Source organism: Monodelphis domestica, chromosome 3 (genome assembly GCF_027887165.1).
Source record: "Monodelphis domestica isolate mMonDom1 chromosome 3, mMonDom1.pri, whole genome shotgun sequence".
NCBI classification, from domain to species: domain Eukaryota; kingdom Metazoa; phylum Chordata; class Mammalia; order Didelphimorphia; family Didelphidae; genus Monodelphis; species Monodelphis domestica.
This window is the reverse complement of record NC_077229.1, coordinates 96,919,433-97,194,860: the sequence shown is the minus strand read 5'-3', so window position 1 is coordinate 97,194,860 and position 275,428 is coordinate 96,919,433. Positions and strand designations below refer to the sequence as shown.

Sequence of the window (275,428 nt, the reverse complement as noted above, 5' to 3'; positions counted from 1 at the left end):
AAAGGAAAACCTCACTTCTACTATCCACGGAATAGATTTAGAGTAAAAAGTCAAAGGGGCAGCTGGGTGGCTCAGTGCATTGAGAGCCAGACCTAGAGATGAAGTCCTGGGTTCAGATGTGATCTAAGGCACTTCTTGGCTGTGTGACTCCGAGCAAATCACTCAACCCCCATTGCCTAGCCCTGACTGCTCTTCTGCATTGGAACTAATACTTAGTATTGATTCTAAGACAGAAGGTAAGGGTTAAAAAAATAAAAGGCAGTGCCTGAGTTGGGGATAGAGCCCCAGCCATTTCCACCAAAGCAGGTTGTTGTTTTCATCCTCTTTCTCTCTGAAAGATACCACCATCTGCTCTTTGCCGTGACTAACACCTGCCCAGGGCTCTGTAAACACCCAGAGACAGCTTTGGACACATTCGGTGGCAGGCCAGGAAGTACACAAGCATAAGTCCAGCTGTCTAGGCAAAGCAGATGCTTTAGAGGGTTCCCTTTCAGGGACTTGCAAGCCTTGTTACTGTAGAAACAGCTTCAGGTGTCATGGCTTAGGAACAAGCAGCCATGTGGACCAGTGTGTTGGTTTTATTTACTTAACTCTTGTTTCTTATTACAAGAGAAGCCTGGGGTGAGGAGGAATGTATGGAAAGTCATACAGATCTTACGATCCTCATTTTACAGATGAGAAAACTGAGGCCTTTGCTCAGGCCACCAGCCTGCTAAACATCTGAGGCAGGACCTGGGACATGGATTTTCCTGATTCAGCTAAGCCCAGCACTTTCCAGGCTCCCCACCTTTCCAGAGTTGTGGGAAACTGAAATGAGGCAATGGCTAGGAAAGCCTTTTGTAAGGTTCTCCTCCCTAGAGGAGCTCATGGTCAGTGGGTAGGCAGGTAAAGTCCATGAAAGCACAATAGACTCTGTGTGTATGTGTGTGTGTGTACAGCGATCCCTCACCTATCACGGGAGTTATGTTCCAGAGACTCCCGTGATAGGTGAAAATTCCCGAAGTGGCAGCATTATATTTATTTTATTATTTATATCTATTTTAAAGCTTTATAAATCATTCCCACTCTCCTATAAACCTTTTCCACATTCTTATTAACCTTTCCCACACTCTTATAAACACCAAGCCAATCAGGACTCAGGATATAGAACACAGCACTGTGGTTGGTCACCTTAATTCCATCAGCCAATAGTGTGCTGTGTACAATCTCAAGTTGGCAAACTTGAGCAAGTGGTAGTGGCGTACTGCATTTCCATTGTGTACAGTATGGTATTCATCCACAAAATCCCGCAATATAGCAGAAACTGTGATATAGAATTGGATTTTTTTTTAAACCCATCAATACAGTGTGTGTAAAGCCATGATAAGTGAACTGCAATATAGTGAGGGATGACTGTATGTGTATGTGTGTGTGTGTGTATATATATACATATATGTGTATATATATGGTATGCTGATGGTACCCATGAGTATCAGCATGAATTACCACAAGCAGAGTGGGAACTGTCTACACCATTTATCAAATCAAGCACAGTTTGCTTGGCAGAACTGCTAGAGGGCTTGCCCTTAAGCTTTCCCAAAGAGCTTGGTTCAAATCTTGCCACTGAAGTTATGGAACATTGGACTGCTCATGTAGCGGCTCCATACTCCAAGGTGGATCTTCCAGACTCCTCTACTTATGTGATAGACTGATGACAAAGAGCATTTATTAAACATTTGGGTGCCTGGTTTTGTATTGAGAGCTGGGGACACAAAGGTCCCTGCCTTTAAGAAGCTCACATTTTACATGGTGATTCAACATATATATCAGGAGGCACAGACAAGGGGCATTCAGGATACAAAGAAGGTAAGCTTAGAGGGGAAGGCTAGGTGGTAGCAGCTGTGGGGAAGGAGGCAGGTGGAGGACTAGGGAAGAGAGAGTGCAAGTATGAGAAGTATATTTTTATCCATGTTTAAAGACTCTATGGGGGACAGCTAGGTAGCTCAGTGGATAGAAATTCAGATCTAGAGATGGGAGGTGGGTTCAAATCTGACCTCAGACACTTCCTAGCTAGGTGACTCTGGGCAAGTCACTTAACCCCAATTGCCTAGTCCTTATTCTTCTGCCTTGGAACCAAAATTTAGTTTCTATTCTAAAGCAGAAGGTAAGGGTTTTAAGAATTTTTTTTTAATGAGGTGATGGCTGAAGCTATGTGAATTAATAGATTCCCAAGGAAGAGAACACAGATGAAGAAGAAAACCCTAGGCAATGGTCTGCTTAAAGGAATGGGGGAAAGTATGAGAAAGAGCCAAGGAAACAGAGAATGAGGCTAGAGGAACAAGAGAACCAAGAGAGGGAGTTGTCTTAAACCAGGGAAGAAAAGAGAATTCAGAAGCAATCTGAAAAAGAATCTGGAGTAGTCAAGGCACAAGATCAAGGATGATAAGGTTTCAAAAAAGAATTTAAAGCCATTGATACTAAAAATTGTAAAAATGAAGAATGTGAACAAGGGAAATAATATAGGGGAAGAGGGGAAAGGGCATTTGCCCCTAAAAATAGGGAAAGATTAGTGTACAGAGAAATGCCATGTGAGATCACTGGGACTAGAAGAAACATCAGCCAACATGAACAGTTCCATATATAATGAAGATCAGAAAAAGAGACTTGTATATGAAACTGTGTGGTATCTCTGTGATATCCATTTTAAAAATATATATACATTAAATTTAGCATAGTATTATCAATATTGCCCTAACTTGTCTGACTCCTAAATTTCTTACTCCTCTCTTTTGTGTATTTTTTTAAAACCCTTACCTTCCATCTTAGAATCAATGCTGCATACTGGTTCCAAGGCAGAAGAGTGGTAGGCAATGGGGCTTAAGTGACTTGCCCAGGGTCACACAGCTAGGAAGTGTCTGAGGCCATCTTTTGTGTATTTTTAAACATTTCATTGACTCCCTTTTTTATCTCTATTACTCTTCATCCCCTAATTATCGTCCACAAAAATAAGCCTTCTCTTGTACAAATAAATAGATATAATCAAATAAAACACATTCACATTGGCCATGTCTAAAAATGTGAACTTCTAGTTCATCTCTTCTCCTCTTGCCAAGTGATGGGAAATGGCAGCCACCATCTATCCCCTGGAGTCACATTTGGTCACTTCATTGATCAAAGATTTCATCTTTCAAAGCTGTTTTCCTTTATTATATTGCAGTGATTGTATAAGTTGTTCTGTTTTAATACACTTTAAAAGTAAAACCAGTCATTTAGTTTTCATGAAGACTAACTGCTCCCTCCTCTTCCAACCAGAACATTGTCTCCTGGTATTTGATTCTCTTTGGCACATTGTGACTCATTCCTCAGCTGCTGGTTTCCTCAGCCTGTCACACCAAACGGGAGCTGGCATTTAGCCCAGACTGGCAGAATATGAGGAAACACAGGCATGGACTTCCCCATTTACCATAATTCTGAAATGTCTCTGTAAATACAGCTGTCTTAACCAGATGAAAACAGTTGTCAGGCTTTAGCTTAATAACTGATTGGGTTAATCCTCAGTTTTCCAGGGTAGATTTTCCTGTTTAAAAATTATTCAGGTCCATTACTTTCCCTGGGGAGATCAGCTTGGACAAGTCACTTTACTCCAAGCCTTGGTTTTCTCCTCTGTAAACTGAAAGAGTTAGATGAGATCAATTTAGACTAATAACTTTTTGTGTTATGGATCCCTTTGGGAAAGCCAATGGAGTCCTTTTCAGGATTAAGTTTTTAAATGTCTAAATAAAATACAAAGGATTTCAAAGTAGACCAATTATATAAAAATACAGTTGTCAAAATATGTGTGAACATATATAGACACACATGCACAAACACATATACATGCATGTACATGTAAAATGATATATAAATATATTCTAAACTTGAAGGTCTATGAAATTGTATACACATATAATTATACTTGTATATTAATATATTACATATACATATACATATATATGTGTATATACATGTTGCTATTCAATCATTTAATCATGTCCAGTTCTTCTTTAAAAAACAAAACAAAACAAAACCATCCTTACCTTCTGTTGTTGACAAAAGACAGTCAACATTAAGTATCAGTTCCAAAGTAGAAGAGCAATAAGGGCTAGGCAATGGGGGTTAAGTGACTTGCCCAGGATCACACAGCTGGTATCATGTCTGGTGTCAGTTTTGAACCCAGGACCTCCTGTCTCTAGGCCTGGCTCTCTATCCACTGAGCCTTTTAGCTCTCCTGTGTCTAATTATTCTTGACCCCTTGGACCGTAGCTCACCAGTACTATTCATGAGATTTTCTTGGCAAAGATTCTGGAGTGGTTTTCCATTTTCTTCTCAAGTGGACTAAGGCAAAGAGAGGTTAAGTGACTTATCCAGGGTCATATAGCTAGTAAGTGTCTGAGGTCACATTTGAACTCAGATCTTCTTGGGTATCCTCTGTACCATCTAGCATGTATGTATGTTTACTTTTGTGTTTTAAAAAAAATATATATATATATTTCACTTTCTGTGATTTCCAGTTACCTTTGGTTAACAGCAAAAGCACTGGAGGTCTGCCCTGGGGTAGTCTTTTCTGCTTTCACTTAAGGTTTTTTTTTTAAAAATATGTATGTGTGTGTGTGTGTGTGTGTGTGTGAGAGAGAGAGAGAGAGAGAGAGAGAGAGAGAGAGAGAGAGAGAGAGAGGGAGAGAGAGAGAGAGAGATGAGGAGTGAGGAGAGAGAACACATATATATGGGGTTAACCTGCATGTTTATTTCTACTTTTCAACCATCCATAGCAGGTCTTGGAATATAAGCTTCTTGCAGTAACCATTTATAATACGGTGTCAAAACTACACAAAAACCTTAGTGAAGTTTTAAGCTATTAGAGCTTTAAACTGTACCCAGACTTTTGGGACACCCCACCTAAGGAGGAAGAGCATACAAAATGAAGTGTGGGTGAATCCAACATTTTCAGACTAAGTCTATGATTTTAGCAGCCCCCGGGAGTGGGAAAGCAGACTGACATTTCAACTCTAATACCTAGTCCTGGAGAGCTGGATGAGTTACCTGGGCACTAAGAGGTAAGTGAGTTGCTCACTCTTCTGGAGAATAATTTGGAACTATGCCCAGAGGGCCATAAAACTGCATATCCTTTGACCCAGCAATACCACTACTAGATCTGTATCCCAGAGGGATCAAAGGCAGGGAAAAGGACTGACTCGGACAAAAATATTTATAGCATCTCTTTTTGGAGTGGCAAAGAACTGGAAACTGAAGAGGCATGTCCATAAATTGGGGAATGGCTGAAGAAGTTGTATTTGATTGCAATGGAATATTATTGTGCCATAAAAAATGGCAAACAAGAGGATCACAAAACAACATGGAAAGACTTATGTGAAGCGAGCAGAACCAGGAGAGTTTTGTACACAATAACAGTGTGATGATCAACTGTGAATGACTTAACTTTTATCAGCAATGCAAGAATCCAGGACAACTCTAAGAAACTCATGACAAAAAAGACTACCCACCACCATAGAAGGAACTGACTAGAGTCTGAATGCAGATTGAAACATGCCATTCTTCACTTTATTTCCACCACGAATTTTTCTCTATCGTAAGTGATATGTGTCTTTTTTCATAACATGATGAACATGGAAATATGTATTATATGATAATGCACATACAACCTACATGTGTGACCCTGGGCAAGTCACTAACTCCCATTGTCCAGCCCTTACTACTCTTCTACCTTGGAACCAATACCAGTATTGATTCTATATATAATATAATGTAGGAATATAGTTAGGGATGGTCTGGTTTTCTAGGGTTAGTTGAAAAAAGGGAATTTTGAGATAAACCCTGGGAGAGGATTCTGGGTAGGAAAAGGAATTGTGGGAGTCTAAAACTGAAAATAACTGAACTTCACTTCCTTCTTGGATTTCATCTGAGCTGGAAGTGGGTTTTGTCTCTCTGCCTACATTTCCATCAAGCTGAAGGAGGGGTTTTGCTCTAAAAGATTCTCCCTGGGTAGCCAGGATTTTGTGGAGAAATCTTTGACATCGAGGTATAGGATTTATTTGGAGAAAATCAATTTTCCCTGAGTCCAAAGATCATCTGCCAGTGGTCCAGCTGCCAGAATTCCTCTTGGCTAAGGTAATCCAAAGCTTTCCATCTATAACTTTGGTTACTTAATATAGCATCCAAACCCAGGGGTTTCCCCTTTCTTTATTAATTACTGGTGGGAAGATTAGGTTAAGTCAGATAGCTTTAGGAGAGGGTTTTAGGCAGGGCAGGGAGCTGCAGGCAGGGCCCAGAGAAGAAACCAAAGGCTCCCCTTGGGCAGGGGACTTAGGAGTTGGCTGGAGGTAGTTTGAAGAGTGTTAGGGTCATACCTACCAGTTTCCCTTATTCCTTTTATTAAAATAAACTTTGTTTCCATAAGCCAAGGGTTCGGTGCTTAATTGGCCCTGAGGAGTTCCTAGGTGGGTTGTAACATCTAACATCCCTCTAGGACAGTTCCTCATTAAAATATAATATTACCTGCCATTTGGGGACAGGGGAGGTGTATGAGGAAGGGAGAGAACAGGATCATAAAATGTTAAAAAATGATTACTGAAAATTGTACCAACATGTAATCTAGAAAAAAAGTTAACAACTTAAGAAAAAGTGCTTGCCCATAGTCCCACAGCTGGCATTTCTTCATCAGAAGTCTGCTTGATTCCAAGACCAGACCTCTAAGCTCCATTGTGCTGTCTTCCTATTTTCAGAAAAGGTTAATGGAGTGCATGGACTGTCCATTAGATAGATATCTCTTTTTTTTAATTTAATGATCTGAAATAAAATGATATTTATCTACCCTTTAAAATTTTCCAATAACTTTTTGCTCATTATCACATTTAAGCTACAATTACTGCTCTTCTATAAATGAAGAAATTGAGCCTCAGGGATGTTAAATGATTTGCCCTGCTAGAACGCTATTCTGTCTCCTTACAATCAATCAACAGCCATTTAGTAAGTGCCTACTGTGTACCAGGCATTATATTAAACCCTGGAGATTCAGAGAAAGGCAAAAGCAGTCCCTGCCCTCTAGGAACTCACATTCCAATGGAGGAAACAACGTGGACATAAATCAGCACACACAAAATAAATATGGACTACATAAGAAGGCAGCCTTAGAGGGGAAAACACAAGTATCTAGAAGTGGGAGGTTAAGGCCTGGGATGGGAGCTAAGAAGCCAAAATATAAAATGGTTATGTTAAACTTATTTTAAAAAGAAAGAAGAAATTAATAGACTAGGTGAAATTGGGTGGGGGGGGGGTATCTTTGAACTCCATTTTGGTATTTAAGTGATTGCTCATAATGCACTAGGAATTACCAGAATTGTTGGGAAGCACTTCATAGTGATTTTTAGATATGACAATTACAAGATAACCATTGAGAGGCAGCTAGATGACTCAGTGGATAGAGCCTGGAGTTGGGAGGACCTGGGTTCAAATCTAGCTTCAGATACTTCCTAGCGATGTGATCTTGGGACAAGTCACTGAACCCCAATTGCCTAGTCCGTGTCACTCTTCTGCCTTAGAAGTGATACTAAGACAGAAGGTAAGAGTATAAAAAAACAAAAGAGATGACCCTTGATCATGGGGTGCCATACACATTGAACATCTATGTTTCCTTGGCTTCCATTTGTCAAACAATCTGTGCCTTCAACTCCCTGATATTTCTTCAACTAACACAGATCACAGCTGCCCCACAGCTTTGTGGACAGTTAGATGAGCTATTGTGGCTCTCAGAATTTACCACTTCGTGGCTGATTTAGGAGTGAGAAAAAAATCTGCGTTTACCCAGAACTATCTTTAGATAAACTTCCATTCCCAAGCCTCTACTAAAAATCTTACCATTTTGATAGAATTAGCTGTGGTCCCTAAAGGAGATTCATCTTTTTAACAGCAGCATTTTTCCAGGGAGGCTATATGATTGTGAATCATAAAGTTGAGAAATATCTAAATGGCAATGGATAGGGACATGGTGGGTGGGAGATGGCTACCACATACCTCAGACCAAAAACTGCACAACTTATAAGTGGTATAAAGCACTGGTATTAAACTCAAATACAAAGGGATCTTCGACACTGGTATTTTAATGTAGAAAGCCACAAATTAAATTTATCTATAGTTTTTTTATTTTTTTTTTTGTTAAACATTTCCCAATTACATTTTAATCTGGTTCAGGCCCTACTGGGAAGTTTTGCGCTTGTGGCAGCAAGTTTGATACCTCTGGGCAATAAAGGATGTCACAGAGAAGTCAAAGAAGGTAAGCAGGTCATGTGGTGAAAGCAAGAGGTAATTAAAGAATGGTCTGTGGACTTCATTTGTTGTTGTTCAGTTGTATCTGACTCTTTGTGACCCCATTCAGGTTTTTTTGGCAGAGATACTGGATTGATTTGTCATTGCTTTCTCCAGCTCATTTTACAGATGAGGAAACCGAGATAAATTGGGTAAAGTGCTTTGCTCAGGGTCACACAGCGAGTATAGGTCTGACTAGATTTGAACTCAGGAAGATGACTCTTCCAGACTCCAGGCCTGGTACTCTATCCACTGTACTACTTTAGCTGCCCTGTGTCCTCCATTAGTATCTACTCAGTGTTAAGAGAATTAATGAAAAACCCTTGGTACACTGGATAGACCTGCTATAGACAACATGGCAGGCATGAAGCCGAATAACACAAGATCAAGAAGGCATGGATGGAATGTGATATGCTTCATTGGAGCAAGTGTCTACATTAACCAGGTCACACATCATTGCAGGAAAGAGACAATCCCTGAAATTGGACAAGCCCATTGACCTCTCTCCATAGGATATGTACTCTGACCTGCCCTTCTTTGCTAGAAGGACAAAGGAGAGACTGAAAAGATTCCAAAGCAACATATTTAAAAGAGCACATGGCAGAGCTTTTCTTTTCTTTTTTTTTTAATTAAACCCTTACCTTCCGCCTTTGAGTCAATACTGTGTATTGGCTCCAAGGCAGAAGAGTGGGAAGGGCTAGGCAATGGGGGTCAAGGACTTGCCCAGGGTCACACAACTGGGAAGTGTCTGAGGCCAGATTTGAACCTAGGACCTCCCGTCTCTAGGGCTAGCTCTTCTTTAGCTTTTATAACCTCCTGAGAAATGAAGTTCTTTCTATCAAGTCATCTTCAACCCAATCCCTCACTCCTAGGTGCCAAGGGACCAGTCAGTAATTGGTGTGTTGGCCATGGCCTTTATTGGATAGAAGGAAGACACAACATGTATGCAGAGAAATAAAATGCAAGACAGAGTTTGGTAGAAACAAAGAAGAGATGCAAGGAGCTCTAGAAAAATTTGGAGGAGAGAATACTTTCAACCAAAAGAACAGAGAAGATCTCATGCAAAAAAAACTTCATCTGCATGGCAGGGAACTTAGCTCTAAAGGAAAAGCAGGATTTCAAAAACAGGTAGATATAAAGAGGGCATATAGATGAGGTATTAAGGAATAGGTGGCTTATATAAATGCTCCAAAGCAGGAGGCATCAAGATATGTATGTTAGAAATCCAATCTAGTTGGAACATGGAGAATATGAATAAGGATTATATAAAGTAAGGCCAGAAAAGTAGGCTGGAGCCAGACTGTGGAAGACTTTTAAAAATAGATTTTTATTGAACTAATTTCTTTTGACAGCCACCCCCCCTTCCTCTTACTCCTCCCCAAAAGTCATCACTTATAAAGAATTTTTCTCTTTTTTAAAAATATTTTTCAGCATCCTTGCAGGATCCAAACTGGCACCCACCACCACAGTTCCCTCTCTTGGGCACACCCAACTGCAGCCACAGGAAGACACTTCGGGGAGAGCAATCCCCTCTCAACATGCTCACCATAGTCTTCACCTTCTTGAATAGTAGTGCCTCCCAGACAACATCTGAATGTTGGCTCTGTTTGAACCCCCAGCCCTTTATTATATTGGCATTGGGCCATTGGGACTGTGATTTCCTCTCCCTCCCAACCTTCTGTGTGTCACCTCAATCTCAGACCATGAGGCCAAAACCCAGTATAACTGGGGACAAGAGTCAATTCACAATCTGGGGAATCTACAGGGCAATGGCACTTATTTTCTGGACCTGGAGTCAGACTTTAGCCACTCATTCCTGGTACCTTCTTGTTCAGTGCTTCCTACTCTGATCCCTCAGGTATTTGGTATAGAAGGTACCCCCTGTTTCACCTGCACTACTGGTATTGCCCCTGTTTGTCCCCCAAAACCTTGAAATCATGGGATGTTGTGGGAATCCCAGTGGTTTGCATCCTGGTCCATATTATTTCCTAGGTTTACTATTATTTTGGGGGAGGGAACATTTTGAATGGATGCAGACTGGGGGACCCCTCTCTAGCTTTGCCAAGTTTCTTAGGGTGCCCATTCTCATTCCTATTCCAGTGGGCTGCTGTGAGGTGGGTCAGCCTCCCACAGGGGATGGGGTCTTGGAGGTGGGACAGTGTTGGGGAAATGATGGATGGGACACAGCTTTTGCATTTAATCCTCAGCACAGGTTTCACAGGATAAACTGCTCCACCTTGGGTGAGGCCTGGCTTTATTTTATACCCTCATGATCATACATCTACTTGGCACACAGCTTTATTCTCAACATACATGTTTCTATAGAACCTAACAACAGACAGGAAGCCTAGGGAGATAGTCAGTGAAACATTGTTGCTAAGTGCAGGATCAAAGGGTAGAATCAACATGACCCAGATATAGGTTAGGAAATTCAGAGCACAGATTTGCCAGAAGTTTTTATGCCTAGGAAAGAGGGTCCTATCTAAGTAGGTATATAAGGATCCTTAGGTTTAATTTTGTAAGTGGGCTCTCCTAGTAATATCTTAGGGGGACAGAGTAGGACATCTATATTAATTCTGCAAGCATGTTGCTCTCATCTATTTTTTCTGGGGCTAAGTAAGAATAATAATCATAGCAATTCTAATAATAAGGGGATGTTAATAATGAAAGTCACTTAGGAGGGTTTCAGTGGGTATTTCCATCCTTCCTGGGGGCTGCTTTGCAGTCCCCAGTTCCCACATGGACCATGTCAATGTGGTCTTTTATGGCTCCCGGCAGTGCGCCTAGGTATTGGAGGGTCCACTGCCTTGAGTACAGCTGCCCTAGTGCAGGGTAATCAGAATTTCCAGACTCTTAACAGATTGATTTTGATCTTAGTGAATTGGAAAATTCTCCTAGAAAACTCAGTCATCTCTGGCAGAGATGGTTCTTCAAAATAGGTAAGGGCTGGACCTTCTCTTCCTCAAGCAGGGTGGCCTTTGTGTAGCCCTGGGGGAAATCTTGCTGCTTCTATGCTAACCATTCTGGGGTTATACAGGAGTCTCTCACTTCACTCAGAGGCAGGATTCAAGACAGGGAACAGGCAAGTGCTCAATCTACCAACTGGTATTCGATTCTTTTCTCCTTGTCTCCCTGGTTAACTACCCTTCTGACAGCCTTAGCTGGTCCTGTCCTACTGTTACTGGGTTTTCTGATAGTACCCTGTTGATTTACTGCCTGACTTCCTGCATTTGTACGCAACTACAGGCAGTAAAATTGCTTGTTAGAAGAGTCAAGGGTTTGACTCATAAGAGGAGGGATTGAAGTAGACAAAACCTGTATTCCCAGGGAGCCAGTAAGCCTGTGGGATCCCCAGGGAACAGTAAAAGGCCCAGACATACTACAGCCCAATTTAACTCTTTATGACAGGACAAGAGACCTCCACCAAAAACAATGGCATGCATCTTATCCTGCCTAATTGCTAAAAGCATAAACAGTCTGCTTCTGTGAATTATTGCCCACTTGCTTTTGCCAACCCTTATAATGAAGTATACATGTATGATTTTTGTTTAAATCTACCAATCCCCTCCTTTGGCACACCTGTCCCTCTGCACTTCTATAAAATTTGTACCTACCCTTTTTTCAGGGTGACTCCCATTAAGAGGGAGCTCCTTGCAAGCTGGTAATAAACAGGTTACTATAATTTGAACTTCTGAGTGTCTGTTCGTTATTGTATGAAGTGTGTCCCACTTCAAACTCAGGGCCAACTGACAGCTAACTTCAGATATTTAAAGGGCTGTTTGTTAGATGAAAGAGGGATAAACAAAACATTTCTGAGGGACACATGAGGAAGAACACTATCCACATCCAGAGGAAGAACTGTGAGAGTAGAAACACAGAAGAAAAACAACTGCTTGATCACATGGGTCGATGGGGATATGTTTGGGGATGTAGACTCTAAACGATCACCCTGGTGTAAATATCAATAATATGAAAATAGGTCTTGATCAATGACACATGTAAAATCCAGTGGGATTGCGTGTTGGCTATGGGATGGGGGTGGAAGGAGGGGAGGAAAAGAACATGAATCATGTAACCATAGAAAATTTTTCTTAATTAAAAATTAAATTTAAAAAAAAAGAGGGATCAAGCTTGTTTTGCTGGCTTGGCTCTTAGAGAAAACAATGAGGCTCAATGAGTAGAAGTTGCCTAGAGGCAAATTTTTTCCTTTTGTTGTTGTTTTGACCAGTAATTCCATTGCTCTAGGTCATCCATAATAGGAACACACATTCAGTAACTTCTAAAGTTGAAGATGGATATCTACTACCTGAGGTCCCTAAGAAATGAAGTATCTTACTCTGCATCACACAGCCAGCAAGTGTCAGAGTCGGAGCTTTCTGAATTCTTTCAGGTCTTGCTGAGTCTAAGCCAGACTTAACTCTCATGAGAGTTTTCCAAAAGTCAAATCTGGAGATACTGCGTTTCCTGTCATCAAAGTGATTCAATCAGAATCTGTAGGGAATTTGGGAATGATAAAGAGCAATTTCTTTTCTGGTACATTTGACTAGACAATCACTCCATCCAATTCTGAGATTATATTATCCTATAAATCCAGTTGCAGGGGGCAGCTAGGTAGCTCAGTGGATTGAGAGTCAGGCCCAGAGATGGGAGGTCCTGGGCTCAAATCTGCCCTTACACACTTCCTAGCTGTGTGACCCTGGCCCAGTCACTTAATCCCCATTGCCTAGTCCTTACCACTCTTCTGCCTTGGAAACAATACACAGTATTGGTTCCAAGACAAAAGGTAAAGTTTTAGTAATAATAATAATAAATAAATCCAGTTGCAACTCATACCACCATCAAGGACTCTAAAAACCATAATCTGGAATGTGCTAATAGAGGAAGTAGAAATAGTAACGAAGAGAACAAAGTTGGGAAAAGCAGCTGGGCCTGGCCAAAAGGAGGCCCATTCTGGAACTGTAAAGGCATTGAGGAGATAATTCTTTGGATATCCTAAAGAATACATTTGAAAATACAAAAGACAGGGAGCAGCTAGGTGGCTCAGTGAATTGAGAGTCAAAATTTGACCTCAGATACTTTCTAGCAGTGTGATTGTAGGCAAGTCACTTAACCCCCATTGCTATTCTTATTACTTATCTCTCTTTTGCCTTAGAACCAGTAAACAGTACTGATTCTAAGACTGAAGGTAGGGGTTGAAAAAAATACCAAAAGAAAGAAGAAAACTCTGGCCTTATTACTTCATCAATTATTACTTACCTACTTTCCCATCTATATAAAATTTTTATTAGAAAAATCTATGCACAAATCAAGGAAATTTTGATGAAGGATATTGGGAGCTCCCAGCCCCCTGACTAGAGATCAGGACCTATGTTCTTCTCTGGGAAAACCTTGAGAAAGATATTAGGAGGAAACAGTGAAACTATGATAGATCACACTTTAAAAAAAAACATTTTATAATTGATTGAAACATCTACATATTTCAATTTGCCTTTCTCTTCATGTGGAAGAATGAAGGCATTTGGCTGCTGCTATTTGAAGGTGAAGCTTAAGTGTCAGGGAGGCTGACATCTGATTTTGAGAATCAGAGCGTTGGACCATGGCAGCCAAGGCCAGAAAGAAGTTTCTTAGTAGCTATTTAAAAACAGGACAAAGATAGGGGTTGGAACCTGCATTCTTATTTGAGGGCCAAAGCAGCCAATTGGGAGCCAGAATAAAGAGAAACATTTTTGCATCTGACAAAGAGCCAGAGCATCTTCTGAATGTGTCACTGGCTAATGAGAAGACCAAGAGACTCTTTTAACCCCTGTGTAACTAGAATCAGGTCCTGTTTCCCTCCCCACCCCCACCCCCTTGTGAGCCTATGCTGTGTGAATGAATGTGAATGCACAGGGATACATGCTGGGATGGAGAATGACAGAGGTTGGGGGAGACTCATGGCTCTCTCTACTTCCCTGGACTGCAGCACAAGAGGAGGATGGAGAGTAATATGGGAGGATCAACATGTGGTCAGAGTAGAAAAATAGGCTTTAAACCTCTACTTATTTGTTTTCTTTAATTCAAGTGATTATTAATAAACTATGGAAAATAAGAACCTGGAGTTTTTCATTTAACTTTAACACCTCCTAGTATTCCTTCCTGGCACTTCTCATGCCCTGGAGGGCTTAAATGGCACTGACCCAGAGAGCTGTTCTAACATGCAACCAACTCCTCCAACTGGAGGAACAGGTAGTATTTCCTAAACATCTCTAAGAAATGGGAGCATAAGCAAGAAGTGGTTGGGAAATGGTATGGAGCTGTGGTAGTCAGATAAGAATTCCCAGCCCACTGAGTGGGGGAAGTTAGGGTCTGTCTTCTTATTTGAGGAAATGTCAAAAGCCATGAGAGCTGATGGTTTCTTCGCAATTTTACTTCAGTATTGTATAATTGAAAATCAGTTACCCTAAAAAAAGAACTACATTTTCCAGGAGCCCACTGACTTCCTGTCATTCTGTACTTCCTATAGATAGGGGATATTAGGTGGGGACATGGAAGGTCCCACTTTACTTCCGCCAGCACAATGTAGATTTCTTGGTGATGTTCTAGACCTAAATAAGTTTTACTTTGTTTAAAAATATATTTGCCAAGGTTGAAAGATTTGCTATGTCTGTAAAAATTGTGACAAATATTCATCATTCATGGATTTTTTTATGTAATACAGCAACTTATATGAAATATGATAGTGGGTTTATTTGCTATTGTAATTAACTTGGCCATTGTGAATTTGGGAGACTTTGATGCTTTTTGAATGTACATTGCATGCTGTACTACTGTTCTTTATAAAAAACTGTTACTTTGTGAAAATCATTTGCTTGTACTCACAGTGGGTCATGGCCAGGTTTGAAGAGGAAATGGATCTCATGGGGGGGGGGGGGGCCTGAGGAACCTTTGTATTCTACCTTTCCTTAGTTGACACAGAGTGTCAATGATTGTAAGCTATATATTTTTGATTTTTTTATTATGTGTTTTTTTTGCTTCCATGTACAATATACTATTTCAGTTTTTTTCTTTAATTTTTGTATTTGAAGCACATATCACCAATATTGAGATTTTCTTTAACTTTTTTGATTTTGCAGTAATATGTTTAAAATATATTTGCTATAATGTCAATGCATACCCAAAAAGCTTTAGACTATAAAAATGATGCCATTGATTGTTTTAAAAAATTATGGGACTTTGCTTAATGATTCTGTCTGATTTCAGGACAAGAGAATACAAAACGAGCCATTGCACAGTGCCAAAGAAGCATAAAGCTAAACTGCAGAGTGCCAATCTAGCACAAGGTCAAAAAGACTAACCAATCCCAATGGGATTGATGAAAATTTCGAGTCAAGACAAGAGGACTTGAACTTGTTTGGGGTTCGAGATTGTGGCTGTTTTGACATGTCAAAGGCAGGTCTTCCGTCTCCTACATTCTACCAAGTATCTCAAATTTGGCTCCTATAATCTAGTTCCTTTTCTGTCTTTTATGGTGTGCCAAACTTTTTATAGTCCTGGATATTGATTGGGTAAATGCATAATTACTTAAATCACTTTAATTGGGCCCTGATTCAAGGACCTGTTATAGATTTATTTTTCCTTTACTTAGAATTTTTACACATAAGACTTTGATAGCCTATATTTCACCCAGAAATTATCTTTTTTAATTTGGATTTTTAAATGTTTTTGATTTCTCTTGCCAATTCATTCATATACCTCATAACTCAGCCATGCATTCCTAAGTAATTCCTAGGTTTTTCAACACCCTTTTCAAGGGGGGGGATGTATTATTATTATTATTATTATTCTAAATTGCAAAGTTTAAATTCTTTTTGAGAGTAATTTTAGGATAAGAAACATGCTACCTCTTCAAATCCAGCAAGTGAACTGTTTGGAGAAGGCACCATTAAGATGCCTGCACAGACCACATACTGCACCAGAAGGTCCGAGAGAACTTTGGGATGTGGTGATTTGAACTGTGTGGGATTGAATGCATTTGTTTTGTATGTATACTCTTATGCCGACGGGGACTGCCCCCTAACTGGCTTTTTGTCAATGCACCTAGCAATCATTGGTTTTGCTCTCTTTTCCTTGTATCCCCAAATTATTGTAATTTCAAAGTTGGTTATGTTTACAAGATCTTTTGGAGAGACCAGTCTTCCATGGATCTCATGGGGAATTGCATAGTTAAAAACCTGTTACCCTAAAAAAAGAATTACATTTCCCAGGAGCCCACTGGCTTCCTGTCATTACATACTTCCTGTAGATAGGGGATATTAGGCAGGGACGTGGAAGGTCCCACCTCTTTACTTCCTGTCCCGAGCTTGGTGGTGGTAAGGCGGATGTTTGAACTGACTGATCAGCCATGGGCAAGTGGTCTTTATTTTGTATCTTCTTTATTCCTTGATTTCTAGTGGTAGTCTCTTGGTGACCGAGAATGACAATTGTCTTTGTGCATTATCATCTATTGATGTACCCTCATGTGGCTTTGAAGTCCAAAGGCTGAGGCGCAGAGTTTGTGGCACATGGGGCATGGGACGCCCGTTGTTACAAGAGGTGCGGTTGTGGCCTGGTGTCTGCCGTTCACACGCAGCGGCAGGACGTCAATGTCGCTCATCTTCAAAGGTGGTGGCGGCATGGTTAATGTGAGTTCACCAGCTGCTTCTGTCAGAGGCAGCAAGTTCTAGTTGCTTTGGTGTAATGCCATCCCACTTCAAGTTTGACTTTAGCTGATCCTTGAATCTTTTCTTTGGTCGGCCTTGTTTCCTGAGTCCAGCTGACAGTTCACCATAGAATACCTGTCTTGGTATTCACTGTGGGTCCATGCGGATGACATGTCCAGACCATCGTAGCTGGGTCTTGAGGACCAGGACTTCGATGCTGGTGGAGTTGGCTCTGTCGAGGACTTCCTGGTTGGTGATACAGTCCGGCCATCGGATCCTCATGATTGACCAGAGGGAGCATTGGTGGAATTGCTCCAGCTGTTTCATGTGCTTCCGGTACAGTGTCCATGTCTCGCAACCGTACAGAAGCGAGCTGAGGACCACTGCATTATACACTTTGAGCTTCGTCGCAGTGCTTACACCTCTGTGTTGGAGGACTTTGGAGCACAGCCGCCTGAGTGCCTGGCTGGCCTTTTGGATCCTGGCATTAATCTCATGGTCTAGGGACCCGTCATTGGCGATGGTGCTGCCCAGGTACTTGAAAGTGTTGATGTTAGAAAGCTGTGTGCCGTCGATTGTAATGCACGGCTGGTTAGTTGGCCTCCCTAGTGCAGGATGGAACATGAAGCTTCCTCGAACCCGCAAGAAGCCTCAAGATAGGAAGATAGAGGAAGAATAGAAGTTCTGTATGCCTCGAGGGGGGTGGCAGAGTCAAGTTAGAGATATGAGGTGGCAGGAATGAGTCAGAAATCCAGGCCTTATTGATTATCAAGGAGCCACAGCAGAAACTCCAATCAGTGGACTACTCAGAAGGCTTATACCCATCCAGTGATCCAAATTTAATACCACACATGTCAGAGGCATGATAGAGAAAAGAAAATGCCTGGCCAAAGGCCAGGTCCCAGGTGGGAGAGGTAGATCAGGAAAGGAATCAAAGATGGAGCTTGGCCTCTAAGCTCGAGCAAGGACAGGCATCAGTGAGAGCTGAGATCCAAGTGAGGAAGAAAGGGAAAACAGCTGGAGCTTGCTGTGGCTCGGTATTTAATCTCTTTGATATGCAAATATACACAATACATAGGGATGATTGTCATTGGTCAATGACAAGGTATAGGTGTGGTTTCTCTTAGCCAGGTGAGCACAAAGAAACCTGTTTTCCCGCCTAACCTGGGGGAAGCTGGGGTCAAGGGTCAGAGGCTTTCCCAGCCATGCGCAAGACTGAGCATGCTCAAGACTGAGCATGCTCTCTTCTAAGCCATTCTGTACATACTAACTGTTTCCCTTGCCCTTAGCTAGGGGTGGACTGCTACAGAACAGCACCTCTGTTTTTTTTTTTAATAATATTTTATTTGATCATTTCCAAGCATTATTCATTAAAGACAAAGATCATTTTCTTTTCCTCCCCCCCACCCTCCATAGCCGACGCGTGATTCCACTGGGTGTCACATGTGTTCTTGATTCAAACACATTTCTATGTTGTCAATATTTGCATTAGAGTTTCGTTTAGTGTCTCTCCTCTGTCATGTCCCCTCAACCGCTGTAGTCAGGCAGTTGCTTTTCCTTGGTGTTTCCACTCCCATAGTTTATCCTTTGCTTATGAATAGTGTTTTTTCTCCTAGATCCCTGTAGATTGTTCCATGACATTACACCACCACCAATGGAGAAGTCCATTACATTCGATTATACCACAGTGTATTAGTCTCTGTGTACAATGTTCTCCTGGTTCTGCTCCTCTCGCTCTGCATCACTTCCTGGAGGTTGTTCCAGTCTCCATGGAATTCCTCCACTTTATTATTCCTTTTAGCACAATAGTATTTCATCACCAACATATACCACAATTTGCTCAGCCATTCCCCAATTGATGGGCATCCCCTCGTTTTCCAGTTTTTGGCCACCACAAAGAGTGCAGCTATGAATATTTTTGTACAAGTCTTTTTGTCCATTATCTCTTTGGGGTACAGACCCAGCAGTGCTATGGCTGGATCAAAGGGTAGACATTCTTTTGTCGCCCTTTGGGCATAGTTCCAAATTGCCCTCCAGAATGGTTGGATCAGTTCACAACAATGGAGTCCCGGGTTCAAGTCTCCATTTTTACATTTCTCCATGTGATCATTTTTGAAAAAACAAAACAAAACATTTTTTCCCCCAAAGGATCATGAAAACATAATTAACTTAAAGATTACAATAATTTAAGGATAAGAAAAAAAAATAACAAAACCAATAATTGCTGGACGCAATGACAAAAAACCAGTTAGGAGGCAGTCCCCTTTGGCATGAAAGTATACATACAAAATAAATTTTCAATCAACTACACCCAAAGTTCAATTCTTGATCTTGTGCAGCTTGTGGTCTGGAGGCTTCTTCGTGGTGTCTTCTCCAACAGTTCAGTTTCTGTATTCAGAGAGGTAGCATCTTTCTTTACCTAAAATTCTTCTTAAAAGGAATTTAAACTTTGCAATTTAAATAATAATATTTTTTACATTTCCTCGTGCTGTGGGTGATTGAGAGAAAAAAACAACAACACAGGATTACTTAGGGATACATGACTGAGGTATGAGGTATATGAATCAATTGGTAAGAGAAATTAAAAAGACATCAGAAAAATCCAAATAAAAAAGAAAATACTGGATGAAAATATAGACTATCAAAGTCTTATGTGTAAAAATTCCAAGTAAAGGAAAAATAAATCTATAACAGGTCCTTGAATCAGGGCTCAATTAAAATGATCTAAGCAATGATCCATTTACCCAGTTAGTAGCCAGGACTACAGAAAGTTACCACACTATGAAAGACAGAAAAAGGGACCAGATTATAGAAGTCAAGTAGGAGCCAAGGTTTGGGGATATATCACATCAGCTACTAAAATGGACCTTACCCCCTGTTAGAAAAGGCAGGAAAAATGATCAATTGTAAAAAAATTCTAAAAATCATGTCTAAAGACCCCTTAAAATCAATTTGAGATATTTAGCTCATTAAATTTTCCAAAGGTTGTTATACAATTGTAACCAGTTCTGATGAAGTCCATCTATCCTCTAAGTGACAATTTGCAAAGTTAAAAATAGAAAAGCTGTTTTTATATGGGCTTATTCAATAATATTTGTTCAGTATAGTTATATGGGGGAAAGCAACAGAATTTAACAGTAGTTAAAACCCAGTACATTAAAATGATTCAGTATAACAGAATAGTATTGAATACATTAATATATTAACTTAAAACCAACAAAATTAAATCTCAAACAAAAAGCAATCAGTAAAATGCAATAAAATACAGAGATTTTTTTATAAAACATTGGAGTCTGAAATGCCTTAAAAATATAACCTCCAGTCTCTTTAAAGTTCATTGCTTTTTTTTTTAATTATCTATTTAGATGCCTATTGTCAGAAGGCAGAAGATTGGTAAGGGATAGGCAATGGGGGTCAACTGACCCACCCAGTGCCACACAGCTAGGAAGTGTCTGGGGCCAGATTAGAACCCAGGACCTCCCGTCTCTAGGCCTGGCTCTCAATCCACTGAGCCACTGAGCTGCTCCCCCATAGTGAGGGTGAGTTTTTGGAATCTCAAATTGGGCCAAAGAGTTGGAGGGAACTGAATTTCTCCTCTGAATCTCAGGTGAGATAAGTAAAAGAATCAATACACTCAAAAGATACCCTTTTAAATAAGCCATGCTTGTAATTTCCTGTTTGGAAAAGTCTCTTCCTTCTCCTCTTCCCCCCTCCTCCCCCCCCCCCCCCCGCCATGGTCCCCTGCCACTTGGAGGCTAATTGTAGCCTAAGGAAAGAACACCCCCATTTTTACCAGCTGGTTTTTGATCCTGAAGAAATTGGGTCTGCTATCAGCAGCCTGGGGAAATCTTCATTCTGGCTTGGAGGCCAGAGTTGCTGGGGTCGGGTCTGGAGTTGGGTGGGTCGGGACCAGGAGAGCAATCTGGGTCCAGATTGCAGGAGCGCAGAAGCAGGCAGTAGGAGCCGGGGCTGGCAGGGCTGGGACCAGGTGAGCAGCAAGCAGGTAGGAGCAAGCTGAGTCAAGAGGCTTTGCTAAAAAGCCTTGGAGGAACATGGCTTAGAAATCATTATCTAGGCTATCTTTTTTTTTTTTAATTTGAGAAGTTCTCATCCAATCTAGTAGTTGCCATTAACTATAACAGTTAAATCAGTCTTTAGTAAAGAAAGTATTATATTTTCATGAGGTTTGTTAAGATTATTAGAAATCAAGGATACAAAATAATAAAACATGTGCCTAGGGCACATTAGCCCACTCACATCTTACTCACTACATCTTGCCATCTCCGAGTACAGAAAGAGAGCCCTTGGGAGGCAGAGAGCCCTTTAAATACTAAATTGTGATCTCGCCCTAGGTGGAGGCTCAGGTGAGATTATAGGGAATTCTGGGAAATACCAAGGACTTCTGGGGATTGAAGTCTAGGGTTCAAATCTCCATTTTTACAGTATTCTTATCATGTCAAGGGAAAGGAAGGAATGGCCAGAACCCTTTGGGAGTCCTCAGCATTAATTCCTTTAACAAACTTGGAGGCATAGATAAGAGGACACAAAAAGGCCAGTTGGTGAGGAATTCTGATCTGTATCACTGAAGGGAATACTCAGTTTGATAACCGAGTCCATTGGAGTACAATTACAAGCGAAAGTTAGGCTACAAGATCATCCTATTTTCTCATGTTGATGAAATGTACCTTCCTTCTTTTAGAAGAAGATCTATGGGTAGAGAATACTGTATATGGGGTCCGATGGTGTCATTGTGCTGGTTGATTTTGATAATTATTTTTGATTGTTATTACAAGGGAGGGTTCATAAAAATGAAGGCTACTTGGAAATAACTAATGTAAAGACAAAAGGCATCAATAAAATGTATCTTTAAAATCAAGATCAAAAGAATATTAAAACTGTTGATAGGGAACTATATATTTCAAAAAGACTCATAATATGCCTGCTAATCTATCTATAAGTATTCAAATATTTTAAAAGTCATAAGAGAACTTAGGAAAACAAGGTTAAAAAAAAAACACAATTGTAGACATGCTAGAATTCATTTTAGAATCCTGAGCTAACCATTACTTCTCATCAATACTGTCTGGAGTATCTTTCTGTAGTCTCTATATGGCAACCTAAGGATATCAGATGCCGGGGACATCTACCGAGTCGCAATAGGGGACAGTTTAGAACTGTCGGGGGACAGCTTAGAGCTCTCGGAGAAGTCGCAAGAAAGAAAGGCTGGAACATTATCAAAGAGGGATAATGAACGTTTATTGAAAGCAGCTAGACAAGATTTAAAGCTCTTCTCGAGAGACACAACCTATCCTCCCCAATCCTCCCCAGAGTGTGAACAGGGGAGTTAACCCGTTCCCAGGAGATCTTGGAACTGTTCGTGCAGCCTTGAACTGAGATTACTGTACTTTGACTTTGTACTCAGCAGGATTGGTATGTCACAAACATCTGGGAAGAGGAACTCTATTCCATGAGGTCATGAATGGTTCACTGCAATCAGAGATATGTAGTTTCACAATAGGGCAGGAGGTAGCTAGTACTGGGTTCAAATTTGGTCTCTGACAACTTAGTCATCCTTTGTTTCAAGTTTTTCTGTTAAATGAGGATAAGAATAGCATTTATCTTCCAGGGTTGTTATGAGAATCAACTAAGATAACTGTATAAAGCTTCTGGCACATAGTAGGTACTAGAAACTGTTAGGTATCATAATTATCTAATATTTTTGTCATATTTAATCTTATTTTCATATGTTTTCTAACATTTTTGTTCTAGGGTCAGCATTTAAAATCTCAATGTAGGGGGCAGCTGGAGTAGCTCAGTGGATTGAGAACCAGGCCTAGAGATGGGAAGTCCTAGGTTCAAATCTAGCCTCAGATACTTACCAGCTGTGTGACCCTGGGCAAGACACTTAACCCCCATTGCCTAGCCCTTACCACTCTTCTACCTTGGAGCCAATACACAGTATTGACTCCAAGACAGAAGGTAAGGGTTTAAAAAAAAATCTCAGTGTAAGAGAATTCTTTATTTTCATTTCATTTTATTTTTATTATCATGTTAAACACTTTTCCATATTGGTCATTGTTGTAAGAGCAAACTCACACATAACTAAAACCCCCAAATAAAACCAAAACTACACTGATGTGAAAGATGACTCCAACAGTTCTTTTTTTGGAGGTGGGATAGCCTTCCCCACCCTGTCTTTCAGGATTGTCCCAGATCATTACATTGCTGAGAGTAGCCAAGTTGTCACAGATAATCATGGTACAATATTGCTGTTACTGTGTACAGTGTTCTCCCAGTTCTGCTTATTTCGCTCTGCATCAGTTCCTGCAGATCTTTCCAGCTTTTTCTGAAATCATCCTGCTTATCATTTCTTATAGCACAATAGTATTTCATCATCAATATGTACTACAATTTTTTCAGCCAGTCTGCCAACTGATGAACATCCTCTCAAATTCCATTTTTTTTTGACACTACAAAAAGAACTACTATAAATATTTTTGCACAAGTAGGTCCTTTACTCTTTTATTATCTCTTTGAGATGGAAAAAAAACCCTCTTTATGACAGAAGTAGTCAAGCAATCTTATACTGCTGTAAAAATGAAAGGTTAATAATATTCTATTTAGAATATACTATGCTGTAAGGATCAATTGCTTGAACATTCACTTTTTATATAAATTTAATAGGTAAGCCTGTAAGAAAATGGAATGTTTATTTAAAAATACAAATAACAAACTCCAGAGTGTTCACCTATTCTGACTAGAACCAAATTAAACATAATAATTGCTAATAATCCTGAGATGGTACCTTGAAGAGCTTGACATTTATCCTAAAATGTACTGTTTAGAAATAAATATAAAATGTATGTAAAACTGCTTGTATTTATAGTTGCTCATATCATATAGTATAATTGTAAGTGGTTGATCAGTTGTTTCAGTTAAGTAAACTCTGAATCCATTTGGGGTTTTCTTGGCAGAGAGATTGGGGTGGTTTGCCAATTTTTTTCCTTGCTCATTTTATAGATAAGGAAACTGAGGCAAAAAGGGTTAAGTGACTTGCCCAGGGTCACACTGCTAGTAAGTATCTGAAACTTGTCTTCTTGACTCCAAGCCTGGAACTCTAATCACTTTATCACCTAAATGTCAATTTTAAGTTGCCCTCTTGATAATTCAATAATATATATAGAACCATATTCTAATTCCTCTATTGCTCTGGAATCTAGAAACCAGTAAGGGATGCTTTGTTTACAGTTTTACAGGTTTCTTACAATACCCCTTCCCAGCCAACAAGCATTTATTTATCAATCTGTTATGTCCTATGACATGGGAAATGAGCATGGGCCTTTCTAGTTAACTAGAAGCATGAAAATTGAAAACATAATTCAAAAATCTCCCTATGCAAAACATTATAAATTATACAAATGAAGCAATGAGGCTAGGGATGGGGTAGAGCAGCTGAAATGGGATCCCAGGACTTAGTGTTGGTAAGGGCTTAAAGTCACCTACAGGATCTTGTGAAATTGTAATAACTAGCACACTGGGCCCAGTGTTGGGAAAACATATTCAGAACCTGCTTTAGATTCCAGTAGCTATGTGATTATGGACAAATCATGTAGGCCCATGTTGGTGAACCTATGGCATTTGTGCTAGAGCATGCCAGAGTAGGTTGCTCCCTCCCCCCTCTCCTTGTGCTCCTGAAGACATTTCTCTCATCACCTGCTCCTCTGCCCAGCAGCCCAGTGGGAGCATTTCCTTTCTTTTCTGTTGGGGGTAAGGCAGGGGAGGGCTCACATGGGCATGAAGGGTTGCAATTTGGGCACTCAGTTTTTAAGGTCTCTAAAAGATCCACTATCACCAATCTAGGCCATCTGAGCCTCAATTTTCTCATCTTAATTTTTTTCCCATTTAAATTAGTTTATTTAGTCAATTTAGAACATTATTCCTTGGTTACAATTATCACACTATTTCTCTCCCTCCCCTCCACCCACCCTTCCTACAGCCAACGTGCAATTTCATTGGGTATTACTTGTGCCCTTGATCAGAACCTATTTCCATGTTGTTGATGTCTAGTTACCTGATATTCAATTTGGGCCACCTTTCATTGTTTTACCCGCTTCAGCTGGGAAATACCAGAACAATTAATGAGGCCATGAAGGACATCTTTTAGGACTAAATACTTTATGTATGAAAAGCTCTAGATAGAACTGCCAACTCTCCTGAGCACTACTAACTTGCCATGCAGGTGTTTGGGCAACTCCTGAATCTGATTCCATGTATGAGAGACAGAACCTATGCTGAAGTCTGACTTTGCATTCTTTAGGATGCCCTCAACTCAATCCAATACATTTATTAAGCATTTACTAGACAATGCTGAGATGGTCCCTGATCTCAAGGAGCTGGGGATACAAAATGGACCCAAGTAAACACATACAAAGCTACTTCAAAAGGCAGGGAATGCTGAAGGATGGTTGTTTCCCTTTGTGAATCTGATTCTACATCTGTAAAATGAGGGGGTTAGCCTGGATGTTCTCCTAGATCTAATATTCTATGACCTTTTAAAGTACTTTACATTCTCTCATGGAATCCTCCTGGAAACTCTATGAGGTAGATATTATTTCTGTTCCCTTTGAGGGCACCTTTTCTTAAAAATGTTGAGAGGCAAGGTGTAAAGATTAAAAATTAGGGGGGAAACTGAGGCAGGTAGAAATTAGTTTCTCTCTGTAAGGAGTATTATATTTTTAGAGGTTTATTTAAGATAAGGAATTTAAAAATATACAAGTAAGAGAAGCACGTGCTAGGTGGGCCAAGAGGCCCATTCAATTTTCACTCACATCATGATACCTGTCTGCTTGCCAGCAGAAACAGGAAGAGAAGAGACCCAGTAGCCTTTATAGCCAGGTTAAATAGAAATTCTTGCCCTTGCCCAGGTGGAAATCTCAGTGAGATTAGAGGGTATTCTGGGAGCTAGCAAGGACTCTTGGGGATTGGAGTCCAGAGTTCAAATCTCCATTTTTACATTTCACCGTGTGGTCATTTGGGAAGGACTTCCCCAAAGGATCATAAAAACATAATCAATTTAAAGATTACAATAATTTGAGGATTAGAGAAATAAAAGAACAAAACCAATCATTGCTGGACACATTGACAAAAGGCCAGTTAGGGGGCAGTCCCCTTTGGCATGAAAGTATACATACAAATAAATGTTCAATCAACTACACCCAAAGTTCAATTTGGATTTTTTTTTGTGCAGCTTGTGATCTGGAGGCATCTTCATGGTGTCTTCTCCAACAGTTCAGTTTCTGGATTCAGGGAAGTAGCATCTTTTTTTACCTAAAATTCTTCTTAAAAGGAATTTAAACTTTGCAATTTAAATAATGATATTGTTTTTTTACATTTCCCTATGTTGTGGGTGATTGAAAAATACAAGATCACTTAGGGATGCATGGCTGAGGTATGAGGTATATGAATCAATTGGTAAGAGAAGTTAAAAAGATATCAGAAAAATCCAAATAAAAAGGAAAAATTTCTGGATGAAAATGTTGTGGGGTTTTCCTTAATGGACTTCCCTGACCAACAGGGTCCCACAAGGGAAGGGGCTCACCTTTGTGATGGGACCCAAGGAGAGGTAGGAACCGAGAACCAGGGTGGAAAGGAAAGACACCGACAAATCAGTGGTTGGATAGGGCAGGCAACCCCTATGATTTTCCTTAAGGCGGAAAATGAGGATAATGGAATACAAGGTGGTTGAGGAGATTAAGATAGAGAATGCAGGCCGAGATGGTCACAGCCTTGGGGAAGGAAAGGACTTGGAGGAGAAAGAGAGAGAGAAACGGTAATCCTATCTAGGTAAAGAATCTTCCTAAAAGAGAAAATTCCAGGGGTTGCCTTGCTTTTATTGATGAGGAGGCAGAGGGATGCCTCTAATCACGTAACAATTACATCACATATCTTAGACAATCAAGATTGGGTGGTACAGTGGAGGGAACACCTTTTGGGCGTGTAGGACGTAACCGCGCTTTCCCGGGCAAGTCTCCGAACATGTTAATGGACTTGTGTTGGGCAATAGGTCTCGTGATCAGGTCAAGGTTACCTTCACAAACCTTATTGGTAAAGCCTCATGCTTGGAGACACAGTAATAATACAGTCATCTATATTTCATAGATGTGAATATGCTTGGGATGCAACAAATGTAGACTATCAAAGTCTTATGTGTAAAAATTCTAAGTAAAAGAAAAATAAATCTATAACAGGTCCTTGAATCAGGGCCCAATTAAAATGATCTAAGCAATGTTGCATTTACCCAGTCAGTAGCCAGGACTACTGTAAACCTTAAAATTTCTTAGACTTATGAATGTTGGAAATTTCCCCATTTCCAACATTAGGTAGGGAGGGTCCTTCTCCTCCCTACCTAAGACTACTTTAGGACAGAAACCTTTTGCTAAACAATGGAAAGGGCTTTGACCTATGCTTAAGCATAGAACAGGAAGTTCTTTGAGTCATGATTGATTTTAGAATTAATACAATAGAGATACTTGGAATGACAGAACCAGGTCTTGGAAAATACAATCTCCACCCTACTCAGAGTAAAAGGATTTAGGTAGGGCTGCAGCAAAGGATCAAGATTTAATTATTTGAGAATATGACTTTCAACAGACATGTGCAAAGGGGCAGACCTCTGGGCGGTACGGGGTTAAGCTAGAGCCACCATTGGCACAGGGAAGACATGGACAATGATTGGTAGATGTGAGAACTGAGGGGAGGGAACTTAGATGGTTTCCTTAAAGATAGCGGGGTCTGAGGACTAGGAGGTCGAGGAGGTTTTGCTCTGATCTAGGTGGCTCTGAAGGAGGACTGAGGAGGTTGCTCTGTGGGAGGACCAGGAGAGAAGCCTGGCTCTGAAGGAGGAGAATTCTCTGGAACATTTCTTGAAAGGAGGCTCTCTTGAAGGTGGAACCTGAGGTTGGCATGAGAAGCCTTACCTAGAGAGATCTTGGGTGAGTGATAAAACCAACTGACTGATTTATTCATTCTTATTCCTTTCTTCCTTTCTCTCTTTTTCTATTGATCAATCAGTGTATTATAAATTAAATTTCTCTATAAAACCCAGTTGGCTTGGGAATATTCATAAATTGGGAATATATTCCCTGGCGACCATCTTATATTTATATAAAACCAAGACACAGTAGAAAACATATTTCAGCGGTCATAACTGTTATATATTTCCCTTGCTCCCAAAACATTTTAATTATCACATTACAGAAAGTTACCACACTATAAAAGGCAGAAAAAGGGACCAGATTATAGGAGCCAAGGTTTGGGGATACTCGTCTGTAAGTATTTTCAGAATGAGTGTGGACACAAGGAAAGCCTATGTCTAACAATGTTAAACACAGTAATCTCAAGTCTTCACACTAGGTTCAAGTCCTTAGTATTGACTTAGAAGTGCATCAGTCCATCCTGGATTGGCTTTTCTTTGGCCCTGTGCAATGGTTCTTTTGTGTATATCTTGTCCTGGAAGCAGCCAGAATTATTAAGTCCCATAATTTATTTTAAACAATTAGTGGCATCATTTTTATAGTCTCAAGCTTTTGGAGCATGCATTGACATTATAGCAAATGTATCTTAAACTTACAGTACTGAAAAATCAAAAAGTTAAAGAAAATCTTAATGCTGGTGGCATATGCTTCAAATTAAAAAAAAAAAGGAGAGAAAAAATATATTAAAAAACTGAAGTAGTATATTGCACATGCAAGAAATATAAGTTTTAAAAATTCAAAAATGTAGCTTATAATCATTGACACACTGTGTCAGCTAAGAAAATATCGCATACAAGGCTGTCTCACCAAAAATGAGATCCATTTCCTCTTCATATCTGGCCATGATCCACTGTGAGTGCAAGCAAATGATTTGAACAATAGTACAAATATGTGGTATCAATATCCCCAAAATTCTCAATAGCCCAGTTAATTACAATAGCAAACAAACACACTATCATATTTCACATAAGTTGCTGCATGGCATTTTTAAAAAATGGATAGTTGTCACAAGTTTTACAAATGTAGCATTCTTTCAACCTTGGTAATAAACATTTTTAAACAAAGTAAAACTCATCTTGGGTTTAGAACATCATCAAGAATTCTAGATATCAGTCTGGTGGAAGTAAAGTAGTGAGCTGAAGAGTATAAATAAGGGGTGCTCCTTTTTGGAGGCTTTTTAGGGGTACAAATGCCCTGAGATTAACTGCCCAACTTCCATTCACATATTTAGAAATGTGGGAAGGTTGGGGGTTATAATTGTATTTCACTTTAGCTACTAGAATGGCCTTACCTCGTGGTAGGGGCAGGCAAAAATGACCAGAGATTGTCTAAAATCACGTTTTAAAAAAAACCCTTAAAATCAATTGAGATATTTAGCACATTCAATTTTCCAAATGTTGTAATTGTAACCAGTTCTGAAGTCCATCTATCTTCTATGTGACAATTTACAAAGTCAAAAATAGAAAAGCTGTTTTTTAATTTATAGGCTTAATTACAATGATATTTGTTCAGTGTGGGTATAGGGGAAAAGCAACAAAAACTCAGTACATTAAAATGATTCAGTGTAACGGAACCAAAAATTCACAAAGTTAAATCCATAAACAAAGCAAACAGTAAAATGTAATACAGAGATTTTTATAAACCACTGGAGTCTGAAATGCCTTAAAAATATAACCTCCAGTCTCTTTAAAGTTCCTTGGGTTTTTTATCCATTTAGATGTCTATTGTCCGAAGGCTAAGCAATGGGGTCCAAGCGATCTGCTCAGGGCCACACCGCCATGAAGTGTCTCAGGCCAGATTTTAACCCAGGACCTCCTGTCTCAAGGCTTGGCTCTCAGTCCACTGAGACACCCAGCTGCCTCCCCAAAGTTAGCTAAAAGGTTGTACAGAGCTGAATTTTTTCCCTGACATGCAGATGAAATCAATAAAAGGTTCAATGCAATTAAAAGATATCCTTGTAAAATAACCATGCTTTTAAGTTCTTGTTTGGAAAAACCTTTTATTCTTTCCCTTTTTCTCTCTCCCCTCCTACGATCTGCCCACATAGAGGCCAATACCCCCATTTTTTTACCAGCTAGTAGAAATGAGTCCTGAGTGATGAGTGATCTGCTCCAAGGCTAGAGTTTGTTGGACAGGCAGGTCACCAGGTGATCGAGATCTGGGTTAAACAGGGACTGGGTGAGTGAGAGAGAGTACCGGGGTGGGCAGGGCTGGGACAAGAAAGCAGGCAAGCAGGGCCGGGATCCGCAGCCGTGGTGGGCAGGGAGCTGCAATCTGGGTCAAGCAGCAAACAGTTCTGGAGCGGATGGCTGCAGGCAGGGAAGGGCCAGGCCGGGAGCCAGTGAGCTATCTAACGTTTGGAACAAGCAGCAGCTTTGAGAGGGTAAAAAACCTCAGCCAGAGAAACGTGGATCAAAAAAAATTCTAGGCACTAGCTATTAAAAGCTGAACTTAGTAGAGAAAAGAATCAGAAGATTGAGATATTTTGTTTTCCCGAAGTGGTTACGCCAAACTGTAAAGATTAAAATTAGGGGGGAAACTGAGGAAGGTAGAAATTAGTTTCTCTCTGCAAGGAGTATTATATTTTTAGAGGTTTATTTAAGATAAGGAATTTAAGAATATACAAGTAAGAGAAGCACGTGCTAGGTGGGCCAAGAGGCCCATTCAATTTTCACTCACATCATGATACATGTCTGCTTGCCAGCAGAAACAGGAAGAGAAGAGACCCAGTAGCCTTTATAGCCAGGTTAAATAGAAATTCTTGCCCTTGCCCAGGTGGAAATCTCAGTGAGATTAGAGGGTATTCTGGGAGCTAGCAAGGACTCTTGGGGATTGGAGTCCAGAGTTCAAATCTCCATTTTTACAAAGGTCCAAACGTGGCTTCTCAAAAACTGTGGGCTTAGAGAGGTTGCACCAACTGAACACTGAGTGACCCTGCACTCTACCCACAGAAGAGGGCCTGGGGTAGGAGCTCCCTTTGATGCCTGCTCCAACAGGTGCATATGCTAGGGATGCCAAGCTGGTGATTGGTGCTTTAGTTAAATAAGCATCTCTCTCACATGGGAGGAGATAAAAGGTAAATGAAACACAACCTGAAGTACAAGGAGTCAAGCACTATTATTAATTCAGTTCAGAGTGGATTTGTTTGAACTTGTAACAAAACCTGTTACCAAAGTTGCTCCTCTTCTCTCCTAGGCCTCTCCTCAAGAAACCTCACCTGTTCTTTCCTGCTTTGGGGCCCTCTCAAAAGTCTCTTACTAAAATGACTGAAACTTCTCAAACCAAAAGGGGTATCCCTTGATTGACTTTGCCCACTCTCAGTGGGGAGTCCTATAGCTGCTACAGCCATTCTCTCTGCTCTCTTCTCCCTCAGGTTGTTACTCTTGCCACGTACCACTATGAGGAGACCTTTCAACTTCAGAAACTTTCTGGCAAAGCCCTCAGGCCCAGTACATTCCCCCCATTTTCCTGTCTCCCCCCTCCCACTGGTGGACACAACTAAATACCCTCTTCATGGGCTCTGCCCTTTCCTCTCAGCTCCCTATGTACATGTTCTCCAGGAGCCTCCTTTGTTTGCCCTCCTGCTTCTTCCTCAAATTCTATATACCCTATCTTCCCAATTCTATCTCCTCATTCCAGGTATACCTTCAAACCTTTTTGCAGGCCGTGCTCCAACTCCAACTTGTTCTACCCTGATGCCACATACTCCAATAAAACCTCCCAAGTCCTGGTCCCCACTTGACTCCAGTATCTGCTCAGAAACCTCCTTAAATCCACTTCACAAGCCCAGTGCTCCCCTAATTCTCTCTTCTTCCCAGATACATGCCTAAATCTTTTTTCACAGCATTTTTCTAATCCCTTTGTCCCTCCCAAACCTTCTAGGGAGCTTTTTTTTTTCCTAATTCCCAGTTCTATGTAGGTGGGCCCTCTCCATCCCATCCCCAATCTCATCAGTCCTTTCTCCCAACTTCCAGCTGTCCATCCCAGTCCTAGTCCCTTTTTTTCACCCCCCCCCAAATGTCCATTCTCCACATCCTGCTTCTCTCACTACCAAACCCTTCAAAAGTCCTGAAGACCCACAACTTTCCCTAAAAAACAGTCTTAGGGCCCCAATTCCTACTTTTTTTCCCTGATCATATCTCCCTTCTCATGGGCCCTGGCTCCTTCCTACTCACAAACATTTCTCAAGACCCTTGTCTGCCCTCTGCCTCCCCCCCACTTCTCTTCTTCCTCCTCCTTTCCTTCCTTCCTTATCGGGGTCATAGATTTGGAGCTGGGATCTTAGAAAACTAAGAAGAGGAAATTAAGTCTCAAAGAGGTAGTGACTTATACAAGGTCACGCAGGGTGAGGCAGGGTCTTTAAACTCCACAGTGCTACATTGCCCCCTCCTTAAGGTCCTCCCGGCTCTTCCCAGTTCTCCCCCTCCCCCGCCTCTCTCGCCTCCCTCTCCTTTTTCTCCCTCTGGCCTTTCTCCACCCCCCTACCTCTTTTCCATCTCCTCCCCCACCTCCACCCTGCCCTTCTCTTCCTCTCCCCCTTTCTTGCCTCATTGCTCGTTCTCTTCTTTCCTCCCCAGCCGACGGTCCTCTCCCACTAGCCTCTTTTTCTCCCTATCTTTCCCCTTATCCTCTCCTATCTTTTCTTTTCCCTTCCCCCTCCTCCCTAGCCCTTCTCTATCCTTTCCCCCTCCTCTTCCCTTCTTTTCCCTCCCTCTTTCCACCGAGCCACGCCTTTCTTCTCCTTTGATAGTCCCGCCCCACTCCCTTCGCCGCAGTGGCACCCCCAGAGCGCATGCTCCCCGGCGTGGCTCAGGGGGCGGCGTTTGTGCGGGAGGGGCCGAGGCACCTAGTGGAAGGAGGCGAGGTAGGGGGTTATAGGAAGCCAAGCTCCCGGAGCGTGCGCGTGCGTGCCGCTCGAGGGGAGGGGGGAAAAGAGGACAGGAGGTACGAAGAGATGGCGCCCGCGCCCGCGCCCGCGCCCGCGTGTACGGGAGCGCGCCTTCTGCTTTGGACTGTCTTCCTCTGATTCTGGCCCCTTTTCCTCACGATCCGTCGAGGAGGCGGGGCGCGCCTGCGCATCTCACTTCCTTGACACGGAAGGGGCGGGGAACGGGGGACGAAGAGGAAAATCGACAGGGTAGCTGAGGCGCGCACGAGGGGCCTCTGGGCCGAGGGGGGGAAGGGCGGGCAGACAGGCAAACGCGCGCGGCGGATTGAAGGAGGGGTGTGCAGCAGCGGAGGCGCGGCCAGAGGGCGAGCGAGCGCGGGATAGAGGCGGGCACGCGCGCCAGCTTCCCCATACTCGGTGGCGGCGTCTTTGTTCCGTGTGGAGTAGGGAGGACTCGAGAGCCAGCGACGGGCCCCGGCCCCGGCAGAGTAGGGGGGAGCGCTGGGGACGCGGTGCTGCCGGTGGCGGCGGCGGCTCCTCCTCCCAGGTCCAGGTAAGGAACAAGGCCCCGGGGATGGGCGTTGGGGAAGGGAGGGGGCAGTTGGTTTGAATGGAGAAGGGGAGCGGGGGAGGGGGAGGATCACACCGTTCCCTCGGGTCGCGCGGGGGCTACGGCGGCGCGACGGGGTCAAGAAACCTTTGCCGCCAGCTCCCACTCGGTGCTCTGGCTAGGAAGACCGGCCTAGTTAGGCCCGGCCTAGGCAGAGCCTGGGAGGTGGGACGGCGGGTGGAAAGCTGGTCGCGAGAGGGAGAGGGAAAGAAGAGGAGAGGCCGATTCTAATTACGGTTTTAGCGGACATCGCCCCCAACTAGAGTTTCCTCATTATCCCCTGCGGCGTCCCCCCCTTTCACTCCTACCCTTCCCCCTCTGTGTCGCCGCCGGCGTGGGAGTCTCTCTGGGGCTCGGCGGGACCTGGGTGGGGGCGGGTCCTCTGCCCACCCCCATATTCCTACCCCGGATCTCTAAGCGCGGTTAGTCCTGGCTTGTTCAGCTGGTCCCTCTTTCCGACGGGGAGGAGTGAGAGAAGGAGAGTGAGTGTGTGAGAGAGAGAGACGCCGGGTGGGGATCCCCTGGGCCCCGCCGAGGTCCCCGACTCTACGTGCTTGCCTCGGGGCCAGGAGGGGAGTGCGAAGAGGCTTGAGTAGGAAACTGGTGCCACGCGGGAAATTTCTCCGAGTTTTTCCAAACAAACACACTGCTTTCCTTCTTTGGATGCCGCGTGGGGAGGGGGCCCGGCCTGTCCCCCCCCCTTTTGTTTTTTGAGTCCTCCCTCCTTAACAATAGGCTGTTGTTAGAAAACGCGCTGGGAGCTCGCCCTTCTGGTTACGAGAGTGTGCAGCACCTCTATTCCAAGTGCAAAATGGGTTTAAAAAATTAAGTAGGAAATGCAGAACATGTTGGATTATTACAGGAAGGAAGGTTTTTTAAGTTCCTTCATGTTTAGTCAGCCAAGCTGAAAAGATGAACTCGGGTCACTTTTTTTTTTCTTAATGAAAAGAAATTTTGTCTTCAATTTTCTAATGTCCTTAATAACAAGTTATTTCAAAGTCTCAGTTGTGAAATGAGAGTGAGAATGGTTATCGAAAAGGGATTAAAAAAAGAACTTTGGTGTTTTTTAATCTTTGTTCCTCTCTCTTTCCCAAGACTTATGCAGATATTTCATGAGAGTGCTTTACTTTATTTCATGAGAAGTTTTAGTTTTGAGGCATTATTCATCTTCGGTTTCTTTCAGAGAGAGAATTTTAAAAATAAGTTCATTTTTCAAGTGGGATGATCTTTGTAAAAAGTACTTTCGCACAGTGCATAGCATTTAGTAGAGGCTACATAAATTTGTATTCCCTTTTCCAGAAAATATATAGGACTTAGGGAAAAGGCCAAAGAGAACAGATTTTACAGATGAGGAAACTGACATTTTTATTCCTTATACATTTTTATTTTCTTTTGAAGTGATAGATGATCTTAAAGAATTTGAAGATTGGAAGAGGCCTAGGGTGGGGATTCTGAACCCTTTTTGTGTAATGGACTTTTTCTGCTATGGATTTCCTCTTCTCAAAATATTTTTTAAATGCATAAAATAAAATACATAGGACTACGAAGCAAAGCAGTTACAACGAAATACAATTATTTTAAAAATAAGTTACTGAGGTTCTGAGGTTAAGAGCTTTGCCTTAGATGTTCTCTATTCCAACATTTTTGTTAACTGGACAAAGATTTAATGTGCAACAGATAAAATCTAGGTACTTGGGGGATAAAAACAAGTAAACATGATGATCTGTGCTAGGAATTTTATAGTGTTCAGAGAAAGGAAAGTTAGCTTCCACCTGGGAAAGGAAAATGTCATGGGGAGGTGACATTGGAGCTAAACCTTGAAGAATATATAAACTTTTTTCAGAGATTGGAAGGAGGGCATTCAAAGAATAGAGACCTGCTTGTGCAGAGGTTTGGAGGCAGGAAAACTAAGGATTTCTCTGGGAAATGATTACTTGTCCTTTTTTGATGCACTATAAGTTCTGTAAGTATTAATGGGAGTCATAAAGGTATTTTAAAGAGTCCAGTCTTTAGAAAAGTTACAACCTTGAGTAATGTTGACAGTGGATTGATGAAGTTATTATGATAGTCAAGAGCTAATGAGAACCTGAACTAGGCTGGTACCCATGGGAATGGAAAGAGAAAAAAGGCGAAGAGTGACATTAGAGATAGAATCAGCAAAACTTGGTGACGAATTATATAAGGGGAATAAGAAAGCTATCAGAGAAGTCTTGAGGTTTCCATACTGGGTGAGTGGGCCCCACATGCTGGCCTGTCAGTGCTCAAGGTCCCCAAACAGGATGAGACAATGGGTAAGACCAGGAGAGAATCCAGGTCTCCCAGCTCCTTGAGCCAGTGCTCTTTCTGAAACATCAGGGTCTCTTCCGTTTAGTCATGCAGATGAATAATGTTTAGTTCAAAAGGAAATAATGTTTTTCCTTCTCTTGTTTGGCTTTATCAAATTCCCTTGATTTAAGAATTTGTTTTTCTTTCCAAAGTTAAGTTTCTTTTTTTAAAAAATGCCAATTATCATTGCAATTTTATACTACTTGAAATAACATGAAGCAAAATCAACCCAGTCATTGCATAAGTGGTGTTTTAAGTGTCTAAAGAAATTTCAAATTTGTCACCTTAACTACAGCAATCCCTCCATCACCCTATGGAGTATATTGTCTTATATATTTTTTAATTGATCAATAGAGAACAATATCACTATTTTCTTCTCATATTAGACTTTCATTGTTGCATCATAAGATCAAATCACATTTGGATTATTTATATTATGATATATTCTCTTTAAAGTCTCTCAAATAGCAGCTATTAGTTTGTATCATTTGTCATGCTTTCTTCCTGTCTGTGAATGTCTCCATTCTGCAAATGTCACAATAAAAGATGTCATAAACAACATGCATATTTTGCTAACTTTTTTGATGACAAGGAAATAAAAACTCATGGTTTATAGTATCCAAAAGTTAAAACGAATTTGACACCACACAAATAAGTAATATAATAGATTTTAAATTTTACAAGGATGCTAGATAAATTAGGGTCCACAGCTTACCTACTCAGATAACAATCAAATAATGAATCATACTTTCTTCCAAGGCTTGTGAGTATTGGTATATATGTATATGAGAAAGAGTGTTGTCATCATTGAGGGTTATTTCACATCTCTCTGACTCTTTATGGTGACCCCTTTTAGGATTTTCTTGGCAATACTGGAGTAATTTGCCATTCTTTTCTTGAGGCTATTTTACTGATGAGGAAACTGAGGCAGACAGGATTGAGTGACTTGTCCAAAATCACACAACTAGTAAGTGTATCTAGTCAGATTTTGGAAGATGAGTCTTCTTGACTTTATTGCTGGTTCTCCCCACTGTGCCATCTAGTTGCCCTATTATTATTATTTATCTTCATTTTTATAGATAGGGAAGCTAAGATTCTTAGAGGTATTCAGTGATTTGCCTGGTCATAGTGATTGTTCACTAATGAGAGTCTGGATGCCTGCACTTTCTTCCCATTCTCTTACATACATGCCACCATGTTGCTTCTAAATTCTCATCACCCAAGCATGATGTTGAAGTTCCATAAGTCTAATTTATAATTTCTTTCCTGTTAAAATAAGTTGGATTGTAGTATTGGGGTAGACTTTATACCAGAGTAATTTTTACTGAGTGTCATAGCTCGTATTTTATTTGTATAATACTTAGTTCATAAAAGTCTTTGTTATTAGAGTTCATTCCTACTATTCAAGTTATTTTACCTCTCTGGACCCCAGTTTTCTCATCTACATAATAAGGAGGTTGTATGAATTCTAAATCTGTGTTCTTGGATTGAACAATTTATAGCCGGAAATTGAGGCCTGATTTAGGGAGAGTACGTGCCTTGTTGTGCTTCTAGCATAAAGTAGTATTATGTACTAGAAAGCATTTTGTTCAACAAAAATATTCATTTTATAACATTAAGGAAATGGAAAAAGTCTTGAGACTTAGTTGCTTTATGAAAGTAAATAAAATATTTAACATCTACTATTTGCCAGGCATTTTAGAAACTGAAGATATAAATAAATATAAAGTTCTTCCAAAGTGCTTACTTATATTCTATAGGGGTTCATATACAAAATATCTATTTTGAAAATGAAATTGTGGGCATGTTAGCTTGCTATATTTTATTATCTGTTTTAGTGTTGATAATGCTGAAAATTTTTAAGTTCATGTGAGGTTTTGATACAGTTTATATCAGTGGTCTTCAAACTTTTTTGATCACATACCCCCACCAGTTTAAAAAAAAAATTAGTTATCTCCACTAAATGTATATTTTAAACAATTTATATATATATATATATATATATATATATGTATTACTGTTGTAATAATTATGTATATTATAAAGCTTACACAAAAATAGGTATTATAGGGCCCACATCTATATCCCTATTGGATGGCTGAAACTGTGGATATAAGCAAATAAGCAAATACCAGCTGACCCCCATATGTATGTGCTCTTTCTCTGAGTTCCTCAGCCTTCCCTAAACAAAGCTCTAAAAGAAAGTGGAAATAGAAGCAGAAAAGATGCCAGGTTTTGCCTTGGATAACTGAAGTGAAGTGAAGTGAAACCATGTAAAGAGACCCCTACTGTATTTTAAAAGAATGTGATAAAGCCAAAATAATATTTCATCCTAAAATCAATAGGGAGCCATTGAAGTTTGTTAAGTAAGGGAGTGACAGGGGTAGACCTGTACTGAAGAGAAGGTTGTGATACCTACCACATTCCATATATTGTGGTAAGTGCTTCTAACGAATATTTCATTTGATCTTACAATAACACTGAGAAATACTCTCTTATCCTCCCCATCTTACAATTGAACCTGAGGTTGAAGCAAACCGAAGTAAAGTGATTTCCCTAGAGTCATATAGCCAGTGTCTGAGGCTGGATTTAAATTCTAGGCCAAGCCCCTTATTCACTGCATCACTAGCTGCCTCTGCAGGAAAAATGACCAGCATCCATCTGAAAGATAGAGTGAAGAAACTTGAGGCAGGAAGACCAATTAAAAGATAGGGATAGCTCAGGCAAAAGGTGATGAGGGCCTGAGTGAGGATGGTGACTAAGTAGAGAGGTGATAGATTATATCTATTATAGAGATGAAAGCAACAGGACTTTAATGGCTGTTTGGATATGTAGGGAGTAGAGGATGCCTAGGTGATACTTTGGACAGAGATAGGGAAGTGTGGAAAAGAGGTGAGTTTGAGTGAAAGATAAAGGAAAGATTTCATCCTGTGTTATTCATCAGGGAAGCAAGATAATGGATTTGCTGGAGTTTGGATTTTCTCCATGACCTGTTCCTGCTATTTTAAAGGGTGCTTCCTTGGCTGTTAGGTCCTAGCTGCCCTTGTTAGAGCCAGATGCCAGGCTCAAAAGGGGAAACTAAAGCTTGCATAGGGAGAGGTGTAGAATGAGAATGTTGGAGAATCAGAATATACCAGGTTATGTCAGCCAAATTCTGTGATTAGCCTTTGATGGGAAGGTGGAGCTGAACTTCTCACTCTATGGGTGGTGGATCCCAGGCCCTTTGGGGTTAGATCATGGCCTCCAACTTGGACTACTTTACCACTGACTCATGTTGACTTAAATTTTTTAAACTTTGTTCTTTTGGTAATGACATAGAAGTTTTGTTACATGGAATATTCCCTAGTGTTATTAATCTTAATTTGAGGAACATTTTCTATGGATCGAAGTTTTTCTGCCTTATTGCATACTTATCTGAAATCTCTAAGAAGATGATCTCCAGGTTCAAGCCTATTTTCAATTCTTAGGTATTTCTTTTCCCCTCCCCCACAAGATCATTTTCAAATTATGTTCTTATTCTTTAGATGCTATGTCAGTAGTTTATTTCATTAATGTAATTAAAGCAAGGTCAATTTGTATGCCTTCCAGTAGCACACAAGCAGAAAGTCCTAGACAGTGCTAGCTGAGAATCTGTTCAAGTTAAGAGGAGAGGTTCTTCCCTAATAGGTTGGCAGTGACCACCAGACAGTGGATTGTTTGACCACAGCAACTCATTAAGTCCACAAAAATCCAAAATGATTTACTTTCACAAAATATATTCTTTAATGGTAGTATTTTTCAAACCATCTAGAAGCATTTAATTATAAGTATTCTAAATAGGACATCTTGATGTATTGACCACTACATTGATATACCAGTAGAGGATCATGTAAATCCAATGTAATATAATTAAATAATTCCACCTGCAACATTCCACTAAATCGTCTCTCAGTCTCAAAATAGTTATAGTTCCAAAGTTTTTTTTTTTCCTTAAGGTTTACAGAGGTTTACAAAAATTACCTTGGGAGATAAGTTAGTAATCATTAACACTATTTTATGAGCAGCTTGGAACTGAGAGAAGTGAAATTCCAGGGACAGCAGCAAGATTAAAACATCTCCAGTGATTTCCATTAGCTTTTACTGCTTCAGACAAAACATGACACTTAACTTTACCTATAACAGTTGAGATCTCTTGGTAGAGAGGAGAACCCACATTGGGTTTCTGAACTTTCAGATTATGTTCTTGAAATATCTGGTAGAGCTCTCTTCTTCCATGAACTTACATAAAAAGTTAAAAAAAAAAGTAACATAAAATTGTACAGGTGGTTTATTAAACAATGATAAGTATTTTTGTTTTCCAGTTGTTAGCAAGATAATAAATACATTTATTTTAAAATACGTTTAGTAATATCTTTTTCTATTTAAATTTCACAGTGTATCCCTCTCCATTCTACCCAACTCTCAGAAACCAGACCTATAAGTGAATAAAAAAAGATTTTAAAATAGTACATCAAAATTAGCCAGTATATTGAACCAGTCCAACATTTAATGTTCCATACCCATAGACCTGTACTTTTGCAGGGAAGTTGGAGGAAGTGCCTTCTCATATTACTTCTTTGAGACCTCGATTTGTTATTATAATACTATAACAATTTTTATTGTTTTGTTGTACTTCCTATTTATTTGTTTCATGTTTTCTTTGTTCTGTTTATTTCACTTCCTATTAGTTTGTATGATTCTTCTAATGTTTCTCTAAAGTCATATTTCATTACATTCATGTATACTGCACTTCTTTTCATAGTTCTTCAATCCATGACCTTCTTTGTTTCTGGTTCTTTATTTTAAAATAAATCTTCATTATAAAATCTTCATTTAAAAAAGTTGTAATGGTATCTTTTGTTTTTGAATATTCTGCCCCTCCCCCTAATATAGTAGGGCTCCTGTATCTAGGGGAGAAACCAATTGCAAGACCTACCATGAGTGGCTGAAATAAACAAACACCTGCTACTTGCTATTAACTGGGAGTAACTGAATCAGTGGATATAAGGCACAACTACTCCACTACACTTAGGGCCATTATTACAGGAAATATGAGCTTTCTTAAACAGAGGCACTGCTGGGATGCTGCAACAATGTGATCATCAAGAACACTAGAGGCTGACTGGAGGAAAGTTTCTCATGGGAGTGTGGTTATGGGGACAAAAGGATGTGATTCATGTACTGGGCTGCTGGGCTTCACCTTGTTATAGACTGGTAGGCAGTCTGACTTATAAATCAGTTTGTTTTTCTTTTCTGGAATTTTCCAGATTTTATATTTTTCCTCCCATAGTTATTTGAATTAGTGGATGTGGGGCCCCAACTGTATATACTTTCTTTTTTTTTTTTAACTCTTTCCTCTTGTCTTAGAATCAATACTGCATATTGATTCTAAGGCAAAAGAGCAGTAAGGGCTAGACAGTGAGTGTTAAGTGACTTGCCAAGGGTCACACAACTAGGAAGTGTCTGAAGTCACATTTGAACCAGGGATTTCCAGTCTCTAGGCCTGGCTATCAATCCACTGAGTACCTAGCTGCCTCCAACTGTATATACTCTTTATACCCCCCACCCCACCCCAATCCCAATCAATTTTATTCTTGTATCAAAGGATTTTGGGGGTTAGAGGAGGACCATTCATCAAAACTAACCCAAGGCTCTTCTGCCTTAGAATCAATACGTATGGATTCTAAGACAGAAGGTAAGAGTTTTAAAAACAAACAAAAAAAGCTAACCCAAGCTGATACAGTAAATGCAGGGATCCATACTGCTAGTCTTCCACCTTTACAAAGAAAGTAAAGAGATGTATTTTCTCTTTTTTTTTCCCCTCAAGGCTTCAGTAACTTCTCTTGGTCATCATAATTACATGTTGGTCAGTTTCATTTTCTTGTTTTTACCATTTGCACTGTTATAGTCAGTGTCTATATATTGTTTTCCTATTTCTGCTTTGCATCATTTCATATGTTTTCCCATAGCACCTTCATTGTGTTTTAATTTTTAAGTATTTTATTTTCATAATTTTGCCATAAGATGGTAGAAAGAGGTGAGTTAAAGTAGGGTGGTTTAAAAATGTGTGACATTTCAAATTCTAATAAATATCTATTTCCTCATTACTCATTATTTCAGAACATCAAGAGGCACTTTTAGTTGGGGGAAAAAATACTGTACAAATTTATGAGACATGAGAAGCATATCTATAAAAGGAAAGAAAAGGCTACTTAGGAAGACTGGGGAAGCTAGGTGACCCAGTGGGTAGTACACCTGTCCTGAAATCAGGAAGACCTGAGTCTCAGATGTAGTAAGCTATGTGACCCTGAGCAAATCATTTAATTATTTGCCCCAGTTTCCTTATCTGTTAAAATGAGATAGAGAAGAAAATGGCAAAACACTCCAGTATCTTTTGCCAAGAAAACCCCAAATGGGGTCGAGAAAAGTCAGTCACAACTGAACAAAGAAGGAAGATAGAAGAAAAACTATACTGTAGTTAGATATTGAAGAATGAAAAGGTTCAGTTAGTCCTCCCTCATATCTGTAAATATGTATATTTATATGTGTATAAATAAGCATGAACATTTTACTTAGACGGCAAAGATTTGCTTGATTTAAATGTATCCCACTGCTTATTTCTATAGATTTCATTTTCCCCAGTTACACGGATAATTTTTAAAGTTATAGATTTTATTTTTACATGAGCTGCGATGAATTTGAGAGATGCCTGCATAAAGAAGAGAAGCTATTCTCTAGGTCTAGACTGAGACTGAGGGTGAGTTTATTGCTTATATAAGAAAAGTTTAAAGCTTTTCTTCACTGATTCAATGGGAGCTCCCAGGTGTGCACTGGTTTTTCAAGTTGCATGTATAAAAGTGAAAGTATTTTAGAAAACTGGTAGTTGTTGAGAGGAAATTACTTAAATTTGCATTTGTCTTTTTTGAGGACAAAGCAAACATTTAAGGTATAACATTTCTTCACTTTTTAGCATTGTGACAGCACCATTTTTAAAAACCCTTATCTTGTGTCTTAGTATCAACTTTTAGACAGAATAGTGGTAAAGGCTAAACAATGGGGGTTAATGTGGGAATTTGCCCAGGGTCATACAGCTAAGAAGTCTAAGGTCAAATATGAACTCAAATACTCCCAACTACAGGCCTGATAACTCTATCCACTGCAGCACTCTTATTTTAGGAGGAAAATATAAATTTTCATCTCAGTGTTGTTTGTATATATGACCATTTACCATTAAACAGCAATCCTACTTTATTTGCAAGTTCATTTATCAGCTGTGAGTGTGGTAGAGAGTAAAACCTGAACATTTAGATAAGAAAAAGTCATAAAAATGGTTCTTTAGGAAAGGGGATTATATCCAGACACCTTCTTTTATAACTCTGCAGCTTAAAATACAATTAAGTACTTAAATACTTATTGACTGGAAACAAACAGAAGTGACTCCTTGAGGTGTTAAGTTTATATTTTTCTATTCTGTCATGGACCAATGGTCCAAGAAGCAGGTGGTCTTAAGACAATGATATCTCTTTCTTGAAACATTATTTGCCAGAAAAACAGTATCAAATACCTCACCCAACTCAAGTCTTCTATGGGAGTCCTTTTCCAATCTTCTCACTTAGTCTTGTTTGGATAATCTTGATCCTACACCTTCTATTACTTTGTACTTAAACTCTTTCTATATTTTATACATCTATTTCTGTGTGCATGTTTACCTCTCTCCTCAGTAGAATATAAGCTCTTTGAGTATTAAATGCTCTTGTCTATATCTCCAGCAACTAACCATAGTGCCCAGCAAGTAGATGATCCTCAATAGATGACTTCTTGTGGCATTTCAGTGAAATTATAAGATGACAGATATTCACTCTTACTCAGGTTGCCCAAGTTCTCTCCAGGGTTGTGCCACCTTTATAGGACACAACTATTTGCTAAATGTAGTTGAAATAAAGGGATATATATTTGTCAGGGCTAAATACATTAGCATCTTTTGTATCAGTTAATCTGGCATTTCTTCCTTCAAGGATGAGATAAGAAAACATTGTAATTGATAAGTATTCCTAGTTGCTGAAATAGTGTTCCTTTGACATGTAAGTTATAGTCTTTCATCTAGTATGATGAGAAAATCTAGGAAACTACTTATAATGTATAGTTTTACCACCTTTTAAGAAGGAAATAGATTAGCCTACACGTGCTAGGTTTATTCTCCTATTGTAGGATGTCTCTTCTATTATATTCAATATAAATATATATGAAGTGCCCCTTCTTCATGTGCAAGTATCAGATTAAACACTGGGAACATAAAAATAGATGCAGTTCACACCCTGTCATCAAGTCTTCATCATTTACTAGGGTAGAAAGACATACAAATGATAATCAAGGAATGCTGAAAATCAGTTCAGCCATCTTCTGCTACCACAAAACACTGCTGACTTTATTGGGGATACAAAGAAAAAAATTAAACTACTAAGTACTAGGAATACAAATATAGACACATTCTACCTTCAAGCAGCTTACATTCTACTGGGAGAATACAATACTAAACAATTCAAATAGGATATAATGTGAGGAGGGAAAAAGACATTGAGAAAACTTCTTAAAGGAGATAGTCCCTGAATTGAGCCTCAAAGGAAGGGAAAAATAGTACCTGACCCATATTGGATACTTAAATAGTCATGTTCTAATAAAGGCTTGTTGAATTGTAAAAAAGATTCTGAAAAGTCAAATACAAGGAAATGTTTTCCAGACATGGATTGTTGGTCAGTAAACATATATTAAGCACTGTGCCAAGTGCTGAAGATTCAAAAAGGCAAAAGACTGCCTCTGCTCTTAAAAGGCTCGTGTGTCAAGTCTAGTCAAGAAGCATTTAATCTATTTTGTCCTAGGCACTGTGCTAAGGAGCAACAATACAAAAGACAGTACCTGTCTTAATGGACTTGTAGTCTAATGAAGGGAACAGTGAGTAAATAAATATATGCAAACTATATACAGGATAAGTAGGAAGTAATTAAGAGGGATTGGGAAAGGCTTCCTGTAGAAAATGAGATTTTAGCTGAGGCTACAGGGAAGCCAAGAAGCTTGTACATTGTACAACAATAGGATATTGGAGTATTGAGCTCAAGGAAGGCTCAAAGTCCAGTTTGGTCTGACATAGAATGCCTGAAGGAGACTAGTATTAAATAAAACTGGAGGGCAAAGTTAGAGGACATAAAGGAATAGGTCTAGGAGTTAGGGGGGGTATTCTCTCTTTAAATTTCAGGATTAATAGGCTTCCACAAGATCATAATTTGTGATCAAGAAAGTAATAGGGTCAGATCTGGGCTTTAGAAAGATTGTGGCATGCACATGGAAGATAGATTTTTCATTTGTACATACTTTATAATTCCACTTCTTACCTAGTGTGACCTTAGGCAAAGAACTTGACATCTCCACCTCAAGTTTCTTCCAACTATAAAATGAATAGGTTAGACTCATGACCTTTGAAATCTTTTCTATCTCTAAATCTATGAAACTATTTACTTGTGTACTTCAAATCCCTTTAACAAAATGTAAGTAGGAATTCAATAAATGTTTGTTGGCCTCAATTAAGTTTTTAAAAAAACCAAAACTCTCACCTTCTGTCTTAAAATTGATACTAGTATCAGTGCTTGGGCAGAAGAGTCGTAAAGGCTAGGCAGTTGGGGCAAAGTGATTTGAACAGGGTCACATAGCTAATAAGTGTCTTCAGTCAAATTTGAACCCAGGTCCTCCTGACTATCCACTGAGCTAACTAGTTGTCCCTCAAATTAGCTTTTAAAAGATTAATTAGGAAAATCTTTGCTTCTGAGCATATGGGCTATTTGTAAGGCTTACCTTTAATTAGAACTTTTCTTTAAGGAAAAGGGACAGAATAAATAATACCTGGTTAGTCATACTCTTCTGCAACAGGTATAGCAAAATTTTTAGTGTGGAGTACATTGGCAGGGAGAGGGAAGGTCACGGCCACATTTATACTAAAAGGTTTCTATGGGAATGATAAGTTTTATACCTTCCACTTCACTCCCTGTGGGCAGTGGGCTCTAGTTTCTGAAGGAAGGAGATTAGTTAGCTAGAATAAAGTCTTTATTAATTCTGTAGGTTGTTGGACACTGAAACTTATCACTAAAGGAGATTGTGAAATTGTCTTCCCTGTAAGCCCTTATGATTAGGCTAAGCTATCTGTTAAGTGCAGCCCATTATAAAAGCATGGTTTGAGGTAACCTTTGAAGTCCCATCAAGCTCCCAAATTCTAGCTATACCTTCCTCTTGATTGAGAAATGGGAGGCCAGAAAATAGTAAAAAAAAATTAGTATTCCATTTTAAGAGTTGTTCCCTCCCCTTCATCTCCAAGGAAACATGAAACATTTAGGCCTCCCACACATTTCTGTTTTTCTTTTCTGTAAGCCCTATCTACTTTCTAAATGAAATACCTGAGTTCTAAATTTAAAAGCTATATGTGAAACCAAGCCCAATAGTTAAAAGTGTATAAAGGCTTCTAGCTTTGAAGTTTTAAAAGTTTCTTAATTTTTTCCTTTGTAATCTGTGTGTGTCTGTTCAAAAATAGTGTGTCGGAGCATTTTAGCCAGAAAATAATATGCTTCTCATGTGATGAACAGTTATTTCCCTGCTCCATTGTGACCTGACAGTTCAGAAATGGCAGCTTCTTTTGGGAAATGACATTTAAAAAATTTCATGGGAATGAATCTGTGTTCTTTAAATTACCATCACTTTTTATCTTTGAGAAAAGAAATATATATTGCCAGTATCCATTGTGAACTGAGATTAAGTTATGGGAGCCCCTTATTGCCTAGTCAGGAGTTCTGTTGTGTGCCTCTCCAAACTATACATTTTGTCCATATAAAATTTGACCAATATAAAACATTGTTCCCTGGGAAAGGAAAGGAGGAGTGTTGGGGATATGAGACAAGTTGTCTTTTTGAAATTGTTGCCCACTTGAATCCTGAGAATGACAGGGTAGGTACCCCATCTCATTCCACTAGAATATTGACTCTACAAATGCATTTTTTAAAAAAACTCTTACCTTCTGTCTTAGAATCAATACTGCATATTGGTTCTAAGGCAGAAGAGTAGTAATGGCTGGGCAATGGGCGTTAAGTGACTTGCCCAGGATTACAGAGCTAGGAAGTGTTTGAGATCACATTTGAACCCAGCATCTTTGATCTCAAGGCTTGATTCTCAATTCACTGAGCCACCTTATTAAATTCTTATTAAATTGCATCCTTATTAAATGATCTGAGTTTTATTGACTTGCAATGTAGGACTTCTGAGGGTGTAGTATAGCTTAGTACTTACTCATTTCTCAATATTCCCCTTCAAACTTATTTTTTATTTTTATCTTCTCAGTTGCAATTTTCCTTCCACGAGAGAGGGAACATGGTTTTTTTTGGTAATAATTGATAATATTGCCTTTTCAACAAAGTGCTTTTGTATACTATATCTTTGGAGGTAAAAGACTGGGGTATGAGAGAGCTGATCATAGGTAGTTTTTTGTTTGTTTTTTTTTTAATCCTTACCTTCCATCTTGGAGGGTGACACAGCTGGGAAGTGTCTGAGGCCAGATTGGAACCAGGACCTCCCGCCTATAGGCCTGACTCTCAATCCACTGAGCCACCCATTGTTTTTATAGCTCTGTGGTTCAGAACCTTGTGCATTGTTATCCCCATTTAATAGATAAGAATGAAGCTCAAAAAGTGAAGTACCTTGCTCATGATCTTACAGTTTGTGTCAGGGGTAATGCTTGAAATCAGCTTCCCACTCTTTTCCACTAACCCTCACTGCCTCCTGATCTTTCTAATAATTCCATGTGGTCTATCCCAGCTTTGGTGAGTGATTTTCACTTTGATATAATTCCTTGGTTCTTCCATCTGTAAGTGTGAGTAACTGTCCCCCATTAGATCTTTAAGTACCAATGGTGCAGCTCTTTTGCAGTCTACTCTTTTGGCAATGGTTGGTATATTCCACATGGGTCACATGATCTCTATTTCTGATTACTCTCCTGACTTTCAAACTGATACTTAAGAGAATATGCAAATTATTGGTAATACTACTCTCTTTCCTGGACCCTTTGTGCTCTGTTTGACCTCATGACTCAGGCTAGAACAGGGGTTTGAGGATTTACAGAAAATTAGTGCTCAGAAGCTAGTACAAGCATGAGCTTTACTTTGCATCTCATCAGGGAGGCAAACACTAAAGCATTATATACTAGATGGCAACACAGAAATTTATCCACTGAGGGCCAATGGCAAATATTGATGGAATACATGCTCAGTGTGGGATCTGAGCAGGGAAGTTTTATGCTTTAAAGATGGACTTGGTTGAAAAAAGGTAATCATTGTCACCAGATGGGGTGGGGAAATTTTCTGGGTCATTTATCCATACCAGATTTGGGTGGGGTAGATTATCCATTAAGACCAGAATTTTGGTAAGGGTCTATAACCATAATCAGGATTCCAGAAATAGTTTGTTAGTGTGTTTGCAGTGATTTGGAGTTTTCTCCAGTCAGGAGCTATAATCATTTATATATTTGATGCAGGATCAAGATAAATTATTATAGTAGAAAACTTTAAGCCCTCTGTAATTGCTTGTATGTTTGTAACAAGTAGGACTACTTAGCCAAAGTTACTCCATTTTGGAGTCCTGCAACTTACGCTAAAATAGCAAATTATATATTTTAAAAATCACAATGATTACATTATAAAGGACTCTGTTAAAGGGTCACAACTCCAAATTAGATAGTTTGAACTTAAAACTACTTCTCTGTACGTTAAGAGGAGGAAAACATTTTCTCCACTGCTTTTCCCAATAAGAATATATGCTGAGTTTAAATAACTAAAATATTTGAAGAATTGGATATTCTCATGTGTATGAATTTTTAATAATTTTATTTTCTTTGCTTTTGTTTTAAGTAATCTTTCATAAATGTCCTTAAGACTTCAAGTGGCAGGGAAGACATGGTTAGAGTTATGTTCCTTGTACCAGTGAAATTTTAGGCCCAATTCCCATCCCAGCATCAGTAGCACTAAACAAAAGATTTGAAGAAATTCTTACTATAAAGTTTTTTTTATTTTTGAGAAGAAAAAAACCCTAAAACTTTATTGTTGCTTAGGATAAATGAGAAAGAGGATGGTTTGAATTCTGGTGGCTTGAGATAAAATAAAGTGATCTCTCCATTTCCACAGAAAATCTAAACAATTCAAATCCAAGCAGTTACAGAGAAGACTAAGGAGAAAAGGGAATAGAGTCAATGAATGGTCTTTTTTTCTCTTAGGTTAGGCAGATTTTTGACTGTGCCTACTGCCATTGTCACAGGAGTCAGACCCCTGCTGCCTGCTCCTGTGGGATATGCTGTATGAGAGAAGAGACAGCAGCCTCCCCTAGAGCCACAGCTGCAGTATTCTTAAATAAAGATTTTTAAAATTTACTGTCTCTTCCTAAAAGTGGAGTACCCAAAAAACCCCATTCTGGTTAATTGAGGATTCCAATTAATACAAATATTACTGTACATGGTATATTGATATAAAGTACTCATCAAGAAAAGTCATATGTTTGATAGTTCCATTAAGGATTACTAACTTCATATCACTTTTATTTAGTTTTCACTTAAATTTTTCAAAATCACAAGCCCTATTGCAGGGGTCCCCAAACTTTTTACACAGGGGGCTAGTTCACTGTCCCTCAGACTGTTGGAGGGCTGGACTATAAAAAAAACAAAAAACTATGAACAAATCCCTATGCACACTGCACATCTTATTTTAAAGTGGAAAAAAAATGGGAACAAATACAATATTTAAAATAAAGAACAAGTAAATTAAAATCAACAAACTGACCAGTATTTCAATGGGAACTATGGGCCTGCTTTTGGCTAATGAGATGGTCAATGTCTGGTTCCATATTTGTCACTGCTAGCCATAACAAGTAATGCAAGTGTGCATCAGTTAGTCTAGATCTTGTTGGAGATTTCAGATGTTTCATTCTGTAAAAAGTCTGTTCACAGACATAAGTGCTGCCAAAGATGGTTGCCATTTGGAGTACATGGTTCCTGAGATTAGGATATGTCTCAGAGGGGAGAGATGCATAGAAATTAGGCAAGCTGCTTGACTTGAATGTGTCTTTCAGAGTCACAATTCTGCAGTTCAGACAGTTCCATTTGGTAAATTGTATCCACATTTTCAATGTCAATAGAAAATGGGTTACAGAAAAGCTGTATGTCCTGTTCATGGAGATGAAGCTCTTTAAATCTGAATTGGAACTCTTTTTGCAAATTTTCTAGTGAATCCACACATGTTTCTTTTGGGAATGCAATCAAGGATTTTTCCGCTAACAGATTTTGAGTTAAAGGGAGATGGCAGAAATTTTCCTTTTTTACTTGTTTGATAAGGAGGCCTAATTTTACTTCTAATGCTTTCCCATGTGATTGCATATTACAGATGAGTTTCCCTTTTTCTTGAAGTTGTACAATTGAAACTGTTGAGTAGCTCTGTTATATCTGTCAGAAAGGTGCGAGGTTCCATTTCCATTCTGCATCACTGAGCTCTGGTACTTTTTTGTTTTTTGAAAGCAAAAAAGCTGTAATCTGTGGAAGTAAGTCATAGAAATGTCTCAAAACTCTCCCTCGACTTAGCCAATGGACTTCTGTGTGGTACAGAACATCTTCAAAGGCAACATTAGCTCAGACAGAAATTCCTGAAATTGTCTGTGGCTTAGTGCATTAGCTCTAATGAAGTTAGCACAAGTTACCACAATTTTCATAACAGAGTCCCACTTCAGTGATTTACTACATAGCAGTGCTTGTTGGAGGATGAGGCAGGCAGTGTATGGCTATTGGATGAGAATGGTTATGTTTGTCCATCTCGTGGTTAATGCGAGCAATTACTCCTTTCTTAGACACCCCACCCCCCACCCCCACCCCCAATGCTAGGAGCACCATCAGCTGTCACACTGGCTAGTTTAACCCAGTCCAGCTCCAAATCCTTCACAGTTTGGGAAACCTTTTCATAGATATCCTCTCCTGTAGTTGTTCCTTTGATGCTTTGCAGTGCAGCAAGCACTTCTGTGACTTCAAAATTATCATTCGTCCCATGAGTAAAAATTAGAAGTTGTGCAGAATCACTTACATCATTGCTCTCGTCGAGTGCCAAGGAAAAATAGGAAAGTTTTCTTGTGGAGTTTTGCAAAAGCTGATGCAAATTGTCTCCCATTTTTTCAATTCTTGGTGTTATTGTAGATCCTGAAAGACTAACTATACTAAATAAGTCTGCCTTTCTGGACACATCTCTTTGACAACAGAAAGAAGGCAGTCTTTAACAAATTCTCCCTCAAAATGAGGTGATGCCCTTCAATTGGGGAATGGCTGAACACATTGTGGTATATGTTGGTGATGGAATACTATTGTGCTCAAAGGAATAATAAAGTGGAGGAATTCCATGGGGATTGGAACAACCTCCAGTAATTGATGCAGAGTGAGAGGAGCAGAACCAGGAAAACATTGTACACAGAGACTGATACACTGTGGTACAATCGAATGTAATGGACTTCTCCATTAGTGGCAATGCAATGACCCTGAACACCTTGCAGGAATCTACAAGAAAAACCACTATCTGCATTCAGAGGAAATACTGTGGGAGTAGAAACACCGAAGAAAAACAACTGCTTGAATACATGATCGAAGGGATATGGTTGGGGGTGTAGACTCTAAATGATCATCCTAGTGCAAACATCATCACCATGGAAATAGGTTCTGATCAAGGACACAAGTAATACCCAATGAAATTGCGTGTTGGCTGGGGGAAGGGTGGGTAATAATGTGATTATTGTAACCAAGGAATAATGTTCTAAATCGACTAAATAAACTAATTCTAATGGGGGAGGGAGCCACCAAATTCTCCCTCCACGAATGGTCTGCCAGTGCACATGATTAGCTTGGCAACTTGAAAACTTGCTCTCAGTGATGAAATATTTAGCTGCTTCTGCTTCACAAAAGTATTTTGCTGAATTGTCAATGTATTTTTCAGTTTTAATATTTATCTTTTCTCTCATTTCTGACCAAATGATCATATTTATCTTTGAGTTTGATAGTGTTGGCGCAAATTGTATTCTTTGAACACAGACACTATGTTCTGGCATATTAAACGCACAGCTCTTTCCCTGTACTGCATGAAAAAGTAATCATAAGTCCACTGTTCTTTGAATATCCTACACTCCAAGTCAGTTTTTCTCTTTCTTGACGTCATTGTTTCCTAGGGATTCCAAATTGCTATTAGTAAAATATGTGTGTGTGTGTTTGTACAACCCTACAAAAACAATATACCAACAATAATTTTGCCCAAATAGAGGCATACAGACTGACTGCCCATCAATGCAGTCTGATCTGTGTCCATCAATGCAGCCTTTCCAGTTCACATCATTTCAGCTTCACCAGTGGTCATATTGGTGGAACTCCACTTTTACCTCAGGCTCACACTGGTGCGGTGCAGGAACCAGCACAATTACAAAGCCGGTTCCTCTACCACCTTTCCAGTTCACACTACCCTGTGTGAACCGCACTGTGATCTGTGAACTCACACAGGAATCTGATCGCATGGGTAAGACCCCTATTATAGGGGCCATTATGTTTTGTATCTGGGGGAGTATGGGGGCCATTGTACTACCGTGTTTCCCCGAAAATAAGAGAGTCTTATATTGATTTGACCCCCCCCCCAAAAAAAAAAAAAACCAGGGGATAGCTTATAATAAAAAACACCCAGTGGCAGTGGTGGGCTTTTCACAGTAGAGGCCCACCGATGATGTCACAGGCCAGATCACCACTATTCAATGCCTGTATACAGTCCTGGAGGTGGTGTTGGGCCTGTGACACTGTATGCTGCTGTCTAGTATACTGCTTTGTGGCTGCCACATACAGTACTTCAGGATAGGGTATGGATGCATCCTGTGCTCCTCTCACTGACCACCAATGAAAGAGGTGCCCCTTCTGGAAGTGTGGTAGGGGCCAGATAAATGGCCTCAGGGGGCTGTAGTTTAGGGACCCCTACCCTATTGGTTAATACTTAGATGCTTGTACTCATGGGTAAGTCCTGTATTTTTTTTGAATTAAGGTTTAAATGGCTTGTGCTCATCAACTAACTCCAGACTTTTTCCCCAGTAGGCAGTAGGAGACTATTTTGAGCAACTTCTTTGAAGATGTCTACTCCAGATCCACCCCTGGGAGGAACACCTCGGCCAGGACCCTCTCCTGGGCCTGGCCCATCCCCTGGTGCTATGCTGGGCCCTAGTCCTGGACCCTCACCTGGTTCTGCACACAGCATGATGGGCCCCAGCCCTGGGCCACCTTCGGCAGGACATCCCATACCTCCTCAGGGTCCTGGAGGCTATCCTCAAGATAACATGCATCAAATGCATAAGGTAATGTGTAATGGAATTTTTTTTTTAATTCCAAGATTCATTTATATACATTAGATCATATTCTCCTAACACATTATTCTCATCACCTCCCTACCCTGCCCCATATCTAAAGAAAAGATGGGGCCATTTCTTAGTTTTTTTTTTAATTGTTTTTACATCTTTATCAATGGTCTACTAATTTCAGACTGGTAATCCTGACTATTTAAGAACTTAGAAAGATAGACACTTTTTAATTCATTGCTTCCCTTATAAATGCCAATAGCATTATTCAAACTGATTTTGGTAAGATGGAAAATTTATTTTCTTCTCTTTGGAGAAAATATTTTAGATGTAATAGGATTGAATATGGAAAAATAATTTCAGTTTCTAAAGAGGCTTTGAACAGTGGTGGCACTTTGTGATAGAATGAGTCTAAATCTTGGATAATCTGTATGTGGCACACAGTGTCAAGGGGAAAGCCTTGGATGAGAGGCCAGAAACCTTTCCTGCTGCCCTTGTTTTAATTCTTCCATTAACCTGCTCTATAATTTGGTTTTCTTACTTTTGTTCCTCATTTTCTCATCTGTCAAATGGGAAAGATACCATTTGGCTTATCTACTTCCTAGTTGTTGTTAAGATCAAATGAGAGGTGATCAAGCACTTTAACATAAGGCTTTATACATGTGTAAAGTAATATTACTGTTGGTGACAAAATGGGTTAGTACCTATTGAGGCTGCTTTTTCTTGTCTGAAGAAGAAGCTATATATAGGATAAAAGCAGAAAAATCGACAGGGTGAATCTCTGGGGATTAATGGGGTGATCAAAAAAAGTGGGAATTTAGTGGTTTTTGTAGTGAGGCAGTTGGTGCCTTGGGGGGAAAGGTAAAACTTGAGAGATATAGAGGTTTCTTTAAAAACCAGATATGGAAACCATTGCTTTATTTGTTGGTTTTGATTAGTAAATAATTTGCTTCTAGAAATGACATCTGTTCATTTCCAGCATGTTTTCCTTTCTGTGGAACCCACTTCTTGTTATATATACATTTCTCTTTTTTAACTTTTTTTCAAAGTAGGGAAGTCATACTTTTCCTACTTCTACCTAAAAAAAAACCATTCTGAGTTTGTCACTCCCAGCTATGTGGATGAATTATCCAGAAGGGTCCTTTCTGAGTAGCTTTTGGAGACATTAATGTGTTAACTGTAATTCTTTGGAAACTAAAGCAATTCTTAAATTACAGATATTTAGCAGGTGTTCTGTAATTGCAATTGGTTGGTTGCACTCTCCCTTTCTCTTCTTGCTCCCCATTCACCCATTCTTAAGACTATCGAGACAATAGCTAATCTCTCCCGAGTCTCAATGGTTACATGGTAGCAGAGAACCAACTGTCTGACCTGACTTTTCTGTTACTTCCTTTTTGAATATTTCTGAATATTCTCACCTTTTTCTTCTTCCTTTCAGAGATCTGTTAATTATACTACAATCAGTCTTGCAGAAATATCTTTATTTATACTTTCTTCCTTCCCTCTTCCAATTCTTATCCAGTTAGCTTCCTCAAGAAAATGTTATCCTCATTATCCTCATTCTTCTTTTTTTTTTTAACTCTTTTTGTCTTAGTAACAACTCTCAAAGACAGAAGGGCAGAGGCCTAGGCAAATGGGGTTAAGTGATTTGTCGATGGTCATACAGCTAGGAATTATTGACATCTTTTTTTTTTTAACTTAATCTCAGATTCTTCTCTATCAAAGTGAATGGTAGCATCCAGAAATATTGACCTCCATAGCTTGTACTGACACCTGAGTTTTAATTCATAGTAACTTGGCATAGCCTTCATTTTCTTTTCTCCCAGGTTCTAGTCCCACATTCATACTGACTCCTGGACTTGATATCCTATTGTTACTTTAAATTCAGCATATCTAAAATCATGCTTATCATTTTTTCCCCAAATCAATTTCTCCTCCTGAGGAGAAACATCCTTATGTCCTGATGTGTTTTTTTTTTTTGTTTTTTTTTTTTTAACCCTTACTGTGTATTGGCTCCAAGGCAGAAGAATGGTAAGAGCTAGGCAATGGGGGTCAAGTGACTTGCCCAGGGTCACACTGCTGGGAAGTGTCTGAGGCCAGATTTGAACCTATGACCTCCCATCTCTAGGCCTGGCTCTCAATCCACTGAGCTACCCAGCTGCCCCCCTGATGTTTCTTAATCACTAAGGAACAAAACTTCCAGTTTTTTGACTGAGTCCACTTATTTAATCACAAAGTCTTATTCATTCTTTTTCTTCTTGTTTCTTACATCCATTCCATTCCTTTCTTTCCATTCTTACTACTACCCTCCCACTTTGACTACTACAACAGATTTCTAAACAGTATTCCTACTTTCTGCCCTCTTTCCACTACACTCCATCTTACATCCTGCTTTTAGAGTCATTTCCCAAATCCTTTCTTGGAGCAGCACATTATTTCCCAGCTCATACTCCCTAAATAGCTTCCTGCTGCCTCTAGTCTGGTTCAGAGCTTTCAGCTTGTGTGTTCCAGGCCTTCCACAGTCAGCCCCAGCTCCCTTCCTAGGAGCAATTTTCTAGGACCTAAATCCTTTCTATCAGCTAAACTGGCTCACTTTTTTTCCTTTGAGCATTCCTTCCTATGTGTCTTTATTCATACCATTTCCTCTCCCTTTTTCCTTATTCAAATCTCTGTTCCTTGAAGTTTAGTTTGAGTCCTACTTTCATGAGAACTTGCTACTCAAACTGATGCTACTTTCTTCTGAATTTGTAGTTTTACCATGTATATGACAATTAATTTGGCAATTAATCTCCTGGTGCTTTGTGGCATCTTTTGTTTTATCTTTTATTGTATTTAATCATTCTGTCTGTTTGAATTTTCATTTATTTGTCTCTTCACTTAGATTACAAATTCTTTAAGGACAAGGGACTCTGACTTTTGTGATTTGGTATCCTGCAATGTCCCTTATATGTTGCAAATAGTCCATATATGTATATTCAGTGTTAAGGAATATCTCCATGAGCCATCCTCGAGGAGAGGCTACTAAACTGTGGGTGCTCATAAAGATAGGCTTTTCATTGTTGCCAATTCTGCATTCTTAAAAGCTAAGTTTTAGGTTGCTTCTAAAGAAGCACAAAATTCAGGAAATGATTTCCATGCCTTTTTGTAAGAACCAAAGGCAAAATGAGTGCACGTTGTACCAGTAGTCTTTGTACTTAACACTCTAATTTGGGAAGCATTAAAAACTCAAGGATTGACCTAGACATGAAAAGAAGGGAAAAGGCAATTAACCACACTAACAGCTATTTTTATGTAATGCTGTCATTACAAACCCATGTCTCTTTCAGAGACTGCTTATGTAAATAAATGATGCCAGATAGTGTGATTGGTGGCAGAAGAATTCATTCAGTTCGATTTAACAATTAGGTTTTCAGTGCCTGTTCCAAACTCTTTCATTTTGTTTCACTTGGAAACAGGCCCTACCCTCAAAGAGCTTACTTGATATTGGAGAAGGCTGCAATGTGTACAAAAATGACGATAAGATAAATTGAAGAAGGAAAAAGAAAATTTGTTGAGAGTAAGCATGACTTCATTGACAAAGTGGTATCAGAGATTTGTTTTAAAAGAAGATAAGGATTCTAAGAGTTAAGAATGGAGTATTCTCCAAGCCTACATAAATGAATAGAGGTGAACCAGAGAATGGTGAGTTCCAGAAAAGGCTAGATATTTAGTCTTATTAGAAAGCCTTGTAGGTAATGTAGGATTAAATTAGGTAGCAAAGTCTTTAACTGTAAAGAATCTTAAATGCCAGGCAGAGGTGTTTGCATTTGTATTACAGAGGTACTAAGGAGCCACTAAACGCTTTTGGAAAAGAGATCAGATAGGTTTCTTAGGAATATTGCTTTAGAAACTTCTTCAGGATGGATTGGAGAAGAAGAGACTTGAAGCAGAGAAACCAATTAAGAAGGTATTATGGTAGACTGGGGTAAAAATAATGAGGCCTGAACTAGTCAGAAGATTTTGAGTAGAGGGAAGAGGATAGGAAAAAAACAAGTATTGTGAAGGTAGACTCAATAAGACCTGGCAACTAATTGGATATGGGGGTGAGAGGGAAGGAATAATAATTAATGACATTTATATATAACCCTTTATGGTATGCAAAAGATTTTATATATACATTATCATTTGATCCTCACATCAGTTTTGTGAGGTGAGTGCTACAGGTATTATTATCTCCATTTTACAGATGAGGAAACTGAGGCTGAGAGGGGTTAAGTGACTTATCCAGGGTCACACAGCTAGTAAGTGTCTGAGGTGGGATTCGAACCCAGGTCTTCCTGACTCCAAGTCCAGCGCTCTCTCCACTACGTCATGCTGCCTCTCAAGGACGGCTCCAAGGTTACTAACCTGGGTGAATGGTGGTATCCTCAAAAGACATAGGGAAGTTTGGATGAGGGATGAGGTTTCGGGGTGGGATAGGGATGGGGGAAAGATAATTAGTTTTGTTTTGGACGTGTTAAATTAAAATGTTTATGGGATGTCCAGGAAGAAATATCCAGCAGGCAATTAAATTTAAGGATTGAAATTCATTAGAGAGAGTAGGGCTGGAAGTCTTCTGCATAGAAATGATACTTGAATCCCTGGAAGAATATGGGCTCACTGAGAGAATAGGGTTCCAGGACAAAGTCTGAGGACAAGAATGATAATGATTGGGAGATGAGGGGGTGATCTAACAGAATAGATTGATAAGGAAGAGAGTCAGTTGTAGGGGAAGCAGGAAAGAGCAGAGACCTAAAAACTGAGGAAGTGTCCAAGAGGAGGTAGGTAGATGGAGAAAGATAGGTAAAGGATAAGGAAAATCCAGCAGTTAAAAGATCCTTGGTTTCTATGGAGAGAGCATTTTCAGTGGAGGGCTTAGGTTGGAAGATGGATTACAAGGTGATAAGAAAAGAGTAGAAAAGAAAGTGGATGCAGTAAAATAGAGATTTTTCTTTCTAGGACTCGGGCAGTGAAAAGGAGAAGAAAATAGGGAATAGCAGCTTGAAGGGCATAGTAGGGTTAAAATTAAGAGTTTTTCCAGGATGGGATAGATTTAAGTGTATTTGTAGGCACAGAGAAGGAAGCTACAGATATAGGGATGTTCTAAAAATGAGATATAAGAGGGAGTGGGGGTTTCTAGCCTTCTAGGAAGAGTCTGGAGGGTTGGGTTCTAGGAGCCAAGCAGAGAGGTTGACTTTGGCAAGAAGAGTCACCTCTCTCTCAGAAACTTGAATAAAGGAATTTAATCAGTCAATCCTTCAGTTGAGAGTAGAGGAATTGAGGCTGTTTAGCCTGAAAAAGAGCATATAGAAATGGTGGTAGAAAGACAGTAATACTAGGAACAGTGAATAGAAATTGCAGAGGCAAATTTAGATGTGATATTATAAAGGAAAACTTCATAGAAGGACACTTGTCAGTTATTGTCTAGCAGGGGGATCTTTTTTCAGGTTGTCATCTTGACCATATGGCTTCTGAGGGCTCTTCCAAATTTGTAATTCTGGAATTTTGTGACTACTTGCCTAAAGTCTTGGAAAATAAACACAAGGGTTTTTTTTTTTTTTTTAAATTTTAAATAAAGGGAGAAAACCACACACACACATATACACCTTCTTAGATGGTGATAATAATGATGATGATGATATCAACAACAATAATAGCTAACATTTATGGAATGCTTGTAGATTTGCAAGGCATTTTACATATTTTCTCTCATTTGGTCCTCATGACAATCCTGTGAAGATACATGCTATTCTTATCTCCATTTTACAGATAGAGAAATTGGATCTGAAAGCGAGTGAATTTGACATTCTAATGGAAAGAGGCTCTTAGTTGGGTATCTATGGTATCTGTGATCTCTTAATTAGATATTATTGTGACTTGGTAGGATAAAAGGGTATGCCTTATTTGAAGGAAATGGAGTAGATAAAAAGGGAGGTAAAAGTAGTAGTATTAAAATATTTCCATGTGAGAAAAACCAGAAGCCAGAGTGGAAAGACATGCTAGGGAAAGTACCTAGGTGAGGATTAATGAAGACAGAAAAGATCACATAATATGAGTAGTACTAGTTCTACTACTACCACCACGAATTCTATTACCATTATTCTGTGTGTGTATGTGTATGTGACTTTAAGGTGTGCAACACACTTTAAATATGTTATCTAGTGATATTCAACAACTACCTACTTACATGTCTACTTTATCATGAGTACAAAATCTTTGAGACTTATCTCTACATGAATATAAGCCATAGGGTATTAGTAGGGAACAATCAGGTTTTGTTTGTTTTTCTTAACTCCATACCTTTCCAAGTATTGGAATATATATACTAAGTATTGGTTCCAAGGCAGAAGAGTGGTAAGGGCTAGGCAATGATGGTTAAGTGACTTGCCCAGGGTCACACAGCTAGGAAGTGTGTGAGGACAGATTTGAACCTAGGACCTCCCATCTCTAGGCCTGGCTGTCAGTCTTTTGAGCCGCTTAGCTACTCCCACAACCAGTTTTGTGATGGACAACGTCTTTAATTTTGCAGTTTCCTGAAAAGTGGAAAGAATACAAGATATTACTGTGATTAGTGTCTGGATTATGAAAAAAATTTTGATTTCTTAGAATTCCACCTTAAAGGGGTTTCTCCTATCTGTATGTCACAATAATTTGTTGCCTTCAAAAATAAGACAATAGAAAAATAATCCTGTTCAATGATCCTTGTATCATATCATGTGAGCCATAAAATAGAGATGTAGCTGTCCCAAAGTATTCACCACTATGATGAAGGAAATCTGGCACAAGCTGGAGTTTAGTTAAGTATTTCAGATACTCATGTTTGCAGGTAACATGTTAGTTGCTTCAAGCCCCAGAATATTGCAGTCTTCTGGAAAAAATCTGGCCCTATTCGGTCCATACAGGAAAAACCAAATGTAAAAAAAAAAAGTCTTTTGCACAGATTATACTATATAGTTAGATGGATAGTCTATAGAGCGCGTCCATCAAGATATATACCTGGGCCAGAAATTACAAATGTGTGATGAGTTGGACCTAAAATTAAAACAGGAGGAAGAAAGAGTCTGGATTATTTTTATCGAAAGGCTCTTCTAGTGACCCCAGGTTCATCTTTTTAATAGTCTCTAGCAGCCTATTGGTAATGATGTTTGGCGGTGAGACATGGAATGAACATTACAATCCCCAAGGGACTGAAAAAATGAATATTGCATAAAGGGCAGTGAAGAAGGTTATGGTGGGTGCAAGCAGGCTGATATAACCAATGAGGAATTTAAAATAACTAGTTTGGGGAATATTATTAGTGATAAGAAAAAGTGTTGGGGTGGTCATATGGTAAGGGTGAGGGATTTGAGATGAATATCCTGTATGCTCCATTATTGTCCTCACAATATCAGGAGAAATTAAGAAGGGCCTTGGCATATTAGATGGATGCCCTGTGGCAAATTTATGGAAGACATAGGCTAAATTTGAACAGGCTAGACATGCATGGACGGATTCCAGGCTGCATTATTTGAGGAAATATTCAAATAATTCTTTTGAATACAGAGACATGGGCTGGTAATAGGTGGATAGAGATTGAATATAAAAGTATAGCGTGGTCCTGGTCATGTGAAGAATAGTGTTTTGAGTGCTAAAATTCATAATGAATTCATGCTGATGAAGAAGGCTAAGGATGACAAAGTTTTAAAAAATTAAAGTGGGGAAAAGGGGTATTTCAAAGAGAAAATAGGGCCGCTTCCCTGGGTGCTAGATCAATATTGAGAGAAGGTAGAGATGCTCAACTCCTAATTTGCATCTATATTCCCTGTCAGAGAAGAAAGATATTTGGAATGGAAAGGATAGAACAAAATTGATTAATCAAAATTTTCATCTAGGATAAAAAGTAAGAAAGCACCTAACCATCCTTGATGGTTTTAGGTCACTAGGCTTAGATGAATTATATCCCAATGTTCTGAAAGAATTAGTGTATGTGATTTTGATTCACTATAAAAAAAAACAATTCTGAAAGATAATGGAGAACAAGAGAATTATTGTTGGATAAGAGGAAGAGATTTTGCCCCAATTTTTGGAAAAAGAGAGTCGAATTTATAAATTAAGACTAGTGAACTCAATTTTTCTTCCTGTCAAAATTCTAGAGCTTATTTTTTTTCCTTTTTTTTTTTTAAGATTCAGTACTGTGTTGATTCCCAGGCAGAAGAGTGGTAAGGACTAGGCAATGGAGGTTAAGTGATTTGCCCAGGGTCACATAGCTAGGAAGTATCTGAGACCAGATTTGAACTGATCTTCTGTCTCTAGGTCTGATTCTTAATCCACTGAGCCCACTCAACTGCCCCATCTAGAGTTTATTCTTAAAGGAACTGTTAGTGGAAATGTATAAAAGGAGAGAGTGATCCCCAAGAGCCAGGATAGATTTGTGAAGAACAGGTTATCATGCCTCACTTTCTGACAAATTTCCTTCTTTGCTTGGTAATACTACTGGGTAGAAGATTGAGAGAGGCAGATTTAGGCTTAATATGTAAGGGAAAACTTGAGAATTAGTGCTAGTGCAGAGTGGAAAGGGACATGAGGGAGGTGTGTTTCTCTTTACTAGAGATCTACAAACAATCAGGATGTCTGCTTTTCAAGATGTGTATTAAGAGGATAAATTGGACTAGAACTCTGAGCTCATTTCTTTTTTTCCTAATTGAAATTATTTAATTAATTTAGAATATTTTCCCATGGTTGTGTGTAAAGATTAAAATTAATATATAATGAACATTATATTTTATAAAGTTTTATTAATAATAACTAAAGCCCAAGAACTGCCTGAATTCAGCCTGGTCGCAGGTCATAAGGAGAGCATGGGAGGAGCATATATTCACTTAAACACCAATAACGTGATCTTGCCAACGTGGAGATGCAGGAGAGATTATAGGGAATTTGGGAAATACTAAGGACTTAGGGGAATGAAGTCAAAGATTCAAAATCTCCATTTATACACGATTCATGTTCTTCTCTCCTCCCCATCCCCCCAGTTAATGAGCAATTCTGCTGGGTTTTACATGGGTCATTGATCAAGACCTATTTCCATATTGTTAATATTTGCATTAGGGTGATCCCTTAGAGTCTACAGCCCCAACCATATCCCCATTGGCCCATGTGATCAAGCAGTCGTTTTTCTTCTGTGTTTCTGCTCCCACAGTTCTTCCTCTGGATGTGTATAGTGTCCTTTTAGTCCCTCAGAATTGTCCTGGATTATTGCATTGCTGCTAGTAGAGAAGTCCATTACATTTGATTGTGCCACAGTGTATTGGTCTCTGTAAAAATTAAAATTAATCTCAAATAATAAAAATATTTTTTAAGAGATTTATTAATGATAATTAGAAGTAAAGGAATAAACCAATGCAACCAAAATTAGAAGGGAAGCAACAAATTGGGGAAAAATCTTCATAACAGAAACCTGACAAAGGTCTAATTACTCAAATTTATAAAGAGCTAAATCAATTGTACAAAAAAATCAAGCCATTCTCCATTGATAAATTGATAAATGGGCAAGGGACATGAATGGGCAGTTTTCAGATAAGGAAATCAAAACTATTAATAAGCACATGAAAAAGTGTTCTGAATCTCTTATATCAGAGAGATTCAAATCAAAACAACTGAGGTATCACCTCAAAACCTAGCAGATTGGCTAACATGACAGCAAAGAAAAGTAATGAATGCTGGAGGGGATGTGGCAAAGTTGGAACATTAATGCAATGCTGGTGGAGTTGTGAATTGATCCAACCATACTGGAGGGCAATTTGGAACTGTGCCCAAAGGGCGCTAAAAGACTGTCTGCCCTTTGATCCAGCCATAGCACTGCTGGGTTTGTACCCCAAAGAGATAATAAGGAAAAAGACATGAACAAGAATATTCATAGCTGCGCTCTTTGTCGTGGCAAAAATTTGGAAAATGAGGAGATGCCCTCCAATAGGGGAATGCTGAACAAATTGTGGTATATTTGGTGATGGAATACTATTGTGCCCAAAGGAATAATGAACTGTGACTACCTCCAGGAATTGATGCAGGGTGAAAGGAGCAGAACCAGGAGAACATTGCACACAGAGACCGATACACTGGTACAATTGAATGTAATGGATGTCTCCATTAGTGGCAATTCAGTGATCCTGAATAACTCGGAGGAATTTATGAGAAAGAACACTTTTCCACATTCAGAGGAAAAACTGTGGGAGTAGAAACACCAAAGAAAAACAACTGCTTGATTACATGGGTCGATGGGGATATGACTGGGTATGTAGACTCTAAATGGTCATCAACAACATGGAAATGGGTTCTGATCAAGGACACATGTAGAATTGTGTTTCAGCTAAGGGGAGGTCGAGGGGAGGGGGGGTAAAGAATAAGATTCTTGTAACCAAGGAATAATGTTCTAAATTGACTAAATAAAATTTTCTTTAAAAAAAAAATTATACTATCACTGAAAAGGGCCTTTTTCATTGTGTTTGGTACCAAATAAAGAGAAAGGAAAAAGAAAGAGAAGCAGAAATCTCCAGCTGGTTTCAAGTAAATATTTTTTTTTAAAGAAGTAAAGGAATAAAAAGGTAACAAAATAAAAACCATGTGCCCATGGCTAATCTCCCTGTTCAAAAACCCTGCTTATCACCATGGTCACAACCCAGGAAGCAAAGAGACTGAGACCAGCAACCCCACTGAATTTATCCCTCTGTCTATAGGAAGTATGGAACAACAGGAAGTCAGTGGGCTCCTGGGAAATGCAGTTTTTAGGGTAACAGATTTATAATTATACATTTTCTCCTGATTCTGCTCTTTTTACTCTGTATCACTTCCTGGAGGTTGTTCTCGTTCACATGGAATTCCTCCAGTTCATTATTCCTTTCAACACAAAAATATTCCATCACCAACAGATACCACTGTTTGTTCAGCCATTCCCCAATCAATGGGCATCCTCTCATTTTCCAATTTTTTGCCACCACAAAGAGCTCAGCTATGAATATTTTTGTACAAGTCTTTTTCTGAGCTCATTTCTAACTGTGATTATGTAAGTGTTTGTCAGCAGATTTATTGACATTTCCAAGGCAGAATAGAGACTGGGGGAGGAAGACATCTAGGTGTCAAAATGACTGGTAAAGAAAAGAGTGATATTGTGGCAAGAGGGTCACAGCAACAGTGATCTATTAAGTGGGTCATATATTAATGGAGGAGAAGTTGCTGAGCAGTGATCGTAGGAAAGGGTGTGTGGATCTTTGGTCTAAATCATCCTCCAGGTTGTCAAGTTCTTTATAGTGCTAATTAATTAAGGTCAGGCAGCAGAATGCTTTGAATGTTTATGTGAAGTAGGTCTCAGTGATATCTAACTCAAATGGAAACAGGTGTTATTAAACTATGTCTAAGGATCCCTCGGGGCCACACATTGACTTTGAAAACCTTGTTTGTGGGGTTTTTTTTCTTTAATCTATCAACAGAGTAATATTTTGATTTTGTTCATGCCATACCCAAGAATGTTGTGAATTTTATGTTTGATACCTCTGGTTATAGCTATGCTTTGATTGGGAAGAGAGATATTCAGGAGATATCCCACACAGGGGAACATATTCTTGGCTCTTTATTAGACTTGATGTTTGAGGGAGCCTATTGCTGAAGATAACATTAATTAAGCCTTTGCCTGAGGTCCCAGTCTTTGCAGCATCCAGACATGTTGTTTGAAGCTCAGATCTTTGAGGCCTTAGAATTTTTGACCAGGTTTAATAAAAATGACAACTTTTCAGATCTGAAAAGGCCTTTAAAAGGATGCTTAATCTCATTGAATCTTGTACAGTATCCCTGAAATAGTTGACCTGCTTAAAAACCTCAAATTGAGTCTTCAGCCCTACTACCTCCTTGGACAGCTTTTCTGACTTTTCTATAAAGAGGCTTTACAACAAGGCTCAATCTACCTGTCTTTAAGGAATTTATCTATTATTACTCCTAATTTTATCCTCTGGGACCAAACAGAATAAATTCAATCTTCCTTCCACCTGACCATTCTGCTAGTCAAATGATTCTTTCTTCTTCAGGCTAAAACGTTCCCACTTCCTTCCAGATTATTATCTGGGATGGTTTCCAATCCTCTCATAATCAATTCCTTGTAAAGGATATTCTGTATTTTAGCTATGATTTATGTTATTTCCAAAAAAGAATCTCCTCACTATTGATGATGTAGGCACCAATAATTGTACAGTTTAGAGCTATAGGAAATATATCTCCATTCAGATTACTGATAAAAATGTGAAATAGATCTGGCCAAGGATGGAACTCTGACACACATGCTATCATTAAAGTACTAGCATTCTTTTAGACTAAAGCAATCAAACCATTCTTCTCTTACCTAACAAGGAAGTTGTGAGAAACTGTAAAATATTTTTTTCTGACATTCTGGTAACCTTTACTAGTCATAAGTGGTTAAAAAAAAATGAGGTTAGTCTGATAAAACTTAATAACTGTGCTGACTTATAGTCATTACCTCATTCCTTTTAAAATGTTGACAAGTCATTCTTTAATGGTCTGTTTTAGCATTGTATCAGAAATGTAGAATAGTCTTATTAGACTTGTTTAGTCATATAGTCATGTCCAGCTCTTCATAACCCCATTTGGGGTCTTGGCAAAGATAGGAGTAATTGCTACTTCCTTATCTAGGTCATTTTAAAGATATGGAAACTAATGTAAACAGGGTTATAAGTGACTTGCCCAAGTTCACACAGCCAGTAAGCCTCTGACGCTAAATTTGAAATCAGGTCTTCCTGACTCCAGGACTGACACTATCCACTGCACTATCTAGCTGCCCTGCCTAACTGGACTTTCCCAACTTCAATAACATGTCTTCTGTTTCCTTCACTTCCTCAAAAATCACTAGGTTTTACCTTTTTGAAAATCAAGATCATATTTACCCATCTTCAGCACACTTATTTTTCAGTGTTTCTCAAAAGTAACTAGCAGTGGGTTTAGCAGACATGTCTTCTAGTTCTTTTGGTGCTACAGTCTTTCTAAGCCAGCTAAAAGAAACAAGATAAATATTAAGTATTCCTACTTGTCATCTTTCTGTTCTCATCAAGTAGAGATCCTTATCCTTTATTGTTCTCTTAACTCAACATTGCTAAACAAAAGCACAATATGAATTATTATTATTATTATTATTAGCTATAAGAGGCTTCAGTCTGTCTGGAATGTTGTGTTTGGTTAAAAAACAAAACAAAACCAACCCTTACCTTCTGTCTTAGATATTATACTATGCATTGGTTCTAAAACAGAAGAGTAGTAAGGGCTAGGCAATGGGAATTAAGTGACTTTCTCAGGGTCACACAGCTAGGAAGTGTGTGAGGCTAGATTTGAACCCAGGACCTTCTGTCTCTAGGCCTGGCTCTCAATCCACTGAGCTACCCAGTTGCCCCCAAATTGTACTAATATTGATGTTTTTTTATCACATCCATTTCTAAATATATCCTCTCCTCCATTGCCCAGCAAGCCTTCTCTTCTTATAACAAAGGATAAAAAACAATTTTTATAAATATTTCAGCAAAAGCCATCAACCAAGTCTGTTTGTATATGCAGTCTTCCACACTAACTGTTGCTTTCCTTCTAAAGAAAGGAGAGGGGTGAACTTTTAATCTCTTCTTCAAGGTAGTGTAGTCACTATAGTTATACAATATTCTGTTTGTCTTGGGGGTTTTTTGTTTGGGGAGGGGGCTTTTTGCATTTCTTTTGTAGAAATTATTAGTTCTTCCGCTTGTATGTGTTCATAGGTTTTCCTGTACTTTTCAGAATTCCCATTGTCATTGTTATGTACATTTCATTAATTCTGTGTACCACAGTTCAACCATTCTTCATTCTGTGGGTATCAGTATTTTTTTTCAAGTTCTTTGCTAGTACAAAAAAGTGCTGCTACTGATATTTTGGTGTAAATGGGATCTTTCTTTTTATCTTTGACTTCCTTGAGGAGGAAATTTTATGATTCCAAATTGCCTTCCAGAATAACTGGGCTGCATGGAATGCATTTATTTCTAAGTTAGAGATGAGTTATACTTTCCACTGGGATCACAATTCACAACTCAGTCTTGCTGTGTGACCTCTTAAGACAATGTGCCTGTCTTTTCAAGACCCTCCAGCCTTGACTATTCTTATTTTTTGTCAGCTTTGCTAATTTGCTTCATTGTGAGATAAAATCTCAAGATTTTTCATTATTCTTATTGGTGAATTGGAGTTATTTTTCACATTTTCTTAATAAACTTTTTATTAAAACCTTTTTAGAATAAGGAAAGTTCAGCAAAACTAACCAAACTGTCAAAAAAAAGCCTGACGTGTATTCTATCTTCAGGACCATCCATCTCTGCAAAAATACAGAGGATTGGGGTTAGCTATATGGTTCAGTAGATAGAGTTGCCAGGCCTGGAGATGAGAGATCCTGGGTTCAAATAAGGCCTCAGACACTTCCTAGCTGTGTGACCTTGGGCAAACCACTTACCCCCCTCTCCCCCCCCCCCCCAATTGCCCAGCCCTTACTGCTCTTTTGACATGGAACCAATATTTAGTATCAATTGGAAAATAAAGGTTTTCATTTTTTATGGGCCAAACTTGGTCATTATAATTTTGCAACATTAATTTTTGGTTATTTTTCTTCCATTTATGATTATGTTTGTTTTCTTGGTAGTTCTTCATGAGTCTTTCTATGCTTCTCTGTGTCATATCATTTTTTTATACCACAATGATATTCCATTATAGTCATGCCACAGTGTATCTAGTAAATCTGCAGTTGATGGGCATCTTTATTTTTAGTTCTTTGCTACTTCAGTTAGTACAATTTTAAATATTTTGATGTATTAAAGGCCTTTCTTTTTTTACTTCTTTGGGTGGTATATGCTTAACTGTAGTACTTTGGGGATTAAAGAGTATGTATGGAAATTCAAATCACTCTCTTCAGGTAGTTTTAATTTGTTTTCCAGAATGTTTATATCAGTTTACCAACTGATTAATGTTCTATCAACACATTATAGTGGTCTTATCTTTCCCTATTTCCTTCCTCCAGGATCAGCTCTTCTCATCTTTTGACATTTTTGCTCACTTTCTGGGTGCAAGGTGAAATTTTAAGAGTTGTTTTGATTTACATTTCTCTTATTAGTGATTGGGAACATTCTTTCATGTAGTTGTTATTAGTTTGCAATTCCTCTTTATAGATCTATTTTTGTATCTTTTGACCATTTATCAGTTATACATGTGAAAACATTTCCACATTAACCATGTTGCCCCAAAAAAGCAAAAAAAAAAATCATACTTCAAAGTAACTCATTCACAGTTGATCATTGCTGTAGTATTACTGTATCCAAAGCCTTTTCAATTTCATATTATATTACCAGAGTAATTATATCTTTTTGTCATTGCTTCTAACCTTTCTTTGGTTAAGAACTCTTTCCCCATTCCCTGGGTGATAAATGATCAAAAGATATGAATAGGTAGTTTTCAGAAGAAGAAATCAAAACTATCTATTAAAATATCTGTATTTTAAATGCTCCAAATTGCTATTATTTAGAGAAATCCAAATTAAAACAACTCTGAGGTACTACCTCTACCTATCAGATTGGCTAACATAGCAGAAAAAGAAAATGAGAAAAGTTGGAGGGAATGTGGGGAAATTGACCAATAATGCACTGTTAGTTGAGTTGCGAACTGATCCATACATCCTGGAGAGAAATTTGGAAATGTAAGATTAAAAATTAATATTCAATACTCCATGTATTATATTTTTATAAGATTTATTAGTAATCACTTGAAGTAGAGGAAAGTAAATACCGTCAGTAAAGAGACGTCAGTAAAGAGTTTCCCTGACAGGACAGAGTAAGCCAAAGAAGGGGGGGGGAGGGGCGGAGTTAACAACTTATCTTCAAGAAAGGACACAACTTGGGGATGAAAAAGAAATGCTGGGAAATGTAGTTCAAGGGTACAAAATTCTAATTACACAGAGCTATGCCCAAAGGGCACTAAAATTGTACATAGTCTTTGACCCAGCAATACCACTACTAGGTCAACGTATCCCAAAGAGGTCAAAGAAAAATGAAAAGGACCTTTATGTGCAAAAATATTTATAGTAGCTCTTTTTGTGGTGTCAAAGGATTGGAAATTAAGGGCATGCCCATCAGTTAGAGAGTGACTAAACAAGTTGTAGTTTATGATTGTGATGGCATACTATTAGGTTAGTTTCAGAAAAATCTGGGAAGACTTATGAACCAATGCAAAGTTTAATGAGCAAAACAAGAACAATGTCTATAGTAACAGCAATATTGTACGGGTGATTCCCTTTTAAAGACCTAGCTATTCTCAGCAATACAATGATCTAAATGATTTATGAAAAACTAATGGAGTCTGAATGCAGATTAAAGAGTACTTTTTTACTTTATTTTTCTTTGTTGTTGTTTCAGTCTGTTTTGTTTTGCGGTATGGCTAATATATTTTATGTTTTGCATGGCTTTCCATGTATGAGCTTTATCAAATTGCTTGCTTTCTCAAAGGGAGAGGGAGAGAATTTGAAACTCAAGAGTTTAAAAAGTAAATTAAAAAAAATTTACACATAAAATTGAGGAAAATGTAATTACATTTGTTAAAAAAAAACAAACCTACCCTTATCCATACGTGAAATTTACCTGACCTGACTCTTCTAACTCTTAAAATGTATGGTCTTTTACTATTTAGGTTAAGTAACCATTTGGAGCTTATTGTAGTAAGTGGAATTTAATCTGACTGAAACTACTTTTACAAGGGGGCAGCTGGATAGCTCAGTGGATTGAGAGCCAGGCCTAGAGACAGGTCCTAGGTTCAAATCTGAACTCAGACACTTTCCAGCTGTGTGACCCTGGACAAGTCACTTAACCCCCATTGCCTAGCCCTTACCACTCTTCTGCCTTGGAACCAATACACAGTATTGATTCCAAGACAGAAGGTAGGGGTTTTTACAAAAGAAAAAGAAGAAAAATGACTTTTATACCATATTATTCTTTTGTATTCATCCTGTTAATCTGCCTTCCCTTCCATCTCTTATTTCTTTTGTTAAATACAAATTTGTTAGTGAATTTCTTCTTTAGCCACATTTGGTTATTTTGGTAGCTCATCTTGCTCATCAAAATCAGTTGTGTTTTATCACAATTTCCTTATTGAATACCTCCTGTCCCTCTTTCTTTTCTTTTCTTTTTTTTTAAATTAAAACCCTTACCTTCTGTCTTGGAGTCAATTCTGTGTATAGGCTCCAAGGCAGAAGAGTGGTAAGGGCTAGGCAATGGGGGTCTAGTGACTTGCCCAGGGTCGCACAGCTGGGAAGTGTCTGAGGTCAAATTTGAACCCAGGACCTCCTGTCTCTAGGCCTGACTCTCAATCCACTGAGCTACCCAGCTGCCTCTCCTCCTGTCCCTCTTAAGCTTCCCTCAGGCCATGAAATCATCCTTGTCCCTTTTTTGAAGTTTCTAAATATCTCTTCAAGAGTGGGATGTGTATACAGGGTAGGGAGCACATTTTAGACCTTGCTTAGTAATCACCCAGTCACTGCCTCCCAAAAATTGTCATCATTTGACATTTACAGTACATTATCATTGTACTTTCTCAACTCGGTTGTCTTTCTTTTTGGTCAGAAACTGATCTAGAAGAGCAATAATTCTTGTATCTTCTGTTTTCTGGGGAAAAAATGATAAGAAATGTAGTTGAAGAACTTATTCATTACTGTGCTTTTAGTAGAGAGATAGGCCAGCATATATCTGGATAATTGGAGTGTCTCCATCACAGTTAGACAGTACCTCTGTTACTTTTTGATGTGTAAGGAATGCATCATCCAGTTCCTCTAACTCTAGATTGATGAACCTATGGCATGCAGGCTGGAGGGGGCTACTCCTCTTCCCCTCTACACCATACCTTAGGACATTTCTACCATCACTCACTCCTGCTCAGAAGCCCCAATGGGAGCAATTTCTCCTTCCCCTGTCTGGGGTAAGATGGGGTAGGGTAGGGGGTGAGGGTTGAAATTTGGGCCCTCAGACTCTAAAAGGTTCATCATCACTGCTCTTTTTGGTCTAGTGGCCTGTAATATATGCTTCCAGTACAGTACTTTGTTTCTTCTTCCTTTATCTATCATGTGTTCTTTTCCCCAGGCCTCCCCTCAACTTCATTAATATTCCACACAGATGATATCATCTTTTTTAAGCTTTATGTTTTCAGCTAACAAGCACTTATGAATATAATCTTGATATAGGATCACTTCCCTTCCCTTTCTACCTTTTTATCATCATCTTAAACTATATACTGTTCCCATTACTTTAATCTAGTTATGAATGTATTGCAATACCTACAAGTCTCCCCAAATTATGATGTCTAGCTCACTTTTATCATTATCTTTATTCTGTATATTGGTGTGTGTGTGTATATATATATATATATATATATATATATATATATATATATATATATAAGCTGATATAGGTATCACTTCTGCCCCCTTTCTGCATCATTTTCTCCTTAAAACTGGGTACCTCTAATGCTTTTTAAAATAAGTGGTATCTAGTTTAGCAGTCCATGCCTAGACTATTTTCTCTTCTTCCCTTTCAATTCCAATTGTATTCATTCCTCTCTTCTGCTATTGTATCTATTGAAACTATGCTTTCCTTTTTGTCTGAAGTCTACCATCCAAATCAATGGCCTTGCCTTATATAAGTGCTTGTAGAATAGCTAACTACTCTTTCTGCCTCTATTCTTTCCCTCTGTGACAGCCGCCATATTTCACTTCTCAGAATATTATTTTGTTGCTAAATATTGCCATTGTTCATTCCCACTATCCTTTTTCTCTTCTCTAAGAAACCTTCAGTTGTTCCACAATCACAATTTGTACTTTACTTACATAGTAATTTACATTAGAGAGGACTTTAAGGTTTTCACAAAATTTATTCCTCACAATTCTTTAAGGTAAGAGAGTGTGTGTCACTTCCATTTTATATGCAAGAAATATGCAGTTCTAGGAGTTTGACTTGCCTGTGATCACAAAGCAATAATGTCTTATATGGAGTCTTTGTTATTCTCTTATATTCTAATCCCCTTGAATGCTTACTGTTTTCTTCATACCATTTCCCTATTGGGAAGGAATGCCTTTTCTAGTTCCTGCCTTCAAGATCTATATTATATTAACTCCTATTTTTTCTATTAAATTTTCACTGATTCCCTCAGTTCCAAGTAATTCTGTTTTTCTCTTAAGTTATCATTTATTATCTGTGCCACTAATTTTACTTTTAACATATTTTGCTTTGTATTGTTTACCACATTAGATGAATGGTATGCTTTTTTATATAGTTAGGACCCATAGCTTATACCTCTTTGCGTTCACAGTCTCTTACATTATGCCCTTCCAGAAGTGTGGGTTGGTAGTGATGATTTAGTTTTACAGAAAGTGATTTATCTGACATAGATGCTGCTTTGTTGCTTTTTAAAATTATAGCCAATGGAGTCCATGCATGAGAAGGGAATGTCGGATGATCCTCGATATAACCAGATGAAAGGGATGGGAATGAGGTCTGGGGGACATACAGGGATGGGGCCTCCTCCAAGTCCAATGGATCAGCATTCTCAAGGTACTGTTTTTCTCATATGGCCTTTCTCTCAAACTATTTTCCCCCTTAATGTTTATGTACTTACAATAACAAAGCTATATGCCTCATAGGGGGTCTCTGAACATGAGCATACTTTGATCTGGCAGCGGTTTATTGGTTTGTCATTTTCCTTCTGGGTGTGGGTTTTCATAGCCATACCATATCACATAGATACAAGATAAAATTATTTGAGCAACAACAGTTTAGAGTTTTGTGTCTCCTTGTTAACCTAAAACATTACTAATTATAAGTCTACAAAAATGAACTCTTGTGTTATTTAACAAAATCCTCTTCTCTCTAATAACATCCTTATGTATATAGCATTAAAGGTCTTGGAGGAACTGTCAAAAGTTGCTCAGGCCATTCCCCACTTTCAGTATAGGATTCTAAAAAAAGATGATGTTTTTCTTAAAAATCATGAGAAATATGTAAAGTGACCTTGTTGTCATTTCATTTCTCCCTAGGTTATCCCTCTCCTCTGGGTGGCTCTGAACATGCCTCAAGTCCTGTTCCAGCTAATGGCCCATCTTCAGCCCCACAGATGTCATCTGGTCCTGGTGGGGTACCACTAGATGGTAGTGACCCACAAGCATTAGGACAACAGAATCGTGGCCCAACGCCTTTTAATCAAAACCAGCTGCATCAACTCAGAGCTCAAATTATGGCTTATAAAATGCTGGCCAGAGGACAGCCTCTACCAGATCACCTGCAAATGGCAGTGCAGGGGAAAAGACCAATGCCAGGAATGCAGCAGCAAATGCCGACACTACCTCCACCCTCTGTATCTGGGACAGGACCAGGACAAGGACCAGGCCCTGGACCTGGGCCTGGTCCAGGACCCGCACCTCCAAATTATAACAGACCTCATGGTAAGAATTTACTGCTTGTGTTGCTTCTGTTGTTTAGAGTGGCCCACCTGGGTGGGGACTGTGAATGTGAAATCCTCTAGCCCTGCCCCATTATTTCTTTTAATATTAAGGATCAGTATAGATTCAATCATCTCATTTTATTATTGTTCTGTCACATTGCTGTGCTTTGAAATTATTAAATATTCTGTGTACATGTGTTATACTGTATACACTGCTGACTCCTCCATCCTGTATGTAAAACCCTTATTTGCATATCTGCTGACTTTAGGCTTATGGCAAAATGCCTTTATAAGGGTTCTGATCTCAAGGCTTGAGATCTTCAGTTGCCAACCAGAGTCCAGCTGTATTATGTGCCTGGCCTTCTCAATAAAACTATTTCTTTTTGGTTTGGAGACTTGCTTTTATTTTTTGTGTTTTGGCTAATAAATTTTCCCAGCAAGGGAAGGGATAAATAAGCAAAAGGACACGTACGTGTGTGTGTATGTGTGCGTGTGCGTGCGTGCGTGCGTGTGTGCGTGTGTGTGTGTTTCGTGGTATCCTGAAGTAGACTTCATTAAAGGAGACTGATTCACATTTCTCATGTAGCTTTGCCAGTACAAAGTTAAAAGAATTGTGGCTTATTTTATTAATTCCTTTATCGTATCCCAATATAAACATTTGGAAACAAAAGTCCCCTTCCACTTTATCATACACAGATTTAAAAAATAAATTGTATTTGTTTCCCACTACTTGCAGGTATGGGAGGGCCGAATATGCCCCCTCCTGGACCCTCAGGAGTTCCCCCAGGAATGCCTGGACAGCCTCCTGGTGGACCCCCAAAGCCCTGGCCTGAAGGTAACACATTTTCTTCCTTTGACAAAGCTTTTGTATTACTGTTTTTTTACTTCAAGAATAAGTATAATGGAGGTATAAAGACTGAATAGAAGAAAAGTGATGATGAGAGTGAAGCTAAGGCTTAAAAGAAATTTTTTTTATGTTACTCATTTCTCCAGGACTAAGCCGTTATAGTTTCTAGAAGACCTTGAATTTGCTTTCCATGATATTTTTAAAAATCCATTGTAAGTTTCTGGTCTCTTGGATTCTCTAAAAATTATTTCTGCCTTGTGAATTAGTAAGGAGACATCATCCTAGAAAGGAAATTGCAGTTTCCTTCTAGAACAAGGGTTCCTAACCTAGAGTCCATAAAGGTGTTGTTTTTTTTTCAGTGTAATTGATTTCCATTATAATGCTATGTATTTTGTGCATTTAAAAACACTATTCTGAGAAGACTTTATATAGATTTCATCAGATTTTATAAAGGTCACGTGAAACAAAAAAGTTTAATAATCCCTCTTCTAAGGAGCAACTAGGTGGCTCTGTGGATAGAGAGCCAGGCCTTGAAATGGGAGGTCTTGGTTTCAAATGTGACCTCAGACACTTCCTAACTGTGTGACCCTGGACAAGTCACTTAACCCCCATTGCTTGGACCTCACCATTCCTCTGCCTTGAGACTAAAACTTAGTATTGATTCTGAGACAGAAGGTAAGGGTTATTATTTTTTTTATTTTTAAAATTTTTATTGATTAATTTAGAGTATTTTTCTTTGGTTACATGATTCATGTTCTTTCCCTCCCCTTCTCCCTTCCCTCTCCCAGAGCTGACGAACAATTCCATTGGGTTTTACATGTATCATTGTTCAAAACCTATTTCCATATCATTAATATTTACAATGGAGTGATTATTCGAAGTCAACATCCCCAATCATATCCCCATTGAACCACATAATCAATCATGTTTTTCTTCTGCATTTCTACTCCTATAGTTCTTTCTCTAGATGTGGAGAGCTTTTTTCTCATAGATTCCTCTGGATTGTCCTGGATCATTGCATTGCTGCTAGTAGAGAAGTCCATTACATTTGATTGTGCCACAGTGTATCTGTCTCTGTGTACAATGTTCTCCTGGTTCTTCTCCTTTCACTCTGCATCAATTCCTGGAGGTCGTTCCAGGTCACATGGAATTCCTCCAGTTCGTTATTCCTTTCAGAACATTAGTATTCCATCACCATCAGATACCACAATTTGTTCAGCCATTCTCCAATCAATGGACATCCCCTCATTTTCTAATTTTTTGCCACCACAAAGAGCACAGCTATAAATATTTTTGTGCAAGTCTTTTTCCTTACTATTTCTTTGGGGTACAAACCCAGCAATGGGTATGGCTGGATCAAAGGGCAGGCATTCTTTTAACACCCTTTGGGCATAGTTCCAAATTGCCCTCCAGAATACTTGGAAGAGTAAGGGTTATTTTTAAAAAGGAATTCCTCTTTTAGAGTCCCTAAGAACTGTCTTTTAGATAAATAATGACTGAACATAATGGTAAACAGGGTCAGGAAACAACTGAAAGTCCTCAATCTTTCTCATGTGGTTTAATTTCTAAGGCATCTGACAAAATCTGTTTTGCCATCATTATAGTTAAGATAGAAAGCTTTGGAGCTACCTGAAAGTATAGTTAAAATATAAACCTGTGGAGTGACCAGACTTTAAAGTAGTCATTAATGGAGCAGCTAGGTGGTGTAGTAGATAAGAAATCTTGGAGTCAGGAGGACCTGAGTTCAAATTCAGCCTTAGACATGTAAGAGCTCTGTTACTCTGAATGAGTCGCTTAACCCTGTTTGCCTCAGTTTGCTCATCTGTAAAATGACTTGGAAAAGGAAATGGCAAGCAATTCCAATATCTTTTCCAAAAATACCCTTAATGGGGTCACAGACTCAGAAATAACTGAAACAATTAAACAGTAGCAGTAGACCAATGGACTAGTTTCAACCTGGAGGAAGATCTGTCCTTGGCCCTGTGCTAGTTGACATTTTTATCAATAATTTGGGGGGAAAAAAAACATTAAATTTATGTGTTTCAATTTTGTAGACAAAAGAATGCTTGGAGGGAGAACTGTAATGTCAGAATTAAATAATCTCAGCAGGCTAGAACAATGAGAGAAATCTAGGACAATGAAAGCTTATAGGGCCAGATGCAAAAGTTTGCCTTTGGGTTTAGAACAGGTACTTTATAAAATAATTGGTAACCAAAAGAACTCATGCTGTTCTCATCTGCATTAAAGAACTCACAAAGGACAGGAGCCTTCTACTGTCCTTTGCTCTGTGGCTCAACATTTTGGAACCAAAGGAAGTATTTGGACCTCAGTCTCCTTGTATATAAAATGGCAACAGTAATACTGGCATAGCTTTATTATTTAAGATGCTATAAGGAAAGCACCACAAAACCTTAATCCATCCTCCACATGGCTGCCACAGTTTAAACGATTTTTAAAATTATTATAATCTTTTAAAGCTTAAAATCTCTCCATCTCACCTACACTAGAAGTAAAGGAACTCCTCATAAATCCAAACCTTCTCCTGAACTTTGACTCACTCCATTTCTGTCTTGGCTTAGTTTACTATCACCCTCCCTTGCTCTCTGGGGCTTACCACCTTTGTACCAAACTTAGTACAAATAACCTGATTGATATCACCCACTGAGGCTCAGAGCTCCCTCTAGCAACAAGTGATAGTCTTTTTTAAAAAAATTAATTAATTGATTGATTGATTTAGAATATTTTTCCATAGTTACTTGATTCATGTCTTTCCCTTCCCCCTCCCATAGCCAAGGAGCAATTCCACTGGGTTTTACATGTATCAGACAAGTGATATTCTTAATGCACAAGTCTTATTTTCTTGCTTAAGAAGGATCATTGGTTCCATGTGTCCTCTAGCAAGAATACAAACCTTGTGGTTGGCTTTTAAAAGCACTTCAGTCTGGCTCCACCTCATTTCCAATTACACATTTATGCTCCCTCATCTTTTGTGTTTCAGTCAGTAACCTGTTAGAAGTTCCCTACATTTAATATTCTATTTGGATTGTGAGATTTAAAATAGTGAAACCCATAAACTGTAGTGAGTTAAAATGGTGGAAGATATAAATTGTGATAGATATAAGGGAGGGTGAGTAAATTTGACCGCAGAAAATGTTTCACTACAGTGTCTTGGTTTTTAAATCAAATATAAGGTGGTCGCCAGGGAAATATTCCCAATTATTCAAATACCCAAGTCAACTGGGTTTTATAGAGATTTTTAATTAATAATATAATGAGGAATTAGAGAAAGAGTAGGAAAGGAATAATTATGAAGGGCCTCAAGCTAATATGGTCTAGACCTGAGTCTTAAGAGAGAGAATCAGTCAATCAGTCTTTTAACACTCACCACAAGGTCTGCCTAAACAAGGATTCTAGTGACACCAGGCCAGCTCCATCTCAGCTGACTTCACCAGAGAGAGCTCCAGCGAGACCTCCTTAGAGATTGTCCTCTAAGAGCTTCCCTTCTCCAGAGCCTCTCTCAAGAGATTCTTCCCAAGTGATCCTCATCAGAGATCCTCCAAAAGGATTTCTCCAAAAGGATATCTCCTCAAGAGATTCTGCTTTTTCTTATATAGGGGTTTTTCTCCCATGTCACCTCCCCTAAGTCCCTACATCTACCAATTACTGTAGACACTTTCCAAAGGACTGCCCATCTAAATTCCTGCTAAGTCAACCAATCTCCTCAGTAAATCTGAACTAGAGAAAACACAGCTGAGTCAACTAATCTCATCGAGAGACCCTTTTAGGTACCTAGCATCCCATTGTATCAATTCTAAAAACAGGCCTGGCTCAAAGAACTCCTCCACCCCCCCCCCCACCCCCCCACCATAAGCATGGGTCCAAGTACTTTCATTGTTTAGCAAGGTGTTTTCTCTCCTAAAGCAGTCTTAAGTACGGGTGGAGTAGAGGTCCTCCCATTTCTCATCCTGGCGAGTTCTCACATCAAAATGGGGAATGTTTCTCAGTAGGGAATTTGTTCCAATTAAGAATTCCCCGATGGGGAAATTTTTAACATTCACAAGTCTGAGAGATTTCAAGATTTACAGCATTTGATAACTTTTCATAGACTGTGCTGCCCTCTTCCTTCTCCCTATTCCAGGTGTGCAGTCCCCTCCTTGTGCTTTTTTCTTGGAGCTCCAGGCTCTCTTCAAAGCTCAACTCAAGCCATCTTCTTATTGAGGCCCTTCCTGCTTGCCCCAATCATTAGAACCTTCTCTCCTACTTTGGGTTTAGTTTATTATGTATTGTATTACTTTGTCTTGCCATCTTGGGGTCTCTGTCATTTCTCCCTAGTGGAATTTGAGTGAGTTCCTGGATATAATTTAAAAGATTTAAAAAAAATTTTTTTTTTAAGTTGGAACTTAAAGCCAAAGAAACAGGTGGAGCTGAAGAGGAAAAGCACTCTAGGTATAGAAGATAGGCAGACAGAATTTGTGGGACTGTGAGATGACTTATCTTAGTATCACTGGATTAAAGAGTATCTGGTGGGAAATAAGGTATGAGAATGCAGGAAAGGTATGAAGAGGCTAAATTCTGAAGAATTCTAATGTCAAATAGAGCATTTTGTATTTAATCTTGGAGGCAATTGGGAGGGAGCCTGAATTTTGGGAGGAGAGGGACATAATCAGACCTGTGCTTTAGGAAAATTGTTTTGGCTGAAAGGAAACCTTCCAGCAGGCTATTGCAATAATCAAAGTGTGAGGTTATAAGAATCTGCCCTGAAGTGGTAACAGTGTCAGAGGAGAGAAGGGGACAGATTCAAGAGAGGTTACAATATATTAATATTAAATTGTGAGTCTGGCCATAAATATTTTTATTAATCAGAAAGGAGAGGATGAAAGAAAAAGCAAGGACATAGATCATTCCTAAAGAAAGGATTAATATATATTTATTAAAAACATATTTTGCTGACTAAGGCCTAAACCTCCTTACTGCAACAACCACGTAGTGCATCTCATCTATCCCCATCCTAGAAGCCAAAGCAAGGGACCTTGTTTGTGTGTGGAGGGGTATACCCAGGGGGGCATCTGGATTGCCTCATTGTCCCCTACCACTATTGTTGGCTTTTTCTGCTGACTACAGGGAGCACCAGAATTTAGATTCGATCCTTATAATCAAAGTCTCCTCAATAATTTCCTTCACACACAATGGGGAAATTGGCAGACCTTGACAATAGGTCAAATATAGGGGATGAAAGAGAGTGAGGAATCCAGGACAAACACTCTAGGTTGTAAGTTTGAGGGACCTCTACAGGAATAGAGAAGGTAGGAAAGGGAGACATTAGGGGTTAAGATGAGTTCGATTTTGGACATAACCATCCAGTTTGTGCTGTCTAAAAGACAGTTCTGGAAATATGAGATTGGAGGTTCTCACAGAGACTGGAGCAGAATAGGAACATTTTAGAATCATCAGTACAGAGATGGTTATTAAATCCATGGAATTTGATGAAATAACAAAAATAGCTAATATTTATATAGGCACTGTATTACGCACTTCACAATTATCTCATTTGATCCTCAACCACCATGCAAAGTTAGCATAGATGGGGAAGCTGAGTTAGGCATATTTATTTTAATTTACTTTTCATTGCTTTACACAGACTGAGGAAAAGTTAGTGAGCTAGTAATGCTTTGAAAACATTTCCTGGCACCTTTCAAAACTGTACCTTCCCCTCACACCACTTTCCTCTCCAATGCCATTCTCTTCATCTTTTCTTATACCTTGCACTTGTTGCACTATTTTCTGCTATTCCTCCCTTTGACTCCACCTATACCATAATTTGTTCAAGTATTCCTCAATTGATGGATGCCACTTTAGTTTCTATTTAATTGCTAAAATGATAGCAACAAAAGGTTGTGTTATGAAGTTTTGAACATGAGTCCTTTTCTTCCTTAATCCCTTTTTGGTATAGGCCTAATAATGATATCATTAGTTCAAAGAGAATTCATAGTTTAGTGGTTTCTTTTGGACATAGTACCAAATTGCTTTGAATGTCAAACAGAAGGTTTTATATTCGATTCTAGAGATGATAAGTAGCCCCTAGAGTTTGTAAACGGGGGTGGCATGATCATATCTGTTCTTTAGAAAGACTCATTTTCCAGTTTTTTGCTACCACAAAGAGCGCAGCTATGAATATTTTTGTACAATCCTTTTTTTACTGTCTTTTTGGGGTACAAAACTAGTAGTGGTATTGCTGGATTAAAGGTCAGCATTCTTTTAAAGGCCTTTAGGCATAATTCCAAATTGCCTTCCAGAATGGTTGGATCAATTTACAATGCCATCAGCAATGTATTAGTGTTACAATTTTGCCACATCCCAACATTTATCACTTTCCCTTACTGTAATATTGGCTAGGTATGAAGTGGTACCTCAGAGTTGTTTTGATGATAGTCCTACTTTAGCTCACATGCCCCTCTGGAATCTTTACTAGAAAAAGGGAACCAACCCCCCCCCCCCCCCCCCCTTGGTTCATCCTACTATTGCATTGCATGAATGGTAGTAACAACTTCTCCATAAGACTTTCAAAGTCAAGATGTTTCATTTTAAAAAACAGAGAAGTAAAGTTGTCTCATTCTTCACAGAATCTTCATGAAAACTGACAGGGATGCTAGAGAAGGCCCAAGCTGGGTTTATAAAGAACTGCCAGCTTGTGAGGTACAGGTTTCTTCTTTACCATGTCCACACATTGTACTTCAACACTGCTCCTGATAAGCAGTAAATTCCACCACCCTACCATTTTGGAGACTTGGTCTGCTAAGGTGCAGGCATTTGAACATAATAACAAAAAAAAAGCCATACTCTTGTTACTGTTGATCTTTTTGTTTTCATTGATTGGTTTTGTAGTAAATGTATCTGTGGTGTTTTAAACTACTGTCCTCTACATTCCCGTGTAATTGTCATATGACCTTGAGTAAAGTGACCTCTTTCTGAATCTGTTTCCACTTTTATAAAACAGAGATGATAACACCTACCTTTTTTTTTTTAAACTCTTGCTTTCCATCTTAGTATCAATTCTGGGTATTGGCTCCAAGGCAGAAGAGCAGTAAGGGCAAGGCAATGGAAATTAAGTGACTTGCTCAGGGTCACATAACTAGAAAGTGTCTGAAGCAAGATATGAACCCAAGAACTGTCACCAGGACTGGCTCTCCATCCACTAAGTCACCTAGTCTATCAGGTGGCCCATTGCTTATTTTACTGAAAAGATCTGTCCTCTTGTTCCATTTTTATTGGGAGCTTGTGATTCTAGGTGTAACTTCATGAATATTCTATGCACGCCTGGGTAGCCCAACCATATCTGGAACTAGATTGGATCCAAGTGAATGGCTTATCAATTGCTGAAGATGACAATTCTGTTAATAAAGGGGAAGAAAGAGAGAACTAGATAGAACAAAGTCCCAGCATGGTGGATGACACATTGGATCAGGATTCTGTGAAGATATGTGTACGAGTTTCACAAAATGAGAAGCTATGCCATGGGAGGGTTGGAGTCAGGTCATATAGATCTATTGAAGTATCACAGTCAAAATAACAAGATAAAAAAGAGATCAGACATTTATTGAAATAAATTTGTTAATTTTTGTTAAAATTTATTTAGGTTTTAATCATATTTTTTGTTTCAGTTGCATTTAAAGGTTTTAAGGTTATGATATATTTTTTTAAATGGAAATAGTCACAACTTATTTTTTTCTGTTTGATTCTTAAATAGGACCCATGGCAAATGCTGCAGCCCCCACTAGCACACCTCAGAAACTGATTCCTCCCCAGCCAACTGGGCGTCCTTCACCAGCACCCCCTGCAGTACCTCCTGCAGCTTCTCCTGTAATGCCTCCACAAACACAGTCCCCTGGGCAGCCAGCCCAGCCTGCCCCTATGGTTCAGCTCCATCAGAAACAGAATCGAATCACTCCTATCCAGAAGCCAAGAGGACTTGATCCAGTAGAAATTTTGCAGGAGAGAGAGTATAGGTAAACCTTCTTAAGTTTCCATTCTCAAGATTGTATTTACCTTTCTTAAGCTATGAGGATGTTGAATTTTTAAAATGTTTAGTATTATTATATTACACAGTATTCTATTTTGTAGTGGCATTCTCTTAGGAAATCTGTGGTGGGTTTTTTTTGTTTTGTTTTGTTTGTTCATTTGTTGTGTTTTTGTTTTTGTTTTTTTAGTCAGAAAAGTACCAATGTAAGAAACTGAAAACCTCCATTATAAGAGAAGCATATTTATGGGGCATCTGAGTGGCTCAGTGAATTGAGAACTAGGCCCAGAGATGGAAGGTCCCAAGTTCAAATTTGGCCTCAGATGCTTCCTAGCTGTGTGACCCTGGGCAAATCACTTAATCCCCATTGCCTAGCTCTTACCACTCTTCTGCCTTAGAACCAACACACAGCATTGATTCTAAGACATAAAGTAAGGGTTAAAAATAAATAATTAAAATAAATAAGAGAAGCCTATTCAGTAAATTCTCAGATCAGTGAGGGAGCCGTAGTGGATTACCAGGCCTTGAGATGGGAGGTCTGGGTTGATATATGGCCTCTAATTCTTTCCAGCTATATGATAATGTCCAAGTCATTTAAATTGAATTGCCTGGTCCTTAGTCCTCTTCTTTCTGCCTTGGAACCAATACTTAATTTTTATTTTCATAAACTTCCCTTAACTGGTCTTCAACTTTACCTTATGAACTTAGCCACTCATTTTTTGTCCTGGGTAAGGGCAGAATTTAAGCGTCTATAATTTTGGAAAGTTCTTTTTTAAAGTATCTGATCTAGAGTAGACATTGTAAACAAAAATCATTTTTATGTCTTTTATGTCCCTATGTAAATGGGTTGGTTTCTCCTTAATAGGTTACAGGCCCGGATTGCCCACCGAATTCAGGAACTTGAAAACCTTCCTGGGTCCCTGGCTGGAGACTTAAGAACAAAAGCAACCATTGAACTCAAAGCACTCAGACTGCTAAACTTTCAGAGACAGGTAGGGGTAGACCCTGGAACCAGAATGTTCTTATGGCTGAACCACTGTGCCAGTGTTGGGTGAACTTTAATTTAAGGAGGAGAAAGAGAGTGGACAAGAAATTTCATAAAACTTTTTAAATTCTGAATTTAAAAAACTCCCCCCAAAAGAACATTTCCATATATTAAAAAGAGTTATTTATGTAAAATCATGAGTATCTATTACATATAATTTGGGGTTTAAAAAATATTTAATAAATTCATCATCTTACTTTTAAAACTGTCCTGCTTCTCTGTGTTTCCTTGTGAATTTCTTCTTTTCTGTGCATTTTGAAAAAATGAGCTAGCCACCCTCTTCTTTTGGGGGGTGGGGCAGGAGAGGCTCAATTCTATACCTTGTTTCCTTCCCTTTCTTTATCCCCCCTCCAGTTAGGAAAAGAAAATCCCCAATCCATGTTTCAAGTAAATAGTTGTATATAGATAACTGTCAGTAAAGTGAAATAAAGCATAGTTAATTATCCTTTTAACACACAAGAAACTATTAGCTGTATTGACTCTTTCTTTTATTGTTCCTTCTAGATAAAAGCTATATTCATAAAGAACAGTTGCACTATTTCCAATGTAACCAAGTTTAGGACAGAGATGAAGTCCATGAATGACTTTTACATATCACTATTTGGTTTTTTATGGCATTTCAGAAATGTGACATAAGCAATAAAAATTGCATAGTAGTAAAAGGAAACTGCCACCCTTATTGAACAATATTCTTTTCATAATTCAAGTGCACATACTATATCCCCAATTTGTACTTATAATCTTTTAGTTGTTTACCAGGGCTCCTGTTTAAATTATAAAATAATGCTTTATAAAGGCAGTGAAAAATATTTCCAGTCTTTGATGACATTATGATTTAATCATTATATTAATATATAATTAAGGCTGCAGTTATAGTATTATGTAATTACATACTATATCTAATTTTTTTTTAATGGGAACTTATTTAAAAGCTACGTCAGGAAGTTGTGGTATGCATGAGAAGAGACACAGCCCTGGAAACTGCACTGAATGCCAAGGCTTACAAACGTAGTAAGCGACAGTCCCTTCGTGAGGCTAGAATAACAGAGAAACTGGAGAAGCAGCAAAAGATTGAACAAGAGCGGAAACGCAGGCAAAAGCACCAGGTAAATCTTAAAAACAATCCAATATATCTCCCTTGTGTTTGTTTCCCTGGGTTAACTGCTGCTTTATGTGTCTTAGTCAAGCATCTTGGCAGTTATTCAAATTTGTTCAGAGAAATAAAAACTCCTGAGTAAAAGAAACACTGGTTTATGTTTATAGCCATAACTATGGATTACTGGATTCCTTGCGGTGTGTATCCTTAAACCAGTCAGCTTATCCTACTTAGGTATAGTCTTGATGGTGGGTCTTGAGCAAGAGAAGGGTATAAATCCAATGGGACTATTGGAAGATGGTGGCTTGGGGTCAGGCAACAGGATTTGATAAATGCTTCTTCCTCTACTGCTCCTACATATACCTTTTTCCCTACCCACATATCCCCAGTGTCAGTGCCCTGAGAGTAAAAAGTGTACTCCTCAGATATTGGCACCCTATGGTAAATCCCCCATTTACCTTGTATTAGTTGTTATAGCTTCATTCTTTGCCTGACTTAAATAAGTCATAATCTGAGGATTTTTGTAGAATCTTAAATATTGGGGTCTTATATTTCAGGAATACCTCAATAGCATTCTTCAACATGCCAAGGATTTTAAAGAATATCATCGATCTGTCACTGGCAAAATCCAAAAACTTACAAAAGCAGTGGCTACATACCATGCCAATACTGAGCGGGAGCAGAAGAAAGAGAATGAGCGGATTGAGAAGGAGAGGATGAGAAGACTGATGGTAAAAGTCTTAGAGGCACTGGCATGCATGTGTGCGTGCGTGCGTGTGTGCATGTGTGTGTGTTAGAGAGAGATTTATTTTTTGGTTATAGTGGTGTTTCTTTTTGAAAATGATTCCCAGAATAAATAATAACTTAAAATTTTTGTAGGCTGAAGATGAAGAAGGATATAGGAAGCTAATTGACCAGAAGAAAGATAAGCGCCTTGCATACTTACTTCAGCAAACAGATGAATATGTGGCTAACCTGACAGAACTGGTCCGACAACACAAGGCTGCACAGGTTGCTAAGGAAAAAAAGAAGAAAAAGAAAAAGAAGGTAAAACAGACACCAATATTTCTGTTTATTAGTTTGGTTATATTTTATTTTTAGGCATTTCTCTGAATGCTCAGCAGTGCTTTATAATCAATTTTATTCTCTTCATTTCAGAAGGCAGAGAATGCAGAAGGGCAGACACCTGCAATTGGACCAGATGGAGAGGTTAGGAAACAGATTTTTAAAAAATTGAAATGTCATCTAACATTAGAAAGTTGTATATATTTTTATCCTTACCCCCCAAAAAATGACTCTCACTCTAATACTTTAATAAAACTATATATGTTGCTAAACACAAATAATTATGTCAGATTTTACCTTAGGAAGATATTTGTCCACATTTCCCTATAGTTTTAAAAAAAATCCCTCTTTTCTAGTTTTTGGGAAGCTGGGGGGAATTATTATAATGACCAGGGGAAATATAATCAAGGAAAATTCATGTTAAATAGGTGGTTATTTTTTATACTTTAATAGTAGTAATAAATTAAGTGGCTATTATGGACTTTGTTAATCCTAGAGAACATTTAGTATTAGCTCTGAGGGATAGGTTCTTTCAGCTCCTTCCTTTAGAATTATTAACATTATCTAATCTTGTCATGAACTTTGGCTCTGCAGTAAATAATGGGGACATTGAAATTTTATTCTTCTTTTTCAGCCTTTGGATGAAACCAGTCAGATGAGTGATCTCCCTGTGAAAGTGATCCATGTAGAAAGTGGGAAAATCCTCACTGGCACAGATGCCCCCAAAGCAGGACAATTAGAGGCATGGCTTGAAATGAATCCAGGGTATGTAAGCCAGTTGCATCTAGCACTGGCTAATATTTGAGTTGTTTTCTCTTTTACTTATAAATATCAGAAGTGTCAGAAGTAATTTATCCTAGTATTTATAGTGAGATATATTAAAATAAGACCATTTTTCCTTATTTAGGTATGAAGTAGCTCCAAGATCTGACAGTGAAGAGAGTGGCTCAGAAGAGGAGGAGGAGGTGAGAAGTTTCATAAATTAGTTGGCTTTTTAAAAATAATCATTGGAATATAGGACTGAATATTTTCAAAAGTCCTAACTTACTACTTCATTTTGTTTAGTAAGGGGCTTTGAGCTTTCATAGACTTTGCCGGCAGAGAGTAGAAGCTGTGGCAGATCCAGTAGGAAAAAGTGAGCCCTGGCCTGGTGATAAACAGTGGCTATCATTTGAGGACCAGACTCTTTCATTTTATTGTCCACCATTCTTTGCTATATGTAGTCAGTCAACTTAAGAAGGTTAGAACAATTGTGGTCAGCAATAGCAAGAACTGAAGCCAGAATATTTCCTAGAATGCAGCATTCAATTTAAATGTTTTGGGAGGCGAATGTTTAGAAAAATGAGGCCTGCTTTTATTTTATGGAGAGATTAAGTTCAGAGTGGTGAATTTTAGTTTAAGATACATTGAATGAATGATCACAGAGAAACCAAACTGTAAAACATTTGCTATTCACCAAAAACCTAAAAGTATAGTACCAGACTAGATAATGATTAGGAAATCCAAAGAGAAGTTAAATTAGTGTCTTCATCTAGCCTAGAATTGTGCAAAAAGTCAACTACAAGCTGTAAAAAAGGGATCCTACCAGAAAAGCCAATTGTGAGCATAGGCATTCAAGAAGTAAGTCTGTCATTAAAGATCAGAGATATTCCAGGTGTCAGCCCCCATATCTACGGGTGATACCTTCCAAGACATAACACAGATGGTTGAAACTGCAGTTATAAGCCAACAGTAGCTGACTCCATATATAGGTGTACTTTCTCTCTCCTCCTACCCCCACCCCCACCCCTGCCCAGCTCAAGCCCCTGCATCTTCTACCTCATTCCCCCCCACTCCCCAAAAAAAGAAACCTGGAAGAAAGTAGAAACAGAAGAGACTTCTGGGAAGAAAGACCAGAAGGCTTAGACAAGAAACCTCCTATACATTTAGAAACCTACAATGTTCATATTCTGGATGTGAACCTTGAATTGTCAATACCATATTGTGACATTATAGGGGCTTCCGAAGTCTAAAACATCTGGCCTCTGATTCTTCAGTAAAGATCCAGCTATCTCAATTTAACAATTCTAGGATACCTGAAACTTTTCAACAATTAAGAAGCTTTAGTTATATTCAAAGTTAAGGAAACAGGCCTGGGTAATTGAGATCTAGACCCAGTAGAGTCCAACCACCCTGGAGGGGCAGGGGCGTGCTTTGGGAGTGGGAAAATATCTGGCCTGTGTTCAAAACCCCAATTTAGGAGCTAAAGCTAGAGGTATCAGTTGTGAAAGAACTTATATTTAATTTATTAGAAGAAAGAAATGTATTTAATGCATCTCAGGACAACCAAAAGTTCAATTCTGAAGAAAATAACTCCCATCAAATACAAAAAGAGTCTCTAAAGAAAAAAATCGCTTGACCTGTAAGAACTATAAGAATATATAAATGAAATGAAGCAAGATATTTTTAAAATGAATTACATAATCAAGAAAATCTAGAATAAAGTATTATAAGGAGAAATAAGTTGGCTAGAACAAAACAGTAAAAAAAACCTTACTCAAATAATGGAGTCCTTGAGAATTATAAAGGACCAAACAGAAAAAACCAGTGACTCTATGAGACAAAAAATATTAGAACAAAATCAGAAGCTTGAAAAATAGAAGAAATATAAGGTACCTTCAGACCAAGAAAAGATAAATTAAAAATCATTGGGCTCCTTGAAAACCAAGATAAAAAAAATAACATGGTACCATTTTCAAGAAATAAATGAAAAGTGTCCAGACCCCATTATAACATAATGCCTCCTGAAAGAAACTTCTTAAATAAAAACTTCTAGCAATATGGCTAGCCAAAATCCAGAGCTTCTAGGTCAAAGAAAAAATATTTCAAACCTCCAGATTCAAAGAGTTTTAATGTCAAGGAATCACATTCATCTCATATTAGAATTGAAATCTACTACAAAGGAGAGGATATCTTGTGATATTCTAAAAGTAAAAGATAAAGACTAACAGCAAAGAATAACTTAACCTTAGTGTAACCCTAGAGTGTGAAAAAAAAAATGAATCTTCAACAGAGTTGAGGGCATTCAAGCGATCTAGTAAAAAATAGCATAACTGAACCAAAACTGAAATGAGGAGTGAAGAGAAACATGAAGTACTTATATTTTAATAGGGGGAGAAGAAACAAATATCTTCAGAACTTCAGTGTATTCAAAGGTCATAAAAAGAAATGAGAGGATATAAGAGTATCTTTGTACTGTTTGATGACCTTCAGAAGAAAGAAAAGAAAGAATATACTGAGAAAGAAGGAAAAAGAAGCAAAATTTATTGTTTTTTTATGCAAGCATGGAGGAAGTGGTAGGATATGGCACCAACATGAACATTATTTTTCTCTGATGCAAAGAAGGGGGGAAGAAGATAGGGAAAAAATAGTATAGTTTTGTGTAGAAATATACTCAGAAGAGAAATAGAGTTGTGGGGAGGGTGAGTAGGGTTTAAAACAAAGGATAGTATTAGAAAGGAAACAGTCATAAGGAAAGTGAATATTCACTTCAAGTAGATCATGAAAGGGAAAATAAGAAAGTAAAAGTGAGAATGATTGACATTTGAGAGAGGGTAAAAGGAAGAAAAGTAGAATAATCACATTGATTCAATTATAGGTCACTAGTTTTTATGACATTCTCTTTCACTACCTTCTTTTAAAGAGAGGGAAAATTAGAAGTATATTATGGAGTGAGATACATAATGATAACAATAAACAAATGAAATTAATTCGAGTGTCCATAGAATGGAATAGAGCAGCAAAATTGATAAGGAAGTAGAATCCAACAATATGTTTACAAGAAACACATTTGAAACAAAAGATTCTCGTAGTTAAATTAAGAAACTGGAGAACAATTTTATTTTGCTTCATGTGAACTACTAAAACATTACTTCAGAGAAGGCAAAAATAAAAATAGGTGTAAAAGAGACAAACCGTGAAATTATATTGTTTAAAGTACCATAGGCAAAGCAATAGTATCAATACTTAATATTATGTTTCAAATACTATATAGCATCTAATTAAAGAAAATAGTTAACTAAAAGACAAACAGATGGCAAAAATATGATAGTTGGAACTTTTAATGTAATCCTCTATAATGAAAAACAAAAAAGCAGGAATAAATTTTTTAAAAAGTTAAACTTGATGGATTTTTCTACAATACTGAGTAGGAATCAGAAGTATACTTATTTTCGGCCCTGTTTGTGGAACCTTTGTAATACCTGACCATACACCTAGAGCATAAAAACCTCAAACAAAGAGGAAAAGGTATCAAATTTGAACACATCCTTTATGACTAAAATATAATGACAATTTCTGTAGGGCCTTTGAAGAAAGAATTCACTTATATGGAATTTAAATAATTTAATCATAAAGAATTGGTTCACTAAAGAACCCCTAGAAACGAGATAATTTCATTAGAGAATGAGACAGCATACATGCTAAAACTTTTGAGACATAGCCAAACCAGTACTGAGGGAAATTTTATGTGTCTAAATATTTAATCAACAAAAGAGGAAAGAATAAAACAATGAGACCTCTGGGTCACATGAACAACAAGATGGTAGACCAAATATTCTTTGTGATCCCTACAATCTTTCAAACTTTCCACATCAGAAATTATGCACAAAAGATAAAGCAACTTCAGCTGTTTCCAAGATCTAGGGCACTCAAAATTCAGAAGAGGGTTAAAAACAAACAATAAATAGGAATTGACCCTGATCTAACTCAGTACTTTTTCCCACCTCCCCCACTACCAACAACAAAGCTGCCACAGTGGACCAAGGAATACAACCTATCCCTGCACACAGTTCCTCCCTCCCTTTTTTTGCAGGGCTATAGAGACCTTGGCTCCATCCTAAAGAAGTTTGGTTAGGCCTTGACAGCTAATTTGAACGTAGCCTTTTAGGAGCAAAAGTCTACTTGGGCTACATCCTGGAAGCACTAACACTTCAAAGTTCTGAATTGCTGGTGCCTGAGAAAGCAGGTTCTGAATTACCAGTGTTGGCCCAGAAAACTAAGGAATAGAGGGAGTGGAACAACAGGTCACTGAAATAGAATGCCCTATGTATGAGGATCTATGCAGCACTTCACTGAGTCTGAGGCAAAGAGCAAGCATCTAACTAGGCCATCTCTGACTATCCTAAAGTCATTTGGGATAGAGAAGCTGGTGAATTATCCACTATGGGAAGAAGCTAAGAGCTGTGAAGATCCAAATTCATCCCAAGGAAACCACAGAGGAGAGAGAGTCAGGAAGTGAATGATAAGAAAAATAAGTGAAGGAAGTGGGGGAGAAGAGACTGAAAATACAAAAGATTTCAGGAAAAAGAAATCCCAGAGACCTTGAACACAGAAAAATCAGCAGGAAAAATATTAACAGAAGGAAATGTAGTCTCCAGCTATTAGAGTTTAGGTATCTATGAATAAAAGCTATTAAATGAAGAAAGATGATCCAACACTTAAGGAAATACAAGACAGTGTGGAATCTAAGAAAATGGAACCTCAATATGCTGTAATTGAGTGACATAAAAGAGAAATGAGAATTATGAAAATAATTCATGCTCTGCCCAATAAAAATGAAGAGAAGTTAGAACAATTTAAATCTGCAATGGCAAACATCACCAAAGAAACAAAAAAGAGAATAGATTCGAAATACAAATATACAGTAGTGAAGGACAAGCTAGAAAATAGAAATTAAACAGAAGGCAAATACACTAAAAGAAAATATGCTCAGTGTACCAGTAAACCGTATAGATCTTGAAGATAAGATGTATGGAGACAACCTAAGGATCAGAGGTCTCCGAAGAAGAATACAATAGGACCAAAAAACTAACCACTTTAGCACCGTAATGAAGGAAATAATATGAGTACTTCCCAGAACTTCTGAACATAGAAAATGAAACACTAAGACACTTAGCGGTTAAATTTAACTATTTACTTCAGAAAGGAATTTTGCAAGCCATCAGGAGAAAAACCTTTAGATACAAAGGGCATTTAGATAATGCAAGACCATTCTGCATCTACTAGAAAAAGGGAAAAGGCATGATATGATTTGTACCAAAGAGCATTGGAATTCAGAATATAGCTTAGGTGAGCTATCCTCTAAATCTGAGCCTAACCAGAACAAAAGATGAAAGAAATCATGTGATTATAGAAGTCATAAATCAGAATGGAAGTCTAGAGAATATGGATAATGAAGATGGTGAGAAAAATCCTTTTTTGAAAGGGGTGCAAAAATTGAAATTTTAAAAAGTGAATGAACAGTGTGCTTTGTGAAATGGGTTAGGAGAAGAAGAGAGAATCTACTTGACTAATATGAAAGTGAAAAGGAAAAGGAGAAAATATATAACCAGATAAAAGCAAAAGAGGAGAATGAATAAATAAGCCTAAAGGGAAAAGGGTAACAAAAAAGAGAGTGCGAGCAATAGGGATGAGGAGAAAAGATCTAGTAGAAATAGGGCTACCTTAAAAAAAAAAAGATCGAAATAAAGTAACTGAAGGAACATAATATCTGTGTTTATAGCAGAATGGAGGAATGATAACATGGGGAAAGCAATTTTTAGAAACAGATGTAGGAAAACATCAATCCAATTATGAGCATCATAACTTTTTTTTTTTAACCCTTACCTTCCGTCTTGGAGTCAAGCAGAAGAGTGGTAAGGGCTAGGCAATGGGGGTCAAGTGACTTGCCCAGGGTCACACAGCTAGGAAGTGGCTGAGGCCAGATTTGAACCTAGGACCTCCCATCTCTAGGCTTGGTTTTCAATCCACTGAGCTACCCAGCTGCCCCCAGCATCATAACTTTTAAATGTGAATGGATAAAACAAGCCAATAAAATTTAAAAAGTGATAGATTAGATAAGAAAGCAAAAATCCTACAAATCTGTTGCCGATAAACTCATTTTATAAGCAAAGACACAAAATAAATGAGGTGTAGAAAAAAATTTACCATGCATCAAGGAAATCCCCAAAAGCAGTTATTACCATCATGCTCTTATAGAAAGCAAAAACAAATATTCAAAAATTAATATGGGGCAGCTGGGTAGCACAGTGGATAAAGCACCAGGCTTGGAATCCAAAGGACCTGGGTTCAGATATGACCTCAGTCACTTCCTGGCTGTGTGACACTGAGCAAGTTCACAACCCACCCCACCTGCCTAAAAATAATAATAAGGAATAAACAAGGATATATATTAAAAGGAACCAAAGACAACCAACAAATAATTAGTAATAAACTTACTTCAAATATCTTATCGTCCAAATTATTAAAGGAAACTTTCTGACCTTTAAGAAGACATAGTAATGCTGTAGTGACTGGAGACTTCAATATCTTTATCAGTTTTGAATAAGTCTAAAAGGGAAAATATGGAACTGAACAAATTTCTGAGAAAACTGAAGTTAAAAGAATTATGGTTGGGGGCAGCTGGGTAGCTCAGTGAATTGAGAGCCAAGCCCAGAGACAGGAGGTTCTAGGTTCAAATCTGGCCTCAGACACTTCCCAGCTGTGTGACCCTAGGCAAGTCACTTGACCCCCATTGCCTAGCCCTTACCTTCTGCCTTGGAGCCAATACTCAGTATTGACTTCAAGACGGAAGATAAGGATTAAAAAAGAATTATGGTATCTTAAATGGGACAGCAAAGAAATATACCTATTTCTGCGCATCATATGAAATTTACAAAAATTGACTTTGTACTAAGACACAGAAATATTGCAAACTAATATAAAAAGGTAAACATAGTCAATAAATACATCCTTTCCAAACCATTAATGCAAGTGGAATGGAAATTGGTTCAGAAATCACAGACAAAAGATATAGATGTAAATACAATTTAATAATTAAATCTTAATGAGTAGATCGAAGAGCAAGTCATAAAACTAATAACTGCAAAAGGAAAATTATAATGAAACTGCATACTACAATTTCTGAGATGCAGCTAAAGGAGTCCCTTGGGGAAATCATATCTTTACAATTAGGTATCAATAAACTAAAAAGGAAATAAAAGGAAGATTAGTTAATTGAATGTGCATTTTTTAAAATTTAGAAATAATTAAATTAAAACTAAAACAAAAGAGATTAAAAATTAAAAGGTAAATAAAAACAAAAAAAGCTATAGACTATAATGATGAAATAAAATCTGGTTCTTGGAAAAGACTAATGAAATTGATGAAACCTTAGCTATTCTGATTAAAAAGCAAGTAGAAAAACAGGTCAATAAAATAGTGAATGAACAATGAAAAATCAAAACAAAGCCAGAACAAGAATCAGAATATATCACGTAGCTATTTGCTAACAAAACTGAGAACACAAAAGAAAAAGAGGAATTTAGAAATGTACTCAAACTATCAGAAAATCAGATTGAGATCTTAATTTTTCTCTGAAAAGGAAATAGATCTAATTGTAAAAGGAACTACCAAAGAAAAACTTTTGGATCTGTTATTCACAACAGAGTTCTATCAAATTTTTATAAAATAATTAGTATCCATACTTCACAGAGTATTATGAAAAAATTAGAAAAATAAATCAGTGAATTAGACAAGCAACTGAGGCAACTAGAAAAAGAAAGAAACTTTATGAAAACTACAAATATAAGCACCACTGTGGAAATTCTGAAAATCAAGGAAGAGGTTAACAAATGAATGCAGGGAACTGAGCTCCCCCCCACCCCACCCCAATTTAAAAAAATGAACAAAGAAACCTTTAGCCAATTGGTTTTTAAAGAGGAAAACTAATTGCTAGTGTCCGAAGTGAAAAGTGGAAATCTTACCAAATGAAAAAAAATAAATAAAGGAAGTAATTATAAACTATTTTGCCTAGTTATTTGTCAACAACTTTAAATGAAATGATTAAGTATTCATAATAATGTTACATACCAAGGCTAATAAAGTAACTCCAAATTGAATAAGCCACAAATTAACTCGTTTTAAAAAATAGAAACAGATGGATTTAAAAGTGTATTATATCAAATATTTAGAGAAAATTATATAGTCATTTACAAAAAATGAGAAATGAAAGGAAACTTCCAATTTCTTTCTGTAATAAAAATGTAGACCCAATACTTAGAGAAAGAAAAGAAAGAAAACTACGAGACAGTATCCCCAATGAAGATGCAACACACAAAATATTAGATAAAATATTAGCAAAGAGGCCACATCAACATAATAAATATACAATGTAGCCAAGTTGAATTTATACTAGGAATCCAGGCTTGGTTCAATCTCAGAAAAATTTTAAACATAAGGGGACCGTATTAATTACAATAAAAATCACGTTTATATCAGTAAATTTAGAAACAACCTTTGAAAAACTACTGCATCCATTTCTGTTAAAAAACAAACACTAAAAAGCCTACAAATGAATGGACTTTTCCTTAGTATAGTTAGTAATATATATGTAATAGAGAAATACAAGAAACCTTTCCAGTAAGATTATGGATAAATTAAGAATGTCAATTCACTACTATTATTTGGTACAATATTTGAAATACTTGCTGAATATAGCATGACAAAAATAATTTTTATAAGCATAGACAATGACTGCTTCTTATATATGATTATTGTAAATATTGCTTTTTGCAGATGATAGTCTACTTAGATCACTAGAGATTATTTGAAACATTAACTTCATTAATTCACATAAAACTGTGTTTCTGTAAATTACCAACCAAACCCAATGGAAAAATATATAAATTCTATTCAACATACTTGGTAAATATATAAAATATCTGGGACTCTATATACCAAAGAACTATATAAATACAACTATAAGAAACTTATAATAAAATATAATATATGTAAATATATATTTATGTTTGTATACATATAAATATATAATATATAAATATAATAATAAAATATAATAAAAATAAAGACAAAACAAATCATTCAAACCAATAATTGCTTATGATTAATACATTCTAAATTCTATTTAATTCTAAATACATAATAAATTCTAAATCTGCATTCTATGATAAAATGGCAATCCTATCCAAATTAACCTATTTATCCCAAACTATCAAAATATTACCATCTAGAGCTAGGTAGGGTGAAATCATGATTTCTAGAGTAACAAACGATAAAGAATCTCCAGAATGAAGAAAGGGTGAATGAAAGAGGCCAGAGAAGTACTAGTTCTCCAACTTTACTACAAAGCTATAATCGTCAAAGCTACCTGATACTGGTTAAACAGTAGGAAAGGTTATTATTATAACACATTTGGTATATAAGATACAAAAGCAAATGAACACTTCTAAGTGTTAAGTCAATCCCCAAGTCCCCATTTCCCAGACTAAGTAGTCAGTAATTAACAAAAATTATGAGAAAACTGGTAAATGCCAGCAGGTATTTACCACAATAACCTCATGCCTTAGACATAAAACTTCATATCAACAAATTAGAGGAGGAAGGAATGAGATTCCTTTCACCACTAAGGATAAAGAAAGGATCATTGATCAAATAAGGAAGAAGTTCATCAGAAGTTTTTAAAAACAAAATAGAAAATTTAATATACAAACAAAATGAATTAGAATTATTAAATTAGTTAAATTAGAATATTTTTTTAAAAGTCTTGGCAAAAGGGTTTTTCTGATTAAAGCCTGATACCCAAGGTATTTAAAGAACCAGTTCAGATATGAAGGAGCATTTTCCAGTAGGTAAAAATTCAAAGCATAAGAACAAACAGTTCTCAAAACACTCAGCTGCCAGTAGCCACTTGAAAAAAGAAATTTACTCTCCTGACATAGAAGTTGGCCTCAAGATACAGAATGATGAGTATTAAACTCTGAAGACATGGCTACACTAAGAGTTTATTTTATATGACTGCTCACTTATTGCAAGGGTTTTTTGTTTGTTTGCTTGTTTGTTTGACTTTCAAAGTGGGACTGTCTCTGTGCATCGACTTTTCCACTTAAATCTTCATGCACAAGTGTCTTTGTGCACAAAAATGCACAAAAACAATCGTCATCCTCGGTTACCGAGAGACTACAATAATATACAATAATAAGTTTGTTTTAATTTCAAAAGATTAGGATTTGGCAGGGAGAGGGGGATGAGTATAATGGTGACAAATTTTTTTAAAAATGTGGAAGGATCATTGAAACCTTTTTTTTAATGTATAGAAAAGTTCAAAAGAGATGAAAATAGATAGGCAGGATAGCTTTCAAACTTAGATGTTGAATTAATCATATGTAAAAGGAAACCATAGACAATAGATATTTGCAGTTTCATATATCATTGTTTTCTTCGTATATGGGAATTAATGTTTATATTTGTTAGTGTTTGTCAAGTTTTGGAATAATAATAAAAACTATTCAGAAGAGGGAAAAATATAGTTCATTGTTTTGTTCACCCTTCTTGTGCCTAGAACACAGATCTCTTGAGTATTATTTTTTGTAGAACTGCCCGTTATAGAAATAATGGCACTATAGTATATTTCTAATGCACTAATATTACATGTGTACATCTTGTGGATGGATTCCTAGTAATAAGAATTTTTGTTGAATTGATAGGAAGAGGAGGAAGAGCAGCCACAACCAGCGCAGCCCACCCTTCCTGTGGATGAAAAGAAAAAGATCCCAGATCCAGACAGTGATGATGTCTCTGAAGTGGATGCAAGACATATTATTGAGTAAGAGAACCCTCTGAGAAGCATGACATGAGCATGAATAGAAATTTTACCTAATAGATCATCTTATTGGATTCAATAGCTGGCTTGTACCAGACACTAGAAAATAGTCAGGGAAACTCAGCTGTTTCTGACCTTCCATGATATGACATGGGTACAATTTCAGGTAATAGTCCTTGGGAAATTTTTGCATGCAAACCAAGTCAGATCCATTCTTAGTACCAGTCCTAAGATAGAAGAGCCAGCAAGAGCAGGGCAGTTGGGAATTACGTGATTTGCTCAAGATCACACAGCTAGGAAGTGCCTGAGGCCAGATTTGAATCCAGTTTCTCTTGACTCCAGGCCTGATGCTCTGTCAATGTGCTATCTATATGCCTTAGACCCATTCATTTTTAGAGAGATTGTTTTCAGAGACTCTTCACCATAGGATATCCTTTTAAATGAAAGTTCCCATATTCTTTGGCTTCTGCCTATAAGTGAATTTTATTTATTTTTAATTAGAAACATCTTACTATTTTCTAGATATAGTTTGAGGATTTATCCTCAAAACTGGTGATGTCAGTATTTTACAGATGGAGAAACTGAGGGATTATCATATTCCCAAATAAACTAATAGCAATCAGTAGAATTAGATCTCAAGCTTATTTCTGGCTTGTTCTTGGCTTTCTGCATCTTATTTAAAAATTGACAATTTTCAAAACACAGTTAGAGGCTTTAGAACTAGAATGCTTTAGAACTAGAATGCAAGAAATCTTGTCTAAACCTCACTCATGACAGTTGAGCAAACTGGAGATAAAGTGCTTTGCCTCAGGCAGGAGACATAGTAAATAGTAAGGCAGGAACTCTGGTCCTCTGGTTTCTAGCCCATACTTCTGCCACAGTGCTATGTTGTGGCACCTATTTTCCATATTATGAAAGCAATGGAATATTCTGTATTGCCATGGCCAAAGAAATTTGTACCAGTAGAATATTTGTTACAAAGATGGACATATAGCATTTGTTCCCTGACTCTTCTTTTATCAAACCATAGGAACGCCAAGCAAGATGTTGATGATGAGTATGGTGTTTCCCAGGCTCTTGCTCGTGGTCTGCAGTCATATTATGCAGTGGCCCATGCAGTCACTGAAAGGGTGGACAAACAGTCTACACTTATGGTCAATGGGGTACTTAAACAATATCAGGTAAGAGAGAGAAAATTGGAACACATCTTCCAAAACATCAAATCAGGCGGGGCTTTGTTTTTAAACTTCTAAAATCTTGTGATTTAATTAATTAATTTAGAATGTTTTTCCGTGGTTACATGATTCATCTTCTTTCTACCTCCCCTATAGCCAACAAGCAATTCCACTGGGTTTTATATGTGACATTGATCAGGACCTATTTCCATATATTATTTGCATTAGGATGATCGTTTAGAGTCTATATCCCAATCATATCTCCATTGACCTTGTGATCAAGCAGTTGTTTTTCTATGTTTCTGCTCCCACAGTTCTTTCTCTGGATGTGGATAGTGTTCTTTCTCATAAGACCCTCAGAATTATTCTGGATCATTGCATTGCTGCTAGCAGAGAAGTCCATTACATTCAATTGTGCCACAGTATATTTGTCTCTGTGTATAATGTTCTCCTGGTTCTGCTCCTTTCACTTTGCATCATTTCCTGGAGTTCGTTCCAGTTCACATGGAATTCCTCCAGTTCATTATTCCTTTTAGTGCAATAGTATTCTATCACCAACATATACAACAATCTGTTCAGCCATTCCCCAATCGAAAAGCATCCCCTCATTTTCCAATTTTTTGCCACCACAAAGAGTGCAGCTATGAATATTCTTGTACAGGTCTTTTTCTTTATTATCTCTTTGGGGTACAAACCCAGCAGTGGTATGACTAGATCAAGGGCAGACATTCTTTTAAAGCCCTTTGGGTATCATTCCAAACTGCCCTCCAGAATAGTTGGATCAATTCACAATTCCCAGGTGGGACTTTTGCTATACTAAAATATGTCTGTAGAGTGGGTACATTATAGCAGTTGGAAAATGCCTTATTTATCTTCATTTGCCAAGCAGACTTTAGATGCAAATTGTTTTTCTCTATAGCCATGAGTACCACTTATTCTTTTTAAGCTGCTAATATAGAGTAGTTATAGATAAAATGCAAAGACCTGATGGACATATATGATAAAATATTTTTCCTCCCTAGAATCAGAAAACAATGGGCATCTTATACGTGCCTCTTGTTAGGATTAATTGCAAGTTAAGTTTACTTTACACCTTTCAAGGAATGCTTTGCTAAGGGAAAGAAGGAGTCTGTTTTAGATAATCTTTGCACAGGCCTGCCATGTACTTTCCCACTTAGAGCATTATTTCACCTCCTATAGAAAGGTGTTTTTTTTTGGACTGGTTAATTGTTTGTGTTCTCCCTCACCTTAAATTATCTTTCTCCTAAACGTGTAAATGTTGTATTCCTACTCATAGAATATAAGTTCCAGACATTTTTTGTTTTGTCTTTCTATCCCCAATGCCTTGCATATAATAGGTTCTTAATAATACCTATTCGTTGAATGAATGGGCAAAATGACTGGCTTTTTTTATAGCATCAAGAGCAATGGTTTATTAAAAAGAAATAGAGTAATTAATTCAAGTAGTCACTACGTTTCATTGTTTCTCTGTTTGGACATCACTCCTGTTTTTGTTGCTGGCTGCTTGCGGCCTTCTCCACAAAGTCTTGGCTCAGGGCAAAGAGATTTCACATCAGAGAAACCTTTATCCAATGGAAATTTCCAGAAACTTAATGGAATTGAAAAAATTAGAACTTGGCTAGATCAGTGAGCTTTATTGCTTCTCTTCTGAGTCCAAAATTTCCACTTAAAAATAATTATACTTTTTCCTTCCTTTTTTCTAGGATTCCCAGCATCCCTAGAGTCTTGTTAGTCTATATTAATTAAGTTGGAAAGTGATTCCTCCTCATTTTTTTTACCAAATTCATCATTAATTCTTGGGTGTGATCCCCCTTCTCTCCCCCCTCCCCCTCCTCAATACACCTACACCTGTAACTTGCAGTAGAATACATACCAGTTTAGTTTTTAATATGGAGTTGCATATTATTCCTTTATTCAGACTTTGGGGGGAAATTATCTCGTGAGTTCTAAGCACCTCTTAAAGGCAAACTAATTTTTTATATAATAAATTTCAAAACACTAAAGATTCATTCAAATAAATCACTTAAATATCTAAACTGATGTATAATACTTCAAAATTTAGAGATGAATGAATTCCTTGTGGGTAATGTGTAATTGTGAATAGGAAGAGAAAGACAAAGGTCTGCTCTGTTTATCAAAGTAAAGATTTAAGCTTCCAAAGATGTAAGTTGTGCGCCCTCCTGCCTTTGTAACCACATAGTGCTTAGTTACAAATAGCAAATGCTGGAAGAAAAGGTATTGACTGCTTTAAAATTAAGGATGGGACAGCAGTTAGGCAGCTTAGTGGATTGAGAGCCAGGCCTAGAGACCAGAGGTCCTGGGTGTTCAAGCCTAGCTTCAGACACTTCCTAGCTGTGTGATCCTGGTCAAGTCACTTAATCCTCATTGCCTAGCTCTTACTCTTCTTCTGCCTTGGAACCAATACCCAGTATTGATTCTAAGATAGAACATAAGGGTTTTTTTTAATTAAGCATAGATAAAATATGTTGGAAATATAAATCTTGAGTTTTAAGGAACCACAAAAGGTCATTGAGTCTAATACATACATGAACAAAAATCTCTTCTGTGGCATTCCCATCAAGTAATTATCTAGAGCATTTGCTTGGAACCCTCAAGTCTTTGTATCTCCTAAGGTACTCCATTCAACTTCTGTAAACACTCTAATTGTCATTCTGTGAGGCCTAAATTTGCCTCTTTTCAGCTCTCCTCTATCTAACTGGCAGCTTATTGGAGTGAAGAGGAAACTAGATTTGGATATAAGAGTCTTAAATTGAATCCTAGTTCTGTCCCTTATTATTGATGTGACCTTAAACAGATCACTTAGAATCTCTGTGGGCCTCAGTTTCCTCATCTCTAGAACCAGGGGGTTAGATGGTGATTTATTTGGGTTAGAGGAGATGATTTATGCAGTACCTTCAAGCTTCAAACATGATTCTTTGTCCCTTTGGGTCTAAGTGATATCCTTCCACATTGTACCCTTTCAGATTGAACTATAAGCTGCTTCATGTGTGCTTTATACTTCAGAAGGCATTTCAGAAGAATAGTCAAATGATTGCCAATAGAGAATTGTTTTATATGAAATCAAGAGTTGATAATCAAATGATTAATATACTTTTTAAAAAGGGACTGTCATCTGTGATATTTTTCAAAGTAGATTTTTTTTCTCTTTAACAGACACTGTCATTTACCTGTGTTTGCGCATTTTTATCCTTTTTAGATTAAGGGTTTGGAGTGGCTGGTGTCCCTATATAATAATAATCTGAATGGGATCCTGGCAGATGAAATGGGCCTCGGCAAAACTATCCAGACAATTGCTTTAATTACATACCTCATGGAACACAAGCGTATCAACGGACCATTTCTCATCATAGTACCTCTTTCGTAAGTTTGAAAAAGTAAAAAATATCTGGGATTGTACTGACTTGAGTGGTTACCAGTACAGTGATAATATGGCAAGGCCAGATTAGTTTGGGGTGGATATGGGGGGGGGATGGGGAGACCCTATTATGTATGAATTCTTTAACTGTATACTAATCCCCTCAACTTGACGAACATCTTCAGAAATCCATTCCATTGGTTACCAGGTTCCTAGTGAGAAAGTATAGCTGAATTGGTATAAATCCATCAATAATAGGAAAGATAACTCTAGACATATCACTAACACCTTCAAAGAAGAGTAAAGATAGTATGTTATTAATTCATATAAATCTTAGTAACTACCCTACAAAACAGATCTAAGAAGAAATGAGAAGGCTAGTATTTTGCAGCAAAAGAATCTGTGCTGCTTACTTAATTCACAATTCTTCATTCCATAAAACAAAGCCAGTGTGGCCTAGATTACATTTGGGCATTAAGAGGATGCTCCTCCGTAGCAAAGTTTTTTTGTTTATCATCAGAGTTTATTTTGCCTGGCTGTTCTATGTGGCTGAGCTGGGAGGAACCTCAAAAATCTTCTAATCTAATCCCCACCTATATGTGAAGACAACTATTATTTATTGTCTTTACCTCCCATCTCAGTTCCTTTCCTATGGTCACTTCTCCAACCCAGCCATTTCTACTTCCTTCAGCCAACCTGTTGTCAATTAATTACTGTCCTTCCTTAACTATGACATCCCAGACTGAAATAGTGCACCAGATATGGTCTGTTCTAAGTGCTACAGTTAGAAAAGAAAAGAGCATTGACCTTGTCCTCAAGGACCTCCAATTTTAATGTGGTAGACATCATATAAGGAGACACACATCATGTATATACAAAATAATAGAGATGGTAATAGATCAGGAAATTTTTTCTTTTGGACCTATTGAGGTTGACATGCCTATATAGTTCCAGGTGTCCAAAAGGCAATTGGTGATACAGGATTAAATAAATCTTAGGAGAGAGAATAGAGCTGAATATGTAGATTTTGGAAGCATTCCAAGGAGATTCTCTCCTGATTCTTCTACCTATCCCAACTGCTTCTTTCCAGAAAAATGTCCCCCTAGAAACTGGTATTCAAGAAACATGAGACTTGGGGAAAGGCTGTTTGGGAACTGAACAGCTGAAGGCTACAACATGAGAAAAGATTTAACTTTCTCAATAACGCATACAGAGTTCTCTCTCTCTCTCTCTCTCTCTCTCTCTCTCTCTCTCTCTCTCTCTCTCTCTCTCTCTCTCTCTCTCTCTCTCTCTCTCCTCTCCCACACACACCCACACACCCAGAAGAAGAAGAAAAACACCCTCTTTCTGCTCCTTTTGAATAAGATTCATTCTTCCATGTCTATATTCCATTCATTAGTTTTCTCTTCTAAAAGTCTCAGTCATGTCCTTGAGGTCGAATTTATTTCCTCTTATTAAGAACTGTAGTTCACTTTGTAAATTGCCCATACTTCTTGCATTAATGAAAGGACATCTAATGATCTTAATGAGTTCATCTGAGATCACTAGTCCTCTCTACTTGATAACTCTTTCCTGGGCCATGCTCGTTACCATCTGTTGTATCTGTTGGTGTATTTAACAGCTGTTTTGTCCCTCACCATCCACTTTTCAGTTTAAAGGCCTTTTCACCAAAGGTTTCATAATCTCTAGCAATGGTTTTTAGATTCCATTTGGCTGTATGTTTGTCTCAACCCCTAAACTAGAAGTCAGGAGAGTCTGATTTTAAATCCTTACTTGGACACTAGCTATATGAACCTAAGGAAGTCAATCAATCATCAAAAATTTATTAAGCACCTACTAGGTGCCTGGCACTCTATTAACACTAGAGATAAAAAAAGAGAGAAAAGACAGCCTCTGCCCTTAAGAAGTTCACAATCTTTATAGGGAAGACTACAGATAAGCTCTATTTCGGATAAAAAAAGAGGAGAGGCATTACGATTAAGAGAAGTTGGGAAAGGCTGCCTTTAGAAGATGGGATTTTAATTGGAACTTGGAGGATGCTAGAGAGATCATATTGCAAAGATATTGAGGGAGAGCACTCTAGAAATGACAGGCAGACAGAGATGGAGTGTCTTTTTTTTTGGAACAACCAGGAAGCCATTGTCATAAATTTAAATAATATGTGGCAAGGATCAATGTGTAAGAAGTCATGTAACCTCTCAGTATCAATTTCCTCATCTGTAAAATGAGAGAAATAATTATATGTACACAGCTAGGAAGTGTCTGAGCCCAAATTTGGACCTACAATCTCCCCACTCCAGTTCTGGAATGCCTCATTTTTTTAAAACAGCATAATAATCTTGCATTACAGTCATCTACCATAATTTATTTAGCTATTTCTCTGCTGGTGGGTGTCAACTTTTTTGCTATTACAAAAAATGCCATAGTGGATGGGTGTCATTGGGCTTCGAATCAGGAAGACCTGTGATCAAATCCCTTCTCAGATACTTGACAAGTATCTTAACCTCAGTTTCCTCATTGCTAGGGAAGTCAAACAATAGGACAGGATTGATCAGATGAGATAACATGTAAAGTTCTTAATAAATGTTACTATTTTAAAAAGACATAAATGATGAATTTGTTGATGAGTTTGTAAATGCAAAGACCACTGGACATCAGGCCAGGAAACCTGATTTCAAGTTAAGGCTCTGATATTTACTAGCTGTAGGTGGCAAATTGTTTAACTTCCGGTGCCAGTTTTTCTAACTGCAAAATGGAAATGACAATTCTTACTACCACTTACGTCAAAGGATTGTTTTGAGGAAGGTTTTTGGAAACTTTAAATGTACTATTCAGATACAACTTTTATTATAAGAGAATTGAGTACAATAGAAGGTAAACTAAGGATTGAAGGGGAGGAAGGGTTAAGAGTGAATGAATGAAAAGTAAAAGCATTAAGTGTTTACTATGTGCAAAGTATTATGCTAAGTGCTGAAGATACAAAAATAAAGGAGATCATGTATAGGAGTTTTCATATGCAAATCAAATGGAAATGTCCTTGGTCCTTGAGGTGCTGCAGCAAAGTATGTGATAAATACAGTTGCAGGAGGTAGCAGGACAGGGTGTGTTGTGTGTCTAGTTTGCTGTTCTTGGTAGATGAGGTAGAAGGAAAAAACTAGGTAGGTCCAGTAATAAATTTATGTTTTCCAAAACCTGCATGCTCTCCCAACATACTCCCTGTCATCCAGTGTCAAAACTTGTCATCCATGCCTTATCCCTTTCTGTCTTTCTTAGTATTCCATCAGTCACTAAGTCATGTCAGTTCTTTCAAAGCCCATCTGGTCTATGGTTTATTTGCCCTCACCATGGTAGTCCAGGCACAAAGTAAAATAACACTTCACACTTGATCTACTGTACAAACCCTTACCTTAAGCTTTGATCATTCCAATTCATCCTGAGAACTGCTGCCAGGAAGAAGTCAGTTTTAAGTTCTTCTGTCAAGCAAGTCTAGCTTGAATATCTCTCCTGGCAGGAGATTTAGGCCAGTCTACTCACAAACTATAAGTATGCCATATTCATTCAAGACTGTAACTTCATTCTTACTTGTCCCAATGCCCTCTCTTTATTAACACACTGTTCAAGTCCATTTCTTCACTAGTCCCACCTTCATTCTTCTCTGTCTCTCTTGAATTCTTCTGTTATAGTCCAACACTTGACTCTCTCCTGTATTGAATTTTTCTTGCTATTGTTTGGTATCTGTTAACTGTGCCTCTCTAGCTGGACTTCAATCTCCTTGGAAATAGTAATACCTGCCTCTATTATACTTCTTCCCTCATAGCACCTAATACAATTCTGAGCACACTGCTCATGAATACTTCATAGCTTTTGATTATTTATTAGAGAAATGTGATTTGATCATCCTTTCCCCTTTTTTGCTCCTAGAACTCTGTCAAATTGGGCATATGAATTTGATAAGTGGGCTCCTTCTGTGGTGAAGGTCTCCTACAAGGTAAGTTAAAGCTTTTTCCTTCAAAAGTTCTCTTTGCAGTATTATTATGCTGAAAGGAATGATGAACAGGATAATTTCAGAAAGAGCTGGAAAGACCTTTGTGGACTGATGCAGAGTGAAATAAGCAGAACCAAGAAAATGTTACACCCAGTTACAGCAATATTATGGATTGATCAACCGTGATACTTAGCTACTCTCATCAGTACAAAGATCCAGGACAATTCCAAAGGACTTAGAACAAAGAATGCTATCCTTCTCAAGAGAAAGAACTATTAGAGTCAGGTGCAGATCAAAGCATATGATTTTTCAGTTGTTTATTTGAGTTTATGTTTTGAAGTTTTGGTTTTATAAGATTACTCACAAAAATGAACAATATGATAAAAATAAAATTAATTTTTTAAAAAAGTTCTCCTTGCTTACAAAATACTATAAGGCAAAGGAGTAAGAAGTCAGTATTCAATTAGGAGCCTGTCAGCAGGGTCTGGTAGAAGGAACCCTAGGTTTGGCATCAGATGCTCCACAACCTTCATTCTCTGACCTTGAAGAATCTACTTGCCCTCTGTACCAGAGTTTCCTTCTCTTCAGAATGAAGGGATTGAATGATGTGATAGTGAAGGCTTCTTCCTGATGCATCTAAATTTTATGATTCTGAGGAGGAAGCAAAATGGAAATGTTTCTGGAATCATTGCATTCCCTTTAAGGTCTTCCACATTTACAGTTATTTTTCACATACATAAGATCACTGGTCTGGTTTTCACCGACCTTTCAAGCTGTTTTTTCAAATAGCCAAAGTCTTCCTGGAGTAGGGGCATTGACCTCAAGCTCTGGCCCTGAACCAGCTTGCATGGGAGACCTAGACAGGAGGGAAGTTATTCAGTGAATTATAGTAGTTGGTAGAGTTTCTCCTTTCAAAGTCAGGTGCTCCAGCAAGTATATACTTGTATGGAGAGACTGTGCCATGTTCTTTATCAAGACAGTACAGTCGACACCTTATTCCCCTTTTGGTTAGTTACACCCTCACCCCTTTCTGTGCTGTCCCATCCTCCCACCCCATCCCCTGAATAAAGAACTGCTGCTTTCTTTTCCCCAGGGCTCTCCAGCAGCAAGAAGAGCTTTTGTACCTCAGCTTCGGAGTGGAAAATTCAATGTCTTGCTAACTACGTATGAATATATTATAAAAGATAAGCACATTCTTGCCAAGGTAAGATTTTGTCCCTAATCAAATAGGAAAGTGCGAGAAAGCTTTGTCACTGTGTTCCTTCCACAGAAAACCTAGGCTGTCCATGGATAGTAATGAAATAACTGATAAAACTTTCTATGTGCTGAGCATTCTCTCTTACTCCCAAGTACTTCCTGTGCAGTTCTTTTAATGTATGCTTTACTCAGGTCATAAGCATGGAAACTGCTTTGCAAAAAAAGAAATATTAGTGTTGTTAGGGCCACATAAGAAGCAAGCAGTCAAAACTATGATTAGAGTTCAGATTTCAAGACTCTCTCCTAGCTGTTATTCTGTCCTCTTGTATCATGACATGTAAGGTCAAAAACAGAAGCTCAGGGAATTGGACCTACCCAGCCTGAGTATTTTAGTTGAAGAAACTTTCTTTATTCTGATGTTCCCTAATGGGACCATAGAATGATTACTGGCTTGGTAATTCTTTAATTTCCTAGTTTGAAAATAAAGAAGTTTAGACTAGTTGATTTTTTTTTTAACCCTGACCTTCTGTCTTAGAATCAATACTGTGTACTTATTCCAAGGAAGAATAGTGGAAAGGGCTAGGCAGTGGGGGTTAAGTGACTTGACCAGGGTCACACAGCTAGGTGTTGTCTGAAGCCAGATTTGAACCCAGGACCTCCCATCTCTAGACCTGGCTCTCAATCCACTGAGCCACCCAATTGCCCCCAGACTAGATGATTTCTGAGGTCCTTCTAGTTGTAGATCTAACACTGTGATCTTTTAGGCTATATCCTAACCTTCTTCTGGAATCCCAAGCAAATCCTCAGTAAAATTGTGCCCAGAACAAAGGTGGCATTTGGAATGCTCAGATATAAAAGAAGGATATTTGTCCTCTCTAGGATGTTAAGGGAAAAGTACTCTCTAAACCTTAAAACATTCTAGAAATGTAGTCATAATTAGAATTGGTTCTTTTAGTCTTCCTCTCAGCACCTCTCCTTCCTCTCACCAAAGAAAGTAATCTGATTACTGAATACTCTGGGAAATATTTGTGGTTACTCATTTGGGCTACTTAGTGGTGTGGTGAAAGAGGATACCCATCAATCATGTGAGATTGCTTCAACTCTGGGAGCTTGACTCCCATATCTTAAAGTATTAGAATTTATTCTCATAAACCCTGCTATATAGTAAGGGATTAATTAGAATAGATAGTTCCTAAAGTTCCTTCTATCCCTAATTCTAAATCTTAACATCCTGAATCAGAGGAATCAAAATGGACCCATTTCAATGACAGAATCCTGACAGGATGGTTTATATCTGAATTTGAAATCTTTCTCCTCCTCCTCACCAAACTGGCAGATAGTGAACTTTTTGGCCACAAAAATTCTCAAATATCATCTATTAAATTGTCACGAGGTACAGTGTATGTCAGAATATTGAACACCCTTTAGACCATAGAGAAATCACCTGTTTCTTCTGAATGATGATGGCTGTAAATGTTACTCTGGCATCATATTCAAATTTCAGCTGCCTAACCCAAAGGAATAAAATTCTGATGATGAGTTTTACTCCCTGTGGCTTCTGGGCAAGATGACGTATGAGGAAAAATAAAGGATATAGTGGAATTTTGGTGCCCTCAAACCCCTGTGTAGATGATCTCCTACTCAGTGTGCCTAGCCCTGAAACAATATAGCACATACTTATTAAACACCAGCTATGTGTGGTGCACTGTTCTGGAAGAGATACCATATGTAGACAAGCTGTGGCCTCAGTCCACAACAAACAGTAAGGTAGTATTTAAGTTGGTTTTTTGGGAGTGGTTAGGAATTTAGTTGGTCATGAAGGAATTCTGGGTAGGGTATTATTGGCCTATGATAGTACATGCAAAGGCAAAGAAATATGAAGGAATCTCATGTTGGTTCAAGGAATAGAAAGTAACCTGGTCTATAAACAGTGACTTCTGTGTTTGTATCTCCTTTTTTATTGAATTGTAACAAAGTATAGCATATGTGGCAGGGAGTCATACAAGAGAGATGGCTAGAAAAGTGGGGATTGTTAAGACCAAGAAAAAGAGGTACCTGGGTGGGTAGGTAGGTAGGAAGGAAGGAGGAGAGAGAGAAAGCATCTAATAAATGTTTATTACATACCTCTGCTAAATGCTGGATGAATTGGGGAGATTCAAGCAAGAAAGCCCTCAAAGAGCGTTCTTTTTAATGGGAAAGATGACTGGAGTGTGTATTATAAAGGGAGGTTAAGTTGTAACTGAGGGGTTAGTCTTTTAGTATTGAGAGGGGGAAAGAGTGGAGAACCTCCCTTCTCAAAGTGGGGTTTGGGGGAGACAGCTGATGTTTAGGGTTAGCTCAGAGAGAGGAGAAGGGGGTTTGAGGATTTTCCCCCCTCTGCCTTCCCTCCTTAGCTAAAGCTGCTCACCCCAATTCACTCTTGTCCCCTCTTCACTACTTGAGACCAAAGGGTCTCCCCTTGATCTGTTCACTCACACTCAGCTTGGGGAATAGATAACTTTTAATGTCAACTCAATCAGGTAATACAAAAGGAATAACTAGCACAGAAAGAATGGGAAAGGGAAGTGGGGGAAGGGGGGTCTCTGTCTCTATCTAAAAACCTTTTCCTCCCTCCTCGAGTTTGGGGAGAACTCAGGCATTGGCAGCCTGAGCCCCCTGAGAAAAAATCAAGTTGACTCACTCTTGGGCAACAGGAGCTGAGGTAAAGTCTGCTCAGGTTTCTCTTCAGAAAGTCCCTTCAGTTGGGAAGTGTTGGGGGGAAAGATTTCCAGTCACCAGCAGGAAAAGTGGGTAACCCTCAGGAGAAAGTCTTTTTTTCACCCTCTCCCTTCAGCTTCTCAAGACTGAGAGACCAACTCCTCTACCAGCCAGTCTTCTCCTCCTCCAGATTCCAATCCCTTGGGGCCCCTTCCCCATCGGGGTGATCAATTTCACACACTCTTCAACCTGGCACTTTCTCTTTAGTGCCAGCCTCTGTCACAGGTGGGGTGGGGGGTGGTGAGCCAGTTCCAAAGAGTAAGAAGTATACATGACAATGAAGTGAGCTTGACTTGAATCCCTCATGAAGTGTTGTTTCAGGCCAGAGCTTCACCAATACGATGAACAGAAGCGTCTTCAGAGGGAGAAAGCTACTAGTGGGCCATTGGAACTACTTAAGATTTTTGTTCATATATATGACATCAAATCTATACATCAGAAATTGTTGTGGCAGCAATTTGCAGGCGAGTTTGGAGTGCAGGGGAAGAATGGAAATGAGAAGACCCATAAGGCCTGTAACTAGAGATGTAGTGTGATAGTGGGTAAAGGGGAAGGAGGGTTCCAATCCAATATAGCAAATATACATTAAGTGCCTACAATGTTTATAGCCTTGTTCTAGCTGCTGAGAATGCAGACAAGACAGAACCTCTTGGTGACTGTATAAGAGGATGGCACATTGAGGAAAGTATCAAAGATAACTTTAAGACTTTGAAAATGTGAGGCAGGGCAGGGTCAGCAGTAGTACCACAGATAGAAACATCTGTTAAGTCAGTTGGAGACACAGGTTTAGGGAAAGGGAAGAGGGAATGTGTCAAGTTTTACACATGCAGAGTGTGAGGTAAGAGCCAGATGCCCACATCCAGAGCACTTAGCAAAGGGCAAGCCTGGAGAAAGGAGGGTGGGGCTAAGGGCGGGCCTAGGCCAGATGGGTGTGTTTGTCTTGCCACATTAGAAGTGTGGAGAGATGCATTCCTCTCCAGGAATTGGTTACATTTGTAAGAGATTGAGCATTGAAGGAGTTCACTTGCATCTGCAAGATAAAACTCTCCCCGAACTTCCTATCACTCAATTCCCTTTTCCTAAACTGGTGTGCCATATCATCTGCAGATTCGTTGGAAGTACATGATTGTAGATGAAGGTCACAGGATGAAGAATCACCATTGTAAGCTAACACAGGTCCTAAACACACACTATGTAGCTCCCCGCCGCCTGCTGTTGACGGGGACGCCTCTGCAGAACAAGCTGCCCGAGCTGTGGGCACTGCTCAACTTCCTCCTCCCTACCATTTTTAAGAGCTGCAGCACCTTTGAGCAGTGGTTCAATGCTCCCTTTGCCATGACAGGAGAGAAGGTAAGTGTTCCTAAGCTGGAGTCAGGAATTCCTCAGAGATTCCAAGGAAAGAAAATGTAAACTTCAGGTTTATTGAGAGAGCTAACAGAAGCTCTTTCTTCTGAGTTTCTTGTATTAAAGAGAGTTTCTTGTATTAAAAAGTTGATAAAATTCCTGGATATAAAGAGTAGAGCTTGATAGAGTCAGTCAAATATAGGACAATGGTTCTCCCGGTGTGGGCTGGGACAAGACCTGCCAAGGGCTCCACAGGGAGAAATTTGTTTTTCTAATACTATTGAGACTCTTGACTTTCCATTTGGTAAATATCAATTGATATCCCCCACATAAAAAGAAGCTCTTTGAGAGGGAAGGCCTTGGTAACTTCTGCTAAGTAACTTGTCAGTCTTCATACAACCCCAATTTCCTGGCTTAAGGATTCATTCTGAGGAAGTGCATTATTACAAGTGCTCAAAGAGGCGAATTCGCATTCTATAATAACAGTGGCTAACATTTGTACAGTACTTTGTTTTATCAAATGCATCATATACATTATTTCATATTATACTCACAACTCTGAAGTGGGTACTGCCCCCATTTTATAGATAAGAAACATTACACTTAGAAAAGATAAATGATTTGTCCATGATCATATAGTTAATCAGTGATGTAGGCAGAATTTCAGCCCATTCTCCTTACTTGTTCAACACTTCTCTACCTTCAGTGATTGATTATTTTTCTTGTTCAGGCAGTAGGTTTTTGTTGTTTTAATCTTTACCTTCCATCCAAGACAGAAAAGTGGTATGAGCTATGCAATGGGAGTTAAGTGACTTGCCCGGCTAAAATGTGCCTGGGGTCAGATTTTAACCTAGGACCTCCTGTCTCTAGGCCTGGCTCTCAGTCCACTAAGTGACCTAGCTGCCCCCCTATTCAGTCAGTAGTTTTGAAGGATGAGCAGGATGAGTTCCTATATGACCACTGAATAGATAATACCTTTTTTGGGGGCAAGCCAAAGGTTCTGACCTAAATTTTATTTTCTTCCCATCCTACTCTCTTTGGCGACCTTATCAGTTCCTGTGGGTTCTTGTATCATGTAGCTGATTCCCAGGTCTACATATCCTCTTCTTGCCTCTATTCTGATTTCCAGTCCCATAGGCACCTTAAACTCATTGTGTCTAAAGCAGAACTTCTCTTGTCCCCTAAAATCCAACTTTCTTTCAAATTAAACATACTTCAAGTGCATCAACCTTTCAATCACACAGGATCACAACCTTGGACTCAGAAATTCTTCCCTCTCCCTCACCCCACATCTACAATCAATTGTTGAGTCTTGTTGATTCCTTAAATCCATTCCCTTCTCCACTTAGAAAGTCTCTATCCTAATAAAAGCCCTTGGCACTTCTTATCTATAGCTTTGTAATTGGTCTTCCTGTCTCCAGTCTTTTCCTTCTTCCATTCATCTGCACATAGCTGCTAGAGTAATAGACTTAAAGCAGAGGTCTTGGCCACATCACTGCAATGCTCAGGAGATTCCAAGAATCCCTGTTACCTCTTGGCTCAGAAGGAGACCTCCCTCTGTTGGCAGATAAAGTCCCCTCACAGTTTTGTTTCAGCCCTACTCCAAGTAGCCAGACTGGCCTTCCTGCTGTTCCTCCCACACAGCATTCCACTATCCATCTCCATGCTCTTGTTTGGTTTATGTCTGCCTCCTACTTGAGATGTGCTTCCCTGTTCATCTCTAACTCTTAGAACAGTCTCCTTCAGTTAGCTCTCTTTCTACTCATGCCTCTCCTCCTTCCCTAAAAGCTTCTGGTGCCTTCCTACAAAGTTAGATGGGTGTATGTATGTATGTGTGTGTGTGCATGCCCACGTGCTGCCTGCTCCTATACAAAGTAAATTCCATGAAGATAAAATTTTTCCTTTTTATTTTTTTTTATTATCCCCAGCATCTAGTAAAGGGCCTGATGTGTAGAAGATGCTTAAAAATTGCTTATTGACTTCTGTGTTTGGATTTTAATAAATAAGATTTCCTATCTCCTCAAGAGATAATGGTTTTGTTTGTCTTGTGTCATTGGTGAAAAATAGGTAGACCTGAATGAAGAAGAAACTATTCTTATTATCCGGCGTTTACACAAAGTGCTACGTCCTTTCCTGCTCAGACGGTTAAAGAAAGAAGTTGAAGCCCAGTTACCTGAAAAGGTGTGTATAGGTGTCTTTGGATATTTTGAGCCAACAGTGTTCACGTCTGCCTTGAGCCCCTCCCCATCTGCCCCTGCTTACAATCAGCATGTTCTCCTCTTAAGCTTACTTTCCCCAACTTCCAGAATCCTTTTTGACTCTTCCTTTGCCTTAACCAGTCAGTCACCAACTCTAGTCATTACAATCCTTCACATTGGTCTCCCTTTCCATTCATATAGCCTCTTGTTTAGGCCCTCATCACTTCTCTCTAGGACAAATGAAATAATCTCATTGGTCACCCTATTATTAAGCTCTTCCTTTTTAAATTCATCTTACCCACCATTGTCAAAATGCATGAGGTATAAACCTGACCATTGTACTTCCCCATTGCCATATACTGACCCTTGAGCTCTCTCAGTTGATCTCAGACCCACCTTTCCAGCCTTAGTTCACATACTCACCATCTTAACAATGGACTGCTTGCTGTTCTCTAGTGTAACTACAGGCCTCTCCAGCCTCCATTCCTCAATGCATGAAATAGGATCTAGAACATGCTGTTCTCCTTCCTCATCTCTGCTTTTTTAAATCCTTCACTCCATCCTTACCTCTATCTCTTAGAATTCTTAGTCCTCTCCAAAGCTCAGTTCAAGGACTGCCTCTTACACCAACTTTTCCTCATATATCTCTCACCTTCTTGTGTGTGGTTCACTTCTTTTTCCCTACTATAAATACCTAAAAGTAATCACCCCTTCCCATTTTCAAACATATCTAGCCCAGATGTTTCCTTTGCTTCTGTCATATTTCATCTTATGTTTACAGGTGAATATCAGCTCCTTAGGTATCTGGACCCCATCCCAACCCCCACAATCCCATGGAATTATAAATTCCATCAGGGACTATAATTTTTTGACATTATTTCCCAAGTATCTACCATGGTTTTTGCTACATAGTAGGCCCTTAGTAATTAAAATTTTTATTTGTTTTCCCTTAAGAGGACCCTTCTAGAAAACAGGACATAATGATGAAAAGCCAAGGATCTCCTACCCATCAGCTTTTCTCCCCACATAGACCTCTGCTTCATTCTACATTTTTATCCGCCTGCCTTCTTCACCATGTCCTATCACAAAAAGGGGGCTGGTAGGGACCTCCTGCTGAATATTTAGGCCTTGCTGGCTTATCAAAGATCTGCTCTCCATTAGTAGTGTCTCTTTTGGCTTTCCAGGTAGAGTATGTGATCAAGTGTGATATGTCTGCACTGCAGCGAGTCCTCTATCGGCACATGCAAGCCAAGGGTGTGCTCCTGACGGATGGCTCAGAGAAGGACAAGAAGGTCTGGTGCAAATACTCACTCATCTTCCCTTAGTCCCTTCCTCTCTTTCCCAGGACTTTATAAAGCCTCTGGAGCCCAAAAGTTAATATGGATTCATTTTCGTTGCTTGCTTTTGATTTTATTTGGAAGTTAGTGTTATTGACACTTTAGCACAGATTTCCTGGCGTTTAAACTATTGCTTCGTCTGGTTTGGCTTTGCTCGGAGTACATTAAACTAGCTATCCACTAAGCATTTTAAAATGAATCATTGTAATGAATGACTGACATGGCTCAGTCCATAAGAGTTCATGAACTTTGCATTTAATAGTCATCCCCAGCTAGTCCTGTGTTTGAACAATAAACACAGACCTGATCTACTCTCCTCAAGAACATTAGTTTAAGCTTCTTGAATATTTTCTCACTCATTTTTTCCTGCCTTTTGATAAGCTTTATGGGCCTCCCCTATCTTGCCAACCTACCTTTCAGAATTGGGATATAATATCTCTTCACTTGCTCAAATCCTTAAATCCTTATCATGGAGAGTTTGTGGGAGCATTTTTTTTTCTCCATGGGCAAGGGAAAATGACCTTTTGTAATGCTTTGGAATTCAAAGTGAATTGGGTAGCTATCAATGAGGAGAATCTGTGGGTTACTTTCCCAGGATTCTCTTCGAGTAAGTCCTCCTGCTTGGATGGAAGTTCTGACTGGGAAATTTTCTGTTTTCCTAGGGCAAGGGTGGCACCAAGACCCTGATGAACACCATCATGCAGCTAAGAAAGATCTGTAACCATCCTTACATGTTCCAGCACATAGAGGTAAGGCAAGCACCAAGGAGGCCTGGGTACAGGATATCACTCTTCAAACTATGGCAGAACTTGTTTCCAGTTTAGAAAAGCTTTTTCTTGGGATTCAGGATTGATTCAGAGAAGTCAATATCTGGGTCTCCATGATCTTATCATGTCAAACTAATAAACCCCTGGTGTCCTTTGGTGCAAATAAACAAATAGCTATTCCTTTATTGCCCAGAAGTATCTTTTTATCTTTTCACAGAGAAACATGAGTACCATTAAAAATACAAAAGCCACCAAGTCCTGTTCACTTTTATGCTATCTACCATTTAGGGTTGTCAAAGAGATTGTTATTTTCACAATTGGAAAACTTTGATTAAATAACCAATATCTGGACTTTCACATTCCAGGAAAAGTTATGGATTATAAAGTAGAGCATAGATATCAGAATTGGGGCTATATACTCCAGAACTCAAAGTGAAGCCCTATCAGATTGAAACATAATTGGGAAATGTTTAACAACATAAAAATACAATGCAACATAACTTTAATTTATGGTTTTCTAAATAAATTCTGGGCCCAGGAAGATCCATTTCTTATTTAAATTTAACACAACTGGTTTAAAGTATCTTCATCTCTGTTGGACATAAACAGTTGTCCTGTTTTGTTTGCAGGAGTCATTTTCTGAGCACTTGGGATTTACTGGAGGCATTGTCCAAGGGTAAGAGCAGCACTTATTAACATCTTTTTTCCCCACTCAATTTTATTTCTGTATATATCCTTCTGATATATTCGTCCTCTGCCTTGCAAGCCACCTTTTTAACAGAATAAAAAAGAAAAGGGGGGAAAAACAGTTCAATCAAACCAACCACAATGTCTCCCAAGTCTAATAGGATATGCAGTATTCTACACCCATAGTCTCCTACCCTGCAAAGAAGGGATAGAAGTACATTTTCTCATCTCCGGGGCCAAGTTAGGTCCTAATTATAATTACACAAATCATTGTATTTTTGTTATTTTTGTTTTTTGTTTTTCCCCATTTACATTGGTGTCATTGAATGTATTTTTTGCTCTGCTTACTTCATTTTAATTTGTTTGTATATCTTGGAGCTGAGTAATATTCCATTACATTCATGTATCACCACTTAATAACAAACTTTACAATCATCAACAAAGACATTTTATGATTCTAAGAACAACAGAGTATTGTGTAATAAACTTGTTACAGCTTTTTTTATTTGTATGTGTGCATACATTTTTGCATATGTGTATGTTAACAAGATAATAGCAAAATTGCAATGTCCCTCTCTTTCATTTTTCTATTCATTATTTAAAATGTTTATTCATATTATTATTCACATCTACCAGCAGATTCTGAGTAGCTCTGTCCTGTAATAATTATACTCAAGCATGTGACAATTCTGCGTACTTCAGCACTCAATGATATATACTCAAATTAATACATTGGCCATGTCTAAAAAAGTATATCCGATTCTGTATTACTGTTACCTCTGCCAAGAGGAGGGAAGAACATCATCAAGAAGAAAGTATCATCAATTATTTGAAATCAAAATTGTTTCTCCCCTCATTACTATGATCATTATATAAATTTTCTTAATTTTGTTCATTTACTTTGTGTCACTTTGTAAAAGTCTGTATGTACATATATATGATTACATAATAGCCTTTTGTTATAGTGAAAATCACCTTTAAAGATGTTATAATATTAATTTATGGTCGCCAAGGAATTTACCTATGAAATTCCTAAAATGGAAGGCAGAGTGGTAAGGCAATGGGGGTTAAGCGATCTGTCCAAGGCCACACCACTAGGAAGTGTCTCAGGCCAGATTTCAACCCAGGACCTCCCGTCTCTAGGCCTGGCTCTCAGTTCACTGAGCCACAGAGTTTTCTTCCCTTAGTTAGCTGAATGGTTGTAGGGAGCTGAATTTTTTTCCCGACACGCAGGTGAAGTCAGTAAAAGGATCAATGCAATGAAAAGATATCCTTGTAAAATAGCCATGCTTTTAAGTTCCTGTTTTGAAAGTCTTTCTTCCCCTTTTCTCTCTCCCCTCCTATGATTCTCCGACAATACCCCTGGTCCATGTGGAGGCTTAGCCTAAGGGAAATTTACCCCTTTTTTTTTTTTTACCAGCCGGTAGAAATGAGTCTTGGGCCTGGGGCAATGAGCGGTCTGCTCTGACAAGGCTAGAGTTTGCTTGGGCTCAGCTGGGTCAGGTGAGGGAGAGAAAGACCAGGAGCAGCAGCTGGAGCAGGAGCACGCAGCCGGGGTGGGCAGGTGAGCTGCAATCTGGGTCAAACAGCAAACCGGTCTGGAGTGGATGGCTGCAGGCAGGAACACACGCAGGCAGGCAGGGAGAAGTGGCCAAGCTGGGTGGGAGGGAAGGGCTCAAGAAAGTCTGAAGCGGAGTTTTCTAAAAAAGCATCTTGGAGAAATGTGGCTTTAAAAAAAAAACAAACTAGGCATTAGCTATTAAAGACTGATCAGAAGATTGCAGGTTTTGTTTTCCCGAAGTGGCACGCCAAACTGTAATATTAAAATCACTTTTTTTTTTTAACCCTTACCTTCTGTCTTGGAGTTAATACTGTGTATTGGCTCCAAGGCAGAAGAGTAGTAAGGGCTAGGCAATGGGGGTCAAGTGACTTGCCCAGGGTCACACAGCTAGGAAGTGGCTGAGGCCAGATTTGAACCTAGGACCTCCCATCTCTAGGCCTGGCTCTCAATCCACTGAGCTACCCAGCTGCCCCCTATTAAAATCACTTTTAAAGATTGTTATAATATTAATTTATGGTTGCCAAGGAATTTACTTATGAAATTCCTAAAATGAAACACTCAAGTCAGAAATTGGAGTTTTTGGTGGTTTTAATCACAACGGGAGTAAGAAGGAGAGGGAGAGAAGGAAAGAGAGGGAAAAGGAAAAAAGTTAACTCAACCTCTGGCAGAGCCAGAGGGAGTTTAGGCCTGGAAGGCCAAGGTAGAAAGTAGAATCAGTCCCTTGACTCACATGACCGATCTGAAGGAAAGCTGTCTGCGGGCCTCCTCCCTGCTCAAGCTCCTAGCACAAACTCGTGCCTAGCCCTGTCCACAGGAAGTGAGCAAATTCCAGAGGCTGTTCCCTACCTCACTTCCTGTGCCTCACAAGTGCCAATGGTGGCTCAAGCTTGGCTTAGGACAGCCCAGGTAGGCAGTTATTTATTTCTGATTTGTCATTGACTAGCACATAGCCATGTAGTGTGGGTGTGCACAAAATGTGGGTGCTAGACCAAGCAAGATGGAGATTTTAAAATTCACACTTTATTTTTTCTTTTGGCACTGTAAAATTAAATCACATAATCTGTTTAGCCCATTCCCCAGTTGATGGCTACCCACTTTGTTTCCAGTTCTTTGCCACCACATGAAAAGCTCCTTTAAATGTCCTTGTACATATGGGTCTTTTTCCCCCTATCCTTATAAACTACTTGCCACCCCTCCAGCATTAAAATAAATATGAAATCATAAGAATTTCCCTCCTTTTCAGCATATCTCATGTGTTTTTTTATCTTTTGCACACACCAGCCTTGATTTATACCGAGCCTCTGGAAAATTTGAACTCCTAGATCGAATTCTTCCCAAGCTCCGAGCAACCAACCATAAAGTGCTACTCTTTTGCCAAATGACCTCCCTCATGACCATTATGGAAGATTATTTTGCATATCGTGGTTTTAAATACCTCAGACTTGATGGTGAGTTTAACAGAGAATTTATTATGTATTTGAAAACCTTCTTATAATTTAATGATTCTTTTCCCTGAATTCCTGAAAGCATCTTTGCTTCCTTATTAATCCTGAGAAGGAAGCAAAGGCTTCAATGGATGATTTCTCCACTTTACAGATGGTGAAACTGGTTCATAAGAATTTGACTATGGCCTCAGTTAGTCTGTTATTAGAAACATATTTGAGACCTGGAGAGCCAACTCTGGTCCCAGTATTCTGCTCCCTTCCTGTCAGATACTTTAGTCATAGTGGAAATGAAATGCCTACTGGCATACTTTCCTAATAAGATTTGTTCATATTTGCCATGTTTGGTGACTGAGCCCACATTCAGTTGGTAGTTAAGGATCCTGGCTGTTCTGTTATATGCAGATGGTTGACAGAAAGGGTTGAACTTTCATTTGATGACTTGAAATAACCTCAGAATTTTTCCTAAAGCTCCCTTCTATTCTCACAATACAGTCAGTTTACTTCCTCATGAGTATAAGAAATGAAATGTCTGTGGCCATTACTTAGTGAGAGTACCTGCATGACAGCTTGTCCTTTCTGTCCAAGAGGATTACTGGAAAGCAGATAGGTAGGCTGTTCAGTGGAGCTAGAGAAACATGATTTTTGTATTCTTATCCTTAGAAATGTTTCTCTTTGCAAAGCAGGAAGTTGCCTCAGTAATAATATAGGACTCCATAGCCCAGGTTACCTGCCTTTATTTCCCAGGTTACCTGCCTTTATTTCTCAGGTCATTTAACAGTAATTTAATATTCCATTCACACCTGACACTCTGAGGTTACCTGATCACTGATACCTTCTTTAATAGGACCCATATTTGAATCCCTTTTGATTGAGGGGAAGGGTCAGTCTTGCATATCATTAATATGCCTCACATTTTAACATCCCCCACAGTTTCCACTACCACTGAGCATTGGGGGAAGCATTTCCAGTCACCCTCTTGCCCAACCACTTAAAAACATTCATTTTGGACTTTTTTGTTTTTGTGAAAAACATGTTGAAAAATAAAGTGAATTCATGAGTTTAGTCTTTACATATTATGCATACCTCTTTAAGCAAACATTTACTTAGATTAAAAATAACCTCCATACCCATGTTGGGAGAATTGTTTTATGTTTAAAACTACACAATATGTATGAAGCTTGATAATTCCTTTCTGGATTGATCATTTTATTTAGACTTCTAACTTGTGGCTAATATAAAAAATCTAATCTTTCATTCTTTGGTACCCATCAGGAACCACAAAAGCTGAAGATCGTGGTATGTTGTTGAAAACTTTCAATGAACCAGGCTCTGAGTATTTCATTTTTCTCCTGAGCACTCGGGCCGGGGGTCTTGGGCTGAACCTCCAGTCTGCAGATACTGTGATAATTTTTGACAGTGACTGGAATCCTCACCAGGTAAAAGAAAACTGAAGCTAAGTGAAGGAACTCTTGATAGATTCCAAAAGCAAAGAAAAGCTGTCCACCCTTTATGAGAAAGGGGATACAGTCATGCTTTCATCTTAAGTTTTAATAGCAATTTCCTTCCAGCTCACTTATTCTGAGTGGTAAAACCATGAAATAACAGAACCTTTAAAATCTGTTTCTAGAGATGATTAAAAACCCTCCTTCAAGGGTGTAAGTGTGAACTCACTTAAGAAACAAATAGCTGAGTTGCATGGCCTCTTGAGATCCCTTCTTATACTGATTATAAAAAAGCACCAGCATATATTATCAATATTTACATGTAAACCAAAGGATGATTCAAAGGGCATTGAGGGGCAGAGTCTGAAATGGAAGTCATTTTGCTTTCCTCTTTATACCTGAAACAGGTGCCTTTCTCAGGCTCTGGAGCAATAAGAGATTATTAACTCATTTAACAAAAGAGAAAAAGCTATGGACTTGTTCTTCCATATTTCCTACCAAGGACATATAATGCAAAGCTATGTATCCCTTCTTGTAGCAACTTCAGTGCTGCCCCCTCCACCAAACCTAGTCCCTCACTATTACTTGCCTCTGTTCACTTTGTTCATACTTGTAGGTCCAGCTATAACCCAGAGACAGATTAAGCAAGTAACTCTCCTGAGCCATGTGCTGTAATGCTCTCAGTTGTACTAAGAAGTGCCTAGCATTGTGCCATGCACTCAAGAAATGTTTGTTGCTTTTATTGTATTCATGAGGCAGCCATTGAAGAGAGTATATGTGATGAAAAAACATAGCTTCCCAAAGATGAAGTAGTAAAAGCTGAGCTTTCTTCCCATAACCTTGAATCCCAAGGAAGGTGAAAGCTTTTAAAGGAAAACTAAGGTGGTAGGTATGTCCTCCTTCCAGGGCCTCCTCCAGAGTGGTAGTGATGGCCTTGGCCTCAACAGCTTCAATCAGCCATGATTTGTGGAAAGAAGAACTGGTTTTCTCAGTTCTACTTAAAAACATCAGCAAAACTGTCTTTTTAATTGAGCTTTCTTTCTCTCTCAAGGTGTAACCACCTCAACTAATAGAAGCTTTTTAGTCGGCTCCATGTTTAACTTTGGGGGGGATATCAGACAGGGAATGCCAGGCATGTCTTTTCGCAAAGACCCATCCTTCTGACTTCTGAGTGATAACGATAGAACCTATTCTTTTCCCCTAGAGAAATTTTAATTTAAATGACAGGCAAATTATTTCCTCTTCTAGGACCTGCAAGCACAGGACCGTGCCCATCGAATTGGGCAGCAGAATGAAGTTCGAGTCCTCCGTCTTTGCACAGTCAATAGTGTGGAAGAGAAAATCTTGGCTGCAGCCAAATACAAGCTAAATGTTGATCAGAAAGTGATCCAGGCTGGTATGTTTGACCAGAAATCCTCCAGCCATGAGAGAAGAGCTTTCCTCCAGGCAATCCTAGAGCATGAGGAACAGGATGAGGTAAGAGTCCAGGCAGACCCTGCCCTCTCTCTTTCCCAGTGTGAATGGTGAATGCATGGATGCCTTTCCTTTTTTCTTTTTTTCCTTTTTTCCTTTTTTCCTTTTTCCTTTTTTTTCTTTTTTTTATGCTCTCTTATGTTTTTTACATCCCTGGAATAAAGGGAGTGTGGGCTGAAAGGAAAGAGGATGAGTACTTGCTTTTCTTTAAAGTGACTTTTAGTGCTGGTGAAAGATGCCGGATTGACAGCCCTGGAGACTGAAGTCCTCTATTTATCCACAGAGCAGACACAGCACGGGCAGCGGCAGTGCAAGCTTCGCCCACACTGCCCCTCCGCCAATGTGCCTCAACCCTGACTTGGAGGAACCACCTCTAAAGGTGAGAGGGGTAGTTCAGTCTCCATGCCCATTCAATCCTTGGCTTCTGTGCTGAGGTGGCCAGCAAAGGGCCAGATCTGACGATGTATGTGTGTGTGTATGTGTGTGCTTTCTGTTGCCATGTGGATGCTTGTCCACTGGAAACTGGACTGAGACCTCCACCTCATTTCCCATGGACCACCGAATAGCTGTCAGGTGGTAAAGACTGTCGGTGTTGAAATTCCAATCACTTCAGCTCCTTTTAGAATCTCCACAGTGGGATTAAGTATTTAAAATCTTGTAGGAAGAAGATGAAGTTCCAGATGATGAAACCGTTAATCAGATGATTGCCCGACATGAGGAGGAATTTGATCTTTTCATGGTAAGCACCTAAAGCTGGGATTGAAGGTTACAGTGGATGGAGAGGACCACAGGGAATGTGTAGACAAAAACAAATGCTCAGAGACAGAGAGACAGAGACAGAATATGAAATGAAAGGAATGCCTTTAATAGTTCATATGCACATGAGATTATTTTAAAACAAATCATTTATAGTAAAATAATACTATTACTAACCAGACCCCAAAATTTAATTGGAGAGTGAGCCCCATCATTCCTGACAAAAAATATACATCTGAGAGGTGTATTTTTATACACCAGAATTTTTATTCCTGTTGGCATATATGTAATAGAGCAATAACTATGGTCTTCACTGCCATGGAATGACTTGCTGTACTTGAATGGCTTTTGGAGAGTTTGGTCCATTAGAGGCTAATAGATGAGAAGAGATTATAAAATTCCTTTTGTTTACTGCCTCAATAGTTGTGGTTTTCTTCTTTTTATTTTTTTAATTACCAATTACATGTAATAATAAATTTCCATGCAAATTTTTTGAATTTTATGCTCCAAATTGTCCTGACCTTCCCCTTCCCAGAGTTGGGAAGCAATTTGATCTGGATTATACATATTATTTTCATGCAAAATGTTTCCGTATTGTTCATTTTTGCAAGTGACTAATCCTATACAATCAAAAACCCAAATAAACAATTGGAAAAATTGTATGCTTTCATCTGCATTCTGACTCCCAATAGTTCTTTCTTTGAAGGTGGAAGGTTTTCTTTTTCACAAGTCCCTCAGAATGGAAATAGTGACTGCATGACCTTAACTAGAGTTAAATATCACTCCTAAGCACAATTGTGCCACCTTGTTGACCTGGATCATGGAAGAAGAACATGATTTCTTCCTTCAAGGAAATTTTATGCCCTGGCATCCAAGAAATGAGCCAGAATTCCATTCTAGAAAATAGCAATATGATAATGCATTAGAGTAAGGCTGCCCAACAATCGTCTGCACTTGAAAAATCAGAACTATGATTTACTACCAGATCTGACAGTGTTCCATACTGGAATAAGGACAACATTACTTTATGAACTGTAGTTTCTTCTGTAATGCTTATAGAAAGTACCTCCAGCTAAATTCATAATTTGGGTGATGATTATGGTGCATATTGAGACTTTATTTCACTCTCACTCAAGGATTTTCTAGTAGTCAGTGGCCCCCCCCTAACAATGGCTCCTGACTTTTCCCATGGGCCCCTGACTTCCTTTCACTGTTTCTAGCGCATGGATTTGGACCGTAGGCGAGAGGAAGCTCGAAACCCCAAAAGAAAACCACGCCTGATGGAAGAAGATGAGCTTCCATCTTGGATCATTAAAGATGATGCTGAAGTTGAGAGGCTGACCTGTGAGGAGGAGGAAGAAAAGATGTTTGGACGCGGCTCCCGCCACCGGAAAGAAGTCGACTACAGCGACTCACTGACCGAGAAGCAGTGGCTCAAGGTATATACTGTAGGTGATGGCTTCATTCTGCAATGATTTTTTTTCAGACTACCCTTGTTAGTGTCCTGGGGACCTTAGTCTGTGCTAAGAACTAGTCTCTCCTATCCAGTGGGTTACCAGAATTTAGGAATTCAGTGTGAGAATTTTATTTGAAATCTGACTGAGTTGCAGTAAATTCAGATTTATTTTTATTACTATATCAAAGAGGCTTAATAAGCACAGGTTAATACAGGTTAACTCTCTGCTGCAAGTGAATTGGGTTCTCTTGAACTATAATATTCCCCATGAACTACACCTTGATTTGTGTTGACTAACATATCCTCTGAGCATGTAAAAAAAAAAGAATGTGTTTGTGCAAGTATGTTTCTGTCTAGGAAATCAGTCATTAGAATCAAGAGTATCTTCTCAGTTGGACAGTAATAAAAAAACTGACAAATTTGTCTTGCTCTGTCCTTTTTTCTACACATTCATTCAGAATATTACCTTTTTGATGTTACAGTACATCCTATATGACAGTAAACTAGTTTATCCTGCCTTAAAAATAAACCAGTGAGTTAAAAAATGAAAAATCTGTACTTTAAGTAGGGATACCTAGAAGCTGGATTCTAATGCCTATCTCCTCAGTGGGCTTGGAGTCAGAAATATTTGAGGAAAATTATTTTAACTTCTCTGAGCCACAGTTATTATATTATGATGATGATCGTATATTATATCTATTAAAGAGGAGGTTAGATTTGGTGGCCTCTACCATTCCTTCCAGCTCTTAAGTCTTATGATCCAAAGAGAATAGGAAACATTGTTCTTTCCTTTCTTTACAAAATTGGGTTATTCTGGGTGTAGAATTGCCTATGCTCTCAGATTCAGTTACTATGTCAACTAATTATACTGAACTGCTTTTCCTTTTATTCTTTGTTAAAAGGAATGGCTCAATAGGGAGGGGAGAGTATGTGACAACAAAGAGGATATAAAAACCAAAAGATGTCTCTTTTTTTTTTTTTTTTTAAGCCTGGCTTCAGAGCCTGGCCTGTGTGTGGACATTAGATAGAATCTTCCCTGGACATAACATAGCCCTTCTCTCATTTCTTTCGGTTGATAAATTGTATTTAAATGTTAAGATCCAAGAACTAACAGAGTGTGGTTTCACATGTTGATTTCTGACCAAATACTGGTGCCCCCCGCCCCAAACTAGAGGATACCAATATATGTGTTTTGGGTTTTTTGGTTTGTTTGTTTGTTTGTTTCTTAAACCCTTACCTTCCGTCTTGGAGTCAATACTGTGTATTGGTTCCAAGGCAGAAGAGTGGGAAGGGCTAGGCAATGGAGGTTAAGTGACTTGCCCAGGCTCACACAGCTAGGAAGTGTCTGAAGCCAGATTTGAACTCAGGACCTCCCATCTCTAGACCTGGCTCTCAATCCACTGAGCCACCTAGCTGCCCCCAATATATGTTTTTGAAATGGATTCAGTTTGGTTTCCAGGGAGCAGTATGATCATGTAATGAGAGAACTGGCTGCACCTGTCCCACAGGCCACACACCCTTGCTGAGTTTCATTCAATTCTCAGTATTAACTGAGGCTTTCCTCCACCAGCCTGTAAAACAAGTTTGCTTACTTTAGATCTCACAGAGTGCCCAGAAGTGTATGTACTCAGATTTACAGCTTGCAAGAGATTTGAAATGAAGAAAAGGTTTAAATAAGCCTTGTAGGTTAATATGTAAGATAAAGGTGTAAAGCAGCATCGGAGCTTGAGAGGCTTACAGTCCTGGTGAAAGTCATTGCAATGAGAAACCAGTTTCCAGGAGACAGGACTGAAGAATCTTGCTCACACCAGTTTTATAGCTTTATTGGATGGAATAGCAAAGCTCAAAACACAAATTTAGCTCCTAACAAGGAGACTCTCATAACCCTGCCTCAGGGAAAAGCCTCTTCTGGAGAGCTGAGAAGGCCATATCCTCCCAGGCAATTAAATTAATTAATGGAGAGATATTTTAGAGTCTTAGAGCTGGAAGGGGACCTTAGGGTTAACCTAGTCCAACCCTCCTCATTTTGTCAATAGCAATACTCAGACCTAAAGAGCTGGCTGTGAGCTTATTAAGTCAGCTTCCTGACTCTTACTAGTTCAGGGTTCTTTCTCCTTCAAGGGTAAAATTGCCCAAAGGGCAAAGCTGAACCAAACTTGGTGTTTTCACTTGTAGCTCTTATTAAATTAAAAAGAGCAAGTGTAGCAGTGTTTAGATGGCACAGCAAGTGAACTGAGCTAGCTTGATGATAGATTTGGGGTGTATTGCATGGAGCTTGCCCTCCCTTCCCTTAGCTTTGTATATGAATGAATTGCTATTTCTTATTCCTCTCCCTAAATAATCTGGATGGTGGTTGTTCTGTTTTACTACCACTGACCTTGAAGGCCATAGAGGAAGGTACACTGGAGGAAATCGAGGAAGAAGTCCGGCAGAAGAAGTCATCTCGGAAACGCAAACGGGACAGTGATGCTGGCTCTTCAACACCAACAACCAGCACTCGAAGCCGTGACAAGGATGATGATAGCAAAAAGCAAAAGAAACGTGGCAGACCCCCTGCTGAAAAGCTCTCCCCAAACCCACCAAACCTCACCAAGAAAATGAAGAAGATTGTGGATGCTGTGATCAAATACAAAGACAGGTAAGTGAAGGAAGGGACAGAGCAGCCCCTTTACTCTGTGACTGGGCTATGAATACAAGAATGATGTGCAGCTTTGTGGGGTTCACAGACACTCAGGAAAATTTGGTTAACTGACATTTTCTATGTGCCTCCTTGGTATTACAAAAAAAGAAAGAAATAGAAAAGAAAATCTACAGGCTCACAGATTCGAAATGTAGCTTTTGACAGACCTGTTTGCTGGACACCTGCTCATTTACATCTAGTTGCCCGTTGGTGGCAAGCTTTTCCCTTTTGTTTACTACTCTGTACTATTTCCTTAGATTTTCTGGTCAACTTTGTGAGAAGTCCCAGATTAATTTGCTAAATAGCTTCAGCCTTTCAGTTTCATTTTCTCCTAGTTTGAGACTCATTGCATTGAGTTGTCTTCAGGTTGGTTTGGTGTACCTTGGATTTTCAGTTGAAGCATCTTTGCACTGGAGTAGGTATAACTATCTACATTTGGTGGGGTTTAAGATTCTGCACAGACATGGGAGGGGATGATTCTTATTTTACATACATTAGCCTAATTTGGCTGTTTTACCAAGTACAGGGGCTTCCAAAGGGAATGTATTTTTCAGAAGTTTAGAGCCTTGGGAGACCCTAAATACTAGTAAGGGAGCTAGGAAGGTGTCAGCAAAAGAGATGAAGGGAATAGACCTCAAAGAGATGGGGGGGTGGGGGGGGGCATCTGGGTGGCTCAGTGGATTGAGAGTTGAGCCCAGAGATGGGAGGTCCTGGGTTCAAATGACCTCAGAAACTTCCTAGCTGTGTGACCCTGGGCAAGTCACTTGACCCCAATTGCCTAGCCCTTACCACTCTTCTGCCTTAAAACCAATAAACAGTATTGATTCTGAGATGGAAGGTAAGGCTTTAAAAAAGAGAGAAAGTGATTAGCCTCAATAAATTCCAGCTTTGAAATTAAAAAGTAACATAGAGAAAATTTAAATGAGCTCCATTCTTGATCAAAGACAAAGTTCTCCCATTTGATCTTAGCTGATTAGCGTTTTATTTTCTGTCACTTTCCTTTGGCCAGATTTGATGTACAACTATATGATACATACTGTAAACTTAATCTTTGGTTCATGCTCCCCTATTGAGACAAAATATCATTTGATAAATTCTCAAATGGGTTTATCTTTATCTTGTAATTTTTTATAGATTCAATAAAGTCTAGTATGAGAAGAAAGCTTTGCAGAGGTCTAATTTTATTGCACTCCATTTAGCCGGAGGTCCAGGCTGCCATCTCACATATCACTCAATACTTAAACTTGGTAAAACCTAATAATAAAAATGTACATTTCTTCAGGGCTTTAAGTTACAGAGCACTTTCCTCAGTAGCCTTGTCAATCATATAATATAAATCCTTAGCTCCACTTTAAAGAGAAGTAAACTAAAGCTTAAAGAGTTGAAGTGACTTGCTATGGGTCACAGCAGCAGTAAGTGTAACAGGGAATTTTAATTTAGACTTAGATCTCTTCTTGGGAAAGAAACGAAGGAGAAAGATAGAGAACCTTCACCTATTCTTATGCTCCCTTGCCATGCCTATTATCATGGCTCTTTCTAGGAAGGTGCAAAGGCTCAGGCTACAGGCTTCTTTCAAATACCTATGGAACCATATGGAAAAATTGACCTCCTTTATGCCTGTTTTTGTCAAAAAAAAATTTTAATAGCTCAAAGATTAAGGGTAGGAGAATAGTGTTTTGGGGACAGAACCTCAACTTCTTTACCTACAGAACATTCTATAGAAATACAGTAAAGGGCAATGATATTTAAACATGTTTATCATTCAAAGTCAGAACTCAGAGTAAAATACAACTGGTAACCTCAGGTGGGCATCACAGTCCTTCGGAAGAGGCAACCAAAGCAATATTCTTTCTTTAGGACAATGGAGTGAGTGGTTAGAGCAGATAACCTCTAATGTAATTTCCCTGTATTCATAGTAATTATTCCTGACTAGGTTTTTCAGTTTGTTGTCAGAATAAGAATGACAGGATGAACAGAGAACAGAACTAAGAGTAATAGGAAATGTTGCCACGAAGCAAATTTTGGCTCAGATGACCACTTGTAAAGGAGACTCCTGTTCCATTAGCCATCTCTGAGAGTCTGTGATTGTGTAACAGGAACAATCTTCCCTGGGCCAGGGAAGCCCCATGTAACAGCTCTCCTATCCACCTTTGAGGATTCTCACACCCATATCCCCTTTGATGATCAAGCTAATCTATTAAATCCCTATCATTCATGGATTTATTTGGATGTATTGGGTTCTTCTTGTCATTTTCCCCATTATCCACTATTTTAATTGACAGACATTGCTCTGGGGCCCTGAGACACTGACTGGTGTACTGGTGGTCCCTGTTCTGTTGGGATGTGCACTTCAAAATAATAATGACCCCAAAGAATGTGTGTTAATGGAGGCTTCCTGAGGGTGGTAGGAACAGGTGGTGATCTAAGAGCTGTAAGGTATAGATTCAGAGGCCTTCAGAGATTCTCTGAGCCTCAGTTTCTTTGTGAAGGCAGAGCTAGGGTGGACATAAGTAGGATGATGACCAGGGCTTAAGAACTGGCATAAAAGTTATTATTGTAAATTGTGTTTGAAATAGAAATTAATGATTAGGAGAGAAAGAAGGTGAGAGCTCTTTGTATTAAAAGACAGACAGGCTCAGTGCTATGCTGGTGTCCACAGAATACAACATAGTCCAAACCATTATGGAGCTCCTCTGTGGGAAAAGGCACTGTGCCAAGGGAAGGAACACACCCCTCAAATACATAGAAATACATTCGACAACATTGATTAAGTATGTGCTAGTACCTACCCATTGAGTAGGAAAATGTGCATGGGTTTTAAAAAAACTTGTTCATGCACATATACATACATGGTAGGAAAGTAATTTAAAACTGAGGTGATTAGTAAAAGCTTCCTGGGGAAAGTGGCCCTTGAGCAAAGGAGTTTTGTGAGTCAGAGATGAGAGAATGCATGTCAGAAATTTGGCAGGGGTGGGATTGGAATAGCAACCCACCTGAGCTAGCCATAGGCTGCTAGAGTCAGATTGCTATGGGTTTTAAACAGAGGAGTTTATATACTTTGTCCTCAAGGGAAAAAGTCCCTAAAGTTGAGTGAGCCATAGAGTGCCATGGTCAGACCTTACTTTAAGAATATCCGTTTTGTAATAAATTAAGGAGGGGAGAAGCTTGCTGCAGAGAAACCATATTAGAAGGCTATCTGCCATTATCCAGCCAAGAATTTCTAAGTGCTTGAATTCTTGATTGTGATCATGTGAGCACAGAAATAGAAGGAAACACATTAGAGAGCTGAAACATCTTGGGAGAAAGGATAATATGCCCCATTTTGGACATAGATTGAATTCGAGACAGATGCCTTTGGGCCATCCAGTTAGGGTTGCAGGACTGGATCATGGAATAAAGATGAGGGCTGGAATATAGACATCTAGAAATCATCTGCAGAGAGATGGTGATTAAACCCAGGGGCTTAATTTCAAAATGTATAATTGTGAGGCTAAAGCCATTTAGATGGAGGTGATGGTTCTTGCATTCCAAGTGCTATGTAAATGTGACTTCTTTAAATGCTATGGTTAGAGCCCTAGACTGGGAGTCTAGGCTTGGTTCTGGTCCCAGGTCTTCCATTTACTCCCCTTTCTAGGCTCTTTTTCTTCATCTATAGAATGAGGGAGTCGGACTAAATAACGGCCCTCAAGAGCCTTCCAGCTCTAGAACTGTTATCCTAGAAGCCATTCTTTTGACTCATTACTGTTTTTTAAGCCCCCAGGATAAGAGTATATTTAGAACATATTGCTCAATTTCATGAGAAATTTCTGCACAATAAGAGTATTTAGAAATTAGGGGCCAGGGGGCAGCTGGGTAGCTCAGTGGATTGAGAGCTAGCCCTAGAGACGGGAGGTCCTAGGTTCAAATCTGTCCTCAGACACTCCCAGCTGTGTGACCCTGGACAAGTCACTTGACCCCCATTGCCTAGCCCTTACCACTCTTCTGCCTTGGAGCCAATACACAGTATCGACTCCAAGACGGAAGGTAAGGGTTTAAAAAAAAAAATTGGGGGGCCAGCTGGGTGGCTCAGTGGATTGAGAGTCAGACCCAGAGATAGGAGGTCCTAGGTTCAAATCTGACCTTGGACACTTCCTAGCTGTGTTACTTTGGGCAAGTCCTTCACCCCCATTGCCTAGCCCTTACCACTCTTCTGCCTTAGAACCAATACACAGTAGTGATTCTAAGATGGAATGTAAGGGGTCATTTTAAAAAATTTTTAACGAAGGAAATAGTTAACATTGGAGAGGGATTTGGAAGATTTGCAGACCAGTCTCTACCCATCATGGTTTTATTTCTTTGCCTGAGTACTTTTCCTTTGAATTGCTGGTGGGGGAGAGGAGGATATGACAGGGACAGATTCAGAGAGGGAGGTACAAAGGCAGGGGGCACCTGATGCTTGCCCTCAGAGGTTGTAGCATAGTTAAGGAAGCAAAATATCTTTAAGGTTTATAAAAATTTTTCTCATCATCAGGCTGAAAGGTAGACAGTGTTAGCAATATCCTATTTTTCCAGATAAGAAAACTGAGATCAAGGAGGTGTTGGCTCTGTCCATGGTCATGTAGGTATTAAGTATCAGACCAAAATAGAGGAAAATTGAAAATAGTATAAGAGATAAGTAACTGATTCAATTATATTGCTTCGTTACCAGTTAGTGAATGGCAAGAAATGCTGTAGGGTTAAGAAGACTCACAAAGGAGGAATGATTCAAGTTGGATTTTAAAAGATGATTCGGATTTGGTATCAAGAATTAAGTTCATAGGCCTGGAGGAGGTCCTGGGTTCAAATCAGAGACTTCCAAGCTGGGTGACCCTGGGCAATCACTTAACCCCCATTACCTAACCCTTTCCACCAATATCCATTCTAAGACAGAAGGTAAAGACTTAAAAAAGAAGAATTTAGTTCAGCAACCTCCAAGATCCTATTATGTGCTGGGAAGGTATGATCCCTGCAGTGTGATGTGATAAAGCACTGGACTAAGGAGTTAGTGAGACAAGGATCAAGGTCAGCCTCTGTAACCAGAGACCAATCATTTGAACTCTGAACTTCATGTTGGCACTGCATTTTTTAAAGGAAATGAGGCTTAAATGGAATAATTTGTGTAAAGCACAGCACTATAGGAATGTCAGTTATTGTTATTGCCTGTTTTTTTGTTTTTGTTTTTTAACCCTCACCTTCACTTTTAGAATCAATATTGGTTCTAAGGCAGAAGAGTGGTAAGGGCTTGGCAATGGGGATTAAATGACTTGCCCACGGTCACCCAGCTAAGGAAGTATCTGAGGTCAGATTTGAACCCAGGACCTTCTGTCTCTAGGCTTGGATCTCAATCCACTGAGCCACCCAGTTGCCCCCATATCTCCCATTTTTTGATGGGGTTTTTAAGTAAAAATGGTTCTGGGACAAGTTGCTGTTGTCCTATTATCCTTTTGGAATATTTCTCAGATGGAAACAAAAGGCTACTTTTGGTGGCAGTATCCTCAGTATAGCACCAGTAGCATAATTGACTAATGTAGCAGGATTATACAGACCTTGCCCTATTCCATTGTGATTTTTATCTCCCTGTCCATGTTTTGAGGCTTGGAAAGTCTCTTGTTCTGTGGAGCTTAGAAATTGAATATTTAATGTGTTGGTTTCTATCTTAAAAATTGTTTCTTGAAGTGTTTCCAAGTGCTCATGGACAAGAAGTTCAGTCTCTGATAATAATCTACAATATAGTGTCAAGGATGGATTTTCAAGGTTATTTTGAGGTCCACATTGATACTGGGGAGATATGTCATCTGTGACCCCTTGGAAATTGTAAATTTCTGATCTGTAATTCTAGCCATCAAGATTACATTTTGCTAAGTATCCATTAGGTAATTGGTGCAAAATTTTTGCAGCCTGCAGTGATATATTAAATTGTCTCCACCATTTCTTTACATAATCTACATTATTATTGTTACTGCTATTACATAACACACAAGTAATATGTTAGAAGGCCTCCCATGGCATTTTTTGCTAGTTCTCCTTGCTAAGTAGGTCCTTCTTTTGTTAGACTGAAACCTACATCCCTGGTCTTCTACATATTGGCCCCAGTTCTGCCCACTGGTTACTTGAGATCAGATTGTGGAAGTCCTTTATTGCCAGGTTAAGGAATTTGTACTTCATTCTATAGGGACAAGAAATCTATCACAGGTTTTTGAAAGGGGAGTAACCTGGATAGAGGGGCATTTAAGAAAACTAGTAGTGTAAAAGACCTAATACATAATAATCACTGAATTTGGATCTGTGGATTTGTCAGAGTTTACTTATGCTGATGACTCCATGAACCCACCATGGTGGATACTTCATCACCTGACATACTTCTCCACCTTTTCATACATGATTTTCATCCAAATCTTTGCAGAATTATTCCATTGAGGAACTATTTCCTCTGGTTCTTCTGATGTTTCCTGGATACCAGTGTAGCACTTAGGCTGCCCATCTGTTATCCCTCATCCTTACACTAAATGATCATACCACTACCGTTTGTATCTTCTAATTCAACTTAAAAGGAAAATGTTCTTATGGATGTGGTTCAGTTACTCTGTTAGTGTATCAACTATCAGAGAACCCATTTTGAAAATCAAGTTGATTAAACCAGATATCAACAGTCAAATTCAAGTTCATTAGATGATCTACAACCTTTGTGATTCTGACCACTCTACCCCATTTCTGCCCCTGTCATAGTGGAAGCAAAAAAGGACACAGTCCTAGAGAAATATATTTTTGTTGGATGGATTACCGAGCCCAAACTGGTAACAAGCTGCCTTGCATTTAGTGAGTGTAATCCTTGGGTAGCAGTGTCCCTAGGCCTCTCTTTGAAGCCTTTTTCAGCTGGCTGTATTTTTATCCAGATGTCATCACCTTTGAGGAATACAGGAATACAGGCACCACAACTAGCCATATGAGAAAGAGAATTTTTTTCTACTCTACTGCTGATTGGTTTCTGGGTAGGCTTATGGTTTTTGTTCTCCATCCCATCATTTCTCTACATGCATAATGTGAAGTCCAAGGTTTACAGGAAAAGAGACAACTTGAACTCTCCCTTTGGATAATCCTGCTTGTCCTGCATTTGAGGCAGGCCATATCTCCTTCCACACTAGTAAAAGATTTAATGAGTTACCATAGCCAAAAAAGTCCCACCTGCTAGACTGCTTTCTGGTTCCAAGCCTCTCTTCACTTAGCTTGACTGGTTCTCAGATGGCCCATCACCTAGGCCTTACCATTTATGCAGGACCTGCCTGCCTGGCCTTGGAAAATCTAAACTTCTAGCCATTCTTTCATAGTCAAGAGGAAAAAGTTTTAAAAAGTGTAATATTTGTTTCTTCCTACCCTTGAAGAATAAATTAAGCTTTTAAGATGAAATCCTATGGGATATCACTGTGAGTATGAAAGGGCCAGGCTTTTGCAGCAGGTAGGCTTTAATGAAAGATTCTGTTGTCTCAGAGTGTTCTTTTCCTTTCCTTTATCCTGAGAACAAACAGTACAATGTGCTCTCTCATAGACACAGCTGTGCAAGAGCCCCATAACGCTTCTGGGGACATAGCACTGCACAGATGGTGGTTTGCCTTCTTGGGTCATGAACCTTCTGGTCCTGCCCTTGAATTATTAGGGACTGACTGTGAGGTGGATTCCCGTGGTCAGCATCAGCAGCCGCCGCCAATGTCATTGCCTCCATTTTTACAGCAAAACTGAGGCTCAGGAAGAGGAAGTGACTTGCCCTTGTTCCCAAAGCTAGGAAGGGTCGGAGCAGCTCCTTGGAATGGGAGGACACTGTCATCAGCCTCCATTCCTCCATGCACTTCCTATAGTAATTAGGAACCAGGAGCTTGCTGCCCTGCCCTAACGATGCGGGACAGAAGCATCAGAGCAAGTCTTAAGGGGGTAGAATTGAAAAGAAGTTGAAAACAGCTACTTCCTGAGCCTGTGACCTGGAAATCCACCTAGATCCTGAAAGTGCCCTTCGCTCTTGGCAGGTAAGACTTTACATTTATCTGAATTCAGAATCATCCATTCTCTTTTAACCCATTTCCACAACCTGTTCCTACTGATCCAGTGTTTTATAGCAGAACTGCCTCCCTTTGCACCCTGCCTGCCCACCCACCTCCTCTGTGGCTGGGCTGGGACCTGGGGCCTGCGAGTGGTAACTAAACAGTTGTCTCGGAGGTAGCACAATGTAGAGAGCCACTCACTAAACTGCTCTCTGTTTTTGTTTCTTATTTCTCCCTGCAGCAGAGTGACGAGCAGTGTGTAATGTGTAGAAGCTTCTCCACACTAGCCCCAAACAACATGGCTTAGAGCTGTTGGCCTATGGAAGAGCCATTTCCAAATGCAACATGTTGTTCAAATGGCCAGACTTATCCTCATCTATAAGGAATGCTCTACAAACGTTTTTTAAAAAAAGTCTTCTTGGCCGAAAGTGAAATGGACACTAAAGAAGCTCAATCTGGTCTAATTCTCCTTCCATCTCCCGAGACAACAGCATCTTCAGCAAAGCATCCATAATTGGTCATGAGGAATTGTAACAGCTGCCCTCTCTGAAGGCAGGATGCCCCTCCAAGGAGCTGGCAGCCTTTGGTCTGAGCTTTGACAAGACTCATATTGTCTACTAGTGAACCATTATCAGCCACCGGAAATATATCTTACATAGATAGTTTTTAAAGGACTGAGACCAGAAGGTGGCAATCTCTAACCAGATATCTTTCAAACTAGAAGCATGAACATTCTTACAGCAATAGAAAACACCAGCAAATTGCTAATGGACAGATCCTAGGAGAAAGAAGCTGAGTATTTTAGGAACGACCCAACCTTTCTTTTCTCTCCTAGGAGCTTTGATCACTACAAAATATACTATACTCGCTGAAAAACATGATTTCTTCTACTACCAGACTCAAGGTCTAATGTAGCCCTGGCTTTGGTAACTGAAGATATAGGGAACATGAAGCAGGTCAGGGTTGCTGGAGGGAGGGAAGCCACTTTTGTGGCCCCAGCACATGTCCTCATGGCATCTCAGACCAAGGAGCCCGGTGGGAGTTTGGGACCACTACTCTCTCTGTGGCTAATAACTCAGAAGCAGGCAAAAAAGAGAGCAGGCTCACAGCAGCACCAAATCGCAGGACAATCCAGTAGGAGCGAGAGGCACTAGGAAAGTTTACCAGAATCTTTAAAAGAAGTTAATATAGCTGAGACTCTTAAAATATCCTAAAGCATAAGGAGTGCTGCAACTAAGTATATTCAGCCACAGAATGCCCCAAAGTGTTTAAGCAACAAGTGGCTGCCTCTAACTCAGATGGTGCCCTTTAGCCAAAGAGCCTAGACTAAAGCCATTGTATGTTGAGAATTTAAGACAGTTTGTGAGGGGAGTGGAAAAGCAGAGGACTTAGCCCCCAGAAGAGCTGGGTTTGCATTCTGTTCTTGAACTTAGTGGTGGTATGGCTGGGCAAATCACTGAACTTGTCCAGAGTTTATATAGTCATCTGTATAATGGAGAGAAGAGGCTCAGAGACCTTTAGAACTAGATGGGAACATGCAGAGATCATCTTAGATTATACCTTTTAGTTTACAGATGAGGATATTCAGCACCAGGCAGGCCGTGACTTGCTCACATTAACACTTGTCCTCCTTAACTGCCTTGAACTGAAGATCAAATGCAATAGAATGTAGGTATGTGAACCTTAAAACATTATATAAATGTAAGTTATTTCAATTTGTGTACAAAAGACAATCAAATGAAAGAATTTATTACAAAGTGGAAAGGATTTTGTTAACATGCTGCTGTAAATGACATGTGAACTTAATGGACAATATTGTTGCATTGTAAGTAATGAAGAATGTGAGTAATTCAGAGAAACACAAGAATACTTGTATGAACTGATTCCTAGCAAAGAGCGGACCTGCGGGAGAGCAATGTACATAGAGATAAACACCGAAGATGAATCTGGAAGGCATCTGGTGAATCCAAAATCCCTGCACTGATGACCGGACATTGGTTCCCTCTGACTGAAGCTCAAACACATTGCCTTTCTCCCTTCTAAGAAATGGTAAACCACCAGCATGGGATGGACATACTTGGCCACTTGCCATCACTACGTTGGACAGTTTGACTTAACTGGTTTTTTAGTCCCTGTTTTTCAAGAAGTTCTGCTTGGGGAGAGGGTGATTGTTGGGGAATGATTGTTGTATAAAAGCAAACTACATGCCAAAAAGAAAAATCTTTTACAATTTTGTAAAGATTGTTATTGTTGCCGCAAGCTGCAGTAAATCTCATTTCCATCTCATTTGGAAGCAGGAATGCAAAGAAGGGGGCAGCATAGTTGGGCTAAAGCATCACTGGAAAGGGACTATAGAAATCATTTAGTTCAGTGAAGGGAAGTCACTTGGGGAGAGTGTGTCAGTGTCATAATAGTAAATAGTCCCCTCCAAATAGTTCTATGTTCTTTCTGTTCTATTGTGGGAATCACCACTAGGTCATTCAACCTTAGAGAGGAAGCCTTGGGGCAATGACCAAAGAGTTAGACTGAGTCAGGGAAATCTGTGTTCAAGTCTGTGATGCTGAACAAATCACTCGACTGCTTTCAACCCCAGTTTTCCCATCTGTAAAATGAGACAAATAGTATTTGCCCCATATGGTTGTTAAGAAGCTGAAATTAGATAAAGCATATACACCAACTTGCACACTTTTAAAGCATGAGCTGCTGGTATTGTTTGAAAGGACAGTTTTGCAGATGTGGGAAACTGAGAGCTTGAAAAGACTAACATGTTCCATAAAGCCATTCTTCTTCACATAACTGGCCCAGGAATACTGCCCAGAATCCTACTTGGCAAAGCCTTTCTCAGTATGTGTGGGCATAACCTCTGTACAAATGTAGCTTTGATTCATGTTTCTCACCTGTTACTGAAGCATATGAAAGCAATTTGTATTGGAAAGTCAAGAAATAAAAACACCAATGAGTAGAGGAACGTGTCTCGATCTGGGCAGACCTTCAGTTTACCGAAGTCCAGGGAAATCATACTCAGGAAGCCTCAGAAGTAGCTGATACTGCCACCTCCCAAAGTGACACTGAGGAAGAGCCTGGGTGTGAGCAGGGAGTTTGGAGAGTTAGTGTTCTTAAAGCCCTCCATTACTTTTCTGGAACTGAGCAATCGCGGTTACTTGCTTGATGCTGGACAGGATCCAATGCCCATAGAACACCAAACTTGCCTTGCTTTATTCTGACGGTCGCCTGTATTCTTTGTGTTTGCCTGCTTCTCCTAAACTGGCAGAAACTACAAGATAACAGTTCCGTGGAAGCCTAGCCACTGATGCCTCCATTTGTAACAAAAAAAAAATAAAAAATTCAAAAGTTAAACAAATTATTAAGTTTGCAATTTTTGTCCAAATAAATGATGTGCTTTTTTTTTATTTGATGTTCCAAACGAGCATAATGAGCTTTACCTGTTTTGTCTTGGAAGTCGTACATTTATAAAGGTGCTAATATACCTGAGTACACAGATTCCTACATTTCCTGCCCTGTGGCCCATCCCACTGTCTCTTCCCCCCGTGGCTTCAGAATGTATGGAGGTGTTGGATTTCCTCTCCAGCAGCCATATATCTCTTCCCTGCCTTAGTGGTTTTTGCTGTAGCCAAAGGTGTCTCTCCTCCCTCTCTAGTTCACACAAACCACATCTTGGAAGTGGAGGTGTGAACTCCCTAGTGTTTGTTTTATGGAGCCTGTAAGCCCCATGAGGAAAGGAGGTGGGGAAGGGAGGAAGGCCAGCTTTGGGGTGGGTTGCACCTGACTGAACCGGTAGTTCATGCTTGGTGGGTATGTGTCCCTTTGTTTTGTAGTAGTAGTGGACGCCAGCTGAGCGAGGTGTTCATTCAGCTTCCTTCCAGAAAAGAGCTACCAGAGTACTACGAGCTCATCCGAAAACCTGTGGACTTCAAGAAAATAAAGGTAGGCAACTAGGTTAATAGAGCACCAAGCTTAGAGACAGGAGATTCTGGGTTCAAAAAAAGTCTCAAACATGTCCTAGCTGTGTGACCCTGGCCAAGTCACTTAACCCCCATTCCCTAGCCCTTCTTCTTCTGTTTTTTGAGTTGTTACTAAGACAAAGAAAAAGTTTTAAAAAGAAAAGAAAAAAAAGATAATATTGCCTTCTAGACAAAGCTGAGGAGTTTTTCCTTCTCTGTAGACTGAGGTCCTGAGACCTGACTTATTAATGAAATACTTTTCAAAATATCCTATGTTGATGCTATCCCCCAGTCTTGCTCCTGTGAATAGCAAACCTGTATTTTGAGGGACATGCAGTGTCACTTTAGGAGGGGGCCCCAGCCTGATGGGCAAAGATTCCAGATGGGTCTGATCTAAATGAAGATTTGATTCTTCTGTGGCTGATAATCACTTAGGAATATAACTAATTGAAAGTGCAGGGATGAGACCCAATTAAGCCCTGTAAAATAGTGGCATTTGTTTTTCAACTGGATACTTACCTTTGAATATTGTGGGTTACATACAGACCAGTCTATGGGAAAAAGAAGTTGAAGGCTGATGTTCTGTCAACTTTGGTCTGTATTACATGCTAATTTGTGCCCTGACTCTACTCCTGCCTCCCCTCTCCTTTCCCCAGGAACGAATCCGGAACCACAAGTACCGGAGCCTTAACGACCTAGAGAAGGATGTGATGTTGCTGTGTCAGAATGCTCAGACCTTCAACCTGGAAGGCTCGCTGGTAAGGGGCTTCAGGTGGTCTCAGGAGCCCCTCACCCCAGTTCCAGCTGCAGAATGAAATCATGTGGAAATTGCCTTCTTTCTTGCCTCACCAGCAGTTGAGACCAACCATGGCAGTGCTTTTAATATCTCTTTTTATGATCTGCTGGTCATCCCTAAAGCTGATGCCATCTATACCTAAGAGGGAGGACTCTGCTCATGAAATCTAGACCATTAGCCTCAGAAAATAACTTTCATATTATCGAAGTGCCCTCACCTCACTACTCCTCAAAATCCATCTGTAAATAAAATGCCAGGATAACCAGGATAACCATATCCCATGGATAGTGTTCCAGGCCTAGAGTTGGGAGGACCTAGGTTCATATCGAGCCTCAAACTTCCTAGCTGTGTAACTCTGGGCATGTCACTTAATCTCATTTGCCTCACCCTTGCCCTTCTGTCTTTAAGTTGTTTCCTAAGACAGTTCTTGGTGGGGTTTTTTTAGTGGTTGTTGTTTTTAATCAAATATGATCACATATAGTGGGAAGACTTTATAGATAGATGTTCTCAGCTCTGCCCCTCTCCCCCATTAACCTTTCATGATGCAGTTTCTCCTCCCCCAACACCCCCATATTGATAGATGTTTATAAATCTAGGTTGTATATATCAGATTTTCTCAGTCTCTTTCCCTCTCTCTGTTCTCTCATAGATCTATGAAGACTCAATCGTCCTACAATCTGTTTTCACCAGTGTGAGACAGAAAATTGAAAAAGAGGATGATAGTGAAGGAGAAGAAAGTGAAGAGGAGGAGGAAGGAGAAGAGGAAGGATCCGAATCTGAGTGTAAGTCTTGCCTGGTTCCTCTTGGAATTTAGGGGTGACAGCTTCCTAACCAGAAACCTGTGATCCCCCCTGGGGAAACAGATCCTAAAAGTGATGGAAGTTGACAGGCCCCATTGAAAAGCCTGGAGGAGTTAGTGTTTGTACAGGGATGAACCACATTAGATGTCATCTCCCATGTCACCAGCTATGAGGAGGCCCCAGTTTAGATGATGACCAAGTGTAGGATCCCATGGTTCTCACGGGCCCATGTGGTACCACCTAATCTATTGCCCTGAGGTAGGTAGAGGGTTCAGAGTGAAAGAAGAGGATTCATTCCCTCACTTTGGGGATCAAAGAGGCTTTGGGGACCCTCTGAGCCCAGAACTGATTTCTTCCCTTTGGTCGTCCCAGAGTTCAGCAGGCACACCCCCACCTTCTCACTCATTGTTTGCTCCTTCTCAGCTCGCTCTGTCAAAGTGAAGATTAAGCTTGGCCGAAAAGAGAAAGCACAAGATCGGTTAAAGGGTCGGAGACGCACCAGTCGGGGATCCCGAGCCAAACCAGTAGTGAGTGATGATGACAGTGAAGAAGAACAGGAAGAGGTAACAACTTTTTTCTAGAAGGGGATACTGAGGTTCAACTCCAGTCTGGCCACGAGGTGCAGACCATTTCCTTCATACTTATCAATGCGGCAGGGGCTACCCTGTTACCTTTTCCCCTCAGCTACACAGGTTTCAAACTCATCAGCTCATAGCATTAAAGCCAAAAGAAACCCTTCAGTCCACCTAGTTCTCCCCATCATTTTACACACACACAAAAAAAAAAACCTGAGGCTCAGCAATATAAAATTATTTTCCCAAGGTCATGCCCATGTAGGAAGAGCTAGAGGTGGAAGATAAACAGAATACCCGAGTAACTTTTAACATGGGTAAAGCTCAGGTACATGAAGTTTAAAGTTATCCTATAAACAGAGTCCCTCCCCTCTTTAACAAATATATATTATGGGTAAGAGCCTGAGCTGGCTCTGGGTGTTTCACCCTTCATAATCTGGCCTTACCAAGAACAAAAGTAGCTCTCTGGCCTTTCATGTTCCATGGTGAGGAGCCTTAAAGCTAGAAAAGACCTTGGATGTTATCTAATAGGGCCCTAGCCCTCACAGGTGGGGCAGCAACAGAGCCGCTGGGTCCTCAGTGACTGGGGCTTAGAGTGGCCACACTGGGCAAGGGCATCTGGCCCCCTCTGAGCACAGGGCACCATAGCATTGACACAGCCAGGGTTATCCCCAAAGGGAAGCCATGAGGTCAGAGGAGAAGGTAATGGTCCTCCCACATTCATTTGAGCAGCATGTTTTCTCTCCAGCCTCCTTATGTGCCAGACACCATACAAATAAAGAGAATGCAGCAGTCCCCACTCCCAAGATAAGGAACCACCCCAAATTGCTATATCAGCTGATCTTGCCTCATTCCAGGCCCATTTCTGGCAAAGAAGAGGGAGAAGCAGTCATTATCATCCTCTCTGATGTTAACATCCTTTAGTTTTTCTCTTGAGATTTTGTCTTCAGCCTTTATGTCCTTTTGAATTCCTTCAGCCTAAGCTTCCTACCTCCCCATTGTTCCAAGCTAAGATTTCCTGTTATGTCCTCCTGGCTTTGATTGTTTATCATAATGGCAGCATTACTTAAAGAGGATCTTTAAAACACAAACCTAAGAGCTAAAGCAGCTAATGGCTGTGTCTAGCTCTCAGACTAGGCCACTGGGAGGAGCCAAGAGCCTTTGATGGAGACAGCAACCCTGTTAGATAAGGAAGCTTTTAGGGAAAGAAAATCTCAGTACAGATGCTGGACCTTAGCATGCATCTGTCACATAGCTGAATTTCAACTAATCTTAAAAGAATGATTATTAACAAGCAATTGGGTTCCTAATTATCCAGTTTGGGATTATGTCCTAAAGCACAACCATTTTTTAACAAAACCTCTGTTTTCTGCCTCCCTTGATATAAATGCTGAATATGATGGTCCAGAAATGCAACAGATGGGCAAGGCTCCTGTATTTGTGAAGTCCTATCTCACCCCCCAGCCAATCACCACAGCACATCTGAGATCAAATAAGCATTTGTTTCTAGTTCCCAGTGGTAGTGGCCAGCTAACCCTAAATATTTCCTGCCATTAGTCTGATAGTGGCAGAGAATTGATGCTCTCAGGATGTTGACTGGACTATTTCCCTGGAGGGATAGGCTAGGATAGGAATGGCTTGTGGAATGACAAGAGCCCTGCTGGGGAGTCAAAGAACCTGGGCTAGAGGTCTGCCTGCTTACCAGCGAGGTGACCTTGAGCACTTAACTTCTCTCTGGGCCTAAATGTCTTCATCAGTAAAGTGAATGTGTGGGATTAGATGATCTTCAAGTCCCTTCCATCCATGGGAATTATGTGGAGCTATGAACCTCCTGGGTTCTGCCTGTCAGCCTGCTTGCTCACTCGGCCTTTCTTTTGTGACCTGCTTTTTAGGATCGCTCAGGAAGTGGCAGTGAAGAAGACTAAAGTGGACATTCCATGGCATAGACCCTGAGAGCCCCTCTTCCTTTAGCTGTAATGGGTAGCAACAAATGTAGTATCAGACTTCAGTAAACTGTATAAAAATCTTCCATATTTATACTGCAGAGAAGATGTAGGACTGTTTGTGTCTTGCCTTGTCCTGACATCAGTAGCGTTTGTAACAGCATTAACTGTTTAAAAGGAAAAAAAAAAAAGAATTATGAATTGGGAACACTTGATATCGATTTTTTCTTTTTCTGGCAGTACTGTTTCAGTGGCAGTATTGAATCACTGTAGTTTAAACTGTGGATGCATGTGTGTAGCAGTCCACTACTAGTACTGTATTTTATTCAACAGGTCAAAGTCGCCAGGTGCCGCCTGTCCATGAGGGACGCTGGCCCTGGCGAATGTGTGTGTGTCAACGTCACTGGATTTCAGACAGTAATAAATTAAAACAAAAAAGATTCTCTCTCTGGTGGACTTAATATCTTCACAATATCAAGTGTTGCAATAATTTCTGATTATTAGCAAGAACCTTCCCCCTCCAGCCCCAGGCCCCAACCTGTTTCTTGATGCAGAAAGCAAAAGCCGTCCTTACTTATGAAGGCCTCTGGCACAAGCTAAAGGCACTAAGGTAAGAGGAGATCCAGCTTCCTGCACAGCCAGGAGGAGGAGATTCCGGGCCCTACCTGTGGGATCCACTTCTCCAAGGCCTGGTGAGAGCTGGCAGCAGGCATCTTGTCCAACCTTCACCTGAGTGAAGATCCCATCCCTGTAGATAGCAAGTCATCAAGCTTCCATTTGAGGGGCTGCTGGCACAGTAAAGAGCTAGGCTTGGAGTCGGGTAACCTAGGTTCAAATCTGGCCTCAGACACTGTGTCTGAGCTGTGTGGCTGGAAAAGTCACTTAACCTCTACCTTCAAGTTGTTACTAAGATAAAAAGCAAGAGTAAGAATGTTTGGTGAGCTAAATAGAACAAAGAACCTAACTGTCTAATTTTATGGGTCCAACTGACAGTTTGGGCACTTGGAACCGTTATCTCAGCAGGGGGTGTATGGAAGCAGCTAGAGCTAAGTTTCACTGTGAGCTATGGTAACAATGAACTAAACTCTAGGGGGATACAAAATCCATCTCCCAGTCAACTTGATACAAAGAATCTGCCCTCTCAGAAAACCTGGTGAATTAGCTACATATGACTTTTCTCATTTTCACTATTGTACCAGAATTTATACAAAATGTACATATCTGTGACTTTTGAATGCCAGTACAATAAATTGGATGACCCAACTAAATTAGAAATGGAAACTGAAGCATTAGAAAGCAAATTAGCTCTCATGTTCCCTCTAAGGGAGGTACTACCCATAGATGTCCCCAGAGCATGGTATAGTGAATCTCATGTGCCACAAAAAGTTTACACAGACTGATATAGACAGTTTTAAGAAAAATATTCCATCATATGAAGAAGAACCCATGGCAGTTGAAAAGCAGTTTAAGTGTTTAATTAAGCTTTATAATCTTTCTTATTTGTATTTTGAAATCTTTATGGATGAATTAACAAAAAGTGAGAAACAGCAGATTATATAGGACTCGGGATCCTGGTTGAGAATATAACTCTTTTGCAGGGTACAAAGACTTAACTACAGCCAGGGAGGCAATAGTTGAAACTATGAGGCAAAATTCCAGATGCCCAGGAACCTGGTCTAAATTTGAGTACCTAAAGCAGGAAGTGGGAGAGACTCCCTCCACTTTCTAATGAAATGCAGGAAAAAACAGTAGCTGCACTAACCCAGAAATAATTACAACCCTGGACAATATAGACAAACCCTTTGCAACAAACCTGGTCATCTCATGAGAGAATGCAGATTTAGGGGACAATTCTTTGGACAAAGTTTCAGGGGAAACTGAGGCAATAGATTTAATCACTAATAGATTCAGGCAAAATGGATATGGGAATTATATATATATTTATATTATATTATAATTATATATAACAACATATTTAACAATGGATTTAATAATGCATTTCAGTATGGGAGACCAAACTATCCAAATTATTTTGATACTGGATGCTACCATAATTCACAAGCTGCAAACCTGAATACCATGCAAGAATGTATCAAAGCAGGTGCTCATCCAAAATATTCCCAAGTAGCTGGTGGGAATCCCCAAAAACTTGATATGCAAAAAGGTGCAACTTCATTATGAAGGTGTCCCAAGGCCTGTGCATTTAAAAATATAGTATATGGAGAAAATGGATCAGGAAGTATGGGCAATGAAATAAAAACTAATGAAAATGACAAAGATTTTTAAAACGTGGGAATTTAGTGCAGGAGAATCAATGAAGAGTTAGAGAATGAGGAACAGGAACAATAGTTTTTCTGATCCTAGTGTGTTAGCTCCTTTGATACCAGTCCATTCTCCAGAAAATACCACGGAACCCCATGTAACCCTAAAAATAGGAACGCAAGTGTATCATTGTCTCTTAGACACAGATGCTGCCAAATCTTGCAGAAATCCCCTGAGGAGTGCAAAGCAGTGGGTTCAATAGAAGTTATGACTGTGACAGGAAAACCTCAAAAAGTTAGAACTAAGAATGGTTTCCCATGGACCTCTAAGTGTAGAACCCTCTTTTCTTTTAATGCCAAATTCCCCAATGAATCTAGTGGGTAGGGATCTTCTTTGTAAATTGAGAGCAACAATAGTATGTACCCCCAACCAGAGATATTTCTTTAAATCTCTCAAAAGAATCCCTAAAACTTTTCCCTGTATTATTCCTAGATACAGTAGAATCAGAGGGGGAAGGGGATAACATCTATTAGATACCAAATGATATTCCAAAAGGCTTATGGGCTATAGATTCTACAGATGTAGGTTTATTAAAATCAGCAACTCCTGTTAAAGTTCATCACCATGCATTCCACAATACCCACTTAGCAAAGAGGCCATTGATGGGATTGCCCCAATAATAAATTCATTATTGCAGCAAGGCATAATAATACCATGCATCTCTGAATATAACACCCCAATTTTACCAGTTAAAAAATCCAAGCTAGATGCTGATGGACAAATAGTCTATAGATTTGTTCAAGATTTAAGAGCTATTAAACGATCATGTGGTAAAATCTTACCCAGTTGTACTAAGTCCTGCTACCATCATTTCATCTATTCCAAGTCATGCAAAATATTTTGCTGTGGTTGATTTATGTCCTGCTTTTTCTCAATACCTATACACAAAGACTCACAAAAAATATTTGCATTCACCTGGCAGAGAAATCAATATACATGGTCCTGTTTGCCACAGGGATTCTGTGAAAGTCCTTCATTGTTTTCTCAAATCTTAAAGATTTGAAAAATATTCAGTTTAAGGACCATAAACTTACTTTGTAGATGATTTACTTCTAACATCACCATCTGCAAAAGTGTGCCGACATGATAGTAAACGTCTTCTATGTGAGCTCTACAAGAGGGGACACAAAATATCAAAAACTTCAATGGTTTCTTCCTCACGTAGAATATTTAGGGTTTGTGCTGTCTGAGGGATCCAGAAGCATTTCCCAAAAGAGAGTAGCAGACATACAAAAGCTGAATGCCCCTAAGACCAAAACCAACTCAGAGCTATCTTAGGAACCACAGGTTTTTGTAGACAATGGATACCTAGTTATGGTGAACTTATAAAACCACTGACTTTTAACAAAAGACTGAGAAAGATCCACTGAAGCTAAAACCAAAGCATTTGCCAGCAATTGCAAAGTTAAAAGAGGCAATATCAGCTCCTGCTCTTGGTATCCCTAATTATTTGAAACCATTCTCACTCTATGTCCACAAGGGAAAGGGAAGAGCTTCAGGTGTTTTGACATAGAGTTTAGGTCCAAACCAACATCCTATTGCATATTATTCTGGTCAATTAGATCCTATAGCCATAGGAATAGCTCCATGCTTAAGAGGGGTGGCAGCAACTGCATTGCTTGTTACCAAATCTGCAGATTTTGTTAGGTTGCCCACTGACAGTTTATGGTTCACATGAAGTCGAGGCACTTCTCCAAAAGTTCAGAATTCAAGCATTTTCAGATCAACACCTGGCTAAATATGACATAGTGCTTTTGGGGGATGAACATAACATTAAAGAGATGCAACACCTTAAATCTAGCTATATTATTACCCGATTTACCAACACGGGGAATCATTGCACAATTGTGAAAATGTAGTGCAATTAATAGAAAGGCCTCAAGAAAATCTGTTAAACACACCTCTTGACAACCCTGACTTGATCTTATTCACAGATGGATCATCATATATGCAGAATGGAATAAGATTTACCTGTGCTGTGGTAGTAAGTGAATTTGCTTCACTACCTAGGAACCTAAGTGCTCAGGGAGGAGAATTAATCACTTTAAAACATACATGTGAGCTTGCAAGAGACAAATGTGCAAATATTTATACTGATTCCAAATATGCATTTGGAATTTGCCATGCTGTCGGTTCTCTCTGGCTTCAGAGAGGATTTTTAACATCTAGTGGAAAAAGAATCACTCAAGCAGAAATAATTTGAGAATTACTGTCGTCTCTCCAACTACCTAAAGAGTTGGCAGTGATTCACTGCAAAGGGCATTCTTTAAGACAAGACTTAGTTGCTAGAGGAAATCGTATGGCAGATATGGCTGCACAATATGCTGCACAAAATGTTCCAGCTTGCATTATGAATCTCTCTGTTATAGATACTGTAGATTTAGAAAAAGCATACAATGACAAAAAGATTCAGAAGTGAGAGCAAAATTTTGGAGCTAGAAAAGAAAATGGTATTTGGATAGCATCCGAGGGAAAACCAATTCTTCCAAAAGCATTTTACATCTGTCAAGCTATACACAAAAAGGGTCATTTTAGGACACAAGCATTAATTGATACTGTTAAAGGAACTTGGTTAGCTCCGGAAATTAGCACTGTGGCAAATAAGATCTCAGCTTGCTCTGTATGTGCATGATTTAACCAAAGCATATTTAATCAAAAGGCTTTTGGTGGTCATTCACTAGCTCACACACCATTTAAGCATTTGCAAATATATCAACATACCCAAATCAAGACGATTTAAATTTTGTCTAGTAATAGTGGACCAACTAACTAGATGCCAAGAAGCTTTTTCATCTAGTAAAAATACATCAAGCTTTGTAACCAAAATCTTGTTGAAAGAGTTCATTCCAAGGTATGATATACCACTCAGAGTAGATTCTAACAAAAGGAGCCATTTTACAGATTCAGTTCTAAAACAAGTTTATTAGAATCTGGGTATCATGCCAAAATTTCATGTCTCATATCACCCTCAAAGTTCTGGGCAGTTGGAGAAACCAAACAGAGAAATCAAAACTATGCTTAGGAAATTATGCATGGAAACTTATTTGAAGTGGCCAGAGATTTTGTCTCTAGCACTGTTCTTTCTGCACACTAGACCAAGAAATGTGCATATCTCGCCATATGAAATGTTATTTGGACATTCACCATTGCAGGCAAAAAGTTTTAAAATAGCTTATGTATCTATGCTTGGAGGGTATCTTACTCTTGCTGAATACATCACAGAGTTACAAACAGGGTTAGAGAATTACAAGAAATGGGAATTTTAACTCAAGGGGGCCATTAGATTATGCACTACATTCAATAAAACCTGGGGATTCAGTTTACATAAAAATCTTTAATAGAACTAGCGCAACACAAGCATTATGGGTAGGACCTTTCCATGTTATTTTGACAACACCGTCAACTATTCATGTATTAGAGAAAAAAACATGGCTGCGTTGCTCACGTGTGAAAAAAACAGCAGCAGAAGAGATTACATGACAACACAGCTGCAGTCAAAAAGATAGAAGAAGAAATTAAGAAGAATGAAATGAAAACAGATCAAGACAAAAGAGAAGACAACAGAAGAAACATAGATGACAACAAAAAGGACAATTGAACTATGACAAAGACATTGCAAAAAAATCAACAGAAAAGAGAAACACAGACTGATTATGGACATGAATTGTAAGATTTTTGCACCGTTTTAACACTACACACTTTTACTATAGTTGCAAACAAATACTACATAGTAACAACATGAAGACTGTAGCAGAGATTTGGTAAGTATTCACTACAAAATTGCCTACACATATAGAACACATTTCTCACAAACTACATCATCATAACCAGGTGATGAGTATAACTTTCTAAAGAAAATCTTGTTTTTCATAGACTTAAGGGGGGAAGCTTATTTTCCTCCTACAACATGTAAATACCTTGTACATAATATACATAGATGTAGAAATTGTACACATCTGTAATTTATATAGATGTGTATATAGTTAAATTGTTAAAAAGTTTTTATTACTATAGTAAGTTGATTTTGAGTTTTAATGCAGTTTGATTGTATGTTTTGTACTTGAATTTCTGCAAATATGTTTTCACTGATTATTTGTTTTCATTGAAATTTTCTTTCATTTATATCCCTAGTACAAGTTAGCATAGATCAAGTATAGCAAAAAGAATAGGATAAGTGTAAAATTAAGACTATTTTTAGGAAATACAATAAGGTTAGGTATAGCTTTAGAATTGCATAGAATAGTGAGCATACAGGAGAGATTTTTCATCTCTCCATATGCTCAAAGGGGGGAAATTATAAGGATGATATTACAAAATAAGTATTGTTTTATTAGTTTAGAGATAAGAAGTAAAGTGGCTACTTGAGAAACAACTGGAGTTTGAAGCGGAGCTGAGAGAGCGTGTTAATTTCAGATGTAACAGTTATAGCTGTTTTCTATGTCAATTACTCTCTCTGGCAGTTGGCAGAGACACACTCTCAGAGACTCTCTCTTAGGGCTGGAGGAGGTAACATCTTTGCCTCTCTCTCTGACTGAGGGAAAGACCTGAAGGAGCTCGGGGTTTTCCTTTCCCAACTGGGAAACACTATTAAATATTTCTATAGATTGATTTAACTGAGAAGACCAAAGAAAAACCTGGTCTTTGGTTGGAACTCTGAGTCTGTTAAGACTCAGCATCCTAACTTGATTCTTGTTGAGACTCGACCAGCTAGCCTTTGCTATTTTATACTTTGTTAAGATTTATAAGGATAATAGCGGTAGTTTTATTTAGATAGTATAAATTTGGGTTAGTCAGATCAGGGAGGATTAGTATGACCTGTGAAATACAGGAGAAGTGATTCCTTTCGGAACCTGGGAGTTTATTTGGGTGGATTTAGAATCCCTTAGAATTAGAAATCCTTTACTTATCCTTACATGTTTCAATAAATACTTTATTTTTATATTAAAAGTCTCTTTAGCGTCCTTGCGCCTGGCCCTGAAGGGAAGTTCACATTTGAGCTTCACTTCATCACTGAGGATACTTTTGATTACCTCTATCAAAAGTATCCAAACAGTTTGGAACCTGTATTATTATTTTTACAGATAGAAAGCAAGAGTTTAAAAAAAATTTTTTTAAGTCTTCATTTGACCACACAGCCAGCCATTTTGTATCCAAAGGTAGATCCTTCCATCCAAGGCAATAATCACCTGGGCCTTTCCCAGGTAGAGTATAAGCTTCCTACAGACTCTCCCCACTCTCCAGCCTGTATTTTCTAACTAGCCACCTTAGATCTTAGGAGAGTCATAAGAGCAAAGATTTAGACCTCAGAGAGCATCTAGCCCAACCAAGAGGCCTCTCAGCTATCGTTTTTTGTGTTTGCCCTCTTAAAATCCTGGAACCCCATTCAGGTACACTGATGCTTGGCCCTTCTGCTGTATCCTCCATGGCCCCAGGTTTGCGGGGAGCAGGACAGGGCTAGATCAGAGGGCATGGAGATGGGAGAGTTTGGTTCTGGACAGGCCTAGTCATCCCTTTCTTGAGCCCTGGAATAAGTTGGGGCAGTTCGTTCTCACTGGTTCTTGCACATTGGCCTTTTCCGAACTTGAGCCCCTCACCCCAATCAAAGGAACTGGAGTTCAGATCTCGGCAACTCCCCCTCTTCTAGAACCCCAGCTGAGCAGCAGCTCCTAAGCAGCCTTCTCTTCTCCCCTCTCTTCCTCCCAAGGCCAAAACCTAGCAGGTCCTTTATCAAAGGACAAGCAGAGGGCACCCAGGAAAAGGAGGGAGGCTTGAAATCAGGCCTTAATCAAGGATTGGCAGGAGGATCTGGAGAATGTTCTTATTGAGGGGAAGCACACAAAAGGGATCTGAGTGACTTAGGAGTGGCGAAGGGTTCTAGCCCTAAAGGACACCTTCTACGGAAGTCATGAAACCCCTCTGAGCCTCATTTCTTCCGTCTGTGAAATGGTGGCAGTGAATATGTGACCTCAAAGGGCTGCAAAGGATGTACTTTGGTGCCCGTGGGTCCAGAGGCACAGAGTAATCACTTAACACTTAATTTCTTGTATGTGTGTGAGATAATAAATGGATTGAGTTAATACAGCGCTGGGGCAAGAAGACCCAAGTTCAAATCCTGTCTTAGGCACTTTTAATTGCAGCTCTGGACAAGTCACTTCACCTCTGCCTCCCTCAATTTCCTCAGCTGTAAACTGGAGGGATTGTTTCAAAGATCAAATGAAATGGCCTGTTTTAATTGTTTTACAAAACTTAAAAGTTCTGAATAAATACTGTTTATGTATTGAAAGGTTTAACAATAAAGGTATTAATTACTGTGGAAAAGGCAAGCCGCAGAGAGAGAGGATTTGTGGGAGCTCTTGACACAATCACCTCTTTCTGCCCTTTTGTTCCCTCCGTTTCCCTCTGACTCTGTGCCTCCCACATACGCATGTTTGGATACTTGCACACTTTCTGGCATGTGAGCTGCCCACCCACCTACACAGTATGCCTGAACAGAAGGCAGTCCTTGTTAGCTTCATTTTTCTAATACGACTGGTTGGGGAAATTCTCTTGAATGACTGTAAGCTCATGGAGCTCTGCAATCTTCTTGGGCTCTTATTCTTCCCAACCACATGGAGCGAGGTGCTATTAGCCCTGTCTGACAGCTGGGGAAATGGGCTGAGAGCCTGTGTTTTGCCTGGATTGTCCAGCTTTTCTGAGGCAGGATTTGAACTCGGGACTTCCTGAGCCCAAGCCCATTCCCTCTTGGGATATAATGCTAATAATCATGTCTTCATGCATTAAATGTGATGAAGGGCCCCAGGAGTGGGCACCTAAGGAGACAAATCAGCATTTCACTCCATTTCAAGGTTTTATTTGTATGAATGGTTATAATCACCTCATCCAGAGTCTAGAGGACTCGGTCATATTCTGTAGGCAGTTGGTGGCTTTGACCTCTTTTTAAAAATCACAAGTATGGGTCAGCTGGGTGGTTCAATGAATAGAGAGTCAGGCCTCGAGACAGGAGGTCCTGGGCTCCACTGTGACCTCAGACATGTCCTAGCTGTGTGACCCTGGGCAAGTCATTTAACCCCAAATGTCTATGGCTTACCAATATTTAATATTGATTCCAAGATGGAAGGTAAGGGTTTGTTGGTTGTTTGTTTTTTAATCATAAGCATTCCATCAAAACGCCCCTTTCCTCCCAAATCCCATCAAAATCCATTTCTTTGAGGGGAAAAAAGGGTATTTTCCTTCTAAAAATCCATGAAAGCCGACATCCCTCAGGCAGCAGCAAATGGGGCAGAAGAGAGCAGTGGGCCCTTTGGCAGCTTCGTTTCTGCTGGAAAGCACTGCTAGTTCCCTTCTCCCTTTGTGATGGAGTGAGGAGGAGTCTGGGAGACAGACAATCCCCCACCAGTCACCAGGCTCCCCTCCCTTAAGCTCAGTCCAGCATGATCGTGACCTTCCTTTAGTCTTAAGCCTGAAGCCACATCTTCACTTCAGACACTCCTGCCTGGGGCCAACTGGACCATTTCTCTCCCTCTGCCCCAGGCGAGGGCAATCTAAGCCCAAACCTTTTTAAAACTCTCTCTGGGGAACTGAAAGCTTGTGTATGAGGCAGAAACAGCCGACAGGCCAGGAATGAAATCGCAGCATCCATAGCGAGAGCCCACGTGGCTAAGCAACCTGAGCAAAGATTTGCTGAGGACACCATGGTAGGAGCCTGTCTTCATACAAGCAACCTGGCAGGGATGCCTTGAACCAGGCCACAAGGGCCTTTAAAAACAAACAAACAAACAAAAAAACAGCCTTTATTTTCTGTCCTATTAACAACTCTAAGACAGACGTGGAAGGGCCAGGCAATTAGGGTTGCCACCGGGCTGCCTCTTCCATGCTTTTCCATTCATTCATGATAGCTATCTTCAGTATGTTCTGTTGTAGAAGACATAGGCCTTGGACCCCTGGGTGGAAGCTACAGGAAGGCAGATTTCATTTCAATCTAAAGAAGAGCTAAGGGGCAGCTGGGTGGCTCAGTGAAATGAGATCCAGGCCTAGAGACAGGAAGTCCTGGGTTCAAATGTGGCCTCAGACACTTCCTAGCTGTGTGACCCTGGGCAAGTCACTTAACCCCCATTGCCTTAGCCTTTACTGTTCTTCTGCCTGGAAACTGATACTTACTATTGATACAAAAACAGAAAGTAACAACCTTAACAAAGCAAAAGCCTTTCATCAGTGGGTGATAGAATATCCTCTAAGTATGCCAGTAAGACTCATGCTTCAGGTAATGAATGATTCCTCCAAGGTCCCAACTCTGTGCCTTCTGTTCCCTCCTCACATCTTCAGCCATCTTTAGACTGAGGGCAACCGAGGACCCCCATGGGCCACTCCCTCCCTGCTTCAGCCTCCCCTGTGTCTCAGGCTCCATCTGACTCTCCTTCCACCTAATTCCTTCCTCCCTGTTCCCATCTCCAACCCCCACCCTCCTCTCTGTCTCCTCCCCTTTTTATCTTAGCTTCACTGTAGGTAAAGGGAGACAAAGGTCAGAATTTAGCAAGAAAACTGTTGCCTAAGGCTCAAATGGGTTACTGAGCTTCACCTCAGGCTCAGAGCCCAAGGCTGGGGATCAAGGTACTCCTCTGAGAAAGGAGGCAAAATGGCCCGAGGCCAGGACATCCTTCCTTGAGAGCCACCCTGGGAGGGAGGGACTGACTGATTCAGGAAAAGAAAGGGACCTTCTGCCTGAGTGTCTGTGTGTGTGTGACTGAGAGTGTGTGAATGTGTCTGTATGTGGCTGTGTGTGTATGTATGCAACTGTGTGTGTCTGTGAGTATATGACTGAGAGTATCTGTGTGAGTGTGTGTGTGACAGTGTGAGTGTGTAACTGAGTGTGAGTATGTGACTGAGTGTGTCTGTGAGTGTGAGTGTAAGTATGCAGCTGAGTGGGTGTGTGTCTGTGTCAGTGTGTGACAGAATGTGAGTGTGAGTGTATGTGTGTGTGTGACAGAATGAATGTGTGGCTGAAAGTGTGTAACTGAGTGTCTGTGAGTATGTGACTGAGAGTGTATGTTATATGTAACTGTGTGTCTGTGTATATAAGTGTGAGTGTGAGTGCCTGTGTCTATGAGTATGTGAGTGTGTCTGTATGAGTGTGTGTGACTGTGTGTGTGAGTATGTATCTGTGTGTGTGAGTATGTATCTGTGTGTGAGTATGTGGCTGAGAGTCTGTGTGTGTGTTTCTGTGTGAGTATGACAGTGTGTCTGTATGTGACTGAGAATGTTTGTATGTGACTGTGAGTGTGTGTGTGTGTGTTTCTGTTAGCCCCAAAGGTTGAGGGGAAGGGGGGCTCTGCATTGCGGCCTCCTCTGGAGAGATCCCAGCTTGGGGTGTGATGTAGGGGAAAGATTTCAGAGGTTGGGTGGTGGTTGTACATCAACATGGCACACATCCAGCAGACAGGCTAGTTTAATGGGTGGCGGGGGCCCAGGGCCAGCACGTGGTTTGCACAGTTCTAGTGCTCAGGATTTGGGGTAACACCTAGCATGGCAGGGGACTTGCCCAGATCAGCCTTCCCGGTGCTCCTAAAGTCTTCTTTCTTCCAGGATAAACATCTCCATCTCAGTCACCCTCTTTGGAACTCGCTGGTCTTAGCTTTCCTCAGATGGGTTTCCAGATGTGTCCTGAAGAGGGTAGAGAATAAAGCACCAACCAGTCTTCATTTGGGACTTTATGCTTCTTTAATGCCAAGAAGTGTGCAAAGGCAGAATCATAGTTTTGTGATTAGAAGATTCCTGAAAGCTAATTTTTACAGAAAAGAAAAGTAAGTCACAGAATTGAAAAGGTCAAGGCCATAAAAATAGTGCATTAGTGGCAAAGCTAAAAGTGAGCTGCCATCAGTTTAGGAAGGGCCTCAAGTGGTAGCACTAGATGGCACAGTGATAGACCCATCTTCCTGAGTTCAAATCCAGCCTCAGACCCTTCCTACCTGTGTGACTCTGGGCAAGTCACTTAACTCCCATTGCTTAGCCCTTTGGCCTTGGAACTAGTACTCAGTATTGACCCTCAGACAGAAAGTAAGGTTTTAAAAAAAGAATCTGCAAAGGATATGGCCAACCACTCCAGTATCTTTGCCAAGAAAACCCCAAATAGAGGTCACAAAAAGTGGGGCATGACTGAAAAGCAACTGGGGCTGCTACTCATACTAGAGATTGCCTGAGGCGACTGTACAGAAACGTTTGTTCCTTCCTTCCTCCAGATGTTTGCAAGGCTGAATGGAAGAGGGAATCACAGCTCTGGGACCCTCTTCAAAGGCTCTCTCTCACATGAGTTGGGAGGACTCTGTTGGACTTTAAATTCTCCCTGGAGAGCACCAACTGAAATCTAAATGTCAACAGCCCCAGTTCAGTGGTGTTGGGCACCCAAGTCTGCCCTTTTTGGTAAACATACAAGGTGTACTCTGGACACAAATAGAAAAAGATATGGAAGCAGGCTCCCAAATATGTCCCTAGGCCAGGGGCACCATGCTAACTCCCTCTCCAGGGTTCTGATCTGCAGAGCCTGCCCAGGAGTCCTGTGGTACTCATTCAGCCTGCTAAACAATCATGGTGGAATGTTAAATTCACCGATGTTGTTATTAATGGAGCTAAGGAGACAACTTAAGCAGGTCCTTGGCTGAACTCTGAGTCCTTTGGGCCTTCTTTGTCTTTGTTTTGGGGCTTCTCTAATTTCTTTATTTTTCTTTTTTAACCCTTACCTTATATCTTAGAATCAATACTGTGTATTGGCTCCAAGGCAGAAGAAGAGTGGTAAGAACTAGGCAATGGGATTTAAGTGACTTGCCCAGGGTCACACAGTTAGGAAGTGTCTGGGGCCTAGTTCTCATTTCTGAAGCCTTTTCTCTGAGTATACCCACATTTCTGCTTCAGGAAGGCCCCACAGTCCCACTAATCACATTACTCTCACCTAATGCCTCTTCTTTCCCTTCTCTTTGACCCATGATATCCCTCCTTTCCCTTTTCCAATCTTCTTTCTCTCCTCCTCACTCATTCTCTGCCTTCTCTTCTAACCTGTCCCTTCCCTCCTCTTCCAGACTCAGAATCACAACCTCCAAACTAGAAAGGACTTCAGGAGTGTCCAGTCTGACTTGAATATGGGCAAAAAAAATCAACTCTCCATCCCTGACAAGAGGCTGGCTATCCAACCTCCAATTGTGACAGGGAGCTCATTCCTCAGAAGGGAGCAGTTACTAATCTACTTGGAGATGGCATTAAAATACCTGCCTGGTATATCATGCCCCAGGTATCTCTGGCATTTCCCACCCACTGCTCCTAAGTTCTTTCCTTTGGGTTCAAGCAGAGTACATCTAAACCCTCTCTTACATGTCAGCTAATTGAAGACAGTTGTGTCTTCTTACTAACTCCTCTTTCCTTGAATTTCTCCTCCTTGAATTTCTCCTTTCCCTTCTTCTCCCTTCTTCCATTCTTTCAACCTCATCCCTTCCCACTTTCCCCTTTCTTACTGAGAGAAAGGACATCCTTTCTCTGAAGAGGTGACTAAAATCTCCTCCCCCTGGAGAAGAGGTTAACATCTTAATTTGTCACACCTCCCAGGAGTATTTCACTTTAGAAGAGGGCCACAGGGAAAGGTGCGATAGCCCAGCTTGAATTGCTAATGGCAGGAATTTCTAACTTCAGGAGCTGAGAGGTGTGGGTCAGAATTTTCTGGGAGGGAGCCTTCCCACCCCATATCATATCACACCAGGTAGGCACCTACCTAACTGGCCAATGACTGACTTTAGCTCACAACATAAACAATTCAACAAAAGTTCTTTCAGTTACAGAGACTAAAAGAGGGCTGACACAATCAAGTGTGTTTATTTGATCTAGATCAAAGTTCAGTAAAGAAGGGGGGGGGGGCAGACCTCAAAAAGCCCATTCAAATTTTCAGCCTTTGTCATAAAATATCTTTGGTGGTTTTAGCATTACCTGGCCTCTTTTCTTTTCTTTTTTTTTTTAAAGAAAATACTAATGAACTTTTAAAATTCAATTTAATATAATTCAACAAGAATTTATGATATGCCTACTGCCTGCTTTATCAAGCACTAAGAGTACAAATTCCAAAATGAAACCATTCCTGCCCTCAAAGAGTTTACATTCTTTTGGTGAGATAAAAGTAGTAGTGAAGAAGAACATATCCCCACAATGCAGATAAGGTCATTCAGAGAGAAAGGCATAAGTCTAATGTGAAAGGTTTTGTTGTTCAATTGTTTTTCAGGTGAGTCTGAGATCCTATTTGGGATTTTCTTGACAAAGATACTAGAGTGGTTTTGCCATTTTCTTCTTCAGCTCATTTGATGGATGAGGAAACTGAAGCAAATAGGGTTAACGGACTTGCCCAGGGGTCACGTGGCTAGTAAGTGTCTGAGAGAGGGAGGAGAGTGGCCTGAGTATCCTGCTCCCCTCTAGCTCTGCCACCTATGAGCCGCCCACATTATCCTTTGTGCACTCCCATTGGGCAGAAGGTGTGGGGGAGGATGAAAAAATGTCATCAGGCATGGTGAAAGGGGGTGGGGATTGGCTTCACCCAAGTCCCTCTACCTTTCTAGTAATGAACTGGGGGGTGGGGCAGCCATATGTCCACAGAGAGTGCTCTGTGTGCCATCTTTGCCACTCATTCCATAGGTTCACTATCTCTGACCTAAGAAATTCAAAATCCCCTGTACTCCTGTATCCAGGAGATCTGTGTGTTTAGGAAAGTACCTTTGATGAAGATGGAGTATAGGTCTCTCCTATCATGGGCTTCTGTGATCAGTAGCTATTGTCACTCCTTGGGGGGGGGGGGGCTGAGAGGAAAGATGAGGGATGGAAACCTCTTTCTCTTTCTACATTCTGGATAATTAGTTCGTAATATAAAAAGGATAAAAAGGTTCAAAGAAAAGAACAAAGAACAAGTTCTCTTATATTATATCACCCACTCTTGTTAATACCTACAAGGGATTGAAAATGGCTTTGAGAAGCGCCATGAATAATTGTTCTTCACTTGTGTCTGACTCTTCATGACCCTATTTGGGGTTTTCCTGGCAAAAATGTTAGAGTGGTTTGCTATTTCTTTCTCCAGTTCATTTTCCAGATGAAGAAACTGAAGCAAATAGAGCAAATGACTTGTCCAGGGTCACAGGTAAGTATCTGAGACAAAGGCTGGATTTGAACTCATGTTTTCCCAACTTCTGGTCCAGTGCTCTATCTACTGTGTCACTTAGCTGCCTCTGAATAGTGCTATAGAAAGTGTCCATATAAGCAGAACTGACTCTAAAAAGTAACCTTACTCCCTCTATAATGATAGAATCTCAGCAATGGACCGACCGCCAGAGACCCTCTAATCTAGGGATCCCCTTTAGCTTTCACTTGAAGACATCCCCCAGTGATGGATTCACTAGCCCCTGAGTGAACAACTGAGCCCAAATGTCGGTACATTGCAGAGAAATTTAACCAATAAATAAAATGAGACTATTGCTCTGAGTTTTATGTCACTTATTAATAGGGGCATGCAATCTATTAATAAAGAAGTCACTGATGTGCCTCCCTTTACGCCAAAGATCTTTATACTTAGGTGTGTCTTTTAACTGACCTGACAATACATCATTTGGACCTCCCCTGCCTGACTTGAAGTCTGAGGAAATGGATGGCTTCATATAACAAATAATACAACCCAACATTCATGTTCCCCAATAATATCAATAGGACTTTTACTACCGCTGTGTGGGAACTCTCCAAATAGGCACGAGGGTTGTGACCATGAGGTAACATAGCGAATTTTTAAACTTTCAATAGTTCCAGGCAGAAGAGAATTTCCCCTTTCATCCACTAGTTCTGAATCTGTGTCTGCAGCTTCCCTTCTGCCTAGAATAATGAAAATAAATGTAATATGGACTAATTAAAATGCTACATGTAATATTTAGAAATTGGTTTTGTTAAATAATATTAGTAAAAAAATCGTTGTGGTCACCATTTATAAAATTAGCTCTTAAGTCACGAGGATGATAGTAGCTTTTAACAATTTAATTTAATATAAATATAGCATAAGAAAGAAATAAGGAAGTAGAAAATTACTTCCTAGCCTACCACTCTAAAGTCTGATCCATAGAATTTCAATTCCATCCCTGACAAGGTTCTGATCTCCACATGGAAATCCGGCACTCTCTTCAGAGCAAGAGTCTTACCAGCCCATGAGGGTGTCTTCCGCCCAAGCCACCAATGCCAAATGGAGTAGAAGACTCAATCCCAGAAAGCTCACACCAAAGACCCCGATCTCCTCTACGATCTCATCTTTTATAGCCCTTTTCTCCATGTTAGTTCCTATCTTTCTGAGCTAGTCTATCACAGCTCAGGAACCAGTCAAATCCTCTCTGACCCAGACTCATAAGCCTTAGTTCTAGGGCATGTTCCTAGGGCTCTTAACCTGTGACTTCTCTTTGGAGCGTTCCATCTACACCAATGGGATGGGTCTGATGAGAAGGAAGTTCATGACCCTGGGAAGAAGGGGTTCCCTCTACATGCCAATCCAAATTCTGTCCCCAGAGACCAGGCAGATCAAGTCCAAACCCTCTTCCACAGGATAGTCTTTAAATATCTAAAAATGGTTCTCCAGGTAGAACATTCCCCACTCCTTCAACTGATCCCTATCAGTCCAGATTGTGCCATCCGATGATTGCCATCCTATTGCTTTCAGTTCAGTGCCCTAGTTTCATCCTGATCCCGTTGTCCAAAATTATTAGCTGCCTCTTCCAGTTAGGGGCCATCAGCCAATTTAAAATGGTTCCTTCCATGCCTTCATTGAAATCATTCATTAAAATAAAACAAAGCCATTGAACTAAAATAAGCCAAAGACAGTGCCCTCGGCCAAGGACCTCTTTCTCTTCTGACATTTTCCCTCAAGGTAGGAATGTCAAAGATTTCCCAGGAAGCTCTAGGAATTTGACAGCTCATTGTAGATGAGGAGGAAAGTTCTGCCTTCCTTCCATTATCTCTACCTCTGGTTATTATATGGGTTATTTGAAACAAATCTGGATTATAGTAATCTGGTAACAAGATCTCATCAACAGTCCAGACTAATTCCTGGGACTGGCACCCTCCAGGACATGTTTCTAAGCATTTCCTCCTGCATACTCTTTGTTCCTTCCAGCGCAGTTCATGGCCTGCAATAAGAACTTACGAATCCATGTTGCTTAGACACTCAGGGAAGTCCTCCATGAAGTTTCCCTCTGAACATGAGTGTTGGAAAACAAAGGAAAAAACAGATAGCTTCTTGCTTGCATTTTAATCTAACCAAGACCCAATTCTTCTGTTTCTCAGATGCTCTAACACAGGGCTTCTTCACCCCGGATCTGTGGACAGATTTCCAAGGGCCTTGAAAATTTGGATGGGGAAAAAATTATCTTTATTTTCACTACCCTCTTATTGAAAGTGAGCATTTCTTTCACTTAGTTAAACACTGACAAGTTAGTGAGTTCATTTAGGGTGGCCCAGTGGATAGGGTGCCAGACCTGTGGAAGTCAGGAAAATTCATGTTCCTGAGTTCAAATGTGGCCTCAGACACTTTCTAGCCATGTGACCATGGGAAAGCCACTAACACTATTTGCCTCAGTTTTTTCCTCTGTTAAATGAGCTGGAAAAGGAAACGACAAAACCACTCTAGTACCTTCACAAAGAAAACCCCAAATGGGGTCACAAAGAGTCAGACATGACTGGAAAACTTCTAAACCACACAAAACTAATACAATTCTTTTTTTTTATTTCTGACTAAAATTTTCACAATGAATTCATGGGCTTCACACAACTTCCAAAGCAGTCCAGGACACAAAAAGTTTTAGAATCCCTAGTCTAATGGGGGAAGAAAAGTGGTATCAAGATTTTTAAAGGAAAGATCTGAAGAATGGGTCAATGGCAAGGCTGGCACAGTGTCACCAGAACTCAAGCCAGTTTTTCACATGAAGTTGGGGGCCTCTCTGCTGCCAAGTCTTGTAGTTCTACCCCTTGTGTTTCATCTCTCAAAAATAGCTTCTCTTTTGTCTAGTATGGAATGACAATGTTGCAACTAATTCTGACTTGGCAGGACTCACATCTTTTTTGGCCTCCACTTCAAAGAACAAGGATGGGGTAGGTAATGGTCTGGATTAGTAATGCAACCTTTGGGCATGATGCAAAACATGGGATCCTCACACAGCCCCTGCCTTATTTTGGAGATATCAGCATCAACTGGGTTGCCAGTTTTCCTAGGGCTATTAGAGACCAGACAGACATTTCCTCCATGATATCTGAGGCTCCTCTCTGTGAATTTTAAAAGTCTCCATCTTGGTCTAGCACCCAAAAATTGTGCACACCCACACTACATGGGCAAGTGCTAGTCAATGACAAATCAGAAATAACTAACTGCCCACCTGGGCTGTCCTAAGCCAAGCTAGAGCCAACCATTGGCATTTGTGAGACACAGGAAGTGAGGTAGGGAACAGCCTCTGGAATTCGCTCACTTCCTGTGGAGAGAGCTAGAAGGGAGTTGGTGTTAGGAGCTTGGACAGGGAGGACGCCCACAGACAGCTTTCCTTCAGATCACTCATGTGAGTTAAGGACTGATTCTTTCCACCTTGGCCCTTTGGGCCTAAACTCCCTCTGCCTTGGTCAGAGGTTGAGTAGCTCCTTTCCCTTTTCTCTTCTTTCCTTCTCTTCTCTCCTTTCCCTACTCCCAGTGTGATTAAACCTCCATAAACTTCATTCTGACTTGAGTGTTTCATTTTAGGAATTTCATAAGTAAATTCCTTGGCGGCCATTGTTCAATATTACATAAATCCTGTAGCCACATTTTTAACCATTACAATTGCTCATAACCTCTCCCAGAAGCCTAAAATTTCTACTGCCATTTATTGATAATTGTTGTGGGACTATGATTAATGTTTGTGTCTGATTCTAGGAATGAGATCAAAAAAGGAGCACAGAGATAACCTGGATAATGCCAAAAGAGCTCACAGGTCTAAAAATCAAAAGACCAATCCAGGTAGGATTAATGCATTTCTAAGCCAATACTAAGGACTTGAACCTAGTGTGAGACTCGGGGTTGCGACACTTGACAGACGTTAAGATGTAGGCCTTCCCTGTATCCACACTCTTCGTGAAAATACCTACAGACAAGTACCTAAGGTTGGCTACCATCCTGGCTCCATCCATTCCTGAGAACGAAGGAAAAATCAGACGAGGGAATAACACTTCCCTAGATATAAAAAAAAGAAATCTGGTCCTCTTTTTTCTCTCCTATAGTATGGCAACTTCCTGTAGCCTTGGCTGCAAATGGGAAAGTAAAATATGCTGCATTCTGTCCTACAGACTTGTGGGATTAGAAATTACTTAACTGGACCCTAATACAGGGGCCTGTGGAAAAAAATAAAATAAAAATTTTTATTTTTTCTTGCTTTCTCAAAATTTTGTATACATAGATTTTTTGATTTTTGATACTGATTTTGAATTCTTTAATATAGATATGCATATATAAAGGGTTTATATTTTTCCCTTAATTTTTTCCCTTTTTCTTCTTTTGATTTTGATTTTATTTTCATCTTGTTTTGTTTTTCTTTTGAATTAACTCACACACCCCCACAACTAAAACTTGAATCCTCAGCTGGACTCAGTGTTTTTTCAACACTTTCTTCAGGGGGGATTGTATTTCATCAAATCCAAGATTTAAATTTTGTTTGAGATAAATCTTCAGAGAAGAAGCTTGCTAACTAACTGAATCCAGAGAATGAACTGTTTGCAGAAAGATATCTAAACCTTTTCACTACAGGAAGATCCAGAATGAACCTTGGGGTGTGGTCGATTGAACATTTTTTGAATGTACACTCTTATGCCAAAGGGGACTGCCCCCTAATTGGCTTTTGTCAATGCGCCCAGCAAAACATTGGTTTGCTGTCTTTCCCTCTCCTCTATTTCCCCATATTTACAACTATTATAATTTTCCTCTTAGTGGGTAAAAAATTTTTGTATACACTTACAGTTAGAAATTTTTGGGGTGCAGTATGCTTATGTTTAGTGATCAATTGGGGAGACTAGTCTCCCAATCATCATCAGGGGGGATTGTGAATTTTAAAAGTCTCCATCTTGGTCTAGCACCCAAAAATTGTGCACACCCACACTACACGGGCATGTGCTAGTAAATGACAAATCAGAAATAACTAACTGCCCACCTGGGCTGTCCTAAGCCAAGCTAGAGCCAACCATTGGCATTTGTGAGACACAGGAAGTGAGGTAGGGAACAGCCTCTGGAATTCGCTCACTTCCTGTGGAGAGAGCTAGAAGGGAGTTGGTGTTAGGAGCTTGGACAGGGAGGACGCCCGCAGACAGCTTTCCTTCAGATCACTCATGTGAGTTAAGGACTGATTTTTTCCACCTTGGCCCTTTGGGCCTAAAACTCCCTCTGCCTTGGTCAGAGGTTGAGTAGCCCCTTTCCTTTTCTCTTCTCTCCTTCTCTCCCTCTCCTTTCCCTACTCCCAGTGTGATTAAACCTCCATAAACTCCATTCTGACTTGAGTGTTTCATTTTAGGAATTTCATAAGTAAATTCCTTGGCGGCCATTGTTCAATATTACATAAATCCTGTAGCCACATTTTTAACCATTACATCTCACTAGGACAAGGGTCTGGCCCTTGATAACAATGATTGAACTGGGTTTCTGTTCTCTCCCTCTCATGCAAGGGTGACACCATTGCTTGCATACAGGCGCACACACACACATTGCTGTTCACATGAAAAAGACATTGCTTATGAAATCACCTTCTTTCCTGATTCTGGTCATGAGTCAGAGAAGAACCTTCGGAGCCAGATCTGAGTTGAAGATAACAGCCCCCCTCCTTTCTTACCCCCCCCCAAGTGCTGGTAGCAGAAAAACCAAGGCAGCATTGGCCACCCTGCCTCCTCCTTCTCCTTCCCTCTTCATCCCACTGATGGAGGAGCCATACCAACTCTCCCTAACACCTGTGGTGGCTGTTGACTTTTGATAAGAGAGAGTTAAATTTGTCAGCAACTAGGGAAAATTCCCTGCTGGTCTCACCCAAGAAAGAATCCAAATGTGTTGTGAGGACAAGAATCCCTTCACTTTCGTCCATATACCCCTAGCACCTAACATAGTGAATGGCACATAGTACACACTTAGTAAATTGTTGTTTGTCCTTCGTTCCCAAAGACTACCAATGATATCATGGGATGAAGTCTTGACTTGTGAGTGAATTGAATTTAAATGAGGCTGAGCTGCACTAAGTCATCAGTCTCACTCTTTTTTCTCTAATCATCAAAGAACAGCGATAAGACAAAAGCTGAGACAACTGGTGATGCATTGGGATGCAATGGATGATTTTGGTATCTTCCAGGATGGACCTTGGTCTAAGCACTCCATAGAGCCTGCTTCAGCTGCCATCGTGGCCATTGGAACAAACTGTTCTCTTCCACTTATTCTTCCAGGGGAAGTCTTCACATGCTTGAGAGAGACATCTCACTAACTCACCAACTGGTTTCTGATCCATTAATTATTCTCAATGTGGTTTAGCCAGCCTGGGGTGTATTTTCATAAAATCCAAGATTTAAATTTTGTTCAAGATAGATCTTCAGAGAAGAAGCTCGCTAACTAACAATCCAGAGAATGAACTGTTTGCAGAAAGATATCTAAACCCTTACACTACAGGAAAGATCCAGAATGAACCTTGGGGTGTGGTTGATTGAACACTTATTTTGAATGTACACTCTTATGCCAAAGGGGACTGCCCCTTAATTGGCTTTTTTCAATGCACCTAGCAAAACATTGGTTTTGCTGTCTCTCTCTCTCTCTCTCTCTCTCTCTCTCTCTCTCTCTCTCTCTCTCTCTCTCTCTCCTCTATTTCCCTTTATCTACAACTATTGTAGTTTTCCTCTTAGAGGGTAAAATTTTGCATACACCTGCAGTTAGAATTTTTTTGGGTGCAGGACGCTTATGTTTAGTGATCAATTGGGGAGACTAGTCCCCCAATCATCATCAGGGGGGATTATGAATTTTAAAATCTCCATCTTGCTTGGTCTAGCACCCAAAATTGTGCACACCCACACTACACAGGCATGTATTAGTCAATGACAAATCAGAAATAACTAACTGCCCACCTGGGCTGTCCTAAGCCAAGCTTGAGCCACCATTGGCACGTGTGAGGCACAGGAAGTGACGGAGAGAGCAGCCTCTGGAGTTTGCTCACTTCCTGTGGACAGGGCTAGGCGCCAGTTAGTTCTAGGAGCTCAAGCAGGGAGGAGCCCCGCAGATAGCTTTCCTTCAGATCAGTCACATGAGTAAAAGGACTGATTCCCTTCTCTGCCTTGGCCTTCCAAGGCCTAGATTCCCTCTGGCTCTGCCAGAAGGTTGAGCTAACCTCTTTCCTTCTCTCTCTCTCCTTCTTTCTTACTCCCATTGTAATTAAACCATCATAAAACTCCATTCTGACCTGAGTGTTTCATTTAGGAATTTCATGAGTGAATTCCTTGGTGACCTTAAATTAATATATATCAATCTTTAAAAGTGATTTCCATATCACAGGGGAGACAATTTATCAGGGTGTTGCCACTGTGCATGCTACAGCTTCTTGGAGTCACAGGTGAACACCAAAGGTGGTTGAGACTGCCTTCTGAAGAGCTCAGTAAGCCCTCACATCAGAGGTGTTAGTCCTCCTTGAATATCCACCCATACACCACAAGAAGTACTTCTCTCAGGCATGTTCCTAATTATAGCTTTAATTCTATGACCAACTTCTGGTTCTAATTCACATGGTGATCTGGCTTTGGTATTTAGAAAATGATGTGAAATTCTATGATTATAGCTTTAATCTAAATCAATAATCCTCAAAGAGAATTTGTAAAAGTGGGGAAAGTGCTTTAGGTGGTCCTCAGATCCGGGTATTGCAATGTAAGTATGTTATAATATGACCAGGTTGCTCATCTTATAGCTGACTGAAATTTTAAAATCGCAGATGCTATATTCATTTATTTTATTTTAAGTGTAGCAAAATGAACAAAAACATTCAACTTTTAAAATACTATATAAACTCACAAAATCCAAATATGCAATATGTCTGTTTAAAGCAAAATATAATAAGAAAGTCCTGTCTCTGGTATCCTCTTCTGATTTCTTTTCCATCTATTTCCATCATTATTGTCAGTGTCTTCCTTCTGCATCTTCACTCTACATCATTTCTTATGCTTTCTCACATTTCATTGTATTGATCATATTTGTTATTTCTTATGGCACTATAATATCCCATCCAATTGTAAGCCACAATTTGTTAAAACCATTCTTGAACCATTGGACATGATTCTCTCTCTGTCTCTGTCTCTGTCTCTCTCTGTCTGTCTGTCTGTCTCTGTCTCTGTCTCTGTCTCTCCCTGTCTCTGTCTGTCTCTATTATATTACTACATTATTATAGAAGAACATTTCTTCATTCAGCAATCAAAATTAAGTATAATCAGGGCCTCTATACCTTCTTAATCAATCAAAGCCATGGTGTAGTATAAAATAAAATAAAAATATTGAACATCAGAGCAAGTCTGAAGTTCTAGAAACCTAGAAGTTGGAGCAAGCATGGTGTTCTGGTCCACCTCTAAAGAGCAAAGGTAGGTCTGAGATGGAGCAGATAAAGGAAATGTCAAGGAGAGTCAGAGGCTCTATGGGCATCTTGGAGCAATTGACACACAAAGGCCAGTAAACAACACAGAAAAAGTTTAGAAACTCAGAAATGCATTCTTAAGCCAAAATTTATAAAAAGGGATTATAAACACCTCATAAAAGAAAAAGAACAAATTCAGACTTCTCTGATAGAGGGCCAAAAATTTTTACTCAGATTTTCCAGATTGTGGAGACATCAACCCCTTACCCCAGAGATGTGGAAGGGATAACAGTAATAAATTCACTGTTTTATACACAACCCTCTTTTTCTGTTCTTTGTATGAAGGTGGGATTAGCCTAGACAATAATCTCACACTACTTAAAATAAATGGTAGGATGCCAAGCTATCACACATTTATCCAGTGAGAGCATACATAGCAGTGGTACATGAAGTATGAACTGTAAATATGGCCTGGGTACCCCTTTTAAATGAATAGAAGGGGGGCAGCTGGATAGCTCAGTGGAGTGAGAGTCAAGCCTAGAGATGGGAGGTCCTGGGTTCAAATTTGACCTCAGATACTTCCTAGCTATGTGACCCTGGGCAAGTCATTTAACTTGAATTATCTAGCCCTTACCACTCTTCTGCCTTGGAGCCAGTACCCAGTATTGACTCCAAATAAAATAAAATATAAAATAAAATGGAAAACAATTTCTGTCTCATGGTAGCTTCTAAAGATTCAGACCTCTCCTCAGTTGTTACACAGTTAATGCACACTGGGAAACCAGACAGTTTATGCACATAGTAAAGTTCTCAGGCAATTATTACATACTTTCCTCATAGAAGGATTAAGGCTGCTGCCTCCCAAATTTCCTCCCAGCTTCCATATTTTGGGAGTGTGAAAAGGACAGATTTGGATCATTCTCCCCATCCCATCCCTTCTAAAGTCATGGAGAAGATTAAGGCAAGAGTTTGTACACAGGATCCCACCTAGCAGAGTCTTTGTGAGCAAGAAAGAAAGTAGGGAGAGGGGAGAAGAAGAGGAAGGTCTGTAGACTTCTTATCAACTGCAGAGCTTTCCGAGGCTGCCAACTCTGATTGTGAGCTCCTGGAGAGCAGGGAATGTTTTGTTTTTTGTTTTAAACCCTTCTCTTCAGTCTTAGAATGGATACTAAGCAATTATTCCAAGGCAGAAGAGTGGTAAGGGCTGGCAATGGGAATTAAGTGACTTGCCCAGGGTCACACAGCTAGGAAGTGTCTAAGGTCATATTTGAACTCAGGACCTCCCATCTCTAGACACAGCTCTCAATCCACTGAGCCATCCATTTGTCCCTATTAATTAGTATTGTAGTTTCCCATTTTATAAATGAAGAAACTGAGATTGAAGGAGGATAAGTGATTTACCTATGATCCAAAAGCTAGTAAATATTTAAGGCCAGGTTTGAATTCATGTCTTTCTTCTAAGTTCAGTGCTCTATCTTTTATTTATTTATTTTTTAATTAAAAACAAAAACAAAAACAACCCTTACTTCCACCTTAGAATCAATGTTATGTATTGATTTCAAGGCAGAAGAATGGCAAGGGCTAGGCAATGGGGGTTAAGTGACTTGCCCAGGGTCACACAGCTGGGAAGTATCTGAGGCCAGATTTGAACCCAGAACCTCCCATCTCTAGGCCTGACTCTCACTCCACTAAGCTACCCAGTTGCCCCCCAGTGTTCTATCTTTTAAAAGAAACATTTATGATTCCCATGTATTGAATTTTTCCACAAATCTGTCCTCCTGAGAGATCTATTACCCCTTCTAAATCACTATTCAAATCTCCCTCTTTTCCTTCCTATTCATGCCTTCTCCTTTTTCTCTCTGATCATCAGAATGATTGATCCTGAATCCGGGGCCTGAAGACCAAGAATTTGTCTACCTCCTGACAGAGAAGCTAAATATAAAGAACGGGATTTAGTCATGGCCTGCACAGGGATTTGTTTTTCTTGACTCTGCATATTTATTCCAAGGGTTTTGTTTTTATTTTATTTCTGGAAGGCATGGGAGAGAAAATAGATTTTTGTTCACTGAAAAAAAATTTTAGTTTAATTTAAAAAAGGAAAAAATACACAGGAATTGGTTATGCTACATTCCTTCCTTCCTCAACAGGATATCAAGAATACTAAAAAGGAAAGACACACCAGATACAAAGGTAATTCTGGCATAAACTGTTAACTTTTAGGCTCTAAAAGCTGGAGCCACCAAGTAGGAAATTCAGGAAATTTCTGATCTGGAAAAAAAATAATCCCTGATAGTATCTGTCTATAAGCTTGTCCTCCCTTTGCGAGGGAGCCTACCTGATTTAAATCAAGGGAGTAACTCTAGAGCCCTGAGCTACAATTTCGGAAAGAAATTAGTTTCTGTTCATCGCCTCCCTGGCTCTCCGAGACCCAGAGAGGCCTTGGTTGCTTAGCTTAGGGAGAATTAGTGTCTTTGCTAACTCATAGCTTTATCTGGAGAAGATCTTTCTAGCCAGTGCCCTTGACAAAAAGGCACAGATGTTTTTGTCCTTGATTGCATCTATTGCCTCTGACGCAGAGAGGAAGACACTAGGGAGATGCCAAGGTCCAGATATCTTCCTATGTGGCATCTGGCTTTTCTTTTTAACAAATCCTAAATTCTACACAGGACTTTCAAAGCTTTCGTACTCTCCTGTGATTTCCTCTGCTCTCAGGGATTCAAATCCAGCCTTTCACACTTTCTATTTGTGTGACCCTGTATAAGTCATTTTAACCCTATTTGCCTCAATTTCCTCATCTGTAAAATGAGCTGAAAAAGGAAATGGCCAACCATTCACTCTCTTTGTTGAGAAAACCCCAAAAGGAGTCACAAAGAGTCTGACAAGATTGAAAACGATGAAATAACAGGTGCTTAATAAGTGTTTATTGAATTAGAATTGTTCTAATTATTAGGAAATTTTGCCTTATGTTGAACCATAATTGGATTCTCTTTACCTTCCATTCATTACTCTTAGCCATGCCCTTTGGGATGAAAGAGATCAAGTCTAATCCCTGTTCCAGGGGATATCCTTGAAAACAGCTTTAACAACCCTCCTAATTCTCCTCTACGCCAAACAAACGTTCCCAGTTCTTTTAACCAATTGGGGCTCACCAGTCTTGGCAAGTCTTGGGGTCCTAAATTTCTGAAGGCCCTGGAAGTTGTGTTTCTCCCCAGCAAGGGAAGAGAAGAAGCTGATTCATGATTGGAATGGAAGGGCAGAGTTGTCTTCCACTGTAAAGGGTAAATTTATGGGTTTCCTTGATTTCTAATAATCCTTAATAAACCTTTTAAAATATAATACTTTTATTAGTGGATACTATTTAATTAATTTTTACGCAACAGTTTAGGAGTTTGGAGTTTTTTTTAATTCTTTTTAGAGCTGTAAAGAGAAAGGATTGTAAACCTATAGGGAAAGGAGGGAGGTGGGGGACTTCCACAGCATAAAATAGCTAGACTTTAGTGACAGTAGTGGTGACGTGTGACATTAGCAGCTCCCCTCCTCAACCCTATGCCTCTGAGAAGGAAGAGATGAAGGATAAAGGGGGGAGAAGCCATACAGAAGACTCTTTTTCATGACACTGCACTCTGCTTGTTGGAATCCTGAGGCAAAAGCAAAGAAGGAGAACCTAGGGGGCCTTATCTCCAACCCCTACCTTGTTTGGGGATTTTTTCTAAGCCTATCCTCCTTTGCTATCAAAGACTGAGCGTATCTCATTTCTCAGAAACACTCGTGGTTGACCCTGTCCTTCACATTTCCTTGTGGCTTATTGTTCAAGGCAAGAGGGAATAGAGTAGCTCTGGAAAGCCCAGGGGGGAAAGTGCAAAGATGGTGCCCTACCTCTCCTCAGCCCATTGGGAAACTGACATGACACGATGCTCCGTCTCCTCTCCATCTTTCCTTTGCCCTCCCCTCTAAAACAGCCAGTTTGTCATCTTCCTTTTCATAAAATGTGGAGCTCAGGATAGAACATAATATGCCAGCTGTGGCCTTGTTTCCTATGAGTCTTCTCTTACAAAACTGTAAGCCCTTTGACCTTAGAGGGGCCCATCAGGAAATCTTCCTCTCCCTTGAGCAACACTCAAATAAAGACCTCATCCAACACTATGCCAAAGGGCTATCTAATGGTGCAGACCTTTTGATCAGGTAATGGTAACACCACTACTGGGTCTGTATCCCAAAGAGATCAGAAAAAAGGGGAAAGAACCTACTTGTACAAAGATATTTCTAGCAGCTCTTTTTGTGGTGGCAAAGAATTAGAAACCACCATGGGGTTGTCCATTCACTAGGGAATGACTGAACAAATTGTGGTACATGTTGGTGATGGCATACTACTGTGCTAGGAGAAATGATAGGCAGGATGATTCCAGAAAGAGCTGGAAAGATCTGCAGGAACTGATGCAGAGCGAAACAAGCAGAACTGGGAGATCATTGAACACAGTGACCACTGTGGAATGATCAACTGTGAAAGACAACTACTCTCAATAATGCAATGGTCCAGGACAAAGGTGCAATACTATCCACCTGCAGAGAAAGGACTATTGAGTCAGATGGATGCTGTCTTTCACATCACTGTTTTTTATGGTTTCATTTGGGGATTTTAGTTATGTCTGTGTATTCTTATAACAATGACCAATATGGATGTGTTTTGCATGATAATAAAAAAGAGTGTCTGTAGTTTTTCCATTTTTGTTTTTTAAACTAAGTTTTTGTTATCAATGTCATGCCTTCTTTCATGCTTAGCAAGTAAATGAAGGAAACAAATGTTCTGCAGGAAGGGTGTTTATTTTATTTTTCTGAGTTTTCTTTCTTTTTTTGCAACATGGCTAATATGGAAATGTATTTTGCATTATTTTACATGTATAATTGATATCATATTGCTTGTCTTCTCAATGGGTGAAGGTGGGTAAAAATTTTTTTTTAATTTAAATTAAAAAAAATTTAAGAATGTTAAAATAAATTTAAAAAATTTGTTTTCAACAAACAAATATAGTGAGACACATTTAGAAAAGTATTTCTCTAATCCTTGTATCCTTTGCCCTAAATGAGATTCAGTCTCAGCCAAGGTCTAATAACAAAGGCTCACACAAATGAATAGTCCCCTGGGTGAGGACTAAAGCTGGTGAGAAATCAATACTCTTTTAGGGAAACTGTGAAACAGCATTTCCTGGTTAGTGATATCAATAGGCCTCTAAACCCCTAAATATCAACTTTCCCCAAAACAATGAAATTAGAACCAGGGCTGCAATAGTGAGTAGTCAGGATATAACTGAGATTTAGTTTTTTAATAGGATGAGTTACAAAGAGTGGTATTTTTCCCAAGACATAAGATCATGGCTTTGTGTTTCATCACATTCTTACTTGCTAGATCCTCTTATGGAACCTCCACTAAACTCCACTTTCTGGTGCCTCTCTGCTTTTTTTTTTCAAAGAACTTTTATTTTCCCAATTACATGTAATAACAATTTTCAACACATTTTTCCAAAATTATGAGATCCAAATTGTCTCCCTCCCTCCCTGAGATGGTAAGCAATTTGGTCTGGATTCCACATGTATTATCATGCAAAATATATTTCCATACTGTTCATTGTTGTAAGGGAATGGTCATATAAAATCAAACCCTCAAAATAAAAACATAAATAAACCAATGGGAAAATTAGTATTCTTTGACCTGCATTTGATCCCACCATTCTTCCTCTGGAGGTGGAGAGCATACGTCCCTCAGAATTGTCCTGGATCTTTTGAGGGTAGCTGAGACTTTCCCAGTTGATCATCATACAATATTACTATTACTGTGTACAATGTTTTCCTGGTTCTGTTTATTTCATGTAAATCTTTCTAGCTTTTTCTGAAATCATCCTGATGACTCCATCATGACTAGATTTCATCTAGGGAACTTCTGTAAAAATGGAGATTTTGAACCCTAGACTTCAATCCCCAGAAGTCCTTGGTATTTCCCAGAATTCCCTATAATCTCACCTGAGTCTCCACATAGGTGAGATCACGATTGGTATTTAACTGGCAGTAAAGCCTCCCAAGCTCTGCTCTGCCATTACAATGATGTAGGGAGTTAGTGGTAAGCTAAGCTCGAGGATTCTGAATTGGCTAATCAGCCATGGGCACGTGGCTTTTATTTTGTATCCTTGATTTCTAATAATCCTTAATAAACCTCATAAATAATATAATTTCTATTACTAGAGATAAAGTGAATGTTTACACTTCTCCCCAAATCTAGCTTTTTGACTCATGTCCCCAATTCTCAGGGACACACCAGAATATGGTTTGATTTTTTGCTCATGAGATTTCCTCTGAGAATATCAAATTTGGATTCATGTCTAGAATAAGGAGGTCTCTCAGTTTCTGTGTGGGTAAAAAAGCCCCTGCCCCTTTATATGAGGATTAGATTTTAATGTTAGCAGTAGTCTTTAGATAATCATAATTGTAATTCCAAGATAGTGAAATGTTAGCGTAAGTTATGATCTTGGTAGGCCTTTTGTGATTATTTTAGTATAAGTTTTAAAGTAAGATGACTGCTTGAATATAGTTAATTATTGTTAGTATAGGACTCCGTTTTAGCCTTAACCTTCAAAATGACTATATCATGCCCCCTCAGCAATCATGCTCTTGAACTTGTGACTGGGCTTTCATTAGCAGAAAGGCTTTTGCCTCAGGTAGAAGCCTGGTGACACCCCTTCCCCTTTGTATACACCCCTTACACATCATCAGGCTTTTGCCCCACTTTAAGGCCTGGCACCTCCTCCTTACCCTAGTCATCTTAGTATCATCAGGCTTAGAAAGTGGGGTTCAGGCTCCCCTGCTCCCCACTTGTCTATCAAGTGCCTTTCAAGTCATCTCCAGTGATTTCTTCTACCAAAGAATCCTATCCCCTTCCAGAGAAAGAACTGATGAAATCTGGATGCAAATTGAAGCCTACCATGGTTCATTTGATTTTATTGGTGTATGCTTTTATTTGGGGGTTTTCACTCTACATGAGTATTCTCTCACAATATAACTGGCATAGGAATATGTTTTGCATGATCATATATGTGTAATCTAGACCAAATTGTTTACCACCCCAGGGAGGGAGGAAGGGAGGAATAGAGGGAGACAGTTTCAATCTTATAATTTTGGAAAACTCATGTTAAATATTGTTATTACATGTAATTGGGAAATTGAAAAAATACTAGGGAGATAGGTGCAGCTAGGTAACTCAGTGGATAAAATACCATACTTGGAAATGGGAGGTCCTGGGTTCAAATATAGCCTCAGAAACTTCTGAGCAAAGTGACCCTGGGCAAGTCACTTGGTTCCAGTTGCCTAACACCTACTGCTCTTCTGCCTTGGTAGTAACATTCAGAATTGATCCTAAGACAGGATAAGGATATTTAAAAAAATAAAAAGGTACTAGAGAAATAACAAGTATAAGTAAGATAACATGGCTGATTTATTGAACAGTGCTAAACTACAAGAGATGAGTTAATTACTGAACTACATATTTTTAAATTAATAAATCAACAAACATTTATTAATAGCCTGCTACATGCCAAGCCATGTGTAAGGTTCTGGGAATACCAAAACAGATGAAGCCAGTCCCTTCCCTGAAGAAGCTAACATTCCATTGGAATGAGGGGAGAGGAAAGAACATATACAAGGAGAGACGAAATATATACAAAAGAAACTCAAGTTAAATTTTTTTGGTGGTTTTGGTGCAGAAAACACTAGCAGCTGGGGGTGGGGGACAGGCATCATGTAGAAGGAAGCCTTTGATCTGGGGTTTGAAGAAAGCTAAGAATTCCAAGATAAGGAGTAAGAAAAGAGCATATTCCAGGCATGGCAGGTGGGGCCAGGGATCCTGAGAGTGAACTATTTCTTTGCTGTATCTTCATAATGTCTTTTTGTGGGCTCTTACATAGGAGAAGAAGCTGAATTATCATGATTGCTTCTCCAATTATTTGCCCATCATAGCTTCCAATCCCACTTGTTGGGGAGAGAGGGACGGGAAGAGTGGTGACAGAATTTCTTCTTTAATTTATCAGATATCTAATAATCCAAAATTAGATCACTTGTCAGAAATATTATCAGCTGACAAATCTACAGAGATGGACTGGGTTCCAGAACTAAGGTTTCTCCAGGATTTATGCAAGTTGACTGATTCTTTGTGAAAATTAAGAAGAAGAAAAAAGCTAGATGAAATTCAGGTTTACACTGATCCCTTGAGGATCTTTAAGACATTTTCAGTTACTGAGTATTTCCCATTCTTCACAGCCAAAGGTCAGATTACTTCACCCACAATTAGCCCAGCTTTTGCTGAACCAGCCAAGGCTGATTCAGGGCAGGCTCATTGTGTACTTCTTGGATAATTGTAGCTGTGAAAACCAGCACAAAGCAAGTGGTTCATTAGCAGGGATGAAAGTGGTCAATCACTGCCTTTGGGATTACATTACACCAATCTGGGTGACAAGGAGCTTTTAAACCTGCCACCAAATTACATGGATTTATTCATCCAATGAATAATTATCCAGCACCTATTACCCATAAGGTTCTGGGCTGAACATGAGTCTAATTCTTCATTAAGAAGGCTCAGGGAGAAATTAAAGCCATGTAATTCCCACACAAAGATAGCAGGTGGAGAATGAAACAGTGTCATTCTGTGTGAAACGTAAAATTGTGAAAGTGGCCATTTTTACACTGTCTATGTGGAAGATGGTACATGATGAAGGATGCTGCAGGAGCTTAGCTAATCAAGTTTTTTTTTCTTCTAATTCTGCCTTCTAGTCAGGATCAGAAGACCTCAAAGGACCACTAGACACTTTCTTGGAGGACTGTGGTCAAAACTGTGACTGAAAAAGCAACAACTGTATTCTGTCCTGAAAAATCCTACTTGGTATAAGAAGAGAAATTACCAGCTTGGAAGATATTTTTGTACAATCCCTTTTCTGGGCTACTTTTCCAAATTCTGCTGAAATTAGTTGGTTGGGTTCCCAGGAAACCCTTGCCCACTGTTGCCAGCAGAGTTCTATCATTTAGTAATCATGAGCCCCCATCCAGTGTGTTTCTTCTAACAATCAATTCTTTGACATCAATTACCTTTGACAAAAGTGATATTTACTGAGCAGACATAGCAAGCTCTAAGTACAAAGGTACACTGAAGCAAAACATGTGGGGGTGAGGTGAGGCCAAGAGATATTTTGAGTTTCCTGGAAGTTCTTTGCTTTCTTAGAGAACTCCCTACCAAATTCTCTGCAGGAAGTGGCATTGATTATAGATCAGTCATTCCCTTGCTCAGCTGGGCTAGCTCCTTGTAGAACTTGGTGTGGGGTGGGTCAAGCATCTAATTCCTCAGGGCTCTCTCCTCACTAGACTCATCTGTTGCTACTCACTCCTTTTGCTTTTGGTTGCTGAGAGTACTTTTGATTTTCTTTATCAACCTTCCAAAGCTCACAAGGTCATAACTTGGTGCATTGCATTTTTTTTAAACCTTACCTTCCTTGGCTTTGTCTTGGTTCCAAGGCAGAAGAGTGGTAAGGGCTAGGCAATGGGGGTCAAGTGACTTGCCCAGGGTCACACAGCTGGGAAGTGTGAGGTCAGATTTGAACCTAGGACCTCCAGGCTCGAGGCCTGGCTCTCCATCCACTGAGCCACCCAGCTGCCCCCCTCATTGCATCTTTAATTACTCAAACACCTAAGATCAGGAAAGAATAAACATTTTTAATAAGCATCTTGTATTTGGGGACATATGAAGGCCTGATGGAGAAATAAAGCAACTGTGCCTCTTGTCCCTCTTCCTAAACAGGGCTCTCCCCAGCAATTCTACTAATTTAAAAGCTACTCATTCATAAGCAAAGGATAAACTATGGGAGTGGAAACACCGAGAAAAAGCAACTGCCTGAATACAGAGGTTGAGGGGACATGACAGAGGATAGACTCTAAATGAACACTCTAATGCAAATACTATCAACAAAGCAATGGGTTCAAATCAAGAAAACATCTAATGCCCAGTGGACTTACGCGTCGGCTATGGGGGGTGGGGGGGAGGAAAAGAAAATGATCTATGTCTTTAACGAATAATGCTTGGAAATGATCAAATAAAATATATTTAAAATAAAAAAAAGCTACTGACGAAGACAGAAGCACAAAAAGGCCCAAGGAAGGAATTGGTGAATCTTTTTATAGCTCCCATCATTGGTCCTTTTGACTTTTAAGGCCAATCCAAATCTCTTCATCACTGCAATTCCAAACCACCTATCACTTGTGGCCCAAAGAAAGTTTACCAGGGCAGAGAACATTAACTCATCAGGAAGAGTGAATACACATATGTTTAAAGAACTGGAGCCTCATTAGGTAGCCTTCCAATTAGATCTGCCTAAAATACTGCCGATAAAATTCTTGATACCTAAGAGACACAGGGAACTAATACAAAAATATAAAACCAAGAGCCAATCTCCAGGGAATCAGTGGTCACAGAATATGAACAAATTCAAGAGATAAAATGCAAATAGATGATCAAAAACTATTGAAAAAAGTCCAAATCATTCCTCTCCAGAAAAGAGAAATGTAAGTTGAAAAAGCTCTGAAGTTTTAGTTTTTGCTATTAAATTGGCAGAGATGCTAAGTGATAGATCTAGTTACTGTTGGAAAGGCCACGGCTAGACAAGCACATGGATAAGCTATTAGTGGAGATGTGAATTGGTTCAACTTTTCTGGAAAATAATTTCAAATTGTGCTCAAAAAGTCACTTAAACTGGTCATAGGCTTTTGATATTGCCATTAGGCAAAGAAAGAGGAAAAGTTTTCACAAATGCCTAAATATTTAGAAGAGATGGATAGTGATTCTTTTTGTGGTACCGGGAAGGAAAGCTGAAACACAGGGGGTGCCCAGATATAAGTAATAGCTAAAAACAATTGTGGACTATGAGTATAATAGAATATTATTGTGGATAAGGACTGAGGAACAAGAATTCAGAGAAACCTGGGAAGACTTGTATGAACTGAGGGAGAACAGTGAGCAAAGCCAAGAGAATAACGATCATGATAATATAAAGGAAAGTAACGCGTAAAATGAGAAATCAGAACAACTAGCAATGCACTGACCAACCAGCTGCAGAGATCTGCTGAAGACTACTTCCCTGCAAAAGCAGGTAAAAAGATGGTATATTGGAGTGCAGATTGAGGAATGTGTTGTCATGAATGAATAAGGTGTTGCTTTAGTTTCCAGAAATTTGGGTCTAAAATTTAGGAGTGCAAGTGGGAGAGATTCTCGGACTCTTCTACTTGCCCTGACGTCAGACTCCAACAAAGATGATAAGATTAAGATCAGCTGATAAGACAAGGCTAGCCTAGGCTATTTTTGATCCCTTAAGACTTTGAAGCTTCTCAGGACAAAGCGAGCAGTGCTTGTAAACAAGGGGCAGCATGGGGAAAAGATGCTGCCTCTGGATCATCAACAATCCAGGGGCTGCTGAAGCTTGCCTGAGAGCTCCTCCAATGTTGGCAGTAATCAGTGATCAATTGATTTAGCTGAATTTCCTCACCCCCAAGCTTTATGTGCCTGGACAATTTACAGAAATGTTCCCCTTCCACCCAGATAAGAAAGGAAAAGGGACATATCTCTCAGGGCTAGGTGAAAAAAGAAATGTTTGTTTTCCTAACACTTTAATTCTAGGTGTAAGGGAAAGGGGAGATGTGATCTCCCAGGCTCAGCTGATGACCTTAAAGTGGTAAAAAGGTGTTAAGCTATTGAGAAAATTAAGCTAGACCTTTTGGGGCTGAAAAAAAGTCAGAAAATAACCTCATTTTGTTGTTGCTGATCAGTCTTTTCAGTCTTATCTGACTCTTTGTGACCCCATTTTGGAATTTCCTTGGCAGATACTAGAGTGCTTTGCCATTTCCTTCTCTTGCTCAATTTAGAGATGAGAAAGTGAGGCAAACAGAGTTAAATGACTTGGTCAGGGTCACACAGTTAGTAAGTATCTGAGGCTGGATATGAATTCATGAAGATGACATTTCCTGATTCCAAGCCCATTAGATATGCAGAAAAGTTAGACACACTTTTTTCAGGGTTTTAAATACCTAAACCCTAGCAGAGTTCATTAATTTGAGTCAGAAAGAAGGAAGACTCCAACCTCTGAGAAGGAATCACTTTCTGATGGACAGAAAGACATTTCTCTCATCTTCCTCCCAATAGCTATGTTGCTTTGGAGGGGAGCTACGAACCAATTGAAAACAGTTTCCAGTTAGGTGCAGAGAGACAATTTCTAAATATAGATAAAGAAAGATAGTCACTGGATAAATAAATATTGATTAAGCTAGGTGGCAATAATGGATAGACCTCTAGGCCTGGAGTCAGGAAGACCTGAGTTCAAATTTGGCCTTAGATACTTATTGTCTGTGTGATCCTGGGTAAGTCCTTTAAACTTGGCCTCAGGTTCTTCACCTATATAATGAGCTAGAGAAGGAAATTATAAATCACTCCAATGTCTTTGCTAAGAAAATCCTATAAGGGATCATGAATTGCCAGCTATGACTGAAATACAGCATGTGCCAAGTCCTGTGCTAAGGGCTAGGGATACCAAAAGCTTACAATCCAAGGGAGAGATAACATGCAATCAAACATAGGCAAAGCAAGTTTTATGCAGGATAAATAGGAAATAATAGAGGAAAGGTGCTAGAATTAGGAGGGCTAGAGAATGGCTCTAGAAGAAGGTAGAATTTTCAGTGGGATTTTTAAAAATCCAAGGATGCCAAGGGAAGAAGCAAGCATGCAAAAGTGGGATCAAGAGGAGCAGAGCAAAGATGATGGGTAGAAGCAGGGAAGGCTCAAACCACCATGAAAATCTCCCACTAATCTTAAAATGCCTCAAAATGAATACTGGAGTGAAAAAGGAAACCAGAAGATGGAGTGAAGCAACTTTCATGAAGAGAACAACTTGAAATGTAGGCAGAGAGTGTCTGGCTCACTTCAGTGAAAAGGGAGCACAGATAGCAGGAGGCTACACCAAGGAGTATGGCTTAAGCCAACACCTGCCACCCCACATCTACTGTTCCAGGTTCTGAACCTGGGCCTGAGCCAACATCTAGATCCTGAGACTCTATCTAAGCCAGTAGCACTGCAACCCAGCATACATGCCTTAGCCCAAGCCTGTAGGAATCCCAGCATGAGGCAGTCTGTGCTGCATGCCTGATCTATGTAACCCCAGAGTTAGGCCAGGAGCCCCAGATCAAGCTTATAGGGAGGACTTGAATCCTAGCTTGAGGCAGTCAACCTGCCACTCCAGGTCTGTAGAAACCCAGAGCAAGGCCCTGATCCCCAGCCCACCATGTAGCTGACCTGATCAAGCACAGAGTAAAATCAAAAGTCCTTGCTCTGAAGCTAGACTTTGAGCCCCAGCATAGGGCAAATCACAGAGCTCTGAGCTCTGAAAGTCAACAGCAGTCTCAGCAGGTAATTGTTTCAGAGTTCCCAGTCTACAGGCCATCATACCACCTTGGAAGAACTAGAAACTTGCAGAAACCCAGAAATAGAGCTAAGGGTGGCATTAAATTTAAGAGTTTAAGTTTAATTAAGAAAATTAAGAGTGCCTGAGAACAGAACCTGCTTTTAAGATAAAAGGGAAAGTCAAGAAAGGGCTTGGAAAATGAACAAAAATTTAAAAAACTAACCTTAGAAAATGTTTATGGAGACAAAGAGCAAGGCATAGACAAAGAAGGGGATGTTAAAGGCAAAGCAAACACATACAAAGCTTCAAGGAAAAATATGAATTGGTCTCAGATTCTGGAAAAGCTCAAGAAAGACTTCAAAAATTAATTAAAATAGGCAGAAGAAAAAAATAAAACAGGCAGAAGAAAAATGGGGAAGAGAAATGAAAGCAAAGGAAAAAATGGTCTAAATGGAAAAAAGGTCAAAAGCTCACAGAAGAAAATGATTCCTGAAAAATTAGAATTGGGCAACTAGAAGTTAATAACTTCAAGAGACATTAAGAAACAATAAAACAAAATAAAAAAACTAGCAGAAAATGTGAAATATCTCATGGAAAAAAAACTGACCTGGAAAACAGATCCAGGAGAACCAATTTAAGAATTATTGGACTACCTGAATTCCATGATAAAAAAAAAATCCTGGACATCATAATACAATAAATTATCAAAGAAAACTGCCCTGATATTCTTGAACAAAAGAGTAAAATGGAAATTGAAAGAATCCAGATCACTTCCAGAATCAAATCCCCAAATGAAAATTCTGAGGAATATTGTAGCTAAATTCAAGAGCCCTCAAGCCAAGGAGAAAGTCCTGCAAGAATACAGAAAGAAACTATTAAAATGTTATGTAGCTATAGTCAGGATTAAACGGGATTTAGCAGCCTCCACATTAAAGAATCAGAAGGTATGGAATATAATATACCAGAAGGGGAAAGATCTAGGTTTACAACATAGTATCAGCTATCCAACAAAACTTTCTTCATATTCTTTATATTCTTTAGCAGGGGAAAATGGTCATTTAATAAAATAGAAGATTCCAAAGCATTCCTGATGGAAAAGACCAGACCTAAACAGAAAAATTTATGTCCAAATACAAGACCCAGGAAAAGCCTAAAAAAGGTAAATAAGAAAGAGAAAATTTAAGAAAATCAATAAGGTCAAATTGTATGCATTTCTAGATGGAAAGAGGATATTTATAATTCTTAAAATGTTTTTTTCAGGGGGCAGCTGGGTAGCTCAGTGGATTGAGAGCCAAGCCTAGAGACAGGAGGTCCTAGGTTCAAATCCGGCCTCAGCCACTTCCCAGCTGTGTGACCCTGGGCAAGTCACTTGACCCCCATTGCCTAGCCCTTACCTTCTGCCTTGGAGCCAATACACAGTATTGACTTCAAGACAAAAGATAAGGGTTTTAAAAATTAAAAAAAAAAATTTTTTCAGGGGGAAGCTGGGTAGCTCAGTGGATTGAGAGCCATCCCTAGAGACAGGAGGTCCTAGGTTCAAATCTGACCTCAGAAACTTCCCAGCTGTGTGACCCTGGGCAAGTCACTTGACCCCCATTGCCTAGCCCTTACCACTCTTATGTCTTGAAGCCAATACACAGTATTGACTCCAAGACAGAAGGTAAGGGTTTTAAAAAAAATTTTTTTTAATTTTCAGTATTAGAGCAGTTAGAAGGAGTATACATAGGGGGTATGGGAGTAAGTTGATTAGGGTTACATGATATTAAAAAATTCAAAGGGTGAAAAAGAGGATTACACTGAGAGAAAAGGGAAGGGAGTAATGGAATGGAATAAATTTTCTCACCTAAAGCGATGTGAAAAATTATTACAGTGGAGGGAAGAATGAGGGTGATGATAAGCAATGTTTAAACCTTACACTCATTATAACTGGCTTAGAAAGGGAATAGCAGCCATACTCATTTGGGCATTGAATATGATCTTACCCTATAGAGAAGTAGGAGGGGATTAAGACAAGGGGTGGGGATGATAGAAGGGAGGAGGAAGTGGGGGGAGGGTGATTAAAAACAAAGCACCTGTAAGGAGGGTCAGAGTGGAAGGAAAAAGAACAAGATCAAAATGGGAAAATAAGATAGAGGGGAATACACAGTTGGGAATCATAAATGTGAATGTGAATGGGGTGATCATAATGGGAATCATAAATGTGAATGTGAAACAGAAGCGGATAGCAGAGTGGATTAAAAACCAAAATCCTATTATATGTTGTTTACAGGAAACACATCTGAGGCAGGGAGACACACACAGAGTAAAGGTAAGGGGGAGGAGCAGAATTTATTGTGCATCATCTGAAATTTTTAAAAAGCAGGAATTGCATGATCTCAGACAAAGCTAAAGCAAAAATAGATCTGACTAAAGGAGATTTGGAAGGAAATTGTATCTTGCTAAAAGGTACTATAAACAATGAAGTAATATAAATACTAAATATATATGATCCAAATTGTGTAACCTCCACATTTTAAAAGGAGAAATTAAATAAGCTTCAGGAGGAAAAATGGAGAGTAAAACTATACTAGTGGGAGATCTCAACTTCACCCTTTTAGATCTAAAGAAATCAAACCAAAAATAATAAATAAGAAGCAAAGGAAGTGAATGAAATTTTAGAACAGTTATAATTAATAGATCTTTGGAGAGAATTGAATGAGAATAGCAGAAAATGACTCTTATGCAAAAAATGACATGTATGATTGTGAATTTTAGATTTACCCCACCCTGCTTAGTCTTCAGAATTTTAGCAACCAGTAATGTATACACCCCTACTTAAGGATTAAGTGTGGGGGAGGAAGGTCTATGGCCCATGTGTGCTAGAAAGTGACAAATCAGAAACAACTGACTGACCCCCTGGACTGTCCAAAGCCAAGTTTAAGCCACCATTGGTACATGTGAAATACTGGAAGTGATGTAAATAACTGCCTTTATATTGCATGTCACTTCCTATGAGAGGGACCTTGGTGGTGGGACTTGACTTGGAGGAGCTCTAGCATGGGACCTCAGACTGCTTCCCTTAGATGACCATGTGATGAATGTTAAGGCTGTCTCCCCTTTTCCTTGGCTCTTTCTGGAGGCACTAGCCTCCAAGGAGGCCCCTCATCTTGGAGGAGGCCTCATGGCTGGAAGTCAAGCTAGATTTAATCTTCTGGGAAGGCCCCTTGGCTGAGGCCTCTGAACTCTCCCTGGCTTAGATCAGGCCAAAGCAGATCTTCTTCCCTTTCTCATTCTCTCTCTCCATCATTCTTAATTTCTTCCTTCTATTGTAAATATACCTCCATAAAATTCCATTCTGACAAGTATTTCATTGGAATATGGAATTTAAATCCCTGGTGACCAACTAAAAATATATATTTAGTCTCAACCCTAAAATTTACCCTTAACATTATGGCATTAAAAATTTCACAACTAAATGCAGAAAAGGAGAAATAATAAATGTATCCTTTTCAGATCATAACATCATAAAAATTATAATCAATTAGTCTCCATGGAAAGACAAATCAAAAATTAATTTGGAAACTAAATAATTTAATGTTAAAAAAGGAGTCGGTCAAAGAAAAATTATAGAAACAATCAATAATTTCACTAATGAGAATGACAAAGAGAAGAGAACATATCAAAATTTATGGGATAGAACCAAAGCAGAACTTAGGGGAAAATGTATATCTCTAAATGTTATATATATATATATATATAATGCAACTGAGAATGCAACTAAAAAAAGAACAAATAAAAAAATCCTCAATTAAAGACTAAATTGTAAATCCTAAAAATTAAAGGAGAAATTAATACAATTGAAAGTAAGAGAACCATTGAACTAATAAATAAAACTAGAAGTTGATTCTATTAAAAAAAAACATAAAATAGGCAGAGCATTGGTTAATTTGATAAAAAAAAAGGAAAGAAGAAAACCAAATAATCAGTTTCAAAAATTAAAAGAATAAACCACTAATGAAGAGGAAATTAAAGCAATCATTAGGAGCTATTTTGCCCAATTATATGCCAGTAAGTCTGACAATCTATTTTAAATGGATGAATATTTACAAAGAATATAACTTGTCCAGATTAACAAAAGAGCAAATGTAATACTTAAATAATCCCATATCAGAAAAAGAAATTGAACAAGCCATCAAAGAACTCCCTAAGAAAAAATCTGCATGGCCAGATGGATTCACAAGTGAATTTCATCAAATATTTAAAGAACAATTAATTCCAAAAGTATGTAAACTACTTTGGAAAATAGGCAGAGAAGGAATCCTACCAAATTCTTTTTATGACACAAATATGGTACTGTTACCTAAGCCAGGAAGAGCAAAAACAAAGAAAGACAATAATAGATCAATTTCATTAATGAATATAAATGCTAACGTGTTAAATAAAATACTGGCATGAAACTATAACGATAAGGATCATTCACTATGACCAGGTGGGATGTATGTAAGGAATGCAGGGCTGGTTTATTATTAGGAAGATTATCAGCAGAATTGACTATATTAATAACCACACTAACAGAAATCATGATTATCACAATAAATGAAGAAAAAGCCTTTCACAAAATACCACACCCATTCCTATTTAAAATACTAGGAAAGGGGGCAGCTGGGTAGCTCAGTGGATTGAGAGCCAAGCCTAGAGACAGGAGGTCCTAGGTTCAAATCCGGCCTCAGCCACTTCCCAGCTGTGTGACCCTGGGCAAGTCACTTGACCCCCATTGCCTAGCCCTTACCACTCTTCTGCCTTGGAGCCAATACACAGTATTGACTCCAAGACGGAAGGTAAGGGTTATTAAAAAAAAAATAAAATAAAATACTAGGAAAGCATAGGAATAAATGGGTCATTCCTTAAATTATAAGTAGTATCTATCTAAAACCATCAGCAAATATCATCTGCAACAGGGATAAATTAGAAGCTTTCCCAATAAGATCAGAAGTGAAGCAAGGATGCCTATTATCACCACTATTCTTTAATATTGTATTAGAAATTCTAGCTTTAGCAATAAGGAAAGAAAATGAAATTGAAGGAATTAAAGCAGGGAAGGAGGAAACAAAACCATCATCACTCTCTGTAGATGATATGATGGTATACTTAGAGAATTCTAGAGAATCAACTAAAAAACTAGTTGAAATAATTAATAACTTTGGTAAAGTTTCAAGATACAAAATAAATACAAACAAATCATCAGCATTCCTATATATCACCAAAGTTCAGCAGCAAGAGATAAAAAGAGAAACTCCTTTTAAAATTACCCTGAACAACATAAAATACCTGGGAATCTACTTGCCAAGACAAATGCAGGAATTATATAAACACAATTAGAAAATGCTTTTCACACAAATAAAGTCATATCTAAACATTTGGAAAAATATTAATTGCTCAAGGGTAGGCCAGGCTAATATAATTTTAAAAAATGACAATTCTATCTAAAATGATTTACTTTTTTATTGCCATACCAATCAAACTATGAAGCAATTATTTGACAGAACTAGAACAGATAATAAAATTAATCAGGAAGAATAAAAGTGGGACCAAGATAACTAGATTAGTTATGAGAGAACCAGTCTGGTAACTGGATCAAATTGTGGAGAGGAGAGGATGAGCAAAGATGTTGTATTCAGAGGGGAGTTGTGTGAGGACTCTATGAAGAGAGAAAGGACTCTCTGATCCTGCAATACAGAAATAGTGAATAGTCTTGAGCACATCTTTATGTGTGCTGAATTCACTAACATTATACTCTAAGTTGGTGTCTGCTCTCCTCTGCATGTAGTCTGGGGGTATTTTTGGCAAAGTACACAGTGGGTTTCTGGTGGTAATGTTTTGCTGCTACTGTTTTTACAGTTTAGTGCCATCTCAGTAAATGTGTTTTCTAAGAGCAAAAGGTATCTACTAGATGATTGTGATTTTTAAAAATTATCATTTTTAAATCAGCTTTTATTGATGTCTTTTTTACATAGCATTACAGTTATCTCCAGTATCCTCCCTTTTCCTCAACCAGAGAGCCAGTATTTTTAAGACAAACAAAGGAAGAAAAAAATCAGTACAATTGATTAATACATTGAAAAAATTCCAAAACATGTGCAATGAATAGCACCTGTGGACCAACCACTTCCATTCAAGTCTTGCTTGATCTTTATAACTTTGTTATTATTTATTATTTTTTGGTTGTTTCTTCCACTTACATTATAATAGTTATTGTATATGTTGCTTTCTTGACTGTTCACTTTGCTATGCTCAGTTCATATAGATCTTTCCATGCTTCTCTGTATTCATCACATTCATCACTTCTTACAGGACAGTAATATACCATTATTTTCATGAACTATAATTTGCTTATCCACTCCCAGTTGATGGTCATCTATTTTGTTTCTCATTCTTAACTATTACAACAAATGCTGCTATACTGTTCTTTTTGTGGTGGCAAAGAATTGGAAAATGAGAGGATGTCCATTAATTGGGAAATGGCTCAACAAATTGTGGTATATGATGGTGATGGAATACTGTAAGAAATTATAAGCAGAGGGATTTCAGAAAAACCTGGAAAGACCTACATGAACTGATGCAGAATGAAATAAGCAGAACCAAGAGAACAGACAAAAATAACTAGAAGCCAGTGGGGTATTGTGATTGTGCATATGTGGTGTGGTTGTGAAGGGATTACTGCAGTTTGCTAAAGGGCTGGCCATACTCTCCACGTGCAACCCACCAAGAAAGACTCAAGCAGATAAAGTAGATAGATAGCATATAGATAGATAAAGTATACTGGCTCTCTCAGGTACAGTACTATACTCTGAATCTATGTATAACTTGCTCAAACTAGGCACCTCATATCTAGTCACACATAATGCACTGATCATAAAAAATTTGAAAATGGAAACCCATTATGCATGATTCTATTTTAAAAAAAAAGATAGAAATGATAATGCTTGGTGAACATCATGGATTTTAGTAATTCCAGGGCTGTGAAGTACACAAGGTGGAAACTACTGACATAGGGCCTTAAATTAATTGTTTGATCCAGTATAATCAGTAAAAACATACTAATCCTTTGAACTTGTCTAGTGTCTAGTGATAAAGTACTTTCCTATCTCTTATCTCATTTAGACCTCAAGAGATCAAGTCCTAAGAATTTAAAGCTGGAGAAAACCTTAGAGATTATCTAATTAAATCCCCTGATGATGTGATGATGAAATTGAAGCTCACAGTGGTTCCCAGTCCCAAATCACTGAGAAGCAGATCTGGGATTTGAGGCAAGTCTTTTGATGCATAACAAATCCAGTGCTCTTGGTGCTATACCAACCTCACCATAATTCTTCAAGGCAGGTAACTGAGAGGTTGTGACTCACCCAAGGTCATAACGCTATTTCCATGTAACACTCAGGCTTCCTGTATTTGAATCTGGTGTATTTTTCTTTTTCCACATGAGAGCTTTAGTTTTCATTTTATTTTTTTCTTCTCAACTAAACAAGTATCAAGTAAAACAGTATTTCTATATACATAGTAAAATATTAAAGGAGAATTGTACCTGAAACTGCAAATCTCTATCACAGCTTGCTTTTACTTTTAAATACATAATAAAATTAACACAGAACTTTCCAAACTCTTCTGCATTTGTTTCCTTCTTTCTGTTCTTTTCTGTTCATTTCTAAAAATGCTTCAGGGATCCTCTTTTCTCCATCTTTTTTGGAAACCCCAAACACTATCCCCTTTCTCCTTCTGCAGTGTATCTACTTTGCCTCAAGTTTTCAATTACTTTTCATTCATTCAAAAAGAAAATTCTTACTAAATGCCTACTATGTGTTAAACGCCATACTAAATGCCAGGCAAGGTCCAAAACTTAAGTGAGACAAGATTGCTGCCTTCGTGGAGGCTGAAGTCTTGTAGAGGATTAGAGAGTTATAATGTGATGAGAGACAGTAGAGAGGTGTGGGTCAAAGCATTCTGTGAGGCCCAGAGGGGAGGCTCATGCTCTAGGGTTACATTTTTTGAAAAATGTTTTTTCCGTATTTTTAGATAAAGAAATCAAAACTATCAATGAGCACTTGAAAAAGTGTTTTAAATCTCTTATAATCAGAGAAATGCAAATCAAAACAACTCTGAGGTACCACCTCACACCTAGCAGACTGGCTAACAGGATAGTAAAGGAAAGTAATGAATGCTGGAGGGAATGTGGCAAAGTAGGGACATTAATTCATTGCTGGTGGAGTTGTGAATTGATCCAACCATTCTGGAGGGCAATTTGGAACTATGCCCAAAGGGCGATAAAAGACTGTCTGCCCTTTGATCCAGCCATAGTACTGCTGGGCTTGTACCCCAAAGAGATAATAAGGAAAAAGACTTGTACAAGAATATTCATAGCTGCACTCTTTGTGGTGGCCAAAAACTGGAAAATGAGGGGATGCCCTTCAATTGGGGAATGGCTGAACAAATTATGGTATATGTTGGTGATGGAATACTATTGTGCTCAAAGGAATAATGAACTGGAGGGATTCCATGTGAACTGGAATGACATCCAGGAATTGATGCAGAGTGAAAGGAACAGAACCAGGAGAACATTATACACAGAGACAAATATACTGTGGCACAATCGAATGTAATGGACTTCTCTACTAGCAGCAATGCAATGACCCAGGACAATTCTGAGGGACTAATGAGAAAGAACACTATCCACATCCAGAGGAAGAACTGTGGGAGCAGAAACACAGAAGAAAAACAACTGCTTGATCACATGGGTCGATGGGGATATGGTTGGGGGATGTAGACTCTAAAGGATTACCCTGGTGCAAATATCAATAATATGGAAATAGGTCTTGATCAATGACACGTGTAAAAACTCAGTGAAATTGCCCATTGGCTATTGGGGGGAGGAGGGGAGGGAAAGGACATGAATCATGTAACTATGGAAAAATATTCTAAATTAATTACTTAAATAAAAATTTTCAATTAAAAATGCTTTTCTGTAGATACTCGTTAAATGACAAATGAAATCAAAACCACTTTTGTGATTGTAGTTGCTTTTCTGGAGATGCTTGTTAAAATGACATGGATGAAATCAAAACCACTTTTGTGACTGTAGTAGCTCTGGGCATAAAAGAATGAATGAATCTTAACTCATCTTGAGGAATTCAACCTCGCCTTTTTATTGTTTGCCATTTATAGAAATGAAGACCAAAACACACTGTATTAACCTCTTTCTCCAGACTCCAAGAAGAAACAGCATTCCTGAGTGAGAAGGTGGAGATCCAGTTCAACAAACATTTACTCCTCTTGCCCCTTTTTTTACTGACTGATGTTTGCCCTCTTTTCAGTTGGCAGAAGCTCAGGACCCTCTCTCGTTCCTGGAAGAGGCCCCGGGAGTTTCAGGGCTTTGGGCAAAGGGCTCATCATTTGCACCCCTCTGTAAATTTTCTTTGGCAACCAGAATAGCCTAATTAATAACTTACTTTCAATCCAACAGTTTTAGCTTAGTTAACAGTGCCTGGCACACAGTAAAAGCTTAGTAAATGCTTATGAGCTGCCAGACTCTAGAGATCTTTACCAGGTAAAGATGTTGGGTCTCCTTCATAAATCTGGCCATCACATTTATCAAGCAACTACCTGCTTAGTCCTAATTCTGGACCATTTGGGATGCAAGGCAAAGAGGTGAAAGAAAAAGTCCTGGTCCTCAAACAACTGACCTCCTGGGGAGGAGAGGAGGAGAGGGGAGGGGAAAAGGGGCTGTAGGTTACAACCAGTACACAAATAAGCAAATATGAACTAGACTCAAAGTAATGGGAGAGAGGAAGGGAGAAGAGAATGAACTAGGCTTGTTTGTAAGCACCTGGAGAGCCTTGGACAAACATTCTATGGGGAAGCCAGACTGTGGGAGTGTGTGTGGGGGGAGTGGGGGGGGGGTTGTTGCTTTTTGTTTTGATTTCACCTGGGAAACTAGGCTGCTCAATCTCTCCTTTCACCTACGGTCTTCTTTACTTCCGAGGAGGAGACAGAATTTAGCTCGGAGCCCTAGCTCCAGCTAGGGGTGGGGGTGCCATTCGTTTGTTTTAGAAGGGTGCGGCTTTTTCCCTAGTGCTTTCAAGCCTGGAGGTCCGATGGCTGGAGGCAGTTCAACTACCCGCCGGTGTTACTGTAATATCTGTAATACTGTAATATGAAAATGCGTCGAAGCTTCCCTGACGCAACTGCCCCGCAGATACAATTCTGAAGGCTACGGATAGTATCCTTGTGAGGATCAGGGCCAGCCGTGACTAGTGGTCACTTAACGGACAAAAAGCCACCGCCGTGGTTATTTGGGCATTCATTACGAGTCTTTCAGGGAAAGCGGATTAAAGGATTGCAGTCGTTGTTTGAAGAGGACCGACGTTGAGGTCCTTCAAGTACGCGGTAGCTGTACCTAGGAACAGTCATAGATGAATAGGAAACGTTTGGGAAACTTGTTTCTCGGGGCTCCGGAACGGTGGCCAAGGTTTCACTGCAGTCAGGGTTTCAGGGGTTAAGGAGGGTGCCTATGTCACATCATGCGTTGGAGACTCCTCCTCTTTTTGTGAGGTGAAGATTTTTGAAAATCACCCCACATTAAACTCCTCCCCCTCATCCAAGCCACACATTGAAATTCTGCAAATAACTCCGGCCTCCCATGCATTTCCCATATAGACGTGCTAAGTCACGCCTGGGTTTCCGCACAAAATTTAAAGCCCTGTTAGAACCAACAGTTGGCCTCGGACACAATAGAAGCCGGGGGAAAGATAGCAAGCCTAAAGGGATAGAAGGAAGCATGAAAGGCTTAAGGTCTTTAGATATATTGCTGTGTTCAGGAATCATTATCGTTCTGACTTTATCTACCGCAACGAATGCAGGTAAGGGTTTGGGTTTTTTGTTTTTTCCTTTCCTCTATTGCCCGGGACTTGGAAGGTTCGGACGGGCTTATTGGTTAAGGGGTCTGTTAATTAATGTAATATTACTGTTATCTGATTGGAAGTCCACTGGCTCAGGCTGGCGTTCTCACAGTCTCAGCGAAATGGATAAGGATCATATCTCATTACTACACAGTATTAGAGAGGATCAATTAATTGGGAACCAGTTAGCTTACTTTTCAATGGAACCCACACTTGGTAAGCTTCTGCCATGTGCCCAGGCTCGAGCTGGACATACAAAGATTTAAGCAGCCACAATATTATTTGTCTTCTGGGAGCTTACTCGTCTTTATCGCAGAGGTGAGATAGTGATCTATCTAGTAGTTGTCCATTACCACGGGCGGGCGGGTTAGATGCGGCTGGGTGGCATTCTAAGAATAAAGTTTTTGCTGTTATTCTTGGTTTGCTGAAAGCCGGTCGGAAATGGAAGGAGGGGGACAGAGGTGGGACTTGGGCTAGTCACTACCATATTGAGCTACGGTTCCCATTCGCTGCGGTGGGATATAGTTCTGCCCGCTGCAGATAGTTAACCCCATAAGCTCCAGAAAGGGAAGGTTTCTCAGCGCCTTCTCTCTCCCTCAGGCTTCCATTCATTCTTTCTTGGCTGCCTTCCATTTAGCCGAAACCAGAGAGGGAGACGCAACCCAAACCCGTAGCAGAGCGCCATCCACATTATTACTTTGGCCATATTTGACTCATTCATTTCCCAGGTGGAGTGAAAACAGTGATTTATCTAGTAGTTGTGTTAACTATGGAAGGGGAAAGAATGGGGCGGGGGTGGAGTTGCTGAACGCTAGTTTAGGGATAAAGACTAGGTGGTTCCAAAGAGTCAGCGAAGTGGAATTTGAAGGCAGAGGACGGTGGGGGCAGGTGTGATGGAAATCCGGTTCACTCTGGGCTCTGTTACTGATGAAGTAGCTTGCCTTCTAAGTAGTCTTTTGGCCAGCCGGATGTGGATTTTACTAGTAACTCAAACCCACTTTTGATGCTCACGTTCCCCTTTACTTTAACCAACATACTTAATCTTCCTGAGCCTGTGTTTCCTCCTCTGTGAAAATGAGGGTTCTGGATTCGATGGCTTCTGAGGTCTCTTCCAGATCTGTGGGGTGTTTCTGTTTTCCCTTGTGTAAAATGAGGGGGATTGGACTTTTTATCAGTGACTTCGGGGTCTGACGTTCGGTACGGTAAGATGACTCTTCTTCCATTTTGGGTCCGCCCCTTTCTTTGAAAACTTCGCGCCCCTCCCCTCCTCCCGCCCCAGTGTGTTATACCATGGGGAGGGCCCAGCGTGGAAGGTGGCGGGAGGTTAGCCGTGCCCAGTGTCCGCCCCATTTTAGAGGCGGAGAATTGGGGCCTCCCCCCCCCCCCAGCCTGACCCAGCCCAGAGTGAGGGGCTCTGGGGTCTTACTCCTCCTCCTACTCTGGCCTGGGGCCTCCCGAGTCCTTCTCACCCTCACCCCCACTCCCATCCCCGGCGAGTTTTCCGGCTTCCAGGCCGCGGGGCACACTGCCCTAGACGGCTCTAGGGCCGTGACCTTCAGCTTCCTCGATTTCTCCTTTCACTGTCCCTCCGTGTGGGTGGGGGGGAAGGGTGGAGTCATTCCTATTGGATGCCTCTGGAACTGGCGATCGTCGAGCCACTCCCCTCGGCCAATGGGGCCCCGGAACGGCAGTAGGGGAGCGGGTTTCCCTCGTGGCACCTCCCAGCCTCGCTCCGGCCGGACCTCCGGGAAGTCTACTAGAGGCGATGGGGGAGGGGTGGGGACCCAGGCTTTCCCTCCAGTGCTCGGGATTGCCGGCGTTCCGGCCTTCCCCTGACCGAAACCCTCAAAAGCCAGCTCTTTCAGAGTGGGCAGAGGATTCCGAGTTTAAAGGGATCTTGGAATACTCCCTTCTTCCTGCCATCCCTTTCGATTCCACATTATTAACCGCCTACGATGCTAGGCAATGCGGACCGAGATAGATGGGGGAAACAGACCCAGAAAGGAAAAGAGGTTTGGCCGAGCTCACACTTCAGAGCCCGAACGCAAACCCAAGTCTCCGGACTCCCAGACCGGGGCGCTTGGTCTTGGCCAGCCCTGTGACATAATCCATTTACAGCTGCAGAGCCCGGGGTCAGAGAGGGAGAGAGCGTGGAGGGACGTTTACTCCTGAGGACAAAAGGATTTCTCTGCTTAAACCCTCCCTCAGAGCCAGGCCTTCCTAGGACCAGTATCTGGCAGGTCCAAACCCCTGCCGAGTAGCCTTTGGAAACACTTGGTTAACGGTTCACACCACTTTGCTTCTTTGTGAATGTCTTGAACCCGTGCAGTTTCCAGAGTTTTTAATCTTATTCCTTGCAGAGACTGATAAAAATAACAGGATCAATTTTAAGTTTCTTGGTTTTCTTCGACATCACAATAAAATTAAATCCAAGACTGGTAGTCCCTGGCTCTTTAAGGTAAAAGGCTCAGACCTGTTAGACCTTTCACACCTGCTCTGAAGATTTCTGACTTTGCTAACATGGGATCTGGGCTGGTCAGATAACACTGCAAGATACTAAGTTCAAGCCAATTTCCTTTAGTTGCTTTTTTTTTAAGCAGCAGTATTAATGGTTTTAAGGGCTTTTAAGGGATAATAATATTAAGTCTTAATAACAGTTAAGTGATCCTCTTCCCACTCATGGCCACCTGAGCTCATAAGAAGATTATAGGTGAAGGAAGCACAGCTTTTATTTGCAAATGCCATTTGTTTATTAGTAAAAGGAGAAATTCTGGGCTCTTAATGAAATGGGTTTGACTGAGCAGCACTGAAATCTTCAGCTGTCCCCCCTCTGATTGCACTTTAAATAATATCAAGAGTCCACTTATTTGTTATCGGACAGGGGCTATCCTGCTCCAGAATGTCATACTGATTTGTACATAGCATCGTAGCCTAAGCAAGCCCAGCTTTGCTCTTTGAGGGCAAGGACTTCCAGTTTCCTGTTCTTAGGTCCTAAAAAGCACAGTTCCTTGTGCAGGTTTGGATCACCTTATAGGTCATCTAGTCTAACCCCAGGTGAGGAAATGGGGCTAGAGAGATTAAGTAACCGCCAAAGAACACATCACGATAATTGTGATAGCTCACATTTAGATAAGTTTCTCTAGAACAGATAACACTATCTTATCTCCCTTGTTCAGCACAGAAGTAAGAAGTAGCAGAGGTAGGATTTGAAAGGAGGTTCCCTGACTCCAGAGAGCTGGATGTGCAAAGTGAGATTGTTTAACATTATAACCCTGTCAGATACGGTGTGGCTGAGGCCTTCTAAGGAAGGGTGACAACAAGTTGGCCTTTGGAAAGTCTTCCCAGAGCAGACGTTATCATCCACCCATTATTACATTGTCTCATCCTGTGGTTTTTATTTCTTAAGGCAGCCTGGATTTCCTCCTTATGTTTCCTATGAGGATCACCAACACTTGGTATAGGTATGGCATTCAGGTGCATTTCCAGGGAAATTCAGTGAGTTTGTCCATATTGGACCAGAAAATGGTTATTCTTGAACAAAAGTCACTAATGATTTTTTAAAAATCAAACCCCTTACCTTCCATCTTGGAGTCAATGCTATGTTTTGGCATGTAACCTTGGAAACTTATGGGTAAATTTGTTACTGGAATTAAATAAAGAAGATTTTAAAAACAACTACGTATTGGTTCTAATGCAGAAGAGTGGTATGGGCTAGGCAATGAGGGTTAAGTGACTTGCCCAGGATCACACAGCTGGGAAGTACCTGAGGCCAGATTTGAACCTAGGACCTTTCTCTCAATCCACTGAGCCACCTAACTACCTCTTATTAATGAATATTTGTGGAACATATTCAACTAAATCCCTTCACAAGCCATCTATACCTAGGGGAATTAGAGAACTTCCCTGTTAATCCTTAGATCATTTTGTAGATGTATCCTGCTCTGGTCTTCAGGGAGAAAATTCCTCCCAATTCTCAGCAGCATTAAACTGCAAAGGCAATTTAATGGGAAGAGGTACCAGATTTCTTCCACTCCTCTCATCCCTTTTGAATATTTGGTATTTATTTCTTTGTTATGACTAGGACAGAGAACCAGATACCTTCTAAAGTACACTTTCCAGCTCTAAAAATCTGATCCTAAAAAATCAAGCTACTCCAGTACTAATCTCAGGGTGTATTTAATCCCCAAGTAGAGGCTAGGCTAAAGGATAGTCAAGGTTTTCACTGTTGGGCCTTTCCACATTCCCCAGTGACTCAGATGCAGCCTGAAGCCCTCGGAAATACACCCAAAGTGTACATTAAGCTTGCTAAGAGCCTCTATCTGTCAGGTGAGTTGACAGTTGCTAAGAGACTGAGGAAGTAATCAGTAAGTGTGGGCCACTGCCATAGATGACCAGATTCTGAGGGCACCTGGGGGAGAAAGACAAACAGAGGGACACTGATGCCTGGCACTGCTGGAGACTCAGGCTTACTCCCCTTAGCATTTTGCAAAATCTGAGAATCTTCACTGGTTTAGGGACTCCTAGATGGAGGCACTGCCCTCTATTTAGGATACATACAGCCACTATACGTCAGAGGAGATGCTTGAATTCAGGTCTTCTAGACTATTAGATCTGGTTCCCCAAATGTTTAGGAAACTCCGTCAAAAGTTCTTTATTCACTTTAGTGGGCAGCAATAGAAAAATCATTCGAAAGCAGTTGCCACTTCATTTGCCTGGAAGAAAAAAAAAAGGCTGAAACTCATCTGTTATGCATGAGACAGCTTGGCTTCTTGTTTTTGAAGAGCAGTCAATTAGAGAAGTGCTCTCCTAGCACAGCCTAGATGTCCTTTCTTGGCTTCCCTTTTCCAATAATTATCCAAGCCCACTTGGCCTTTTTGTGGAATAGTGGGGGTAGAGAGAACTGTGCCCAGAACTTCTTAGAAGTGGGAGTAGAGGTTTCAGGGTAAGAACAGAGTCTAGTAAAACCAAAAATTAGGATCCCTCACTCCTAGTGGAAGGTGGCCTGCTGCTCCAAGGCATTTCAACGTGGGGGCACTAACCATGTTTTCTGGACCTTTAAATAATTCTCCAATAAGGACTTCAGTGAAGCCTTTGCTTTCAGTCTGGTATCATCACTAGGATAGAAAACCCTAGTCAATACAGTCTTTACTCATTTAGGGGCTCAGTAATGTTTGCCATGCTGAGAATGAGCAGATTTAAAGCTTAAATGGGATTTCAGAAGTCATCAACTCCACTTGCCATTTTTTTTGAACCCTTAGAAAAGACAGGAAGAGTGGCGAGAGCTAGGCAATCAGGGTTAAGTGACTTGCCCAAGGTCACACAGCTAGGATGTCCTTATGGAGGCTTTATTTATCTGACACATTCTTATTCAAATGTTCTAAATGGATGGACCAGTTTTACCAAACTCTGTTTTCTCTTCCTCATCTGACAGGAAAGACTGACTTAAACTTCTTGAGGCAATGGGGTGATGACAAAACAAGAGAAATGTCCTTGCTCCTCTGGACTTCCTGTCCCTGAGCAGCAGAAAGTTTCAGATGTGTAGAATGTTTCTGCTGGAAGTGCTACCCCAATCATGTTCTCCAGAGTGATTAATAAGCCAAGCCATTAAGTAATTTTTAAAAATTTGAACTTCATAATAGCTTGTAACAAATACAAACCAATTCTGGAAACGTGTAGCTTTTCATCTTGACCCTGATACTTACTTCTGGAGCTGTTTGGGCCAGGTCACTTCATCTTGATTCTGCTCAATTTCCTCATCTGTACAATGATAATAATAGTAATAGATAATATTTATATAGCACTTAACTATGCATTAAGCAGTTTACAATTATTATCTCATTTGATCCTCATAAGAACCCTGAAAGGTGGGTACTGTTATTATCTTTATTTTACAGATGAGAAAATTGAGGCAAGCAGAGGTTAAATGACTTGCAATGGGTCACATAACTAGTACGTGTCTGAGGCTGGATTTGAACTCAGGTCTTCCTGACTCCTTGAAGAGGATAATAACTGTATTTATCTATTTCATAGGATTGTTGTTTAGTTGTATCCAACTCTTCATAACTCCATTTGGGATTTTCTTGGCAAAGATACTGGAATGATTCACTATTTCTTTCTCCAACTCATTTTACAAATGAGGAAACTGAGGCAAACATGGTTAAGTGACTTGCCCAGGGTCACACAGCTAATTAGTTGTCTGAGGTTAGTTTTAAACTGTGGTTCTGCTGACTCCAGGCAAGGTACTCTGTTGACTTTACCACCTAGCTGCCCTTCGTAGTAATGTGAGGAAATCACTTTGTTCACCTTAAAGTTGTAATGTAAAGGGATAAATTTACTATTAGTAAGTAATAGTAAATATACTATTAGTAAGACCTTAAAACCTCCACTATACTTCTATTTTAAAAGAGATGTAAAAGCGATTTGATTTATTCGTTCTGTGTTTCTCCCTATCCTGAAGCCAGTCTCTTCCATTCTTGTGAACTGACCATTTTATAGATGAGGAAACAGCCTGGTAGGAAGAGAGGAAATGACTCACTCCTAGTCACTGCTGATAAATAGCCTGACTTCAGTTGTTTTTTAGTGGTGCTCTATTGTAAGAGAAGTGGAAGTTGTAGAAGAACTCTAACTTTCTTCTTTCAAAACTCTGAAGGGACAGGTAGGTGGCTCAGTGACTGGAGTACCGTAACTAGAGAGGGAGGTTCTGTGTTTAAATGTGGCCTCAGAGACTGCTTGCTGGGTGACCCTGGGCAAGTCACTTACCCCACATAGCCTAGCCCTTACTGCTCTTCTTCTGACTTGGAACAGAAGGTAAGGGTTTAAAAAATAAACAAACCTGAAGATGAGAAATAGGTATAAATGGCTTTAAACTGTGGGTCAGTTTCCATAGAGGACAGCATAGGGCATAAGGGACAGTTAAATGCCATTTGGATCAATGGGGCTGTTGAATGATATTCCAACCCCATCTCACATTTAAGGGCTACAAAGTATGTCCTCTCTCAACTCCCAGCAGTTCTGTGAAGTATGTAGGTAAGCCTGAATATCCCCATTTCACAAATGAGGAAACTGAGGCTTAACCCATGGTCTCAGAGTCAGAGCTGGGATTTGAACTTGTCTTTCTTTCCACTGTAGAAAATTGTTAGAGCCTAACAGCACAGAATCTATTCAAAACCCAACTCAGCAACTCCCCGGCCCATTCTCTTGTTCACTTGACAGCACAAAAATTTAGAATTGGAAGGCAGATGCCGGAGATCAAGCAGCCCAACCCTGCCATTTTACAGATGACGAAGCTGATGCTTGGCTGTGACTTTTCCAGGGTCAAGCAACTAGTGGCTATCTGAGGCAGAGGTTGCACTCAAGACCTCTTGACTCCCATTGCAGCTCGCCCACCACACTAGGATGCCTTTCTCTTTCTAACTCTTGGACATGTCTTGGTTAATCCTTTTGACACCCGCCCGCTGATTGCCCGCTGATTTCTCTAAGAGCTTCTCCCATTCCCATTACTGTGACTATCCTAGGGCCAGCTGAATGATTGGGATTAGTTCTCTCTCCTACTTGGTTCATTCTCTCCTCCTTTCAGGCATTCCTGAACTGGGTTCAAATGAAAGCCTTCTCCCTGGCATTCAAGAGCCTCCATTACTTGGCCCTGCCCTCCTTAATCAAATGTAGTCCCAGCTGCTCTCCAAGTTGCACGTAGCCAAGCCAGGCAGGGTAACTTGGAGGGATTAGCCCTGGGCTTGGAATCAGGACTCCTGGGTCCTGGGTCTTGGCTCTGATACTAAGTTGTAGCAACTTGGCAAGAAACGTCACCTTGTAACTCAATTTCTTCTTTTGTAACGTGGGAATGATAATACCTAATTATATAATAATGGCTCATATAACATTGTTACATAATATGTAATATAATTATGTTATAGTAATTACACAATACAAAATAATAACTAATTCCTACTTTACCAGGTTGTAGGTGAGTCAGAGAGCTTTGTTTATTTTAAAAGGTTGCACAAATGTGAAGAAACTAGTGATTGTTCCCTTCCAGAACATCAGGGACTTGCTAGCCTCGGGCTCCTTCCCACTCCCATTTCTCACCCACCCATGTTTCCATTTTTCCTTTTCTCCCTTATTTTATTCATATCCCATGCATCCTATAAGGTAAGGCCTGGCTCAAGTCTGTACGTTAAGCCTCTGCTGACCACTAAAGTTCTCCTTCTTTTCTTCTAAACTCTTGTTTTCTATCTTAGTATAAATTCCAAGAAGAGTAGGAAGGGCTAGTTAATGGGGATTAAGTGACTTGACGAGGGTCATACAGCTAGGAAGGATCTGAGGCCAGGTTTTTGAACCCAGGATCTCCCTCTTCCAGGCCTGGCACCCTATCCACTGTGCTACCTTGTTGCCCTCACTCAAAATCTTCCAAGATTTTGTTGTTTAGTCACTTTTCAGTTGTGGCCTAATCTTCAGGACCTCTGTGGGGGTTTTCCTGGCAAAGATACTGGTGTGGTTTGCTATTTCCTTCTCCAGCTCATTTTACAGATGAGGAAACTGAGGCAAAGTTAAAAATGACTTGCCCAGGGTCACACAGCTGGTAAGTGTCTGAGGCCAGATTTGTACTTGGGAAGTGAGTCTTCCTGACTCCAGCCCCAGGTGGCTCTGTGCACTTCACCACTTAGCTAGCTGCTATGGAGTTCTTTTCATTGTCCCCATGTTCTAGTCAGGGCTCGACAGGTAGCTGGGCCTTGAAGTCTGAGGTCAAGGCTTCCACACCTCTTTCCCACCTGGTAGAAATTCAGTGAACATTTGCTTGTTTTTGTAATTGTTTTAAAGAAGGAGAAACTCTATGTCAAAGGGAACCATGTTGATGCCTTTCTTTCCTCAAAGAAAGAAGAGGCTGCTTAGAGGCAGCTAGGTAGAGCAGAGCAGAAGATGGAGCCCTGGGCTCCTGGAGTCAGGTAGACCTGAGTTCAAATTCAGCCTCAGATACTTCCTAACTGTGTAAGCAAGTCACTTAACCTCTCTGCTTCAGTTTCCTTTACTATAAAATGGAGAAGATTAGCACCTACCTCCCAGGGTGGTTGTGAGGATTAAAGGAGGCATTTGTCAAGCGCATTTAGCACAGTGCCTGGCACCAGTAGCTGCCCTATAATCGCTAGTTATGATGATGATGTTAGCTATTATTCAAGGATGGTGACATCCTCCACTTCCCCTGAACTTTGTCCATTGGCTGTGGAGATCACAAACTGAATCCCTGTACAGGGAAGATTCCTCCCTGGCTTGTACTGGTTTGTCTTTAAGCAGAAATTCAAATTCTTTTGTCTAGTGTAAAACCCAGCTGGATTTCTGGTTCCCCTTCCGGGAAGTTACTGCTTTAAAAGAGTGATAAATTACAATTTATGTTTTGTTTAGCTAAAGATGGCCTCCATTCTCTTTTTAAGTAGTTAGTTGGGGGGTAATTAATTAATTAATTTAGAATTTTTTCCCATGGTTATGTGATTTCCATTCTCTTTAAATTAGGGGAAAGTGGCTTTTTTCATCCTGGTGAATTGGGAGCCCAAGGCAATGTGGGGAAGAGGGAAATTCATGGGAGACTAGGGATGGAATCTGTAGCTTTCTGACCTTGGGGCCTCAGTTTCCTCATTTTATAAAATGAGGAGGTTGATCTGATGGGTGACTAATGAGATCTTTTTGATTCTTATATCAAAGATCCCTTAGTAGCAAGGATTCCCTTTGCATGACCTTGGGCAAGCCCTAATCCATAAAATGAGGCGCCTAGTCTGCTTAATGTTTATTTAATTGAATTGATTCTGCAACTAGTGGGCTTGGCTTTGTCAGGTTCTTTAAAATTTAACTTTGGGAATAGCTAGGTAGTTCAATGGATAGAGAGCCAGGTCTAGAGCCTGGAGGTCCTGGGTTCAGATGCTGGACAAGTCACTTAATCCCAATAACCTAGCCCTTTCCGCTCTTCTGTCTTGGAACAGATGCTTAGTATTGATTCTAAGATAGAAGACAAAGGTTAATTTTTTTTTAATTAACTGTGACCATCCCCACCCAGTCAGCATGGTAGGAGGGGCCTTTAGAGTTCTAGAAATCAGAAGTTCTTAACTTGGCATCTAGGAACTGCCTTTCTTCACCCATCCAACAAGTCTGTGGGTAGATTTTAGGGGGCCCATAAACTTGGATAGGAAAACAAATTACGGTTTAATTTTGACATAATTAATTTCCTTTAAAATCCTACGTATTTTATTTTATGTCTGAAAAACATTATTCTGAGAAGGGGGTCCCTAGGCCTACCAGCCTATTGGAGGAGTTCCCTGTTCAATTTCTGCATTTTACAGAAAAGCGAGTTGACCCTCCGAGAAAGGTAAAAATTTGTGCAAGCTCGAACAAAAAGTTATGGACCAGATCCCAAGTCCCAGCACACAGATGGGGGCTCTTTCCATCTCATTCATTCATTCATTCATTCACTAAATATTTGAATGAAATGCCATGGAGATATGAGAGATCACCCTCGTGATGTTCTTGGTCCTCTTTGAGGGATGAACAACAAAAGGCAGAGTGTTTATTAAGCACTCAGTATGTACAATTGGTACTATTGAAATGTTTTTGTGGTTTAAAACAAGTATCAGAAGCCCAGAGAATAATTTTATTTTGAGCTAGTGGCAATGGAGACCACAGCAGTTAAAAAATCTCTGCTCCCAGCCCTTCTTTATGGCTCCAGTTTAAGTTGTCTCCCCATCTTGTCAATTGGGTGGTATGCTGAAAGTAATTGATCCCAGCCCTGTATTTTGAACCGTGATCTTCTAGACATTTCCCATCATAGGTTCATATGGAAGGGGCTTGAGTGGTCATCTAATCCAAGGTACCCATTTTACAGGTGAGGAAGCTAGGACCCAGAAAGGTAGAAACATTTATCTGAGCTCTTATTGTTAGGAAGGGGCAGAGTCCATATGTGAATTCAGGGACTGACTCTCCATTGAGCCATGCTGCCTCCCTCTTAATTAAATTAAATTGAGCAGGCATGAAGGGTTTATCTCTGAGATACAAAGACAAAAGGGCGTATGTTTTAGAGGAGGGTAACGGTGGGGTGGTTACAACACCAATGTAGATAAATGAGAACAAAGTACACTCTGTCATCTTGTACTTCAGATAATTCTCTACTTCTCTTCCTCCCTGTTATAGATATCTGGAACCAATCTTGTGTGTGTGTGCATGCATGTGTGCATGTGCTGTGTGCATTTACACAGAGTTCATAGGATTTAGTCCATTTCAAAATATATTTATTTAAGTGATGTACTGACTGCCCAAAAAGGATCGACAATGGCACATGTAAAACCCAGAGGATTTGCTTATTGGCTACAGGAAGGGGGTTGGAGGAGGGCAGGGAAGGAACATGAATCTTGTAACTAGAAAAATATTCTAAATTATTAATTAAATAAAATTCTCAAAAAAAAAAAGGATCGAATTGAGTTGATAAAATATTTGTGGATTCTGTAGGCCGCATAAACCATCTTGGGAAGCTCTTTAAAGGAAACCTTAGTGGCACAGTAGATAGAGCATCTGTAGTCTAGAGGACCTGAGTTCAAATGTGGCCTCAGACACTGCCTAGCAGTTTGACTCTGCAAGTCACTTAACTCTAATTGTCTAGTCCTTTCCCTTCAGTTTTTTTGTTGTTTTTTTTTAAACCCTTACCTTCCGTCTTGGAGTCAATACTGTGTAGTGGCTCCAAGGCAGAAGAGTGGTAAGGGCTAGGCAATGGGGTTCAAGTGACTTGCCCAGGGTCACACAGCTAGGAAGTATCTGAGGTCAGATTTGAACCCAGGACCTCCTGCCTTCAGACCTGGCTCTCTATCCACTAAGCCACCTAGCTATCTCTACCATATATCGTTTCTCCCAGACCAACCTTTAGTCTTAGTTCTAACTTGTTTTTTGTATGTTTGTTTTTTAAACCCTTACCTTCTGTTTTAGTATCAATTCTAAGAGAGAAGAGTGGCAAATCTTGGGCAATCGGGGTTAAATTGCTTAGGATGACACAGCTAGGAAGTGTGTGAGGTCAGATTTGAACCCAGGTCCTCCTGATTCCAGGCCTGAAGCTCTTATCTACTGTGACTTAGCTCCCCTTGGACTAGTGATTTTTAAAAATATGGACCTTCCTTTCAGAGGGAAACTTGGGTTAATTAAAAGAACTTTGTAGTTTCTCAAAGGCAATCCGACTCATTTTCTTGTACAAATCTAGGTCATGTCAGTCAGCAAGCATACATTAAGAACGTGCTATGTGCCGGGCATGATGGGACAGCTCATTTATAGTGTCTGTTCAAAATATATGTAGCAGTGGATGAGCTTTATGTCCAACTGTCTGGACAATAGAGATCCATCCGCTTGGTTTTTCCTGTATGGATAGTCAGAGGCTAGAGACTATTAGTTTACATAGTCAGACTTAAATGAAAACATGTATATGTCCCTTTCTTGACTTTGCTCTTTAATTTTTATCTAGTCTCTTTAATTTCCTTGTGGCTGAGAGTTCCTTGGTAAGACCCTCAGCTCTAGGAGCCCATGTCCCAGACCTGGTTCTTAGTTTCAGCCAGAGTAGAAAAGAAAGCTGAACCACCTAATGGTAGTCCTTAAGATTTCAGCCCAACAGAGCCAACCACAGCCTGGATGATTTCAATGAAAGGTTTCTTCCCTTTCTTGTTGATTGCATTACCACGGTTTGTTACTTAGCAACCATGGCGGGTATTGATTTGACCACTTCCTTTCTTTTCAGCTGTACTAATTGTCACAGGCCAGTTGTCAAGTTTTTATTCATTTTTTTGCCTTCCCCTCTTGTTTTTATTTTGCTACAGTGGACACATGTGGGAGGAATGAATTCCAGTGCCAAGATGGAAAGTGCATCTCCTATAAGTGGGTCTGTGATGGGAGTCCTGAGTGCAAGGATGGATCTGATGAAACCATGGAAACCTGCTGTAAGTCACCTTTGACCTTCTAAAGCAGGGAGTCACAGCCTTTTTTTTTTAACCCTTTCCTTCTGTCCTAGAATCGATACTCTGGATTAGTGCCAATGCAAAAGAATGGTAAGGGCTAGGCAATGGGAGTTAAGTGACTTGCCCAGGATCACACAGCTGGGAAATATCTGAGGCTAAATTGAACCCAAGACCTCCCTACTCTAAGTCTGCCTCTCAATCCACTGAGCCACATAGTTGCCCCCTAAGGCTTATTAGCCTTTTTTGGGTGTCATAAACCTCTTTGGCATCCTCATCAGCATTTTAAAAAAATTCATAATCCGGGGGCAGCTGGGTAGCTCAGTGGATTGAGAGCCAGGCCTAGAGATGGGAGGTCCTAGGTTCAAATCTGGCCTCAGCCACTTCCTAGCTGTGTGACCCTGGGCAAGTCACTTGACCCCCATTGCCTAGCCCTTACCACTCTTCTGCCTTGGAGCCACTACACAGTATTGACTCCAAGACGGAAGGTAAGGGTTTAAAAAAAAAATCATAATCCAAGGAAATGCTAAATTTCAGTTAAAGGTTACTGAAAACAGATATTTTTTTTTCTCTTCCAAATTCACTGACTTCCTGGAGGGTCATAGATGCCAGGTAAAATAGGGATATAATAGCAGCTCTTTGAAGAAAGGCTGTTGTAAGGTTCATGCTCAGTCTAAAGCGCATGATCTCACTGTGATGGTAAAAAAAACAAGATGAAGAAAGTTTCAAGGGAATCAAGGGCCGTTCGTTAGAGATTGAGCTCTGTAAGGGATTGGGAATGTGTGAGTGGGCTACAGGCACATGTATAGACCTGGCTGTTTGGGAGCAGAGTCTATGCATTAATTGTGAACTAATTCATCCCAAAATAGCTCGGAACCATTTTGGCTCATGAAATAGTAAGTGGGTGCTTCTTTTCAAAAATATTTAATCCTAAAAAGAAAAGCTAATAATATAATTATGCAAGTTTTAATGAAATTTTTTGGTTGTTTTTCTTTGTTTTTAAACTAAACTTATGAGTCTATCAGTGTAGAAAATTCCCTCCAGATATCGGTACTTAGAATTACAGTGATGTCTGGATCACTGAGAGCTTGAGTGTCTTTCTTAGGGAGTCCCGTAGCTAAGGATGTGTCTGAGGTGGGGCTTGAATCAAGTCTTCCTCATCCCAAGGCAGTACTAATTCTTTTTTGGTTCTGTTACAGCAGTACTAATTCTTTTTGATGATATCATGTTTTGTATAGTTTATAAGATGTTATTTCTTATGGCAACCATGGTAGGTTGCTATTAGTTGGACTTGGGATCATTGTCATGATGACTCCCATTTCTCTAGGGCTTTAAGGGTTACAGAGCTTTTTGAGACAGAACAATTGTGCCCATTTCACAGAAAAGGCAACTGAAGCTCTGAGAAGTTAAGGGGCTTTCTGTGTTCTCACCACCAGAGTCTAGGGAGTGAATCAAACTTAGGTCTTCTGACCCCAAGTCGGTCCCTCTTAATACTCTACCATGTTGCTTTTCTATCATGAAGCCAGAAGCATTTATCTAGCACAAGCCCTTCATTTTACAGGCAAGAAAGTTGAGGCTCGAGAGAAGGGAGAAGATCCCAGGTCACAGAATTCCCAAGTAGCTGAGCCAGGATTCTAGCCCCGGATCTCTGCCCCCTCCTCCTAATCCCATGCTCTTTGGCTGTTTGTTTGAAAAAAGTTATTACTCTTTGTTGTAGTATCTGTGACCTGCAAGCCAGAGGAGTTCAGCTGTGGTGGTCGAGTTAATCGGTGCATCCCCTTAACCTGGAAGTGTGACTCCCAAACGGACTGTGAGAACGGTTCAGATGAGCAGGATTGCCGTAAGTATGGAGAGGGGCTGGCTGAGCAGTGTGGGGGTGACTCAGAGGTTCTTGTAGGGACCTGTTGGATTCTTTAGCATTAACCTGAGCCATAAAATGTTAGTTAATTAAAATCTAATGTGGGTTTCGAGAATGTGCCAACATGGTCTCTGGGATATAGTAAAAGTTTGTTTCTTGAGAAATCAACTGTGATTATGTGGGAATTTACTCTTTGCTGACCCATTTAGTTTCATTTCCCCCCTTTCCCATAGTTTCTCTATGACATCCTTACCCATTTCCTTCCTGAGACACTCTCTTCTTCTCCATTCACAAATCCAAGTTCTCCCCATTCTTTTGGGCCCTGTTTGCTTAAGTCCTTCCTCTTCCAGGAAGCCTTTCTTTGCCTCTTATCCATCCCCTACTAATCTTCCCCTTTTCCTTTTTTCTTTTCTTACCTCCCTCTTTGAGTCTGTACTGTGTATTGGTTCCAGGATAGAAGAGTGGTTAAGGGCTAGGCAATGGGGGTTAAGTGACTTGCCCAAGGTCACACAGCTAGTGAGTGTCTGAAGCCAGACTTGAGCCACCTAGTTACCACCCACAGAAAATACTTAGGAATTGAAGGCTTTACAACTTTATTCTATGCCTTTCTGTACTCATTCCCAAATTGTTTCAGTGAATAAATCCCATCTCCCCATCCAGGGTGCAAGCTCCTCAAGATAAGGCACTGCCCTATACGAATTCACTTGTCCCTCAAAAGCCTTCCCCAATACTAAGGCCATAGTAACTTCCCAATAAATAGTGGTTGCTGAATGGCCCATTTATGTTCCACCAAATTTCTGAGTATTTATTTAGTTTGAGAGAATTCGTTAATTTAACAGCCTCCGGGCTATATGGTAAGAGGAGTTTGAGAGTGGCCAATGTGCTTGAAAGTGACCAGATTACTGCCATGGAAATGGGTTTTCTGTGGCTACACAAGTATAACCTGTATCAAATGGCTTGCCTTCTTAATGAGGGAGGGAAAAAGTTGGAACTCACATTTTTTAAAACTGTGTTAAAAATTGTTTTTCTGGGGCAGCTATGTGGCTCAGTGGAGAGAGGACCAGGTCTGGAATTGGGACATCCTGGGTTCAAATATGGCCTCAGACACTTTCTAACTGTGTGACCCTAGGCAAGTCACTTAGGCATTTGCCTAGCCCTTAACCCTCTGTCTTAATACTAAGACAGAAAGTGAGGGTAAAAAAATTGGTTTTATATATAAAAAAGTAATTTTATTTCCTTCTCTCCTAGCCCTGAAGACATGTTCCCATGACCAGTTCCGATGCCATGATGGGAAGTGCATCTCCCAAGAGTTTGTCTGTGATGCAGATAGGGACTGTAACGATGGGAGTGATGAGCTAGATTGTCCAGACCCCACCTGCAATCCAGCAACATTCCAGTGCAACAGTACTCAGTGTATCCCCAAACTATGGGTCTGCGATGGGGACCAGGACTGTGAAGATGGCTCTGATGAATGGCCTGACAAGTGCGGGGAACAGGACTTGGTCAAGAAGCCCAAGCCTTGCTCTTCTCTGGAGTTCCACTGTGGCAGTGGGGAGTGCATCCATATGAGTTGGCGGTGCGATGGGGGTCATGACTGCAAGGACAAATCTGATGAGGAGGGCTGTGGTATGTTCCCAAATACTTCATTTCTCATAGACAATCGGCATCTTTTCCTCAAATGCAATTTGCCATACTGTCATTCCTCTGCTTAACGAATTTGTGTTTCCTTTAAGCCTACAGAGCAAAATCCATCCTCTTCAACAGAGCAATTCTGTCTCCTCCATCTGTCCTCATTCTGTCTATCTGTGCAGCCAATAAGTACCATTCATTTATCCAACCAGAGCAGTCATCTGATTGTTTCCCAGTATACCCACCCCTCTTCACACTTTTTTTTTTTAAACCCTTACCTTCCGTCTTGGAGTCAATACTATGTATTGGCTCCAAGGCAGAAGAGTGGTAAGGGCTAGGCAATGGGGGTCAAGTGACTTGCCCAGGGTCACACAGCTAGGAAGTGTCTGAGGTCAGATTTGAACCTAGGACCTCCCATCTCTAGGCCTGACTCTCAATCCACTGAGCTACCCAGCTGCCCCCCCTCTTCACACTTTTTAAAGAGCTTCCCATCCCTTCTAGACTGTTTTACACTCTTGAATTTTTGTCCAGGAAATCCTGGGCAAATTCTTTCCCTGAACTCATTAAGAATTACAATTCTAAAATCTATAGTGTATCTGAGCAGATGGTTCCTCATTTTTCAGTAAGAATTAGGCCTGGAATGGAAGTTCCTTTTCTTATTTCCACCACCTTTGGACAGAAGAAATGGTCATCAAGGCAAGCCAGAAAGTTATTATTAGCTGTTCTACTTTTGGCAGAAAGAAAATTCCAATTGATTTCCAGATCACCGACTTACTGTCACCAAATTCCGCACCTATTTGAAAAGAAATTCTATCCAGGTGGAGAACTGTATTATCCTCCAGCAAAAATAGTCATTTCTTCTTTCCCATTTGTTGATCATCTCCCAGGTGTTCTTTACAGGGCTTCCTGCTTCTGGTTTTTTAATTTCCCCATCTGAAAACATCTTAATACCTCTGGTGAATTGCATCTCTCTTGCCTTTCCTTTTAAATACAGTACATCCTTCCATAGTCAGATTGTAGGAAGGTCTTAGTTGAAAAAGTCTTAATGATGCCTGTGATATCAAATTTCCTCCTTGTGTTAAGATTGCTTATTATCTATGCTTTGTGCATTTATGTGAGACTGGATTTTGCTGCTGGCTCCTTTATTGGATTTTTTTTCCACTCTGAATTTCTGGGAGTTCCTTCCACAATTCTGTCTACATTATAGCTCTATGGTGTCCAGCTTGATGGATCTATGTAAGATGTTTCCTCCTTTTAATTAGTTGTTTTAATTATAGACCACAAATTTAGGGCATGAAGGAACCTGAGAAGATATCTATCTAGTCTGAATTTTTTTTTTTACATTGGGGATAATTGGGTACCAGGTTAAATGACTTGCCCAAGATCACAAAGCTATCAAGTGACAGAAATGAGATTTGAGCCTAGGTCCTCTGATTCCAAATCTACTCTTTCTTCTGTACCATTAGGTGTGAGCTCCATCCCTGGCTAAGAATTTTTCACTCCTTTATTTTAAACCATGGTCCAGGATTCCAAATTCTTTTCTTAGTCACCATGTTCTTAAATATATGTTAACTTCCTGTATCTGCTTTCAGTCCTGCTTCTGACTGGTAGCATCCGTGCCTCCAAGGTCATCAGTCTCTTGCCAACATACCCCAATCCTTTGTGATGTTTTCTAATTTCTTTTTAGCAGTATCATTTGTTTCCACATGAATCATCAGATGTGGTTTGAGAAATCATAGCTTTGACAAGCTTTGAAGCACTTGGTTCTTTGTCCTACCCTAGGTTAATGCCCCAAAGAAAAAAACAAGAAACTTTTCAACCAAAAATACCCTCTGAGCAGGGCATCTCCAGCCACCACCCCTTGTCTGTTCCTCTGTCCTGTCCTGGATGGTTTCTTACCTGATACCCTCCTGTGACTATTATCATTCCCTGGAGAATAGGAGAAGCCTTTTCCACAGAGAGAGGACTCTACTCCTTTCTCTCCGGAAGTGTCAGATTTGTTACTTCACTTGGCCTTTTTCATCTCTTTCTCTCCTCTAGACTCCAGCCTCTTGGCATTGGTCAGGATGCTCTCCTCCATCCCCTTTTCTTTCATATTATTTTTCTTCTTTTTTTCCCCCACACTGAGGCCTTCCATTTTTTTCCCCCATACCAAGAGTATAGAAAGCTACTCCTCTGGGGGGCTTCCGCCATCTTTTCAAGTCTTTGATTTTAGATGTCTTTATCCATTCAAATGCACGTTATCACCATTCAGAATGCTGTCTTTGAGTTTTGTCTGCAGGAAAACCAAGAAGATTCCCTCCCTACTTGACATGAAAAATAGGATCCTTCTTTCCTAGTCAGGGAATAATTCCTTCTTTTCTTCTTTTCCTTTACCCCAGGGGCAAATGATTAATCTGCCCAATCTTGTTTATTGTGGTCTATTTTAACTCAGTCCAGTACATCTCAATCTGGTATTTTTCAAACTGGAGACTTAGAGATTTGAAGTTGGCATGATGCTTCTCTGGCTACACTGTTACCTTCCACTGAGTTTCATTTTGTTTTGTTTTAAAATCAAAATATCTCTCTCCTTTCCCTGGATACTGTATTCTTTCTTAATTTAAAAAACCATTCTCTTTTTGGGGAACTTTTGTTCTGGTGATAACCATTTAGAAATAAATATCTCTTGATCTTTCATGTTCCCAGTCAAAGCCACCTGCCGCCCTGATGAGTTTCAGTGCAATGATGGGGAATGTGTCCACGGGAGCCGGCAATGCAACAAGGAATATGATTGCAAGGATATGAGTGATGAGATCGGCTGTGTCAATGGTGAGGCCCAGTAGACTCACTATTGCTCCAAAGGAGTGTTCTAGACATGAGCTAAATTGTTGCTGTGACTAATGAGGGAGAAGATTGGTGCTTAGTGAGAGAATTTTGCATTTTTGATGATTTCATTTCTATGGATGTTTTCATTCATCTAGTTATCTCCCAGTTAGGTCGACATTGGCTCTGCTGCTTGGTCTTAAGAGAGTTCTTGGGGCATGAAAAGGTTAAGAGTCTTGTTCTTGCCCGTAATGTCAGAGGCAGGAATTGAAGCCAAGTATTTTTTTATTTTATTTTTTTTTAAACCCTTACCTTCCGTCTTGGAGTCATTACTGTGTAGTGGTTCCAAGACAGAAGAGTGGTAAGGGCTAGGCAATGGGGGTCAAGTGACTTGCCCAGGATCACACAGCTGGGAGGTGTCTTGAGGCCAGATGAAGCCAAGTATTTTTGATTCCAAAGCTGGCTCTCTATCAACTATGCAATACTCCTTCTTGTTTTCTGTTTTTGTTTTTTAAACCCCTACCTTCTGTCTTGGGGTCAATACTCTGTATTGGTTCCCAGGCAGAAGAGTGGTAAGAGCTAGGCAATGGGGGTTAAGTGACTTGCCCAGGGTCACACAGTTGGGAAGTGTCTGAGGCCACATTTGAACCTAGGACCTCCCATCTCTAGGCCTGGCTCTCAATCCACTGAGCTACCCAGCTGCCCTTGTGATACTCCTTGAGATTGAGTTTATTACTGAGAAGACTTTAGAAAATATGAATGTCAAGACTCTCTAAGTCTCAGCAAGTCCTATGCCTAACGGTCCCCTCCTTTTTTTTGTATTCCGTTTTTTATTTCTTATAGTAACACTGTGCGAGGGCCCGAACAAATTTAAGTGCCATAGTGGAGAGTGCATCTCTATGGATAAAGTGTGTAATGGACCCAGAGACTGCCGGGACTGGTCTGATGAGCCAATCAAGGAGTGTGGTAAGACAGAAACCCCTGAATTTGGCTTCTTTACCTCCTTTAGATTGTCCTTAACTTTTGTTTTAACCTGACTCTTCACCTGTATAAAACAATTGCAGATGGGGTGCAGACTCTCCCTCCCACTTTAATACTCAGACCTCCCTTGAGGCCAGCAGATAATTGAGAAACTCTTGAGTGTGAGAAAGAGTTCAGAAAATCCAGAATCACAAGGGAGGGAGAATCTTGCGTCCTGAATTTCGCCAATTTCTTCTTTGCTCAGGAACCAATGAATGTCTGAACAACAAAGGCGGCTGCTCTCATATATGCAACGACCTCAAAATAGGGTATGAATGCCTGTGCCCTGAAGGCTTCCGACTCATTGACCAGAAAAGATGCGAAGGTAAAATTCTGAGTATTGTTTTTTCTATTCCTTGGTATTCTTTGAAAAAGGGTAGGTTCATGAAGAATATTTTCGGTAGTGTGGGATAGTGGAAAGAATCCTAGATTTGGAGCTAGAAGACTTGGGTTCAAAACTCCTTCCTCTGATACTTAGGTCCATGACATTAAGCATGTTGCTTAATCTTCTGTACCTCAGTTTTTTTTTTTGTTTATTTTTGTTTTTAAACCCTTACCTTCTGTCTTGGAGTCAATACTGTGTATTGGCTCCAAGGCAGAAGAGTGGTAAGGGCTAGGCAATGGGGGTCAAGTGACTTGCCCAGGGTCACACAGCTGAGAAGTGTCTGAGGCCTGATTTGAACCTAGGACCTCCCGTCTCTAGGGCTAGCTCTCAATCCACTGAGCTACCCAGCTGCCCCCAATACCTCAGTTTCTTAATCTGTAAAATGAGAGGGATTAGATTAAATAGTTGTGAAGATCTCTCCGAGCTCTAAATTTGTGATCTAAGGATTGTGTAATTTGGGAAACTTCCCATGCCTCAGTGTTACCTGTAAAATGGGGATGATAATAGCACCTCCCACAATTGTTGTGAGGATCAAATGAGGAATAATTGTAAAGTGCTTTGCATGGTGCCTGCCATCTGGCAGGTACTTAATAAAATACTTATTGACTGAATGATTGATTTTTTGGTATTTAGCTTTATTATTTGTGACTTAGATGGCCCACTTAGCAAATTATCACTGGCCCTGAAAGATGATATGAAGCTGGGAAGGTGTTGGATTGATGAGATAATAGCATTGGGATGTTTTTAAATTGAATTTTATTTTTCTCAGTTACATGTAGAAACAATTTTTGGCAATTGTTTTCTGCATTTTGCCATTCAAATTCCCTTCTACTCTCCCTCCCCCCCACCCCCGCCCAGTACATTGGATTTAGGATAAGAAAAACCAAACTCAATGTGGCTAAGACATTTGATGGGACAGAATCTAATATAAAATAAAATTTAATAAGAGATAAATGTAAATTCTTACTTCTGAGCCCCCAAACAACTTCTCAAATTGGAAAGGTAAGGTTAAATAGTAATTCATCTGCAAAAGATTTGGGCTTAATTTTTTTTTTTAAACCCTGACCTTCTGTCTTGGAATCAATACTGTGTCTTGGTTCCAAGGTAGAAGAGTGTTAAGGGCTAGGCAAGGGGGTCGAGTGACTTGTCCAGGATCACACAGCTAGGAAGTATTTGAGGCTGGATTTGAATCCAGGACCTCTTGATTCCAAGCCTGGAGCTCTAACCTCTTTTAAGGGCCACTCCTTAGGATGTACAGAGGGAGTTCCCTCAACTTGCAGTTTTCTAGATGAGGAAATTGAAGGTCAAATCCCTCCTCTCTGCACAATGTTGCTGACAAGCAGTGTGGTTTCATGTTTAGAACTAGCCTTAGCTCCAGGAAGATCTTGAGTTCAGACTCTCCCTTGAATCCCACTGGCTATGCCATTTTAATTTAATTTAATTTTTCTCTCAATTACACGTAAAAACAATTTTTAACATTTGTTTTAAAAAACTTTCAGATTCTCTCCCCCTCTCCCCTCCTGCCCTTTCTCCTTCTTAAGAAGGCAAGCAATTTGCTGTAGAATATACATGTGCAGTCCTGCAAGACAGATTTTCATATTTGGCTGGGCCACTTAACCAATCCGAGGTCTTGGCAGCTCTCTAAGACTATAAATTTCCAAGAAGGTGCCCATCTGTTTTGAAAGAGGGAGTTTCTTCATCTGAAACCTCTACCTTTGTCAGGTTCTGGCCCTATCCTTATCTCTTTTTTTTCCTTATCTCTTTTCCATCACTGGCAAAGACCTTTTCGTTCCTATATTACAAGGATATAATCCCAAATTGAGAATTTATTAGGACTGAAATTATTCCTGAAGAACTTCTGGTCATCTTCAGTCAAATGATAGGGTCCCACGGAACCTAGTATGGATCGTTCTTCTCCAAGGGAGGAATTATAGTAGTCCTCAACTTCTGTGCCAAATAGAAACTGAACGATTGGAATTTTCTAAACCCCTATCTCCTCATGTGGACTCTTCTATCTTGCCTTGCCTGGAATTTGAATGGCATTATGATTTGAACTTGCTCTCTCCCTCCTATTTCCAGATAGGTGGTATACTGACTAGAATATTCAACCTGGAGTCAGGAGGACCTGAGTTCAAATCCAGCCTTGGACACTTGCTAACACACACATGACTTTGGGAAATTTGCTTAAAATTTTCCTGCCTCGGGCTCCTCATTTCTATAGTGGGGATAATAATAACACCTTATTTCCCAGGGTTGTTGTGAGGGTCAATAAGATAATATTTGTAGTATCCTTTTCACACATTAGAGCCTTCTATAAATGCTGGCTATTACTGTTATTGTTATCATCATCATCATTATTATATTCCTAGATATCGATGAATGCCAGAACCCAGACACTTGCAGCCAGTTTTGTGTGAATCTCCCAGGAAGTTACAAGTGTGAATGTTATGAAGGTTACCAGATCGACCCGATCACTAAGACCTGCAAGGCCATTGGTGAGCCCAGGCTTCTTGATCTTTGCGGGGAAGCTGACTGGGGTGGTGGTGGGTTGGGGAAATGACAGGAAAATTGAGAAAAATTGGTAATGGCTCTGATTAAACAAAAAATATTTAGGGAATTTCATCACCTGAACTTTGTCATAGAAACCCTAAAGAACAACAGTGAAATGTCCTGAGGTTGGGAGGAGTGCTGGCTCTTAACATTTATTGGCTAATTAATGAGTAGCGACCTTGACTGAACATGTTCATAAGGCGTGTTTCAACATTTAATAGCAACTCCTTCCATTTGGATTGTGTTTTGCAGTTTGCAAAGTGCCTTTCACTCACTTGGTCCTTCTACAGTTATTCAGTTAGAGTTATTCTTCTCATTGTACAATTGAAGAAACCGGGGTTCACAGGGTCCCAAGTTTATACAGCTCGTAACTATTAGTGAAGCCGAGAGGTTCTTTGTCCTTTGACTTCCCACCCAAAGCTCTTGTTATACAATATTCCCTCATAAGATTATGTAGCAGGTTATTTACCTAAGTTGATGTTACATGTAAGAACTAGAAAATGTCTCTAGTCAGTCACTCTCCATTTGTCAAGACCATCTTTTTTCTCTGGGAACTTAGCCAAGAAAAGAATGGAATAGGCTTCATGGCTTCTAATTGTGGGGAAATGCTGCTGCCCCTTTTTGGGTCGGAAGGATGAAGTAGGAGAGATGATTGAGGAATGAGTGGTATATTGGGTAAGGACACTGGATTTGGAGTTAGAAAACCTGCCTTCAAATCTTGGATCTGTGATATATACTATGAAGTCTTGGATGCAGCTAGGTCTCAGGTTCTTCATCTATATTTTGAAGGGGTTGGACTAGGTAACCTCTGAAGTCCCCCTCCTATTCTTTTTTGTTTTAACACTTACCTTCCATCTTGGAATCAATACTGTGTATTGGTTCCAAGGCAGAAGTGCAGTAAGGTCTAGGGGGTCAAGTGAGGGTCAAGTGACTTGACCAGGGTCACACAGCTAGGAAGTGTCTGAGTTCAGATTTGAACCCAGGACCTCCCATCTCTGGTCCTGACTCTCAATCCACTGAACCACCTAGCTTCCCCCTCTCCTTCCTATTCCAAATAAGATTTATACTAAGTATGAAAGAGATTGAGAACCATTGTCTTAAGTTTCTATCTATTCTCTGCATTTCTTCTTGATTCTAGATCAAAATACTAAGCTCTAATGAGTTTCGTTGTCAGTTTTCCTCTGGTGAGTTTTACTCATGCTCAGAAATAGTCGTTGCTCATAGATAGTAGATAGAGATAGAAAGCATCTTTATTTTTATGTAAGATTTTTGAACCAGGATTTTTGGGGCTTCAGGGAACCCCGTTCTCAAGCTAAACTACTTCCTCTTATGTCCTAGGCACCATTGCCTATCTCTTTTTCACCAACCGCCATGAAGTGAGGAAGATGACTTTGGACCGAAGTGAATACATCAGTCTCATTCCAAATCTGAAAAATGTAGTAGCCTTGGACATGGAAGTGGCCAGCAATAAGATCTATTGGTCTGATCTGTCACAGAAGAAGATCTATAGGTAAAGGAGGATTGGATTTTATGGTTTTTTATTTATTTTCAACCACTGCATGGGTTTGGTAACTTCCTGATTAGCCACTTTGGGAGTAAAGAAGGAATTAGCATCTCCACTGAATTCCTTTGATTCTTTATCTTTTTCTTTCTAGCTCCGAAATTGACAGTGCCCATAGTCTCTCCACTCATGATACTGTGATCAGTGGAGATATCCAGGCTCCAGATGGCATTGCAGTTGACTGGATCCATGGGAATCTCTACTGGACAGACTCTGTCCTTGGCACCATTTCTGTGGCCAACACTAAGGGCTCCAAGAGGAAGACACTTTTCAAACAGGAAGGTGCTAAACCCCGGGCCATCGTGGTAGATCCAGTTCATGGGTATGTATTTCTAAATGTGACCTGATACACTGTGGGGACATTAGGGTGAAAGACAGAAGATAGAAATTCACAGTTCTGGGGGCAGCTGGGTAGCTCAGTGGATTGAGAGCCAGGCCTAGAGATGGGAGGTCCTAGGTTCAAATCTGGCCTCAGCCACTTCCTAGCTGTGTGACCCTGGGCAAGTCACTTGACCCCCATTGCCTAGCCCTTACCACTCTTCTGCCTTGGAGCCAATACACAGTATTGACTCCAAGACGGAAGGTAAGGGTTTAAAAAAAAAAAGAAATTCACAGTTCCTGAAATTTTCCTGAGAGTGAACATTGCCCCTATATATATATATATATATATATATAATAAACGAGCCGTTTACCAAGCGAGTTGTGGGGCTGTGTCATCTGAGAAGGATCAGTGTCTTTCTTAGGGATATGACACCATGAAAACCCAGCCAGCCAGCACACAGGAAGTTGTCTATCGCTTCTGGGGATTCATTTTTAGGATCAGAAGATTTAAAAGCAGAAGGAATCTTAAAGAGAATCTAGATCACTCCTCCATTTTATAGGCAAGGAAGGTGAAACCCAGAAAAATTTAGTTCTTGGCAGAGCTAGGATCCCTACTAGGTTGCCTTTGCTCCTTTGTTATGTCAGTGAGTCAACCAGTTATTAGGGGGTTATACAGTCTTTTAGTTTGAAAAATCATTTGTTCAGATAAGGATGGAGGAGATCTGGTTTCTTAGCTTATTCATATGAAAAATCCTTGGGGTTTTTCGTTGGCCCCAAGCACAGTAGGAAACAGTAGTTTGATGTAGCTATTTAAGCCCACCTCCCCCACCAAAACTTGAGAGGATTTTGGAATGCCCTAGCACAAGGATAGTATTCGGTCATAGACAGAACACTTCTTGGGCTCTTACTACCAACAAGACATTTGCTTTGCTAATTGCTGGGGATAAAAATAGAAGTGAACAAAACAGTCCTGGTCTCTAGGAGCTTCCCATCTATTCCTTTTTTTTTTGTTTGTACACAAACAATATTTATTTGTACATGAGTTAAAAAAAGAGATAAGCAAGGTAGAGAAAAAATTGGGGGAAATGAGACTGATGCATTAATATTATGAAAAGAATATTAACAGCTTGGTAAAAGAGGTACAAAAATGGAAGGAAAAATACCTTAAACAAAGTTGGAATAAAAAATTAAAAGACCCCAAAACTCATTGAAGAACTCCTTAAAAAGTATAATTATCTAGATGGAAAGTTCCCATCTATTCCTAAAGAGGAACTAGGAGGGAGGAGAGAGGGGGCATGGCAATGTATTTTGGAGATGGTTCAAGGCAAGATCTGACAAAAGCCCAAATTTTAGAAGCTGGGTGGTTCCAGAGTCAAAGCTCAGGGTTCCTGTGGGAAGGAGGTGATATTAATGACCAAAGTGGTTGTGGCAGGGTGTGCAGATGGACACGCATGGCTAATAATGGTCCCAATGTACTCAGTGCTGGACCAGACCACATCTGGAGAATTGAATTCATTCCTAGCCCCGCCTTTTAATAATTAGGGCATGCTGAGAAGAGGAAGACTAGAAGGATACCTCCAGGGTGTCTGAATTTCCTGTCAGAGTGGGAAGTGCTAAAGGAAGAAGGGATGAGAAGCCTGGGGATGGAATTGTTCTCACCAAACACTTGAGGGCAGTTGTGGAAGGAAGGTGCAAGCTTGTTCTATAGAGTGCTTTAGGACGTACTAAGATCATTGAGCGTCAGGCAAGATTTCAGTTTCCCATAAGGGGGAAGAGTTTTCAAACAATGGAATGGCCCAGGGTGGGAGGTGGAAAATTTAAGCCCTGGAAATGTAGGATGATGCCTTTGCTCTATACCTGTGCATGTGGCTCCAGAAGGTGGCTCAGAAACCTCAAAAGTCAGCTCTGAAATTCTAGGATTTCAGGATTCTAGGATAGCAGCAGGAATAACTGAAAGATCTAAGAACAGTCAAATAAGTACTAACAATATCCCACCTCCTGCATCTCAGGTACTAGTTTTTAGAATCATGAATAGCTGTAGATTTAGGCAATGGAGATAGATGTCAGACCACATATTCCTATTGGATAGGGCCCAGATTTTAGTTCTTGCCATAGGAGAATCTGTCAAAGGAACTAGGGCTATATTTCCCCTGACACACATAAAGCTCAGTAGGCATGAGAGCTATCTTCAAGTATTTGAAGAGCTAATACTGGAAAGATAGAGGAATTGTCCTGTTTGCCTCCTGAAGGCAGACCTGGGGGAATTGCAGTGTCTTTTTGTTGCAAAGAAATAGATTTAAATCTGCCCTCAGACACTTTCTAGCTGTGTGATCTTGGGCAAGTCATATAACCCCATTTGCCTAATCCTTGCCCTTCTGTCTTAGAGTTGAAGGAACTGAGAAGTTTGGATATTTGAGGGAACAGCACATATGCTGAAATTTCCTGGTATGAGAGTAGCAGTTGGAATATAGAGGGAAAATGTTAACCAGGAATCAAACTCATTGAGAAAGGAAGAATTGTTCTGCGTTAGATTCAAGCAAAAATCGTCTCACTCCAAATCCAACAATTTTTCTACTGTATTCTAACTCTCTGTAGTTATGTTGTGTTTGATCTTGTTTTGATTAATTAAACACATATTTTCATTTTTAAAAAAGGAGATAGATTTAGGCTAAGTCGGAGGGAAAACTTCTTAATTTTTATAGAGGGATTTATGCATTGGTTGAGAGTTAAGTTCCTCTCTGAATGCTAAATTACCTTCCAGCTCTGAAAGCTCTGATGTGACTATGGTCTATGATTTAATACTTTCCCAAAGTGGAATGGTCTACTGCTGGAGAGAGTTAATTTCTCCTCTTTGGGAGTCCCTAAGCAAAGCTTGTGGGGTGTGTGGTAAAAGAGAGTCTTATTCAGGTTGGACTAGAGGATCCTGAGCGCCCTTTCAATTCTGAGATGCCTAATTCTCTGTCAATATTCATGTCTTCCCCTTTTCTCCCTTCCCCTATCAGCTTCATGTATTGGACAGACTGGGGAACCCCTGCTAAGATTGGGAAAGGTGGTCTGAATGGAGTTGACAGTTTTTCCCTGGTGACGGAAGCGATAGAATGGCCCAATGGAATCACTCTTGGTATGTTGTGCTGTGTGAGGAAATGTGTATCGGTCAGAAAAAGCAATCCCCTTCTGCCTTTTAATGAAGAAAGACACTGAGGCAAAAACCAGTCAATTCAGTGATCAAATCTAACAATGAGGGAACCATGGCATGTTCATAGTTCTCTGCCTTTCTGCTGCTAAGGGGAAGACAGCTAAACCTAAGAAACAAAACAAAAAAACCCTTTCCCACTTCATAACACAATATCTAAGCTGCAGAAAAATTCCACTGAAATTTAGATGTTGCATTTTTTCCTAAAAATGAAAAAATGCTGAGGCTTCTGACTCCACTCTTTGGTGTCTTCTTGCAGTTGTCTATGGGAATATTTTTTTGTACTTTCCATTTCCTTTTTTTTCTTTAAAATTTTTTTATTTTTATTTTTTTGAAAATTTTATTTAATTAGATGATTTAGAATATTTTTCCATGGTTACATGATGAATTTTCTTTCCTTCCCCTTCTTCCACCCTCCTCCTATAGCCGACACGCGATTTCACTGGGTTTTATGTGTATCACTGATTAAGATCTATTTCCATATTATTGATAATTGCACTAGGGTGATCCTTTAGAGTCTACATCTCCAGTCATCCCCATCGACCCATGTGGCCAAGCAGTTGTTTTTCTTCTGTGTTTCTTTTCTCCATGGGAATATTTTTAACATGGGAGTAACCTCATAACCTCCATTAGTATCCTCTCCTGATTGGGCTCTTGAAAGCTATGCCCACCGATGCTTCCCAGAAGGCCAGCCACCAAGGCATTGTATATTTTTAATCATTCATGAAGATGATCCCCTGAGGCAGGGAGGGCCTATGATGACCTGAATTGGCAGCAGGGAACTCAGTACCCACATCAACAAAATGACACATTTCTTGAGTGTCCTGAAGCTGGAGATGAGAGAGAGAAAGCAGCTAACTGTCAAACAGTCCCAGTGTTTAATGGGCTGGGGGCTCACATTGTCTATATGCTGCCCTCACTTTATCCCTGTCTTGTTTATAGATCTGTCCAGTGATCGTCTCTACTGGGTTGACTCCAAGCTTCACTCCATCTCCAGCGTGGATGTCAATGGTGGAAACAGGAGGATAGTGTTAGAGGATAAAAACAAACTTGCACACCCATTTTCCCTGGCAATTTTTGAGGTGAGAATTTGGGGCAATTTAGGTAAATGATACAGGGAAGGAGGGGCTTGTTTTGCTTACAAACAAGTATCTTTTCAGAGGTTTGCTCTGAATGCTTAATTATGAAAAGGAATAAGCTTTATTGCAGTGATTTGGCAAGGGGGGTGTTTTTTAAAAATTATTAAAACCCTTACCTTTTGTCTTAGAATCCAATACTAAGTATTGGTTCCAAGGCAGAAGAGTGGTAAGGGCTAGCAATGGGGGCTAAGTGACTTGCCCAGGGTCACACAGCTAGGATGTATCTTGGGTCGGATTTGAACCCAGGACCTCTGGTCTCTAGGCCTGACTCTTTATCTACTGAACCACTTAGTTGCCCCCTTCCACTAGAGTTTCAAATAAGTTTCTTTTCCTTCCCCCCCACCCCTATGTCATAGCACATATGTAATTATTTTTTCCATTTAAATTATTTGTAGACTATATCACCTTTTCCTTCCTTTTCTGTGCATTCCCCTCAAATTAGAGGGAAATGAACTGTTCAGTGGAAAGAGCATTAGCTCTGCAGTCAAAGGACCTAGATTTGAATTCTTGATTCAATCTGAATAGAACCCTGGAATTGGTGGTCAAGATGATCTGAGTTTTAAATTCTTCCTTAGAAGATATTGACTATATTACTCTGGCCAAGTCATTTAACCTCTTTCAACCTTGGTTTCCCTGATTGTAAAATGAAGATAATAATAGCATCTATGTCACGGAGTCATTGTGAGGATCAAATGAGATAATATGTACAAAATTATAGATAATGTTAGAGTTATTACTACCACCTGCATGGCTTAGGGCAAGGGATATAATCTTCTGGGCCTCAGTTTCCTCATTCCTAAAATCGGGGGAGGGTTAGACTAGATGACTTCCAGTATCCCTTAACTCTGGGTCTATAATTCTTTGGTTCTATAACCTTGCTCACATGTCATTTTTATTTATTTATTTAGTTAGTCATTTTTTATTTATAAGGAAGAGAAGGCCAGTCTTAATGTCTCTTGGCTTTTACCATTCATGACATGAAGCTAAATGGTCTCCTCTGTCATGAACAAAAGGAAGTTGTCCTATGGGGGTGAGGGGCTGCTGGAGGGGCAGAGAGATTTGGGCTTCGTGTGTGTTGGAGAAAAACCTATTACTTCATAGGATCTGTTATTCTTTAATGATCCCTTAGGATAAGGTCTTCTGGACAGATATCATAAATGAAGCCATTTTCAGTGCAAATCGCCTCACCGGATCTGATATTATTTTGGTGGCAGAAGATCTCTTGTCTCCTGAGGACATTGTCCTCTATCACAACCTCACCCAGCCTACAGGTACTAAACTGACTTTTATGGGCATTTCCTGGCATCTTGAAGCTCTCCCTTCCTTTCTCTCGGTTCCTTGATTTATCTTGTTCTCCTTTGGAATTGAGTTGTCTTTGCATCTTCGTACATTCATGCTAGACAGATTTCTTTCAAGTAGGATAAGAGACTGCTTTGGTTTTTGTCTTCATGCTTTTGGTGCCTATTAGATGTGTAAAGAGTGAGGGATGAAAGCTGGTTGAATCAGAGTGAATGCTCACCCCTATATTTCCTGACCTTTCAGGGGTTAACTGGTGTGAGAAGACTTCTCTCTCCAATGGTGGCTGCCAGTATCTGTGCCTTCCAGCCCCACAAATCAACTCTCACTCCCCCAAATTCACCTGTGCCTGTCCTGATGGCATGAACCTAGCTGCAGATATGCGAACGTGTATCAAAGGTAAGCAACTCTAGGAATCCTGGAGCATCAGCCTTGCAAGGGAGCCTTTATGCCTACCCAGGTTGCATTTTCATTGAGTGAACAACTAATTTGGAGGCATGATTTCCCCTTGTTTTAACAAGTCCTGAGGTTCCAGAACCTTTCAATATTTTGGTCTCCTCTTTCTGCCCAAGTTCTAGTTACAGTGTTGATGTAGTAGATCACAGCTCTTGGCATTTAATGAGCCCAAGATCTTCAGAGAATTTCTTGTTTAAACCCTCACCTTCCATCTTGGAATCAATACTGTGTATTGTTTCCAAGGCAGAAGAGTTGTAAGGGGTAGGCAATGGGGGTTAAGTGACTTGTCCAGGGTCACACAGTGGGAAGTGTCTGAGGCTAGACATTTGAATCTAGGACTTCCCATCTCTAGGCCTGGCTCTCTATCTATTGAGCCATCTAGTTGCCCACTGCATAGAATTTCAAGGAAGCTCTGTGTTGGTATTATATTCACAGAGTTCTGTTAATAGAATCTTTAAAAAAATTATGTAAAAAACATTTTCCCAATTATGCAAAAATAACAATTTTCAACTCTTAATCAAATTTGATTGGTACTCAGGACATTTTTATTTTTCTAGAAGCAATTGTACCTGTTACTTCTTCCAAGCCCATTGCAACAAAGGAGCCTAAAATGACTACTCTTGCGGGCTTAGTAACAGCCATTACACGGAAGCCGACCATCAAGCATGGCACTCCTGACCTCACGACGGCAGAAATGGTTACAATGTCCCAAAAAGGTAAATTTCAAGGTGTCTAATACGGCCAGGAGCACCTAGATGATTTAAAATTGACCTAGTCTTCCCTAACGTCACTGGAACAGTTGAAAATGAAGGCTATCTCCTTGCTTAGGGTTCCTTTCTGTTTGTAGACTTTTCCAAAAACAAGAGAGGTACCTAGAACCTTGTGGAGGTGACAGAGAGGTCCCCTAGTCCAAACATCCTGAATGGCCTGCTTTCCCCTACAATGTTAAAGGATATTATGGACTGTTGATAAATCTTAGGGAGTTGTATGGGACCCAGAGCATAGCACATAGTGTATGGCGCATAGTAGGTGTTGAATGATTGTCACTGAGGAAACTTGCCCAGGTTCATCCAGCAAGTAAATATCAGAGGTGAGATCCATCTGCTATGCCACGTTGACTCAATAGATTGGCCACTTTCTACCAGTAAGGAATTGAAGTATGATGGAGTTAGTGGAGGAACAAAAAGGCAACTTTTTCTCAGTTGAAGAGCATGAGTTCAGTTGAATTTCTAAAAGCAGCACAACAGTCTAGCCTAAGATGTAATCTTCATAAACTAGTAATTCATTGTTAATGGGTTTTTTTATCTTCCTCCTTTGGAAGGTGGCTTACTTCTCTTTTTCCTCCTCAGCAGTACTGAATCAAATGGGTATACAAGAGAGTCAAGAGCACCATAATGGACCCACGGCATTATCCATTGTTTTACCAATAGGTAAGATGCCTTCTTCTCAGAACATGTTCTTTAACCCTTTTTCTAATCCCGTCAAGCAAAGCCTGAATTTCATCAATACATCAACACATTTTCCTTTAATGCATGCTAAGTTAGGTTTGGGGAGGAAATGGCATTTGAGTTGAACCTTCACGTATGGTATTCAATAGGTGAAGAGGGCTTGGGAGGCAGTTTACTGAAGCAAAGATGCATGGAGGTAGGAAAGTACATGAATAGCTGGGGGGCACTGAATAGCCTGATTTGGGTGAAGCATAACTCTGAGATTAAGGTGGCGCCAAGTTGTGAAGAAGGGGTTCAGACGTTACTGGGGAGGCAGGAAGCCAATGAAGATTTTTGAGCAGAGAAGTAATTTGCCTTCAGTTCATCTCTGGAACTCTTGACTCCTTCCCCTACATAGAACCCTCCCTGGTAACTAGTTAGTACACCCGAACAAAACAGACTAGTACATTGGCTACTTTTACTCTGTATCTCTTTACCAAAAGGCAGTAGAGATACTTGGAGACTTCTCTGAAGTTTTGATCGGTCCCAGTATCGATCAGAGTTCAAAGTCTTTCAGAGTCTCTTTTTGGTTACATTATCATCACGTAAACTGATCTGGTTTTTCTGGGCAGCTTTGCTATGTATTGGTTCATAGTATATCTTAGCAAAATTTTTGGATTTCTTCCTATTCGTAATTTCTTATAGTAATTTTACTTCCATATTTTACCACAATATGTTCAGCCATTTCCCAGTTGATATATGCTCACTTTTCTTCTAGTTCTTTGATACTTTAAAAAATGCTGCCATGATATCTTTCTATATGTGAGACTTTTCCCTTTCTCTCTCTCTTTTTTTTAAACTTTTACCTTCTGTCTTAGAATCAATACTAAGTCTCCATTCCAAGACAGGAAAGAAGTAAGGAGTAGGCAATTGGGGTTAAGTGACTTACCCAGGGTCACACAATTAGGAAGTGTCTAAGTTCAGATTTGAACCCAGGACTCCAGACCTGGCTTTCTATCCACTGAGCTACCTAGCTGTCCCTCCCTCTGTCTTTAACTTTCCTGGGGCATATGATTAGTAGATGTGTCCCTCCCTATATCAAAGGATACTCACCATAATCCTGTATTATCCTATGAAACATTTACTAAATACTGGGAGTTGTGCTAGTGCTTGGGGAAACAAAGACAAAATGAAAACTAGTTCCTGCCCTCAAGCAGCTTATATTCCTCCTTCCCTTTCTCCAGTTCTGCTCATTTTGATTGCCTTTGGAGCATTCCTGGTATGGAAGAACTGGAGGCTCAAGAACATCAACAGCATAAACTTTGATAATCCCGTTTATCAAAAGACCACAGAAGATGAAGTTCACATCTGTAGGAGTCAAGATGGCTACACATATCCCTCGGTAAGATGCATGTTTGCTCATCCAGTCACTCCTCGGACAAATATTCATTGAATGGCCTGTATATGCCAGGTCCTGTGATAAACGACGTACTATAATAGTACATAGACTTTGCCTTCTCTGTGGCAGCATCCAAAGTGTAATTCAAAGACTAAAAACTGGAGGGGTCCAAAGAAATCGTCTTGTCTAATTCATTACAATTTTTTATTATATTTTATTTTTATAATGAACAAAAATGGGTGTTTCTACCAGATACTCATTAAAAAAAAAGAGTTGAAAAACAGAACTCTTGTAGCAAATATGCATAGTCAGGCAAAACATTTCCACGTTGACTTTGTCAATGCTGCACCATGAGTCTGTTGTTGCCTCTTTATCTAGAAGTGGGCGGCATGTAGTCATGGTTGGTCATTGAGCTGACCTGTTCTTAGGTCATTCAAAGTTGTTTATTTTTACAGAGTTATTGTATATGTTATTTGGGTTCTGCTTGCTTTATTCTGCATCAGTTCATACAAATCTTAACATATTTCTCTGAAACTGTTTTATTCTCATCTTTTATGGCCTAATAGTATTCTATCACATTTGTATACTATAACTTATTTGGCCTTTTCCCAGTTGATGGGCAGATCCTTAGGTTCTATTTTTTTGGTATGATGGGAACAATTTATTTTTGTATATATGTTCAATGCCAGTTTGAGAAAGCTTCCAGGTGGTGCAATGGATTAATGTTTGCACCTGAAGTCTAGAAGATCTGAGTTCAAATCAAGCCTCACATACTAATTAGCTATGTGACCCTGGGCAAGTCACTTAACCTCTATCTGCTTCAGTTTACTTTGAAGAGTTCTTGTGAAGATCAAATGAGATGATTCGATAATGGGCTAAGCATAGTGCCTGGTACATAATATGTGCTGAGTAAATGCATGTTTCCTTCCTTGCATTCCTTCCCTTCAAAGGAAATAATTTGTCCAAGTTTGCAAAGTGAGCTGCTGCAGATTTTTTGTGACTTATTCTTCTAGTATGCTGCCACATTATGGATCATTTGTCCTACTCTGGGAAGGCTTCAGGGTGGATATTTTGACAACTGGGTGGAAGAAACAACAAGACTATTCCTAACCTCTCCTTTTTGCATTTACAGAGACAGATAGTGAGCCTGGAAGATGATATTGCATGAATGGTTGCCACAAGAAGTGCCTTTTACCAAAAGTTGCTGCTTATTTATGGGAGGAAAATGCCTTTTCTTTCCCAGTTCCTTTATCAACTGCTCACCTCCCAGGGCAGCCACTGCTGCTATTTCCCAAGGGTCCAGACCGATATCCTCCTACCTAAAGAAAGAAGAGAAAGGAAAACAAAAGCCACTATCTCCACCCATCCCCAGATGAATGGGCTTTGTGGGTGATGTCTGGGCTAAGCTGACTGTCTACTTGGAGTTTTGTTTTATATATTTATTCATCTTGGAGGCAGGACAGTCAAGCTTCTGATGGGGTCTTTGAATGATGGCTTTTGTTGGTATTTTCCCTTACGTGTGAAGGAGAAGAGAACCAGGAAACAAGATGGGGTGATTCTCTGGATGTAAGGCTGCAATATTTCTCTGATGGGATCTGGATGCTTCCCTCCACCACAGTCTTTTGGCTAAAGGAGTGAAGATGAGGAATGGGGTTATGTGAAGACTTGGGGACTGAACTAAGGCACAGTGGTTTTCCGATAGAAACAGGTGCTACTCCTGGGTCAGGTGCTGCGCCCCATCCCTTCCCTACTCCCTTTATCTCAGGAGTGAAAGTGTTTACTTCTTCTACCTTGGAGTTCTTGGTAGATAACTCGTTCTGTTGCCCACCCTCTCATAATCCAAACTTTGCCTCTTCCAAGCACATCTGTGCTCTTCTCTTAAGCCATTAAATTGCCTCAGAGATGACTAGTCACCAAGTGTGGGGTTAGCTTGAGCTAAAACTATCCTAACCCCAGACACTTAACCATTCATTTACAGTAGCTCCTGGAGGGAGATCTGCCACCATTCATCCTACGATATGCCATAATGTGCCACGCACTATCCAGTGAATTCCAGCTAGGCCACTTTTGTCTTGGGAGTTCTTAGTCTGCCATACTATGGAGCTCTTTTTTAGGGTTTTTTTCCCTGCACCAAACACCTCCCTCTCTTCCACTTGCCCCTCTTTCTTTTCATTGGTAAATTTTGTCTCCTTTTTTTTTTCCTTGCACTTTTTCAGTTCAGGGTTGTATATTTGTAAATTTTATATTTTTATTATAATTTTGCACTGTTGCTTTTGTATATATTATTTTGACTAATATTGAAGGCTTGGCCAGAATGACACATTGTAAACTGCCAACAAAGATTGTATTGTATTTGTAAATTTGCGGTATTTTGTATACTGTTCAATAAATAAGAAGAGGTGTGTGTGTGTGTGTGTGTGTGTGTGTGTGTGTGTGTGTGTGTGTACGTACTCTTCTGAGTGTCTGAGATTGTCCAAATGGAAGAGTTGATCAGGAAATCTAAGCCAGGACTGCATTGTTTAAAATACAGTTTATAATTGCCATCTATTATCTTTCTAGTTCACATCTAGTGGGCTATTTGAAAAGTTTTCTCTTTTGTGTTTCTTATGAAAACTTCTAGACCTGTGATGATGAACCTTTTAGAGAACGAGTGCCCAAACTGCAATCTTTATGCTGCATATGAACCCCTTCCTTACTCCAGATAGGGGAAAGAGGAAGTGCTCCCATTGGGCTGTTGGGCAGAGGGGCCAGTGATAAGAGAAATAACCTTAGGTGTGCAGAGGGAGAGGAAAGCAACCCTCTCCAGCATGAGTGCCATAGGTTTGCCAACATAGTGTTAGACCACCTAGTTGAATACTTTACTTCACTTGGGGGAGATGTGCCATCTCAGTACATCTCCAATTTTAGCATCCTTTGCTCAGAATATTTGCATAGGACTAGTAATCCTTATGGTGGATTCAGCTATATATTTTGAATTTGAAAACTTTTGGAAGGAAGAGCAGCAACCAGCCATTGGACTGTTTGCCTTATATTTCATGGCCCCTGAATAAATGCTTGTTGAATTAAGTTGAATTGAACACTGGGAGAGAGCCAGGCAAACCCCCATCATTCCTAATTGGTAAATGTTTCTTTTCCCCTTGCCCCTAGGAACCCATCCCTCTCAGAGTCGAAAGGAAATGGGAGTGAAAAGGGCATAAACACTAGACTAAAGAAAGATATAAAGCACTACAACCTTCTTTTGTCGGAAGCTGTGAAAGACATTCTGAAGCCTGTAAATAAAATCATGTATAGTCAGTAGGTTATTGCTTTGTTTGTATTTTTTTTTGCACACAATATGTCTTTGTGTATTCTTTGTATATTTGGGCGAGACCACTGTCATTTTTTAAAAATCACTTTATTTATTGTTAAACTTCTTGGGGGCACCCTCTTCATCTGGGATGATTTTTCCTGGGTCTTTCTCCTCATCCTGTTTCTAAAGATGACCTTTGCACCATTGTAGCTGATGCTTCCTGGGGAAATGGCATTTGCGCACATACAGATGAAATGCTGATTGCCTTTGGAATGGGGGGTATTGAATTTTTTTAACCAATTATATGTACAAAATGTTTTTGTAGCCTGATTGTCTTATTGTGATCAATTAAATTTCTAAAGTGCACAGATTCAAGTTAATGTGTGTTTCCTTTTCCATTCAATCTCAATGTTTTTCCCCTTGGAATCCCCCAGGAGAACTCTGGGGTGGAGGACATTGCCCAGATAGAGGCATCTGAGAAGAGTCAGCCATTCTCCTTCCCTACCCTGCTTTTTAGTCAATAGAGGCTACCTAACCACTCTTTGTTACTACCCGGCTGCCACACACCTGGCTGGGAGCAGTTACTCTATATTGGCAATCAAATGCAAAGCCCTTTCTTATCTCTGTGATGGCACCACTCTTGGATGCCCATTGGCAGTGACTCCTCAAAGGTCTGAAATTTGAGCCCTGGAACTAGCTTTGGGTTCCATATCTTAATCCTCTGAAGGAGAGGGAGTGGTGGTTTGAATCTTTAAGATCCCTGACAAAAGAACAGGGAATGGAGGGAACTTTGCTAACAAACTCTAGAAATTGTTCTTCCCATCAACCTTTGGGCATCAACCTGTTGTTTGTTCTTACCTAAAGTGAAGCTTTTTGCCATTCTAGGCCCCTTGGGGCCCTGAGCCACCACTCCACTAACCTTACCCTCCAGCCTTTGCGTGATCTACATAACTGGAGAAATACAAAATTGTCTTGCTTAATAAAGAGTCATTTCTAAGAAAACTTGACTACTTCTGAGTGCTAAGGAGGAGCAGAAGCCTGCCTCCAGCCTTGGAGGAGGGGAGGAAGTGAAGTTTGAGGCTGCTTGTTTTATGTGGCAGGAAGTGCAGGCTGGGTAGAAGGGAGCTGCCCTGTTTGTTAGGGTCTTACTAGGGCTAAGCTGTAGAACTAACTTTTTTCTTTTTTACCTTCTGTCATAGAATGCTACCAAGTATCAGTTCCAAGGCAGAAGGGTGGTATGGGTTAGGCAATTGGGATTAAGTCACTTGCCCAGGGTCACACAACTAGGAAGTACCTGAGATCAAATTTGAACCCAGGACCAACCATCTCTTGACCTGGCTCTCAATCCACTGAGCCACACAGCTGCCCCTAGATAACATTCTTTGTAGTGACAGTCTTAAAATATTGAATGAGATGGGTTTTTGGATGTGGCCCACATGAGAATTTGTTTTGCTAGATTTGTGAGTACTTGTTATGAGGATTTTCTATTTTTTTTATTTGAGAGGGACAGTAGGAGGAAGAGATACAAAATTAAAATGATTTTTTAAAATTAACATTTTAAAAAGAAGATAGTAACTCTAGGAAAAGGACTGCCCGTATGTTTGATATTATGATTAGTTTGAACTGCTTTTTCCATTTCCCCCTACCCCAGATTCCGAGATATTTCTCTCCAGGCTCTGTTCGGAGGAGAACAGAATATATACAGGGACAAGCACATCCCCTCTAATCTCCTGTCTTCTCCTGTCACTTACCCTGGGAATGGTACCAGCAAGGCGGATTCCTGGGTGGGGCGAGTCAGCCAAGGAAAGAGCCCAGCATGGATTTTGGCTCTGTCCCTAGAACCTTTTCCCCACATCCTGTGCTCTGCCTGTTAGTTTGCACCCATTAGTAAGATGGACTAGGTAGGCACTTGCTCCCCTCTTTCCCTACATCCCTCATTGACCTCCCAGAGAGCCAGACATTCCTCTCGTAAGAGTCACTGCTTTTATTATTTCCTCCCTTTGTTGTAAATGTTTATTCTTTGCTACTCTGAACTTGATAAATATCAACGGATATGAATAGTTCCATATATGAAAAACAGAAAAAGAGACCGGTAAATGAAGCCATGACTTTCAATTCAGCCTGGTTTTACATATAATATATAACTATATTATTACATTATCTTATATTATTGTATATATTATATATTATTTTGTTTTTATATATCATTATTACATGTAATACATAATTATTATTTATATTATATATCACATATATAATAAATTCAGCAAATTGGTTTCAAAGGTGTGCTGCTTCACCAGTCCTCCTTATATTTCCTTCTTCTCATCTGTATATTAAAAAACAAATAAGCTCAGAAACTTTACATGCAAAGATTTACATGTCTGGATCCAGCCTGACACAAGTAATCGAGAAAATAATATAACCTCTGACCTCAAAGATAGAAGTAGAAAGAACAATCACAAAACAAACAGAAGCAAATGTGGCAGAAATGTAAAGAACAAACCTGGTTCCAAAGAAGAAAAAGAGGGGACATCCCTGCCACCCCTTCAATCCTTTGTAGGGGTGGGAGTCCGTGAATGTGGCTCACATATTTTCAGACCTTTTGATCAGTTTTCTTGGTTTCTTTTTTTCATTTTATTTTCCTTAAAAAACATTATTTGATATATGGGATGGCTCTCTGGGAAGGGATGGATGAGAGACACTGGGGGAAACATTGGTGAGAAAAACATAAACTATCAATAAAATTTAATTTAAAATATTTCAATCATACTTTTTTTTTGGCATCACCATCACTACTTCTCTTCTCACCCTGCATCTTTCCTCCAAACAATTTTTTTAAATTAAAAAAAAATGTTTTTCAAATTAGACAGAAAAAACATTTTTTAACATTTGATTCTTTCTCTATCCCTCCCCTCCCCACTTGTTAAGAAGGCATACAATTTGATAGAGAGTATACATGAGCAGTCATGCAAAATATATTTTTATATTAGTCATGTTTTGAAAGAAAGCATAGACCGCCTTTTGTGAAATAAAGAAAAATAATTTTAAAAAGCATACTAAAATTTCATTCAAATTTCATCAGTTCTTTCTCTGCAGATGGATGGCATTTTTCATCCGAAGTCCTTCGATATTGTCTTGACACTGTATTGCTGAGAAAAACTAAGTCATTTACAATCAATCATCGTACGATGTTACATTTACTATGTATAATAGTTTTGGTTCTGCTCACTTCCCTTTGCATCAGTTCTTATAAGTCTTTCCAGGTTTTTCTGAAAGCATTCTGCTCATCATTTCTTATAACACAATAGTATTCCTTCACAATTATATACCATAACTTGTTCAGCTATTCCCCCATTTGTAGACATTCAATTTCCAGTTCTTTGCCACCACAAAAAGAGCTACTATAAATATTTTTGTATATATTGGTCTTATTCCTTTTAAAAAATCTCTTTGAGATATAAATCTGGTAGTGAGATTGCTACCCTTTGGGCATAGTTCCAAATGATTCTACAAAATGACTGGATCAGTTCACAATTCTACCAATTGTGTGTGTGTCCCAATTTTCCAATATCCCATAAAACATTTGTCATTTTTTTGGTCATATCAGTAAATCTGATAGGTATGAGGTTATACCTCAGAGTAGTTTAAATTTGAATGTCTTTAATCAATAATAATTTAGAGCATTTTTCCATATGATTATAGAGAGCTTTGCTCTCTTCATCTGAAAACCACCTGTTCTAAGCAGAAGAAAAAACATATGATTGATCACATGGTTCGATGGGGATATGACTGGGGATGTAGACTCTAAACGATCACTCTGGTGCAATTATCAATAATATGGAAATAGGTCTTGATCAATGGTACATGTATAACCCTGGGGAATTGCTTGACAGCTCCAGGAATGGGGAAGGAAGAGGGGAGGGAAAGAACATGAATCATGTAACCATGGAAAAGTATTCTAAAATAAATATTTTTTGAAACTGCCTGTTCTTATCCTTTGACCATTTATCAATTGGGAAATGACTTATATTCTTATAAATTTGACTCAGTTCTCTATATATTTGAGAGACAAGGACTTTAGCAGAGAAACTTGTGTTAAAAACCCACCCCCTCCACTATTTTTCTACTTTCTTTTTAATATTGGCTGAATTAATTTTATTTATATAAAACCTTTTCTTTCTTTCTTTCTTTTTTTGTTAAACCCTTACCTTCCATCTTAGATTCAATACCTAATATTGGTTTTAAGGCAGAAGAGTGGTAAGGGTGGCTAGGCAATGAGGGTTAAGTGACTTGCCCAGCATCACATAGCTAGGAAGTGTCCAAGGTCATATTTGAACCCAGGACCTCCCATCTCTACGTCTGGCTTTCAATCCATTGAGCCTCCTACTTGTCCCCATCCAAGACCTTTTTAATTTGATGTAATAAGAGTTATCCATTTTACTTCCTATAATGGTATATCTTGTCATAAATTCTTTTCTTATCCATAGATTAGACAGGAAAATTATTCCATGTTCCCCTAATATGCTTATGGTATCACACTTTATGTCTAAATTGTATACCCATTTTGACCTTATCTTGGTTTTCACTGTGAGGTGTTGGTCTATACCTAGTTTCTGCCACACTGTTTCCAGTTTTTCCAGAAAAATTTGTCAAATATTGAGTTCTTGTCCCCAAAGCTTGGACTTTTGAGTTTATCGGACATGATTATTATAGTTGTTTCCTATTACATATTGTGTACCTAACCTATTCCACTGATCCACCACTTTATTCCTTAGCAGACTGTTTTGATGATTACTTCTTTGTAATATATTTTGAGATGTGTTATGGTCAAGCCACCTTCCTTCATTTTTTAAAAATGGATTACCTTGATATTCTTGACCTTTTGTTTTTCCAAATGAATTTTGTTATGATTTTTCAAGATCTATAAAATAACTTTTTGGTAATTTGGTTAGTGTGGCACTGAATAAACATATTAATTTAGGCAGAATTGCCATTTTTATTATGTTGGCTCAGTCTACTCATGAGCAATGAATATTTTTCCATTTATTTAGATCTTACTTTATTTGTGTCAAAAAATGTTTTGTAATCATGTTCATAGAGTTCCTGGGTTTGTCTTAGCAGGTAGACTCCTAAGTGTTTTATATTGTCTATAGTTATTTTAAATAGAATTTCTCTTTCTATATTCTATATATTATATATTCTATATGTTCTCTTTCTTTGATGATAATATATAGACTGATAATATAATGAATGCTTTACTGGTAATATATAGAAATGCTGATGATTTATGTATGTCTGTATTATATTCTGTGACTTTTCTGAAGTTTTTAATTATTTCAACTAGTTTTTTAGTTAATTATCTGAGATTCTCCAAGAATACCATCATATCATTTGCAAAGAGTGATAGCTATATTTCCTCACTGCCTCCTTCATTTTATTTTTTTCTCTTATTACTATAGCTAATTATTCTAGTATAATATTGAATAAAAGTGATGTTAATGATCACCCTTGCTTCACCCCTGATCTTATTGGGAAGGCTTCTAGTTTTTTCCAATTATAGATAATACTTGCTGTTGGATTTAGATAAATACTACTTAACATTTTAAGGAAAGCTTTATTTATTCATGTTTCCTAGTGTTTTAAATATAAATGAATGCTGTATTTTGACAAAATATTTTTCTGCATTGAGATAATCCTGTGATTTAAAAAAATTATTTATATGGTTAATTATGTGGATAGTTTTCCAGATATTGAACCAGCCTTGTATTCCTGGTATAAATCTCTCCTGGTTATAATATATGATCTTTGTGATATACTGCTGTAATCTCCTTATTAATATTTTATTTAAAAAATTTCGATCAATATTCATTAGGGAAATTGGTCTATAGTTTTTTCTCTGTTTTTGCTCTTCCTGGTTTAGGTATCAGAGCCATATTTGTGTCATAAAAGAATTTGATCCTGGAGATTTTTTTCTTAGGGAGCTCACTTATGGTTTGTTCAATTTCTTTTTCTAAGATAGGATTATTTAAATATTCTATTTCCTATTCCATTAAACTTGGCAATTTATATTTTTGTAAATATTCATCCATTTCACTTAGATTGTTAGATTTATTGGCACATATTTGGGCAAAATAGTTCTTAATAGTTGTTTTCATTTCATCTTCATTGGTGGTGAATCTACCCTTTTAATTTTTTATACCAGTAACTTGGTTTCCCTTCTTTTTTAGAAAAGTCAAATGAACCAATGGTTTATCTATTTTATTGTTATTGTTATTTGTCTCCTAAAACCAGCTTCTTGTTCTATTTATTTGTTGCAAAAAATTTTTTTACTTTCAGTTTTATTCATCTCTTTGATTTTCAGAATTTCTAATTCTATTTTAAATGGGGATTTTTATGTTATTCTTTTACTAGTTTTTTGTTGTTGTTGTTTGTTCCATGCCTAATTCATTGACCTGTTCTTTCTCTATTTTATTCCTATAAGCTTTTAGAGATATAAATTTACTTCTATATACTGTTTTGGCTGCATTCCATAAATTTTGGTTATGTTGTCTCATTGCTTTCATTCTCTTTACTGAAATTACTGATTTTTTCTTTGATTTGTTCTTTTACTCATTCTGTGTTCTTTAGGATTAGATTATTTAGTTTCCAATTAGTTTTTAGTCTGTTTTCACTGCTCCTAATTGAATGTAATTTTTATTGCATTATGATCTCAAAAGAATGTATTTACTACTTCTGTTTTTCTACATTTAGTTGTAAAGTTTTTATGAACTAATACATGGTCAATTTTTGTGTAGCTATCATGTACCACTGAGAAAAAAAGGTTTGTTCCTTTCTATTCCCACTCAATTTTCTCCAGAGATCTATCATATTTAATTTTTCTATAATTCCATTCATCTCCTTAACTTCTTTCTTGTTTATTTTTTTGTTAGACTTATCTAGTTCTGAGAGGAGATAGTTGAGGTCCTCCATTAGCATAGTTTTACTATTTCCTCCTGTAACTTCTTTAGCTTTTCCTTTATGAATTTAAGATTTTGTATTTAGATGTTGTACCATTTGGTTTATGTTTATGTTTAGTATTGATATAACTTCATTGAATTCTGAAATAAATTTTTCCATGATAATAGCTCTCTGAGACTGCTGATTAGCTGGTATCCAAAGATCCCATTTATTTTCTTTGTGTTATTCATTTATTTAGTAAGTATTCATTGAAGGATATATATAGTTTTACTTAAAAGTATTTTTAACATGCATAGAATTGTAGCTATAGGGACAGCTTTTCAATTCAACACAAATGAAGTAGCTATTCTGTTCAGGGCACTGTGCTTAAATGTTGAGGATACAAAGAAGAATGGAATAGTTCCTGCTCCTGAGGAATTTGTATTCTACCAAAGGTATGCAGCAAGTACCCAAATAAGAATACAAGGAAAAATGAAGAAGGGGAGAGCACTATCAGGTCAGTGAGGTGTGAGGTCAAGAAAGTAAATGTCAGAGATTTGATTCAAGTCATGCATGGGAAGATTTAGGTGACTGGATGTTAGTGATGAGGGGGAAAAAGGAGTGAGAGAATAAAAAGGGACTGGATGACATAAAGTTGAATTGTTCAACAATAGGGTCAAAACTGTGATGAGAGGGAAGGGAGGTCAGAGCAAGTATAGTAGATTGAAGGAACAGGGAGGTATGGAGTGAGCCAGGCATGGAAGGAATTTGAGTTTGAGACTGGAATGAAATGAGAAATTCCGGACTTAACAGTTAACAAAAGTAAATGCATTAGGGGCAGCTAGGTAGCAGAGTAGATAGACTTCCAGCCCTAGAGAACAATACCATGTTTGCTGTGGGATGGGCCAGCCTCCCACAGGAGATGGGGTCTTGGAGGTGGGATGGTGTCAGCGAAATCAACGTGACCCAGATATAGGGAATTCAGAGCACAGATTTGCCAGAAGTTTTTATGCCTAGAAAAGAGGGTCTTATCTAAGTGGGTATATAAGAATGATATGGAGGGCTTGTCGTGCCCTCCTAGGGCAGCTCTCCAGCCTCTGATGCCCACCTGACACCCAGCTCTCACTTGTGGCTCCTAGTAGCTGTTAGCATGCGGCAGCGGCCACACCCCGGCAACGGCTTCGACAGGTCAGCTAAACCTTGTGAGGGTAGCCATCGGGTTGTCGACCCCTGGTGAACCAGGGCTTTGCTCACCCAGCATGTGAAGACTGCTTCGGTTGAATAGATGGAAGAAACCAACAAGACGGTTCAATGGCTGAGAGGGCGACGCAGCAAAGCACTGTGGAGTGCTTAGGGCGTGTTGGAGCACAAAAGACAACCCGGCCATCCAATGCAGCTGAGGAAGTCTCCAGGTGTAACAACTTTTTGTGCCAATGGACCCAGGCTTCCAAGGCCAAGAGAGTGGGACTGTCTCTGTGCATCGACTTTTCCACTTAAATCTCTTTCACGCACTAGTGTTTTTGTACACACTCATCTACATCACAGATGAAAGCGCACAAAGACAATCCTCATCCTTGGTTACCAAGAGACTACTACCATTGTGTCACTATTGAGCCGGTTCAGTCATCTCTAACTCTGTGACCCCATTTTGGAGTTTTCTTGGCACAGACACTGGAGTAATTTGCCATTTCCTTCTCTGGCTAATTTTACAGATGAAGAACTGAGGCAAACAGGATTAAGTAACTTGCCTGGGGTCACACAACTAGTAATTGTCTGAGGTGGAACATGAACTCATGAAGATGGTCAGGGTCCAGCCCTACTCGCAACTCCAGGGCTCCTGACAGGTGGCAAACGATCAGTCAAAATAAATAAAATAAAATAAATAACAAACAGAAGACAGCTTAATCATAATGGCCATGGGATTGCTTTGCATCTCCAAGCTGCTCCAACATTCCCAGGAGTGGGATTTATTTTCATATCCATATTCTTGGCATGCAGATACACAAAATGAAAGAGAGAAAATTGGAAAAGTGATACATCAACTTTTAACAAATCACTTGATTAACATTCTATATTTTTGTATTGTGATTACAGACAGACTACAAGATAAATTATTTCATCACAGGTGGCTTACTAGGGAGTTTGAGTTACTGATTTGTGTAATTGAGTCACTGAGGCATATTGAAGCTTAGTGTACCTGTACATATTGTATGGGCCTCTATGGTTGATTTGTGTGCTGGCTTCATGAGAAAGTTTTGGGCTTGACCTGTAGCTGCGGTTTTGCTGGGAATTATGTACCTAAGTAAAAGTTAACCCATGATGGTCTTTTGGGATTGGGTTTAAGGGTCTGGTCTTTTGGTGATGTTTTGGAGAATTGGGGTACATGTATTTTGCTCTTGCATTATTTCTTTTGAGTCTAGGGGGAATAATAATCATGTCAATTCATAGATAAGGGGCATTGATGAAAGAAGGGGGATAGAGTGGGCAGTCACATCTTGCCAAGGTCCACTCTGTGGTCTCCCCAGCTACCACGCAGGATTCTGTCAAGGCGTCGTGGCTTGATGGCTCCCAGCAAAGATGAGTCTTGGTTCCAACCAGAGTGCTCTATCCACTCTATCACTTAGTTGCACCATTGTTGATACTTTTTATTTTCATTTTTTTAAACTCTTAAAATTGATACTAAGTATTGATTCCAAGGCAGAAAAGCAGCAAGGGCTCAGGATCACACAGCTAAGAAATGTCTGAGACTACATTTGAACCCAGGATCCCCCCTCTCCAGGCCTAGATCTCAATCCACTGAGCCACCTAGCTGCCCTTCTGTGATACAATTTAGCAAAACATAGTTTCCTCTTTTATTAGGTCTATTTTTGTTTTTCTATTGTTTGAGATCATGACTGCTATCCCTACTTTTTTTTTTTTATAGTTCCCCTCTAGTCCCTTACCGTTAATCTGCAGATGTCTCAAGTGGTTTCTTACAATGTATTATAGGATTCTGTTTTTTAATCTACGTTTCTATCAGCTTTCATGTTATGAATTTATCTGATTCACACCTACAGTTTATGATTGCCATGTGTTGTCTTCCAGCCTGTTTCCTCCCCTGTTTATCCTTCTCTCTCTCTCTCTCTCTCTCTCTCTCTCTCTCTCTCTCTCTCTCTCTCTCTCTCTCTCTCTCTCTCTCTCTCTCTCTCTCTTCTCTCTCTCTCTCTCTCTCTCTCTCTCTCTCTCTCTCTCTCTCTCTCTCTCTCTCTCTCTTCTCTCTCTCTCTCTCACTCCTTTTACCCTGGCCCTCCTCAAAAAGTATGTTTTGTTTCTGACCACCACCTGCCCTTTTTTCTATCACTCCCCACCCCACTCTCTAGCCTCCTCTCCAGTTCCCTGGAGGGCAAGACAGATTTCTATACCCAACTGAATATGCATGTTATTTCCTCTTTGAGCTAATTCTGATGAGAGTAAGATTTAGACATCACCTGTCATGCTTCCCCCCTCCATCTCCCCCTCCACTATAAAAACTTCCTTTTATGTGAAATAATTTACTCTATTCTACCTCTCCCTTCATCTTTCTTCCAGTGTGTCCCTTTCTCATCCTTTAATTTTATTTACTTTTTAAATCATCCCATCATAATCAACTCACACTCCTAAGTGTCCTAATAATGCTAAAGTTCTTCGGCATTACAAGGAATGTGAACAGTTTCATGGTATTGGATCTCTTCCAGTTTCTCTTTCCTGTTTACCTTTTTATTCTTCTCTTGAGTCTTGGGTAAGAATTTCTATTTGGCTTTGGTCTTTTCAGCCTCCATCCTATTCACTGCCTCTTTGGCCCAAGGCCTCTGCCCAGCCAGGCCTCTCACCTCCTTTGAAGGTTTACCTTACTATGCTACTGAGGCAATAAAAGGCCAAGACCCTAGTGAGTGGCAGAGGAGGGGAAATCTGGGGAAAGAACCCCAGGTATTTGGAGGAAAAAATGCCAGGCACCTTTCCTTGTCCATCGGGGATAGTGGTGGCTGGTACCACTGAGACCTGGGCAGGTCACTGATTCCCTGCAGTGACCTTTTCTCTTCTGAGAGGGCCCAAGCTTGGGAGGTATTTGTGGGCAGATTTTACATGGCACCTTCCTGCCAGACTCTTCTCTTTCCCACCTTGCCCTATCTCTCTTGGTAAAATGAAGGATAAGCTCTGAGCAGCTGGAGTTGGACCCTGGTCCAACACAGGGAGGTAAATGGAGGGACATCAATTCATTGGTAAGCAGGGCTCCCAGAGCTCCTGCTCCACCCCGAAGAAGAGGCTCCAGTTGTCTCAAGTTCCAACTGTTGTCTCTGCCTCGAACCCAGCCCCTGGCTCTAGCCCTCAGCCTGGGGTAGCTGACATCAGAGCATCTTCCAAATGTCATGGCTTAGTCTCAGGAGAAAGAGCTGGCAGGTGTCTCAAGGCTATTACTAGTAAGTAATGATCCTGAGACCAACCATCACCTACTCCAGCCTGGTGAAGTAGGTCAAAGGACCTGGGTTCAAATACCAGCTTGATTGAGTACTTCTTAGGTGACCTGGGTTTTTTTCCTCATCTGGCCCTGTTTCTGTAGACAGAAGTAGTCCACACCCAACAAAAAAATGCCCGAATTAGGCTATATGGGCTCTAATCTTCCAGTTCTAAATCTGTAAATTCTTTCAAACTTGAATTTTGGGAGGAACCTGCAAGGGTGGAACTAAACATCATGCCTGGGGGAAGAGGATGTGACTCATGCTTAATAAACATTAGTCATAGGTGACTATTCAAAGCCCCAACAGCTGGAAGGGTTAATTTGTACTCCAATTAGATGCCTCTCCCAGGAAGTTTAGATCCCAGCTCTATTCTCCTCTCTGAAGCTTTGGGCGTCTTTAGCTATTATACTCCTCAGGAAAATGGGTACAATAGCTTCCAGTCTCTCCCTTCTCTTAGAAAGTCCCAGATCCGAGGCTGTGGGGCGGAGAAGAAAGTCTTGTTTGGCATGGAGGGGGGGTGGGGGAGACAGAGAGGCTGGGCCAGAGTAATGTACCTGCCTGTAATAGGGTCCATAGCTTCCCTGTGAGTCAGGCATCTGCCCCTCCTATCTAGCAGTCTGTGACGACATCCACCTCTGTTGTTCACAGTTGCTTTCTTTCAAAGTCAGGCAACTCCCTGAATGAGGCCAGAGAGAGTGATGCTCTTGAAGGCCAAGCCCAGGCCACGTTCCTCACCCACTTGTACATTCCTCGGCTCTCCCTGGCTTCCACACGTCTCCAGAGTACTCAGCCCCTGCCGGCCCCCTTGCACATGTTCTCTGACCTGGACTTTTACCGTTTGGTCAGCAGATTCCATCGGAAGGGCATCCCCTCGGAGCCTCACTGAGAAGCTGCTGTTACTTGTCACCTACCCTGCTTCTCTTGGCTACTCTCCCAGGAAAAACTAGGAGAGTCCCTTTGGGAGAACAAAGGAAGGTAGAAACTGGCTGGGAACATGCAAGTTGGAAGCATTAGGTCTTTGGATTCAGGTAATCCCCAGTTCCAGGGACTGATAATATTAAATGTTTCCATCTTTCTAGTTTTAAGAAACTCACCTCTTGGGAACCAGTCTAACACCTCTGGGCCACATTCTTAGCTTGCGAATCTCTCAGGCCCCGGGCCCCTGGGGTAGGCCTGAATCCTTTGCTGCGTGTTATGGTGGAATAAAGAAACCCGAGTTTCATCCAGATAATTTATTTAGCACTGCATGCAGTTACAAATGGAGACCACGGTCCTCGGTCGTCAAGGACCCCGGAGCTTGGTTTCTACATAGTTAATATATCATTTGGAGAGTGAAAAATAGGATTATTGGGCCCGAGATATCTAGTTTCTCATTGGTGGAGGGCACTGGGAGATAATAAGGTGAGAGAGGGGGTAGCTTGATAACACTCCTTAGGCCGGCCGACTTTTGGGGAGAGGAGGGATCTTGTAACTTCAGTAGCTGAAACTCGGCTTCACAGAATGGTGGATAAAGGCAAAATGGAGTCACTAATGCTATTTTCAAATGTTAACACCCAATTCCTTGGGTTAGGTTTGAATTCTTTCCTATTCCCTTGGGGCAGAGGGCCATGTGGAAATTAAATCATTACTATTCTCCCAGAAGTCTAAGGCTCATGTGGGGGCTGGGAAATACCTGGTACACAGTTGGTGCTTCATAAGTGCTAGTCAACTGGTTTGCCTAAAATGTACAAGAATGAGGGAGGAGTGGGGCTCCGGGCTTTGTTCTTAGTGCCATCTCCTGGCAGCTGTTAGACAGCAAGGCAAAAGCCAAAAGAATTCTGCTCCTCCCCTGCTGGGCTGATCCTTCCTCTTGACATTGGTGTAGCCCTTTCCCCACTCCTGACTGGTGGCTCAGCCCTAGCTTTTGATGGTGAGCCTGGAGTTCAGGGGAAATGGCCGAGTGGACATTTTGACTCAGCATCTACGCCAGGGACTCGAGGCCTCAAATTGCCACTTACTCTCAGGTGGATGGCCAGGTAGATGCTATCCTGGCTATCACGTTGAAGTGAAATCATGGGTTCAAATCCTTCCTTAATTCCTCTGAAAATACTGATTATTCCAGGTCACTGACAGATGGATCAGAGCATATTCTCAGAAGCTGAGATGAATCACACATTCACAGAACTCTAGAGTTAGAAGCCCTAACAGTTGTCCTCATTTGATCACGGGACCCATTCCTAAGGGCACTAAGTGGTTTGCAAAGGGTCATGAAGCGAGTTAGGAATGGAGCCAGAATGAGAACTCAGGGAGCTAGATGAGTGGTTTTTCCTGTTACATCATCCTCAGGCCATACTATGTTGACTCTGAACCAAACATATAATGGGGTTTGAAGGACAAATGGGAAGAAGAAGCCAGTACAAACCTAATGCTTAAGACTTCCTTTATAAGACTCCCATAACTGGGGTTCCCTACAATTCATCACCACTCACCCTGAAGCAGCAGCCCTATACTTCACAGCCTCCTATACCTCCCCCCATGCCAGTGAGGCCAATGTCACCACTGCGTGTCCACCAAGCTCCAGAGATAGTCACTGATAAACTTCTGAGAGTGCTGGGTGCTGTCCAGATGGATAGGCTGTGCAATGTTGGGACCGTGATGAACTGCAGAGCTAAAGTAAAGGAAAACACATTTCTATTTACAGCCCCTCCCAGGGAACCTTTGCCCCCTTGACCATCAGGGAAGGATACTGCCTTTGATGATAGTCGGCTCACATTCATAATCCCACTCAATTTTACTGACTTGATGATAAAGTTGAGACACATACCTGCAAAAGAAAACATAAACGTTTGGTGTTGGGGAATGTCAATAGTTTAGTCCTAAGTTATTGGGAGTGTTCTAGTTCCATTCACTGAAATTGTGATCCCTTTAACCTATTTGGGCCTCAGTTTCTCCATCCATAAGATGAGAAGGTCTGGACTAGATGATCCTCGAGATGCCTTTCTGTCCTAAATCTGTGATGCTTCCAAGCATCAACAGACAGTTCTATGAGTTAGGGTAGCTAATCATCTTGTGATCACTGTACTTAATTTGGTTATTCCTTGAATGATGCCTGACTGTGGGGCCCAGCTTGGCATGAGCTCACGAACCACTGGTGTTGCTACACCCATACCATGATGAGGCATCAAAGTGGCACTTAATGGACATTGTCAAGAATCTCTGCTAAAAATGGAGGCCAGTTTAATAGGTCAACCACATCACACCTAACACAAATATGACTTCCAGCGACATACACCAGGGACACTTACACAGCTGAAGGGATCACAACAGTGGTATCTTCATCCACTTCTCCCTCCATCCTTAGGAGATCTTGTTCCATTTCCTTGAGCTCTTCCAGCTCTTTTGTCAACAGAGTACAAAAGGAAGTTAAGGAGCCATTCGTTTTGAATACCCCCTCTTGCTTCTGTCAAAATTGTAATATTGGTCTCGACTATGAGAACCTTACTCCCAGATCCACAAATAATCCACAAGAAATTCTATGAACATTTCAAAGGGCAAGTCTTTGCTGGAGGATGGCTCTGAATGCAAGCTTGTGCAAAAGGATATTAGAAGCTTTCCCAATAAACAAATGGTCAGAGTTTTGACTAAGTAATTGTCAAAAGAAATATAAGCTATTGACAACAATATGAAAGAATCCTCCAAGTCACTAATAACAGATGCAAATTAAAACATCTTTGAGGTTTTACTTTACTTCCAAACTAATCCATATAACAAAAGATGAAAATAATAAATGTTGGAGGGGCTGTGGGAAGATGAGTACAATACTGTACTATTGATAGAACTATAAATTGTTCCAACCCTTCTAGAAAATAATTGGGAATTATACTTAAGTCACTAAAATGTATAAATGTTTTGACCCAATAATACCATCATTAGGTACATACTCCAAGCAGATCAAAGGTACAGTGAAAGATCCCATATGTGTAAAAATATTTTAGTATCATTTTTTTAAAGTAGCAAAGAACTAGAAGGAAAGTAGATATCCGTCATTTGGAGCATGTTTGAACAAAATGTTGTAGATGAAAAGAATAGAATACTATTGTGACTTAAGAAATGAAGAGTATAGGGGGCAGCTAGGTGCTCAGTGGATAGAACCAGCCCTGGAAATGTGAGGTCCTGAGTTCAAATATGATCTCAGATACTTCCTAGCTGTGTGACCCTGGGCAAGTCATTAACCCCCATTGCCTAGCTCTTACTACTCTTCTGCCTTAGAACAAATACACAGTATTGATTCTGAGATGGAAGGTAAGGGTTTAAAAAAACAAAAGAAAAAAGAAATGAAGAGTATAAGAATTCATAAATCTAGAAAAACATGTATGAACTGATGTAGAGCAAAGTAAGCACAATGAGAAGAACATCTGACATAAAGATCATCACATGAAGGAAAATGGTGGAGAAAACTTTAGACCTGAATGAGATACAACAGCCAATCTAAGGACCAATGATAAAACATTTCTCCTGCCTCTTGGTAAAAAGACTAGGTGTGGAATGAGGCAGATACTTTTAGACATGGTCAATGGTTTGATTAATTTTTTCGTGACTATATTTATGTGTCAGAGAAGCAGTCTAGTGAAGGGGATAGAGTTGGCCTTGAAGCCAGGATGACCTAGATTCTAGCCCTGCCTCTGACATGTATTTAGCTATGTGATCCTGGACAGGTCACTTTTTTCTTACAGAAAGGTGCTGATCTGCATTAGTAGAGGGAATTTTCTCATTCAGGAATCCCTAAATCAATGAAATCATAGTGAAGGAGGTCAGAACAACCTCCCTCTGGGGGCTAGGAGTAAACTCTTGCCCAAGTCAGTATAACTTCCAGCAGCTAAGCAGACACTCCCTGTATTGTGAACCCCTCAGCTAGCTCCAACTGCCAACTCACGAGATCCTATTGTTCAACATTTCATGCTAGCCCCCTGTACTATAAAAGGTGTTCCCTAGCCAAGCCAGTGTACTCCTCCTTTAGGGGCAGCCCTAGTGCCTAGTAAATAAACAGTGATCCTTTGCTTATTTGCATTGTCTCTGTGTCTCCATTCTTGGGGGATTTTCTCAAACCCTACAATAGGCCCAGTGCCTATCCCTACTTATTTATTGTAAGGGAGAATTCAATAGGCATAGGGGTAGACATTGGGGAGTTACAAATATCTGGGTGAAAAAAGGAATTGACACAATAATTTTAAAATAAAAAGGACACAAAGATATTTGAGATTGGCCTTTAAACTGCCATTCTTCTCGCTGGCCTTCTGAAGTTCAGATTCAATTTTCTGTAACTTAGATTCAACATGTTGTGCTGTTTCTTTCTCATCAACAAGTTTCTGGGCCACATCTTCCTCCATAGCAAGGATCTCTGCAGATAGACCAGAAGGTACATTCAACATTAGATGCTTAGTTTTGAAAAACAGTGAATAGCCAAGTTTTCCTTTCCTGCTAGGAAAACAATCACTCAGCAAACTAGTCCAGGAAACATACAGTATCAGAGGCATTTTTCTTTTTTTAATTCCAAATTATCATCCTTAGCTATCCCCTCACTCAGAAGGCAAGAAACATAAGACCTATTACAAAATAAAGTCACACAAAGAAATTTCTGCATTAACCATGTTCCAGAGGGGAAAAAAAAGCAAGAAAAACACAGGAAAAATGCTTCAACCTTTACTCTGACTCTATCAGTTTGTTATTTGGAGGTGGAAAGCTTTTTATATTATGAATACTGTGGAATTATCTTGAATTGCTGTACTTTTCAGAACAGCTAAGTGTTTCAAAGTTACTTATTTTTACAATATTGCTTTACTATGTAAATTGTTCTGATTCTGCTCACTTCATTTTGCATCAGTTCATATAAGCCTTTCCAGATTTTTCTGAAACCCTCTCTTTCTATTTTTTCTAGCACAACAATATTTCATCACTATCATATACCACAACTTGGTCAGCCATTCCCCAACTGATGAGTATCCCTTCAATTTCCAATTTTTTGCCACCCCAAAAAGAGCTGCTGTAAAAAATTTTGTACATATGGGTTAATTCAATCTTTGATCTCTTTGAGGGTTTAAATCTAGAGTAGCATTATTTCTGAGTCAAAAGATCAAATATGTATATATATATATATTATATTATAGTTTTGGTTTCATTTTTATTAAGCCTTTTGAAAGCAAGTAAAAAATGGCTTTCTAGTAATAAGAATATGCATCTTGCATACATTTTAATCCAAGATATTATCATTTTTAGGAGACTTTTGAGACTAGTAAAGATTTTGAGAAATCATACCTGAAACAAAATGTGCAGATTTTCTCTGAATTTAAAAAATTATCTCTCCAAGGCAGAGGCAGGAAGGTAATGGCTTACTTAGAAGATAAAAATTCTCATTATCTTCTGAAATATCTTGAACCATATTCTAGAAACCAAGTTCATTCAAATGATAATTCTTTTTTTTTTAACTGTCACCTTAAGTCTTAGAATAAATATTGTATATTGGGTCTAAGATAGAAGAGTGGTAAGGACTAGGCAATGGGGATTAAGTGACTTGCTCAGGGCCACACAGTTAGGTTGTATCTAAGGTCAGATTTGAAGCCAGAACCTCTGCTCTAGGCCTTGTTTTCAATCCACTGAGCCAAAACTCTGTAAAGAATTTCATGAACTGATACAAAGTGAAGTGAGCAGAACCAGAATAACATTGTACATAGTGACAGCAATATTGTATAATGATCAACTGTGAATAACTTAGCTCTTCTCACTTACCTTCTGCCTTAGAATCAATACTAAGTATCAGTTCTAAGGCAGAAGAGCAGTAAGGGCTAGGCAATGGGGGTTAAATGACTTGCCCAGGGTCACACAGCAAGGAAATGTCTGAGGTCAGATTTAAACTCGGGTCCTCTTGACTCCAGGCCTGGCTCTACTGCGCCACTCACCTCCCCCTCAGTTTCCTTAAGTTTAAATGAGGATAGTAATAACACCTACCTCCAGGGTTGTTGTGAAGATCAAATGAGATATTTGCAAACTTTAAAAGTGCTACAAAACCCCTAAATGTTAGTCTGAGAGAACATTTATTTATTTAACATTATTTTATTTGGTCATTTTTGGACATTATTCTTTAGATACAAAGATCATTTTCTTTTCCTCCCCCTGCCTCCCACCACCCCTCCCATTGGCGATGCATGATTCCTCTGCGTATCACATGTGTCCTCGATCCGAGCTCATTTCCATGTTATTGGTTTTTACATTAGGGTGTTCATTTAGAATCTTTCCTCAATCATATCCCCATCATCCCTGTAGTCAAGCTGTTGCCTTTCCTCAGTGTTTTTACTCCCACCGTTTGTCCTCTGCTTGAGGGTAGTGTTTTTTTCTCCTTGATCCCTGCAGGTTGTTCAGGATCATTGCATTGCCCCTAATGGAGAAGTCCATCACCTTCGATTGTACCACAGTGTCTCAGTCTCTGTGTACAATGTTCTCCTGGTTCTGCTCCTTTCACTCTGCATCACTTCCTGGAGGTTGTTCCAGTCTCCATGGAACTTCTCCACTTTATTATTCCTTTGAGCACAATAGTATTCCATCACCAACATATACCACAATTTGTTCAGCCATTCCCCAATTGATGGGCATCCCCTCGTTTTCCAGTTTTTGGCCACCACAAAGAGCGCAGCTATGAATATTCTTGTACAAGTCTTTTTCCTTATTATCTCTTTGGGGTACAGACCCAGCAGTGCTATGGCTGGATCAAAGGGTAGACAGTCTTTTATCGCCCTTTGAGCATAGTTCCAAATTGCCCTCCAGAATGGTTGGATCAGTTCACAACTCCACCAACAATGCATTAATGTCCCAACTTTGCCACATCCCCTCCAGCATTCATTACTTTCCTTCGCTGTCATGTTAGCCAATCTGCTAGGTGTGAGGCGATACCTCAGAGTTGTTTTGATTTGCATCCGAGAGAACATTTATAAGGGGCCTAATACAGTGGTTAGTTAGTTTACAATAGGCGCTTAATAAATGTGGATTCCTGGGGAAGCTAGGTGGCTCAGTGGATAGTGAATCAGGCCTGGAGTCAGAACTTAGGTTCAAATCTCACATCAGACACTTCCTAGCTATATGACTCTGGGCAAGTCACTTAACCCTGATTGCTCTTCTTAGAATTGATACTAAGAAGGTAAGGTTTAAAAACAAATGTACACTCCCATCCCTTATTCCCCGATGTTCCCTCTGGAAGAACCTGGCTTGCCTGTCTGTGGGTGGAAGCTGGCTGGCAATATGACTGCGCAGCATGTTATAGGAGAGAACATTGAGTTTGGAGGCAGAAGACCTATCTCTGACTCCTGCTGCTTAGATGGTCGTGAGGAAGTGAACACCTGCCTTCAAGTTTATGAAAGGCTAATGCTTAGAAGAGGAGACAGATTAGTTCTTGGCCCTGAAAGGCTGAACTAGTAACAGCGGGTGGAAACAACAGGAATTTTGGCTGGAGGGAAGGAAACATTTCCTAATTACTAGATCTGCCCAAGAATAAGATAGGCGGCTTCATGAGAGGGTTCAGTTCTCCAGCACTCAAGGTCTTCCAGAAGAGCCAGGAGAGTACTAACAGCTGAGCTTGAGATATGGCTCTTAAGGTTTCTAAAGGATCTTTTAATGATTTCCCATTTCTCTTGTATATAGCTTGCTTTGGATAGATTTATCTGCATTAGATTATGAGCTCCTTGGGAGCAGAGACTTTTGCCTTTTTTTCTATCTCTAGTGATTAGCAGAGTGCCTTGCATTTAATAAATAGTAGACAATAAATGTTTATTGACTGATATTATATACTTTATCTTCTTTAGGCCTCCTACCAATCATATGAAACCAATATACAAGTGTTCTTATCTCTACATTTAGAGACAGAAATCTGCAGTTAAAGTGACCTGCCTCTGGTCACAGGTAATGAGCATCAGAGTCAATAACAGACCCAGTTCTCTCCCAACTCCCAGTTTAGCATTCTGTAGCCTCTAAAACCCCAACCCAATCCCCATCTCCATCTATTCTGTGTTTCATCCCCTTAGTCATCCCTATCTTACATCTACCCCCATTTTCTAGGTTGTAATAATAATGTCACACTTCTCTTGGACTTAGGAAGGAAGGAAAGATAGGAGAAAGGGATTGATATCTAAGTGGCAGTTGGGTTAAGACCCAACTTGCTTGATAGAATTGAATATTTTATTAGATTCTTCTTATCTGGGTACCAAGTAACTGCAAGGAATGCTTTGGAGGTGGACTTTGTGCTAAAATCTTCTATAAAGTCTTGTAGAAAATGTTTTTCCTTTACTCCAAACTTCAATCTCTTTTCATCTACAGGTTCCTTCCTTACAAATGCACCCAGATCATTCCCATCTTTAAAAAACCCTCATATTATCAATCTCTCTTTTTCCCATCATAATTCCTAGAAGGAAAAAAAAATCTGTCTATACTGATTGCTTCTACTTCATCTTCTTCCACTCAGTTCCCTGAATTTTGGCTTTCAACTGTGACTAAACAGCTTGCCCCAAGTTTATCAACTATCTCTTAATTGCTAGTTGGTGTCCTTGTTCTAACTACCAACCACCTCCTCCCACAGATACTCTTTCCTCCCTGAGTTTCTGTGAGTCTGCTATTTCCTCTTTCTCCTCATTCTACTCTGACAGTTCCTTCTCATTCTCCTTTGCAGGATTATCATCCTGCATCATCCAAGTACAACCTCCACTCTCTATGTATACATAGGTTCTTTCTTATACCACTCACTTATTATTATTTTTTAACCCTTATTTTCTGTCTTAGAAACAATACTGAGCATTGGTTCCAAGGCAGAAGAGTGGTAACAGCTAGCAAAGCATGTTAAGTGACTTGCCCAGGGTCACACAAATAGGAAGTGATTGAGGCCATATTTGAAGCTAGGACCTCATATCTCCAGATTTGGCTCTCTCTCCACTGAACCACTCAGCTTCCTCCTTATACCCTCTTCAATTCCCTTCCTAAACTTTCTTTCAGTGAGCTCATCAGTCCCCAAATATTCATCTATCATCTTTATGCAGATGACTGCCAAATCTCCATTTTTCATTTATCCCTTAAGGTCCTATACCAATGAGTGGGAAGGGCCAAGCAATGGGGGTTAAGTGACTTGTCCAGGGTCACACAGAAAGGAAGTGTCTGAGGACAAGATTTGAATGTAGGACCTCCTGTCTCTGGACCTGGCTCTCAATCCACTGAGCCAGCTAGCTGCACCCTCACATTTTTTTTTAATCTGGATGAACCATGGGAATATCAAAAGCAACACGTCCAAAATGGAATCCATTCTCTTTCTCTCTAAATCTAATTCACCTCCTTATCTCCTTATTTCCATCAAAGGTACCTTCATCCTTCTCATCTCCCAGATTTACGATCTTTGAGTCATCCTGTACTCCTCACTACTCATATCTAATTAGTTGCTAAGTTTTGGTGATTCTGCTTCTACAAAACCTCTCAAACATGTCCCAGTTTTTTCACTCTCCACTCTGATCACCTCTCCTGGACAATTGTGCTAGCCTGCTAGTCTCCTATCACCAGGTAGGTGTTCTTACGTCCAGTCTCTCCCCTTCCCAATCCATCCTACATCCAGCTGCCAAATTGATGATCCTTTATTATAGTTGTTATCAAACACGAGCATTTCTGTACACACAGAAGAATGCAAAGAGAAGATTAGACAAGGAACCACAAATCTCTATCATGTACACCTCACGTTTTTAAAAAGAATATATTCAAAGCTGACCTGCTTGTCTGTTAGAAATAATGTTGCAAAAACACAGGGTTGATCATGTTAGTTCCCTGCCAAAGAAACTTCTGTGTGGGTGAAAAATAGAAGACAAGACCGACTGAATAGAAGCAAGGCAGGCAAGTTCTCACATACCCATTCCAGCAAAGCCTGAATAAAGCACCATACTGAATAATGATCAATAAACATAATATAATTTTTAAAATGCAAAACTATTTTATTTTCCCAATTACATGAAATAATAATTTTTTCAACATATGTTCTCCAAAATTATAAGATCCAAACCGTTTCCCTTTTTTTCTTCCTTCCCCCAACTTGGAGATGGAAAGCAATATAATCTGGGCCATACACATATTATCATGCAAAACACACTTCCTTATTGGTCAGTCACTGTTGTAAGAGCACACTCATATAAAACCAAAACCCCAAAATAAAATTGTAAATAGACTGATGTGAAAGAAAGGATGCTTTGAACTGCCTCTAATTCAAATATTTCTTTCCCTGGAGGTGAATAGCATTTCCTGTCATAAGTCCTTTAGAATTGTTTCAGATCATTGCATTGCTGAGAGTAAATGTTCTATATTCTGAGGCAGCAAGAGGAAAGGTTTTCACAAGAAAGGTCCAGGATTGTTGGGAACCACCCTCAGTGTGGACCTGGGAAGACCACAGAGATTTAAGTTTTGACCATGAAAAGGTTCATAGTAATCACATGACACCACATTCATACCACAAAGGACTCCGAAGATCGAGCATTTTTTGACTCCTTAAGATCCAAAGGTGTATATTAGAGTACATCCTGGAAAATGGGGGTTAATATGGAAATACAAGTGGCCTAGTTTGAGACCAAGCATCCAAAGAGGAGCAGTGGCAGAATCTGGCCTTACCACAATATCCAAGTTCAGAAAATAAGGTTACAAATATGACTAAACAAGGCACCAGCCACTACAAAGATTTATAGATCCAGGGGCTGCTAGGGTGGCTCAGTGGATAGAAAGCCAGACCTGGAGACAGGAGGTCCTGGGTTCAAATTTGATCTCAGACACTTCCTAGCTATGTGCCTCTGAGCAAGTCATTTAACCTCATAATTGCCTAGCCTTTACCACTCCTCTGTTTTGGAACAGATACTTGTATCCATTGTAAGATCGAAGGTAAGGATTAAAAAAAAAAAGATTTATAAATCCAGAGACCAAAAAATCCAATGTAGAAGAGAGTAACTATAACAATTTTGAGGACTCAAAGAAAAAAAAAATTGATTATCTACATGGACTGCATGAACACCTGGAAGAAATAAAACAAAATAAAAAAAAATGAAACAAAAACGCTGGAGGAAAGAATTGGAACAATAAATGGCGTAGAAAAGAAAGCAATAAAATTTATCCATATTCACTGAAAATTAGAATAGGTTAAACAGAAATGAGTTATTCTAAGAATGGATGTGAATCAAAGCATACTATCTTTCACATTAGAGTATTTATGGTTTTGTTTTTGGGTTTTGATTTTGTATAACTGTGCCCTTATAACATTGACCAATATGGAAGTGTGTTTTACATGATAATAAAAGACATTAGTAACTCTATAAGATGAGAAATATTTAAACAAAAATATTGAAAAAAAAAGAGGAAAATAAAGTATCTACTATCAAAAACAACTACTCTGGCAAAAAGGTCAAAGAGAAATAACTTATGAGTCACTGAAATTTCCTGATGACCATGATTAAAAAAGCAAGAGGAAGGGGAGGGGACAATTAGATGGTTTTGTGGGTTCAAATGTAACCTCAGCCACTTTCTACCTATGTGATTCTGGGCAAGTCATTTAGCCCCAATTGCCTAGCCCTTACTGATCTTCTTCCTTGGAACCAATACTGAGTACTGATTCTAATATGGAAGGTAAGGGTTAAAACAACTTTTCCCCACCCCAAAACCTGGGTACTCTATGTCAAGAAATCATAAACAAAAACTGCTTAGATCTATTACAACTAGGAGTAAAACAAGAAAGAATCTACCACTCACTTCCTGAAAGAAAAGGGGTGCAAGAATGAGAATCCAGAGTTTTCTAGATTTGAACCTAGGACCCTCCCCCCTCAGGATCCCCACTCCCACCTGGCTCTCAACCCACTGAGTCACCCAGCTGCCCCCATTAGAGAACTTTTAAGTATTCCTGATAAAAAGAAACTTTGATGGCTCCACATTGCCTTTAGGATAAAAGACAACCTCTCCACCTTGAAGCTCTTCAAGTCTAACTCCAGTCTGTCTTTCCAGTTTTTTTTAAAAACATTACTCCCTTTCGCGTGGTTTTCCTTCTAGTCAAACTGTGTTGCTTGTCATTTGATAAGACATGACAGCACGGTATTCGTGATATTTTTTTTTTACAAGCTGTCCCCGATGCCTAGAATATTCTCTTCCTCCCCTCCCCTTTGCTTCCTGGAATCTCAGAATCCCTCTGTGACAAGAGAACTTCTGGCTCAGGCCTCTTACTGTCACTGTGATAAGGGAAAGACTTCGATGGGAAAGAAACTCTGGCTTGGATTTCTTGCCAAGTGTATAAGAATAGAGTGCTGCCTCCGTGTCTATTTGGAGCTTCCAGACATTGTTGCTGAAAGTTAGATAGGCACAATACCTGCACAATCAAGTTTGGGAAATAAGCCGAAGCTCCTGTTTGGAACAGCTTCAGGTGTTTTTTCTGGTACTTGTTTCTATACATGTATACTCTTACCTTTCCTACCTGCTTTCCAAAAAATTCTATCTTTTTAGGGCTGCTTATATATTCACATTCTATATAAAGGTGTTGAAGGTGATATTCTGGGCTCATTGACTCCTACATTTTTGTAGGTGTGGTGGAGGCTGCAAATCGAAGAAAGCTAAAACTGCAGTTTACCATCTCTATATTGACTCAGTGATGGACAAAAGTACTTAACCAACGGAGCCTTGGATAAGTTTTATCTCACCTTCAAGGCTCAATTCAGTTACCAGATTCTATAGTCATTCCTTATGTAACCTCTAGTTATTATTGATCTCCCCCAAAACTTTGTACAGATTTTGTATTTACTTAACTGTTTGTAATTCAGTCATCTTCCTCACACTGATCCCAGAGAATGTAATCTCCTTCAGGGAATGGATTGTTTGCATTGGTGTATCCCCATTGCCTTGCACATAGTAGGCACTTGTTGAATGAATGAGACACCTTGTTGATAAATTCAATTTTAAGTAGGGAGAGACAGGAAAAGAAATCAATTTGAAGCACATAGCAATAATAGTCCAGGTGAGAGGCCATATGGGCCTGAACCAATCTGGTAGCATTTATGAAGGGCCTACTGTGTGCCAGACACTGAGCTAAGCTCCTTACAAGTATTATTTCATTTGATCCTTAGAACAACCCTAGAAAGTAAGTGCTATTACTATCCCCATTTTATAGTTAAGGAAATGGAGGTAAAGGGGGGTTAAGTGATTTGACCATGTTCACACTCTGAAATCCTGCCAATCTAGCCTTCTCTGGCTTCCTTACACAGACCTTGGCATGAGTCAGGAATGCTTTAGAGAATCCCTCTCTTTCTTGAAGATGGAGCTTTGGGACTATCTTCTGCATAAAGCCTTTCTCCAATTCCCTCTGCCTCCCAATTTTAGTCTCCAGCCCAATTTAACCTTGTATTTAACTACTTTGCATATACTTGAGTTGATTAACTTTGTTAATGCTATATTTATTTTCACATGCACTTGTGAGACCTATTTGAATGTAAGCTTGTTGTGAGGAGAGATTGCTTCATTCCTTGTACTTTTATCCTGGGCACTTTGCAGAGAGCTAGGCACAAATGCATATTGTAGGTTTAAAAAAAAACCAAAACCCTTACCTTCCATCATAGAATCAATACTGTGTATTGGTTCCAAGACAGAGAAGCGGTAGGGCTAGGCGATGGGGGTTAAGTGACTTGCCCAGGGTGACACAGCTAGTTAGTATCTGAGGCTATGTTTGAATCCAGGACCTGATAGGTCTGGGCTCTCTATCTATTGAGCCACCTCGCTGCCCCTATATTGTAGACAGACGTTTAATCAATATTTGCTGGTTGATTGACTGTGAGAGAGTAAAGTGCATTGAGCCTGGGAAGACAGGCTGGAACAAAAAGATGAAAGGCTTTAAATGTCCACGTATGGGCTTAGTATTTAAGATGAGGGGCAAAAGGTTAGCCCCAAAGCAACTTGATTTATGCCAGAGTCCCTACGTCTCGCTCTGCGTCCTTCCCGCCCCCCGCCCTTCGCGCTTGCGTTCTCCCCGTCCCCGCCCCCCGTGCTTGCGTCCTCCCCGCCCTGTCTTGCTCCGGTACCTGAGAGAAACCCTTCAGCGTTCTCTTTCAAGTCCAGAAGCCTCTCGATCATCCGTTCTTGCTTCCCTAGGAACCGCCGCACCCACGCCCCGGCCCGGTTGGCGTTGAGCAGACCAATCAGTCCCTGGCTTACATCCTCCATGTCCCGAAATACCTCCATGGCCAAAGCTGGAAGAGCCGGGAACAAACTTGCCGATCCCAAGCCCGCCCAAATTCAAACAGTCACCGACCAGGCTTCATTGTGTTCTCCGCTTCCTATTGGTCTTCGGGCGCAACAGACATACAAAAAAGCCAATCGTTACTGAGCATTTTATCTCGTTCTCGCGGAAGGGCGGGGCTGTTCTAGTTGCGCATGCGCGACATGTCACCAGTTGAGGATGCTTAGCCTTGTTCTGGTTGTGTCCTACCTGTACCTCTGTAAGGTATTCCTTCTTTTGAGGGGCTCTCCTGTTACGTGAACCCCTAACTAAATACCCCGACTGCTTTAGTGAAGGAAAATTAGCCTCTCTGCCTTCGAATTTAGTCTCCCCAAGGTTTGGGACAGTTTTTTTTTTTGTTTACGTATATATACACACCAAACACCTGGCACATAGTGCCTCACAAATGCTTAATTATTGAAGTCCCCTTATTAGACCATAACCCATTGTTGGTTTTTTTTTGCCTCTCCTGCCTCCCCTTATAAAATCTTACTTTTCATTATCTTTCAACCCTCAGTTCTCTCCCAGGTCAGCTCCACTCCGACCCCTTCTTAACCCTTTGGTGAGCCAATTCAGTTCTACACATTCCTCTGAAATGATAACCATTCTGGAGATGAGTATGGAACCATGTCCAAAGGCCCATGAAACTATACGTCCTCTTTGACCCTGCAATACTACTTCTAAGTCTGCATCCCAAAGAGATCAGAGATAAGGGAAGATGTACAAAAATATTTTTAGCCGCTCTTTTTGTAGTGGCAAAGAACTGGAAGCTGAGTGGGTGTCCTTCAATCAGGGAATGACTGAACACGTTGTGGGATATGGTTATAATGGAATACTATTGTGTATAAGAAATGATAAACAGGATGAATTCAGAAAAACCTGAAAAGACTGATGAACTGATGCAAAGTGAAGTGAGCAAATTTTGTATATAATAACAAATACAGTACAACAATTAACTGTGAAAGACTAAACTATTATCAAGTTTCCAAGGTATCTGCCAGGGTCTCAGATGAAAAATACTATCCATAGCTAAAGAAGGAATGGTTTGGAGTATGATTGCAGATCAAAGCATGCCATCTACTTTATTTCCTTTATGAGTTTTTTAAAATTGTATGTGTGGTATGTCTTCTGTCATAGTATAAGCAATCTGGAAATGTGTATTGCATGAAAGTACTGGTCTTACCTTTATCAGACTGTTTACCACCTTGTAGGGTAAAGGGAAGGAGAGGGAGAGAATCAGAATCATAAAATGTCAGAAAATAATTGTCAAAATTTGTTTCTATCTGTAATTGAAAAAACATTTTTTTTAATTTAAAAAATTCTACATAGTTTCTAGCTCCTTTCCTCCACCCCATATCCATCATATCATGGATTATGCCTAGTCAAATCTCAGCCTTTATTCCTACATGCGTGCTGCTAAACAAAGGTGGAGAAAATCATGCAACCATTCTGATTAGGTTTATTACAGTTATATGTTACATAACTTCAATTGAGCTTTCACTGTTGCTAGGCAACCATACTATACCTCTCTTATCAATTCATTAGCTCACTCTTCATAGCAGCTCTTCTAAACTTCATCCCTCCTCAAATTTCCTATGGCATGGCCTCTGCTCTCTTAATCTGAGAACCTTGCCTTATATTTATTTATTGGGAAATTTTATTTAGTTAATTTAGAATATTTTTCCATGGTTACAAGAATCATGTTCTTTCCCTCCTCCCACCCCTGTCCTGTAGCTGACTTGCAATTCTACTGGGTTTTTACATGTGTCATTGATCAACACTTATTTCCATATTATTGATATTTATACTAGGGTGATCATTTAGAGTCTACATCCCCAATCATATCCCCATCCGACCCATGTGATCAAGCAGTTGTTTTTCTTCTGTGTTTCTACTCTAGTTCTTCCTTTGAATGTGAATAGTGTTTTCTCATAAGTCCCTCAGAATTGTTCTGGATCATTGCATTGCTACTAGTGGAGAAGTCTATTTTATTCGATTGTGCCACAGTGTATCTGTCTCTGTGTCCAATGTTCTCCTGGTTCTGTTCTTTTCACTTTGCATCAATTCTTGGAGGTCATTCCAGTTCACATGGAATTCCTCCACTTTATTATTCCTTTTAGCACAATAGTATTCCATCACCAACATATACCACAATTTGTTCAGCCATTCCCCAATTGGAGGGGATTTTCCAATTTTTTGGCCACCACAAAGAGTGCAGCTATTAATATTCTTGTACAAGTCTTTTTCCTTATTATCTTTTTGGGGTGCAAACCCAGCAGTGCTATGGCTGGATCAAGGGGCAGACTGTCTTTTAAAGCCCTTTGGGCATAGTTCCAAATTGCCTTCCAGAATGGTTGGATCAATTCACAACTCCACCAACAATGCATTAATGTCCCACATTGCCTTATATTTAACAGAACAAATCGAGATCATTTGCTATTAACTCTGTATTTCTGTTGGAACTCTTTCTTATTGCCTATCTACCACTAATCTCTTTCGCCTTTGTCTCATATGAGTCATATGTCTCATATTCGCCCTTTCTCCTAATCAAGGTTAATCCTACTTGTGATCCCATTCCATTCAGTCTCCTTTTACACCTTGCCCCCCCTCCATCATCCCTCCCCACTTTCACTTATTTTCAATCTCTCACTCCTTCTACTGGCTCATTCCTTACTGCTTACAAATAGGCATGTCTTCCTCCAACATATGAAAATCTTATATAATTTGTCCATCTTTGGTAACTATGGTCTTGTTTCTCTTTTGTTCTTTGTAATTAAATTCCAGTTTCTGACTTCAAAATTCCACCAAAACTACTGTCCCCAAAGTAACCAGGGATCTTAATTACTAACTTCAATGGCCTTTTTTCAATCCTCTTTCTCCTTGACCTTTATTTAGCTTTTGACTATTGATTACCCTCTCCCCCTTGATTCTCTCTCTCTTGGTTCCATCTCTCCTAGTTCTTCTCCTACCTATAACCCTTCCCTTCTCAGTTTCCTTTGCTGGAGTGTCCTCCAGATCATGTCCTCTAACCTTAGGAGTCCCCCTCAGGATTCTGTCCTCCCTCTATATTATTTCTCTTGGTGATCTCATCAGCTCCCATTGACTTAATATGTCTATGCAGATAATCCTCAAATCTATCTATCCTGTCATAACCTCTCTTTTGACCTCCCCTCTTACCTCAATTTCATTTCAGATATCCTGAATATCCAGTAGATGTCTTAAACATGTCTAAAACAAAACTCATCATTTCCCCCCACCCCATCCCAACTTCCCTATTATTGCAGAGGGAAGCACCATCCTCACAGTCCTTCAGATTTCCAACCTGGGTACCATCCTCAACTTCTTATTATCTTTCACCCCATCATATTCAATTCATTCCCAAGTTCTGCCAATTTTCCCATTGAAACATTTCTTGTGTACTCTTCCTTCTTCCAACACAGCCATCACTCTGGTATAGGCTCTCATCACCTTGTGCTTTGGTTACTCCAATAATCTACTGGTGGGTCTGCCTGCCTTAAGTCTCATCCTGCTTCAATCTATCTTTCATTCAGCCACCAAAGTGATTTTCCTACAGTTCAGGTACAATGTCACCTCTTCTATTCATCAAATAAAAATTCTGTTTGGCAAATTCAACACCCTTCATAACTTAACTTCTCCTACCTTTCTAGTCTTTACAGCATAGCCCCCCCCCCCACCCCCACTCTTTTGATCTAGTGACACCTGTCTCCTAGCTGTTGCATGAACAAGACACTCCTAGCTTTTGGCTGTGGGCATTTTCTATGGCTGTGTCCCATGCCTAGAAAGCTCTCCCTCCTCAACTCTGCCTACTGACTTCTCCAGCTTTCTTTAAGTTTCAACTAGATTCCTATCTTTTACAAGGAAGCCTTTCTCAATCTATCTTAATTCTAGTGCCTTTCCTCTGTTAATTACTTCCTAATTATTCTATATATAGCTTGTTGCATATTTGTTTCCATGTTGTCTCCCCCATTGGACTGTAAACTCCTTGAGGACAGGGACTGTCTTTTGCCTCTTTTATCTGGTACATAGTAGATGCTTAATTTTATTGATTGACAGAATATTCTTTTCTCTTTTTTTGAACTCTTACCTTCTATCTTAGAATTGATACTGAGTATTGCTTCCAAGGCAGAGAGTGGTAAGGGCTAGGCAATGTAGGTTAAGTGACTTACCTAGGGTCACACAGCTAAGAAGAGTCTGAGGCCACATTTGAACCCAGGATCTCCCATCTCTAGGCTTGGCTCTCAATCCACTGATCCACCAAGTTGTACCTTGTCCTTCCCCATTTGGCTTTGCCAACCCTTCATAACTTTGTTCTTCCTACCTTTCCAGTCTTCTTACACCTTGCTCTCCTTCACATACTCATATCAGTGACATTGGTTTCCTGGTGTTCCATACACACTCCACTTGTAGATTTGGTGCATTTTTATTGACTGTCCCCCATGCCTAGAATGCTTGTCCTGCTTTTCTCTACCTTCCGACTTTCTTCAAATCCTAGTTAAAATTTCACATCCTACAAGTCTTTCCCCAGTTATCTTTACTGCTAGTGCCTACAAGTTATTCTATAAAATCTTGTTCATACATAGCTGTTTGCATGTTTTCTCCTATTAGAATGTGAGTAGGGACTGCTTTTGCTTTCTATTCCCTTAGTCTCAGATAAGGTACTCCTGTAACTGTGCTTTTCCACCATGTCTGGAATACTCTCCCTCCTTATCTCTCCATATTAGAATCTAAACCTTCCTTCAAAGCTCAGCTCAAGTGCCACCTCTGTTTACAAGAGATCTTTCTTGACCTCCCAGCTGTAAGACATTTTTCCCTCTTCAAATTATCTTGCATTTACTAAACAAATCCTCCCTGGTAAACTCAGACACAGGGACTTTTTTGCCCCACTCTTGTTCCTTCCTATTCTGAAATTCCAAGATCTTCTTTCTAGCTTATGGCTTATACACATTCCTACTAGTCACTTCCCTTCATCCTCTCTGCTCCTTATTACTTGTTTGACTTTGGATAACTCACTGCCTCCCTGGGCTTTAATTTCCCCATTCCCAAAATTAGGTTGAATGATGATACCTTATAATTGACAAATTATCTGGTTACAAGAACTTACAACAACATTGCAATTAAGTGAAAGTAAGTAACTCAAGGAGAGAGAGTGAACCCACCCAGACACTTGATGTTCCTAGGCTGTATTTAGGGAATGAAATGCCCACACAGAGGGATATGGGTTTTTAAGATGTGTCAGCCCTTAATTACTCTTCTATGTTTGACCCTGAGCAACAGGGAGGTAAATTGTCAGTCATCTTTACCACCCTAGCTAGGATTTTGGAATTCACAAGGGATGGGGGGAAAAATCACATATACATAGTAACTTTAGATAGCTTTATTTATTTACTTTTTTTAAGATTATAAAATGAATACTTCATTTAAGTGTAATACTGTCTTATGGAAATACCAATGCAGGAGAGTGAGAACAGACCCATGTATATAACTGATTGCAGGAACAAAAAACCATGCCAACCCCCATAGCATGCTGGGCCAAGCCAGTTGTATGGGACTGTACAAAACAGATAAATATGGACCTATCTGGGGAGTGGCACATGCTCCAAGACAAGTGTCTGCCATCTCTAAGAGTTTAACACAAACATGTGGGTACAAACACACACAAACACATACACAAAAAACACATGCAATCACTGACATGTACCGCTTCTCAAGCGAGAACCAGGGTCCTTCATCTTTGTTAGACATCCATCAAGGCACAGCAACACTAGACCAGAGTCAGGTTCTCCACCACTCCTTTTCAGTTTTAATGCTAAGAGCCAAGCAAAGACCCAATCCTTTCCCCGCTTTTTGCACATGGCAATAGAGAATTTATGTTATCCTCCTGTTTAACATGGTCAGTTTGAAATCCCAACAACCAAGGTTAGATTTGGCAGAGAAACTCTGATCCTGGGAGAGGGGCCAACATTTCTGGGCAATTTATTTACTTTCTGTACTGTGCTGTGTAAAAAAAAAAAAAATCCAGACTAGCAGAAATTTCTATCCTCAGATCTCTCAATATCCCAAGACAATGAAACAACTTAACTCAAACTGGCTATGGTAAACGGTGGGACATACCCTTGGCTGGGGTTTCATCTACTATACTCTAGGCACAATCATAGGTGAGGAATTTGTTTCCTGGCTTAAGGCTTTTCTTCCCTGGGCTCGCCAAGGAAGAAAGGGAAGGTGTAGCTTGTAGTTCTAGAGACAGGAGAAATGGTAGAGGAGCGTGTATGCCCCCCAAATCTGGTTTTCTCAGCTTTCTTTTGCCCCAGTCACAAAGAAAGGAGTAGGGTTGTTGAAAAGCTAATAAATCTGTCTTTCTAAATGACCTGGCTGGTATGCAGGATTGCTAGACTGATGCCTCCAGGAGCTTCCAAAACACAGAGTTCCTGTACCAGAGAGAAGCCTGGGGTCACTAGTCACCCCCAAATACTGACCAGTACACCTGAGAACAGCCTCTCTGCCCCGAGGGCATCATTCTTCACCTGATACTCACCCACTCTTATCTTTCTGCCTTTCCTGTCAGGCAATGTTTCCAGTGAGGTACCTGTGACTTGGGCTTTGTCACTGGATCAAATCATCCGTAAAACTGTCAGGTTGGACAAGCTGACCTTGAAGGTCTCCTGCCCAGTGCTCTTAGGAATGGAGTGCTATGCTTAGATGCCCAGCTCTCTCCACTCTCTTTCTCCCTTGCTGAGTTCTGCCACATTCCAGCGGACCTGAAGCTCCTGTTGTCTTAGTCTCTAGTGGGATCCTGGGCTTGTTTTCCGGGTCTGATAGGGAAATGGCAAAAAGGACTGAGAGAAAAGGATCAAATTCTTCCTCCCAGTCTGATACAGACTGACTCTGCTATGCTTGGCATAAAAATATAGATACAAAAAGAAGATTGTAAAACACACCTCTAAGAACTGAGCAGAATGGTGTACAGGCCACAGGCATTCATTCAAGCAGGAGGAATGCCAGCCAGACGTGCAAAATCCCATTTTAAACCATGCACAACTTCATAAAACCCTAATATAAAGCTCAAGCTCAATCCCTAATATAAAATTCAGGCTTTAACATAGTGCTTTTTTCCCCCTTATTTAAAAAACAACAAAAAATAATCTTTCACAACTTCCTTGAACATCTTACTTATTTCAAGCTTATTTCTCTGAAAGAGGCCTTCCTCACAGCTTTACATAAAACTCCATTGCCTCTTGTGCCCATGGGGCTGGTTTCTGGGGGGTAACACCCTATGCCCGGGCCTAGGTTCCCTCCTGCTTAACTCATGCATAGTGGGAGCAGAACTCAGTTTCAATCCACAGACATTTTTTGCTTTGGCTTAGGCTTACAAGTTTTTGGGAAAATATAGGAAAAAAGCATTAAGAATTGCAAACTCTTCCACTTGGCACCATGTTCTTCCTTGCTGACTGAAGCAGGTTTCCAAAGAGTCCACTTTCTCTTTGGACATGGGCCTTAGGGAGCCCAGGCCAAGGTGGCCAAGCAGTCAGAGATAAAGGACAAGATGGGAAGAGGTGGTTCAGGATTCTGTCAGTGCTAGCTTCCCACCCTAAGGGTAGACAAGCATCCCAAGCGTTTCTTCCTCCTCATCCCTTCTTCCCCTCCGATGGACAGGTACTGCGGATGCTCTGTGTCCTCCGTCCTACCAGCAGATCCTATTGCTTCTATTGAGCGTTGTTGGACGAAATAGCTGCACTCTTGATGGTTGCTTGCTTTGGGGGACCCTGAAAAGAGAAGCCAGGAGTTGGGAGAGGTTTTTACCCCTTTCATTAGAAATCTTTTGGTTAAGCCTAGTAAATAAGGAGCAGCAAAAGAATCCCGGTAGGGCAGAGTTGGAGAGGATAACAAGTCCTCTTTTATTTTGGAGTGGGGAGGCGAAGTCTCTCTCTTGTTCAGGCTGGAAAGTGCAGTGGGCAATCCCAACACTGATCCACATGAAGGCTATCATCTGCCCTGCTGTCTGGACCTGGCCTGGCTCATCCCTCCCTAGACAGCTTGGCAGTTCACCGCTCCTAGGTGCTCAGCACGGCGGTGCTACACTTCCTGCAGACACTCGACTTTCAGCCCTAAGGAGCTAACACTTCTGAGTCTAAGCGAGCCTCAGCAGTCCTCGGTATAGACATGCAGCACACCATGCATAGATGATAGCAGTTATCTGACCCAGTCTGTATACCTCATCAGGAATTCCCTTTAGAACATCCCCAAGAAATGGTCAAATCTAACCTTTATTGGAAAACCTCTAGTGATGCTCTCAATTACCTCCAAAAGTAAGCTTTTCTTGAGCTCTGAAAATCAGGACATTTTCCCTTACACTGCCAAGCACGCCTCTCCAGCTTCTGCCTGTGCTCCTAGTTCTCTCTGGGGTCAAGGAGAAGTCTAGTCCCCCTCTGATAGAAAGATAACTCTCATGTTCTGCCCTTCCCTTCCCTGCCCCACTCCCCGACTATGTTTGTTTTTTAAACCCTTACTTTCTGTCTTAGAAACAATGCAAAGTTCCAAAGCCTAAGAGCAGCAAGGGCTAGCAAATTGGGGTTAAGTGACTTGCCCAGGGTCACGCAGCTAGGAAGCCTCTGAAAGGAATGGCAGAGGTCAGTTCGGGGATTAATGTGGTTGCTGACCTCACTCCGTGACATTCTTCCTATAGCTTGGGTGTATAGATAAGCCTTATATTTCCCTTTCAGTATTCACTTGTCATCCCCTAATTAACTGACACCCTTCTCAAACCGTCCTGTTTTTTTTTTTTAGCATGTCTCGCCTCTTCTGGAGAGAGGGGGGTCTGGATCTATTATCTCATCACTGTGGGCAAATTCCATCCACACAAGAAGTCTGGCAATTCAAATGGAATTTTCTGTCTTAGAGAGTCCCCTGAGAGAGGTACATGACTTGTCCAAGGGCACCTAAGCTGCATGTGCCAAGGACTGAACTTGAACTTCCTCTTTTCCAGGCTGGCCTCCGATCCCCCACACCGCACTGCCTTCTTGTCCCCCATCTTAGGGCTATGATTTCTATGTCTGCTCTTTGATTTGTGGGTCATCAGGCTGTCCCAGTGTTTAGACTAGCCATCCGTGACAAGACTTGGTCCATGGGCAGGACAAGGCAAGCGAGGAGGAGGGCCAGGGACATGAACCTGGGACGCACCGAGGACTTGGTGAAGTTCATGTGTGTGTACAGCATTTCTGCGATGTCATTTTGTCCAGCTTCAAGGGCAATGGAGAGGGCTGTACTGCCATCCTGAAAGGCAAAAGACCAAGCTGGAGAGAGACAGAGGCACGGACTCCAAGTGCCATTCTTCACTACCCCAGCCCAATAGCTTTCCAGTCCTCCCTCCGTGGGTCCCCCACCCATATATCTTTTCTTTTTTTTAAACCTTTACTTTCCATCTCACAATCAGTACTGTGTACTTGTTCCAAGGCAGAGGATTGGTAAGTGACTTGCCCAGGGTCACACAGCTGGGAAGTGTCTGAGCCCAACAATGCCTTTTCTAACTCACATGGTCGGTGAGTGCTATGTTACAGTTGGGCACAGCCAGGAGCAGACGAGCGATTTCCACATGGCCATGCTCGCAGGCACACATCAGTGCAGTGGAGCCATCATCATCTTGAAGGTTGACATCTGCAGCACAAGCCAGCAGGGCTTTGACCATGTCAATCCGTCCATGGCTGACAGCCAACATAAGTGCTGTCTGTCCTGCCTACAGGAGGGACAGGAACAGGAGTTTTAGTATCTGAGTAAGCTGTGGAGCCTTTTGATAATAAATCCCCACAAGGCACCGTTGATATAGGTATTTCTAGAACATGGTGCCAGAGACAGCCAGGCATTTCCTGGTATTCTCCCTAGGGAGATGGCTGGGTGAACAGGTGCTGGACTAAGAAAGGGCTCCTTAGGCAATGTCATCATAGAATTGTGGGATTTAGAATTGGAAGGAACCCAAGAAACCATAACTGTGGGCTCGTGGGATTGTTGATTTAGAATTGTGGTGGGTGGAAAGATGAAATGACTGAGGAAACAAAGGTTCGCTCTTCTGAACATTTCTATTTATTAAGCAATGCATGGCAATTGCCCAACAAATCAAGACCAGGCTCCTTCCTCTCGGCTCCAGAATACAGGGGGAGGCAGACTTTCATATATTAAAACAATCCGATAAAGCCAATTAATTAAAAGGAAACAATACAATATTAGGTAATCTGATTTCTAATTGGAGGAAAGATTAGGGACTTTCCAAATTGGAAGGGGAAGAGCGAACAGGTACGCTGTCCCTGAATTCAGAAAAAGAGGTGTTCCACTCCACCTAGTGTCTGTAGAGAAAGGAACATGGGAAAAATAAATGGTTGATCAATTAAGGGCTGTGTACAATTGTGAGAAAATGCCTTACACCAAACTTCAGAGCTCACTGGGTTTCTGGTCAGTATAATCTTAGTTCAGGGTCTAAATAACAGGTATGAGTGGCTTTCCCAGCCCTGAAGGGCTAAGGTCAAACAATGCAATACGGTTTTCTCCTCATTCTCCCAGTTGAATAAAGTTTTCTCCTGAGACAGAATCCGGACTAGATCCATAAACAGAAAGGGAACTGTGCTAGATCCAGAACTGAGTCACAAGATGGAGTCAGTGTGGTTCACTCAGTTCCTATGATGAGCCACTTGCTTTCCTAATCTCAATTTTCTCAGAACTGAGTGTGTCTCATACATCACCTTGTCATGACTAGATGAGCCCAGGGAGTTGAGTTATAGTTAATTGGAAGCTAAGTTGGGATTCAAACCCAGGTCATTGGACTCTGTTTTGAGTGTCCCCCTCCCCCCACTCTATCTCCTTGCATGCTCCTCCCTCTCCTCAGCCAAACTCTATTCTTTGTGTGTGTGTGTGTGTGTGTGTGTGTGTGTGTGTGTGTGTGTGTATACACACACACATACATACACATACATTTTAAACCCTCACCTTCTGTCTTGGAATCAATACTATATATTGGTTCCAAGGAAGAAGAGTACAAGTGACTTGCCCAGGGTCACACAGCTGGGAAGTGTCTGAGGCCAGTTTTGAATCCAAACCCCATTCTTATAAGGTATATAGAAAAAAAAAAAACCCTTTGTCCTTCACCAGAGAGAAAGAATGAAGGGGAAATAATGTTTTCCATGGCTTCTGATTTGTGAGTACACCCCTACAGGAAGGTGAGGGTCTCTTTCTTCACATATTTGCTTGGCTAGCTGTAACTGTTGTTAAAGAAGTATAGATGTAGGGCTAGAAGTTCCCTTAAAGGTCACCTACTCCATGGCATTCAAAGAGGTTAAGTGACTTGTCTAGAGTCATATAGTTAATAAGTATCAGGAGTTGGATTTGAACCCAGGTCTTCTGACTACAACAATTTATATGATGGCTTTCAGGAAGACAACACTGAATCCTTCCCTGGAATTTAGGGGAGAACTCAAGGTCAAAGGAGAGGGCTTTTGGATAGAGTCCCTTAGGTGAATAAAAATGAGGTCTCTACATTCCTTAGGTATGTCCCTCCCAAGAACTGCCTTCAGAAATAAAATAAAACAAACCTCTGTGCTCTGAAGTCAGTTCAGGGGTACTTAATCTTTTTTTGAGTCAGGGACCCTTTGATGGTCAGTAGAAGCTATGGACCTCTTCTTAAAATAATGTTTTAAAATTCATAAAATAAAAGATTATAAAGGAAAGCAATTATATTAAAGTAGTTATCAAAATACCAAAAAAAAATCATAGTTCCCTTGAAATTTATTCACAGACTCCCTCAGGATCCATGGACTCTAGGTAAAGAACTTTGGATTAGATGTTTTTTACATTTTGTTTGTTTGGATTTCTTTGTGAGTTATCTAATAAAATCACCAAGACTCAGCACCCCACCTGATGACCGCAGCCTCCCTGGTCACCCTTTTTAGTACTGTTTGCACCATTCCCCTCTGCTCATTTATTGAGGGGAGTTAGAATACTCCTTGCTTCCCATCACCACTTCTAGGTTTTCCCCCTACCTCTATCACTTAATAACATTTCCTCCTTGGAGGTCCAGACAATCCACATTTTCCACCAAATCACAATCCTGGTAGCTCCTGCCTGTGGACCTCCAGAGCACCCCCACTGTCTTCCGCAATAAGTTCAGTAGGTAGCTCACAGATTTTCTCTCCTCCTCAACTCTTGCCCTCATATCAGGGGACTTCAATATATATACATGTACACTTCCTGAAACATCCTAATCCTACAGTTCCATGACCTGCTCACTTCCCACTTCTACTTTACCTCAGCCACACACAAAGATGGTCATACCCTTGATCTTGTCATCACCCACAAATGTATCATCTTCATGTCAAAGATTCTGAATCTGACCATAACCTACTGGCTTTTCACCAGCCCTCTACCTTCCCTTAAAAATACTCTCCTTCATCCCCACAGTGACCTTCAGTCCCTTGACTTCCCAATTCCATCCCAGGTCAACTCCCTGCACTAGTCATTCTCTTCTCTTTTCTCTATCTTGACCCCTTGGTGAACCAAATTCAATTCTAGATCACCCTCCTCTCTTGGATCTGAAGGCTTCTTATCTGGTCACTGATGACACCCAGCCAAATCTTGGCCTTGGATCACTCCCATCATTTTGCTATCTTCCATCCTACATGTGTTACTGAACAAAGGTGGAGAAAAATCATGAAAACTCGATGACTGGGTACACTACAAATTGAAATTACATAACCCCAACTGGGCTCTCACCGCTGCAAGGTAATCCTACTCTACTTCCCATATCAACTCACTATCCCACTCCACAATGGCTCTTCCAAACCTTCCTCAAACCTCCCATGGCTCCCCATCCCCACACTCTCTCAGCAGAGAATCTTGCCTCTTGAGGCCACTTGCTAATAACTTCCCTCTTCTTTTCTACATCTCCAATCACTCAGATACCTTTTGCCACTATGTCTTCCTTCACCTGAATTTCACACAAAAAAATGGCCTTACTCCCTGCCAAGGCAAACTTCTTCACCTGTACAAGTCATCCCATTCAATCTACCTCCTCCAGATTGCCCCCTTTGTCATCCCCATTCTCTCACTCATCTTTAATTTTTGTCTACTGCACACAAACCTGCACACATCTTCAAAAAACCCTCTCTCGATCCTTCTATCTCCTACTATTGTCTTGTATCTCTTTTGCCTTTTGTGGCAAAACTCCTCAAGAAAGCCATCTACAATCGATCTCTCATTCTCTTAGAATCCTGCTCTCGATCTCATCATTACACTGAAACTGCTCTCTACAAAATTACCAATTATCTCCTCATTGCCAACACAACGGTCTTTTCTCAGTCCTTACTCTTCTCTGTAGCCCGAGACTTTCAATCACCCTCTTCTTCATACTTTCTTCTGTAGGGAAGAAAAGTTTCTGAGGCCCCATTCTTTGGTTAGCTACCTGTCTGACTGCTCCTCAACCCCCATTATTGGATCTGCGTCCATGTCATGTCTACTAACCATGGATACTGTATAGGTTTTTGTCTTGAGCCTTCTTCTCTTTTTCCCTTTATACCTTAGTGATTTCATCAGCTGCTATAGACTTAATGAATATCTCTATGCTAATGATTCTCAAATCTATCTTTCCTGCCCTAATCTCTCTGCTGGCCTCCAATCTCACATCTCCAGCTGTCTTTCAGAAATCTCAGACTGGACACTTTGAACTCATTTTACCCAAAACAGAACTTATGATCTTTTCCTCTGAACACACTCTCCTTCCACATTTCTCTGTCCCTTTCAAGTATACCACCATCATCCCAGTTCCCCAGGCTTGAGACCTAGATATCACCCTCAAACCATCACTATTTCTCAAATTGCCTCCCTGCACCAACAACTGTCAAATCTGTTGCCAAGGCCTGTCTTTTTCACCTTTGGACCATTTCTTTTCTTTTTTTAAAAACGTTTACCTTGTATCTTAATAAACATATTAATATACAATTAATTAATTGCATATTATATATACATATAATTAATTATTATATTTTAATTTATATATAATATGGAATATATATTACATAATTAATAAACAAAAAATAATAAACAATACAAATAAATAAATAAAAAAGATATAAACAATATAAAATATAAACAATAAGAAACAATAAATATTGTTTCCAAGGTAGAAGAGTGGTAAGTGGGCTAGGCAATGGAGTTAAGTGACTTGCCCAGGGTCACATAGCTAGAAAGTGAGGCCATATTTAAATCTAGGTCCTCCCAACTCCAGGCCTGGTGCTCTATCCACTGTCCTACCTAGCTGCTTCTCTTTGGACCATTTCTTGACTCCATCTCCTTCTCTCCTTTGATACTACCACCACTCTGGTGTAGACCCATATTATCCCATGCTTGGACCACTGTAATAGCTGGCGGTTCTGCTTATACTCCACTCTATCATCCTTTGATTTTCCTAAAACAGAGGTCTGATCACATCATTCTCCTATTCAATAAACTTCCTTGGCTCCCTATTGCCTCTAGGATCAAACCCGAAATCCTGTTTGGCATTCAAAGCCCTTCATTAGCTAATCTCCTTCCTTTGCCGTCTTTTTATGCCCGACCTCCGATCTCCCACATACATACGCCTTTTTTTAAACCCTTCCCTTCTGTCTTAGATTCCCCACTTTGTCTCATCTCCATTCTCTTTGCCTGCTGCACACACCTGCCCACTTCTCCAAAAACCCATCTACTATCCCACCTAGAAGAACCAGATGCGGTGGAACGGAAAGCCAGATGGAAAGTTAGAGAGAAATGGCTGTGAGTCCCAGTTGTGCCACCAACTTGCTGTGAGGCTTCCATCGTTGGCCTCAGTTTCCCTCTCTGTAAAAATGAGGGGCCTGGGTCTCTTCTCACTCACTGTATTACCTGCTAGAAAGGCCAAAGGCTTCTGTGTGCCGCCCACCTCCATCCACCTCCTCAAATCTCCTAAACTCTCATGGGATGGCCACGCACCTGGCTGGCTTTGAAGTTGACATTCCCGAGTCTGAGCAGCTGCAGAATGGTGTCCATGTCTCCCTCTGACCGAAAGGCTGCCAATGCAGTCAGCATGATAGCCGTGTAGCCGGCTCGGTTCTGCTTGTCCACATTGCAGAGGCCTGGGGGGAGAGGGGGTAAATAAATTGATTTTTTACCTCTAAAACCCTGGCCTTCTGACTTAGAATCAATAGAAGTATCAGTTCCAAGGCAGAAGAGTGGTAAGGGCTAGGCAATGGGGGTCAAGTGACTTGCCCAGGGTCACTCAGCTGGGAAGTGTCTGAGGCCAGATTTGAACCCAGGACCTCCGGTCTCTAAGCCTGGCTCTCAATTCACTGAGCTACCCAGCTGCCCCCTTAACATTAGTTCTTGAACCTTTTTATAACTTGCACTTGTCTCAGTTTTAGAGCTGGGTCTGTAAGACAAAGCATTTAGTTCAGGGCCTGGCAGGCCGTATTAAATCTATTCTTCCTTTGTTCCTTTCTTCCTCCTGCCCCTACTGCCTGGGCTCTGTGGCCGCCACTGCTGGGCTTTTCTCTGAATTCCTCTCACCACCTCCACTGGACATCAAACAGAGGCCGGGGCAACCCTGCCCACAGGGTGCTCTTCTACCCATGGTGCTGATGGTCTTACCAGTGTCCAGCAGCTGCTTGACCACAGGGAAGTTGGAGTGGGACACAGTGTAATGTAGGGCAGTGTTGCCATTGCCATCAGCCATGTTGACGATGAACTGGAGCAGCTGGGGCGACATGGCCCGGAAGGTGACCATGTGCCTTCGGACCACCTCTGGGTGTGCATCCTTGTGGCAGGAGAGCTTCAGCCAGTCCTGAAGCACGGTGCTGTATGCTGCTTTCTGGGCATCATGGTGGAAGGGGAAGGGGGGAAGACAGAGGTTGGAATGTGGCAGGATCCGAGAGAAGTAAGTACCCAGGCTCCCCTCCTATGACCCTTGGCTTGGGGTAAAGCTGTGCAAAGGAGACAGGTCAGGGTGGGTTTTGCACAGGGAACAGTCCCTTAAGGGTTCATGGGATTTAAAAGTAGGAACGACTTGGGATACTATTTTTTAAATTTAATTTAAAAATTTTAAATTTTATTTTGGGGGATGATTTTTATTTTACATATGGTAAAGCTGAATGGAAAGGATTTGCCCAAGGTCATGCAGGCAGTCAGTAGCCAATGGTGATAAGTCCTGGCTAGTTAAAGCTTCTACTTCCCGGTGCTATTGCATTGAGCACCACCAAGGTTAGGCTAGGTAAGATTTCTTGGTTTTCTTCAACTTAATACTGCTGTGCATGGTGCTTGTCCCTCCCTCTCTCTTCCTCTTCCTCCTTTCTTCTTTTCTCTCTCTTTCCCTCTCTCTCCTCCCCCCTTCCTTCTCTCTTTCTCTTTCCCTCTCTTTCCTCTCCCTCTCTTGAATTTCCCTATCAGTAGGATCCAAGGCACACAGGATTTAGGGTTCTAGCCCACCCCTCTCATTTTACAGATGAAGAAACAGGCCCACTGAAGAGGGACAAGAAGACTGACTTCAACTTGGGGCAACCTTAACCATTAGGACTACTCTGACAAGAACATTCTTATAGAATCAAGAAGACACTCAAAAGGAAAATTGCTTTCTAATATGCTTCTCACACAGTTCTAAGTGCCAAAGTGATTCTCCCTCTTTCCCAAGCGTCCACAACTAGTAAACACGAAAGCTGAGCTGTGAACGGTGGTCCCCCGTGTCTTAGCCGGGCTCTCTTCCCATTATACCACCATAAAACCTCAGAGCCAAGAGGAACCCCAGAGGTCCTCAAGGCCAAACAGTAAAACTGTGGCCCAGAGATGAGGGGCCCAAGGTCACCCATCCTCGTCATTTCTACCTCTGGGCATTTGTTCTCTGAGACTATTGTGCCTCTCCCCGTGCCATCCCCTGCACCCTGCCCTCCATACCATCTCTTTCTCCGTGAGGGCATCTGGACTCTCCAGGTATTTCTGCAGGGTCAGACAGGCAGAGATTAGGTCTGCGCTCAGCTCCAATCTGGCAGGATTGAAAGATTGAGGTAGAGTCAGAGAAAGCCAGGACTCCATCTCCCAGCTGGACTTATCTAGGGGCACTGCAATCCCTCCATGACAGCCAGGTCCCAGAAGAAGAATTTGGGGACTTAGATTCATACTGAGGGGCATGAGACTGAGAAAAAGACAGTGAGTTTGGATGAGGGAAGGGTGAAAGATCACGTGGCAAATGGGATCTTTTTTGTTATTGGTTTTTTCAGTTGTGTCCAACTCTTTATAAATCCATTTGGAGTTTTTGGGCAAAGATACTGGAGTGGTTTGCCATTTCCTTTTCTAATTCATTTTTCACATGAGAAAACTGAGGCAAACTGTGTTAAGTGACTTGCCTAGGAGAACACAGCTAGTGTTTGAGGCTGGATTTGAACTCAGGTCTTCCTGACTCCAGGCTAAGCACTCTATCCATTGTGCCACTTAGTTGCCCAAATGGAATTAGGGTTTATAATAAATGGAGCTCCTGGTGCCATAACACAACTATCAAACAAGGAAGGCAGAACAGAGCTAATTATCCCTGTTTTACAGAGAATCTGCCTGATTTTGCAGTCAAACACAGCTAATAAGGGACAAAGCTGACTGAAATTCAGGGCTTCTGACAACTAGCCCAACCCCCTCCCACTTGTCCCTAGATGCCTATGACTTACAGACAATATCAGCACCCACTACTGAGCTCTGACTCCTACCCTCCCCTCGCCTCATTTCAAATAAAAATAATTTATTTAGATCAACAATAGGATTTCTTCTTTGTATGGTTCAGAATGTTATCCAAACTAGTATCTCTCCCAGTTTACAACTTTTGAAAAGAAAAAAACAAACAATGAATCCATTTTGGTTAAGGAAGAGAATACCAGTAAGCTACATTAGAGATCAGATATAAAATACAGTTTATGCAGCCACATGAGAAATGGTTTCTGCCACTTTGTTTTTATACAGACTAAAGCCTAGTGACTTATATTTGTTTTATGCATATTACGTTTGTTCTATTACTTTGCAAGAGATTGTCCCCTGTTGAGTCTGCTGTGTGCATCGGTTAGAATACATTTCAGCATCTGACACCATTTCCATTAATCATAGTCAAGCCAGAATACATGAGGAAGATAACAAAGATACAAACAATATCTGGACTTGTTTTTGTATGCCAATCAGTGATATGGCAGGGGGATGAGGAATCCTTTTGAGTTAGAAAAAAAAAAAACATACAAAAATTGCCTAATACTGAAAAGGAAAAAAAAAGGCAATCTGCATGAAACACTCAAGGTCCCAAGGCAAAAAGGCATCTACACCAGGAAAATGTCTGCATGGCCTCAGTTACATGGCACAGATACACAGTTTAAGGTACCAGAAAGCTCCGTGGAAGGCCATTGTTTCTTCCATACTTGTAAACTGACTTGCCACAAACTCCAGCAACCCCACCCAAATTCATTCCTTCAGTAATTAGTGATTCATCACTCCATTTGAAATTTTCTCTACGAGGTTAATGTATGGCCATTTTAAAGTTAAACCGCTTTATTGAAGAAAAGGCAGCTAGGGTGGACACTTGGGGACTGTTTATTCCTTTTACCAGTTATACACACACATCTGAATACTTCCATGCATCTCTTAACATACTGATATGTCTGAAATTGTAAAGCATTTTCTGTCTGTCTCCATTTTTCACCCAATTAGTAATAGGAGGTTTTCCACAAAAAGTCTTTAGTTTCCTAATGACCCACCATCATATCTGTCCTCCAGGAGTGCTCTTTTCCCCAGTGGGGGATTCTATCTCTCTCAGAGAGCAGGATCTGATAAACGAATTTACTTTTAGGTGTGAGGGACTGGGCTTGGTTTAATGGGAATTACACTACCTTTTTTAAAAAAGAAGCTGCTTAATCCTCAACCCTTAACCCTTGAATTTCTTTCTTTATATTTACCCACTAAAACCTTTGCCTTTTGTCTTAGAATCCAATTAGTATTGATTAGAATTGTATTGATTAGGGGGCAGCTGGGTAGCTCAGTGGATTGAGAGCCAGGCCTAGAGATGGGAGGTCCTGGGTTCAAATTGGACCTCAGACACTTCCCAACTGTGTGACCCTGGACAAGTCACTTGATCCCAGCTGCCTATCCCTTACCACTCTTTTGCCTTGGAACCAATACTTATTAGTTTCTAATCAATACAATTCTTTTTTTTTTTTTAACCCTTACCTTCCATCTTGGAGTCAATACTGTGAATTGGCTCCAAGGCAGAAGAGTGGTAAGGGCTAGGCAATGGGGGACAAGTGACTTGCCCAGGGTCACACAGCTGGGAAGTGTCTGAGGTCAAATTTGAACCCAGGACCTCCCATCTTTGGGTCTGGCTCAATTCACTGAGCCACAGCCACCTGGCTGGTCCTAACCCATCAATTACTAATGGTGGTAATCGACACAGTGAGGTATGTACTTGGCATAGTTATTAATGTTGTTATTTTGGGCGGGGGGGGGGGTCTGCCATTTAAATCAACCACCTCTAAACAGCTGCCATCAATGGGTGAGTGTTGAGGATGGTAGAAGCTGTTCCGCTGTCTCAGTCCCTGTATCTTTGAGAGGCACTTACCTAATTTCATCTTCTGCCTTTGCCGCAGGCTCCTTCCTCTGTATGGTCCCAGCCTTGCCTCCCCAAGTGGCTTCTGCCACGAAGCCTCTAGGCCGGCCTCCCTCGCCACCGGCCCCAGGGAGCCCCTCGTGGGCCTCA

General features: G+C 40.0%; 4 protein-coding genes and 1 long non-coding RNA gene across 29 annotated transcripts in view; 3 read left to right on the top strand and 2 right to left on the bottom strand.

The window, feature by feature from the left end:
* Positions 1 to 12,025, top strand: part of LOC103098763 (uncharacterized) — a 19,911-nt gene extending 7,886 nt beyond the window's left edge. Inside the window, exons 1-2 of the long non-coding RNA XR_008917428.1 lie at positions 1 to 6,144; positions 8,224 to 12,025. The exon at positions 1 to 6,144 is cut by the window's left edge and continues 7,886 nt beyond it. This is a non-coding gene — a long non-coding RNA (uncharacterized LOC103098763). The remainder of the gene's footprint in view (positions 6,145 to 8,223) is intronic.
* Positions 12,026 to 32,845: 20,820 nt separating this feature from the next.
* SMARCA4 (SWI/SNF related, matrix associated, actin dependent regulator of chromatin, subfamily a, member 4) lies at positions 32,846 to 143,765 on the top strand. 13 transcript variants are annotated; one of them, XM_056822727.1, is made up of 35 exons: positions 32,846 to 33,489; positions 53,057 to 53,316; positions 72,824 to 72,956; positions 73,439 to 73,843; positions 74,579 to 74,677; positions 82,434 to 82,692; positions 83,569 to 83,695; positions 84,681 to 84,854; positions 85,402 to 85,575; positions 85,724 to 85,891; positions 86,003 to 86,053; positions 86,544 to 86,674; positions 86,817 to 86,874; positions 97,432 to 97,550; positions 98,578 to 98,728; positions 101,961 to 102,124; positions 106,041 to 106,107; positions 107,198 to 107,308; positions 111,166 to 111,408; positions 113,470 to 113,583; positions 114,785 to 114,892; positions 115,600 to 115,686; positions 116,334 to 116,380; positions 119,234 to 119,400; positions 120,670 to 120,833; positions 122,088 to 122,315; positions 122,596 to 122,691; positions 122,974 to 123,051; positions 124,289 to 124,507; positions 126,909 to 127,162; positions 139,092 to 139,197; positions 139,871 to 139,972; positions 140,660 to 140,792; positions 141,234 to 141,373; positions 143,275 to 143,765. In XM_056822727.1, the coding sequence occupies exons 2-35, from the start codon at positions 53,095 to 53,097 to the stop codon at positions 143,305 to 143,307; spliced, it is 4,932 nt and encodes a 1,643-aa protein (XP_056678705.1). In that variant the 5' UTR covers positions 32,846 to 33,489; positions 53,057 to 53,094; the 3' UTR covers positions 143,308 to 143,765. The 13 variants fall into 13 exon arrangements, with proteins under 13 accessions (XP_056678705.1, XP_007488584.1, XP_016287430.1 ...); XM_007488522.3 differs by having other exon boundaries at positions 139,089 to 139,197; XM_016431944.2 differs by having other exon boundaries at positions 124,289 to 124,516.
* A 47,248-nt stretch (positions 143,766 to 191,013) lies between these two features.
* Positions 191,014 to 229,339, top strand: LDLR (low density lipoprotein receptor). 5 transcript variants are annotated; one of them, XM_007488520.3, is made up of 18 exons: positions 191,014 to 191,640; positions 204,510 to 204,629; positions 206,362 to 206,484; positions 207,751 to 208,128; positions 210,817 to 210,939; positions 211,777 to 211,899; positions 212,159 to 212,278; positions 214,708 to 214,833; positions 216,227 to 216,398; positions 216,544 to 216,771; positions 219,773 to 219,891; positions 220,906 to 221,045; positions 222,232 to 222,373; positions 222,645 to 222,797; positions 223,412 to 223,570; positions 224,207 to 224,284; positions 225,526 to 225,683; positions 226,813 to 229,339. In XM_007488520.3, the coding sequence occupies exons 1-18, from the start codon at positions 191,421 to 191,423 to the stop codon at positions 226,846 to 226,848; spliced, it is 2,718 nt and encodes a 905-aa protein (XP_007488582.1). In that variant the 5' UTR covers positions 191,014 to 191,420; the 3' UTR covers positions 226,849 to 229,339. The 5 variants fall into 5 exon arrangements, with proteins under 5 accessions (XP_007488582.1, XP_056678716.1, XP_007488583.1 ...); XM_056822738.1 differs by having other exon boundaries at positions 191,343 to 191,640; positions 223,415 to 223,570; XM_007488521.3 differs by having other exon boundaries at positions 191,350 to 191,640; positions 223,415 to 223,570; positions 224,204 to 224,284.
* A 12,258-nt stretch (positions 229,340 to 241,597) lies between these two features.
* On the bottom strand, positions 241,598 to 255,926 carry SPC24 (SPC24 component of NDC80 kinetochore complex). The gene is made up of 5 exons (XM_001364851.4): positions 255,461 to 255,926; positions 245,613 to 245,757; positions 243,665 to 243,769; positions 243,107 to 243,183; positions 241,598 to 243,019 (listed from the first exon to the last, which is right to left on the bottom strand). The coding sequence occupies exons 1-5, from the start codon at positions 255,618 to 255,620 to the stop codon at positions 242,913 to 242,915; spliced, it is 594 nt and encodes a 197-aa protein (XP_001364888.1). The 5' UTR covers positions 255,621 to 255,926; the 3' UTR covers positions 241,598 to 242,912.
* Positions 255,927 to 261,037: 5,111 nt separating this feature from the next.
* Positions 261,038 to 275,428, bottom strand: part of KANK2 (KN motif and ankyrin repeat domains 2) — a 28,329-nt gene continuing 13,938 nt past the window's right edge. For 7 of the 9 annotated variants that reach the window (XM_007488515.2, XM_007488518.2, XM_007488516.3 and 4 more), the window contains 7 exons: positions 275,291 to 275,428; positions 272,605 to 272,692; positions 271,309 to 271,528; positions 270,655 to 270,797; positions 265,205 to 265,405; positions 264,853 to 264,945; positions 261,038 to 263,438 (listed from right to left, as the gene is read on the bottom strand). The exon at positions 275,291 to 275,428 is cut by the window's right edge and continues 78 nt beyond it. In XM_007488515.2, coding sequence (XP_007488577.1) covers positions 263,379 to 263,438; positions 264,853 to 264,945; positions 265,205 to 265,405; positions 270,655 to 270,797; positions 271,309 to 271,528; positions 272,605 to 272,692; positions 275,291 to 275,428 — 943 coding nt within the window. In that variant the 3' untranslated portion in view covers positions 261,038 to 263,378. Of the gene's footprint in view, positions 263,439 to 264,852; positions 264,946 to 265,204; positions 265,406 to 265,733; positions 266,010 to 270,654; positions 270,798 to 271,308; positions 271,529 to 272,604; positions 272,693 to 275,290 lie in introns of those variants that run through there. The other 2 variants (XM_007488519.3, XM_056822736.1) reach the window with 1 other exon arrangement.

Coding starts and splice junctions, on each gene's coding strand:
- SMARCA4 (XM_016431942.2), top strand. CDS start 53,095: ATGTCTACTCCAGATCCACCCCTGGGAGGAACACCTCGGCCAGGACCC. Junction 85,892..86,002: donor AGAAGAAAAAGAAAAAGAAG/GTAAAACAGACA, acceptor TCTTCATTTCAG/AAGGCAGAGAATGCAGAAGG. Junction 97,551..98,577: donor GATGCAAGACATATTATTGA/GTAAGAGAACCC, acceptor ATCAAACCATAG/GAACGCCAAGCAAGATGTTG.
- LDLR (XM_056822737.1), top strand. CDS start 191,421: ATGCATTTCCCATATAGACGTGCTAAGTCACGCCTGGGTTTCCGCACA. Junction 216,772..219,772: donor GTGGTAGATCCAGTTCATGG/GTATGTATTTCT, acceptor TTCCCCTATCAG/CTTCATGTATTGGACAGACT. Junction 223,571..224,203: donor GGTTACAATGTCCCAAAAAG/GTAAATTTCAAG, acceptor TTTCCTCCTCAG/CAGTACTGAATCAAATGGGT.
- SPC24 (XM_001364851.4), bottom strand. CDS start 255,620: ATGGAGGTATTTCGGGACATGGAGGATGTAAGCCAGGGACTGATTGGT. Junction 245,758..255,460: donor CGCTGAAGGGTTTCTCTCAG/GTACCGGAGCAA, acceptor GTCTATCTGCAG/AGATCCTTGCTATGGAGGAA. Junction 243,184..243,664: donor GTTGTGATCCCTTCAGCTGT/GTAAGTGTCCCT, acceptor TTTCTTTTGCAG/GTATGTGTCTCAACTTTATC.